Here is a 213,613-nt window from a genome sequence, read left to right on the forward strand (position 1 = left end):
TAATAATACTGACCCCTGATGTAGAGTGTGTTAATTTGTATAATAAATTACCAGGAAAGTAGAGATGATAAAATAATTTATATTTATGCTTAGCCTTTATAAAGATAGAAATTTGCAGAGCAATACTTCAGCAGAATATTCCACCAGACACAAACTTCAGAAAATTGAGCATCATGCATGAGAATAAGAACACAACTATTTCTGGATTAAAAGATACAAGAACTAAATCAATGTTTAACATTGTATCTCAAAAAGAGGACAATGTGGCCCCCCATGTGCTACTTAAAGGAATAATTCATGAGGGTGAGTAAATGATGAGAGAATTTTCATTTTTGGGTGAAATATTCCTTTTTAAGCATGATGTAGCCCAGGGGCTGTACCAAACAACTTTTCCCATGTCTGCTCTATTGTGCTGGACATGACGTACCAAGTGAACCTACTTATTTAGCATTTTTTTGCACTTTAACGAAGCTGGCAAGGACAGTGATGAAGATGATGACAAAGATGTGAAGATGAAAGCAAGTGCAGTTTATTTCAAATCGTAATAAATCCAAGTGTGAAATAAACTAGACTTTACTTAACTTAACTTAACTATAAAACAGAACAGAACATAAACGTAAACATTAGCTTGGCCAAAAAACAACAACGTTACATTCACATTCAATACTTGCCACATACAATGGCAAACATGAGGGCTAAAATACACAACATGAGGAAACATAAACCAATGATCAAACAGAACGCTAAACAAGATAACAAGACTAATAAACTAAAACCAATGACAAACTAGAACTGATAACAACCTAATGAAACAATAAACCAATGAAAACAAGACACATGAACATGGAGGGAAACATGAAATCACATCACAAGGGAACCACATGACATGAAGCAGGATATTTTCTAGATATGTTCTGAAATTATACATTTCAAAATAAAAGACATGAAAACAAAACATGAACAAAAACACATCTAGACGTGACAATAACAATAACGATCTGTCAGCATTAAGGGAAATGTAGACCCATACACAAAACTGAATTTAATGTAATTGTTTCATACATCAAGATTTTAAATGGTGATAAGTGTATTTAAATTGACTTTATAATATTTTAATTTCTGTTATCATTTCTCCCTTTTATTTTTTGGAATCAGATTCATGTATTGTTTATCATAGATAAGTGATGCATTTTAAAAGTTGGCATACGATGTTTATTATAACGTGTCATAGGTTTTGCAACTCGGTACTCAATACTCACTATTCATGAGTACTTTTAAATGAGCTACCCATTTACTCTTACTTGAGTAGTTTTACCTCTGATTGTGAGAAAATTAGCATTTTTGGATTCACTTTAAGGGCTCTTGTCATAACTTATTTGTCAATAAGAAGAGAGGTTTGGAAACATTCGTAGTAATTATTACAGTGAAAACATGATAATGTCCCACAGGGACATTATATAAAATGCTGAAAAATAAACCAAAGCAAGATGTTGCTTTATTAATGCTTACTTTTGCTATTTCATAGCTTTTAAAGTCCTGTGTGGATTCTTATTTTACTGTAGTTACAGTTTTCTGTGTCGAAAAAATTTTGATCATTAGTTCTGTACAGCAGTACCGCTGCTCACTAAATGCAGAGTACGCAGCCTGCGTAGGGCACATCCCCCGGTCGCAGAACACTCGCTGTGTCTGAAACTGCTCCCTATCCACTATATAGTGCACCGCCATTTTGTAGGAGTTTTTGAATTCTGAGTGAGCCACTCGTTCCTTACTTTTGTTCACTCATTCTTACCCACAATGCATTCTAATTGTGAGTGTAAATTTGATGTACACTCGATGATGGTTAATTTTCCAAAAGACAAGAAGACATACGAGCTGGGAGTTTACTGTTTCCTTCACTCCTGCAATGTTTTATTTAATGCTTGTGATGAGGATGAGGGCGGGGCTGGACCATGACTACGCAATCCGGCCCCCAATCTGGCAAATCAGCTGAGAAGAGGGATAAAGGCAGCTGGATGCGGCAGTTCTGTGGGGAGAGCAGAAAGTGTTTCACTTTGAAGAGCATGATGTTGCAGCAGTGATGGACTTGGCTTGAGTGACAATCTGTGACAGCGTGCACAGATTTGAACTTTTGCTGTCATAAAAGTACCATTCAATAATCTCTCAATAAATTACACATTAACTAAAATTAAACCCAGTAATATAACGACAGGAACACCGGCCATTGTAAGGAAGTAAAAGTAAAAAAATTTCATTAGAAATTGACTTGAGTGAGAGTTAAAAAGTACCCTCTTTTAAACTTACTATTAATGTATTTTTTTTTAAAAAAGTTTCTCAAGTAAATGAAACATGTTTCAAAATGTAAAAATAACATTTAGTGCATTACTACCCACCTCAGTACATGTTTAAATAATTGTAAGTATTAATCCATTTTTAAAAATATTTGAATTTATATGATTGGTCTGTTACAGTTTGATAGATGTTTTTGTCATGTGCACATTAGGTAAAATATTAACAAATTATTTAAAAAGAAATAAAATTGTTACTTTTTTTGACAATAATTTTATGTGATTTTAGTCAGAGTAAAACTGACTAAAAATAATTAATATGACATGTCGAAACAATGTCTAAATTTAAAGAACCTCCCTGACAAACACAGACAAGCCTCTTCTCTTGTTTCCCCATGTGTCTGCACTCATCAGCCCAACCCAGCTGTCCCAGTTCTGTCTTTCAGTCTCTCCCAGTTTCTTATCTCTCCTTCTGTCTGTCTCAACTTCTCTCTCTCTGTACTCTATACTCTATTCATCATTGAACAGATGACATTATGTAGATGGTATTCTTCCGTAATCCCCTCTCCCATTATGTAAGCGTGCAAAATATCTCTTCCACTTTTTTTCAATTTCGGAAATGATATTTATAATTTGCATGACCTCAGGGTCAGCATCTCATTAGGAAAGAGATTTTCTTTTCATTCTCATTTGCTACTTCATACGCAGACAAGCTTGTAATTAGGCTTGAGTCCTTAAAGCTTCACTGACTTAAATATCAGCATTGTGTGTGTGTGTGTGTGTGTGTGTGTGTGTGTGTATGGGGGGATTCTGTTCAGTTGGGAGTTTTCATGTGTGTCCACATGTGGTGTATTTGTATATATTCACTTCCTCTCACTCCATCACTTTGAGTCTTTAGTGGATTGTTGTTTACATCTCAGTTGAGTGTATGTGTAACACCAATTTTAAATACATTCATCATTTTTGATTGCACTCTTTCAAAAGGGCTTGACTACAAGGAGCAAACGTCTTTGAATGGATGGAGGCCTGTAATGGCAACATATCTCTCTCGCACCACCCATCTAATGGCCCCCAGACCTCTAATTAGAGGCAGATGATGAATTTACGGTAATTCAGGCACTGAACGTGATAAATGACCAAAACTCTGTTGCATGCTGATTAATTTAGTACAATCACATTGAACTAGCTTTCTTTCATCAGGGTCCATTACAAAAAATTAACATGGTAACCACAGTTTAAGCCAAAATGCCATGGTTACTACAGTGATACCACTCTCATCAAAAAATAAATACAAAATGGCTAATATTCTTAAGACTTCTTACATTGTTTAAAAGCTATTCACATTAGTGGTCAATGGATTTAAGTTTTTCAGTGGTTTGCTCTGAAACCATTAAGATTAACATGTTGTAAAAATGTATTATGTAGCCGGTGGGATGAAAATAATCACCACACCATACAAAAATATATTTTGGGGTTTTATACTGACAGCTGTTTATTAATTTTTTTTATTTTTTTAAAACAGCACTACAGCAGTCGATGTGGCCGTAATATATTAAAGACATACATCAAACTCCAGACATGCAATCGATATTCATCATTCAAAATGAACCCACAACAAACACAACTTTAACATATGACACTTGTGAGCACATTTAATACAATTTAACACAATTTTATGAAAAATTTTATATTTATGCAAATATTTTTTTCTGGAGTTAAATCATATGAAATTTCTCCACCTGGTTACATTTATTTTAATAAAATATAATATAAAATAAATCATTCAAAATGTGGCATTGCATCAAAAGTATAGTTGTTGTAAATAATAAACAATAGTAATAAAATATAAAAAATTGCAACCATATTTTTTGGTATTCTAATACATTTTAATTTGTGCTAAACCATCTAGTGCTAACACCTACTAAAACAGTAAGCATACAGCTCTGATTTGACATTATATCTATTATTGTAATACACACTTAAAATGTGCAAATATGCAGTTATGGCTTTTGATTCAGTGCTTTAATTCAGTGCAATTAATAATAGAAAATGTAACAGATTAAAATTAATGCAATTAACCATACCCACTGGCCGTACATAAATTACATAATAAGGATTTTTTCTATCAACAAAGCAATTCAAGCTTGAAGTACCATTTTCATGTCTTTGCAAATTGTGGTTAATAATATTTTTTAATATTTAAGAGCTCAGTCAAAAAAAGATTTTATCCCAGGCTAAACTTGTTCCATGTCTAGGCCTCCTGGGATATTTATAGGCTATATATACAGTATGTATATGAATATATATGTATTCTATATTTACTATCACTATGCATGTTTATTGGCTCAATCTTACATTACTTTTAGAGGATACAGCAGGGAAACACCTTAAATGTGACCTCAGGTTTTATCAAATGTCGGGTATTCAAAGCGGATCAAATTATAATAGATGCTTTAAATCTAAACACTCTGGGGTGAGAGACTTCAGAAAACACCAGGCAAGGAGGGCAGAGGTAATTTTAACAAGAATACTACACCCTGGGGTTACCAGCATCTGCAGTTCCTAATGTTTCATTCCCTTCTTCAGATTCTCTCTTCTTTTCCATTTAAATTCCCTGGGAGGAATTTAGAAAAAAAACAAAACACAAAAAAAACAAAGAAGGTGAAAAAAGAAAATACGAGAGATCAATTTGACTCTAAATCTTCAAGATAGAGAAAAAACTCAGCCCTTTGCCTTCTTTAGTGTGTATGATGTCTCTGTTATCAGGGAAAATCTAGAGAGCGAGGCCTTTTGTCTCCCTCCAAACAGCCTCAGCAAAATACTGATGAAGATAGAAGAGAGAGGAAGAACCAGTTAAGCCCCATGGGTGGAGATGTGTGCATGAAAGTCAGCATTTGTGTGTGTCTGAGGGAGAAAGGGAGAGAGAGAGAGAGAGAGAGAGAGAGAGAGAGAGAGAGAGAGAGAGAGAGAGAGAGAGAGAGAAAAGGGAAAGGTGGAGTGATAACAGAGTGCTGTGTTGTAACTCAGAGCTTCTGTGATGTTTCAGTGTCCCAAATGCAGTACATCTTAGGCAGACACACAGATCAAGAGATACCGTAAACTTTTGAGACAAAACGTAAGAAAGAAAGCCATACCATAAGGGAGAGTTAAAGAGCGAACTCTTGGATGAGCTGTTCTGTGAACCTTAAAAAGTGGACGTACAGACTGCATAATGTTTAAAAAAAACACCATAGACCAATTTATAATCGTAGTTTCAAGCAAAAACCCATTTTATAATTCAAGTGTCTGAAAAATATCTGTACTTTGTCATCAGATTGCATCAGATGACAAAACAGACACTTGTTTTATTAAGCATTATTACATGGCTGTTACTTTTTTTATACATTTATTGCTCATCTGTAAATCTGATTCAATCAAACGTCCAATAAATCAGCTTCATTCTTCAGCAGAAAGAGCTGAACTTGAAGTTTCTCATTTTGTTTTCTTCTGAAACTCTTCTGTTTACTCAGCCTTGCAACTGAATGTTGTGATGAATGAATGAATCATTTAAACTGTCATTTAAAGGTGCACTCACTAATGTTTTCCTCATGTTTTCCTCAGTGCATGTTTTTTAGAAGTTAAAAGTATGATTTACTTTATAGTTAACTGTGAAAATGTATATTATGTTTAACAAGACAATCCATGTACTTTTATGGTAAAATGCTCTTAAAAGTATGTTAAAAAATAAATAAAAAAATAACCAGGATTACATTAGATTTGTATTTTATTGAAATATATGTTGTGTACGTTTTTATGTCAAAAGCAAGAAATTATTTCAAATTCAACGTAAATGCAGTTTTCTTGCTTTGTCTGATTTCATGAATAAGCTACAACATGGTAGCCATCAGCATATTGGTGTGCATGTAATTCTTTGAAACAATTCCCCTTCTGTCACTCACTCAACATTGTGTTGATTGTAGTGACAAAAGGGGTCTCTTCTGAGAGCCTCACGTACCTCTGAACTTGAGAAAAGGCCAATGTCAAGTTGGCAGACAGAATTTGCATGCCCCGCCCCCAGATATATGGGTGTAAAGAGGAGTGGGGGATTGAATGTCAGACAGATTTTTTCTTTGGAGCCGAGCGGTTGTGTGATCAGCGAGCTGTGTGTCACGACTGCTTCACCCACCTCTGCAAGAGAGCTTCTGTTGGATCTGATGGCGCATTCCAACGGCTTTGTCCTCTCTGCACGCTGTGCAGACTCTGCCCCTGGGCGCTTCGACAGCGCTTCTCTCCTAAAAGAGTTGACTTCTCTGAAAGAGTTTTATTTTGCATGATGACATTGCCGCTGTATCAGAGAGCGTTCAGGCATCTGACGCTGAAGACCTGACCAGACTCCCGTCCTCGGGCCAGCCCGCCCAGTCAGAGCCTGACGCACAGATAGTCGACATGCTCTCCCGGGCCGCTGTGAGCATGGGGTTGGACTGGAAGCCTCCGTCCTCGGAAGACTTAAGCGGTCTACCACCTGCAGTTGTAGACACGATCAACCAAGCCAGAGGTCCCTCTACCAGGCAGACAAAATTTACACCCTCAAGTGGCGCCTGTTCGCAAATTGATGTTCCTCCAGATCTGAAGACCCGCAGAGATGCGCAGTCAGTGCTTTCATTCCTGCAGGAGAGGCTGGAGGGGAGGCTGTCCCCCTCCACCTTGAAGGTGTATGTCGCTGCTATCACAGCCCACCACGATGCAGTAGATGGCAAGTCCCTTGGTAAGCATGACTTGATTATCAAGTTACTTAGAGGCGCCGGAGGTTGAACCCTTCCCAGCCAAGCCTGTTCCCCTCCTGGGATCTCTCAGTGGTCCTCTCAGGCTTTCAGAGACCCCCTTCGAACCGCTTGAGTCAATCGAGCTCAAAGCCCTCTCCTTGAAGACAGCACTCCTGATTGCGTTCGCTTCCATCAAGAGGGTTGGGGACCTGCAAGCGTTCTCTGTCAGCGACACTTGCCTGGAGTTCAGTCCGGCTGATGCTCACGTCATCCTAAAACCGTGACCGGGCTACATGCCCAAGGTTCCTACGACCCCCTCCAGAGACCAGGTCGTGAACCTCCAAGCGCTGCTCCAGGAGGAGGCAGACCCAGCCTCTTCATTGCTATGTCTGGTACGTGCTTTGCGTATCTACATGGACCGCACGCAAAGCTTTAGATGCTCTGAGCAGGTCTTTGTCTGCTTAGGGGGATGGCGGAAAGGGAACGTCGTCTCCAAACAGAGGTTAGCTCATTGGGTTGTTGATGCTATTTCCCTAGCCTATCACACCCAGGCCGTGCCCACCCCCTTGCAGGTTCGAGCACACGCTACGAAAAGTATGGCATCCTCATGGGCACTCTCCCACGGCACCTCCTTAGCAGACATCTGCAGAGTGGCGGGCTGGGCAACACCCAATACCTTTGCTAGGTTCTACAACCTCAGGGTTGAGTCGGTCTCGTCCCATGTTTTGTCAGGTCCGAGCCAGTAGAACTCGGTAATATGGAACAGCTGACCGGGTGTTCCGCTTGCACCTTGTGCCCTTCACCAAGCTGATCCTGTGCGCCTTCTCTCCCAGGTTAACCAGTAAGCTGTCGCTTCCTGGATGCTCTTCCTCCATAGCCCTCTAACCGTGGATTCAGCTGAGAAATTCGCCACCAGACCCACCACGAGTCGAGTGCTTCATGTTGGGCTTGGGCTCCACAGGCATAGTTACATCTTCAGGCAAACTCCCTGTGATGTATTTTTCACAGTACGGTCCCCCTATTGGCAGGACCCGCATCTCCCTTGGGCAGTCTCTGCCCGCCCCCGGTCACCGTGTCTGTAGCAAATCCTCCCTTGTCCACGGCTGGCTTGACAACCCCCGTGTGTATTGGCCACGAGTTACCTCCCCCCAGTCTGGGCAGGTTGTGGCCTCCACTGGGCCTTTTCCCCCTGAAAGAATAGAAACGGGAAAGGACACCTTCCCTGATGCATCTATAGCGTTAAGATAGCCCCAGCCACTTTTTAACTCTATGACGAGAAACATAGAGAGAGAAAAGGCCGTGGCTGGCTGGCTGGCTCCCATACAAGTCATGTCAACTGTTCCCATACGGGTACTGAGAACCTAAGGTATATGACACCTTCATTGGGGGCATTGGGGAGGCCTACGTGCAGCCGATCCAGATGCTTCTAGCATGCAGCAGCCTGCTTGCACCTGGCTCGGCAGTCACGTAACAGGTAGTGCATGCCGTTTTGAAGTGGGACCCCTTGTGTCACTACAATCGACACATGGTCGAGTGAGTGACAGAAGGGGAACGTCATGGTTACTGTTGTAACCTCCATTCCCCGATGGAAGGAACAAGACGTTGTGTTCCCCTTGCCACGTCACTATCCCTACCACTGTAATGCGCCGTAACCGTATTCTCATTGGCCTTTTCTCAAGTTCAGAGGTACGTGAGGCTCTCAGAAGAGACCCCTTGTGTCACTACAATCGACACAACATCGCGTTCCTTCCATCGGGGAATGGAGGTTACAACAGTAACCATGACGTTTTGTTTAAGGCACTTAGTACAAACTAGCAAACTAATATTTTGCTTCATTTTTGTTATTATTATTATTATTGGTGCTTATTAGGGTTGGGTATTGATACAGATTTCCCAATTTGTTTCAATGCTGATTCAAAGGCTCTCGATTGGTTTTGATTCCAACTTCAATTCGATTTGAAATTGGTTCTTATGGGTGTGTTTAAGTTAAAATGTCCATTTTGCATATGAGGGAAATTATCTCTCAGCTAATGCTGTTAATTATACAGGGTACCTTCTAACTACTGTAGATACATTATGAAAATATTAATTATATAAATGATGATCATTAGTTCATTACATTGTTCACATTTTAGCTTTTTAAAAATGTACTAGTCCATATATACAATCAATAAATTGCTTATATTGTAGTGTGTGTGTGTTTACATGCATATATTTTACTAAGTACAAGTATGTAGAACAAGTGCTAAATCTGTACTGTCTCTTTAAGAATGGCAGCAGAGTCTGACAGGAGTACTGTTTTAGGTTGAGTAAACATTGAGAGTGCACCTGCACACGCTATGTGTGGTTAGAATTTTTTTTTAATTTTTATAAAAAAACTGACTGTAAAGAACAGAAAGGATGTTAAAAGAGACATTATTCAATGACAAATGGATTGAGGTTGAAGCGCATCTTTTTTTTTTCTTTCTGTGGGTTATTAAGGATTGTATGGTTATGTTAATGTTAAATGGTCTATATGATTTAGCCTTGGGTACAAAATTTTTCTTTGCATGTCATTGTCACACTTTAATATAGGTAAAAAAAAAAAATATCCACGTGGAATGCTAATGTGCTGGGGCACCCTATATAAAGAAGGAAGGTTGCATCTTTTTTTAAGCAAAATTAATATAATATAGCGTTCCTTCAAGAAACACCTTTCTTCACAGGAAGCTGAAAAACTTGGAAGGGCATGGGGTGGGCATGTGTTTTATAGTGCTGTGCTTGGCTGAGTAAAAGCAGGGGAGTCATCACATCGATAAGTATGCATTTACAATTTAAATGTCTCAAACATTTTATTTAAAGATAATTAAAGATAATTTAGGAAGATTAAAGATAATTAAAGATAATTTAGGTGATTATTGTTTTGTCTGAAATACAGGGGCAAAATCTTATTTTGGCTAATATATATTATTTTAGAAGTTGAGACTTCAGAGTATGTGTACAAATTTTGGTCTTACAGACATTTGGAAACTTCTGAATCCATCTGGGAGGGATTATACCTTCTTTTCATCAAATCACAAGATTTACTCTAGAATATATATATATATATATTAATATATAAATCACTTCTTCCCACTATGTTCACCACTGATTGCTCTGTTGGGAACATTTTGGTTTCAGATCAAGCATGGTGTGTTTGGAGAAGCAAATCATATATGTAGCCCATGGACACCAGGGGCACAATAAAATTAGTTAAGTGTTCTTTATTTTATTTTTTGTAGTTGCTTTAAAATTGATGTTCGGCAACACTTGTTGTTAATTCAACCTTCAACAGATGTAGCAGAGAGCGAAAAAAATATCAGGGGCACAAACCCTGACAAAATGTTTCCAACAGTCAACCTTTATGTCTAACAACACTTCAACTAATCAAGTTGCTATAAAACCCTACATAAAAAAATCTTCAGTGGACTACTGCTAAACAAAAACAAAAACAAAAACACAGAAATAAATACATACAGTACACACCAACCCATTTGACGCAAAATTGGATATTTGGATTGCTGATGGGCTTCAACACCTGAGCCACGTGGAACCATTACACCATGATCAATAATGTTGTTATAACATAAAGACAATAAAATACAACATTTGGTTTAAGGCAATGTATTTTTGGAGGATTACCTTAAAAACCCATCACCGGGGCACCTTTTCTCCTACTCACTCCACACGATAGAGGAAAAGACAGTAAACACACAAGTGCACAAAGAACTCGCTATTATGCGAGTACAGAGGAAATTTCTTCAGTGCTCAATGCTACCAAGTGACCAACTCCAGTATAACACCACATTTGCACTCAATACAACTTGTATAAATCAACATTCAAACAAAGAAAATTAAATACAATGTAATAAAAACTTGAAAAGAAATTACAATGAACAAATCATTACCACCAGGTTTTTTTGTAATTCATTTTAACATTCATTTTTTTCTCTCCTGCAAAAAGGCAACATCTTCTCTGACTTTACTCAGTAGATGAAGAACTCATTGTACCCTGTAATGCCTTCTCAGATAAAGCAGCACCAAGACTTGTTAGAACTTGGGAAATCATTTCTCTACTACAGTAACTGTATTACAAGTACACTTTGGTAAGTCTGTAGTAACTCGCTTGCCTTTTCTAGCAACAGGAATGCAAGCTTTTCTTCTCACTGAATCATTAACATAACTTTTCGGTGATTTTGATGATTGAGCACTCTCTTCCTCAGTTCCTGATTGACAAATCACACCTTTACTTGCTGAGTCCAATACATTTTCATCACTGTCAGCAGGGTTTTGTACACTGGGTTCAATAATACCATTCTCTGGAATCACGGGTGTATCATGTGCCTCAGGTTCTACCTGTCCACTTAATGTCTTGTTTTGAGGTGGTGGTAAATCCTCTATCTTAACAAAATCAGGCTCTGATGACTCGATTACCTTGTAAACGACCGGTTGTGCCAATCTGCCCCAGACCTTGTTAAGGAACAGGTAAAGCACCAGGGTGCAATTCTTACATATGAACTCTTTGTTGGGCCTCCCTGCAATGGTTCAACTGTGTATGTGGTTCCCAAGATATCCACAATCCTATAAACAATAGCACTCTATGCATCTTGAAACTTATTTCATCCTACAAGCCTATGACACAGATATACTGTAACATAGGTGAAGAGACGATGATGTGTGTTGAACCCAAGTGCAGTTTTATTTACAAACATGATATCCAAAAAACATAACTCCAAACATGAATAAAACAAAAACATGAACTTGACTAAACTTAACATGACTTGAATATGAACTTGGCATAAATAATAACATGAAGTTACACAAATGGAGCTGGGGGATTGGAAGACTGAGGAGGAGCCGGTGGGGCTGAGGACCAAGGCGGAGCCATTGGGAAGGTGGTCCCCAGTGGAGCTGAAGGATTGGAGTGACATGGTGTAGCCAGAGGATCAGAGAGCCAAGGTGGAGCTAGGTGACCGACAGACCAAGGAGGAGCTGGAGGGATGAGGGAACCCGGTAAAGCATACAGGCTGAAGGACCACGGTGGAGCCGAAGTGATGTTAAGGGATCGACAGGCCAAGGCCCGAGTCCAGGGCTTGGAGGGTCTAGGTGGAGTTGGTGGGTTGAAAGTTCTCTGTGTCTGGGATATCTCAGAGGGCGATGATCGAGCCAGTGATGTGGAACACTGGTTTGGCAGCCATGACGTGAAACTCTGGTTTTGCGGCAGTTTTAACGTGATGTCTAAAAAACAAAACAAAACATGAACTTGACTAAATTTGCGTTGAACAAAACATGTCACATGACCAGGGGACCACATGACAAGATAATATGACAAGTAAACAGGAACAAACATGACATGGAACAAAACACATACAATCCTGACATATACCAACATCAACCTGAGAACGGAAATAATTTTTATTCTGAAAATAGACCCTTTCAAGAGCCCTTTACTCAGAGAACTCTCTAGCTTTCTCATGTGCATGTTTAAGTCTCTCTTGGTGAACTGCCAACCAGTCCTGTTTCCTGTTTCTGAACTGCTCTCACTCCCCAGTAATGCATCTAGAGGCAAATTGGGTTGCATTCCAAAAAGTTAATAATTGGGAGAGCAACCTATAGTAGAGGGTGGGGTCACGTTGTAGGCATAAACTAATTCAGGCAAGTAGTCAGGCCATCTCCTTTTCTTTTGTGGAGGCAAAGTGCAACTCTATGAACAGGCTTTTTCTTTTGGTCTAAAAACCTCCTAAACATAGGGCAGAGTAATTTTTCTGGAACTCTACCAGCTGGTCTTTTGTGTAGTCTGGGAGTGTCTGAGTGTTACTTGAACTCCTGTGAGAACTTCCTCCACAGCCTCCAATGCACAAATCTGCCTCACCCTACTGCACCCAATGCCTTTACAAGCAAGTTCAGGACCCAAGGATGTGCCACTATGCATCAGGTTGAAAATTGCCACACATTCATCTAGGCCAGCATCTGGATCTGGCTCAGGCTCCCCTGCAAACTCCTGTCTAGACAGGACATCAGCTGCAGCATTACTGAGACTACCCACTTCAATCCAATGCCTCCTAGCTTATTGGTTTTTAGGTGACAGAGGGGGTTGTTATCTGTAATGACTTCGAACCTAGTCCTAAGTAAGTAGCCTCTGAATTTTTAGCTACTGCCCATTTCAGGGTTTGTTTTCAAGGCTATAATTTCACACTACTATAATTGTGATCATTTCTCTCTGCTTGTGTAGGCTATGACCCTGATCTCATCACCATGCAAGATGGTACAAGATGGCACCTAAACCATGCTGGATTGCATCTGTTTCATGTATAAATGGGTGTGTGAAATCAGCAAAACACAATACCAGTGAGGTAGTGAGTTTCTCTTTTAGTTGGCTGAATGGACTGTGACACTCATCAGACCATAGAGAACTAAAATAACTTTTAGAAGCTTTATCCTCACACAGACAAACATTCACCAGGTCATGCAGCAGTCCCGATATCTTAGAGAAAGTCTTGATAAACTTCCTATAGTAACTGCAAAACCCTAGGAATAATCTCAGGTCTTTAACGGCCTCAGGAGTCTTCAACTCACTGACTGCAGCTACTTTACTAGGATCAGGAGCAATACCATCCGTGAAAACCTGATTACCAAGAAAACCCAAAGGGTGTTGTGAAAGTCATCTTTGGTCTATCTCGCTCATGCACTGGCACTTGATGGTACCCAGATGCCAAACCTATGTTTGAAAAAAAAGTAGCTCCCCTCAAAACATCACAGCTCTCATCTATTCTTTATAATGGAAATGCATCTTGCTTGGTTTTTCGCATTAAGCCTTCTGTAATCAACACACAGCGCATCACCAAAGCACCATCACTCTTGTGCTTAAGCACTATAGTTGAGGCATTAGCACTGACACTCCCCTGAATGACATCCTTTTACAGAAGCAATGTGCCCCTTGACCTCTTTCTACTGGATAGGGGGAATTCGTCTGTAAGATTGTGTAACTGGTATGTCATCTGTCAAATGTATCTCATGCTGTACTTTCTCTGTGCATCCCAAGTCCTCATCTTCAAAGGAAAACACATTTGAGTACGTATTTAACACCACCTTCAAACAGGCCTGTTGCTCAGGTGTTCCTCCTATGTTGACATTGTCTAGCAATGACTGGCCATTTGAGTCATATCTTATCAGCTTACCTAGAGTTATCTACTCTGTGTCCACACAAATTCTCTGAAACTTGACCTCACAAGACACATCAGCATTTACACCATATATTGGCGACAACACCTCAAGTCGGGTCCTCTGCCGAAGCCAGATGTCTTCTTCAGATGTTAAGGACTATAATTGGGCACAAAGCTTGATCAGAAGTCACTGTGGTAGGCATTACAACTAGGCCTCCTGGTAAAAGAGTATTCACAGTCTCTAACAGCCATAAAGGCCATTCTCTTTTGCAGTTTTAAACCCTCTGCTCAGGACTATAGTGACAGAAATGGCAGGTACATGTACAACATCCATCCCAGATACATGAGCAAAAGATACCTGGTCTACTAATATCACAGGCTGTGCAGGAGGCAGTCACATCCTTGATCTTGAGGTCTACCATGGGACATTTGCCAGCATCTCGTTTTGGAAATATATCTTGATTAGTTTTGTATTTGGTTGAGCCAGAAACCAACCCTTGCATTGCATTGCTCAAGGTAACTGAGGGAGCTCTTTTCCCTGCTCTGAGAGTTCTCTGTAGACCTCTGTTTTCATATAATTTGCCCTGTCTAGTCATAACTTGTAAAAAATCATTGAGAGTAGCAGATTTCTGATATGCTGCAACATCCGAAGAGCACTGCATCTCAGTAATCACCTCTGATTGTACATGTCTGTTACTCACTGCTTTACCATGTCTATGGTCTTCCATTGATCACAGAACTGCTTAATTGCAAACATCAAGAAGGGTGTACTGGGGTTTTTCCTCAAACAAACTTATGCAGTTCTCATCTTAGTGCTGCATCCCTCACACCCTCAAAAAAATTATCTCTTAATATCAGCTTTTTGTTGGGCAATGCTTCACGTGACTGCTTAATGACAGAGCTCAGAATATGTGACAGTGCATGGGAGTAATCACATAGGTTTTCCCCCCTCACATTGTTGATGGTTGTAAAAAATCTGCATCAATTATGTAGAGCTGTGGCGCTCACAAAATGCTTCTCTTAAGAAGGCAAACAATTCATTTGGTTGTTTGGATTGCTTTCCATGCATAACCGCATCTCCTCTAAAGCAGAGCCCCTCAGATGTGACATAATGAGGTCCAACTGCTCTTCCTGAGTTTTGTCTCTAGCTCTGAGAACCCTTTCAACATCTAAATCAACTCTTCCACTGACCTCCAATTTTTACTGTAATACCAATTGAAGGATTGGATATTCTCGTGGTACATAAATATAGGAACGTGTTGAACTACTGCCATCTGGAGTGTAATCTCGCCATCTATTCAGTTCTTGAATTTGACTCTGGATTAGTTCTATGGTATCAAAATGACCAGCAGCACCCTCTATTACAACTTGATTGCCCCTTACTGGTACCTCACCAGAATGAGCCATTTTTCAAAATTGGGAATTGACTCAATACAGTACAAATGTCTCAGATATGAATCTCAGCCTTCTCAGTCCTCCTCGTACCTCAGAAATCCTTTCCGTTGGTCATCCTGTCCCGATGCAAATGTTGAGTTCAGGAACTGAAAACTTGACAGGATCCACTTTGAAAAAAGCTATATTTTTCACACGAGCAACCACTTTCTTCCAGAGCAACCACTGCCTTCCATAGTAATGGGAAGCACCACCAAAGCACCACCAGTCCAAGGCAAAACTCAGCCTCCTCCAGAAATCTTCACCACTGCCATATTTTTTTTAACTAATCCACTCTGCTCTCTGTTAGTTTGTTGCATTAAATACTGAAAACCCCCACTCGTGGTAACAAAATTTTGTAGCCCATAAACACAAGGGACACAATAAAATTATTTAGGTACTCTTTATTTTTTATAGTTGCTTTAAAATGAATGTTTGTTAACACAACCTCCAACAGATAAAAATATTAGGGGGACAAACCCAGACAAAACAGTCAATTGTTATTCCTCCACTACTGGAGGTAGACGTGTAATGGGTTTAACTGGAACAACCCTCATCACTTGGAGCATGTTGAAGGCTGATGTCAATTTGTGCAATTATTTAGTGATTTTTGCACCTGAGAAAACAATGTTTTCAGAGATTGATTTCAGAGGCTTATGTATAAAGATTGTGTAAATTTTTTTTTTAGTAGAATTAATTGTTAGAATGGATTAATTAAGATTTACACAAACGAAAATGTTAACATAACAATGAACGCATAGGCTATAACTGTGTGATAAACAGTTTAACCCTCTGGGGTCTGAGGGTATTTTGGGCCCTGGAGAAGTTTTGACATGCCTTGACATTTGTGCTTTTTCAGTTGCTTAAAAACATATTAATGGCTAAAGTCTGATAACACTGTATTCAGCACAAACTGGGCTACAATAATATGTGAGGTTTGTATTTTTGAGAAAATAACCTTTATGCATGGTTTTTGAAAAAACAAAAAAATGTAAGTCACTGAAATAAGGTCATATAACACATACATTTGTTCACAAGACTTTTGAGAACTGGATCTTGTAGCCTAGAGTTTTTGCTACAAAATGATGTGAAAACCATCCTGATCACTCATTCATACAAAACAATATAGTAATTTAACTTTTGTAAGACAATTTTAGTGTTGAAAGGTAATATGCGAGGAGGCGTGAATGAGCATGAATATTCATTGTAATTCACACATGAGAGACAAAGACCCTGCCCTGGGCCTATCAATGAGGAATAGAGAATGAATGTGAAGAGACTTAATGATCCAATTCAAGTCTCTTCTGCTCACCAAGACTGGATTTATTTGATCCAAAATACAGAAATAACATTGATATTCTGAACTCTTTTTACAATTTAAAAGAACAGTTTTCTATTTGAATATATTGTAAAATGCAATTTGTGATCAAAGCTGAATTTTCAGCATCATTACTGCAGTCTTCAGTGTCACATGATTCTTCAGAAATCATTATAATATGCAGATTTTCTATTATGGGTATATTTAAAGTGCATTTTACTAATTTAACCCTAACACATATTTGCAAGCACAAGCTTTGTTGATGATAATGAGGCATTATAAACACTAGATAAAATATAATCTAAACATTCATATTATGATCATATTTATATTATACAGCATACAATTTAAATACCTGCTTTAGCCGAAACAGCATTTCAATGTAACTAAAACTTATGTAATGTAACCTAATTAGGAGTCATATTTCAAATGTCAATACTCTGAATGCTGGCTGGCATGTCTGGAAACAGTCCCACTAGTAAAATATGTACATGTTTATATAAAATAGCATGTCAGCTAATGAAAACTAAATGACTTACTCATCCGAAATTGTATCCTCGTCTGGATCAAGTCTCTCTTCAAAATGCAAACGTTTATCGGAGTCCGATTTTCCTTCTGAGGAAAATGTTAACTCTTCCATACTATCCTGGAGCTTTCTTGCCTGTGTATCATTGCAAACGCACAGAAAAATGAATGAAATGTGTTTACAACCTCACTGTCGGGGCAGGCACCATTTGCATTGCAGCACATTAGCGTATGAATGGCGCGCTCTGCTGGTGGGTGGGATCACATCACAGATAATAAGATGGACTGGTAAAAATTGTTTTATTTAAAAGGAGACATTTTAAGCTTTCTTTAGACATGTTTGTGTGATAAGTATTCGTGGAGTTTAAGTTAATTTTTGTGACGTGTTTCAGAAATATGCTTGTGAACAGAGACTGCTGCAAGCTCACCCTTTTTATTTTCTTTATTTTACAAAAGCACAAACTTTTGTTGTTTTTATTGTGAGTGTATACAAATAAAAGTAGACCCTTTATAGTCTCTAATGATGTCTTACACTTATCTGTATACCCAAAATTGACGGAGTATTTTAAGTTGATTCTGCTGTAATGACGAAAATATCAAGCAGGACGTGCCGGCGTGTCCGTCGACCCCAGAGGGTTATGGTAGCATCAAGTTTTGTGCTGTTAAATCTCAATAAAATTGTTCTAAACTGCCTTATTGACCTAACATCACTTCCATCATCGAGTTGTGTGGGGGTGGAGTTTATGAAGTGCAATCTGCTGTCACATCACAATCGAGTTGTATTGTGGGATATGGAGCTGCATTAAGCGTACATCAGATTAGACTCGCTCCCTCAGTCAAAATCAAGGTGTTGAGTGCTGTCAACAGAAACTTCCCTCACTCATTTATGAAGTGGAATGGACTTCAAAAATGGTGGCGGGGATTGCCCCGAAGGGGAAGTGCTAGTGGATGTTAAAAGTGAAGTGGAATGCAGCTTATGTCTCCGACTCACTCCATGCGATAGAGGAAAAGATGCAAGCGCACAGTAAACTTGCTTTTATGCAAGTGTGGAGGAACTGGCGTCAGTGCACAGTGCAACCTAGTGACCAACTCAATATAACACCACATTTTTCACAACTTGTATACATCAACATTCAAACAAAGAAACCTAAATACAAGGAAACAAACATTTAAAATATTATTACAAGGTAAAAATCATTATTACCACAAGGTTAAAACTGACTTTTATTGTTTTTGTAAATAATTTGACCACCCGGATAAATATAGACGGTGCTTTAATACTGTACATCCCTTCTACAAGACCCAGCATTTAAACTAATTTTAAAGACAGAAGTTAATGTTTATGTAGAATCCAATTGGTCCTCAGTGCCCTCTGTGGGCATGGGTGGAACTTAAGGCAGTACTTAGGGGTGGATCATATAATGCGCATCATTCATTAAATATATCAAAGCACAGGAATTCATACAATTGGAAAAGAGTGTGAAAGTGCTGAAAAAGAGCTGAAGTGCTGAATGTCCCCCAACGGTCTTAGAGAATTGACTCTAAAGAATATAGGTGCAATACTATTTTGTCACAGAAGGTAGAGTTTTGCTTATTCAGGGTAAGACAGAATCATAAGTCGGGGACAAAGCAGGGAAACGTTTTGCCAGATGCATAAAACAAAGAGAGTTTTTTTCCACCATTCCTTCAGTGAAGTCTACTAGAAGCAATATATTTACTTCTGCCGCAGATATTAATAAGACCTTTAAAGAGTTCTATTTCGATCTTTATATTTCCAGGTCTTCGTCTACTGATGAGGATAGTAGCATCTTTGTAGAGTCATTAAAGAACGGTGACTGACCGCCAACCATGATGCAAGCCCTGATCAGTCGCATTCTTAAAAAGATATGAGAAAGTTATCATCCAATTTCCCTGATCCAGTTATATGTAAAAATATTGTCTAAAATTCTGAAATAGAGTAATAGAGTAATTACATCTGCTATACATATAGATCAAGTGGGGTTTATCCATGGTCGTAGTTCTTCTGATAATATTGGACACTTTATAAATATTATGTGGTCTGTAGCGAATGATCAGACCCCGATCGCTGCCATCTCACTTGATGCCAAGAAGGCATTTGATATGGTGGAAGATATTTTTTAAGATATTGGAAATATATGGGCTTGGGAACACTTTTATTGTGTGGATTATGTTACTCTACAAACAACTGTCAGCAGCAATACAAATGAATGGATTCATTTCAGATTATTTTTGTATTGGTAGGGGAATCGAGCAAGGCTGTCCTCTCTTTCCTTGCTGTTCTGTCTTGCCCTGGAACCAACAGCAGCCGCAATAAAAAGAGGATGATTTTCCAGGTATTGTAGCAGGAGGTGTGGTGAACAAACGTTTACTCTACGCAGTTGACATATTATTATTTGTCTCTGACCCTAGAAGATCTATGCCTAGCCTCCATAGGATCATTCATTCTTTTTCCAAATTGTCAGGGTACAGGGTGAATTGATCTAGATTAGAAGCTCTTGCTCTGACAGCCTCTTGCCCCACCACAGATTTCCAACCTGGCATCTTTTAATGGCCCAAGCATGGGAATAGGCATTTTATTCCCAGCAAATCTGAGAGATTTAGAGTTATTTTTGACCTGTTATTGAAAAGTTTCTCATGCAAAGTTGATAGGAGGGCTAGTTATACAGTATATGTCAATGGCTGGGAAGGTCAATGTTATAAAAAGGAATTGTATCTCCAAATTCAATTATCTACGCAGTCTCTCCCTCTATAAGTTCCTCTTTCTTATTTTAAACAGTTAATGGTGTTTAAAAGGATATAATTGTTGATTCTGTTCCTTTATGTTTTGCTTTATTTTGTATTTGTATGTTGGGAATCAATAAAAAAAATTTGTTAATCATTGAAAGCATGTTGATTGCGTGGATCTTGTCTTTGACTCATTCCATTACACGGAACAAGACAAACCAATCACAACAATGCATTGTAAAATCAATATTTTTTTCAAGTCCTAGTGCTTATTACTAATGGAATGACTGAAATTCTGATCAAAGTCTTTGCATATTTTATGGTACAGTAATTCCTCTGGTATTGCTGTACAACCGTTAGCAAATAATTTTGTGACATTATAAGAATATGCTACCTTATTACTGCTGCCCGGTCTGTTAATGTGGTATCAGTGATTTGAGATTTACACACCTCTAAACTCAAAGAAAAAACAAGTCCCTTTCTCTGGGTGGTTCTTGGCCAAAAATAAATTGCACCAGACTTTATTTTGATAGTCAAAAGTCTGGCTCTTCAAGGCTACATGTCATCTTGCTCTTCACACCATTGATTCTTGCCAGCACAAACATTCATTCTCAATTGTCTGTCAAACTGGTCAACCTCAGATTGCTTTCACATCAATCCATTAGCTTTAATTTATTTTAATGATATTGCAGTAATTCAATTAAGCATTAAACTTGAAGAGTATTGATGGATTCATATTTGGTGAGCAGATTCCCCTTGAAATTAAGGTGGATATATGGGGACATGGGGACAGAGAGGAACTAGTTTGTTTCTAAGACACACCCAGAACAATCTAAAGCTAGGGGAAAAAGTGTGAAATAACATCTTTGTTTAACAGAATTAGGATGATTCAGAACAAGCATGACACATGCAGGATTGAAGCGTGTGAAAGAGCTGGAAAAACCAGACTGTTGCAAGTCTGGTCAGCATTACTGAGGGAGATTAATCCTCACAAAAGTGAGGCGTGTCAGATCGTTCGTGGGAGTGCGGATGTAATTTGTTGCGATTGTGCTGGGCCTAAACTGTAATGTGGGTTTAAGCGAGAAGTTCACATCTGTCTAATCGAGTACAAGCATGACTAAATGCCACTTGTAAACACCGCCATGGTGCTTTGCTATTAATAGATACAGGATGATCTCAAACAGTCTGAAATTATTTGCCATTTGCTCAATGTCAACCACCCCCCATTTATGCTTAATTTTCGTTTAATTCTAACGTTTGAAAGGCATTATGTGAAGAAAGTAGCACATGCCTAACATGCCAGAAACCCATTGAATTAAGATTCTTTAGCAGCAAATTATGTAAAAGTCTATTGAAAGAGAAAAAGAGGCCTAAACAGGCCATTTAAAAGGATAATTAATCTCAAAATTAAAGTTCTGTCATCATTTACTCACCCTCATTTTGTGCCGAACACAATTTTCTTTCTTCCGTGGAACACAAACAGTGATGTTAGGCAGATGTCAGTCATCATTTAAAAAATATTTAATAAAAATGAATGGTAACTGAGATGCTATCATCTCCTTTTGTGTTCCAGAGAAGAAAGTTATACAGGTTTGTAACAACTTGAAGGTGAGATGGCAGAAATTGTATTTGGAGGTTAACTATCCCTTTATTTGAGCAGCAAAGCTTTGCAACCTTTTTCTTATGTAACACCACAGACCCATCAGTTCCAGTACACCTTTATTGAGACCAAAATGTATCTTATATCAGAAATATTTTCCATTTGACATATTTTACTGGATATGATTTAACATTATCATTAATAATGTCAAAGTGACCATTATTGCAATTAATGAGACACCTTATCTTGTCTGTTTTTCACAAGTTTTGACAATACTGGGGGTAGTTGCATCTGATGTTGTATTGTTGTAATGAGAGAAGTTCTAGTGAAAAGAGTAAAGTGCACTGATGCAGAAATCTACCTCTTTCCAGTGTCTTTATACAGTATATAGAGTATATATGTATGCACATATTGTATATATTTCAGTGAATGTAATCCTAATTAATTTCCTGTGCCCTATATATTTACACATATAATTTTGTTTTCTTTACTTCAGTACAAGTTAAGTGTAATCAACAGCATTTGTTGCATAATGACAATTTAAACAACTTTACAGCTCCAAAAATACATTAGTTTTAACAGAAGAATTAATGTAAGTGCATTTATAAAATAATAAGCTTCACATTTCTGTGTTTAAAATCTCCAAAAAATTACTTGATTCACTTCCACTGAAAATGCTTCACCTTGATTCTTGCTTGTCTTGAAAAAAAAGAGGGATGAGTCAAAATAATTTTTTTTAAACATTATGCCACAAATGCTGTCGACTTAGTTTAAATTGTATTAAACCCGGAATATTCCTTTAAAGCTGAAATGTGTGTTTATGCACTACTAGCGCCACCAAATAGAATTGCACAAAACAAAAAAACACTAAAATAATTTTTTTTCCAAACACTCCACCTGTTTTTCAGTGATTGAACAAACAGATGAACAGCACCCTAAAGTCATGCCATTGGTTAAGCTAATGTTGCTATGTTATACCCTTGAACTGCACCCTGTAGTGCTGTTCACATAGGGCTCCAGGCTGTGACCTAAATGGTTACAAATTTGACAGAATAATCTGGTCACCATTGGCTACAGACTGGAACACTTTGTGTGCATTTATTTGTGGTTTCATCATATATGTCTTCGGGTACAATGCCCTGCAATTTCCAGATGAAAGGAACACAAGGGGTGCTACAACATCTGTGTGTTTTATTCCCTTTTACTCAAATCTCAAATATTTTTTAAAAGGTGGCGAGGGGGACTCTTACCCCACACGTGGAGTAAAAGGCTCACTCACTTGGGTCAAAAGGCCCCTATTGATATAGTGTAAATGCCGGGGCAATAGTTATAGGGCACAAATTGTCAATTTATGCAAATACTTTTGAGACAGTAACACATGAAGCTGATGATCACTAGCAAAATACAAAATACTGTATGGCCATTTTTCTGTCCGTATGAACTTGTACAGATCCTCTGAACATCCAGGTTCCAGTGCAATGTTCACAATAGCTGCTGTCTTGGTTGATGAGCAGGCATAGTTTTTTGCTATTTCTGAATCTGGAAACATTTCCCTGAATAACTTGCTTGTGTGCATAAACACCTGGAATGGCAGGTTATGCTCAACAATGAAAGATGTAAAGAACGCTTCAGATCTAGTGACCTTCTCTGTCAGACTTTGGCTTTCTGCTGAGAAGAACTGTGAAATACTTGAGCAGCCTTCCCTGCACTTAGCCTCCCTAATATGTTGTGGTTCCTAAAATAAATAAAAGCATAAGGTGTATCCTTATTATATTGTCTTATGTAATACTTTGTTTAGTGATTTTGTCTAACCTGTAAACCAAGTTAGGGATATGCCGAAAATGCGGCATTAAAATATGTACTTAATATGTACTATTATATTATATTATTCAACTCATGGAGTCTTTTTTTAAATTATTATATTACAACTTTAATCAAGTCTACAGGGAGTTTGGCATCATCAACTAGGACATCAATAGAGTAGCTCCTTAGCAGCTAGGCAGTTAGTTTCAGTAACATTAGCTATGCTAATGAAAGAAAGACACCTGTTAAACTTACCTCAACATGTCTTTTGCAATCATTTAACGAACCATGAGCTATCGAAAATTCGCTGTGTGCAGCGAGCAAAACTGTAATTATTTTTTACCCCTATTAAGCAGGGGTACACTTTAGTGTTGTAACGAATGTAGGAGTGAAGGCAGACGAGGAGGTGCGGATCCAAAAGCAGGTTCTTTATTATAAATCAAAGTGAGGGCAAACAAACAGGAACAAAGAAATATCCACGAGGGGAAAACAACATGAACATGAAAAACATCCACAGGCAGGAGAAACAACCATAACATTCACGTACAACAACATTCAACGACCGACAAGGGAATGAAGGAACAAACAGGGTTTAAATACACAAGGACAAGGGTAACAAGGCCAATCAACAAACAGAACTCAAACAGGCTAACAAGATAATTAACTAAAACCAAACGACAAACAAGAACTGAATCAAGGTAATCAAACAATGAACCAATAAAACCCAGATACAAAACATGGAGGGAAAACAGGATGTGACAAAACTAGGAACTGAACAGGAATTTTCAAAATAAAAGTACACAAAAGAACAAAGGACAACAATGAACATGACAGAATCCCCCCTCAAAAGGATCGGATTCCAGACGATCCTGAAGACAAAAACCCACAAAAACAACATAAGGGCACCAGGGGCAAACAGACAGTCCAAGTGGGCACATAGGCAGAGAGACCTGGGGGGCACAATGGGCAGGCTGGAAGTCCAGGGGGGCGCAGAGGGCAAGACAGGCAGGTCACGGAGGTGCAAGGGGCAGACAGGAAGTCCAAGGGGGCACAGATGGAGATGAGACAGTCCACGGGGCCCATTAGGCAGCCCCGGGGGGCACAAAGGGACAGGGTTAGGGGGCCAGGGAGGTATCAACCGGGCAAGGATAGGTCTGAGGGACCGGGGAGGAGGCCACTGGACAGGAACAGGGTCAGGGGGCCTGGGAAGAGGCCACAGGTCAGGAACAGGGTCAGGGGCCCTGGGAGGAGGCCACCGGACAGGGGCAGGTTCAGGAGGCCTGGGAGGAGGCCACAGGACAGGGGCCGGGTCAGGAGGCCTGGGAGGAGGCCACAGGATAGGGGCCGGGTCAGGAGGCCTGGGAGGAGGCCACAGGATAGGGGCCGGGTCAGGAGGCCTGGGAGGAGGCCACAGTACTGGGACCAGGTCAGGAGGCCTGGGAGGCGGCCACAGGATGGGAACAGGGTCAGGAGGCCTGGGAGGAGGCCACAGGACGGGAACAGGTCTAGGAGGCCTGGGAGGCAGCCTCAGGACAGGGACAGGTTTAGATGGCCCGGGGGCTGGCCATAAGGCAAGGGCCGGCTCAGGGGGCCTAGGAGGAGGCCACAGGATAGAGGCCGATCTAGGTGGCCTAGGAGATGGCCATGGGGCAAGGACCGGTTCAGGAGGTCTGGGAGCTGGCCTCAGAGCAAGGAGCGGGCTCAGGGGGCCTGGGAGCCGGGCCACAGGGCAAGGATAGGTTCAGGAGGCCTGGGGGTTGACCACGGGATGTGGGTAGGTTTGGGGGACCTGGGTGGTGGCCGCCAGATAGGGACCGGTGGAGCCGCGTGAGGCGGAGCCAAGGAGGACTTCGGAGGCGGAGCCGTAGAAGACTTGGGAGGCTGCGTCGAAGGAGGCATAGGCAGGACCGTGGGGGGCTTAGGAGGCGGAGCCGAGGGAGGTGGCGCCGTAGGAGGTTCTTCAGGCGGTGAGCTGGAAGGCTTCGGAGGTGGAGCCGAGGAAGGTTGAGCCGTAGGAGACTGGAGAGGCAGAGCCGTGGGAGGCGGAGCCGTAGGAGGCTCGGGGGGCGGAGCCATAGGAGGCGGAGCCGTAGGAGACTCGGGAGGCAGAGCCGTGGGAGGCTCGGGAGGTGGAGCCGTGGGAGGCTGAGCCATAGGAGGCGGAGCCCTGGAAGGCTCGAGAGGCTTAAGGGGCGGTTCCCTGGTAGGCTCGAGAAGCTTGAGGGGCGGAGCCCTAGAAGACTCGAGAGACTTGGGAGGCGGAGCCCTGGAAGGCTCGAGAGGCTTGAGTGGCGGAGCCCTGGAAGGCTCGAGGGGCTTGAGAGGCGGAGCCCCAGGAGGCTTGAGAGGAGGAGCTCTGGAAAGCTCGGGAGACTTGAGAGACGGAGCCCTAGGAGGCTTGGGAGGAGGAGCCCTGGAAGGCTTGAGAGGCGGAGCCCTGGAAGGCTCGAGAGGCTCAAGAGACTTGAGAGGTGGAGCCCTGGGAGGCTCGGGGGGAGGAGCCCTGGAAGGCTCGAGAGGCTTGAGAGGTGGAGCTCTGGGAAGCTCGGGAGGCGGAGCTCTGGAAAGCTCAGGATGCTCGGTAGGCAGGGCTCTGGAAAGCTCGGAAGGCGAAGCTCTGGAAAGCTCGGGAAACTCGGAAGGCAGAGCTCTAGAAAGCTCAGGAAACTCGGTAGGCGGAGCTCTGGAAAGCTCGGGAGGAGGAGCCCTAGAAGACTCGAGAGACTTGAGAGGGGGAGCCCTGGGAGGCTCGAGTGGCGGAGCCCTGGAAGACTCAAGAGACTTGGGAGGCGGAGCCCTGGAAGGCTCGGGAGGAGGAGTCCTGGAAGACTCGAGAGACTTGGGAGGAGGAGCCCTGGAAGGCTCGGGAGGCGCTGGCTCTGGGACCGTCGAGGCTACAGGCGCTGGCTCTGGGACCGTCGAGGCTACAGGCGCTGGCTCTGGGACCGTCGAGGCTACAGGCGCTGGCTCTGGGACCGTCGAGGCTACAGGCGCTGGCTCTGGGACCGTCGAGGCTACAGGCGCTGGCTCTGGGACGTTTGAGGCTATCGGCACTGGCTCACTGACTTCTGAGGTGACAGGTACTGGCTGGGTGACCGAGGCATGCGCTGGCTTGGGTTCGCTGACCGTGGCTGACGAGGACTCAGGATCACTCACAGTGACATGCGTGGGCTCTGGCTCGCTCACAGTGACATGCGTGGGCTCTGGCTCGCTCACAGTGACATGCGTGGGCTCTGGCTCGCTCACAGTGACATGCGTGGGCTCTGGCTCGCTCACCGTGACATGCGTGGGCTCTGGCTCGCTCACCGTGACATGCGTGGGCTCTGGCTCGCTCACCGTGACATGCGTGGGCTCTGGCTCGCAGACCGGGGCAGGCGCGAACCGGGAGGCAGAAGCCCGTCTTCTCACCCTCCTCCGGGCAGACGAAGTGGACCGTGCAGGCTCGATGACGGCAACAGGCGTGGGGGTTTGCTCACTGACCGTAGGGGCTGGCGTAACAGGGAGAGCTAGGGACGACTGGAGAGTCACCGCCATGGGAGGGGAGGCAGGATCCTCATCCACAACATCCACAGTAAGTGGCGAGCCGCATACCAGCAGCGTCTCCACCACAAAATCACAGAGCGTCCAGCCGCGTGTCGCCGGTGGCAACCGCTCCTTCAGTGAGGGGTTCAGGTTACCCCAGAAGAAAACCACCAAGGCCGAGTCCGGGAAGTCGGAGATGTTTGCCAGCTCAAGGAAGTCACGGATGTGGTCCTCCATCGGTCGGTCCTCTTGCTTTAGGCAAAGCAGCTGGTAGTTCGCTTGCTGAACCGCTGGATCCATAGTGTGGTCGGTCGTTCTGTAACGAATGTAGGAGTGAAGGCAGACGAGGAGGTGCGGATCCAAAAGCAGGTTCTTTATTATAAATCAAAGTGAGGGCAAACAAACAGGAACAAAGAAATATCCACGAGGGGAAAACAACATGAACATGAAAAACATCCACAGGCAGGAGAAACAACCATAACATTCACGTACAACAACATTCAACGACCGACAAGGGAATGAAGGAACAAACAGGGTTTAAATACACAAGGACAAGGGTAACAAGGCCAATCAACAAAATCAACAAACAGAACAGGCTAACAAGATAATTAACTAAAACCAAATGACAAACAAGAACTGAATCAAGGTAATCAAACAATGAACCAATAAAACCCAGATACAAAACATGGAGGGAAAACAGGATGTGACAAAACTAGGAACTGAACAGGAATTTTCAAAATAAAAGTACACAAAAGAACAAAGGACAACAATGAACATGACAAGTGTAGTCTGGGGTGAAGTGTGTCTTGTATTTTCTTTTTCTTTTTTACACTCTGCCATAGCGCTGCAGGACACTACAGTGTTACTGAACTACAGTGGTACACTGAACTGATGGATGAACTAGAGAGAGAGAAAGAGAGAGAGAGAGAGAGAGAGAGAGAGAGAGAGAGAGAGAGAGAGAGAGAGTCGACTTTAAAGTACAGCCACAGAGAAAACTGATAGGTCTAGTTAGCAGAAAGACAGAGACCAATCAGGATACACTGACACTCTCGCTACGGCTTGTCACTCGCTCTCACGGTCTCTCCAAAACCCATCTATTATTATAGAGTCTCTGGTCTCTCTCTCTCTCTCTCTTTCTCTCTCTCTCAAAAAAAAAAGCATTTTCGGGATATTATATATAATTTGCGTGCGTCGGGGAACCGCTATCAATATGTGGGAGACTCCCGGAACTTTTGGGAGAGGTGGGATGACTGAGAGTTTTGGGAGGAAACTCTCCTTTAGCCCCACTGTACCCCACACTTATTCCATTGTGATTAGCTTGCACAGTAGCTCACCTCACAGAGTGTTGGACTTTAGACTTGGTTCAAGAACGCAAGCTGAGAAGTATCAAGACAAAGTCAAAGAAGCTACCTGAAATGATGTTGCTTTAGAAAATGTGCTTTTCATTTCGCTTTTGCATTTTAAAACACTAGCAGTTTGATTTAGGTGTCGGTTGGGTAAGGATGTCTTTTTTAAAGTCTCATTTATATTTTAAAACACCATTGGATAGGTTTAGACTATAGTTTTAGGCTAGGGAGTTTAATTTTAATCATTAAAATATCCATCTAAAATTCACCTTAAACACTTGTCTTAATACGACACCATTTCACTCACTTTAGGTGCCCCCAGCTGGACATATTACTGGAAAACTGCAGCCAAACGTGTGATACAGCATGTCAATTTTTACTTGCTAAAATGTTGTCATGATCACGTAAATTTCATGAGATCATGCTGTCTTAAGATTATGCACCGCTCTTTTCCCTTTCTGTTGAGATGCTGCACAATATAACAAACAGTGCGAGCGAGCAATGATGTCCCATTTTCAAACAAATTAATCATTTGAATAGGGTATTTTAGAAACATTTAAAACGTTTAAACTCTGGAGCTCAGGTTGGCAGTTTAAATCAGAGTGACTTTCTCAGTGAATCATACATTGAATCAGTCATAGTTGCGTTCACAACTGGGAGCGCCTGGCAGCAGAGACATTTCATGTGAGAGTCCTGTGTATTTCAGGCTTAGCCTATTTATAATTAAAAGTTTAATATTATTTACCAAATCTTTTTATTTTATTTTTATGGTTATTATTGGGATTTTGGCAGCCCACTAAAATGCATCTGGGATATCCTTCAGTTTGGACCCATCACAGTTAGGAAGGACTATGAACATTTTTAACAAATGTTTTACAATAATAATACTAAGGTTTATTGGTATAATAATAGATATGTGTTTTTGATATATATACAGAACCACTGTTCCCTATCTGCATATTACACTGTCTGCGTAGGGCACCAGCTCCCTAGAGGGGCACCATCTTACCCTAGGGGGACACCAGAAACTCCACCAGCTGCCCTTCCTTGCTCGTTATACATTATCAAGGACCTGATAACAGTCGCGGAACAAAGACAATCACCTCGCAGCTCAAATATTTATATTGTGTTCACACACATACACCACACACACTGTATACTGTATATATATAATATGTGACCTGCACATACATTTTAAGTCACTTTGACCCAGAAACCCAGAAAGTTTTGTGCATTTTAGTATGTAGGAATGTCTGCTTTCTAACTAAATAGGCTACTTATTATGTTTCTACTCCAAACCGCTGTCAAGATTTAATAATTTATTTAAATAATATTTCCTTTTTACTTTAGTGCATAAAACTTAAGATTTATGGGACAAAGTGACTCAAAATGATGGAGCAGGTCACATATATAGATTTTTAATACCATCAGCCAATTAATTGATTATCAGCTATCTTTGATTTCTTCGACTTTCAATCTTGCTTCTGAACAACCATCTGAATCGAGAAAGTCTGTAATTTGGCAACTAAAAGCAGCAACATTTGAATCCTAAAGGTTTCAGTCAATGACTCCATTGTCATTTTTATAGTCTTGAGCCCTAGCACATACCTCTGCTTGGGAATCACTAGTTTCAGGACATTTGCAATAGAGACAAAGGATTGTAAGAGAGAGAAGGAGACCAGGCAAGTGAAAATAGACAGCAGTAATGAGGAAAGGGTTTGTAAGCAGTGTTGTGTAAATTCACAGGAAGCTCATGCCAGAATCCCTAGAGTGAAGTTAGAGAACCTGACACTTGTTTATTCTCTCCGGCACTCATTTATTTGCTATATGTCTTTTGATTCTGCAGTTGCTCTCTCCCTGTCTCACTCTCCTGCTAACTTTTTACTGTGACTCAGGCATGAATAATTCAAAATGACTGGGCAAATTCACCTGGCCTCTCAATTATCACTTGTTTTTTTTTCCTTATCCACTGCTCTTGATTTTTCTACCTCTGCTTCCTGTGGAGTGACTCAGTCATCAATGTTCCTGATTCCCCCCATCTCGTCCCAAGCTACCTCAATCATTTGTGAGTCAGTATATGATGAACAGTCCTCCACATCCACGTCTATTTAAACTCTTGACAGCTTCGGTATCCGCTCTCTTCTCCCCTACCATCCCACTCAATGTCTGGACACCCACGCTAGCACTCTGTAGACATTTTGAAAGTCAAGGATGGAAAATAAACACAACAGGAATACTTGTAAATGTCACATCACAGTAAAGACTATAGACAAACCGGTTCAGAACACTGAAATACTGGCAGTGCCATTAAATCGTTGAAAAAAAGCAAATATTTATGATACCAGGGAAATTACAAAACTGGGAATTACTGGTAATTAGCATTTGTGCAGAGTAAGACTTTTACAGTTGCTAGGGTTCCTGTGAAAATGTCATATTCAGTATTTATTAGTGCAGAGGAAGCTACTTTGAAACTGTAGCTTTTCCAAGATATAAGCTATTTATCATTAAGAGTGGTTAAACTACAGTCAAACTGCACTTTTGAAATAGGTGTTGGCTATATTACAAGCTAAAAATGTAGCTAACACCATTGAAGTTATTTAATGGGGTAATAACATTTTAATTAAACAGCTATCAGATTAAGGGTGATTCTCACAAAACCTGTTGACAAAATGTCCTGGTCCTATTTTCCTCCAAAAAATAAAATGTAATGTAATAACTTTTTGTAATGATTTTTGGGTTGGATATGTCTTGGGTGTTTTCTTGAAGTGCTTCATGAAAATCACCCGTAGAAAATGCATTTGAACATTCAGAGCAGTATTTATCTGACATGAAAAACGATAAGGATCTAATTTAGGATGACAGTATTAAAATTGAAAAAAATATTTATATTTATGAAAGCCAACTAATAAAACTGAAACTAATTTATATAGAGTTGAAAACACAGTGACGAACAACAAATGTTTTGCCATAAAAGAAGATGTGAAACAGTGAATCGTATACTTGGAAATAAGTCTAAACAAACTTTTTACTAAAATGATTTGGAATTCTTCCCAACACTACATATGAGAGAGAGAACATTTTAAAATAGCGTGTTGAATAGGAAATACAATCTGATTTGACAACGCAGTGCTTGATAAAATAAATAGTTTTTGGACAATTGTTTGGGAAATGACAGAGCATTGTGTTGTACTCATGCAATGACAATAAAGTGTCTAATGTCTTATGATGCCTAGTTTAGTTAATTGCATTGCTACTTTTCGTTAGTTACTCCCCAACAATGGAATTTATTGCTAAATGTGTCAGAGTTACATAAGAGCAAGATTTAACATTAGCTTTAATGTGGTCTGTTTAACTGAAACCCAATGAGTGACATTCAGGGTCAAACAGGTGCAAACAGACAGATGATAGATTAAACATCCCATAATGACTGACTCAGCTTTAGCGGGATTCTGTTGCTCATAGTGACTGGATTATCAGGCTCTCTAGTGTTGTAATAATTCACCTCTGATCCTGAGTGCAGAGTTGAAATTAATCCCAGACAGACTAACTTGTGTGTGTGTGTGTGTGTGTGTGTGTGTGTGTGTTTGTTTTGTTGATTACTGAACTGCCTTTTAAACTGGTTGTGCTGAAAGCCCTTCATTCCATAAACAATATCCCTTCCATCTCCTTTTTAAAATAGAATTTCATAACCTGCCATAAACTTAATGTGAATACAGTGTCCAAGTGAGTCACAAAACAGGAACATTGAGTATTCTGCAAGGTCGTCATGCATGACAGTACAGAGGCGGTACAGAAACAGCTGCCAAGACCCTTGAATTTAATACTGGCATTTACTCCACAAGGGAAAACGCTATTAAATGATTTTGAGTTTGAGAAATTAATCTTATGTTGCACAATATTTGACTCAGATTTTTTTCCTCCTGTGGGTTTCAGCACAGATTCCAGTGCCAGAGGCCAGTTTCAGCAAATTCACTTAACAGTTGTGCCACTTCTGCGTGTGGAATTTTAGTGAAAAAACCTCCATCTTATTGAGGAACAACCAGCAATCCAGGTGATAAATGTGCTAAAATAGTGATGTGAAGAGTATTTAGTCATCATCATTATTTTTAGCACAAACACACAAGGGCAGATTCACTAAACAGTTGTGCCACTTTTGCATCTTGGTATTTCATAGCAAAAACATGCATCTCATTCACTACCCACCCGTAATCTACAGTATTTAGCAGGCACAATCAGCACTGAAATTGCACAGCGTCTTGAGTATTTCAATGAAGTCACTCTCATTCCTTTCCACACCAACACGCCTCCTTTCTATGTAAATTAGACTCTTTGTAGATTGAGCTTCATTCACAAAAATTGCCTGCCGCAATTCAGATAACGATATTACCGCCAAATGAAAGTAGACAGTAAAATGAATTTGATTTAAAAGAGATGTTTGTGAACATTTTCAACCAATCATATCAGCAGGAACATGCACATTCTGCATATTTATGAGATTAAAGTGATGCTGTTCAGTCCCGGCAGGGTGTATCAAAAACTGTGGTCCGCAGCATCCTCCACTCTATAGCGCTCAGAATCAGACCACAAGGTCAAATTGCGTTCACCAGCGATTTTGTGGGCACGTTTGCGCTGTTGCCTTATCTGCATAATTGAATTAGTGAATCGGGCACTAAACCAGCTCAGTGTCAGGGTTCTGCACTTAGTTTTGTCTGCCTGACTTTTGTGGCAGTGCCCTGACACTCTTGTCTTGTTAGTCTCTGTCTTGTGTATGGATTCAGCCACTTTGGTTGGTTTGGTTTTATTTACTTGGTGGCTCCAAGGCACTTCTGTTCTGTCTTGTGTGAAGTGATTTCATGTTTTGTCTGGTCTGTGTCTTGTGTGGATAATACATAGTTTGACTTTTGGTTTTGTCATGTGTTCGCTTGTGTTGTTGTTGTCTAGCATGAGTGCATGTTGCTCTTGTGTCTCTCTAGCAGCATGCACACATGTCTATTGTTTGTGTGAGTGTTAGCATGAGTGCATGTTGCTCTTGTGTCTCTCTAGCAGCATGCACACATGTCTATTGTTTGTGTGAGTGTTAGCATGAGTGCATGTTGCTCTTGTGTCTCTCTAGCAGCATGCACACATGTCTATTGTTTGTGTGAGTGTTAGCATGAGTGCATGTTGCTCTTGTGTCTCTCTAGCAGCATGCACACATGTCTATTGTTTGTGTGAGTGTTAGCATGAGTGCATGCTGCTCTCATGTCATTCTGGTGGCACACACTCATGTCTATCGTTTGTGTCTGTCAACTGTGTGAGTGCGTGGTTTTGGTTTGGGTTCTCATTGCCACACACTCCTCTGTCTTGAGTGATACCCTGCCCTCTTGTTTGCCATGTAATCTTGTTATTAGGTACACCTCTCTCCCTAGTTACCCTCCTCGTTTGCTCCCTTATTTATTCCTCCTTTGTGCTCTGTCTTTTGCCAGTTTGTTGTGGGATGTTGCTTGTGTTTATGTCGCCTATTAGGTCCCTGTCGGTCATGTTTCATGTGGATTCCCGCCGGTTCCTTGTTCCAGCCTAGCCCATCATCGTTGTGTCACCCTGAACTGTAGTTTTTGTTTGTTTTTTGTTATATTTTGTGAGTAATAAAAGCCCATTACGCTACTCTGTGTTTGAGACCTGCCATTTCCTCTACCACTCCTGACACAGAGTGTGCTAAAAAATGGCTGCAGTTTATTCTTGGTGAATCTGCCCCACGTATTTTCAATCAAAAATAGACTTATTTCTATTCCACGTTTTACTTTTTTCCCCTCATTGTTATTACAAGGCCAACCTGGTCTCATAGTGAAAACATGACTCTATATACTGTACATTTTTGCAAAACTTCTCTAGTGAAAAGAACACTAGAGGCGCTACAACAACTGTGTTTTATTCACTTTCACTCAAATCATGACTTTAATAGCTGATAATGACTTATTAATACTTATTTTTCTCTCTATTACTCAGACCCTGCTATTTGATGACATCAACACACTTTTACTCTAACACATCTTTTGAAATTGATATATTTTAATGCTTGTTTTACAAACCCACCAACATATATAGACCTTTTCCAACATGGAAATAGCTTGTGTGGTAGCTCACTTCATAGAGTGTTGGATTAAGATTCAGAGGGCTGCGGTTCAAATCCAGCCATGACCACAAGCCAGGGGTGGACTGGGAAGAGAAATCGGCTCGGGATTTTACATAGAAACTGGCCCAAAAGGGGTTGCTGCCCCCATTGGCATATCACGGCGCCGTTTTATGGCCCATTCTGCATATCACGGCGGCTCATTTCAGCTTAGTCCCGGTTCTCCCGATGGCCAGTCTGATATTGCCTGATTGGCCCCAAAATGCCCCCACCGGGAAAATACCTGGTATGCCAGATTACCAAATCCAGTCTTGCCTCAAGCTGATATTTAACATGACAAAGTCATAGCACAAAATTAAGTGGTTGCTTCAGAAAATTTGATTTTTAATTTTGCTTCTGCATTTTAAAACAATTGGTTAGGTTTAGGCATTGATAAAATAAGGATTTCTTGTTTAATGTCTCTTATATTTTTTAAAACACTTATGGTTAGGTATAAGCAAATGTTTTAGGTTAGGGAGGTGTATATTTAAATATCTAAAATTCACATTAAATCTGTGTCTGGATACAACAACATTTTACTTACTTTTTGCACCCACCAGCAGAACATTTCATTGAAAAACTGAAGCCAAACATGCTATACAGCACGTACATTTTTAATTGCAAAGCTGTTGTCATGTTCACGTAAATTTCAGTAGACCAGGCTGTACTCGTCATATCCAGATGTGTGGTGTTGTTGCTTTTATGGTATAGTTGGTGTACTTTCAGCATTTTAAAGAGATGATTCAGGTGTCTGGACTCCCATGCTGTACAGTCTGCTACATTCTGCTCAACCTTGTCAGCCTGATCTCATGACAATTGCGTGATTGTTTTTTTTAGATTAAGCTCTATTGAGTTTTAAGTCAACTAAACCTACCTACCTCCCTACCCTAAACTGTAAACTTAAACCTTATCAATAGTGTCATATAAAGTAAATGTGACATAAAAAAATGCAATTGCTATAGCAACCATGTCATTTTGTGCTGCTTCCACGACACTTTCGGCTCATATGTTGACTCGTGTGCTCTTCAGGACTCATGGCCTCGATTCTTTACATAGCAAGTGCAACAATATATCTAATGAGCTACACTGCAATTTAACCGCACCCAAACAAGCTTGTAAATGTAGTTACAATAGTAAAAAAGCACTATAGTAAAAGTGTTTAGATGTCATAAGTTTGCACTGTGTGAGGAACAGAGTCAAAAGAAAGTGTTTAAGAACTGATAATTTGCTCTTTTTGATTTGTGCGAAAGCGAATAAAAGTTATTGTTGGTGTGGCATCTCTAATGTTCATTTCACCATAAAACGTTGCAATACATAACAAGCCAAGTAAAAATAATATAGCAAAACTGTAGTTATTGTAATCTGATTCGATGAGACCAGGTTGAGCATGCAAAACCGGTCCATAAAATGCAAGAATTGCAACATTAAAATTGCGTTCAGCACAAAATCTTTGGGTTCGTGCCATTATCTAATTTACAAAATTCCTTTAGTAATTCAGGTGCTAAAACAACACAGACAGTGCATGCAGTAAATAGTGCTATCTATGGCTGCAGTTCCTTTTTAGTGAATTGATCCCTAAATTCAGTCAACCTGGGTGTTACACTCAGTGACTTATAATATGGAAATAAGTGTATTTTACATGATAAGGTCCAGTGCTGAAGATTAAAATCAGTACACAACCAATTACTGAATTTGTTGAGAAAGAAACATGCAAACTCCCTGTAAACAGATCATTTAGAATTACAGAACAAATGCGGAATTTCCATTTTTGTGTGGAATGTTTCTTTAAGTCAAAGATGCTTTCCTTAATTGTGCTACTTTTGCCATTCACATGTTATGCCTGATATCCGATTACCTCTCTGATCCATTAGAGAACACCACTGCCACACTCATGCCTCACGCCCTATTAAGGGAAGGTCACCCCTCATACACCCACGGGCAAGCGCTATCGTCCATCACAACAGGCAAGCCATTGCTGAACAGATATACCAGCAGGCTCCAGTGAATATAGATTCTAATACGAGATATTCAGATTTGATTGAAAAAATGCAAATAAGTCCCCAGATGCTTGGTGCTCCACAAGAGTGCGTGGGTGAGAGATAGCAGCCACACTGCAGTAAGAGAGCGAGAGAGAGAGAGAGAGAGAGAGAGAGAGAGAGAGAAAGAAAGAGATCTTCTGAAGGGCTTTTACAGGATGATTCTCTACCCCCTGTCTCGGTCACTTCCTGTTACCTGTGTATGAAGCTCTTAAAGACATGATGAGGTGATTCAGGCTGTCAACCCCCTCACACTCTCTTGTCTCATCCATTCACCACCAGCCAAAGTGTCTATAAATTATCACATCACTTCACATTCAAAGGAAGATGTGGACATGCACTAAGGACACATTATGTCTGTGTTCTCAGAAAACCCATCAGCACAGTCTGTAGTCAGACCATAAAACTGGTTACTTTATGGTTAGCACTGTATAATAACCTTCATCAATGTCTTTAACAAACATTTTTTAATGCAACAGATAATTTGTTCATGTTCTTTCAAATATGAAGACATTTCATGACTTTGCACTACATATTTGAATGGACTTACGCTACAAAATCTTTTTTAAATGTACCATATAATGTCATGGTTCCTTGGATGTGTACCATGGTAGTACCACTGTATTCTTTGAACTGTCTTGGTGCCAAAAATGTTGGCACTCTAATGCAGTAATCATACAATGCCTTGGTAAATATCAAACTACCTTGGCATTACCACCTGATACCATCACACTCCTATGAGTGCAATGAAACAATGGATGTGAACGAGAACGATTCGTTCACTTAAACGATTCGTTCAAAAACTCTGATTTATTTATGAACAAAACACCACTAGTCAAAAACAGATTATAAGAACAGTGCAGAGAGAGTTGTGTTTGATGCTTTCGCATTAATGTTTTCAACGGCAAATTTTTTAATATATAATTTCATTCGCACTGAGTAAACATGTTAAATTGACAGCCTTTCTTAATAATTAAAGTTATTACAAACTGTCAGATCTCTCTCTCTCTCTCAGAAAAAAATACAACTTTCATAGTGCATTTTGGCACTTACTACATATATATATATAATAGCTAATTTTGCAGTTAAGCAGTTGTAAGGAGAATGTTTGCCCCTTCCTTCCACATGAACATTCACACATACCTTAAAAATCTATATATAAGCTCTGCTGCCCACATTTATCTGTGCCCAGTGGCACAGCTGTGCGAGTTCTATCACCAGTGTGGCAAGTATACCCTCAGATAGAACACATCAGGCCAAACTCAAGCCCCCAGAGCAAAACAGATGAGAGATCACTGAACAGAACAGAGAGAGGGGAAATTGATTTTTGTCTTCAGTCTCCACAAGAGCAGTAACGTTTACTTCGAAGTTTCATGTTCTGAAGAGCTGAGCAGAGGGAGAGAAAATGAGAAAGAATGGGTGAAACGGTAAGAGAGGGACAAGTGTCATCTTTAAGAGAGCAAGTGGAAGAAAGGGAAATAGAAAGAGAGGCCGAGAGAGAAAGAAAGGACTATCCTGACAAATCATAATCCAGTTTCATCCGACATTGCCAGTTCCATGTAATTTCAGTTCAAAGCTACAGAGGGCTGGCCAATTACTGCATATCCCTGAGTTTCCTTTGGATGTGAGAGAGAATATAATTTAAGAACATTTTAATTAACATCTCACATCTGCCTATATGAAGGCATGGAGTATAAACGGCAGTCACTTCTGCCCAGCTTTGACACTGTATCTCTCTCTCTCTCTCTCTCTCTCTCTCTCTCTCTCACACACACACACACACACACACACACACACAGATTGCTCCTCCATTTTTTTAGGCCAGTTACAGAGAGAGAGAGGATGAAGTCTGTGAATTCAAGCCAAACCCTTTCAGAGGAACGAGTTTAAGGCTGAAAGAAACAGAAACACTAGCTAAGTCCTAAATGAAGGAAGTGTGATAGAGAAAGAAAGAGAGTAGGGGAAAAACAGGGAGTGTTGTAACTAAGGGTTAGTTTTACCACAGGGCCGGGTTAACCAATTAGAAATTAGCTTTATGGGATGAAATCACTATATAACCTTAGTATTATATGATTCTATCTGAATGATACAATTTAGGAAATATTTAAAATATTTTAGACCAGTAGTTTCAAACTGGTCCGCTAACAATACCTATATTTTTGATGATTTTTACGTGACTCATTGTACATAGTGCTGCAGTTTCCTGGTGAAATGAACACTAAATGTACAAGAAATTGTGTTTTTCCGTGTTATCTCAACTGTCTGATAGCGTTGTTTATGCAATGCAAAGGACCGGAGTAAGATTCCAGAAGAGCATGCAAGTCGATGCGTGAGCTGAAAGCACCACAAAATGACATGGTTTCTTCAGCAATTGCATATTTCTTCCCTTATTTGCTTTTATGACACTATCGGTTGTGTTTAGGTTAAAGGTTTAGGGTAGGGACTTATGTTTTGTTCATTTAAGAGCTAATTCACATAGAAACAACGGATATTTGCACAGAAAGGAAAAATAACGTCTTTGCTTAAATACTCTAGATGGTGCAACTTTTTTGTGAATTTGCCCTTATGTATTACAACATTCCCCAGTCTCTTCTGCACCATTCAATTAAAGCGATTTATTTGTTTGCTCAGTAAATCCCCCACACCCTCATCTCTTTCAAAACCTACAGTATCTGCAACACTCTTTATATGTTGCCCCAGAAACTATTAATACTTACACTCTGTTAATGAAGATAAATGCACAAGACTATCAATGTTCCATAGAGAAAGGGAGAGAGCATGATACTCGCAAAAAAACAAGAAAGAGGGGGCAAATTAAGGAGGATAGAAAATAAGGTCGGGGTGGAAGATGGATGGATTACATTAGAAGCAGAAGGGGGAACACTGGCTGGCTCAGTGAAAAACACCTTGATGAACAGGCTGCGAACACCCCCACCCCCCAGCAAGGTGTCCTCCTCCTAATAATTCCCATCCTGCACCTGCTGAGAGAACCTGAGTCATACTTGCACACCACTGTAGCTGCTTCCCGCAAAGAAAACAGCACAGCACATGGTTTTGCCTTGCTGTAAAACCCCTACACATTTTAAATCAAAACTTGATGTTTTATTCTGATATTTTTGATCAGATATATCAGGAAATTGTCTTTGTAAAAGAGTAAATCATTTTTGAAGTTTGTTTTGGGTTAAATGTTTGCCTACAGAGCTCTAAGTGAGGACTGGTTCTTTTATTTAGGATGTTGGGCTGGGCATTTGGTGATCATCTACTGTGTCGCAGCACATGCACCTGTTTTATCTGCGGACAAAAGAGGATCAGATAGTTTTGAGGGCACACTGGCGGCCAAAATTTTGGAATAATGTACAGATTTAGCTGTTTTGGAAGGAAATTGGCACAATTCATAAAAATGTCTGATATTTAGTGAATTGACTCCTAAATTCAGTCCCCTCAGTTCCACACTCTGTGACTTATAATATGTAAATAAGTGTATTTTACATGATAAGGTCCAGCGCTTGGTTGAAAATCAGTACACAACCAATTACTGAATTTATTGAGAAAGAAATATGCAAACTCCCTGTCAACAGATCATTTAGTATTACAGATATTGTAAAATACACCCCCCTCCCCCCCTTTCCCTGGGGGAAGGCATGCCTTTATGACCCGTCTGCCGGCAGGTCATCCCCGCCTTCCTGAATCTGGGAGGGGACAGTGGGGAGGGAAACAATAATTAAAAATAGGGGGGTACTCCCTGTAACAGTGCAGTACCCCCCCTACAAAAAAACAAAAACAGTAAAATTTAAAAGAGAGGGAAAAAGCCAATGCAAAAGGCAGTGGGAGAGACAGAGAGAAAGAGAGAGAGAGAGAGAAAAACTCAATGGTTCTCTGATACGCCATTGCTTGGTCCTCGGCCACTCCTCCTCCCTCTAATGGATGACAGCCATGCCTCCCCGGGTGGATCGGAGGCAGTACTCCAGCCCCTGGCGGATGGAACGCCCTGCCACGTTCTCAGGGAACAGAAAGTGTCTCCCCCACCCCTGGCAGCGGTTCTCCCACTCCAGGCGGTCGGCAATGAGCCCCTCCCCACTTGTGGTCGGCGATCTCAGACCCGTGTTTTAGTGGCTGGTAGGGGTCTCCTCCGCCCCTGGCAGCAGCCCTGACCATTCCAGGCGGTCGGTTAGGAGCCCCTTCTTCCCTCGCGGTCGGCTCCTCTATCCTCTGGCAGATAGCACAGTTGCTGCTTTAGAAATGTATCAAGTGTCCCGTATGTACTGTTCTAACTTTTGGTCTGCGAGTAGAAGATAAAACCTTTATCATCAGGTTTGCACACTGTCCTGACAAACGAGTGACCGGCAATTACATAAGCCAAGAGTAGAGAAAGGCATCGGGGTTTCATGTAGAGAAAGGCATCGGGGTTTCATGTTTAAATGAAAACATCACTAACATCTCCCAAACCGCTGCCTCATCATTATTTTCTTCTGTGTTTTCCCTGTTGTGTGCAAATCAGTGCAGTTATGGGTGCGAGCTGGTCTTTCATGTTGTTTGTTGGCTTCTTATCACAAATAAACTCTCCTGTTGCTATATGTGTGGGTTTGTGAAATAATTTTGGAATTGTAGTTTAATTTGGGCACAAATGGTCATGTGCTTGATGCAGCTGGTCTGCAAACAGTCGTGTTTATGCACTTGACTTCAGTGTATGCACTTAACTCACGTCTTTATTTCCACATCTGTAATTGGCGCGCACCACTGCTCTGCCGTGATTTAAACTGAACTCAGAATCTATTCTGATTCTTTTGAGAATCAATTCAGAATTGTTTGAGTATGAATCGCGATGCATCGCTGAAAATATTTTTTCCAACAGCTCTAAACTACAGTCTTTAAAGACAAAATACAACTGGCTCTAACAAGGACAGAAAGAGATGTGGAAGGCCAGATGTACAACTAAACAAGAGGATAAGTACATCAGAGTCTCTAGTTTGAGAAATAGACACCTCAGCTTAGAGGACTTATGGGAAGAATTGCAAAGAAAAAGCCACTTTTGAAACAGAAAAACAAAAAGAAAATGTTAGAGTGGGCAAAGAAATACAGACATTGGACAGCAGTTAATTGGAGAAGAGTGTTATGGATCTTAATCCCATTGAGCTTTTGTGGGATCAGCTAGAATGTAAGGTGCATGACAAGACAACCACATCTATGGCAAGTGCTACAGGAAGCGTGGGGTGAAATGTCACCTGAGAATCTTGACAAACTGACAGCTGGAAAGCCAAGGATCTGCAAGGGTCTTTCAATAAGAGCAAAATCTGTACATAATTCCAATCTTCTTTGTCAATTTAAAGAATAATTAGCAATTTACAACATAGAATATATATTTATATCTTATCATTGTTAATCTATATACATTTTTGCAAACGGACTTGTGCGTGCCACTTTCTACATTTCTTTGCAGTTTCCTGGTGAAATGAAAACTAGAGGCGCTACAACAACTGTGTGGTTTAATCATTGTCACAATTGCTAATCATGAGTACAATTGTGGTTTTATAAAAATGTATTTTCCACTCTATTTCTCACCTCCAGCTATTTTATGATATCAAAACACTTTTACTCCAACGTATGATTTGAAAAACAAAACATTTTAAAATTTGTATTACAGACCCACCTGTATGTACACACTTATTTGTATGTCTTTAGCTTGCTTGGTAGCTCACCTGATAGCATGTTGGACTTTGAGCTCAACGGCCCCAATTCGAGTTCAGCAAAAGACGCACGGAGGTGAAAGTGGCATAGATGCAACACAAAAAATGATGTACTTCCTTCAGTTAATGTGTGTTTTCTTCTTCTTTTTTCGAATTTGCATTTTAAAACACTGTCAGTTAAGGTTAGGTATTGGTTTAGGGTAAGGATGTCTGTTTTTATAAACTCTTGTTTATCTTTCCGGACACTATATGTTAGATTTGGGGTAAAGTTGTAGGTTAGGGAGGTATGCTTTACTTATTAAAACATCTAAAACATTGTTTGTTTGATTGTTAATAAATTTTTCTCTATGGGATTAAATGTCTGTTGATTGAAAGATACATTTGCAATTTGACATTTTAGAGAGCAATAGATTAAGGATCAACCTACATTTTTACATTTTGTAAAGACAGTGTGTGTGGTGCTGCTTGCCCTTCCAAAACTAACCACAATGTTTCCAGGGCATTGCTATGCGGTTGCTAGGGTGTTCAGACAAGGTTTTTAAGGTGAACATTAGATGGAGGTTTAAATGAGGAAAACATACCTCACTATTAACCTAAAACCTTCTCACAAACCTAACCAATAATTATCTTAAAGCAATCAAGAGGTGAACAAAACAGACATCCTTTCCCTTAACCAACACCAACTCCTAAACCTAACCAATAGTGTCCTTATAACAAAAAGCACATTTTATGAAGGAACCACATAATCTGATATTTCTTATATAACACTTTCTCTCACATGTCAGCTTGTGTGCTTGGCTGGGCTGTCTTCCGAGTCCAAAGTCCAACACTTTATCAGATGAGCTACCACGTAAGCTAATCATGTTGGAATAAGTGTGTAAATGTAAGTGGGTCTGAAATGCAAGCATTAAAATCGTTTTTCAAATGATTTATTAAAGTGTTTCGATAACATAACATAGCAGTGTGTGCGTAATAGAGCGAAAAATATGTGTTAATAAATTCACAATCAGCCTCTGTAGTTGTGATTTGTGTGAAAGTGAATAAACCACATAGTTGTTTTAGCTCCAGTGTTAATTTCACAAGGAAACAGTGGCAAAACATAGAACAGCATGTAAAAGTCAGTTTGCAAAAATGTTATAGCAACATTCATTTTATGTGACTAGGTTGATTTGATCACACCTGAAAAAAATGTGTAAATGAAGTTGTAATGCAAACATTAATATGTATCAGTTTACAGTTATTGTCATGAACAATAGTAAAAGTGTCATTAGATAGCACTGTTTGATAAACAGCCGAAAAGTATGTTTATGAACTGATCTGCCGTGATACATGAAATGACCCATGAAAAAATGTAGCTATTGTAATATTTTTCTATAAGACCAGGTAGTGGAGGACGAGTTGTGTGACAAAGTTTAATACTTTAAAACAAACCTAAACTTTTAAGTACGATCAATAGTCATTCTGATGCTTGCCTCAGTAAGCACCAGTAAATATTTTGCCTAAAGATAAAGTGATTTATACATGGTGTGAAAGAGAAGCTTATCTTGCATTTACATCTGTGTATATTGAGAGAAATATATATCAAGTCAGTTTCTGTAAAATCTGTTTTGAGGGTCTATTCCTTCCTGTCTTTGAGGATTGATGACTGGTCTGAATCCTCTTTGGGATTAAATTTTTTTTATCACAAAAAATGTGTAAGCCATTTTAAAGTGGGAACATCAGGCATGGTGTGATATTAAAGAGAGTGAGGTGGAAGCAATTCCCAACACTGGATCAGAAGCACCAATGAGAGCACAGTGATAGTGAGTACAAGTTTTTGACTTGAGTTGATTCTGGTTGAGCCCAATATATTTCTGTTTTAAAGTTGCAAGGTAGGGGAAACGTAATATGTAAGACTCTATGAAAATGCACCTTGAAAACTAACTTGGATCCTGTTAACACATGGTAACTACATTGTAATTACAATGTAATTATATGACTACATTATATACAAAACAACACAAAAACAAACATCTGAAATTGGATTGAATAAAGCTTAAAAGGCTGTGAGGCAGAATTAGAAATTAAGGTGACACTCTGGTGATGTTTTCAGAGTATGATGATACTTACACTGTGTTATGACAGTATGGTAACTGAAACATTGGCTGGTACATTAACTGGGACTGGCTGGTGGATCCGGGATGTCAGTAAGGACCACTTAAAGGACCACTCCTTTGTACATTCCAGGAAACTCTGTGTACTTAATCTGTTTATCCTCAGCAGATTGGTGACATGTGCCTCTGTGTGTGTGTGTGTGTGTGTGTGTGTGTGTGTGTGTGTGTGTGTGTGTGTGCATGCGTGGGTGGGTGGGTTTGGGTGGTTCACGAGGACTTTTTTATGTCACAAACTGGTAATTACAAGGGTATTATGCTATAAATGTGGTTTATGTGGACATTTCTAATGTTCCCATAATTCAAATCGCTTAAAAAACATACTGAATTATGTTTTTTGGAAAATGTAAAAATGCAGAAAGTTTTTTATGAGGATTAGGTTAAGGGTAGGTTCGGGTTAGGGGATGGAATCTATAGTTCATACAGTATAAAAATCATTATGTCTATGGAGAGTACTCATAAGGATAGCCGCACCAACATAAGTGTATGTGAGTGTGTGTGTAAGAGTATATCAAGTTTGTCTCAGCCATTTCTCCAACTTGTCAACATCCTCTTTCTATCATGTCTGTTCTCTTATCTATTTAGCATTAAATCTCTCTCAGCTCTATCTCATGGATCATCACTTAAAAAACTCCCATTCTCCTTCAATGTGTTTTGCTCCTTTAATGTTCATAGTATGATCTGCAGGGGCATAGGGGCATGTTTCAAAGTTGATCCCTCCCACATTCTGGGAGATAATCATATTTTAAGAGTCTTGTATTGCATGGTGTTTCTTTAACAAACTTGTTAATTTTGTTAAATTCACACAGCCAGAGCAAAAGTATATGAACAGTTGCTTATCTCTACATAGCATTGAGAGTGTCCAGCATCCCACCACCTCCCCATTCCCTCCTATCATTTCCATCAATACTTATCCAGTCCAGGGGGCATTCGAACTCAGGTCAAGTCTCGAGCCTTGAGCCCTCATCCAAGGACAACAAGCCACATGTTTATGCTATCCTCAATGCAGGATTACAACAACTTGCGAACTACTGAATTGGCTGTGGTACAAAAAATAGTATCGCCAGTAGCATAAATTCAGGGCTTTAAATACCCCATGAATTTGCTTGATCAGCACATTTTTCTGTCCTGTAATGACGAATTTCCTTTTGAGGAAGATTTTGATGTGATATGAAGGCCCACTTCCATTTTTGTAAATAGCCACTAGCCATTAACCAAGATTTTCTTCTTTTTCAAACTAGAGAGGATTGACAACATTGTCCCAAGACAAGTAATTTTTAAAAGTACAAGATGGGCGAAATCCTTCAAGTTGACTCACCCTAAACCTAAAAAGTGGTGTATGCAGGGGTAAAATTGGGATTTCAGTGGGGGAACGCTAAAATCTCCCTTTTTTATTTTTGGCACAATTCTAGTGAAAATCCCAGGAGATCAGCAGTTAAAGAATTACTCAAACCAGTCTTTGTGGCACCAAAAAATTTTCCTGATTTTGATGGTTGATGTGAACTTTAATTGAAGCTCCTGACCCGTATCTGAATGATTTTATGCACTGCAGAGTTGCCAAACGATTGGCTGATTAGATAATCGCATGGATGATTGATGGTGCGAGTTGTGCTGGTTTGAGTATTTCTGTAACTGCTGATCTCCTGGGATTTTCACACGCAACAGTCTCTAGAATTTATTCAGAATGATGGCAAAAACAAAAAACATTCAGTGAGCAGCATTTCTATGGATGGAAAACCCTTGTTGATGAGAGAGGTCAACAGAGAATGGCCAGACTGTAACTCAGATAACCGCTCTGTACAATTGTGGTGAGAAGAATAGCATCTTGGGTTGACGCTGTTCTGGTGGCACGAGGGGGACCTACACAATATTAGGCAGGTGGTTTTAATGTTGTGGCTGATGTATATCTAATGTTACAATTTAAAATTAAATGCACATTGTTCTTAACGGGGGAAACAAACACCTTCTGCATGACTACTTTTTTACTAAAACTGTTCTTCTGATAATATAATTGGTGATGAAACATTTGCATTAAGTTAAAATACTTTAAAATTCTTCACTGCCGCATGAAGCATTTTCACTATATCTATTCATTATTGAATCAACAAAAATGGAGTACACATCAATATATAAATAACATTTACACCTTTTACAGTGTGTTGGTCGAGTGGTCTTTTGTTCTCAAGTTGTAGGTCTATGATATTTTGATCTGATGTCGCTTTGGACGTACAAATTATTATGTGTTGCCATGAGACTGGACAAAAAGAATTAAAATGCAAGATGAGTCATTGAAACTTTGATCTATTTTCCCATAAAAGAAAGACTATACATTTGAAATGTATAAATCTGCTAAATATATATGTTGTCAACATTTAAGAGTACACTAGCATATAGATGGCCTCAAAGTAAACCACAAAACTATTATTTTGACTTCATGGGGCATGTGTGTCACGTGTGTCAGTTCTGCACCAAAATCGATCATATAGCTTTAGAAGACAATATTTAACTGCTGGAGTCGTATGGATGATGTTAATGCTGACTGTCTGTGATTTTTGGAGCTTCAAAATCTGATGACCATCCACTTGCATTATAAGAACCTACTGATTTGACCTACTATTTTTCTATTTTTCTTCAGATGTGTTCTGCTGAAGAAAGAAAGTCATACTGTGATGGCATGAGGATGAGTAAATTATGAGAGAATTTTCATTTTTGGGTGAACTATCACTTTAAGACCAAGCAGAAGCTTCTTCCATCCGGTTGCATCAGCAGTGGAACTGATTGTGGTAATTCTCACCTGCCTTTCAGCAAATTATTTAGGACTACTGGCAAACATTATGTCACCTAATTCATATTTTTGAACTAAGCTGAACCTGTCACGATGCAGGAGGAGGCAGACAATGGGTTGGATCCAAATGCAGTGTACTTTATTGTAAATCAAAGTGAGACAAAACAAACAGGAACAAAGGAAATGACCACGATGGGTAAAACGACACTAAAACCTGGAAACACGGAAAACATGAAAGGTAGAACAGGCAGGATAAACATCAGGGGGAGCATGGAGACAGGCATCCACAAACATCAAAGACCGACAGGGGAATGGTGAAACAAACCGGGTTAAATACACAAACACAATGACGACTAAACGAGACACAGGTGAGACCAATGAAGAGTGCAGGCAGTGAGAGAGGCCAGGAATTGTGGGAATTGTAGTTTTATACACAGACAGTGAAACACGGGGCGGACAACAAGGAAAACGTGACATGGAATTTGACGTGCTGAGTGAAACAGAAAACACGGACCTGACCACAAGGAATGTGACATGGAATGTGACATGGAATGTGACATGGAATGTGACATGGAATGTGACATGGAATGTGACAGGTGAAACGGAGAACATAGGCCAGACAACACAGGAACGTGACATAGCCCCCCGTCAAAAGGACCGGATTCCAGACGGTCCTAAGAAACAACAGAATAGGAAAAATAAACAGAGGTTAAAGGAGAGGGGGGCTGGACAAGGGTGAAAACAGACAGACCAGAGGGGCACAAGGGACACAAAGACAGACTAAGGAGGCACAAAGGAACACAGAGACAGACCAAGGAGGCACAAGGGACACAGAGACAGACCAAGGAGGCACAAGGGACACGGAGACAGACCAAGGGGGCACAAGGGCCAATTAGGCAGTCCACGGAGGCACAAGGGCAAGAGGGCAGTCCAAGGGGCAGGGACAGATCCAGGAGGCCTGGGAGGTGGCCACAGGACAGGGACAGGTCTAGGAGGCCTGGGAGGCGGCCACAAGACCGGGACAGGTCTAGGAGGCCTGGGAGGCAGCCATCGGACAGGGCCATAGGAGGCTCAGGAGGCGGAGCCGTAGGAGGCTCGGGGAGAAGAGCCCTATGAGGCTCCGGAGGCGGAGCCGTGGAAGGCTCAGGACGCTCTGGAGGCAGAGCCGTAGGAGGCGGAGCCGAGGGAGGCTCGGGAGGCTCTGGAGTCTCGGGGTGCAGAGCTGTAGGAGGCTCGGGAGGCGGAGCCGTAGGAGGCTCAGGAGGCGGAGCTCTAGAAGGTTCTGGAGTCTCTGGGAGCAGAGCCATAGGAGGCTCTGGAGACGGAGCCATAGGAGGCTCGGGGAGTAGAGCCGTAGGAGGCGGAGCCGAGGAAGGCCTAGGAGGCGGAGCCGAGGGAGGCTCTGGAGTCTCTTGGGGCAGAGCTGTAGGAGGCTCGGGAGGCGGAGGTCTAGAAGGTTCTGGAGTCTCTGGGAGCAGAGCCGTAGGAGGCTCGGGGAGAAGAGCCCTAGGAGGCTCGGGAGGCGGAGCCGTGGAAGGCTCAGGAGGCTCTGGAGGCAGAGCCGTAGGAGGCTCGAGGGGCGGAGCCCTGGAAGACTTGAGAGACTTGAGGGGTGGAGCCCGGGGAAGCTCGAAAGACTTGAGGGGTGGAGCCCTAGAAGGCTTGAGAGGCAGAGCCCTGGAAGGCTCGAGAGGCTTGAGGGGCGGAGCCTTGGGAGGCTCGAGAGACTTGAGAGGCAGAGCCCTGGGAGGTTCGGGAGGAGGAGCCCTGGAAGATTCGAGAGACTGGAGAGGCGGAGCCCTGGAAGGCTCGGGAAGCTCGAGAGGCAGAGCCCTGGGAGGCTCGAGAGACATGGGAGGCGGAGCCCTAGGAGTCTAGGGGGAAGGAGCCCTGGAAGACTCGAGAGACTGAGCTCTGGAAAGCTCGGGAGGCAGAGCTCTGGAAAGCTCGGAGGGCGGAGCTCTGGAAAGCTCGGAGGGCGGAGCTCTGGAAAGCCCGGAGGGCGGAGTTCTGGAAAGCCCGGAGGGCGGAGCTCTGGAAAGCTCAGAAGGCTCGGAAGGCTCGGAAGGCGGAGCTCTGGAAAGCTCGGGAAGCTTGGAAGGCGGAGCTCTGGAAAGCTCGGAAGGCGGAACTCTGGAAAGCTCGGAAGGCGGAGCTCTGGAAAGCTCGGAAGGCGGAGCTCTAGGAAGCCTGGGAGGCGGAGCTCTGGAAAGCTCGGGAGGCGGAGCTCTGGAAAGCTCGGGAAGCTCGGAAGGCGGAGCTCTGGAAAGCTCGGGAGGCTCGGAAGGCGGAGCTCTGGAAAGCTCGGAAGGCGGAGCTCTGGAAAGCTCGGAAGGCGGAGCTCTGGAAAGCTCGGAAGGCGGAGCTCTGGAAAGCTCGGAAGGCTCGGAAGGCGGAGCTCTGGAAAGCTCGGGTACTGGCACTGGCTCTTGGACAGACACGGCTACTGGCGCTGGCTCTTGGACGGTCACGGCTACTGGCGCTGGCTCTTGGACGGTCACGGCTACTGGCGCTGGCTCTTGGACGGTCACGGCTACTGGCGCTGGCTCTTGGACGGTCACGGCTACTGGCGCTGGCTCTTGGACGGTCACGGCTACTGGCGCTGGCTCTTGGACGGTCACGGCTACTGGCGCTGGCTCTTGGACGGTCACGGCTACTGGCGCTGGCTCTTGGACGGTCATGGCTACTGGCACTGGGACGGACAAGACCACAGGCACTGGCTCAGGGACGGTCGAGGCTACAGGCACTGGCTCGCTGACGTCGGAGGCTACAGGCGCTGGCTCACTGACGTCGGAGGCTACAGGCGCTGGCTCAGGGACGGTCGAGGCTACAGGCGCTGGCTCGCTGACGTCGGAGGCTACAGGCGCTGGCTCGCTGACGTCGGAGGATACAGGCGCTGGCTCGCTGACGTCGGAGGCTACAGGCGCTGGCTCGCTGATGTCGGAGGCTACAGGCGCTGGCTCGCTGACATCGGGGGCTAACGGTTCGCTGACCGGGGCAGGCGTGGGCTCTGGCTCGCTGGCCGGGGCAGGCGTGGGCTCTGGCTCGCTGGCCGGGGCAGGCGTGGGCTCTGGCTCGCTGGCCGGGGCAGGCGTGGGCTCTGGCTCGCTGGCCGGGGCAGGCGTGGGCTCTGGCTCGCTGGCCGGGGCAGGCGTGGGCTCTGGCTCGCTGGCCGTGGCTGACGAGGGCTCTGGCTCGCAGACCGTGGCTGACGAGGGCTCTGGCTCGCAGACTGGGGCAGGCGAGGGCTCTGGCTCGCTGGCCGTGGCAGGCGGGCTCTGGCTCGCTGGCGTGGCAGGCGGGCTCAGGCTCAAACCGGGATCTTGAGGGGTGGTTCGTCGGGCGAAGTTTCTTTAGGACGAGACTCACGTACTCCCTCCACGTGTGGTCTCCGGGTTCTGGCGCTTCCCACCACTGGGCTGATGGTAACCCGATCCAGTAGATGGTCTTCAGGGAAGCATCGTTGAACCCGGAGTAGATGGCGACCGTGGAGAAGAGACGTGAGTACTCGCAAACGGTCAGATCAGCCTGGGCCAGTTCGGTGAAAACCGCTGCTGGATCCATTATTGGGTCGGTCTTTCTGTCACGATGCAGGAGGAGGCAGACAATGGGTTGGATCCAAATGCAGTGTACTTTATTGTAAATCAAAGTGAGACAAAACAAACAGGAACAAAGGAAATGACCACGATGGGTAAAACGACACTAAAACCTGGAAACACGGAAAACATGAAAGGTAGAACAGGCAGGATAAACATCAGGGGGAGCACGGAGACAGGCATCCACAAACATCAAAGACCGACAGGGGAATGGTGAAACAAACCGGGTTAAATACACAAACACAATGACGACTAAACGAGACACAGGTGAGACCAATGAAGAGTGCAGGCAGTGAGAGAGGCCAGGAATTGTGGGAATTGTAGTTTTATACACAGACAGTGAAACACGGGGCGGACATCAAGGAAAATGTGACATGGAATTTGATGTGCTGATTGAAACAGAAAACACGGACCGGACCACAAGGAATGTGACATGGAATGTGACATGGAATGTGACAGGTGAAACGGAGAACATAGGCCAGACAACACAGGAACGTGACAGAACCAAGGCCCCCATTCCACTTTCAGATCTTTCCTATGCTTTCTGTATGGATCATTTAGCCCTGCTTTTAATCTTTTATAAAATTGCGTCTTAACCAGTTCAGTTGTGTTGCATACTGAGACACAGTAGTGCCTTCAGCTGCAAGGCATTGGCTCCCCTCTAGAGCTACAAAAGAACGATTCTCAGGAAGTAATGAGAAAGGAGAGGCAATGAGAGGAAGTGTTGGGGAAAGATGGAGGAACAGAAGAGAGGAGGTGCAGGATGGCTTGTGTCTGGCCCTGGGGTGGAGTGATTAGGGCCTGGTTTGTGCTGATTGTGTGAAATAGCATCCCACTTCCACAGATATTAGAGAGAGCGAGAGAGAGAGAGAGAGAGAGAGAGAGAGAGAGAGAGTGAGAGAGGATGGGATAGAAAGTCCAGACCAGATCAAAGCTTCCAGAGCCAGCAGGACCAGAACACAGACACATAGTATCAACCATGTCCTTAAGGAGAGCAACTTTATCCCCATCTCTCCCATTCTCCACCACCCTTCACTTCTATCTGCCTCACTTCTGATAGTTTTACTCAAAGCGTGACTATCTCCTGAAAACAGAGCTTCCAATGGATTAGGACAGAGAGAGACAGAGTAAGAGACGGAGACCTAGAGGGTATACTAAATTGCTGCATGCTTCTCCTGCCCTCTGCTGGTGACTCTTGTTACTGAACCGCAGCTGGTTATAAATCAGTGTAATGGATGATTCAATGCATTGTTTATTCGATTAGATGATTCATATTCAGTGATTCATCAGTGACTTTGTAACAGTGCGACTCTGGGGGCTGACGAACTCTCTGATGGATTCAGAATCGGTTGTCGATGTGGCAGTCTGCAGGTGCGACAGGCATCTGGTGTGTTATCTCTGTAGACAGCACTGATGTACGGTAATTAGAAAGCCTCTGATTTCTCCTGCAAACTCCAGCAGTGTTTGTAGTCCCTCGTTTTATGCTGCAGCCACTAAGATTTGAGAGAATGACAGCCTTGGGGATGCTAATCAGGAAATGAGAGGAAAAATACACTGCTAACTGGAATATGTGTACATTTTTGTGCTTACAGTATGTCTCTGTCTCTCTCTCTCTCTCTCTCGCTCTGTGTGTGTGTGTGTGTGTGTGTGTGTGTGTGTGTGTGTGTCTTTGACCAGCTGTCATAATGAAGTTGCACCTGAATGTAAACGAGTTTAGCTGAAAGGAATTTTCTCCAGTCAAAATAATTATGTTAATTAATTGCTGGATGAAAATGTTGTGAAACGGCAGTTAACTCCACATTCTGACCAGTGCCTGAGGCACCTAATTAAAACCTCGTTATAATAAAGACATTCTGTCTCTTGCCAGCCCATTAAAGGCCCTGCTATGTGTCCAAGCTCTGATTATGGTGGCATATTCTGAATCCTCAACAAATGAACGTCATTTTAGAATATATGTCTAGGCTTCATTAAGATATTTCTTTATATTATAGACAACACAATAAGACTTTACAACAATATGTTGAAAAACTAGATGGAAATGTGAGTGGTGCCTGCCTTTGAAAAGGTCATCTTATTGATGCTAGAGTGTTCTGGGTGGTTGCAACGTATGTGCCGTATGTGCCGTAGGCTTTCTTTTTGCCCAGGGCTGTATTAAGACTTCAAAGGATACATATTTGCATATACCATCGGTATACCCACTTGTTTTGCTGCTTCAGAAGTCCATAATCTACTTTCCTTTAACTGTATTGGATACTGCTTTGTGAAACTGGAGATTCTTTGTTGTATTTTCCCCACCCCTGACACCCATTGTTGCCGGCATCATCAACTGAGGGAATTTATGACAGTGAGTGGATAGAGAGAGTCACCCTCATGCTGAAACAGTATCAGGTAAAATAAATTAACAAAATATGCCAAACATCCCGTAAAATAAGCTATCGTTCCATAATTAAGGGAAAAAGTTGCATTCTGTATGAAATACATACGCAATGCCATTTGTCCTGTATTTTAGCCTCACAGACCCAGAATGTTTCACAAATCGAGGGAAACTGACCTGAAACACACACACCTTTCCCACGAGTTGTGTGAGATATCGGCTGTTGCTTTACACGGACGATCAGTGACAATTTGTGCGTGTTATCTATCAGAAGCAAAATAGTTTTGTCAAAATTATATAGCATTCAAGTGCATGTTAATTGTTTCCCACCATTGGGATTTTAAACACCAGTAAACACACCTATTCATTGCATGCCATTCCATGTTATTGCATATGTCAAAGCTTGCTCTGGAAGAGAGAGAAAGAGGTAAAAAACTGCATTACTGCATTAATTCAAAATAAAAGTACAGTAGTATAGGTGTAGTTAAAACACTTAACATGATTTTCTTACATTTCCTTAATGATAAATACTATTTACTGCCAAAAACTCAATACTAATCCAAGGAGAAATACACTATTTTCATGTTAAGCCATTTCTCTCCCTTTCTCTCTTCGGTCATTGTGTTAAAGTGTTTTTCATTTTAAGTTTTGTAGGGGACATTTGCACTGAAACAGTTTTTGCATCTGTCCATGTTGTTTGTCAATGTTAAGCATTGTCTCGCACAGGAACACCTGTAAATATGGGTCATTCCTACAATTCTGTGTAATTTAAGTCCCCATTACAAGTGTGTGTGGTATTTATATTGTTAAATTTCACCTGATTACAATTTTGATAGGCTTGTTAAAGAATAGAAATGTAAAGAATAAATGGTTTGCACTTATATAGAGCCGTTTTAACCTTAAAGTACTTTACACTGCGTCTCATTCACCCATTCATACACACAAATGACAGCAGAGCTGCCATGCAAGTTGCTAGCCTGCCATTGGGAGCAACTTGGGGTTCAGTGTTTTCCCCAAGGACACTTCAGCATGTGGAGTCGTGTGGGCCGGTAATTGAACCAGCAACCACTGGCCCTGCGATTAATGGCCGACCCGCTCTACCACCTGAGCCATTTTTTATAAAGATTTTTTATAATGTTACACACTTCTGTGGGCTTAAAATTTACATTTTAAATAACTGAAATCCTTTTCTCATTTCGCAAGTCATTTTCTCATGTCCCAAAATCTGCACGTCAAACATCTGTGACAAAAATAAATGCTAAATCGTTGGATTTCTATTTTCCCCCCACATACAATTAAGAGTTTAGTGTTACATTCTCTCACTAACGTATTCATTTGTGGTTAATGTGTCATTTTAACACTGAGGTTTTTTGTGTGTCCCATTTATTGCGCACCCTGTTATGTCATGATACCATGACCTTTCATTGAAGATATACTGTATGTTAGGAAATTACATCACACACATTGGAGGTGTACATCACCCATTCTGCAAAATTATTTGGAGTTATTTGAAGTTTATAACTCTATTGTTTAATTCATATTTTCCTTTATTTTGTGGTGTTAGTCATATGTGGTCAAGCATAACATGTCCACCCTGATATGGGAAGATAAATGGGAAATTAATATAATAAATATAATACAAAAAATTATATAATTATAACACTATACATTATTTATGTTAACAGAAATACAATTTTAAATATTAGTTTACAAATATGTTTCCTAGAAATCATTCACAGACCATGTAGTGGCTCATTTATCCACTGAATGCCCACCCTGTTATTGTCCACCCTGATGCTGCCCATTTACCTGGATAGACATCTGAAATGTTTTGTAATATAGCTTGACCAGTATGACTTTTACAATCTTTAATATGTCCCTGTAATGATGAAACATGAAAAAACTTTCACCGAATTGTAGGAATGACCCATTTACGATATGAACAGAGTTACAGTTCTCTATATGCAGATCACACAGTCTACAATAACAGTAAAGTACAATCTATAGTAACAGAACCCCTAACACAAACCTTTCTTTTTTATGTACAGTCATTTCAAATCAGATGATTGCAACACACTCAAAAAAAGTTGACGGGCAATTTAAGACTATAATAATAACAATTTGACAAGTTAAAATAACAAGGCAATGTGAAACAGGAGATGTTAAGCAGGTGAGGCAATAGTGTCATATGAGGTATATAAGGAGCCTCCAATTTGCCAACAGATTCTTCAGCAAATAATCCAGCATTTTTAGAACAATGTTCCCCAAAGACAAATTGGAAGGATTTGGGGCATTTTGCCCTCTACAGTGCACAATAAAGTTAAACGATTCAAGGAACCTAGTCAAATCTTGGTTTGTAAAGGGCCAGATGAAAACCACTTCTGAATGCACCTGATCTCTGATCCCTCAGACATAACTGTCTTCAAAAATATCATTCATCTGTAATGGATATCATGAACATGGGCTTTGGATAACTTTAGCAAACCTTTATTCACTCACCGCTGTATCCACAGGCTCAAGTTAAGACTTTACTATACAAAGCAGAATCCATACATTGTCCATTGTCCAGAAAAGCCACTGACTCTCTTGGCTCTGTCTTATCTTAGATGGAAAGTGGAACAGTGGAACCGTTCCACTTTTTGGCCCAATGAGTTTAAAAAAAAAAAAACAACCATCATGTTCTCTGGGCCAAAGAGAAAAAGGACCATCCAAGCTGTTATTAGCATCAGGTCCAAAATCCAGTATCCGTATAGGCCAGGGGTGTGTCAGTGCCCATGGCATGGGTAACTCGCACATCTGTGAGGGCACCATGAATGCAGACAGATGTACAAATTTTGGAGCAGCATATACTGCCATACAGCACCGTCTTTTCCAGGGACATCCCGGTATTTTCAGTAGGATAACTTTAAACCACATACTGGACAAATAAGCAGAGATGGCCTGCCTGCAGTCCTGACCATCTCCAATTGAGAATGTGTGGTGCATTATGAAGAGCACAATGCGACAACAAAGACCCTGTACAAATGTGCAGCTGAAGACTTGCATAATGGATGAATGGGTTAAAATTCCACTTTTTAAACTTAACAAACTTGTGTCTTCAGTGCCTAAATGCTTAATAAGTGTTATTAAAAGAAATGGTAATGTTTCACAGTGGTAAACACTTGACTGTTTCAACTTTTTTTGGAGTATGTTGCAATCATTTGATTTGAAATTACTGTACATTTAAAAAACAAAACAAACAAACAATGAAATTCACAAGGTAAAACATCATATAATGTTTAGTTGTAATGATTTCAAGATAGCAAAGGTTGAATATAATTTAAAAACCCCTTAGTATTTTTCATACTGTCTCAACTTTTTTGGAATTGGGGTTGTATTTATAGGTATGTGTTTCAATAACATGAAACTTTTTGTTTTATTTTATAAAGTACTGACAACATTTCTCCTTAATTTCAAATATAAATATTGTCATTTAGGGCATTTATTTGCAGAAAATTACAACTGGTCAAAATAACAAAAAAGATGCAGTGTTTTCAGACCTTGAATAATGCAAAGAGTTCAGAAATCAATATTTGGTGGAATAATCCTGATTTTCAATTACAGCTTTCTTGCGTCTTGTCATGCTCTCTACCAGTTTTTCACATTGCTGTTGGGTGACTTAATGGCATGCTTGGCGCAAAAATTCAAGCAGCTTGGCTTTGTTTTATGGCTTGTGGTCATCCATCTTCCCCTTGATCACATTCTAGTTTTCAATAGTTACAGGTCTGTAGATTGTGCTGGCCGTGACAGGGTCTTGATCCAGTGGTCCTCCATCCACACCTTGATTGATCTGTCTGTGTGGCATGGAGCATTGCCCTGCTGGAAAAAGCAATCCTCAGAGTTGGGAAACATTGCCAGAGCAGAAGGAAGCAAGTTTTCTTCCAGGATAACCTTGTACGTGGCTTTATTCATGCATTCTTCACAAAGACGAATCTGCCTGATTCCAACCTTGCTGAAGCACCCCCTGATCATCACTGATCCTCCACCAAATTTCACAGAGGGTGCAAGACACTGTGGCTTGTAGACCTCTTCAGGTCTCCATCTTACCAACAGATGACCAGGTGAAGGATCGTGATGATCTGGGGGTGCTTCAGCAAGGCTGGAATCGGGCAGATTCGTCCATCCACTTACGTGTGAGTGTTTGTATTTGTGTGTATGTTTAAAAAAGAGAGAGAGAGTGACAGAAGAAAGACGTGAGAGCCTAACAGGGTTTCGCAGCTCAGATTTAAATCCTTTAACGAGATTTCTCTTATCTGGTTACTGTCTTAGTTATGGGATGCGTTTGATCAGTCTCTGTAAATGTGTGTGTCTATGCATTAGGATTCATAATGCATAAATGTGCTGATTATGTGTTCTGTTTGCTGCCATCTCACAGCATCTGATACATTCTCATTGCAGGAAAAGAGATTTAGAAGTGTATTTCTGTTCAATCTGTAATTTCTTTATTTTAAAAAATGACAGACTCGGCTGAATATATCTTTTTGTTAGTGGCAGAACATCTGTAAATAACAGCCATTCCAATATACCATTTTGGCCCACATTTAGGCTGTCATTTAAATGTGAAAAGATGCCTTAATTTACCTTAAAGTTGCAATATGTAAAACCAAACTTAAAATATGAGCCCTTCCCGGAATTCCTAGGTTGCCTATTAAAGCCTTAGACATATTGCATATTTGAAGGGAGAGGGTCACTTTTGCAGGGAAAATCCAATATATGTGACATTTATGCACGCTCCCGAGAGCTTTGCTCTTCCGCTATTCAACAGTGACAACAAACTGCAACACTAGGTAACGTTCCTAGTGGATCTTCCAGCAAACATTCGGCTCCCAGCACAACACCGAATCCTACACAAACTCAGAGTAAGCCAAAAAAAAATAATTTGATAAAAAAAAAAAACAATTATCTACTGAATCCAGTCTGGCTAAATGGGAACGTGATCGTGATTGAGCGAAAACTAGAATGAACATCGGCAGGGCATTTGAATCCTGGAGGGACCTTTGTTCGGTATTGGGGATCAAAACCAACCCTTAATTGGTGTTTTTTTTTATTGGACAGGTAAGCTTACATAACTGCAAATCATGTGAAATATAGTGCCATAAGGAATGATCTGTGTTAGCTAACGTGATCTTGCCTGCACAGTTACTGTCATAAACATTGTTAATCTGTAAATATTCAGCAAGGTAAACTACAATAACACATGAAATGAATGCTAGACAATGTTCAAGATAATGCAAAAAGACCAATTCATTAGTGTAACGTAACTTGTTTATACAGAAAATATATACAATCTATTATTATAAAACAATTATTAATTATTATAAGACTAATAGCAGCCGGTGACAGCCAAACATCACTTCAGTCTATTGCGATGGACTTCAGAGGATGAACTGATGCCAACTAAAACATGACACAATAATATATGGGATACTTCATATGCCATTGCTGGAACCTTGGATTTAGGTTAGACCTCACCAAAATTACTGGCGAGGTTGAACTGTGATGCACCTCACTGATCTCTGCCTGTATCACCTCAGTCTAATGATGGACTATGCTCTTGAAATGGAATACATCGACTATAAATTAATTGCCAACAAAACCCTTCATCTTCCATCTAACAAAGCACAATGCATCTATGTTAACTTCTGTGGTTAATCCAGGATGAACTTCAAAGACATTAGTCATTAATCTTACAGTTAATACAAAATATTTGTTTAAACACTGTCCCTTAACACTTACTTTAGTTTAACATGATGACTTTAACTATACATAAGTAATACTGGTATTATTGGCATATTGGCATCTCCATTAACCAACATCTCTTTTGTGTTCCTTGCCACAGTTGCCTTCGGATTGCTCACTGGTTATAAACAATTATTATTGAATTACTTATTTTTAAACACAATTCACAATTGTACTTTATCAGACTACACAATGATAACTCTAAGAAATTATAGACATTACAGTTTTATCTTCTGTTAATGCCTGATCTTCTGTAATGCTGCTTTGAAACAATGTGTGTTGTGAAAGCCGATATACAAATAAAAATGACTTGAAAAACAATTCTTGAATAGTACATCAATATATCAAAATGACAGTTGTGATGGAATCACAACAATAGTGAATTAAGTCAATATATTTATAATGTACAGTCAATTTTATAAACAGCTTCTGTCATCATCCACCAAATTTAGCTAACAGCCATTGATAAAGCTGGCTAGCTATCTAACACCGACATAGGCTATTTTATAAATGCAGTCAATGTATCATGCAAAGAAAAGTGATTACTTCAAACTACAGTCTCACATAGTCAGACCTATATCCACACTTTGTCTAAGCCCTGTTTCAGCACTGGAGAGTCAAATATAATATACAGTCTCAAAGTTTGTAGTAAAAGAATCATAACTGTGTAATTTTAATTATGCTACCTCATCTGTCAGCATGAAGCCGGTGAATCACGTTGTCTCTGTACGTTACGTCATTGTTTTAGCCGATGCTCGTGTCCTTGAGTGTGTGCACGAGCACGAGCAACAGGTAGCAGCCTGCAGTTCACTTAATGGCCACAAGTGTCATTAATAACAAGGGTTTCTGAATCTTACATACTGCACCTTTAATACTTTATAACTGAATATTTAGTCTTTTTTAATGGGAAAATGGAATGAAAATATAAATGACTCATTTTGCACAACACATATTTTTGTGCAATCAAATAAGAATGTCACTCCCCAAATATAGAGCTCTTCAGTGTGTCCCATACACACACAGTTTAGCAGACCTAACTTATTTCAAGTGCAGGATAAAAACAAAAATATATTGAAGCTGAAGTATGGAATTTCTGCACACTTACATACTAATAAAAGCTATTTACAAGCGCCACCGAACGGAATTGCAAAAATAAACAATGTTTTCAAAACAGATTTCTGAATACGCCCCTCGTTGTTCGACCTGATAGTCCTGTCCCCAACTCACGCCATTTGCAAAATAACGTTGTTGGGGCGGGTCTAAGCAGGTCGCTCTAAACAAGCACATGGATTTTATAGTGCCACAGAGACAAAGCGTTTACAGTTTTCGAGAAAATTAACCTCTAAATAAATTACTTGTATTTGTCTCTGCATATTAAGCTAGGACAGAAGTAAGTATTTTAACACTGAAAAGGTCAAATACTTCAGATTTATATACGGCATATGCGTAAATTAGACAGGCTTTAAAATATTTTAAACTGCATATTCTTACTAACAATATAGTACATTGCGGCTGGTACAGTCATGGGTCGCTTCAGTTATCACAGTCCTGTCCTGGGTCCTGTCCCCCTTTTTCTCTGTAATGCCTTCAGTGTTCAAGCTCCATCCAGTCTCTGCAGCTAATCTACTGACCTGTGTCTTCACATACTCTGATAGATCCCTTCATATTTGTTATATCAATTAAACTGAAAACTGACGAGAGCAAGAGACAGATGGCAAGAGAGTGTGGGGGGATAAGAATGAGAACGGAAAGAATAGACAGAATGGGAAATTATGTGAATGTCCCCGCTGAGTGAATCTCCTTCTTATTCCATTTGAAAAAGAATCCCCACCATTCGCAGGAAGAGATCCTAAGAGGCTTACAACTGTCATTCAAGTGATATTGAGAGAAAAAGGGAATTAGCCACTGAGAGAGGGAGATGACGAGGTTTAAGTCAGTGAAAAAAGTGGAAGAGAATGTGCGTGGGAGAGAAAGATCTGAGAAGTGGAGCACCTTGCAAGGACTGTGAGACAGCACCACCCTCAGGAGTAATGCTGCAGTTGATTCTGAGCAGCAGTGTTTAAAGGGATAGTTCACCCAAGATGTATTTATTTAATTTACATAAAACTTGTGTTGAGTGGGTAGAATTCATTGAAGCTGTCAGCTGATGACATGTGAGACATCTATTTCTCAAACTAGAGACTCTGATGTACTTATTCTCTTTTAGTTGTACATCTGGCCTTCCACATCTCTTTCTGTCATTGTTAGAGCCAGATGTCCTTTGTCTTTTAAGACTGTAGTGTACACTTTTGTATGAAATCTTCAGTTTTTTGGCAATTTCAAGCATTGTATAGCCTCCATTCCTCAAAAAAATTATTTACTGACGAGTTTATAGAGAAAGCTATTTCTTTTTGCCATTTTTGACCTACTTTTGAACTCAAACACTAAGACAATGTTAAGCTTCATTTAATGAACCAAATAGCTTTCAACTGTGTTTGATTTTATATTATTGACATAATATTAAGGCTATACATATGTTCCATGAGCACTTAACCAACCCACACTAATTGCACGTCACCTACACTTAATGTAAAAAAAAAATAATAACTCATTGTCTGTCTCTTTCTTCTGTGCTAATATGCTTACTACTCGAGCCACTGTGAGAATTTAGCAGTCCTATAGTGTAGATGTTGCTATACTTTGTATGACAAATTGCTTACTATGTGTCTCATTTGTAAATCGCTTTGGATAAAAGCATCTGCTAAATGGCTAAATGTAAATGTAATATTCCACAGAAGAAAGTAATATCATTTTGAAACAACATGAGGGTGAATAAAAGTTGACAGAATTTTAATCTTTGGGAGAACTATCCCTTAGATTATCCAGAAATTGTCAGTTATTTGACTCACAGTTTCTCCTTTAATAAGCTTTATAGAGAACACCCACCCACCCACCCTGCTGTGATCCCTATAGTGTGATGTTGAGAAAGACCTTTAATTGACTAAAGAAATCTATATAAAACACGCATTAAATGTAATTAGCGAGCGAGTGATGATAAACAACATTCCCATTTATTATAATTTTGGATATGCTGGGCTATGTTGCTAGTTGTAAAACATTACTCAGACATCCTTCCTTCTGTTTGAACAGTTTTTCTCCTCTGTAATTACTAGAATTATACATATTATATACTCTGCACCCAATACTTCAACTTGTGAATTAACATTAGTTGTGTTTGAACATCATATTTTTGGGCAAATTGGCCTCATTTTGATGGCCAATTTGACAAATGATGTACGTTTCAGTTGAAGCAAAGAATTGTGGGTTGTAGGTGCCCATGAAGGATACACCTCATGCCTCCTCCGAATTACCATGAAAGAAGTTCACATTCGAAGGCTGCACTCGGAGTGTCCTACTTGCTTTTCTGAAACGAGAAAGCCTCGATGACGTATGCGGCCGACAAATGCGACCTCCAGAGGACGCTGCCTTTGAAACGAGACACAGATAGACTGAGCAGAAAGGAGAATTTATAATTAAAAAAAGACTTTAGGATTGATCTGTTCCTCATCCACTATGGAAAAGAGATTCTGCCAATATTAAATATATTAATAAAAGCAAGATTAACCATTTCATTAATAGAAAGTGTCCGCAAAATGTGACAAAATACAAATAAAATACAATTATTTGATTTTCATTTTAATTGTCACAATAACAATGCATCATCCCTTTCAAATTAAAAAAATTAAATACAATTTATGATTTTGCATTTCATTTTCACTACAATCTCGAGGCAAGACTGCCCATTTTAAAACGAAAAGGCAAATATGAATGAGAAATTACAAAGCTTTTTCTTAATGCTCATGTAACAATAGTGACAATTTAAATTGAAATGCAAAGTTCAGTTTTAATTTATTTTTTCATTTAATGCTTTTTTTATTTTTTTATTTCATATTTCAATTCACCCTATCATAATCGCTTCAGAAGATATGGATTTAGCCTCCAGAGTCGACTGGAGTACTTTTTATGATGCCCTTATGTAGATTTTGGAGCTTCAAAGTTTTGCCATTCACTTGCATTGTATGGACCTACAGAGCTGAGATATTCTTCTAAAAATCTTCATTTGAGTCCAACAGTTGAAAGGATGTCATACAGAGTGTTGGCGCCAGGATGAAATACATGGGAGGGGGGCATGTGGAATTTCAGAGTGGGCCAAATTTTGAATGAAAAAAAGAGCATTTTCTTCTCAACCAACAGAGCAGTTTGTGAAACAGAATATAAAAAATACACACCTGACGAAAAACTAAGTGCAGTTTTGGGAAAGGCACATAAAAAATAACAAATGTTTGTAAAATTGATAATAGAAAACACACTTAAAAACTAAAATCAAGATTTTGTTATTGGGGCCCAGATCAGTCCAGAGCATTTTGCAATACAGTTTGGAATCAAAATTCAAAACACACCATATGACTCTTATCCTTCACAGCAGTCAGTTCAGTTCACCAAATCATACCGACATATCAGACTAACCAGAAATAATGCTATGCAAATGCTATGACCTATAGTCCTTAACACATACTTTTAATATATTCCAACCGTCACTTGAACCGAGCGTCCCACCTTGAGAATCTCTGCAAATTCGTTGTAAAAGTCATTACGTTTGCCTCTTATCTATTGAAATCAGAAATTAGCCATTGATGACAGCATCGTCATCTTTCCTTTCTGAGTGAAACGTTTGGTTACGTATGTAACCTCTGTTCCCCGAGGGAGGGAACGACACGTTGTGTCGGAGAAGCGACACTAGGGGTCTCTCTTGAGTGCCGATATTCACCTCTGACCTATTGAAAAGGGCCAATGAGAGTTGGCAGTCAGTATTTGCATACCCGCCCCCGCATACGGGTAATTTAAGCGGGGCAAATACGGAAGTTTAGTCAGGATTTTTCTGAGGAGCCGGAAATGGTCCGGCCACAACAGTGGCTCGGTTCAGCGACATGGCGGAGGAAAGACACAACGTGTCGTTCCTTCCCTCGGGAACGGAGGTTACATACGTAACCAAACGTTCCCCTTCTGTCGCTCTCTCCACGTTGTGTCGGAGAAGCGACACTAGGGGACCCATTCCAATCTTGCCATGCGCTGAACCGTGTACGTGAACCGCCGATACAGAGGCGGGCAGGGATTTCATCCAGTGCCGCGCATCGTCTGTACCTGGCTGCACGTACCCTTCCCCAATGCCCCATAAGAACATCAGAATCCTTCTAGTTACCCTGGGAGGGGAACAAGGCGATGTTTGCCAACATGGGAACGGGCCAGCCAGCCTCTTTTCTCTCTATGTTTCTCGCATAGAGCAATCACGGCCGGGGCCCTTACATGCATATAGGGAAGGGGGTCTTACCCAGACCCTTTTTCTCGGGGAGGAAAAGTGGTAGACACGTCACACGGCCGTCTTAGGGCTCGTGTGGAAAGTATGGTGCGGTGGTAGATCCAGCCTCGAAAGGGGGGAGTTGCTACAGCACGGCGACCGGGGCAGCTGTAACTGCCTAAGGGAGACACGGGGGTCCGCTCGTAAGGGGACAGAACCGTGGAATTACACACAGGGGGAGTCCGAGCAGGAGGCCTTACCTGTGGAGCACCTATACCAGTACAGGGTAGCCATCAGGGTACCCGCAGTGGCTTGGGTCGGCGAGTTCCTCCGCTGAACCGTGGACCCGGAGGGCTGGGGAGGAATCGACCAGGTTCCCGACTCGGAGTGGGGCGTGCTGGGAAGAAGGCGCACTACTTTACATTGACGTCAGGAAAAGGGTGCTGGGCGCAAGCGATCCACCCGGCCGGTCGGTCTACGTGTTACCGAGTTCTACGGGCTCGGACCTGACAAAACACGAGACGCAACCGACTCAACGCGGAGGTTGTAAAACCTCGCGAAGGTGTTGGGTGTTGCCCAACCCGCGGCTCTACAGATGTCTGCTAGGGAGGTGCCCTTGACCAGTGCCCACGAGGACGCAACACCCCTTGTTGAGTGAGCTCGGACCAGCAAGGGTAGGGGCACGGCCTGGGTGTGTGATTAGCCAGCGTGATGGCGTCGACAACCCAGTGGGCGAGCCTCTGTTTGGAGATGGCATTCCCTTTCTGCCGTCCCCCAAAGCAGACAAAGAGTTGCTCAGAGCGTCTGGTGCTCTGTGTGCGGTCCAGGTAAATGCGCAGGGCGTGCACTGGACATAGCAACAAAAGGGCTGGGTCTGCCTCCTCCCGGGGCAGCGCTTGCAGGTTCACTACCTAATCTCGGAAGGGTGTGGTAGGAACTTTGGGCACATAGCCCGGTCGCGGTCTTAGGATCGCAGACGTATCTGCCGGACCGAACTCCAGGCAAGTGTCGCTGACAGAGAACGCTTGCAGGTCCCGACCCTCTTGATAGAGGCGAGCGCGATCAGCAGGGCCGTCTTAAGAGAGAGAGCCCTGAGTCCAGTTGATTCAAGCGGTTCGAAGGGAGGTCTCTGGAGTCCTGCCAAGACTACCGAGAGATCCCAGGAGGGAACTAGGCCTGGCCGGGAGGGATTCAACCTCCGGGCGCCTCTCAGGAACCTGAGGATCAGGTCGTGCTTACCCAAAGACTTGCCGTCTACAGGATCGTGGTGGGTGGCAATGGCGGCAACATACACCTTGAGGGTGGACGGGGACAGCCTCCAGTCTAGCCTCTCCTGTAGGAACAGGAGCACTGACTTGATCTCGCATCTCTGCGGGTCTTCAGTTCGGGAAGAACACCAATCTGCGAACAAGCGCCACTTGCCTGGTAGAGGGGGCTCTGGCTTGGTTGATTGTATTCACAACGGTCGCCGGTAAGCCGGCTAGCTCTTCCGCATCCCATCCAGGGACCAGATGTGGAGGTTCCAGAGGTCTGGGCGCGGGTGCCAGAGCGTGCCCCGTCCCTGAGAGAGGAGGTCCTTTCTCAGGGGAATTCGCCAGGGAGGAGCTGTCGCGAGAAGTCTGAGTTCCGAGAACCAAGTCCGAGTGGGCCAGTAGGGGGCCACTAACGTGACTTGCTCCTCGTCCTCCCTGACCTTGCACAACACCGGTGCAAGAAGGCTCACTGGGGGAAATGCGTACTTACTACTACTACTACTGTGTGCCAGCGCGTCTGTCCCGAGGGGAGCCTCTGTTAGGGCGTACCAGAGCGGGCAGTGGGAGGTTTCCTGGGAGGCAAACAGGTCTACCTGGGCCTTGCCAAACCGTTCCCAAATCAGCTGGACCGACTGGGGGTGAAGCCTCCACTCCCGCCGGGCAGGCGTTGTCGTGATAGCGCGTCCGCTATGACGCTGAGCTTGCCGGGATGTGAGTGGCACGCAGCAACTTGAGTCGCTGCTGGCTCCATAGGAGGAGACGGCGGGCGAAGTTGTGACATGTGGCGGAGCGCACGCCTTGGCGATTTATGTACGCCACCACCGTGGTTCTGTCTGATCTCACGAGGACATGTTTGTCCCGAACTAACGGGAGGAACTTCCTGAGAGCAAGAAGGATGGTCAGCAACTCCAGGCAGTTGATGTGCCAACGCAGCAGGGCCCCTTTCCAACGGCCCGCTGCTGCGTGCCCGCTGCACACGGCACCCCACCCGGACCGGGAGGCGTCGGTTGTGACCAGAACACGTCGGGACACCTGCTGCAGGGGCACTCCTGCCCGTAAAAAGCAGAGGTCTGTCCAGGGTCGGAGTGTTTTGAGGCAGGCGGGGGTGATCCTTACCCGATGCGTGCCGTGGTGCCATGCTTGTCTCGGGACTCGAGTCTGGAGCCAGTGCTGGAGTGGTCTCATATGCATCAACCCCAGTGGCGCGACCGCCGATGAGGACGCCATATGCCCCAGGAGCCTCTGGAAAAGTTTTAGAGGGACCACTGTGCCTGGCTTGAAGGAAGCGAGGCAGTCCAGCACCGACTGAGCACGCTCGCTCGTGAGACGTGCTGTCATTGAGACTGAGTCTAACTCCAACCCGAGAAAAGAGATGCTCTGAACCGGAGTGAGCTTGCTCTTTTCCCAGTTGACCTGAAGCCCCAAACGGCTGAGGTGCCGGAGCACCTGGTCTCTGTGTGTGCATAGTAACTCTCGAGAGTGTGCTAGGATGAGCCAGTCGCCAAGGTAGTTGAGAATGCGGATGCCGGCTACCGTGAGCGGGCAAGGGCCGCCTCTGCGACCTTCGTGAAGACGCGAGGGGACAGAGACAGGCCGAAGGGGAGGACTTTGTACTGAAACGCCTGGCCGTCGAACGCGAACCGTAAGAAGGGTCGGTGTCGCGGCAGAATTGAGACGTGGAAGTACGCGTCCTTCAGGTCTACCGCTGCGAACCAATCTAGATGCTGAACGCCAGCCAGAATATTTCTCTGCGTGAGCATTTTGAACGGGAGTTTTAACAAGGCCCGATTGAAAACTTGCAGGTCCAGGATTGGTCGTAAGCCGCCGCCTTTCTTGGGTAAAATGAAGGGCTGTAGAAACCCTTCCTCATTTCGGTTGGAGGGACGGGCTCCACCGTGCCCTTGGCTAAGAGGGTCGCGATTTCCGTGCGCAGGGAACTGGCATGCTCGCCGTGTACTGCGGAAAGCGGACGCCCCTGAAGGGGGCGGAGCCGGGCAAACTGAATTGGCGTAATCGAAGTCGAATGGTCCGGTGCAGCCAGCGTGATGCATTGGGAAGCTAAAGCCACGCTTCCCAGCTCTGCACAAGGGGCACCAAAGGGACGAGTATTTTGGACGTACCCGGCGGGCCTCGCAGCGGGCGGAACAGGTAGTGCAGCATCGGGCGGCTTCGCTGCGCCTGAGGCTGAGGTGCTGAGAATAGACTCAAAGCACTTACCTTGCTCCGCGCACCCGGCAGGGGGCGGGTTCATGACTGAGGAGGAGGTCTGATGCTGGCGTCCTCTGGACTCGTCTGAACCGGCCGGCCGGGGTTGAACGTCCTTTTTAGGACGTTCGACAGTCGTGGGCAGGCGGAAGGCAGGATCGCCGCGTCCGGTGTACCGGGACTGTCGTAATCTGAAAGCAGATTGCCGTGAGAATGGCATTTGCAGGCCAGGTGACCCAGAGGCAAAGGAAATAGCTCTTTTATTGAGAATGTGGGTACCACAGGGTGTGGCAAATGAAAAAACAAAGGATTCTCTTCCCGGCCCTCCACCGGGGGACGGAGCAGTCTTACCACCTCCGGAGATAACGTCTTCGGCTCTGGGTCGGCTGTCTCAGGAACGCTTGGGAGCCTTCCGGGTCCTAGAGGGGGTTCGTGAGACAGGGGGCTTACGCCACCTGCGGGGTGCTCGACGCTGGGGCTGAGAGCTGGGCCCGGGTTGGGGCGGAGCAGGAGCTGTTTCTTCGCCGCAGGGGGACGCCCTCTGCGAGCAGATGGGGCAGGGCCCATAGCGGCAGGTGTGCGGCGGGGCATGATGTGAGAGATGGCCTCCATCTGCTTCTTCACCGCGGAGAACTGTTGGGCGAAGTCCTCGACGGTGTCGCCGAAAAGGCCAATCTGGGAGACAGGTGCGTCCAGGAAGCGGTTCTTGTCAGCCTCACGCATCTCGACCAGATTGAGCCAGAGATGGCGTTCCTGGAGCACTAGGGTGGCCATCGCCTGTCCGAGTGCCTGCGCTGTGGCCTTCGTCGCTCTCAGGGCGAGGTCGGTCGCTGAGCGCAGTTCCTGCAGCACATCAGGATCAGGTCCACCCCCGTGCATGCTTCTAAGTGCTTTGGCCTGGTGGACTTGCAGGAGGGCCATCGCATGCAGGGCGGAGGCAGCACGTCCAGCCGCATTGTAGGCCTTCGCGTCCAGCCCACTGTAGGCCAGGGCTTGGATGGGAGTATGGGGCGGCCACGCCAGGAGGTAGGGCTACCGGGGCATAGATGGTACGCAACTGCCCTATCGACCTGGGGAATCGCCCCGTATCCGTGGTGCTCTCCGCCGTCGAGGGTGGTGAGAGTGGAGCGGGTGGCACCTAGACGAGCGGAGAGTGGGGCTCTCCACGTAGACGTCAGCTCGTCATGCACCTCTGGGAAAAACGGGACCGGGGGGATGCGAGGCCACGAACGGCGCGCTGCCCCCAGGAACCAGTCATCCAATCGTGAAGGCTGTGGGGAGGATGGAGGGTTCCAATCCAACCCCATGCTCACGGCGGCCTGGGAAAGCATGTCAGACATCTGAGCGACGGCCTCAGCCTGGGCCTGCTGGCCTGAAGGCGGCAGTCCAGGGGAGTCCTCGGCATCAGACATCACACTCTCCGATGCAGCGGTGAGCTCATCTGCTTCGGGCTCGGGAGGATAGACAGCCGGGCCGTGAGGCGAGCCGCTATCGCCGCGAGCGTAGACGGGGAACAGCGAGCGTGTCGGGGAACGGGAGGGTCGCCGCCCCCAAATCGCCCCCAGCGCCAACCGCATCGTCCTCAATCCCGTGGGAAGAAGGAGCAATGCAGGGTGCAGCTGGGGTGGCTTGCTCTCTGTTGAAAGCAAGCCACGACCGCAACGTGGTCATGGTCATGTTCTCGCAGTGAGAACATGAGCCATCCACAAACGCCGCCTCCGTGTGATCGCGGCCCAAACACACGAGACAGCGCCTGTGGCCGTCTGAAGCGGAGAGCACTCTACCGCATCCAGGAACAACACAGGGGCGGAAGGGCATCTTGAAACAGACGCATCCTGAAAAGGACGTTCAACGCCGTTGTGTTTTGCTCTTTTAGAGAAATTACGCTTTTAATAGAAATTGCTCTTTTAAATACACAATGTGTGTGTGTGTCTGCGCTGTCGAAGCGCTCAGGGGCAACAATGCACGTCGTGCAATGCTTGAAGGAGAAAGCCGCTGTTGTGCGCCGTCAAGATCCAACAGCATGCAGATCGCCAGAGGAAACAGGAACGTTTGAGTGGTGTGTAACTCGCAGCAAACTGCAGACAGACCTCCGAAGAAATTTTCTGACTAAACTTCCATATTTGCCCCGCTTAAATACCCGTATGCGGGGGCGGGGTATGCAAATACTGACTGCCAACTCTCATTGGCCCTTTTCAATAGGTCAGAGGTGAATATCGGCGCTCAAGAGAGACCCCTAGTGTCGCTTCTCTGACACAACGTGGAGAGAGCGACAGAAGGGGAATGGTCTTTTAAATCATATTTTGGGCGGCCTTTGGACAACAATTCCCTTTTAGCTCTGAAATTAACATTGCCTCTTTTCCCTCATAATGAAGATGAGCAGTTAATAGGCTACTAGCCATTTTATTTGAATATTCTTGTCTCCCATTCTGTTCAAGAAGACTAAAATAAAATTAGATATACAAACTTAAACTAAAAATCAAGAAAATCAAAGACAAAGAGGATTGATACTGCGTACATTTTAGTCTAAATATAGCCTAATAAACAAATATAATTTACTTACACGACTTCTGCTGGTGTAAACTTTGCTACAGAGTGATAAAGAGCTCAAGTTGAAACACTCAATAATTTCTTTCTTGTTTTTAGGGATAAAAAAATGCATGTCAGTATATGAAGACTGTATGCACATGGGGCACATCTTATTTAGTGATTTTATTATCTTTGATTATATTTTGACTATCTCTTTTTACTGTACTGGTATTATCATCCTTTATTTTTTGCCTCTATTAAAGAGACTTTTTCATGGGCAGAGGGTTAATTCTAAGCAGGGTAGTTTTATGTTTTAAGTTAGTTGTATATTCGCCTACGGTTTGAAAGTGACCGTCTGGTCAAACACATCTGGGATGGCATGAGGGTGAGTAAATGATGAGAGAATTTAAATTTTTGGGTGAACTAATCCTTTAATAAAACAGTCCCACCAGGATTTCTCTCCACTTTTTCCCAAATTCTTTTCCAGTTTTTGCTGCCCAAAATAATTTATTAAAAATTGCATGCACCCAGTCTCTAAAATTTATATATTTACATTTATATACAATACATATGTAAAATGTCTAAAAAATATATTTTTCTATTAAAAAAAGTATTGGCTGTTGTAATTATAGTCCAACATGAATTTACAAAATGTATATCAGGGTACGTTTCTTGCTGGCATGGTGCACAGAACAACTAAGAACCATGGTATGGTATCTTGATGTTAAATATGTATTTAAATGTATAGGTCTTATTAATGTTCCTTTAGGCTACTATGAAAATTACTCTAATGAATAAACTATTAAGCATTGTAGAGCTTAAATGAGCGTAATAATGTTGTATTACCATATATTGTATAGCCTATGTAATAATTAATGGTTATTTTTGTATTTGTGTACTATAATGTGCTTTTCTGTGTATAGTGAAATGCACTGTCAGCAGTAAAAGGCACACAAAAAACATATATATATATATATATATATATATATATATATATATATATATATATATGTTTTTGTGCATCATGTGCATTAGCATGTGCATCAGCATTAGACACTGAAAATGTCCCGCCCCTTACTGAAAAGGAAAATAAGATTGGTTAGCAAATGTACAGTTGGGTCTGAAATGAACGTTCTGATTGGTGGATCAGCTTAGTCGGACTGTCTGTCTTCCCAGTGCCATTAATTGTGCTCCTGCCTCCTGCTGCTCCATGTGCATTTAGAAAGAATCTCTTTACACTTTATTAAATAATAATAATAATAAATTATTATTAGATTGAAAAAGTTCTGGGTCAAAAGACTACTAGTTGTAATGGCGGACATACATATCAGGGGATTACGTATGTGTATTTAGATGGCCATACGCAAAATCCTAAGAATGATAGGTGGCCATACGGCGTATACCTGCATATGCCCTAGACTACACTACTGATATGGCCATATACGAACAAAAACAATTAGAATTCACATATTTGAGCATTTATGTACAAATTAAAATTCCACAAGTGTTTCGAAAAAGTATGATACGCGGCAGTGGCTCAGGTGGTAGAGTGGATCGGCTACCAATCACAGGGTTGGTGGTTCGATTCCCGGCCCACATGCTGAAGTGTCCTTGGGCAAGACACTGAACCCAAAGTTGCTCCCAATGGCAGGCTAGCGCCTTGCATGGCAGCTCTGTCGCCATTGGTGTGTGAATGTGAGTGTGGATGGGTGATTGGGACACAGTGTAAAGCGCTTTGGTAACCTCTAAGGTTAAATACAGTACCATACAATATATGAAAATGGCAATTTTACACTGATATATATATAGAACTGGATCACTGAAGCAATGTTAAACTGCCAGTAGGAGGTGAAGCCACCGGAAGTGATCGAGCGGCCATCTTAGTATGCCCAAACTACCATAGAGCATCAATGACTGACAGGCGAAAACACCCGTTTCATCTTCTCCAACCTGCGGATATGACAGTTGCATTTTGCTGTCTATTGACAATCATGTTTAATGTTTAATTAGCTTGGTATGGATAGTATTCATTATGATGGAGAAGATTATGTGGATTGCGATGTCAGAGCATTTACCTGCCCGGGTGTTCAGTCTTTCAGTACAGCACAACGATCACCAAAGCAAGCAGAAAAACTACCCACAAGTTGTAATGCAAGTATAAAAAGCTGTAATATTTGCTTGTTTAGGGGTGACAACATGTCTGTTTGCCTCGGAGGGTCCTTAAAAAAGTAAAATCTGAATTTTTACATTTTTAATTCACCTAAAATGCCCAGGATTTGCCTGTTTTCATGTTGAAGCGCTCACTATAGACATACATGGATACATGTAATAAATTACATGTTCATTTGTCATTTAAATCTAGCATATCAGTTTAATTTTAACCAACTTTGCTTTGCATGTCTTCCTCTCTGCGCATGTAATAGAGGGAGAGCGAGCATGCGTCTTATTCAAGTGACCGCGAGAAAAGAGCACTTTTTGATAAAAAACATAAAACAAATAACTCTGAATAAACACTTCGATGATCACAATAAATAATTCTGTTTCAGTGAACTTGTTTACATTCAGCTGATCTGTTCACCGATGAAATTTGTTAGTGTGTGATGCTGTTTCATATAGATACACAAAACTCACTCAAGGCTTTCAAGAAACAGGAAAAATTCTGACTTTAAATAAATAAATTATTACATGTGTGGGACATTTTTGTTGGAGGGATGCATATGCAGATTTCAGATATAATATCAGTGATTAAATGACTAATGTGTACTTGCTGAAATTAGATGATTTCCTATTAAGTCAATGGGGACAATGGGATGTTTGGGCATAGCAATACGGCGGCACAGTGGCTTCACTGATATGACGTAATGCGCAATCCAGTTCTATATATATATATACAGTGAGGAAAATAAGTATTTGAACACCCTTCTATTTTGCAAGTTCTCCCACTTGGAAATCATGGAGGGGTCTGAAATTGTCATCGTAGGTGCATGTCCACTGTGAGAGACATAATCCCAAAAAAAAAATCCAGAAATCACAATATATGATTTTTTAACTATTTATTTGTATGATACAGCTGCAAATAAGTATTTGAACACCTGTCTATCAGCTAGAATTCTGACCCTCAAAGACCTGTTAGTCTGCCTTTAAAATGTCCACCTCCACTCCATTTATTATCCTAAATTAGATGCACCTGTTTGAGGTCATTAGCTGCATAAAGACACCTGTCCACCCCATACAATCAGTAAGAATCCAACTACTAACATGGCCAAGACCAAAGAGCTGTCCAAAGACACTAGAGACAAATTTGTACACCTCCACAAGGCTGGAAAGGGCTACGGGGAAATTGCCAAGCAGCTTGGTGAAAAAAGGTCCACTGTTGGAGCAATCATTAGAAAATGGAAAAAGCTAAACATGACTGTCAATCTCCCTCGGACTGGGGCTCCATGCAAGATCTCACCTCGTGGGGTCTCAATGATCCTAAGAATGGTGAGAAATCAGCCCAGAACTACACGGGAGGAGCTGGTCAATGACCTGAAAAGAGCTGGGACCACCGTTTCCAAGGTTACTGTTGGTAATACACTAAGACGTCATGGTTTGAAATCATGCATGGCACGGAAGGTTCCCCTGCTTAAACCAGCACATGTCAAGGCCCGTCTTAAGTTTGCCAATGACCATTTGGATGATCCAGAGGAGTCATGGGAGAAAGTCATGTGGTCAGATGAGACCAAAATAGAACTTTTTGGTCATAATTCCACTAACCGTGTTTGGAGGAAGAAGAATGATGAGTACCATCCCAAGAACACCATCCCTACTGTGAAGCATGGGGGTGGTAGCATCATGCTTTGGGGGTGTTTTTCTGCACATGGTACAGGGCGACTGCACTGTATTAAGGAGAGGATGACCTGGGCCATGTATTGCGAGATTTTGGGGAACAACCTCCTTCCCTCAGTTAGAGCATTGAAGATGGGTCGAGGCTGGGTCTTCCAACATGACAATGACCCGAAGCACACAGCCAGGATAACCAAGGAGTGGCTCTGTAAGAAGCATATCAAGGTTCTGGCGTGGCCTAGCCAGTCTCCAGACCTAAACCCAATAGAGAATCTTTGGAGGGAGCTCAAACTCCGTGTTTCTCAGCAACAGCCCAGAAACCTGACTGATCTAGAGAAGATCTTTGTGGAGGAGTGGGCCAAAATCCCTCCTGCAGTGTGTGCAAATCTGGTGAAAAACTACAGGAAATGTTTGACCTCTGTAATTGCAAACAAAGGCTACTGTACCAAATATTAACATTGATTTTCTCAGGTGTTCAAATACTTATTTGCAGCTGTATCATACAAATAAATAGTTAAAAAAATCATACATTGTGATTTCTGGATTTTTTTTTTTTTAGATTATGTCTCTCACAGTGGACATGCACCTACGATGACAATTTCAGACCCCTCCATGATTTCTAAGTGGGAGAACTTGCAAAATACCAGGGTGTTCAAATACTTATTTTCCTCACTGTATATCAGTGCAAAACATGTGTTTCATATCAGTAAGAAACATTTATGAACATTTATTTTCAGCATACAAGTGTTCAGCATATATTGCCATTTTCAGATTCATAGCCTACTGTAGTAATAGCACTTCAAATTCAAATTACATTTTCTTACACAACTAATGGGGATTTTAAGTGAACGTTAGGGTTTCTGTGTATAAACACCAGTTTTGTGTCTCATTCGCAGCACTCAGGGTGAAGATTAAACATTAGCTGTGTATGTGTGCTGTCTGTGGTCCCGTGAATGTTTAGAAAAGGATTTTGATAGTGAACTCTCAACATGCAGGTTACTATGGAGATGATATAATACAAGCTGTGCATTTGGATATCTTGCAACTGCTCAAATTTATGATTTTTGTAAGAAAATTTGTGGAAAATATGAAAAAATTGCAAAAATGTATCGCAAAATCCTGGAGGGACTGATAAATGTCCTAAGTAATTATTCAATTACAATCTAAAACATGCCAAAGGGTTTTTGTTAGATTCAAGTTTATGGTTAGGGTGTAGAAAATCTTGCCAATATAAAAACAACGTGTTACAAGAAGTCATCGTCAAAAAACTTGAAAAGAAATATGGATATCTATTTTTCTTTAAAACTGCCTGTGTAAACAACAACAATGGGTCTGTATATGGCAGTTTAAGCGGCTAACTGATGCTTGTGTGGGTGGTTCATTGATTTTGAATAATAAAACCATTTGATATGACAACTACTGCTGTTTTGTAAAGTGATAATCACAAATCAATAAAATGTATTCTTCCCTTACAGCCTCCTGAATATTTAAAGTAGTTTTACCAGGGGGTGTTCTTAGACACGATACAAAGATCTATAGAGCTGTTCTTCTTTGACATCAATTTATATGCCAACAATGAAGGCTAATTCACCAATGGGTGAATCAAAAATTTAGAATGGGATCTGTGATTTACATTTTCCTTTAATCAATGCACCATTAAATTAAACTTCAATTAATGTCACAAACATTATAGTCCTTCTGTAGCAACTTGCAATTTAAAAGCAAAAAATTATTTCAAGTTTCATGTTATAGGTATGGGTGTAATTTACAATATGTTGTAGAACAAAATATGAAAGTCTTTTCAAGACCTGAATTTACTCATTAATTAAAAATCTCTATTTTAAAAACATTCCGAAGGAACCCTCTCGAACATGCAACTTGTACAGCTTTCTGCGTATCCGTAAAGGGCATGGAAGTGTAATCAAGCTTCTCTCATGAACGTGCCAAGGAGACTACTGATATTAAGCTTTATAGTAAATAAGGACTTACATTTTGCTTTCTCACTCAAAACTGGTCATATCACTTCAGAAGACATAGATTAAACCACACAGGTAGTTTGGATAAGCTTTATGCTGCTTTTACACCATGTGCTTTTTGGGGCTTCAAAGTTTTGGACCCTATTGACTTGCATTGTATGGACAAAAACAGATCATATGTATTCTTCAAAAAATATAATGTCATTTCTGTGTGAACTATCCCTAACACTGTCCAGTAAAGATATAATACCCTGTAACATCCACTAGAGGGCGATGTTCTCAATTTATGTTTCATTTTGTTGTTTTGTTGTCCAACATAACAGTGTAAAAGCCCTTGCAAGGTTTGGACTAGATTGTAATCCATGCTATGATCTGTTCTACAAACACTGTTATATAAACACAAAACCCCTTCTACAAGACCTGTCCTTACATACAAGTGCATTCATGGAAATATAATATTTTGTATTATATACATTATCTCTCTCTCTCTCCCTCTGTGTGTCTGTGTGTGTGTGTGTGTGTGTGTGTGTGTGTGTGTGTGTGTGTGTGTGTGTGTGTGTGTGTGTGTGAGAGAGAGAGAGAGAGAGAGAGGAGAGAGACAGAGAGAGAAAAAAAACAATAATTAGTTAATCTGGGTATTTATTACAGACTTGCATACTAGAGTCCGTAGTCGAAATTATTATTTATTTATTTTTATTTTATTTTTTTGTGAGCGAGAGTGTGTGAGTTTCCTGCTGGTTATTATGAAGGACAGAAGAATAAAGCCATACATTTGGAAAGCCAAAGTCACATAGCATAAGGTAAAATACATTACAGATAATACACCATTAAAGAACCAAAAGTATTGGACAGCAGGGTACAATGGCACCACCGTTTTTAGACATGTACCATTGTATAACCTTGTATTTTTGGACCAGTACCATGGTACCATAGTGTTCTTCAAAGTACCTTGGAAGAGCATGTCAAAATCATAGTGCATAATATGCTAATAATCACTGATATAAATCAGTGGTAATAATGCTCTCTCTCTCTCTCTCTCTCTCTCTCTCTCTCTCTCTCTCTCTCTCACACACACACACACACACACACACACACACACACACACACACCAGTTTTGAGCATATCCTTACTTTTGAGTCCTTTAGTGGTCACAGTGCACCTGTCACGTCCCCGTGAGCTCATTTGAAAGATGACGATCAAGAGAGCATTGAATCGTCACTTTAAGTTTTTCTGACGTCACGCCGATGCAGCTCTTCATGTTGGGAGAAATGTTTCACCATAGAGGACCACTCAGAGTGTTCACGTGAATTCACGTCCTAATCACGTTGATTAATCAATTAGAGCTGGGCAAGAGCACTCAAAACAGCAGCACGGAATGTAAATGCAGTAAAGACAAAGCGTCAGTATGTGAAAACGTGAACGTAAGGGACGCTACAGCCACCGGAGGTAGTGCTAAGAATTGCAATCAATCTGCTGTAGCTGTTAAATGTGCGTGTGAGAGAGAGCGAGAGAGAGAGAGAGAGAGGTGGGCATTGCGATTCAGGATTCCTGAATCTTGACAGCTGCGCTTGAAGTGAAGAATGGATATCTGAAACCCAAATGACATCATTATTGTTCGCAAGAGGACTTAATCATAATATTAATAGTAATACGATTGATTAGATACCAGTGAGGTAAACGAAGAAAATCCCAATTGTTTTTCTCCGGTAGCAACACAAAAGAAGAGGACTGTGAGTGAGAGAGACAGAGAGAGTAAATGAGAAGTCGTGCTACCGTATGGTTTTTGCTATTTTGTGTTTTTTGATGCAGTCTGAGGGAACGGACTCTGAAATGAGTCGTCATGACGATAGAGGACCTGTGTCTCGTGCGCTGAGTTAGCCGCTAATGCGTTATACGCATTTGTTTCTGTTATTTTTTTATTTTATCTGTTCCCTCCCGCCTTTTTAGCGATAAAATATGTGGTAACCTCGCCGTCGGGAGCGACAGGGGTGTTGTCAGGGAAAAAAGGAAAGATAAGGGAGTAGGAAGGGGGTTAAGAGGTGTTTATTCCCCCAATTTTAAGGTGTTTATTTTATTTTAATTTTTTGCTTTGTATGTATTATTTCCTTCCATGTTCGTATTTCTCTTTGTTATTATTTTGTATTGACTTATTATTTTGGGAAACGGATTGACGCGGGGAAGGTGAATTGATACGCGAGAGCCTGCGACACGTTCATGACGAATTACATCTAAACAATTACTGATGGCATAAACACCGACTTCTGCACTAAAGTCTGAATAATCCTCGGGAAAGAAGCGAAGACACCGGGCATCGACTTTGAATTGTGGTAAGCGGGTTTCATCTGTCTAAAATGATGATGGTCCATGTTTTTTTGTGTGCAGATGCGCGAGGGACGCTTTAGCATCGGTCTTTGCGCACCGTTGAGAAACGCGCTGTCTAATTAGACATTCACTAAACATGTGTGAAATCAAGATGCGCTTTGGTTGGGCAATAAAAACAGCCCTTGCCTGTTGGTTTTCATAGAGCTTTTATTATTGACACAATTGTCCAATGTCCGCATGTCACGTCTGCTTCAAATAGAATCACGACGCGTTCATCAAAGATCTAGATCAGAAGATCAAATGAGATCTCGATGCGTCTCTGTCGCTTGGCCTGGCAATGTCTTTACCGGCTGAGAAGCCATTTACGCCTCTAATTGCATCCATCGCTCGGCCCTCTGGCAACGTGGGGATTGATTTATTTTTGCACTTGATAGATAATGGTAATGCACCCTGAATGATGGCAAACATCCGCAACCCACAGACTTCCCACCGCCTCCTGTTAAATGTTTAATGGCATTTACGTAAGTGTGAGGTAGGATGGAGAAAAGCGTATCAAGGTGACCAGACAGCCCACCTTTCCCAACTGCACACCTACGATGCCCATGCATCCATACCATGAGGTGTATAGGAAGCCAACCCTCCCATAGACAACTATGCGAGGGGCACATTTATATGCTGTGGTAGTGGGGCAGTGCTCTGTCAATGGCAGAATTGAGCACAGACAAGGAGACCTCTGTTCTTCTGAAGGCTGAGAATATGCCTGTTTCTCAACCAGAAAGTGGTGGTTGATCAGTTTAATGTCCGATATTGCTTGATAGAGATCGTTTAGTGGTTTTAAATCTGTCTACGTTTTTTTGTGTGATGTAGTAGGTGAGTTCTTCATGTTGCTTAAAGCTCCTTCTTTTCCACATTTCTGCTGCTGTACATCACATAGATTGAGACAAACTGGTAGTTGGTTTAAAAGCATGAGTCTGTGTAGATGATTTGGCCTGGAGCCTTCACTGTTATACCTACTGTATCCATTATGCTGTCTAACAACTTTACAATTTAAGCTCAATCGACAGTATTTGTGGCAAAATGTTGATTAACACAAAATGTATTTAGACATGTCCCTCGTTTTCTTTAAAAAAAGCAAAACTTTGGGTTACAGTGAGGCACTTGCAAAGGATGTGAAAGGGATCAAGTCTGTAAATGTTCACATACTCACTGTTTCAAAAGTATAGCCACAAAACGTAAACAATATGCGTGTTAGCGTGATTTTGGTTTGATAAAATCACTTATTACACTGTGCTCTACTTGATTCTGACTGGTCAATGGCGCCATCTAGAGGTCTGATTTCTCTGAGTAACAACCGCACATCCGAGGATTAAGATGTATCAGCCCACTCATACAGGTAATGCGAGTCATCTTTCCTGCTTTTTGGAGCATTGTTCAATCTCTACAAGTAAGTTAATTAAATAATTTCAACTCAAATCAATGTTTCAAATGCCCATTTATGTATTTATTTGGCAAGTATTCTTGTAATAGGCTGGATAATAAGAAGTCAGACAATAATAGTCAGGCAAATACATTTTTACCAAAACTCCAATGCAAACCGGAGATCTCTTTTAGTTGTTGAGCGATGTATTTCTTCTCACATAATTTTATAATTTCAATACAAGTTTTTTACAATACACAATATTTTATTTCTATTTATATATTTAGTTGCTTAGGTTTTTTTTTAAAACAAAAAGAGGGACAAGTTGAAATTCATATTGTGGTTAATAACATAATGCCACAATTGCTTTAATTAAGCCTGCCTTTTATTGAACCTGGAATAATCCTTTAAAAATGTCAAGACCTCTGTTTGGTGACACACTCCTAAAGAAGGAAAAGGCAAGTCTTCAATTCTTTAGAATTTGAGCTTCAATCTGATCTTTTGACTTGAACTGACACAACATTTTCAATTGCTTGATTTTTTCCCCTGCAAATGCACAATCAAATAAAATCAAATCCCTTTATTGTCACTCAACCATATACACAAGTGCAACAGTGGGTAAAAGTCTTGGGTGCCGTTCCGAGCAACATAGCAGTCATTACAATGATGAGACATATACCAATTTACAATAAACATCTGATTTACACAACACAATTTGCATATCTAATATACACATAATACAAATATACAATACTCACAATATACAATGTACAGTATACAATACACACAGTATAGAATACACATACACACAATATAGAATACACAGTATACATTAAAAATAGTATATATAAAATATACAATAGGTTGTATTGTGCTGTATTGACATCCAGGCTGTCAGTTGCCAGAGTGTTGTTAAGAGAGAATATATTTTATGACAGTCCAGTGTAAGATTAATAAAGTCCAGTAAATTGATCATGAGAGATCAAGAGTTCAAAAGTCTGATTGCTTCTAAACACTCATTCCTCCATTTTAACTTTCCTGCAGTGCTTCAACTGAATGCCCATGTCAGACCTTCTTTTAATGAGTCTTACAATATGTTGATAGATGAAGCACAGTCGGAATGCCCTGGAGTCATGGCAAAAGGCCTTCGTTAATGTGAGCTGAGCAACAAACACCCAGGGCTGTTTGGAGTGTTTGTGATGTAAGATGCTCGTTTCCCAGGCCGGTCCAAGTCTCCAAACAGGTAAATAATTAAGAAAAGTGCAGTGTTCGCTTGATATATCTCCCTCCATGTGCCCTTCTGTGCTGCCTGTTGTTAGTGTGTGTATGCTGTCTTGGGAAGCACTCACATGGACTGCAGCCTTATTAATCTTTAAAATTCTCAGCGCACTGGGCAAAAATGGAAGGGATGGGTTTTAGTGTAGGCCCACCTAAAATGGGCTTTCTAAATAAATCAGGAAGGTCCTTAAGTATTTTATTGTCTTTTTCATGATGGACAGTTGCAATTTTGAGGGAGACGAAGAATAGAGGTCTTATTGATTCAGTGTATTGCGAGAAGTGGACTAATGCAAAACAGGGGTAATTATATTAATAATTCATGATCATGATCACTCTCTTTTTTCTTACCTTTCCCCTTAGGAATAGCCAAGGTCAAAGCCTCTATAGTTTTTTGTTCATTCACACATGCACAACAACATTTTTAAATCCACTGCCTCATAGCCCAGTCTGTGCCCATGCAGAAATTATTTGAAAGCTTCCATCTCACTCGAAATATTGACCTCTGCCTACACTGAAAAAAGTTAACCTTCAAGAATGTATTTCTACTTTACCTAACCCATAATAATGTCTGGAAGTTGATGTAACCTAATTTGCCAGATTGTTTTAGTAAGACTGAATAAAATCAGTTAATTTAGATGTTACCTCATGAAACACAATTTAGGTTACCTGACAATTAATTTTTTTACAGTGGTCTTATAAATTTGACGTTAGTTAAGTTGTCTCTTGTGCTAAAATGCAATTTTTACTCAACAATTTAACTCTGTCGCAGTTGTTTGATATTATACAACTTGTCTCGTACAAAATGGGACAACCTTTCCAGTCATAGGGACCCACCAATCACAAACATCATTTAAAATTGTTACAATACAGGTATCACATTTTAGCTAGCCTTCTATCCAACAATTTACTTTCTGAAAGGAAATGCCAGTGAAAAAATTGGGTTACTCATTCCATATATGAAATACAAATGACAGATGTATGCCAATAACCTTAACGCTCCCCTTGTTTCATTCCAAACCCTGCTGTTTTCTCTCACCCATGGTACACTAAACTTATTTTCCTATTAAAATTATGGTTAAGTGGTTTGGGCAAGGGGTTAGACTTTATGGTTAGGTTAAGTGTTAGGGTTTGGGTTAAAAATCATAAGAACACTCATTCAAAATCCCAATGTTTTTCTTTCCTGCAGTAATTTTCTGATAATCAGGGTTATGTTTGGGTTGCACTTTATGGTTAGGTTTTGGGGGTTAAACTTAGGTAAAATGGTAATAACATTGTTCGTTGGTTTATATGGGAGTAAAGGTTATACTTTTTTGAACAAGCCAACTGATTTCTATTGCGGTTTGCCATGTGACTGAGATCATCTCACATAAACAGGCATTATTAACAATCTGTCTCAAACTGATATGCAATCCTTTTTTTTTACATCTTTTTAAGAAGCCATGATCATTGAGATAGCAACAGTTGAGTTTTGCATTATTGTCTGGTTGTAGTACACGCTTGCTGGACTCTGGTACTGTATGTTGTAGTAAAGTTGCAATTGTTGGACTATGTGGCCTGATGTGCTCAGACATGTGTGTGCCATTATCTCTGTCCCAGCATGTGCAGCATGATCCACTCACTGTAGACAGCATTGCCACAAGCAATGAATCATTGGCTGATCCTGACAACCTCCTCCCGTCTAGATCTATATTTCAGCCTCCACACATGATATGTGTACCACAGTGTGCACCCTGTTCGACAGAGACCTGCCAATGTTCTGAGCAGTACATACACCAAGTCTCATAAATAGGGGAGATTACCTTCACTGGGAGGGTCCACCTTCACTGTAAAAATTGGTAACAATCAATTGTTACCTTAAAGGTTTAGTTCATCCAAACGTGACAATTCTGTCAGGTACTCATCCTCATGTTGTTCCAAACCTATATTTCTTTTATTTTTTCTATGGAACAGAAGAGGAGATGTCAAGCAGAATGATAGCCTTAGTCAACTTCACCTTCACCAAATATTTTCCTTTAAGGATCTATGCTGTATTCAGCTCTTTTTAGTCATATTAAATAGTAATTTTGACTTAAAATCAGTTCATTTAGATTTTACCACACAAAACACAATTTATTAAAGTTACCCGAGAAAGCATTTGAGTTGCACACCTCTGTTGCATTGATACCTACTGCTGAGTCAGGTTTCCTGCCTGTCATGAGTAAATGCAGAGATATTTTGAAGCTCTAAAGAAGTATTTAGTGAGAATGGTGACTTTACAGCTTTCTCAGATAATTCCTCTTCTTTACAACCTGGAATCCACAGATAGACATGCTAATACCACACCCATGGTCTATCTTGAAGAGCAATGAAAAGGCCAGAGTGTCCACTCATCGTGAGTTTTGCTCAGGTCTGAAAAAACCCTGTAATCCCTCAGTAACATATTTTTCAGGATGGTGCTGAGCTTTAATGTTCCTGAGAACATGACACTCCCTCAATCTTCAATGCTCAACCTGAATCTGAAAGGACCTGTGAGAAAAATATGAAAAAGTACAAGAAGAATAAAAGAAAACCACAGAGTTCACCTTGTGTTTTTTTGGGGAAAAGTGCATTTTCAAATGAAACGTGAAAGTATCATTTTGCTGAGAAAATATTATTCACACTGCTTGGAAAGAAAAAAAACTAATGCAGTTTTGCCATGCCATTCTGAAAACTGTATTTAATTAATCATTTGTTGAAGAGTTATAGAGCTTCATTAGCCCTGGAAAACTCCAAACAAACACACCAGTGACAGGAAACAGACACGCAGGCAATCAGATGTATCACAAAACCTTTTTCACATTACTATAGTAAACTATAGCAGTGTAAACTTCAGTAGCAGTGAATGGGAAACCACAGCAAATATTATTTTTGATTTCCCATTTGCTCTGACAGCAAAAGAAAAAGTCGACTATTATGTTTCCGCAACTTTCTAAAAAGGAGAAAAATAGAGGTCGATTACAGCAATCAGATGAAAAGAAAAATGGCTAATTTATGATCAGTCCATCAGCAGCTGTATTTGAAACCCACCGAAGCAGTGCTGACATTAACACTAAGAATGATGTTATACATTTTCACAACATAATTGAAAATATACAGTACTGGTCAAAAGTTTTGAAACACTTGACTAAAATGTTTCTCATGATCTTAAAAATCTTTTGATCTGAAGGCGTATGCTTAAATGTTTTAAATTAGTTTTGTAGACAAAAATAATTGCGCCACCATATTAATTTATTTAATTATAAAACAAATTTTATTTGAAAAAAGTTTTTGAAATTGATGACTTGGACCAAATAATAAAGAAAAGCAGCCAATAAGTGCCCAACATAGATGGGAATTCCTTCAATACTGTTTAAAAAGCATCCCAGGGCGATTCCTCAAGAAGTAGGTTGAGAAAATGTCAAGAGTACATTTCTGCAAATTCTAGGCAAAGGGTGACTACTTTGAAGATGCTAAAATAGAACACAATTTAGATTTATTTTGGATTTTGTTCAGTCACAACATAATTCCCATAGTTCCATTTATGTTATTCCATAGTTTTGAAGACTTTACTATTATTCAGAAATGTGAATAAAAAATATATATATATATATATATATATATATATATATATATATATATATATATATATATATAATAAAGAATGAGTAAGTGTTTCAAAACTTTTGACCGGTAATGTATATATATTTGCTAGATTTATGCTGCTATGTAAGGCAGAAACGTTTCATCAAAGTCTGTGAAAAGGGTCCATTGGTCTGCTGTCTCTTTTTAGGCATTCCTTCATTTTATTGTAATTCTTTATTTTAAGGTCTTAGGGTTAGCAAAACTTCTTCGCACTTTAAGTGCAGTGCCATCCTTCATTATCTTAACCTAATGGTATAAATAAAGCATTACAAATTAATTACAGAATGTAAAATGTGTCCTATTTCAAGCACAGTACGTTGCCCCGAAGGTGAGCATCTGCCTTTATTGCAGCAGAATTTTAGAGTGGAAAATTCACCAATAAAAATGATGTTGAATGGTGGGAGTTTATCTAGTGTGTGTGTTTAATGACTCATCCGCCGGTACAAGAAGACTTGAGTGAACGGTGGCGCTCTCGAACTGATATTGACATTCTGCGGGTTCATTTCAAGCCAATTATGGATGAGGTGATGATTGTAAAATTGCGTATTGATCTCAAGTTTTAGTGTGGACCCTCCCTCCCTTGAGTGTTAAACATAGTCGAGTGCTGCCCAGTGTAATCACATCATTGAGCCTTCCCAAAATTCCTCCTCACGCTTCCTCTCTCCATTCTGAATGTTGATTGTCTCATCACCCTTTCATCTCATCAATGGCCTAAAGTTCCTGACCGTCCCACCTGCCTTTGAGAGATTAGATGCTTTTGTTGGTTGAGACCTGGACCTACATGTCAGGCCCTCTATTTGTTAAGTGCAGGGAGGCAAGGTAATCAAAATTAGGTTTGGACTCAATCAAATGTAAAAATATGGAAATGAAACACCCCATTTCTGTAACTCCTGTAGCACTTTGGGGGATATAATATCTGCCAAAAATGCAAATCATAGCCTTTGCTTAGAGTTCATTTGTCCTGACAACTTCTCTCTAGCTTTCAAACTGTGCTCTGTTTTGGTACAAAATACGTCATCATTCGTCATCAACCTATGTACTACTCTGCAAAAAAAAAAAATAAATTGTCAGGTAACATAAAAATGTTCTGCATGTGGAAACATCTAAATAAACTGGTTTTATTCAAGTCCTAAATATTATATAATATGACATAATCAACGCATGGGTTACAACCAGTCAGGCTGTCAATCGCTTAAAAATGTATCAAATTAATTGCATTCATCATTATTTGCTGAGAATTGCCACCAAATAAAGAAAATTCATATATAATCCATTATAATTTAAATATTTATAAATATAATATGTAGGGCCTAAAACTAATTTATCATATGGATTGAAATTCAGTATGAAGTATGTAGCATTTTGGTGGCAGATGAATAAACCATTGATTGGACAAAAAGTGGCTTAGGAACTAAGTTTTTTGTTTTAATCTAATTTCATTAAACAAGCATACAATTCAAGCAACCTGTTTTGCATTGAGTTCATCAGTGTGTCCAGTTCTGACAGACAGGATGCATTTAACATTTTATTTTTTACATTTATGCATTTGGCAGACACTTTTATCCAAAGTGACTTACAGAGCCCTTATTACAGGGACAATCCACCCGGAGCAACCTGGAGTTAAGTGCCTTTCTCAAGGACACAATGGTGGTGGCTGTTGGGGTCAAACCAGTGACCTTTTTATTACCAGTTATGTGCTTTAGCCCACTACGCCACCACCACTCACTATGCGTTCTTATGTTCTGTCTGCACAATTTTTAATTGTGGCTTTATATACATGGATGAGTTTGTAGAGTCTCAATTGTATTCAGCGTCATAAATGCCACATTTTTATAAGATATTCTAAGGAACAATTTTTCTCCTGGATGAACTAAAGCACCCTTGGCGAGCGAAGCCGGCGTTTATACTACGCGTGACGTTGTTTTAAAATTAGTTATTTTTGGGTGATGTCACAGTGTTTAACATACTGTTCCAGCCACAAGTAAAGCTATTATTACAGGTTATTCTTTCCGTGGACTGCTCCTTTTAGCACTGTGTTGCTTCTTTGTTTTATTAAACTTGTCACGGCTGCTTTCACTTTTATAAACTCAAATCTCTCTCTACTCATTTGTCGTGGCCATGCTGTCTTTGTAGATTTTGTGTTGCAAATCATGTAAAAAAGTATACTTCCACACAATCTCTGAGAGACGGGCTTCAAAGTTATTCATTTTAAAGACAGTAACTTATGCGTCCTACACACTACACGAGTAGACGTCGGATCGTGGTACCATTCATATTACACAACTGTCTGTCTTGTCATGGAAGTCGTAGCGTTTTCAAATTACATGACGAATCGGTGACAGGGGTAAACAAATTACAAGACGCTACTGACGAATCCCCGACGACTCTGCCTACACTCCAAATTACGTATCACAACAGATCACATGCTAGAAGTGATACGAGATACGAAAACAAATGTATGATCATATGTTATGCATTTCAGAATATGATGTGTATGTTTTTAATCCCCTTTCCATAATGTGTAAAGGCATCATATATTTTATTGGTTACAATATGAAAAATCTACCTATTTGCTTACCTGACTGTCCAAGAGATTTGGTAATTTCTCAAACATCAAATAGGCTCAAGTGGTTCTTGTTCTGTGGCTGCGCTGCCTGTGAGTTGTGTTGAGGTGAGCTGGCACCTATTGATGCGGCTCGTAAAAACAGATGTACTTCCAGTAAATCTATACTTTTATCAAAATTCTATGCTTCAAATTTCTGTCTTTAAACCCTCTAAAAATGATCACTTAAAGTGATTCACTGTAACCTTGAATTGAGTTGAAATGAATTTTGTGGTGATCAACATTATACAACATTTTTTGTAAATGTGTTGGCGTTTCATTTAACAGACCACACCAGCTTGAATAGTACTTCTGATCATGGCTGTTATCATGCAGCATGTGTTAATATCTCCTGTTTTAATGTAAAAATGAAGAATAGCACCAATATGAATCTGATTTTATAATGAATACTAGCTATTGACTGGGTTGATGGTTGAGTCATTCATACTCAGTCAGCAACTGATCGATTGATGCATTCTGAATGCACATCAGTGACTCTTGCACTCCAACGCAGATTTTCAGAATGCAATTTGTTATTCCGTATGCGTTGCAGTTCGTCACACAATATTATTTATGTATTCTTTCAGATTATATTATATGCTAAAATTGTCCGTTTAAACTGATTAGAGAAATTCAATCTACAAAACAGAGAGCTCTTGAATACGCTCTGTTGTTGATGTCGAGCAATTTGAAATTGAACTGCATTACGTATCATTTGACCTTTAAATCGGGCTGTAGACCTAATGGCTCCATAAATTTGTATTCAGTAAAGTGTTAATGCACCTTGTAGACTCTGGGTTATTTTTAACAGCCCGCTACAATTCACGGTGTAATTGTCCAGTACCTGAACATCATTCAGTGTTCAGTGGTGTGCAAGAATCATTAAAATTACTGTTACATGATAAAAGAAAGGTTAAGTGACACATGCAGCAATGTGATTGTGCATTTTAGCTTTACACATTTCAGTTGAGAGTGTCTTGCACGAATGCATCTAAAAGTTGCAGAAATTATAGCCTGCACTAGACAAGTAATTCAAAATGATTTGGTAGCAGAAACACCCTGGAAATAAGTAGTATAAATTTGGGTTCTGCTGCTGTCGGTAGAGGAAGAAGCGCTGGCCAGCATGGCCCGTAGAGTTTTCAGCACCTCTTCCTTGTGGACAGCGACAGATTTAGAGTGGGAACATGTTGATGGTGGGCCAGATCCAGAAATTAAATGAAGCTGCCTAGTTTGTTTTGCTGCCAAAGTTGCGTTGGCCTGCTGTAAAACAACAAATCCATCACTTAGAGTACAGCATTCCTTTTTTTTTTTTCGGTCACATTTAAAGTTCATGAATGGCATAAGCTAAAATATTTGGCAATGAAGAATAATTCAAGTCAGAACCTAAGTAGCTTATATCTTTTGCTTGTTTCCTTGACTCTATTTCTTGATTTATTGACCAGAATCCCTCTTTACCATAGGGTTTCTTTTCTTTTTTTCCTATAATCTCTCGTTACCCTTTATTCTGAACGGGAACGACAGAATAGCCAAAGTCCCAAAAGGCTGATAACATATCACCATGTTAGCAGAGGGATCACTCATGTACTCCAATCACTCTCATAGCTGCTGCCATTAAATCAGACATACAGCATGCCTGACTGACAGTCCTGTCTCTGAGGGAAACAAATCGAGCTGGGGCAACCTCACGACCCCCAATCAATATGCCAGCCCAGCTGGGACCAGTGCCACCAATCACTCTGTCTGGAGGGGGACAGAGATAGACAGGACGACTGAGAACTTGACTCTCGTTGTGTTTGTGGTAACTGTGTTGAAAGGCAACATGACTGAGAAAATGGCCAAACATTCCCTAAAGGCAAGTGTGTGATGTTAAAGACAGAAGCACATCGCAACAGTTCACTGAGCGGGAAACTGATGGCCCTGTACAGTGAATTAATGCATGTCTCTTTTTGGTGGCCCTCAATTTTTGAGATATTATTTGGTGATAACCTACTTCCCTGATGGAGAAAAAAAATAAAACGATTTAAAGGAACAGTTCACGCAGAAATGAAAATTCTGTCATAATTTTCTCACCCTTGTGTTGTACCAAACCCATATGACTTTCGTTTTTATGTGGAAAACAAACAGAGAAATGTTACTATAGTACGATATATTATATACTAATAGTGACTCACTTTAAAGCTTAAAAAAGGACCCAAAAATATCATAAAAGTAGTCCATGCAACTCTTTCATCCTATTATGAAGTCTTCTGAAGGGATATAATACGTTTTTCCTTGTAATGACTGCTTTGAAAGAAGCTTGCTTACATTGGCTATGCGTGTTTATGCGGGAACTTCCATTCCTTAGCACTCAAATCAATGCTGATGAATGTGCAACAGATGTCAAGATTTTCTGAAAATTACTTACAATTCATCTTTATTAGAGCTGTGCTGTTGTTTGATCTAAAATTGTATCAATTCAATACATGTTTACATTAGAAAATGTTTATAATTGTTTTTCTAAATATTTGATAAAAGTTTGGTCTGTTACAGTTTGACACTTTTTTGCCCATTTTGCATGTCATCATCATGTAAAAGATATTATATTCGTTGACAAAAATGTTGTCATTTTTGGAAAGCTGACTAAAATTAATGCATATAACATGACGAAATATTTAAGCGGTTATGAAATAAAAATTAACACGGCAGTTAATAAAGCAAGTGAAACTGTTGGCCTAATATCATTGTATACCAATAAACATAAAACGAGCAATAATGTGGATAAAACATACTATTAAACATGAAAATAATATGTACAAGTCAATTTCAGAAGTCTTACGTATTAGCAGAGGTGGGTAGAGTAGACAAAAACTGTGCTCAAGTAAATGTACAATTACTTCAAAAACATAATTACTCAAGTAGAAGTAAAAGTACTAACATAAATAATAACTTGAGTAAGAGTAAGAAAGTGTCCAATTAAAAGAGTACTCAAGTAGTGAGTAACTCGTTACTTTCACAAATGACATAATAGACGTTAGCTCCCCTATATTCCATTACATAATACACATTGAACATGTACTACAGAATTATTATTAATATTAATGGAAATTCTGTCAACATTCACCATCATGTTGTTCCAAACCTGTATGTCTTTCTTTCTTCCATGCAACACAATAAGGATATATTAGACAGAATGTTTTCCTGAGTCACTATTTATTTTCAGTGAATTTGTTTTATATATATATATTTTGAAAGTGAATGGTGACCGAGACTGTAAGTCCCTAACATTCTGTCTAACATATTTTGTGTTCCACATAATACAAAGCCTCACACTCGTTTGGAACAACATGAGGGTAGAGAAATGATGACAGAATATTAAATTATGGCTGAGCTATCACTTTAATGACATAGTTTACCCAAAAATGAAAATTCTCTCATCATTTACTCACCCTCATGCCATCCCAGATGAGTATGACTTCCTTTCTTCTGCAGAACACAAATTCAGATTTTTAAAAGATTATTTTAGCTCTGTAAGCCAAATTTTTGATGCTCCAAAAAGCACATAAAGGCAGTAGAAAAGTAATCTATGGGTGAGAAACAGATCAATATTTGTAATTTTTTGTCAGACAGCAGGGGGCGATATGCAGAGAAGAATGTGAATCACCAAAAACACAAGAAGAATGTGAAAGTGATCTGTTTCTCGTCCACACCTATCACATCGCTACTGAAGATACTGATTTAACCACTAGAGTCGTATGGATTATTGTTTGTTTAGCTTTAAAATGTTGCCTTGCCACCCATTCACTTGCATTGTATGGACCTACAGAGCAGAGAAGTTCTTCTAAAAATCATAATTTAAGTTCAGCAGAAGAAAGAAAGTCATACACATCTGGAGTTGCATGAGTGTGAGTAAATGATGAGAATTGTAATTTTTGGGTGAACTATCCCTTTAAGGGCTCTTGTCAGATCTGGATGAATTTGTCAATAAGAAGAGAGGCTTGGAAAAATTTCTAGTAATTATTACATGAATTAATGTGTAATTTATTGAGAGATTATTGAATGGGACTTTTACGAGAGCGGAAAATACCCACCTCTGCGTATTAGTAAACATGCACAGTAACTTCCCCCGACAACGGATCGCGATCGGTAAACACACGTGTAATGTTCGATTTATAAAAGCATTACCCCTACCAGACAACATACTGTATTCAATACCAAGCATTATTGCAGGTAAAATAGATAACAGATAAACATCCATCAAGACTGCAGCAATTTCATCCTGAACTGTGTTACTATGATTGGCTGAACTGAACAGCGTCCTCGCTGGAACATGTGACAGCCGGCACTTCTTACCTGTTTACAGACATGACGTCATGACGCAAAGAGAAATTACATAAGCCAGCGATTTCATGCCACAGCTTAAAATACAAATAATTTTTTTAGGCTTACCAAAATGAATCGTAGTAAGGCCATTGTTTTGAACACTTATTGTTTATGTACTTAATTAATAATGGCAATTTGTTTATTTTTAACCAAATAACCTTACATAGTGCAGCTTTAAAATTAGTCATACAGTTGAAGTCAGAAGTTTACATACACTTAGGTTGAAGTAATAAAAACTGTCTCTTAGAGATACATTTAGTTTGTTGTGAAAAGTGCAAATCAATCCCAGAACAACAGCAAAGGATGCTGGAGGAAACAGATAGACAAGTATATATATCCACAGTAAAACAAGTCCTATATTGACATAACCTAAAAGGCTGCTCAGCAAAGAAGAAGCCACTGCTCCAAAACTGCCATAAAAAGCCAGGCTTCTGTCTGCACGTGCACATGGGGACAAAGACCTTACTTTTTGGAGAAATGTCCTCTAATCTAATGAAACAAAAATTGAACTGTTTGGCCTTAATGACCATTGTTAAATTTGGAGGAATAAGGGTGAGGCTTGTAAGCCAAAGAACACCATCCCAACCGTGACGCATGGGTTGACAGCATCATGTTGTGGGGTGCTTTGCTGCAAGAGGGACTGGTGCACTTCACAAAATAGATGGCATCATTAGGAAGTAAAAGTATGCAGACATATTGAAGCAACATCTCAAGACATAAGCTAGGAAGTTAAAGCTCAGTCACAAATAGGTCTTCCAAAATGGACAATGACCCCAAGCATACCTCCAAAGTTGTGGCAAAATGGCTTAAGGACAACAATGTCAAGATATTGGAGTGGCCATCACAAAGCCCTGACCTCAATCTGATAGAAAAGTTGTGGGCAGAACTGAAAAAGCGTGTGCGAGCAAGGAGGCCTACAAACCTGACTCAGTTACACCAGTTCTGTCTGGAAGAATGGGACAAAATTCCAGCAACTTATTGTAAGAAGGTTACAAAAAGTTTGACCCAAGTTAAACAATTTAAAGGCACTGCTACCAAATACTAACTACATATAATGTATGTAAACTTCTGACCAACTGGGAATGTGATGAAAGAAATTAAAGCTGAAATAAATAATTTTCTCTATAATTACTCATAACATTTCACATTCTTAAAATAAAGTAGTGATCCTAACTGACCTAAGACAGGGAAAGTTTTCTATGATTAAATGTCAGGAATTGTGAAAAACTGAGTTTAAATGTATTTGGCTAAGGTTTATGTAAACTTCTGACTTCAACTCTATATACTGCCATTGTATTGAAATGATAGACCAGAATATTCACTACAATTTTGGCATTTGGGTTCTGCATAAGAAAGAAAGTCATATTGGTTTGGAACACATGAAGGTGCGTACATTATGACAGAATTTTCTTTTTTGTGTAAACTATATCTTTAAACCAGCCTAAGCTAGTTTTGTGGTCTGAGCGGGTTTAACCTAGTAGACTATCCAAGATAGTCTTCAGCTTTTCTTCCAAGTTCTTACAACCTCTCTAAAACTAGCAAACAGACCAGCCTGACACTTTGTTGTTGTTGTTGTTGTTGTTGCTGTTGTTGTTGTTGTTGTTTTGGAGTAGAGTTTATCATTTGTCCCTGTTTATCTCTTTTGAAATACATCTTCTTCACTCTCCATAAACTAGCCTTGCTCTACAAGGGTAAGCAACAAAAAGGATATGTTCTATATGGCATGTCAGTGGTTGCAGAGTTTTTTTTCTTCAAGCATAAAAACACAATGCTAAAGCTCTCATCTCTCTCCCTCTGGCTTGCTACTTGTAGCGAGTGGTGATTTATAAAGCCATGGAGAGGCAGACATCCCCCCTCCTCCAATGGGGAGAGTCAATGCGTAATTACTTTGGAAGATGGATGGGACCCATCCAGGCTGTCCCGGACCCCGAGCTAAATCACAGCCCTCCCCTTTTCTTCAGGTTCACATATACACTCACAGGAATGGCCAACGTCTCCGGAACGAGCGTGGCTCTGTTTCACCTGTTCCTTTTGGCTTTTGCTCATACACCCTCTCCTCATGTGCCCAACATTCATCTAACAAGACTAGGTGCCAGAGATCAGGTTCATTTTTCCAAAAGAGGAAAAAAGAGAATTGAATGAAAAGTGAAGTAGGTGCAGAAGATAAAGTTTGGAGCTTAGAGATAACTTTTGACAGATTTACCTATCCCCATCCAACTCCATCAACTTCAGACTCGCGAAGTCGAAGACTCGCATTTTTGACTTCAGAGTCAAAAATGTATTATGAAGTGCTACTTTCCTAACATAAATACCTTTTATTTGACAGGTTACTTTGAGTGACAGGAAAGAACAGTTTGAAGATGACTCGATCAGCAAATGACAAGAACCAAACTCAAACTTAGGTCTACCCACAAGGCCACGTCAACAACAATATCAGGTTATTTTAAAATATGGCATGGAACTATTTGATTAACATACTCATATACCATGCCACTTAATACTTTAAGGTACTTCAAAGAATACAATTGTTTTACCATGGTATGGTAGTGTCCAAAAAACGAAGTCCACCAAACATAATCTCTAACAACACAATGGTATTTTATATATTGCATGGTACTATTTAGGTTTGGGAGCCAACAAGCAGTTCTTATTCTTTCTTTCTTTCTTTTTTCTTTCATTTTTGAAAAACTAGAACTGAATGAGTTTCATGACTTTCAGTTCCATTAACAGTTTTTAAACATGCATTTTTTCACCAATGCGGATGGAACACCATAATAAAATACTCACTGACAGTGTTTCTTGCTGTGGCAGTGTTGCCCCACTAATGAGTCTACAGCGCAAAACAAACAGATTGACCAGTATTGTCCAATTCCCAAACAGGTGACTCTTAAGAGCCGCGTGACACACAGCATGACCAGTGTAATGCGGTTCACAAACGAATGACTCTTCTGAGCCATGTAGTGCATTGAAAAGCACAGCTTACTTTACACTGCTGGCGTATTTCCTACTGAAACATGAAGTTGGGGCGGGACTTGTTGAATAGCTTGTGCCATTTTTTTAAATAGCCAATTAGTGTAGTCATACAGACACACACACACACACACACACACATTTCTCTGTTCACCATGATGCTGTGCTGTTAGATAGTGAAACTGTACAGAAACTGAGCGATCTCAACCTAGTTCGGCTGCTTTTCCACTGACTTGAGATTCGAACAAAGATCAAACTGACCCTGTTACAAACAAAAACAGTGCATTGCAGACTTTACTAATGACCAGGCAGGAGCTGTTTTGCAAGTCATGAAGATGAATCAGAAACAAGCGAATAAAACATTACAACATATCAATGTTTTGAATAACACTACACTAAATAGAAAGAGCAAAAAACTTACTCGTGATGTACTTCCCAAGAAACCTCTGTAACTCTTGCGAGTGCGTTCCAATCAGAAGTTATGGTCTTGATGCACTATTCCCTTCAAAGACAATTACCCTCTACGCTGAGGGCTTCAGGGGGCTGAAAGGTGATAACGGTCAGTCACAACTCACTTCTACAGTGATTATTATTTAACATTCCGCAACATGGATTGTGCTCCCTTTGAAGTGCCTTGCAATGAAATCAGCAGCGCAGGTGAGAACACAGCCATGTGCGGTGAGCAGATTAATGGGGCGGGTGCCTTCTCATTCTAGAATGCATTTGATTGGACAAAATTTATCTGGTACAGTTTGACGTCATGACTTGACTATGTCTTTCTAGCCGGAAGAGCGAGAGTGCAGAATTTAAATGCTTATATCTTCTGAAAATAAATTTTGCCAACCTTTAGTAGTACACTGGCATATATATATGAAAGCTAGGTATGTACTAAAAGTGGCACAACTTTCATTTTGATTTCACAGGGTCTTCAAATCAGTCTTCCGTCACGTCCAGCTCGAAATGAATCAAGAACTGTTACTGTAACGTTACTTGTGATGTTGCACTTTGTCTCCTAAAGATAGTTAAAGATAGTCCTACATATTACAAGTTTTGTTGTAATCAGTGGATTTTTGTGGCAGTAAAGGCAATAAAAAATATTTTCAAATTTGTATTCCTAAAAAGAAAGAATTGTTAATTAAATCGTTAAGGAATCTGAATTGTTAAGGGAATCGGAACCTGAATTGTTAAATTATTTACGATTTACCTCCCTAGTATATTTTGATTGCCATCCTCATATTCCATAGCACTTAAATGAGACTATAAGATACTTGAAAGACTTCCTTGATTTGACTATGGTATTTTCTTTGTAGTGTCCAAAAACCAGCATCACATCTCCAACAATACCATAGTATTTTGATATAGTGCATACTGTAGTACTATTTGATTACCATACTCATATACCATGGTACTTTAAAGATTACCATGGTTTTACCATGGAATTATCATGGTTGTCTCCAAAACAATTGGCATTTACCATGAAATATTGATATGTAATTCAGTGGCACTTTTTTCTGTGGGTTACTGTATCTCTCTGACTGCAAATATTTTTACATTTAAAAACAGTATAAGCAATATACTCATTCATATGGAAGCACACACAGGTGCATGAGTGTGCCACCGGGGAATTTTGTCTTTTTAGCCAAAGCTCTGTCTTCTGCCTTACTCTGAGCTTCTCACTTAGGCCCAGTTAGCTTGGCTAGCGGTGAGTGTTTAATCCCTCCCTTAGTAAGCTGTGGGCATCTCTAAATAGAGAAGAGTGCCCTCAGGAGACTGTTGCCTGGCTCTCTTTGCCCACCTCACTCACTTTCATGTGTGGGTTAACTCGCTGAGGTGGGAGAATCAGTGAGGAGCTGCTTTTTAAGCCGTGTTAATATCTGTGTTTATGTGTGTGTGGTCTGCTTGGGAATTTGGCATGTCTGTCTGCATGTAGTTTGGCAGGCCTAGATTGTACTGGCCCTGAATATAATGATGCCTGAGAGAAAATGATACAAAAGAGTGAATAACAGGAAAATCTGTGTTTCATGTAGTATCGACAGTCTGCTCTCATGTAACTAAGCAGGAACCAAATACAAATTTTTGGTAACGCATTATTTAATAAAGATTTGGATTGTAATGCATTAGGATTCCTTATAAACAACATTATTATGTTTACATTGCATTACAATTTATGGTTGTATTATAACCATAAATGCATTATAACACATGATAGCACATAATATATCACATTAAACTGGGTTTAATGTATTATATGAATAAATGCATGTGTTGTAATGCCTTTTACTCTTTAAAGGTAGCCAATACCTATGAGTGGGGTTATATTTTTGTAATACTGTATAATGAAAAGATACAATAATTTACAATGTGTCCTAGATGGCATTATGAATAACTTTGTGTGCTTTAAAATATTGTTTTCAGGCTTAAAGTGATAGCCTACCTAATTTTATGTATTAATTTTATATTGGACAGTTTACATATTTGAACTTTGTTATTTGTGATGAGACCATTCTCCATTAGGGATGCACCAATACCATTCATTTTTTCATTTATTTTTTCCCAATCCATTTCCAATACCTGAACTCTCAGCTTCGGCCGATACCGATCCGATACCAGGTGTTGATTTCTTAATCAGTTTATAATATCTATACCTCACTCTGTGGAACTGATTGGGGTACTGTTTTATATGTAAAGAAATAAAAACATCTAATAGTAATTATTTAATTATAAAATAGAGAAAAATAAAATTATTATATACAAATTTTATTTTTATTATTATTATTTGAGTTTAGTCAAGTTAAATATTATTGTAATTTAATATAAAAATAATAATAATTATACAATAATAATAATTATTATTATTATTATTGTTATTAATAATAATAAATATAATAATCACAAATATTAGAATTTTATTATAAAATAATAATTTATTTTAGTCTTAATTTCTTAACTAAACATTAGGGCTTTTATTTTGAAGGAACATTCCAGGAAAATGGTGACTTAAGATTGACTGTTTGTGGGCTAGTTCACAGTAGTTTAATATGCTTTTCATCAAAAATCTGGTGAATTGCTCCTCTGGTTCCGATCTCAATGCATGTTTTAAGCGAACCAAACTATTGAGCACCTACATGTGAGCTGTAATCTGTGTGAAGCCTTCACTGCTCTGAGAACTAAAAAAGCAGGGTGTCTGAGCCGGTATGTGCTGTGCATGTGTGACACAACAGAGCACCGCTCATTTGCTGAAGCATGCTTCGCTTGCAGACTATATTTATTAAATGCAAACTTTTGAGATTCACAAAGCTATCTGATATCTTCAAGAGACTTTAAATAAAATGCATGAGTTACATGGACTACTTTAATGGTGCTTTTAGGTCTCTGATGCCATTTTGGAGCTAGACAGTAACAACCATGACACAAAGTATTGGATTTGGATTGGGCTCATCAGACCGATACCCAATCCGGTTAAAAAGTCAGTATTGGAGCTGATACGATCCATATTCTACATTCATTTCTGCGCAAGAGAAACTAGAAAGAGTTGCACTAGAAAATGAATGTGTATAAAAGTTTATAATTCTGCTGTGTACTGGCATACTCTCCTGAGTTCTGACAAGAGGCAGTGTGGTTTACATCAGGCCTCCTAACTATATACATATACATTCTTCACACCTGACTTGTCTGAACTAACAGGAATTAAAGCAGATGCATATTTACTAATGTGTTTCAGGAATACACACATGCATGTGCACTAATATGAGAGGCTGCTAAGGGGAATGAAAGAGACATCTATTCTCTCTACACACATCCCACACAATAAAGCAGGACTGTTTGTTCTCAATGTGGTGCAAAAGGTGGGATTGAAACAAATTGGTGTAAAAACGACTTAATAAATTTAAAGGCAGTGCTGTGAATAAGCCATGAGTCACAGCAGTCAGCTGTAGGGTAGGCGTTACAGACCAGACTGACTAATGCGAAACATACAGTTTTATTAACATCCTCACTGAACTCTTATCGCATTAGGTGATATCCAAAAGCAAAATATATTTAGCAAATGAACTCATTTATTATTTGAAATCTGAACCATGTGTGTGCAGGAGTGGGTGGTTTACGAGGACATTTTTTGGGTTACAAACTGGTAATTACAAGGGTGTTATGCTATAAATGTGGTGCTGGCCACCCACCCCCTTGTGTACTGTTCCAGCCTTCATAGGTGCTTGCTAACAGCACTTGCCCCTACAGTCTGTTAAGGCTAAATGGGGGATCTTTGTGTGTGTGTGTGTGTGTGTGTGTGTGTGTGTGTGTGTGTGTGTGTTTTCTTCTAAATAAAAGGATCCTGGTTTCCATGGTGATATATTGATTGTCTCACCAAACAGAGGTTGAGATGTTTTATTTTTTACCCCCTTTTGTTTTTCACATCCATTTGCCTTCCTGCTGGGTGGTGTCCTGAGTCTCCTTCATTCATTTGTCAATGGCTTCTCCTCCTGCTTCCTTAAAGCCTTCTTTAATGGCTTTTATTTGATTATTCATGAGTTTATTTAGTTGATTATATTTTTCTGTTGCTGTGACCTGGAGGGGTGCTTTTTGGGAAATAACCCAAAATGTTAACATACTGTAAACTGTTGGTGAATTGAAATCAAAAGTGAGTATCCCTTTGCCCTACTTACTCTGAAGGGCAGAGCCATTGAAGTAAGCACTCTGAAGGGAGCAGGGCATTAGGGCTGGGTAAAAATATTGTTCTTCCAGTGCATTGTGATCTTCATTTGAACAATCGTTATATTGATTCTTAAATCCCAAGATCTATCTTTTACTCTAGCAACCCTCTACAATGTGAGTAAATCACTTGCATGTGCAACCAAATTCCACGCTATGTGACTTAAGATATCTCTGATTAAATTCTCATATTGCACTCACCAGTGATTTATTAGTTCAGTACCGAGATCCTTTCACTTTGTGCTGATAGTAAAAGTTTGGTTTGACTTGTTCACTGTAATGTGTCCAAAGATGAGATCCCATTTGTCATTGAATAACGTTTTTTTTAATATAATTTCTGTTCTTTACATTCAGTTGATGATCAAAAACAACAAAAACATTAAAAACATATATTGCACAAATGCAGTAATGAAACCATTCAACTTCACTCTCTTAAATATACAGTACCAAAACACTGCGAGACACTTGCTCTTTTACGCGTCTCACTCACAATAACTCTGAATTCAATGCAAAAATCTGTCAGGGAACTTAAGCAGAAAGGACGACCCAAGTGCAGGAATAAGTAAAATAAAATAATTGTATTAAACAACTGAAACAAACAGGGAACACAAGTGAGAGAAAAATAAAATGAAACATAAACCAGAATATAAACAAATATCTAGGAATTAAACATAAACCAGAATATAAACAAATAACTAGAAATGAAACATAAACCAGAATATAAACAAATAACTAGGACCGACTGGATCTAGGACAGACGAGAATCAGAATGAGCTTTATTGCCAAGCAATGCACAAACAATACAACAACAGAGATAATAATTTTTTTTTTTATACAAATAAAGAGCGAATAGAAATATAAGAATATATAAAAATACACTATAAGACAAAAATATACATACAGTATAGTATGTACAAATACAAATTTGTTATATACAGTGCAAGGGAATGTAATGTAAAAGAGATAGGATTTGTTATATAATATAATTGACTAGGCTGTGTATTGCGTGTAATTATAGTATAGTTTTAACTGTTCATGATATGATGGCCTGAGAGAAAAAAAACTGTTCTTGTGCCCGATGGTTCTGGTGCTCAGTGCTCTGTAGCGTTGGCCAGAAGGCAACAGTTCAATAAGATAGTGGGCTGTGTGAGTGGGGTCCAGAGTGATTTTACCAGCCCTTTTCCTCACTCTGGAAGTGTACAGTTCTTGAAGGGAGGGCAAGGGGCAACCAATAATCCGCTCAGCACTCCGAACTGGCTTTTTTAGTCATCTGATGTCCAATTTTGTAGCTGAACCAAACCAAACAGATATTGAAGTGCAGAGGACCAACTCAATGACTGCTGAGTAGAACTGGATTAACAGCACCTGTGGCAGGTTGAACTTCCTCAGCTGGCGAAGGAGCTACAACCTCTGCTGGGCCTTTTTAACAATAGAGTCAATGTGGGTCTCCCTCTTCAAATCACGTTCAAACTCCCTTCTGTATGCAGACTCATCGTCATCTTGGATGAGGCAGATGACAGTAGTGTCTTCTGCAAACTTTAGGAGCTTGACAGTGCTGGTCGTTCATATGCTGTAAGTGAATTTCCCCAGTCTCACTAGCGGAATGCCTGTCCGTCAGAAAACTGGTGATCACCTGACAGATTGGCATGGGAACAGAGAGCTGGGTTAATGTATTCCATAGGAGAGCTGGGATGATGGTGTTGAAAGCCGAACTGAAGTCCACAAAAAGGATCTTTGCATATGTCCCTGGTCTGTCCAGATGTTGCAGGTTATGATGCAATCCCATGTTGTCTGTATCATCCACAGACCTGTTTGCTCTATTAGCAAATTGAAGGTAATCTAGAAAGGGTCCAGTGATGTCCTTCAGGTGGGCCAACACCAATTGACTTCATGACCACATGCATAAGCGAGATGGGTCTGTCATTAAGTACTTTGATCTTGGGTTTCTTTGGGACAGGAATGATAGTGGAGCGTTTGAAGCAGCAGGGAACTTCACACTGCTCCGGTGAAGATCTGTGTGAAGATGGGGGCCAGCTGGTCAGCACAGGATTTTAGACAAGTGGGTGAAACTAAAACTGGGCCCTGTGCTTTCCTTGTCTTGTGTTTCCAGAAGACCTGACACACCTCCTCTTCACAGATCTTAAGTGAATGTTGAGTAGTGGGGTGGGGTACGGGGGATCCAGTAGGTGTTTGTGTGAAGTTAAGGTCAAAGTGTCATGACACACACACAAAAGGTTAGGATCCAAGTGCATTTATTGGGGTAATCCAAAATCCGTAGTCAACCAGGCAGGAGTCAGAATCCATACAAAAGAGTCCAAGAAACAAGGAACAATGGGACAAGAAATAAGAGGTGCTGGTAACATTAAACAGACATAAAGCAAGGACTCAACAATTAACACAGAAACAGACAGGGTATAAATAGACCAGTGCAAACAATGTGAGTGGGAACAGCTGTGTGTAATGATCAGTGATGAGTGACAGAACAGGATGATGGGAAATGTAGTACAAGAGGAAATGTGACAATCAGGGAAAGCGCTTCTAGAAAACCCAGGGAACAAACCAGACACTGTGACATGACCCCCCCTCTACGGAGCGGCTACCAGACGCTACAAGACATCACTAAAAAACAAAACAAAATCCAGGAGGGAGGTGGAACGGTGGAGGACCAGGGGGAGGGATGGGGGGCCAGGTCCATGAAGGGGAACAGGAACAAGGGGTGACGGCTTAACCGGCGGCCAGGGCAAAACAGAGAGTCCATCGGGTGGCCAGGGCAAAGCAGACGACAGTCCAAGGGGGCACAAGGGGCAGACAGGCAGTCCAAGGGGGCACAAAGGGCAGACAGGCAGCCACAGGATGGGGACTGGGTCAGGGGGACCGGGAGGAGGCCACATGATAGAGACAGGGTCAGGGGGCCTGGGAGGAGGCCACAGGACAGGGACCGTGTCAGGAGGCCTGGGAGGAGGCCACAGGTCGGGAACAGGGTCAGGAGGCCTGGGAGGAGGCCACAGGACAGGGACCGGGTCAGGAGGAGGAGCCCTAGGAGGCTCGGGAGGCGGAGCTCTGGAAAGCTCAGGAAGCTCGGAATTCAGAGTTCTGGAAAGCTCGGAAGGCAGAGCTCTGGAAAGCTCGGAAGGCGGAGCTCTGGAAGGCTCGGGAAGAGGAGCCCTGGAAGACTCGAGGGACTTGAGAGATGGAGCCCTGGGAGGCTCGGGAGGAGCTGACTCTTGGGCCGGGCACGACCACTGGCGCTAGCTTTTGGATGGTCACGGCTACTGGCACTGGCTCTTGGACGGTCATGGCTACTGGCACTGGCTCTCAGACGGTCATGGCTACTGGCGCTGGCTCTCAGACGGTCATGGCTACTGACTGGCGCTGGCTCTCGGACGGTCATGGCTACTGGCGCTGGCTCTTGGACGGTCATGGCTACCTGGCACTGGCTCTTGGACGGTCATGGCTACTGGTACTGCCTCTTGGACGGTCATGGCTACTGGCTCTGAGACAGTCGAGGCTACAGGCGCTGGCTCTGGGACGGTCGAGGCTACAGGCGCTGGCTCTGGGACGGTCGAGGCTACAGGTGCTGGCTCTGGGACAGTCGAGGCTACAGGCACAGGAACAGACACCGGCTCAGGCACAGGAACAGACACCGGCTCAGGCACAGGAACAGACACCGGCTCAGGCACAGGAACAGACACCGGTTCAGGCACAGGAACAGACACCGGTTCAGGCACAGGAACAGACACCGGCTCCGCAGACGTGACGTGCTTGGGCGGCACTGGCAAGGCCAGGCGTCTGAGTGGCGCCGTCAGGTCGAGCCGCTTGGATGGCGAGGGCAGAGCAGGATGCTTGGGTGACGCCGTCAAGGCGAGCCGCTTTGGTGGCGCCGGCGGTGAAGAAGTCTCTGGGCTGGACGAGACCCGCGGTGAGGGCTCTGGGCTGGACGGAACCCATGGTGAGGGCTCTGAGCTGGACGGAACTCGCGGAGAGGGCCTTGTGCTGGGCGGAACCAGCGACGAGGGCTTTGTACTGGACAGAACCCGCGGTGATGGCCTTGTGCTGGACGGAACCAGCGATGAGGGCTTTGCGCTGGACGGAACCCGCGGTGAAGGTTTTGTGCTTGATGGAACCACGTGCACAGGAACCTGGCTGAAGGGTGACTGGACGGCAGACCGATGTTAGTGTCCACGACGATCATGTCCCCTTCCATGGCCTCCACGATTCCCTGAGAATCTGACTAGACGGGTTCCCTCAAAGGATTGACGGCTGGATGCTATCCTCTCCTCTGTCCTCTGAGCACACAAAGCGAAGGCCTGAAATAAGGTCATCTGAGGTTCTGACTCTCCTCCAGTGTTGGGGGAATGGACCCGGAACCCCGTACTGCTGGATCCAATCATGGTTGAGTCCTTCTGTCACGACACACACACAAATGTTTAGGATCCAAGTGCATTTATTGGGGTAATCCAAAATCCGTAGTCAACCAGGCAAGAGTCAGAATCCATACAAAACAGTCCAAGAAACAAGAAACAATGGGACAAGAACTAAGAGGTGCTGGTAACATTAAACAGACATAAAGCAAGGACTCAACAATTAACACAGAAACAGACAGGGTATAAATAGACCAGTGCAAACAGTGTGAGTGGGAACAGCTGTGTGTAATGATCAGTGATGAGTGACAGAACAGGATGATGGGAAATGTAGTAGGAGGAAATGTGACAATTAGGGAAAGCACTTCTAGAAAACCCAGGGAACAAACCAGACACTGTGACACAAAGTGGGTATGGGGTGTGAGACTGAGCTTTTTAAATCTACAGTAAAACACATTCAAGTCGTCAGGCAGTTGTTTGTTCCAACCAGTGTTGGGAGATGGTGTCTTGAAGTTAGTAATGTCTTTCAGACCTCTCCTCACTGATGCAGGGTTGTTAGCTGAAAACTTGTTTTTCAGCTTGTCAGAGTAGCTTCTTTAAGCCACTTTAATTTCTTTAGTCAGTGTGTTTTTGGCCTGATTATACAACATTTTTCTCCACTTCTGTAAGCATCCTATTTGGCATGACGAAGCTGTCTGTGTTTTCCTTTAAACCATGGTTTTTCATTGTTGAATGTTAAATAAGTCCTATTAGGAATGCACATATTTTCACAGAAGCTATATTTGATGTCACAGTATCAGTGAGCTCATCCAGATTGGTGTCTGCAACTTCAAAAGCACTTCAAACAGTGCAGTCAAAGCAGGCTTGCAGTTCCAGCTCTGCTTCATTGGTCCATCTTTTTACAGTCTTTACTACAGTTTTAGCTGATTTAAGTTTCTGCCTGTAGGTCGGAAGAATATGAACCAGACAATGATCAGAGAGTCCCAAAGCTGCTCTAGGGACAGAGCAATATGCATCCTTTAATATTGTGTAGAAGTGGTCCAGTATATTTCTGTCCCTGGTGGAGCATGTAATGTGCTGTCTATATTTTGGCAGTTCACAGGTGAGTTTGGCTTTGTTGAAATCACAGAGAATAATAAGTCAGTCTGACTGTTATTGCTCTGTGTCTGTTACCTGATCAGCCAGTTGTTGCAACGCTGCATTCACACACGCAGGTGGAGTATAAACACTCACCAGAATAAACAAGGAAAAAACCCGCTGCGAAAAGAAAGGCTTACATTTGCTAAAGAGTGCTTCCAAATTAGGACAGCACATCTTCTTTAACATTTTTACATCTGTACACCAAATTTCATTGATGTAAAAGCATGTTCCACACCTCTCGTTTTCCTCATTAACTCTGCAATGCGATCCGTTCTGAACAGCTGAAAGCCCAGCAGATGTAATGCACTTTTCCGGAATGGCTTCACTCAGCCAGGTTTCTGTGAAGCACAAGGCAGCAGAGTTTGAAAAGTCCTTGTTTGTATGGGTGAGGAGATGTAGTTCATCCGTTTTGTTAGGGAGAGAGCAGAGATTCGCTAGATGAATACTCAGCACAGCTATTCGAATGCCGTGCTGACGGACCTTGACCAGCATGCCAGGTCACTTCACTCGCCTGTGTCTCATAGTGCGCTTAAACAACACAGATGCGCCTCCGACTAAAATGTCCATCAAAATAACGAATAGTCAAAAACCGGGAAAATATTGTCTTGTATGTGCTGCCAAATGTTCAGCAGTTCGTCCCTGGTAAAACTGATTGGAAAAAATGACTAAACACAGGAAAAACAAACAAACAAAAAACTAAAGAATTGGAGAGCTCAGCACCGAGGCGGCCATCTGCGGCACCATCTTGACATTAAATAGAATACTAACAAACCTCACAAAATGATTCGACAACCACAAGAGGAAAGAGTACATAATAAATAGAGAAAAATTCATGAGGAACAGGTGCAGACAATCAACATAACGTTGATTAAACTAGGAGTGAGGCCAGAGGGAACGAGGGGGCAGAGTTGGGAGAGCACATGGCAAATGAAAACATTATCCTAAGCCATGTGCTCATACATAAAACAATCACACAGATGAAAAACTAACAAGGACAGAAAGGCACACACCACCCCTTCAATGGACACCTCTTGGCGTCTACACCCGGCAGGACTGATGAATTGGTCCAGGGAGTGAGCAGAGGGCCATGAGGGCAGAAAGCAGATCGAGGAGGGTGTGGGTGGGAAAAGGAATGGTGTCTGATGGGTGCTGGTTGCTGGGCTGAGCAACAGACTGGTGGCTGGTGTCTGGCAGATGCTGGCCACTCGACTGAGTAAAATGCTGGTCATTGGTGTCTGATGAGTGCTGTTTACTGGTCTGCGTAACAGACTGGTAGCTGTTGTCTGATATGTGTTGGTTACTGGGCTGAGAAACAGATTGGTTGATTGTATATGACCGATGCTGGCCACTGGATTGAGTAAAAGGCTGGTCACTGGTGTCTGATGAGCGTTGGTTACTGGTCTACATAACAGACTGGTAGCTGGTGTCTGATCACTGGACTGAGTAAAAGGCTGGTCGCTGGTGTCTGATGAGTGGTGGTTACTGGTCTGCATAACAGACTGGTAGCTGGTGTCTGATGGGTGTTGGCTACTTGACTGAGCAACAGAGTGGTCGATTGTGTCTGGTGGGTGCTGGTTACTGGTCTGAGCAACAGACTGGTGGCTGGTGTCTGACAGGTGCTGATTACTGTGCTGAGCAACAGAGTTGTCGGTTGTGTCTGGTGGGTGCTGGTTACTGAACTGAGCAAAAGACAACAGCAGCTATGAACTGGACAGGATAGTCGATGGTTAAAAAGGTACTGAACTGGCTCATCAAATGCCTCAGGGAGATGGACAGGATCATCAACGGTCACAGGTTACTGGACAGGCTTGTTGACGGCCACAGGGAACAGGACAGGCTCGTCTACTGCCTCAGGAAACTGGACAGACTTGATGACCACAGGGAACTAGACAGGCTGTGTGGTGACCTCCATGGTTGGGAGCAGTGGCAGTAACAGGGAAATGGCCTCCATGGCCGAGAATGTTGACAGCAATTTGGGAACGCCTCCATGGCCAGGAAAGCTGGCAGTGACAGGGAAACGGCCTCCATGGCCGTGAGTGCTGGCAGCGACTGGGCATCAGGTACCTTACTCGGCTTCCTTCTCCTCCTCTTCTGGATGGTCGGAAGCACTGCAGCCACCACCTTCTGGCGGTCATCAGCGGGAATGGCCTCCGCCTTCTGGTGGGCCCTCACGGACGTAGGTGTGGAGCTCTGTCTCTTCCTCGTCCTAAGAGTGCTGGAAAGAGGGGCAGCAGCATCCAACGTCGGTGAGTGGGCATCGCTGTCCTCGAGCTGGGATGAAGAGAGAGAGCCTTCCGAGACACGGGCTGAGATAAAATAATCCTACTTTAAAGCCAATCTTATGGTCTCGGTAAGACTCCCCTCTTCACTCCCAACAGGAACACAAAACTTGATGGGCTCAACCAGGTCTGCCACAAAGAGATCAATGAGGCATTCCTGGTTGAACCCAAACCCGAGGCCAACACCAGAAACTCCAGCAAATACTCCCTCACTGGCTGGTTCCCCTGATGGAGACCAAAGAGCTTTCAGTTTTGGCAGTTCTTTGACTAACTGGAGAATCAGAAGAAAAACAAATTATTGCTGGGTCCATTAGTGGTCGAATCATTCTGTAAGGTAACATAAGCAGAAAGGAGGACCCAAGAAACACATAATTCACAAGGGTGAGAAAAACAAAATTAAACATAAACCAGAATATAAACAAATAACTAAGACCGACTGGAAACAGGAACAAGACTGGAACTAGGACAGATAAGAATACTAACAAACTAACAAATCTCACAAAATGATTTGACAACCACAAGAGGAAAGAGGGCACAATAAATAGAGGAACATACATGAGGAACAGGTGCAGACAATCAATATAATGAGGACTAAACTAGGGGTGAGGCCAGAGGGAACAAGGGGTTGGTAGAGTACATAGCAAACGAAAACATTAGCCTAAGCCATGTGCCCATACATAAAACAAACTCACAAAGATGAAAAACTGACATGGACAGAAAGGCAGACATAGAAGGATCATGACAATATGCAATAAATAAATTATATAGAAGCTTTAAACAAATTCTTTTTTCATAATATATGTTTTAGTAAAATATCACATAAAAAGACTCTTTACATGCAGTACTTTACTACGAGCATAGCCAAACTAATTTACTAACCTCACTGCTATTTTTATTGCAAGGATAAAATAACACAAAATATTGTAACAATGCTCTTTTTCTCACTGGCACAAAAAACTAAATTCATTACAAATATGCAATAATCAAATAAAGAAAATACCATGAGTCTGTCTCCTTTTAGATTATATTTAATGTCATGTATCGTATTTTTATGAAATACCTTTTTTACTTAATATACATTTGTGACGAGGAGGAGGGCAGGGCCTGGCCGGGACTACACAAGCCAGGCCCTCAATCGGGCTAATCAGCCAAGGAGAGGGATAAAGGCAGCCGGATGCAGCAGTTCGAGAGAGAGAGAGAGAGAGAGAGACATGCTGCTGCCGTGTGTGTGTTTATGTTTTTATGTTTTAATTTTACATTAAATATTACTTTGACTGTTCAGCCAGTTCCTGCCTCCTCCTTTCCATTTAACCCCCCAGTTTCAACATTATTTCACAAGTATTTATATAACTGTACCTTGTACACTCAATGAAATACATACATGCATATATGTAAAGACACGATGACACTGTATGAAAGCAGAAGCATGCTTACTCATAAATCTCGCACAAAAACACAAATTCAGATTCAATATTCTATATACCAAAATGCATCAAAAACATTAAAAGAACATAATGAAACAGTTGTGCAAAATACCTTAATTGCATTTAATATATTAATCTCATGCAATAACAGCTGAATGCTTAAAGATCCATGCACCAGAATAAATGTTTATTGAGAGTTGAGACAGGGACTAATAACAATCTGACAAGATAAAATAACAAGGTGATGTGAAACAGTAGATGTTAAACAGGTGAGGCAATCGTGTTATAGTATATAAGGAGCCTCCAAAAAAAAGCATAGTCCTTCAAGAGCAAGGGTGGGTCAAGGATTTTAGACATTTCACCAGTGCAATGTACAATTCCAGTCAAATATCTGAGCATAAAAGGCAAGGCTGAAAACCACTCCTGAAAACTCTTGATCTCCGATCCCTCAGACCTCATTGTCTTAAAAATCATCATGTGTCTGTAATGGATATAAATCAAGATGTGGGCTCGGGAATACTTCGGTAAACCTTTGTCAGTCAACACCATTAGCCGCTGCATCCATGGATGCAAGTTAAGGCTTTACTGTGCACAGCAGAAGCCATACATCAACACTGTCCAGAAGTGCTGCCGACTTCTCTTGGCTTTGTCCCATCTGAGATGAAAAGTAGAACAATGGAATTGTGTTTTGTGGTCCGAGTGCACATTTAAAATAGTTTTTGGAAAAAACAGCCGTCGTGTTCTCCAGGCCAAAGAGGAAAAGGACCATTCAAGCTGTAATCAGAGTCAGGTCCAAAAGACACAGTGTGTCATGGCATGGGGTGTGTCACCATTAAAGGGATAGTTCACCCAAAACTTAAAATTCTCTCATCATTTACTCACACTCATGCCTTAGATTTGTATGACTTTCTTTCTTCTGCAGAACACAAACAAAGATTTCTAGAAGTATATCTCAACTCTGTAGCTCCTTACAATGAAAGTGAATGTGATAAGACCTTTGAAGCTCCAAAAATTACATAAAGGAAACAGAAGTAATCCATATTGTTTTGGCATATGGAAGTAATCGTGGTTAAATCCATATCTTCAGAAGTGATATAATAAGTGTGGGTGGACAAATAGATCCAAATTTAAGTCCTTTTTTTTACTCTAAAGTCACATGTGGGGCCTGTTTAGTTTCACTTTCACATCTGAAATTTAATTTTAAAGTGGAGATTTAGAGTACAAAAAGAACTTAAATATTGTTCTTTTTCTCACCCAGACCTATTATAATGCTTCTGAAGATTTTAGTTGAATTGATTACTTTTATGTTTCCTTTATGTGATTTTTGGAGCTACAAAGGTCTGATTACCATTCACTTGCATTGTATGGACCTACAGAGCTGAGATATTGTTCTAAACATTTTTGTGTTCAGCTGAAGAAAGAAAGTCATACACATCTTGGATAGCTTGAGAGTGAGTAAATGATAAGAGAATTTCATTTTTGGGTGAACTATCCCTTTAATGCACAAAGATATGTACAAATTTGGAGCGACATATGCTGCCATACAGACTGCATCTTTTCTGGAGACATCACTGCATTTTCCATCAGGACAATGGCAAACCACATACTGCCCGAATTACAAGTGCATGTCTGTGTAAGCAGAGAGTTAGATTGGCCTGCCTGCAGTTCTGACCTGTCTCCAACTGAGAATGTGTTACGGATTATGAAGCTCAAAACACAGCAACGAAGGCCCCATACAATTGCGCAGCTGAAGACCTGCTTAGTGGATGAATGGGGGAAAATTCTGCTTGTTAAACTTAACAAACCTGTTGCGGCAGGGCGGGGCCGGGTCGTGTTTATACACACCCGGTCCCTTATCAGGCTAATTAAGCCTCCGAGAGGCAGATGGCAGACGGTGGTGCGACAAGAGAGAGATCGTTAACGGACATGTCCGTCATGTGTGTGTCGTTTGTTAAGTTTATTATTAAAATATTATTTATATTATCAAGCCGGTTCTCGCCTCCTCCTTTCCATCTAACTATGTTACACCTGTGTCTTCAGGGCCCAAATGCTTAATAAGTGTTTAAGAAGAAATGATGTTGATAAACAGTGATGAACTCTCGACTGTCCCAACTTTTTTGGAGCTGCGGCATGTTGCAGTCATCTTATCTGAAATGAGTGTATAGCATATTTATTCACAATGTAAAACATCAAATAATGTGTTTTTATGCTTTCAATATAGAACAGGGTTAATAGAATTGCAAATCACTCCGTTTTGGTTTTTATTTGCATTTTCCATACTGTCCCAACTTTTTCGGAATTTGGGTTCTATACATGCTGGATGAAACTGAGCTACAATTGCATTATCTAGTTATTTTAGTCTGACATTGCAAAAGTCTGACTAGTACTATTTCAATTATATATATTTTTTATGACATTTAAAAAAAGACAAATGATTGTTTTATTCTATGACTGAAATTGATATTTTTAAGTGCAAGTAAGAGCGTACCCTATACGAACACCAACATCACTGCCACTTAGAATCAGAAAGTTACTTTAATAGCCCAGAAGTGAAATTCATGCTTTATTTTAATGGTAAAAGACTGTACAAATGCTACAGTAAAAAAATAACATAACAAAATTAACATAAATTGGTTAACGAGTAGTTACAGTAAAATATACGTAATTGTTTTAATATGTATTTAAAAACACAATACATGTTGTTTTATGGTAAAATGTTGTAAAAAATTAAAATTATTTAGATGGAAAAAGTATGTTTTTCCCATATCATTAATGGTAAAAAATTATATTTTGTTTAACAAGAGAGTACATTTTACGGTAAATTATTGTTAAAATTACTGTAAAAACCAGTAATCAGTTTCAGAATTCCCTGTGTGACCCATTACATCATATTTTATGTGAATAGTTATGTTTCTTCTTATTTTTAATATCAGTTATGTACTTTGGGGTGTTCTGTGATATATTTGATGTAGTTTAGTTAATGTTTTTTTAATTTTGATTTATTTCATATGTGTTACACTGATGGTGTTTAGTGTTTGTGTGAATGACACTGAGCATGTCTCTAAAGGTTTATTGGTCACTGATCCTGGAAGAGCCACTATTGATGAACAATTCATTATAAAGTGAAAAGCAGATTTTTACTCCTATTAGATGTTTCAGAAGGTTAATATATTAAGTTTATCACGTAATAATATAAACTATGGTACTGCACCATAAAATATAGCGTAAAAACAACAGATTTAAACTGTAAAATGTACAGGTTGTTCTGTAAAGTTGTAAAAATTTTACACTATTTTGTAAATAATTTTTCTGACAACCACAGCTGCCAGTTTTTTTTTTAAGCATTTTTATTACAGTGTAGCTGTTAATTTGCTGTGACAAATGAAGCCACAAAAATTAGCTTTTATGTCTTTAATTCAAATATATTTCAAACCTGTGTATTGTCCTGTATATGTGAGAGCACATGAAGGTTTTTAATCCCAGGTAGCATCTTTAAATTACCTCAGGTTTCAAAATGGACTATGCGGACACACCAGCCAGAATCGAATGATTATAAACTGCAAAATTACTCGTCCTGCAGTGCCTGTATTTTTAGGCCATAAAAATGCTGTTTAGAATTCACCTTGTGCACAGAAAGGAATAATTGCGGAATACTTATGCATTTTACACAGTATACACAGGAAGCTGCCTACTATTTAAAACAAAATAGCATGTAAAACATTTTGCGTTAAGCAACGATAAACATTTCAAACAGCGGTATGCTACATACTTGTCACATGACCTCACTATGTTGCATATTTAATTCAGTGAGCGGCATCCAGTTTTTATCTTAGAAATATAAATGTTTATTTTGCATTTTTTTTAATCCAAATTTGTCTTCACTCTTGTCAGTGTGATCAAATTAGTCGATAAGGGAAATGTAAAGAATCGTGGATAATATTTCTTAATTCTTGAGCTTGAGCGCATTGTATTGTAGGATACAGTATTCTGTGCAGTGTGTACACATTTTAGCAAATATAATAGGTCAGCTGGTTATTCCATGCTTGTGGAGAAAAATTGCATACTGCACTAAGTATATACATAATGCAGAAACTGTACAAGTAATACTGTATGATAGTGTGCTACCACAAACATAGCTTTAACTATCTACTCAGTGGCCAGAAACTTGCTCTTTTGTTATTTAGGGTGTACAAAAACTGTTTATTGTTATCACACTTAAGCTAGACTCTACTCTGCTAGAGCTCTTATGAACTCTAACACACAATAAACATTCACTCACACTTTTTCAAAACTACTTTTGCAGACTGAACAGAGGGAATTGTTGGATAAGGCTGGGAACTTACAGATGATAACAGTGCAATGTCTCAGTTTAATTATGGGGTCACCCTGAAATTAACACAGAAACATGAACTCACATTCTAAAGTGATTGTTCTTACGGACAGCTTAACCTTCAGCTCCAATGCTGCTGTCAAGAACAGATCTGCTAAGAATAGATTCAGCCGCAAATAATTCCAGACTTCCCTCAATCAGGGTATTACAGTTTGGAGTGGATTAACTAGAAATGGATTAATGAAGAATTTAATAAAACGTTGAATTACCCTGTGCTAGATTTAATAAAAAGTTGAATTGCCCTGTGCTAGATATTACTGTAAGCAAAGTCAGGGTTTGTTTGTGTATATATATTGGGGTGTAAGAGAGCTTTTTTATTTTGTACTTAAGAATTCTGCTTGACATTAAGACCAGCGATATGTTGAGAAGTCACAATAGTTTTGCAATTGCAGTTTGTTGGAAATATACAATTAAGCATCATTACATGTATCACAATGATTTAATGCACTTTTTATTTGCTCAATAAGTAGGGTTGTGAATCGTTAGGAATTTTACGATAATGATTCCACTTCCATAATGGTTCGAGTAACGATTCCAGTAATTCTTTTAGCACTTTTTTTTAAGAATTATTTAGAAATGAGAAATGCAATTCTTATTGTGTTTACTACCCTCTGCTGTCTGTTACCAAATAATGAGATCATTTCAGATTTGTACAGAGCAGATATATCAAATCAGAAATAAATGTAATACAGTTCTTGTAAAAAGGGTATTTGCAGACTTTTTGGAGGCATAAATATATATGAATAATAAATGCTTACTCAATTATAAATAAAGAAGTCTAAACCAACACAAAATCTGATGGCATATTTCATTAGTTCATTTATTTAATAAAATTCCACTTATTACAACAAAACTTGGGTATCTTTAAATATACATTGTCATATGAACAACCAGTCAGTAGCTGCACTGCTTGATAGAGACACAGGTCATCATTAAATAAACAGTAACAGTTCCAGAAACAGTTTAGACTGTGTTTTGTAGCCTAATGTTGTACTTCACGCTTGTGAGACTTAAACATTTCTTATTTAATTACGAGTTGGACATTCATAACTTGCACGTCAGTATAAGATTATTTTAAACTGGAAGCGCTGTATGTTTCGTGCTGTATATTCAAAAGAACCGGCTCATTAAAATGGTTCTTTTGGGATCGGACTATACCAGAAGCTCCATAGGTTTTGCACTGTTGATTCAAAAGAACCGGCTCTGTACTGGAAGTGCATGTGTTTCACGCTGTAAAAAGAGCCGGCTCGAGACTCGTTTGATTGGGCATTAAATATACTGGTAGAACTGTGTTTTTACGCTGTAGATTCAGTGTAAGGCAGCGCTGCTGCAGAGATGCACTGCTGGAAACACTGTCAGAGTATCTGAGGTAGAGATAGGCGAAACCACTTATTTTCTATTGGATCCAATGCCAAGAGCTTTTATGCCAATATCGCCGATATCGATACCAATACCGATACCTCTATTAAATAGCCTTTTTTACGAATTCTTTGGATAAAATGAGTAACTTAATTGTTACTTAATTTATTATATATATTTATGGTCCTAAACAGAAAATTATTAGTTTGCTTTGTTTACTCTTTTCAGCCACATATAAAACCTCAAAATTAACCATAGATATTATTATAACTTATATCCGTAAGTTACCATATGGATACTACAGTAATGCCATAGTAAAACCATGGTTAATTGTATGAAAACCTTGGTTAGTGCCAAAAAGAAAAGAAAAAAAAACATGGTTGTTACAGTCGTTACTATGGTTAATACAACATTACTACAGTAAATCCATGGTAAGTTTTCATAAGGGTATAATTTATTAACGAGGATTAAAGATCCTTATCAATGTTTTAACACCTCTGAATTTAAATAAACCTGTACAAATTGTCAAACAAGGCCATTATAATACATGTCACATCTAGGTTTGTCATTACTTAGTGTGAATAACTCCAGATGCTGTTTTTCTGCTCCCTCTTTGAAGCAGCGCTAGGCTGTCTAGCTGCTAGTTTATTTGAACAGTTTTGCAGATCAAGATGAGCAGAAGAAAAGAATTGTTCCAGAGCCATGCAACAATTCGCTTATGTAACAGACTTCATTTTGGATTTAGTTAATTGTTGTTACATTGAGTGCCTATACACTGTATGGTGTATATGTGTGTGTGCAGTACATTATCCCCTCGGGGCTTGCCGTAAATGGTGAGTGGGCATGCGCACAGGTGTTGGTTGTTCTGTTGTGTGCTTATGTCCGGTTTGTTCCACTACTGGTGTGTAAGCTAATAAAGAAAGTAGCACGGATTAAAACTCTGGCCTCAGTCGTTTTTTATTTTCGCTTAAGTATCTAGGCGAACTCCACGCAAATGCTCGGTTACACTTATATAATTTTTCTTTTCCACTTTGAAGATCATGAGATGCATGTAATCTAAATAATAAGATCACTTGTTTAAAAAAATACTCCAGAATCGATATATTTATGTGAGGATCGATATTTTTGATGCCACATCAGAATTGGAAGTATTGATACTTCAGTAATCCTAATTTGAGGACGGTGTTCCAGGCACATCAGTGGAAAATTGCATGCTGGAGAACCGTTTAACGGAACCGAAAGTCACGAAGATCATATGATTCCGGTATTTTTTAAAGAACATGAACCAGCTCTCGGTTCCCAACCCTATCAATAAGTACAGTATACTAAACACCATGACATTAGGTTAGTTTCACAATCCTCCCTTCTTTTACAACTGTGTGTGTGAGCATGAAGACAGAAATGTTTAAATAGTTGTTATGAATTAAATGCTACACTATGTAACTCTTTTTAGTTAAAAAATAACAAAATTGTATTATTGAGAGAGTGCAACAAAAATCCATCTATCAAACCATGTCCTTACCCAAATAAAGGATATATTATAATATAATAAAGGATTTTGTGGGAAATTGCATACATACATAATCTGCCTGTGTGTGTTCACGTCATATCCGTACACAGAGAAAATAAACACCGGCTACTGTAGTGCATGTAGTAGCATGAAGCTGAAAAGTTTGATGTCACAGCGAATAGAAAAATTGACCATGGATCATTCAAAACAGCAAATCTCTGGGGAATCACTGGTTATAAAAACAGAGAAACCCCAAATAGAGCAGAGTCTACAAGCAAAAAGGGAAAGTGATAGAGTCTGTAATAAAACCTGAATCAACATTAGCTTGGATTTTCAGAGGTGGCAACAACTGAAAGTATTTAAAAGTTACCCAGAGATGGCTTTTTCTTACTCAACAGTAAGATATTTTCTTGATATGGTTTATGTATTTGTAATCTCACACACACACACACACACACACACACACACACACACACACACACACGTCTGTGCGTGTCTAGTGAAATATTATAATTATACTGTAATCAATGCAGAACATTTCACTTTCTAACACACTTGTGTATTTTTCTTTATAATGGCAATAATTTATATAAATAAATCCTTTAGTCCTCAGCTTGCCAAATACATGTGAGTCTTGAAATGATTTTGACCACTGTTGGTAACAATGACAATCTATAAATTAGCTACTACCATGGTCTATTTGTTCCAGAATATCCTGCAGTTATTAAGTCAAGTGAAGTCAATTTTAATTGTATAGTTCCTTTCACAACACGCATCGTTTCAAAACAGCTTTACAGAAGATCAGGCATTAACAGACAATAAAACTGTAATGTCTATAATGTTGATGAATCATCATTGTGTAATTAGATAAAATACGATTGATTGTTGTGTTTAAAAATAAGTAATACAATAATAATTGTATTCATATTAATAACCCCAGTGAGCAAGCTGAAAGCGACTGTGGCAAGGAACACAAACTCCATAAGATGTTGATTAATGGAGAAATATTGATGTTGTATTAAAACTTTAGAACATTTGACCTTATCAGAATATCAATTATGTCTAATGTTAACGAATGTTGCCTAACTTTTGAATTTCAAAACATCAATGTTTCCAATAAGTCAAAACAACAGCATAAGATATGGCAGTAACCTGCTAAGATTACATGTTTGGATATCCATCTTTTCCGTGCATGAAAATGACTATAATTGTTTCCTATTTATTTAGAGAAAACGGATTATTTTCGACTAGATTTTCACTGTATTTTTTTATTTCTTGCTGTAAACATTTTGCATCTATTTATTTGGTTGAAATTATGATTCCTCTGATTAAAAATCGTAATTTCGATGCAAATAAAAAAATATCAAGATCGTCAAAAGGCTGAAAAAATTGCTTTATTGCCCTGTCCTACTTGCCATTGACTAACATTTTGTTTGGACATCTGTGCTTTTTTTAAATGCTGAGCAACATGACAAGTTATTTTTACTCATGTGGACATTTAACCCTCAAGTGTTCTGAGTTTATTTAACAGCCGACATACCCTTGTGCATTGGCTGCATCTGACATCCTGGCCAGAAGTCGGGTCTACGTCAAGGTTTTGTGGTGGCCCATTTGGTCAAATGCCATTCGATGTGCCTTTTCACACTTGGCTCTGCCCGTTTGTCCAGCTTAACGGACCCCTGCGACTGTCCAGAGGGCTGTTAATGCATCAAACAGCCCTCCCCTTTGCCATGACAGTAGGACAGAAGGTGCTGTGGGCATTCAGCGCTGACACAATGTTAGACGGGGCTGTGGGCACAGTAGGCACAGATGGACCTGGCCCAGCATATCGTCTTTCACACCGAGAATCCCAGCACAGATGAATTAATGCCAGATATCATGTTCATGTGAGAGGAAGTGCTCATTATTCATCCATATGTGAGCAAGATCACATGTGCGGCCTTTACCATGCTTAAGGGCATTTAGACCCCCGTTTCGTCAGACAGGAGCCAGGCCATTACTGGCAACTAACGCAAAGGCAACTTTATGTCTTTATTAGGGACTTTACCTTTCGAACTCCAGTGAGCTCAAACCCTCTCGTAATTCCTTTTCTATGACCCTGACATTAAGCTCAATGGTCTTCCTGTATTTAGTTTCATGGGGTTTGTGATTTTTGTATTGAATAGTTTCTTTTGAATTATTTGTTCAAACCAATTCCTAAAGTGTTTGTAAATAACTCAAATGTAAGGGAGAAATTTGGTTGGTATGCAAATGGTGAAGTGGATCATCACCCCCTTGCCCTCTGCTGGTTGATAATGAAACTACACCATTATTATGGCAAAAATATGAACACATTTTTCCCTATCTGCTGCTATTAACGAGTGATCAGTCACATGATAAATGCTCCCAGAACTAAGCACTTAATAGCAAATATGGTAGCCTCCAGGTCATGTTCCTCTGTGTGTAAGCACCAGCCAAGCAACTGCCCTTGAAACGAATGGGAATGCTAATGGCTGCTCTCTTCAAGTATAGACCTCTTTGTTTAGAACCATAACATACATTCGAAATTTAAACAGTCCACACAACGTGCTAAAAAACAGTAATAAACAGTATTATTTAACTGCTATTTTATTTCACTACAAACAAGAGGCATAAAATGCACCATAGGGACTTCTGGGAACACTTTTGATTTATTTCTCATTTGAAACTCTGAAATATTTTTCAGATGAAGCTAACTGTCCAGATGAACTGATCTCTCAACCTGTTCTCGCAAACCTCTTTGTACCAAATAACCTTTGCAAATGCCCTTTTGTTAGTAATGCTTTTTTATTTTATGATAAATGTACTCAATGAGTTGTGTTGGCTGATCGATTTGTGCCATAATTGAACCTTTTATAACGAAGAATTCTACATGTAACTGAATAGCTCTTTCCATATTCACTTCATGTCACTAATTGTTACTTGACTGTACCCCAAAAACATGCCATTCCCCCCAGGGTATTGTTTGGTTTAGATGGTGCCAGATCCTCGACAGGAGATTGTAGATGATGTGCAGCAGCAGCTGATGGCTCAGGGCAAGCGGTCACACCTGGAGGTGATAGTAACAGCTTCAGACTAATGGAGATGGTTGGAGACGTTACAGAATCACGTAGCGAAATGATGATAAATTGTCAAGACTAAGACAGTGGTTGTTATTGAAGGCTGATTGTGGATGACAGAGGTCAGACCTAGTCTGCATTTAACAGTTGGCAAATGTACTATTCTCAAGAAAACAATTAATAAAATTATGGCCATTTAAATGGAATGGTGACTGAACTATAAAGACTAGAATAACTAGAATCTATATAAATGAGTGGTGTTTGCCTATTCAAAATTTGCTGACTGCTGACACAATGCATGTTTTAGGTGGTGGCTAAGGAGTTGCTATGTGGTTGCTCTGGTTTTCAGAGTGATTTTTAGTGTGCTGCTGTGCAGTTGCTTGGGTGTTCTAGGTGGTTGCTAGGGTGTTTGGGTTGTTGCTCACTGGCCCCCAAATCAAATGAGCTCACCCCTAAAGTCTCTTTGATATTCTGGTTTTAAGATATGGCTTGGGTTCCTCCTTCGATAAAAACTGATGCCAGTTTATTGTCTGCCAGGCAAAAGTCATAATGTTCAATCGCTTGGAAATGTAATAGCATACCTTTCCTCTACAAGCCATATGATTAGATCCACATGATTGATCTTTCATGTCCGTAGCATAATCCCAAATTGTAAATATGAGCAATAGTAATACTGATGGTTGCTTAACATGCACCACTATAAGAGCTTTATGATGTCATAAGAGAAGAATTGTTCTAGAGAGAGATGGATGAATCTCTCATTGCCTTGGATTAGTGACTTTGCACTTTGAACTGGTTCAGGGTCACTTTCATATTGATTGAGCAAATGCTAAAATTCTGCTTGCATTACAAATTCATCTGTATGTGCTCTTGCAGTTGTATTGAACTCACCTCAAGAGTTGCATTAATCTCCTGAATCTGCTGAACTGGACTGGATATGAGCCTAAAAACCTGCTGGTGTCCTGCTGAAAAGACCAGCATATGGTGCTTTCGGTTTCTGGTCTCCAGCATTAGGTGCTAGTGTACCTGTTAGGCTACTTATCTAGCTTAACCGGCAAGGCATCCCTGAAATTCTTAACCTATGAGAACTCGACTAGTCAAAGAGCACTTTGTTGGTTTCTTAAAACTAGGCTAATTGTTGGTGTGGTTTGGACACGATGTTCTTTATTTTTTCCCTCACCAAACTATTTTAAAACAACACCACATATAGTATAATGCAGGCTTAGCTGGCCTAGGGTGCTTTTGTTTGTTCGGGAAAAAAATTTCAGCTTGCTCCATTGCATAAATTAGGCTTAACAGTCACTCAATGAAAGAAGAGTGAGTGGTGTGTTATTTCAATGCAGATACGCGCATAAACGCACACTCCTCTCGATTAGTCCCCCTTTGCATGGCCTACTACCCGTGAGTGCTTTATTGGCAGGTCCAGTAGGTTTCCTCCAAATACTTACACACACAATTCTACATCTAACTAGCAAGGCATCCATCAACAAGAAGCACAAGAGTGGTGCACATTGTTTTACTTGCAGACTTACTGATGCCCTGAGGGCCTAACCTAGCTCACATTCAGCTAATCAACAAGGGCCTTGCGTGGGCTTCTCAATTTGACAAAATACACACATACTGTATACACTGAGAATTGTCTCTGAGTGATTTATGAACTGACCAGATTAATTTTATCAATAAAGCTCTCCCTCAGAGAAATAGTGTTTGTGTAACTGTGTGTTTGGGTTCACAGATTGCATACAGCCCCCATAGCATTAGGAAGCTCCCTCATGTCCTTACAGGAAATGAAATATGTGCATGTCTAAGCCAGTCGATCAAGAGTGCTTTTGTCTTTTGATGTTTGGCGAGCCTGGGGAACAACAAATTAAATATTAAAACTGAGCTTTTCACATTTAGATGATATTGAAGGATGGCTAAGTAGCCAATTACAGGCCTCTCATTTTGGAGAGTTTGTGTCTGATTATTCTTTGCAGTAATCTAAAAAATCTTCGCCTTCACTTTTTCCATCTCAGATGTGTTCACTCTAAGAATAGTGAGTAGGTAGTTGTGAAGACAAAAGTAAAAAAAATAACATTTGTAATGGAAATTGTTTAATTTTGGAGACTGTGCCTATTTTTCTAACAATTTCAATCAACTTTTTCAGTTAACTTAGGGTTAGTGATTCGAACAAACCCCAAAGTATTCCATTAGGAAGTACATTTTTCCCAAAATGTTTACATTCTGGACATAATAACTTATAATATCTGATAACTCAAATTGCATGCTTGTTGAGGAGAGGGGTGCTATTACTTTTCTAATCAATCGTACTTACGATTTTCACTTAGTGAATGAAGGTGAGAAATCCTATACACATTAAAAGAGGATCCCGAGTCTAATCTAGGGACCATCTTATCTAGGGGCTCTTTTGACTTATGCTAGTATGTAACCATGTAGTAATCATTGTTCAATGCCATAGCAACCATCCAGAACACCATAACAATTGCTTAGCACTATGCAGAACACTTTATCAACCACATGGCAAAGCCACTGACAACCACAACACCCTATAGTATCATGGATGGAGTATATACTGTAGTCTCTCTGCAGGATACTGCTGTCAAATCTTGACATGTCATGTCAATTGCCATTTTGCACAAATTGACTTTCCATTTATGATCTGAAAATTGCATTTTGTCTTGTCAGATATCCAGATCACATGACCAGGAGATATTTTTACTAGCTTACGCGGCATATATCATAACAACGACCTGATCCTGATGAGCTTGGAAACCTTCTACCTAGGGAGCTGAGAGAGCTTGCTGTCTTTTTCTTGCTGTCTTCATATGCTCTTGATTTATTACCACATGCTGGTGGTGATGTAACAGCACCTCAGCAGGTTGTACGCATGTTTATGTGTCTGTTTGAAAACTGCATATCTATAAAGTTCAATTGCAGCCCCACCAGCTGAGGCTGAATCTTTTGTACTTAATTGTGTCTCATACATATTGATGTGTTTGGCTATTTGTGCAATCTAACATACCCATCTTAACACAAGTAAATGTAGGAAATCTAAATGCAGCAAATGCCTCACACATTTAAAATAGAGATAAACAACTGTTCAAATGCAAGGGTTTTCAAAATATTTGATGCAGAGGAACCACAAATTGTACTGTTAGGTTCTATAGCCTATAGTACCTCTTAAACTACTAGGTACTAGGTACTGCAGTACTTAGTACTTTAAGTTGAGGACTGGTAGCTGGAAGGTTGTTTGTTTGATCCCCACAAGGAGGAACTCCTGGTTGCTCTGGAGGAATTTTGTAAAGAGGTGATGCAGATCCTAAATAATCTGTTATATAAAGAATAATTTCCTTGTGCACAATTAAATCCACTAAATTGTTTTGAAATTAAAGGTGCAGTATGTAAGATTCAGAAACCCTTGTTATTAATGACACCTGTGGCCATTAAGTGTACTGCAGCCAGCTACCTGTTGCTCATGCACACACTCCATAGAATGCGAGCGAGCATCCAAAACAATGACGTAACATACAAAGAGACTGAATGTGATACACTGGCATCATGCTGACAGATGAGGTAGCATAATTAAAATTACACAGTTATGATTGTTTTTCTACAAACTTTGAGACTAAACTAAAACTACTTATATGCTAACATAGCATACTGAAACACACATACAGCTACATTCTACCAAACTATAACAGACAGTTTACTGTTGCACTATTGTATGTTTTGTATGTCATATGTTGTACTACGATCAATAAACCAGCATATTTGCTTAAATTATCATGTATACCTGACTTTTAGTATAAAGAGCAGAACATTGAAATGTTAAAGTAACAAATCAAGGTAGCTTGCAATTCGTCAGCGTTAGCAGGCAAGATCAAGTTAGCTAAAATGACACAGATCAATCCTTATGGCACTATATTTCACATGCTTTGCATTTATGTAGGCTTACCTGTCCAATAAGAAGAACACCAATTCAGGGTTGGTTTTTATCTCCAAAACCAAACGAAGGTCCCACCAGGAATCAAATGCCCTGCCGATGTTCACTCTACATTCCACTTGACCACGATCACATTCCCGCTTAGCCAGATGGGATTCAGTAGATAAATATTATTGTTTTTTTGTTTTTTGGCTTGCTCCGAGTTTATGTAGGAGTCTGTGTAGTGCTGGGAGCTGGCTGTTTACTGGATTCCATTGCTAAGATAATGTTACCTAGTGTTGCAGACTATCTGTTGACGCTGTTGAATAGAGGAAGAGAAGCTATTACTGAGGCAAGCCTCTTGGGAGTGCGCATAAACGTCAAATCCTTTGGATTTTCCCGGCAAAACCGACCCGCTCCCTTCGCATGAAAATCAGACTACAAGCTTTAATAGGCAACCTAGGAAGTCCAGGAAAGGGTCATTTTTTAAGTTGCTGTGAACGTTCAAGCCGTTCACACATTGGCAAAAAAAACCTACTGAATATTACATGAAAATTGTTACATATTGCACCATTAAACAATATTCAGTGCAACTTAATAAAGAATACTGTATATGTGCTTGTAAGTGTATGTGCAGTTTGTATGGGTATTTGCAGGGGCTCACATACTGTATTTTCTGGAGGGATGATGTTTTTTTTGCATACAATCACATACATGTATTCCATTCCAACTCCTGAAGCACAACACTATTCCACCAATCTTTGCTACAAACTCTCATCCAGAGATGTACAGTAGTTATTGAGGAGGAGGATAGAATTTCAGTACACTGCTTGTAATTTTCGTCTCATTTTATAAGTTAGCAATATATGAAGAGAGCTTCCATGCCACATTTTTTTATATGTTAGAAAGGGAAACATGACAATTAAGCACTGGAGTGCCATGCTGAATTGCAAGAATTCTTTAGTCGGCTGACATGGTTGCTTTCTCTCAAAGAACTACTGATGGGGCTCTAAAATATCTTGCTGTTATTGGCTATAAGGCCAGAAAAACACTTTATGCAAGTATGCAGACCAAAGCTTCTTGGTCAGAGCATTGTCAACACATCATCCAGTGTTATACTAACATACTAACATTCTTGTGTTACTGTGGTGGTAACAAACATCTTGGTTACTGTTGTAGCCTCCATTCCCTGATGGAGGGAATGAGACGTTGTGTAGATATAGTGACACTATAGGTCGCCCTTGGGAGCCCCAAACACCCCTGATCTTTGAGAAAAGGCCAATGGGAATTGGCGAGTGGAATTTGCATGCCACTCCCCCGGACATATTGGTATAAAAGGAGCTGGCTCGCAACCACTCATTCAGGTTTTGCGTTGAGGAGCCAAGACAGGGTCCCGGACATTTTAGTGGGTAGTACAGCTTTGTGGCAAGAGGGACACAACGTCTCATTCCCTCCATCAGGGAACAGAGGTTACAACAGTAACCAAGATGTTCCCTATCTGTCACTCACTAGACGTTGTGTTCATTTAGTGATACTAAGGGTCCCTATTAGAAATGCCACAACTAGCTGAACTGTGTCACATGGACTGCCAATGCAGGTGCAAGTAAGCCGCTCTGTGCGTAATTGCAAGTGCACTTAGTCTGCACGTAGCCGCCCCCAATGCCCCAAGAACATTGCACATCTTCCCCTCCCGGAGGGGAAAGGCACTTTCCCCTCCGGGAAAGGAAGAACACCAACAAACTGCACTTCAAGGGACAGGCTCTATCGCGTCCTTCTGCAGAAGGGTCGCGATCTCTGCATTCAAGGCAGCCCTTTCGCCGAGTGAAGCTGAAACCGGGCGGGTGCCTGTTGAACCGAATCACATAGCCAAGTCGGATGGTCCTGGCCAGCCATCGCGATGGGTTGGCGAGCGCTAGCCACGCCTCCAAGCTCCGTGCGAGGGGCACTAAGGGAACAATCGTGTTGTACCTGATGGTGGGGCGGAGCAGGAGACGCCACGTCGAGGAGCCTTGTGTCCCAAGCTCGTGGCTGTGCTGAGGGGAACCTTGAAGCACATACCTTGCTCCGCATACCTACCATAGGACCGGTCAGCGATGGGAGGAGGGAGACCATCCTCGTGACTCATCACAACTGCCTTAGCATGGGTGTGAGTGTGCCGCAGCCTCTGCATCAATTGTGCAGAGAAGGAGAAAGCCGAGAATGCGGCGTATATCAAACAGCATACACACTTCGTTCTATGAGGCGAATGGATCGGCAGTGGAACTCAACACAGAGCATCGCTGGGCTCTGAAGAAAAAATCTGAATGAGTGGTTGCAAGCCAGCTCCTTTTATACCCATGTGTCCGGGGGATTGGCATGCAAATTCCACTCACCAATTCCCATTGTCCTTGTCTCAAATATCAGAGGTGTTTGGGGCTCCCAAGAGCGACCCCTAGTGTCACTACATTGACACAACGTCGTGTGAGTGACAGATAGGGAACCTCAGTATTCAAGAGGGTGATTAAGTTACCTTCAAAAAGTTTGTGCCATAAAATAAGTTGTGTTATTATTCAGGTAAGTTGAGAATGCAACGCACATTGAACAAAATTGAGGTTGCATAGATAGAATTGTACTTGCGTTTTGGGTTCAATTCTGCTCTTCGCATGAAAAAGTTGTGCAAGTGATGCCAATAACGAAATTAATGAAAAGTGACAGGAAGTCATTTCTTTTCAAGCAATTTGAAGTGACATGACACTGTTATTGCGACAAAGTGGAGCAGAGTTAAAATTTATGCAAATTAGAAATGATGTGATGCAGCAGCTATACCAAAAGGATTACAGACAGTGGAGCTTATGATCCACCTTGTGATAGAGTTGAAAATGGAAGTTGAATAGGAATGTGAATTTGGGGTTCTTGATTTCAAATGCTTTTATTTCTGCATTTAATCACATCTGTTAGGCCTTGCTTTAATTTGTCTTTATGTGTGTTGAGCTGCAATCCTGCATAACAAGTCTTAGATGTCTTTGATATTAAATATGACAATATAAGACTTGAATGTGTCTGCTGGATTTAAATTGTTTGTCTTACCATCAGAGGTATTATTGGGAACGTTTGTTTGTGAATTTAGAATTTTGGTTTATATGAGGGAGTCAGAAGGAATTTAACAATTCTGGTTCTGACTCCTATTCCACTTAACGAATCCAATTCATTAACAATACCAATATAATTTTTTGGGACTTTTCACACTTAAAATTGTTAACTCAGGGTTATTCCTAAATTTGGGTAATTACATCCTGGGTTATCTTGTTTATTGTTTTACACTGTTCATACTTTACCATGGGTTAATAATGAATCCTGGGTATTCATGTTTGCATAGATGTGTATGTAAAATAAATCAAGGAGGTGGAAAGCTGAGGTGCATTCAGATGTGCATGTTTACTTTATCACAGGTATATGAGAACTGATCAACATTTTTGGCACACTGCCATAAAGCGATGTTTCCTGGTGGTTCCATCTGTGCAATGGTGGTTATTTTCTTTGGGTCCGGCCTGACCCCTTCTGCTGCTAAGGATGTGACGATGTTGCGAACCTGGGTTGCTGCAACTATATTTTTGTCGGGGTTGAGGCAGACACCTGTTTCTTTTGACCTCTGGAGCATTGCACGAAGGTTTGCATCATGCTCCTCTCTTGTGGGTTTTTAGAGAAGGATGTCATCAACGATCGCCACCACGCTGTTGAGTCCTTCGCATGTTTCATAATTATTTATTTTTTACATCAAGCAGAACATGCAACTTGGGAAGTGCAATCCAGTGTGTCACAAATCAAGGCAGACTCTTGGTATGACTCTATGTCCTGACCTTGTATGGTACAGTCCCTGAACAGTCCCAGCATCATTGTGGGTCTTACTGTTGTTTGTTGGCAAAGGGGAAAAGTGTGGTCCATTGGGGTTATATGTGTTTCCAGTCTTAGTGATGTCTCTAGCATCATGCGGTTACTTGGTGTTCAACAAATGTCAGCGGTTGCAGCAAAACTCATGTCATCTGCAGTGTGAACATGATATGACCTGGGTTGTATGAGCTGGTGTGATCACAATGGCTGGTTTCCATTGTTCGTGTTCCTGTATGCGGACAGTTTCACCTGTGTGTAGCTGTAACAGAAGCCTTGCAGAGCAATCTGTAAAGCAGTTCAATTGAAAGGAGGAGGTGTGAACCGGCTTGACGACATAAATAATATTTTAATGATCAACTTAAACAAAAGACAAACACACACACATGACAGACATGTCCGTAAACAATCTCTCTCTCCCGCACCATCCTCTGCAGTCAGCCTTTATCCCTCACGGAGGCTTGATTAGCCTGATAAGGGACCAGGTGTGTAGAAGCATGACACGGCCCCGCCTTCCGCCCTGCCACATTCCTCCCTCGTTCTCTCAGGCAGGGGAACCCCCGGCATGACGTATACCCCCCCCCTCTTTTCCTGGGTAGGGGCGTGCCTTTCGCCCCGTCTGTCGGCAGGTCATCCCTGTCTACCTGGATGAGGGAGGGGACAAGTGGAGGGAAACAGAAATATGAAAAATGGGGGGGTACTTCCTGTAACAGTGTAGTACCCCCCCAAAAAACACTGTAAAATTTAAACGAGAGGGAAAAGGCCAACGCGGAGTGGCAGTGAGAGGGAGAGAGAGGAGAGAGAGATGAAAAATAAATAAATAATTACTCCCCAATCCTCCGATACGCCATAGCTTTTCCTTGGCCACTCCTCCACCCTCTAACGGACGACAGCCATGCCTCTCTGGGCAGATAGGCGGCAGTCCTCCAGCCCCTGGCAGACGGAACGCCCCACTGCGTTCTTGGGGAACAGAATGGGTCTCCCCCACCCCTGGCAGCGGTTCTCCCGCTCCAGGCGGTCGGCACCGAGCCCCTCCCCGCTCGCGGTCGGCGGTCTCAGATTCCACCGCGTTTCAGCTGCTGGTAGGGGACTCCTCCGCCCCTGGCAGCAGCCCTGACCGCTCCAGGCAGTCGGTTATGAGCCCCTTCTCCCCTCGCGGTCGGCGTGTCCCTCCTTCCCGGATTTCGGCACCAGTGTAATGCACCATCCTCCACAGTCTGACTTTTTCCCTCTAGGAGGCTTGATTAGCCTGATAAGGGACCGGGTGTGGAAAATCATGACCCGGCCCCGCCCTCCGCCCTGCCACACAATCATAGTAACTTTTTGATGCTTTTGCTGTTTCGTGCATTTGCATGCAGCTCTTTGTGGCTGACAACTTGTGGCTGCAGCTGCTGACTGGTGTCTGGGAGGACGGACTGAAGTTTGCGGCTCATCAACAGATGTGCAGGAGATTTGAAGTCGTCGGCTGGTGTGTTGTGATATTCGAGTAGACGGAGGTAAGGATCTTTGTTATTCAGCAATGCCGTTTCTCTGAGGGTGATATGGGCTTGTGGTCATGTGGATGAAGGTTCATGTCTCTGCAAAGATTTCAAACTCATGACAAATGTATTCGGGGCCATTATCTGATATGACCTGCTCAGTGATACCGTTTCTTACAAATGCTGTTTTCTGTTTGTGTATTACAGTAGATGATGTGGTTTTGTGTAGCATTTCGAGTTCAAAATATCTCCTTCAGTAGTCAACAGTGACGATGAATTTTTAGTTTTCCTCATGAACAAGTCATGTCATTTTTATTTGTATAGTGCTTTTCACAACACACGTAGTTTCAAAGCAGCTTTACAGAAAATCATGCATTAACAGAAAATTAAACTGTAATATCTATAAAGTATTAGAGTCATCATAGTGTAGTAGTTTTATTAAATATGATTGTAAATTGTGCATAAAAATAAATAATTAAATAATAAGGTCTTTTGCTATGACTTGCCAAGGATGATCAGGGATTTTGTGGGAGATCATCGGCTCTTTTGTGTTGGAGGGATGACTTTCCAGGCAAGCAGAACATTTACAGATTATCTCCTTACACATTCCTGGCCAGAATAGGATGTTGCGTGCTCTTTGTTTGCATTTTTCCACACCCATGTGTCCCAAGTGTATGCGTGTCCTGAGTGAAGTAGGAATGATAAACATGATGCCGTTCTTTTGTTATGTTTTGTTATATTTGCAGACATCTTGAAGCTTTGCATCACTCACAGATAAGTTTTGGTAGATCATGTGCACCTGCATATCCATGCCTTCACTCGGGTTGTTGTCATGATGAGCAAGGGGTTTCCTGGGGAGGGCTTTTGCAACTGGAATTTCTTTGCCAGGCTGATGGATAACATGTGTGTCATATCTTTGAAGCTGTAATATCATATGTTTTAGCCCAGGAGGGGCTGAGGCAAGTGACTTTTTCATTATCAACTCAGCAGCGATAGACAAATTGGTGGAAGCGTTTACACCCTAACAGGATTGCGTACAGTTCCTTTTCAATTTGAACATAACTCAGTGAGGGATCTGGATGCGTAACTGATAGGCTTCCCTTCCTGCTGGAGTACAGCACCGATAACGTACTTTGAAATGTCCTATGTATTATATCATATATATATATATATATATATATATATATATATATATATATATATATATATATATATCACTTCAGAAGATATTAATTAATCCACTGGAGTCAGATGGATTAATTTTATGATCGCTCTATCTGCTTTTTAGAGTTTAAGATTTTGGCACCCATTCACTTGCATTGTAAGGACCTACAGAGCTGTGAAAAAATCTTCAAAAAATTATAAAAATCGTAATTTGTATTTAGCAGAAGAAAGAAAGTAATACGTAAATGAGTAAATGTTGAGAATTAACATTTTTGAGTAAACTATCCCTTTTAGCACAGTGTGAAAAGCCCTTTTAAGTACTTTTGTGGTGCAACGCTGCTGTTGAATTGATGCAGGAAACACTGTCAGTAATTTTGTGCATTGTTCCGTCCACATCGGCAATGAATGCACACATTTAAGAACCATTAATTAAATCCTTTTTCAAAGAAACCCATTTGGTTCAATTACTTTTCCAAAAAAAATACTGGTTCTGAATAAGAACTTGTTCTTTATTACCAACACTAGAGTTGTGGCAATGAAGCACACTTTTTCACTGTCTCTTTCTTGGTGTATACTGTACATCAGTGTTGTAGCAACTCTCAGATTTTTCTTGTTTCTGTACCTTTTCCTCAGTCATGTTCTTCTGCAGTTGGTGATTTTCTTCTCCAGATGTGTTTGTGTCCAGGTCTGGTGCTGGTATGCTGATTAGCTGTGCTTTGTTACCATGGTGATGCAGTGTGCTTGAGGAACAGCAGATGCTAGATGAATCTGTCTTTGCTCTCGACTCTTGATTTCTTTGCAGATTCTTTCATCTCCTTTGAAGATGCTGACCAGGAGGACTGCATTTCCCAAAAGTATCGCAAGCTTATGCTGATTGTAGAGACCATTCTTGTATTCTACAATCTACTTACGCTAATGATACTTTTGGGAAACACCACCCAGGTGTTTTACTGAGATTATTTCTTTTTTGACTGTGCAAATGTACATTGCATATCCTCAGCTGTTCAGTTTGCCTGTGTGTTCTTTGTAGCTGTGCACACATTTACTTTAGCATACATTCACTCTCTATAAAGTCTCCAGGCTTTGATCAGCAGAACACAGTAATTTGTTCAGGGCTTGTGAGGTGGGGATGGCTTCATTCTTGATTTTGTCAATGTAGATCCTGAGCATTGCTGCTGGGACCACAATTGTCACTTTAAAGTAGTTCTACAGCCCTCATAGTGTCCAGACTACTCTCACAACACTCAAACTCCCACACACATTGGCATTCTGTTCTTGAGAAGTCTGCCTACATCTTTTCAAAGTTTTCATGGCTTGTGTCTGTTGGCAGTCAAACCTTTATTTTCTGTCCTTAAAACTCCATCTGACAATCTCTTTGAAAAACTTGAAGTTATCATGTTCTTACCCTTGTACAACATGTGCCTGCAGAATTCCAAATATTTTTGGCAGAATTTAAACACCCATCCATCCTTCATAAAGTTCTTTACACTTAACACCTATTGCGTGTTCATTTATTAAACCAAATTTTGGCTAATATCTGAGAATGTTTTCAGCTTCCAATAAGAGTGTAGCATTTTCTGCTCTGATTAAAGCAATAAGCCACTGTGTGTTACAGTGATTTTACAGGTAAGGGGGTTATAGGTACTTCACTTTGTGTTGTGCCATAGTTTTGTGTGATAATGTGATGTTTAGTGTATTATATTTGCAAAAGTTGCCAAAAAGAAAAGTGTGGCTCCATAGTGCCAATACATTACAGAGTAGCAATGAATGTCTTTTGACAGTGCCTGAACCATCAAAGTTTAAGTAGTGGGTAAATTACTATGGCCTGAGGTTAGTTACATTAGATTTTCCACTATCAGGAGATTGCGAGCCAGGGCCATAAACTGGTCAGCCAGGCCCAATAGCCTCGGACCTTGAGCCACGAGACCAAAATCGCTCTGGATTCCCACCATCGGGCCAAAAGCCCTGCAGCATTGTTTTAAATCCCACCCTTAATATGCCTTCCCAGTGCAAATGTCACACACCCCGCCCATGTCACAAGCCAAACAAAATATGCATGTTATCTAGTTATCTAGAATATCAAGTTTATATTTTATGTAAATGTTAGTTAGCTAGCAAGATAAGAAACCATTGACAACTCATCAACTTTAGCTGCCATGGTGTCCCAAGTGGTCTCCCCAATGACAGCGGGACGATGTCCTAGCACACGTCTATGATCTCGAACCACGGAAAGTTCTTCCTTTGGGCACCGCATTGTCCATTGTGCATCTTAGCGGATTTGAATTGTGTTCGCAATTTTTTCCGCTGAGTTGCAGGTTTGGCACCCTGAGATTTACAAAGTTAGCGATAAACATTCACTTTTATTAAATTATATCTATCAATCAGTCAAAGTTCCTACATTACAAGATAAAGCTTGTTTAACAAACGTTTGCAAAGACAGTTGTACAAAACATGGTAAATTAAACTCTCATTAAATGATCATGCACATGTAGCACAGATGTTAGCGTAACAGCATTGGTTATCAGTCGGATTGCTAAGAGACGTCTCTGGTGACAGTCAAACACTTGTTATGCTAACAGAAGCATTGCAGTTTTGTTTTTTCAATGTCATTTGCAAAGCATCTGGCAATGGAATTCCCCTCAATCCCCAGGTGGACTTCTTTAGCCCAAGGGTAATTGGCGGGCCAAAGGCCATTGTCCCGAAGAAGCCCAGAGAATGCACGATTAAGCCCCAGAAGTGACAGTAAGAACACAACTTGCCCTGGCACACACGGAAACGTGGCTATTGATATCATTAACTACAAGTTATGACCGTCAACAACTGCAAAAACTTTTTACTCCAACTAAAGCTTATGCTTTTGTTCACTGGAATGCTCGTTTAATAGTTTTTACATTGCTTTTATGGAGACCAGCGGCAATTAGAATCATCATGGCAGCACCTAGTGGTTGACCAAGAAAAATGTGGTTAGATTGTGCTCTTATGGGTTTGGAATTATAGTTATTTTAAAATGCTTTTGAAGACGACTCGTCCAATCAGAATTTAGAGTCAGAACTATAAATTTTTGTAATACATTTTATCATATTTTAATTCATGCCACAGAATTCTGCATATGTCTCTCACACACACACAAACAAGTGTGCAGGTTCTGCATGGACCTACTCACAATCTCTTTCATTGTGAAGTAATTTGCCTGCATTTCACTGCAGTTGCATACTGCTCGGAGTGTCTATCATTAGACTGTGATTTTACATACAATTCATTACAATGACTCTAGCACGCATTCATATTTAAGCACATATACATGCTGTTCACTGTAGATTTGCATTTATTTGTTATTCTGTCAGTAGCTCCCGGGACCAATCCTGTAAGAGTTCATCATTCCTGAATCACTGATTCCTCTTTCGGCCTGAATGTGGAATTAAATAATGAAATTATACATCTGCCTGCCTCTGTACAGCCATTCCCCATTCATAACATCTCTTTGCGTCAAAATGGCGGTAAACACTAGTCCTTGACTTCAATGTTTTCTCGTAGATCATTATGTCATGTGGTTAAATCCCGCCTGTAGCTGTGTGTCTTTAGCTCAGTGAAGAGGGGATGGGGGGTGACTGTGTCATAGTCTACTGTCAGCAGCAGACAGTTATTACGCCCAGATGCCCGCATCTACTCTAGCGAGATTAAAACTAGCACAGCTAGTCAAGTGGAACAGAGGAGAGGCAGGAACCAAGAATCTAGAGAAACAGCATGTCGGGGGGAACTTAAAATGAACACAATTGGGGCTGTCATCTCCTCTGAGGGAGTCAATGAAGCAGCACACTCAGTGTTTCACACCTCCCGGTGCTCAAGCGTGAACACTTGTTGCTGTGACACACCTCTCTACGATGTAACCGGGTGCTGGAGAGAACAACCCATGGTCCAGATATGCATCTGTAATTATGTGCCTTAGAGAATACCTCAAGACCTCAGGGATAGAGGAAGTACATATTTTCACCAAAGATATTAAACAAACATTAAGAGAATGAAAAAATGCTATTTAATTAGATTCATGTTTCACATGTTTGTGAGTGAAATTATTTTTAAACCTGAGGCAATACTGTAATTACCTTGTATTGTGTTTAGTAGAGTTGCTGTGCATGTTTTACTGTCAGCAGTTAATGATATCTGTCTCTCTATCTCTCTCTCTCTCTCTCTCTCTCTCTCTCTCTGCAGGGAACTTATGTACAGATCGCAATAGAATGCATGTTGCCAAAACATCAGTATGAAGGCCCACAACGATAAGTGAGGAACAACACGTCATTTCTTCTGCAAATCCCTCACATTTCCTCACTATACCCCAACTCCGGCACATCTGGGCGGCCTAGACACTCTTTTACCCCTCATCTATTTCTTTTCTGTCACCCATCGCTGGGGCAGCACTCACCCCAGCCGAAGCATGTCATCAGTGGGCCTGGCACGATCACGGCGGGAATCGCCCTGCTCCTGCCCGCGCCGCATATCTGACACTTGTCTGGTGTCGCTGCTAGGCTTGGCGCTGCGCCTGGCGCTCTCGTCATGCCAACGGGCAGACCTCAACGCAGTCAAACACCCTATGGTCACTACAGGCTATGGGAAGCTCCGGGGCGTTCGCAAGGAGTTAAACAACGAGATTCTGGGTCCAGTTGAGCAGTACTTGGGCGTTCCCTATGCCACCCCTCCAGTGGGCGAGAGACGATTCCAGCCCCCGGAGGCACCAGGCTCCTGGCAGGAGATCCGTAATGCAACACAGTTTGCACCGGTTTGCCCCCAAAATATCCACGGTGTGCTGCCAGAGATCATGCTTCCTGTATGGTTCACCGACAATCTGGATGCAGCCGCAGCATATGTACAGAACCAGAGTGAAGACTGTCTTTACCTCAACATCTACGTTCCCACAGAAGATGGTAAGTTTTACACACAAATAGAAACATACATTCAATTTTGGTGCCGTTATGTTTATTCATATTCATTCTCACTCACCCTGGAGAACCCTGGAGAAATAACCAGCTTAGACCAACATGGATAAACATGGTTTGTAGCTGGTTGACAAAGAAGGTCTGGCTGGTGACCAGCAATGCTTTTCCTTCTTTTTTTTTTCTCTACACAATGAGCTAATCTGTTGCTCCAGATCACATGCAGGGTTGACTTATATTGTATGCATTTAGTGCATACAAAACAGTTTTTTTCATGAGCTAAAACAGTAAGAACTCCTGTGAATGTACGAGATATTTAACATACTCTAGTCTGTGATTGTTATGAAAACGGCATGGGTAACAATATTAGCATGTGCTAAAGTCTCTGATAAATGGGCCTCACTGCGGTTTGTAAATGGGATGTGCAGAGACCGCTGGGTAATGTCTTACTGTGCCAGCTCTCAGAATGGGTTGTCATAGTCGGGGGAATGTGGCAGGCCATGTGTGTGAGTATATTTCTACCAGAGATGAAAGCTCTTTTATGATGAAACCATACAGTATACACAGGAGGTCTAATACTAACAGCACTTTTGCTTTATAGCTTCTCTGTGTACGCTGAGTCTTTTAATATGTCTGTTTGTCCCTTATAGCAAAATCATAAATGTATTTACATTTATGCATTTGGCAGACGCTTTTATCCAAAGCAACTTACAGTGCACTTATTACAGGAACAATCCCCTCCAGAGCAAACTGGAGTTAAGTGCCTTGCTCAAGGACACAATGGTGATGGCTGTGGGGATTGAACCAGCAACCTTCTGATTAACAGTTATGTGCTTTAGACCACTACGCCACCACCACTTCATATATCTTCCATAATTTGTAGATACATATTCAGCAAATGCTATACAGTGGATTTGGATGATTCAATTCATGTGTACCTCCTCCTTAGTGGGATGTGTATCTTTTTTTACTTATTGAGCAACAGCTAAAAAAAGTCACTTTTGAAGTACATTTAAATTAAAATCCACTCTGCACATATTAAACTTAAAAAACATCCAAAGGTCCATCTGCACATAGGTCGCAAAGAATCATACAATATTCTTTGAACACAAATAATTTTTTCCCCCATTAAGAATTAATGAGCAAATCTGGGACATCCAGAAAAAGGGAAAATATTTTTTTGTAATTAAGAAGATGAATTGTATATACACACAAACAGAATCTGAATGTGTTTTGTTTGTGTGTAATATTATACATGCAGTGAAATGTCTTCTTTTTTAACTTTCCCTCCTAGCAATAACTAAACTAAAAAGTAGTTTAATAATTAAAGTAACTAAAAGTAGCAACACTACTAACTTAATAATAAAAATCTTTGTATATATATATATATATATATATATATATATATATATATATATATATATACAGTACAGTATCAGAGTATCTTAGTATCCGAATGAAATGCCATATCAGAACCACTTTAAACTTTGCTGTTGTCATGACAACCAGTGCATGTCTTGTTTTCTGTTGGCTAGATTTGAGAATCAACACTTGAGGTGTTTACTCCCTGACTTTGCAATGGATAATAAACATAACAATACTTAATACACACAAATATTAAATAGCAATTAATATTAAGTAGTCCATTTAAGTTAGATTGGGCTTTTTTTTAAATACTTGTCAGTGCTAAAATAAATAGTCAATTTATAACATTTACTAGTAAATTTATAAATTCTCATTTTTTTCTCTGATTTATTTTTCACTTAATGCAATGCATTTTGTGATTGTCACCACTAAAGGATACATGCTGTCTTAGAATTTCGTATTAGGAGCGTTCCTATGCTGTCTTAAAATACTGCCTCTGCAACTCACACTGTTTTTGCCCATTGTTTTCCATGACTGTGATTCCTGTGTAAATACATTTATGGTATAATGACCACTTCAGGTGCAAATACTTGGCCAGTGCCAACTTTGTAATGTAAAGATAGGACACAAAATTCACATACAAACCCTATTTGCTCACCACAATCCAGAGAAACATTGTCTCCATGGCACTGAGTAATATGTCTGACAGTGTTATGGACTAGGTTTGGGCGATAACGCGATATCAATATTTATCGCGATAAAAAAACTCCATGATATCGACGATAAGCTTTTGAGTAATTTAGCCTGTGTTCTACATCTAGACATGCATGTTGCTAAAAACGCTAGGAGTTTGGCTTTCTAATCACAAGTTTCCACTGGTGTATAGTGAGCGAATGTGAGCGAGCGCTTTTAATTCCTTCCTATGGAAGCAGAGCGTCAAGCTCGCAAGGTGGATTGCAAAATTGACTGCAGCGCAGGGCAAGCGGTTCTCTAGAGTTGGGAGTGGCTTTGTGCAGATTTCTTCCACGTCAGTGGAAACGCAGCCTCAGTCTGTACGGCCCCGCTTCACAGGTCACCACGTTCCGGACCCCAGATTGATTCCATCTTGACTGCAAGACATCAAGACGATGGTTATGCCCTCTCATCGTCTCTAGTGAGCAACAGTGCCGGTTACATCATATCTGATCTTTCTGCACTGTATTTTTGAATATTTTTCTCTAGCACCAAAACACGCTTCACTGATGCCCGGACCGCACCCGCTTCCTCATTTCCCCACATGTGAGTAAACATGAGGTGTGTGTTTCCAGAGTGCCTTTAAACCATAAAGTTTTTTCTTTCTAAATGTATTTTTATTAATCACTTGATTAGACACTTGAATGAAAATAGAAATTCAGACTTTTACATTTTCAAAAGTTTCTCTCTGGAGATACCCCTGAACCCCGATATAGTATCTTTCCTCAGTCACAAGGGCTTATATGCCCCCATACTTTGATATCTGTATGTAAATAAATATGAAAATAAATTTTATGTAAATATATATATATATATATATATATATATATATATATATATATATATATATATATATACATTCAATATGTCATTATGATTCAAAATGAACAGATCATCTTATAACATTCATATCCAACTGTACTCAATTGCTAAACTCTATAAAATATTGTAATATTTTCATAGAAGATCCCTCAGACATCACTGCATTGACTGTGTCTGAGCCCCCAACGCAGTTTTGTAAAGACTGTTTGGACTGTTTAGGATTTTGTTTTCTCTTCTTTATTTGGAAATGTAAAAAAATTTGCTTTGTGCAAATGTGATTGAATATCGTGATAAATATCGATATCGAATGATATGAAAAAGAATATTGTGATAATATTTTTGCCATATCACCCAGCCCTATTACGTGTACACGTTCTCATTGCATCCAGTGTTTATGTATGACTAGCCCTGCTGCGTTGCTGGTGAGCCTTGTCAGAGAATCATCCACAAGCACACCAACTGATGGGGATTCCTAAACAGTGACTGTGCTGTGACTCATTCACAGGTTTGTGAGGGATTTAATGGATCTGGAATTGGCTCCTTCAGTTTAGCATTTGGTGAATATTTAGTGTGGGACTTTAGGACATGTTAGTGGAGAAGATGCGAGTTTAGTTTACAGCCAAAGGATTAGAACAGACTGTAATTATCTTATCTCTCTAGCTCTCTATCTCTCTCTCAGTCTGCTTCTCACTTACACAAGTTATTGAAGCTAATCAGAGAGGCTTCAACTGACAAGCATCAATTGCACCACTAATTACTTCCTATATTAGAACATAAAGGTGCTCCGTCTGTCTATAAGTTTGAAATTGGACTAACTGAACAAATCAGCCACTGTGAGTTTAGTCATTCCAAAAGATTGATAGCTGATTGTAAATGTGAACGCTATGTTCAGAGTTTAACGAAAGACATTTGTTAAGGAGTCATACTCGCCATGTAGAACACACAGACATGTTTGTTTAGAATATATTTTGAATTCTTATTGCAGTGCTTGAAAGGCAGCATGGTATTGATGTTCCTCAAACATAACATTTTAGTTTTTTTACTTTTTATACTTTATATATACTGTATACATTAAAGAAATATCACACTAGCAAGAGTGCTGTATGGCCCTAAATCAGCACGGCTGTGGTTCGGGTGCAGACGCGAGGCCACAGGCCGAGTGCCACAGGTAATCACAGCTGTGTTGATTTAGGTCCATACAGCACAACTGCGACTGTGACATTGCTTTAATACAACAGTTCAAAGAGCAAGTAAATAAAAACATGAAGAAAAACTACGGACTGTCCGAAACGCCTTTTTGCAAGGAACTACTTTCCTAAGCCACGGATCAACATCTACTGTTGCTACTTCAAAAGATGCGTACAAGCCTCCATTACTAATTTGAAAATGTCGATTTAGAACCAGTAATGAAGGTTTGGGTGGTTTCTTACAAGCCATTGCAGAAACGATGTGTGTGTGTTTGAAAGGAGAGAGAGAGAGAGAGAGAGAGATTGAGCTTGTGTGACTACCTGCACCTGTTGGCCCAATCCAGGCCCAAGCAGTAGTGTAGTGTTAGTCAGCTTGGTGAAGATTATGGGAATTCTAGTCAAATACATCCTATTTTCTCTGTGTAAAAACAGCTGTCTGAGCAGGGTTCCTCCCTGAGTATTTCACAGTAGCCCGTGCGCAAGAGTAATTCATTATAGAAACCATTCTCTCCTCCACCTTGAATATTACTATCTCCTCACAATGTGGAATCTTCGGTAAAAGGTAAGCGCCTTGAGTATGTTTTTGATTACTCTGTATGTTGTGTCTCTAGCTGTGATATGTCTTAAAGCTGTTAGTTTAACTGAATTTCCCAGCTGTAGAAGTGTTATAGTAGTCTGATCGTTCATGAAATGAGAGACATTGCTGATGGATTAAGAGAAACCGCTCGCTGACTGACGTGTGCTGACTCAATGCACGTCAAACTAAACTGGCTTATAACACAAAAAAATTGTCTTTTGTTGCCATCTCTTGGATAAAACCTTTAATGTCACAGGGAAAAATGAAGAGACACACATACCTTAGCTCTTTTACACAACGTAGTTGCTCTTACACAATAGTTTAGAATGGTACAAAAACAAGAGAAGAGATACAAACAGTGAAGCATCCACATGCTGATGTTCTGAGACATGTCTCGTCCAATCAGATTTAACAACTGTTGTGTATTGACCTTATGCCAGAGAAACTAGTGCATGAACATTTTGTCTCAGAACTTGTGTTCTAGCGGTTCTATATACTGTAGTACATCTATGGTGTTGATGTCAAAGGGTAATTAGCTAGCGAAATGGTTTTACAGGTTAAAGAGTATGTATGACCACTCCAAAATTATCAGTTTCTCTGGATTTACTATTTATAGGTATGTGTTCGAGTAAAATGAAAATGTTTGTTTTATTTAAGTATTGACAACCTTTCTCTTATTTATAGAAAATGACAATTGGTCAAAATAAAAAATGCAGTGTTTTCAGACCTCGAGTAATGCAAAGAAAACAATTTCATAATCCTTTTTAAACAACACAATACTAATATTTTAACTTAGGAAGTGTTCAGAAATAAATATTTGGTGGAATAACCCTGATTTTCAGTCACAGCTTTCATGCAACTTGGCATGCTCTCTGCCAGTCTTTCAAATTGCTTTTGGGTGACTTTATGCCGCACCATTCACAGTCACATTGACAGCAATCCCATTGCCGTTATGTTTAGAAATGAAATTACTATTGGTCTTCTTTTATGCATTTATTTGCATACTAAATTGCTATTGGTCTGTTTTTTTCTTCTTACCACTGTTTAACCAGACGTCATTATGTGTTGATTCTTGTGCAAAGCCAAAAAATTATGCAGCATTTCATTCAAGACAAAAAATTATGCAGCATTTCATTCATGCAAAGTACCTCACGCTCTTCTCTTCATTTAAGGCTGTGCTCCAAATAAAAATCCCTTTAATAAAATCAATAAGGTGCACTGCTAAACAAAAGGAGGGTAGCTGTTCAATAGTAATTTGAAGCTTAGCAACGTTATATAAATGTAGATTTGGTTACTAGTGCTGTGAACATAAATAAATAAATAAATAACCAGTCAGTCGACACTGCAAAAGAACTATGGTGTCGACTACTTTTGATGCAAGAACAAACCTCAAACAAATGCTGCTATTTTTGCCATGCCAGCAGCCCTTGATCGGGTCAAATTGGATCAGGATTCTTCCACGGGGTGAATGAGTGATAAAGAACAAGAAATGGAGAGACATTAAGGGAGAAAGTGAGACTGTGTGTGTGTGTGTGTGTGTGTGTGTGTGTGTGTGTGTGCAAACACTCCTATGTCTATTTCCTTCTCATGCCCTTCTTAATTGGCACAAATATGTAAGGTCAGCCCTTTTCCATGAATACAAAGGCAAAGGTTTCTGATGCGGGCCACTGTGAGTCTGATGATAAGGCTGAGTGTGATAGAGCTGTTGAATTATGGCCCACACTGATCAATATTAAATCAATGAAGCATCTGATTGATGACCTGGCCATGACACATGCACACATACAGTACACACACACACACTGATCATGTTCTTCACTGACCATTTTTACCCTACAGGTATCATTAATATCGCTATAATACAGAGTCTTTTAAGAAACATGAGCTGAGCATGCAAAATATCTCCACAAAAAATCATAAATTCAAATAAACTGTGCTCTTGAATTAATATCTCCTAAATTAATCTATGCATTAATACATAAATGAATACAATTAAACTGGCCAATTCACATAGCAATCACATAATCTATAGGCATATAGATTTCTGATTATAATAATGTCAAGAAATTGTTTGTATATACAATTAGTCTAATTAATCAGGTTTTCATTTGAATCTAAAAAACGTGAAAGATAAATAATAACAAATGAGACCTATTTTGTATCTCAATTGTTTCTCAGTGACAGCAATAAGATACATTTGAGCCTAAAATTGTGTTACCTACATTTCATAAACAAAAAGACCCTATAGTCTAAAACATATCTCAAAAAAGGCTCAGATTTTCCTACTACACCAAGTCATCCAAAGTCATAGATTTCAACATGACCTCAAACATTTCTTATTAAATATTACCAAGACGAAATAATCTAGACCATGCTATCCACATTCATTTTATAGCTTTATACTCATACAGTGTGTCAACATCTGTCTCATTTGTTTTTATCTGTATTTCTATTTCTAGAAATTTTAAGGAGAAATATCTAAGACAGAGTTTAAATTTACATAAGACATTTCTGAGAACACGAAGTCTACTGAGTTATAAAAGAGTAACCTACATTTCCATTCATTCTTCTTATGTTGTATTCTGGAAGTTTCCATTAAATGCGATTTGAGATTTTTATTTTATATGATTTGTTATGATAGCTGTGGATCTTCCAGCATCACCCCTCTGATGAACTGTGAACTCATTGCATGCTGTTCACCAACAAACAAAGCTTCACAACAGAGCAGCTGTTCAGAAGAGCCGAACATACACTGCCAAATACTTCTTAATCCAGAACGCTGCATTCACAAATCGAAATGAGAGAGGCGTGATTTACTGTCATTAACGTTCATTTTTTGCACAACATGGAGCCTCACTGAATTTTGTGTTTATGTATTCAAAAGGGGTGACGGGATCGAATGTGTTTGTATTTTTCTAGTCAGTGGAATGTTTTGAACCTGAGCCCAGGGCAGATCAGATATCAGTTATATTGATGTGTTTTGCCGCAACCATGTTGTGTGAGGTGGTTTTAGAGCTGTGACACCGTCCACCTCCCCACAGAGCACGACAGCTGGACAACCACATCTACAACATCTGCAATGCAACATACATTCACACACTCACACATCCACACAAACAAACAACCCAATAAGAGCCACATATTCACTTAAAGCCACATTATCTTAATAATATCATGTAGGCTGACACTTACACATACACATAGTCATTCCTTACTCAGCCAAGGGTTGTAACCAGCAGTATGGATCATGCAAACCCCTGCAGTCAAATCTAACATTATGCTGTCTCCTTATTTCTCTCTCTCTCTCTAGCGCCCATATTTTGCATCCCCCATAATTGGAGAGCAGTTAAGCTGCTTAACACTTATTTGTCTTGCTGTTTTGGGTTTTACCCATTCAAATTGAAATAAAACAATTTGATTTTAAAAATTTTGGAAGAAAATATGAATGGTGCTTGTGTAACGGGAGCCAGCAGGTACATTATATCTATGCGGTATGTGTACTGTAGCCTTTAACCTCCTCATTAGCATGCCCGCCTCCCGTGCTGGAGACGCCGGTTTGAATCCCACCTGGAGCGGGTCAAGCAGGACCGGTTACACTGGTGCCGTGACCCGAATGGGAGTGATGTTTATGGGGGTGGGTGTAACGGGAGCAAGCTGGTACTTGATAGCTGTGCAATATGTGTAAACCTCACTCTCCTGGCCTCAAGAGGCACACTAGGGACTGACGCTATGGGCTATAGCCTTTAGCCTCCTCGTTAGCGTGCCTGCCATGCCAGAACGCTGGTTTGAATCCCGCCTGGAGCAGGTCGAGCAGGACCAGTTACAGTGGTGCCGTGACCCGAATGGGAGTGATATTTATTGGGGGTGGGTGTAACGGGAGCAAGCTGGTACTTGATAGCTGTGCGATATGTGTAAACCTCACTCCTCTGGCCTCAAGAGCCACACTAGTGATTGACGCTAGAGGCTTATCCTTTAGCCTCCTCGCTAGTGTGCCCATCTCCCATGCCAGATCGAATCCCGGTTTGAATCCCACTTGGAGCGGGTTGAGCAGGGCCAATTATACTTGCTCGTCCTAAATTCGCCAGGGCATTGTTATGCAGTCGATAAGGTGTTCTAGGTATTAAAAAATACATAAAGTGGTTTCTAAGACCCCGTTTACAGTTGGTATTAAGATGCGTCAGGTGAGACAAATCACACCTAGCCACTTAAATGCATCTCCTGTGACCACTTTCGAGAGGAGGGACTCTGTTTCATGACAACACACATCAATCATTATATCAATGTGTTACTGCATGATAATAAACTGCAACAAAATAAGAAAAGACAATGAAAGCACAAAAAAAATTGCATGCTATTTCTCTTAGATACAGCTGAAATTTTATCTAAGTTCAAAATCAACATTTCAAGCAAAATTAGTGGGTCACCTGTATTAACAACATGTTTGAACTCTTGTTTTAGCACAGTGGTTGATTGACAAGTGAGGGATATTGCTTTGCTGCTGCGGGGACACATTCAGGACGAATTAGCTTTTACACATCAAATGAGATGCGGTTACATGCGTTTTTGACCACATTCATATGTGTTTTTTGTGATTCGATCACAAAAAGTTTAAGACACCATTTACCTGTATTTAACACTGACACTAAATACAGATAGAGGCTTCACACTATTCTCCGCGGCATCCACGCACAACTCACCACGTGCCCCACCAAGAGCGAGAACCACATTATAGCGACCACAAGCAGGTTACCCCATGTGACTCCACCCACCCTAGCAACTGGACCAATTTGGTTGCTTAGGAGACCTGGCTAGAGTCACTTAGCACGCTCTGTATTTGAACTTGCGACCACAAGGAGGTTACCCTATGTGAGTCTACCCTCCCTAGCAACCGGACCAATTTGGTTGCTAAGGAGACCTGACTGGAGTCACTCAGCATGCCCTGGATTTGAACTTCGAATCCAGGTGTAGTAGTCAGCGTCTTTACTCGCTGAGCTACCCAGGCCCCCACAAAACAGCACTATCCTTGAGATTTCCAACCCAGCATACAGGTACATCCTCCTTAAACCATGGTCACGCTCAAAATTACATTAAATGATTAAAATAGGAAACAGTCTTTTCAAAATATAAATTAAACCTGGAAATAAAGTTTTAGGATATTGCAGGTGTGATTTACCGAAAAGGGCTAAATAGTTGATCTGCTTGTGATGCGCGAATGGTTTTCTTTCATTAAAGCACTTAAGATGCTCTGTGAACATTCACATGCAGGATCATGATTATATCACACAGTAGTTGTTTTAACAACCACGCAATTGCGTGGGGCCCCGGACATCAGTAGGAAAGCTCATCAAAAACTGCTTGAGGGGTGACATTTTTGCATACACTTGCGGCAGGAATATGCTGTTGTCAGCGCACACAGATCGGATTTTAAGTCAGTTTTTCTAGTAGGATTTTGTGTTCGGGTTTATATTTACGAAAAAATATACAGTCCTTCCGAACTTGTTTCGCACACACGCTTTCACTCACATACGTGCGAACGGATGAGTTAGGGGCTGTTCACACGAACGTATTTTTGTGAGCATCTGCTCTGATCTCATATTGTTTTCCTTTGTAAACACGCACTAGACGAACGTCGATATCTGCTGCACCATGTCGTTATTTATTCAGTGTCTCGTGCAGGACTAGCATATTTTTAGACACTGTGTCAAGGTAAAAATAACTTCAACTCTCAAAACTGCATGTCAAGACACCAGCATTCTGTTTAATTTTTTTTAATCAGCTGTCGTTCTGAACAAGTTGAGGTTGCAAAGAGGTGACTGTAACAGTGTTTTGATGTCATTAAGATAGCTTTGTGCGAGGAACAGGGCAAAAAGTAAAGGCCCAGGTATACTTAATTTTTGTATGTTCCAGATCGGCTCACACCTGGTTGACCGCGTTGGCTTTGTGAGTATACTCTTCTGACCATAAGCAAATAAAAGTGCATTTGACGCATGCCCACTACAACTTCTTTGTAATACTTTTAGTAGAGTCAGTGGCTGGCGCATGCACCGACGATGTGCACAGACGATGACCGCATCTGCGTCAAGTTGCACAAACTGGATTATAATGAAATTTACATCACACATATTGTGCGTGGAGCAATCAGCAACGCAGACACGGCAAGTATACTTTGGCCTTAGGTATTTATGAACTGAGAATCTGGTGTTTTACTCGTGATTTGTGTGAAACTGAAAGAAATCACTGTTGGTGTAGCGCCTCTAGTGTTCATTTCATCAGGAAGGTGCCGGAATAAGTAAAACAAGAAATCATTTGACAAAAATGTAGGTTTAATAATGTGACACTGGACATTCTGATCCCTAGATATGGCTAAGGTTACTTTTTCAATGTAACTCTTGCATTTTTTCGCCTATTTTATCAATCGTCAGACAACATTTTTTGTATCTGATCACTTAGAAAAGTAATAGCACATCTCTCCTTAACAAGCTGCACAGTTTGAGATATCATTCATGTCTGTAGCACAAATGGTGCTGGGCGAGTTATTGGCTGAATTTTAATACATGGCATTGGTAGTTTATTCAAATCCCTAACTGCAAGTTTGAGCAATTGTAATAGTGATACTTACCTTTGCAAGTACCAATAAAAACATGCCCTCTTTCACAATAAATTATCTATTATAGTAAACAGCTTTACATGAGCGTGCACGCGCACACACACACACACATATATTTGAAATCCAGCTGTGCTCTGCATCGGAAGGCAGCTGTGTTTTAGTCTAGCCGGCTATGTTAGCCCTCCGCCATAGTTCTGCCTCAGCTAAACACCCAGGATCCTTCAATTTTAATACTGATTCGACAAGCGTTTATCGTCCATACGCTTTATTAAAAGCTATATTTCAGAGCACAGCACGATCCTGGAGACACAAAGTTCACCAGAGAGAGAGAGAGAGAGAGAGAGCGAGCGATCAAGAGACAGATAGAGCAAGACAGGAGAGAGAGAAAGATGACACTAGTTTGAGTGGGAACAGCTGTGAGATTGCTAGCAGTAACTGAAGGTTTATGTCATGGAGACATGGACAGTCCTCTTCTCACTCAGCCCACAGGCGCTGAACGGCAAAGAAACACATCTCCACACACACACTCACATACGCTTGTGCTAGATGACCTCATTTACTCAGAGCTCTTGGAGACGATTACAACAGTGTTTCGCCCCTCTCCAAAAATTTCACTGGAAAAACTGCCATTACATCATGTCACTTGAGGCTGCTCTCACCTCCTTCCTGGGTGACTTTTAAAAAACATGAAATGGCATTTGCGGTGCATTTAACCTCCGTAATGTGATGTATTTTAGAGTGAAGTGGGAAATAATGTTGGGCCAGGCATGATTGTATCTATAAATATTTGATTGGATCATGTAAAGTGGGCTGCAATTGGTTAACATTATCTTTCTCATTTCACATTCCCATTTTATTTAACATTATTTGTCCAAAATCCCACTCCAAATAGCTGTACATTAAACATCAAATATCTTTTTGCAGGCAGCAGTTTCGCTTTCACTGTGAACAAGCAAATTACTTGTCATGAGAATCTTGACACATCGTGTATAGAGTCATTATAAAACAGAAAGCAAGAAACTGCTATAGATATAGTTTTTATGTCTTATATGTCTGTAATATGTCGAGTCTGTCATCTTTAATGGAGGGGAGATATGATGAGCATATGACATCAGCCCTTCAAGGCAGATTGCTTTCATGTATTATTTTTCTAGGTCTGCTCCCTCTGCAGACAGAGAGAGAGAGGCAGAGAGATAATAAAAGCAGAAAGAGAGACAGAAAGTGTATACTGAAGACATCTCTACAAGGTAAGCCTGTCAGGGAGGACAAACCTGCTGGTTACACTGGGATGGTGTTCTGCTGGGTATCCTGCCACACGTTGCTGTCAAAAAACACCAAGTGCACACTCTCTCAAACAATATTTCTCACACACCTCAGAAAGAAAGTGCTTACTGCTCAAACCATTTTAAGGGCCTTTTTTAGCATCAGATTTATAGTACAGTAAAAACAGACAGGAAAGTACAAAATACTACATGTACTGTAACATATTGCATTGTGAATGCAGCAATGGAGCTGAGGGAGGAATCAAATGTTTTGTTGGGAAATCCAAATCATTTAACTGAATCACTTTTTTTGGATTTCATAAATCTGGATGCGGATCTCTTTTTTTATTTTATTAATTAATGAATGCAATATATATATATATATATATATATATATATATATATATATATATATATATGTATGTGTGTGTGTGTGTGTGTGTGTGTGTGTGTATATATATGTGTGTTTGTGTATATATATATATATATGTATATATATATATATATATATATATATGTGTGTGTGTGTGTGTGTGTGTGTGTGTGTGTATATATATATATATATATATATACATATATATATACACACACACACATATATATATGTGTGTGTGTGTGTATATATATATATATATATATATATATATATATATGTGTGTGTGTGTGTGTGTATATATATGTGTGTGTGTGTGTGTGTGTGTGTATATATATATATATATATATATATATATATATATATGTATATGTATATATACACACATATATTTTATATATAACTTAAACTAAACGTGCACACATCATGTGCAGTAAATTATCCAATATTTAGGGCAGGTAGGTAGTCAACAATGCTTTAGAAGAATACCAGAGCAAACTGTTTCATTAAAGGATGTGAAACTCGGACTAAAAATGGTCAGTTTAGTGTTAACTTCAGGCAAGTCAAATTAGCTTTTTTTGTTAGTAACTTTTAGTGTAGCTAACTACTTTTTTAAAAAAAAGCTGCTTGACTGTACACTAATTATGAAATATTCAAATATTTTTTTAGAAGATGCACTCAAAATCCACTGGGCTGAAAAATCCACTCGGTTTGAATGAGCATGACATTTGTGGTCTTCATTATCATGCTTTCGGGTCTCCGCACATCTCCTCTCCTTTCACACAGATGGCATCTTCTGTACACTGTCTTCTCTTTCACTTAGAGGGGTCTTCTGGGCCTTAGTTTTAAAGCTGGTGCATCATCTTCAAAGGCCAGCAGGATTAGGTTTCTGGGAAAAGCCTGAGCCTTAATGGAGGCTGTAGACCATATAGATGGAAGTAACCAGTAAAATTGTGAAAGCTTGATCTCCAAATGCTTTAAAGCATCGATAAAGTGCTGACGTGGCTAGAGCTTAATCACACACAACACACACACACACACACACACACACACACACACACATACACACAAGCTTACTCCATACTCCCATCAACCTGTCTCCCGCTCTCCACCCTTTACTGGAAGAACTGACCTGAGATGGTGAATTGAAATGAAAATCACGTCAGCATTGATCGAGGCTCAAAGCTTAAGTGCAACTCAGGAAGAGATACTGCTCAGATGATCACGTGAGACACACACACTCCAACTTTGTACCTGAAATCCTTGCCACTGACATCATGAGCGCTGGAATAGGCAATCTCATACAAGTGTTATTGTACTTAATATCAGCACCTCTTGGATTCGGTGGTATGGCACAAGGCACAGCTGTCCTGAAATTCAGTACAACATCATGATTGCAAGTGTGAAATTGATTTTATATGGCCAATTATGTGTATTTTAGCCTGTCTATTTAAGTTTTTTTGCTTCCATGTGTTAAAAGAATAAATGAAGTTGTAAGGATTTGAAGTGTGTACATTATGCTTTTGGCTTGCCAATATGGTTAGATGTGCTGCATATGCAGGGTATTTCCTCCATGAAATAAATTTCAGTCAAAATTGTGGGACCCCCAAATAAAAATGAATGATATTTATCTTATAATTCAGCACTTTTTACGTGCAAAAAAATGCTTCTCATCTGAGACCCTTGTTTGTGCTGTGTGGTTTTTGTGCAAGTGTGCTCAGTGTGGTGTAGGGTTGCCACCCATCCCATAGAAAATGGGATCATCCCGTATTTAAAGATAAAATTATGTGAATCAATACGGGACACGATTTGTCCCTTATTTAAGATGGTCAGAAGAGATTCCAGATTGCTAATTTTAAAAAAATTCTATATAAAGGTTCAATAAGATCAAACAATGTATGAATACAATCACTGAGTCATAAAGACAAGTACAGGTGAAGAAGAAAAAAATAAAACAAATACAAATTATTGAAAAATTATATATTAATCTGTGTATACACCAATCAAAATTTACACATAAATAAGATAAAGAAGACAAATAAAAAAAACTATTTAAATAAAATATTTTTAACATAAAGATGTATTTTGTTTTAGAAGTCATGGTATATAAGACAGGATATACCATTGTTATTAATAACGAATATTAACTGTTAACTGTTAGGGGCTGTGATCCCCACCCCCCAATTAAATGTCGCTTATTTTACAAATTCAAAAGTGGGCACCCAAGTGTGGCATTACTTGCACAAGCCATCACAGAACCAATTGCATGAGGGATTCGCTCTACTAGATTATTTTGACATGCACCAGAAAAAAAAAACTCATGTCCAATGTAAACATGGAATGCAATTATATATTTTATAATTTGATTAAATGCAATTATGTAATAAATCAACTTCGAGCATGTGGATGACCGTATATATGGCAGTCACCATGCACCGATGACTAGTTTTGACCCTGGAAAAATTCAACCCTGGTGTATAAAAGTGTTTGACAGATTGGGTGAGAATTATGTGCACAGCAATGAGCAATGGAGTTGTGTATGTGTGAATGTGTGCGTGCGGTCTGTTGGCATGGAGAGCCTGTGTAGCAGATAAACGGTAAATAAATGGAGATGATTTCTATCTTGCCTCTTACAGGCCCTCTGCCAGTGCTGGGAAGGGGGGGGGAGGGGTCACGCTGATAATACCCATTAATGGCTGTCGCCACACAAGCGTTTAGCATTTAACCTGAGTTTGCAGCAGATGCTAATGTTTCTCGCAACACCAGATCCGCTCAGCTCCAGTCCTGAAGGAGCCAGTGACAGAATAATTTTGTTCATACCTAACTTGCCGAATAATAACAAAATGAACTGACTACACAGTCACATTGAAGTGAGTTTGCTAGAGAACAAAACTGAGCAGCACATTAGAAATTAACATGTGCATGAGATGCTAATACTGGCTAGAAAGTAATATATATTGTCCCTACTAAATAGTACAATTATGGTGTCAGATGATTATACCAAATTAGTTTGATATATGCATGTTACTTAATGATTACTATATTCACATACCATGGTATTTACCTGGTATTTCCAAGAAACATGAGAGTAAAAAGGAACTAAACAAATGTTGGAAAGCAGAGAACAATTTCTATAAAGCCTATATTTTTAATGCATTATAAAGGCATTACAAATGTATTCTAATTCATCCATTATGTATCATAATGCACCTTATATGCTATAACTTATCACAAGTAATTGTAACTATAATTGTAATACATTGTAATACTTAACCTGTTCATAGTTATGCCTAAAAGACTATAATGCATAATTACACAATTGACATCCAGTTTTATTTGCAGAAGTTGCAACGATACATTATGCACACCGATCAGCCACAACATTAAAACCACCTGTCTAATTTTGTGTAGGTCCCCCTCATGCCGCCAAAACAGCGCCAACCCTCATCTCAGAAAAGCATTCTTCTCACCACAATTGTACAGAGCAGTTATCTGAGTTACCGTAAACTTTGTCAGTTCATACCAGTCTGGCCATTTTCTGTTGACCTCTTTCATCAACAGGCATTTCTGTCCACAGAACTGCTGCTCAATTAATGTTTTTTGTTTTTGGCGCCATTCTGAGTAAATTCTAGAGACTGTTGTGTGTGAAAATCCCAGGAGATCAGCAGTTACAGAAATACTCAAAGCAGCCCTTCTGGCACCAACAATCATGCATGCGATTACCTAATCAGCCAATCGTGTGGCCGCAGTGCAGTGCATAAAATCATGCAGATATGGGTCAGGAGCTTCAATTAATGTTCACATCGACCATCAGAATCGGGAAAAAATGTGATCTCGGTGATTTAGACAGTGGCATGATTGTTGGTGCCAGATGGGCTAGTTTGAGCATTTCTGTAACTGCTGATCTCCTGGGATTTTCACACACAACAGTCTCTAGAATTTACTCAGAATGGTGCCAAAAACAAAAAAAAAACATCCAGTGAGCAGCAGTTCTGTGGACTGAAATGCCTTGTTGATGAAAGAGGTCAACAGAGAATGGCCAGACTGGTTCGAACTGACAAAGTCTATGGTAACTCAGATAACCACTCTGTACAATAGTGGTGAGAAGAATATCACATCAGAATAATATTATGAGATGCGGGTTGGCGCTGTTATGGTGACACGAGGGGGACCTACATAATATTAGGCAGGTGGTTTTAATGTTGTGGCTGATCGGTGTATATAATATATATATATATATATATAATATGCTGTCATGCAAAACCAGCATAGTGTAAACAGTCATAACGTTATATGACTTGATCATATGCCTTTATAGGTGTATACTTTTCTATACTTTGTATACTTATATATAAAATATATAAACTTGGCCATATAAAATTACAAATGAATGTGTTCTTATAAACAGCTATAACATAAACTTGTAAAATACAATCCATTACAAGTCAAGCCTATCTAATGGAAGTTATATACAAATAAACAGAATAGAAAGGAACATACATTCACAGTGTAAATTGTAAGACATTATGAAATCGACCATATAATTTTGTCTGACAGGTGTAATTTAAGTGGAACAAAGGCCTAATAAAAATATATAATTAAAAATCAACTGTATCATAAATCATAAGTAATATTGAGACTTAACAAGCTTTCCTTGTTGAATTTCCCACAAAATGTTTAGTTAATTGAAGAAAGTGCATTTCAAAAATGGGTTAATGTCTTATTTGGTCTTTATAGTATCATGCTTTTTGTTTGTCTTTTTTTGAGTATCTAAAAGCATTTGTTCAAATCAGGACATCAGCAGTTCTACAGTTTCATGTCTCTAAATAAGAATAATAAGTCTAAGTCCAGAATAATCAGTTAGAATATTTTTTTTAATTCTTTGGTGTGTTATGTATATGAAGTTACATAGAGTTGATGTTTGATCAAATTACAAATATTGAATAGGGAGTCCCTGCAAATTGTAAGGACATACGACTTTGTATATAAAATCTGGCATCAACTCAGAATCTTTATCTAAAAGTAAAAAGGCAGCAATTTTTGAGAAGGCAGCTGACCTTGAGGCAAACACTCCTATCTTTTCAATGTTATTTTTATGAATTCTACAAGCTATAAAATTGAAAAATATATATATAATAATAATAGTTTCAAAGGGGGAAAAAACGAATGGCACGACATAGAATAAATCTACCACATATAGTTTTTTTTATATAATTTTTATTTTAAAATGTGTGGAAAAATGACAATAAACCTGAATTGAACTTATCAGATGCTAGCATTGCTCAGAAGGTTGATCAGATAACATGTACATTTCAGCCTCTGCATTAATGTCCTTTGTGGATGATTTCTTACTTAAACACATTAAAAAGTTTGTTTGTAAGGTAGTAAAAGGTAGATGTTGCGAGGGGGAATTATTGTCCCACATGACATAGCAGGGGGCTCCTGAGGGCTGTTTCACTAATCATTTTCTGAGTGAAAAGAATGATGGCTGGACATTTGCCATTTAATGCCTTAATAGTGAATGAATGTGGATAGCAAAATAGAGGAAAACAAAAGACAAGACCACATAAATAATAAAAGTAGTCTCTCTCTCTCTCTCTCTCTCTCTCTCTCTCTCTCTCTCTCTCTCTCTCTCTCTCTCTCTCTCTCTCTCTCTCTCTCTCTCTCTCTCTCTCTCTTTCTGTTGTCTGTTTTGCTTGTTTGCTTTGGCTGCTCTTTTTGATTCTTTTCAAATGGGACACATAATCTCTTGCTAGTTTGTCATTTTTCTTGTTTTGCTGTTTTGGAATTTTTTGCTCTTTTTGTGTTAAGCGCAGTAAAAATCTTTTTGAATTTTCTCTTTTCTCTTTCCCCCTCTTTTTGTCTTAACCCCAGGTCCACTCACAAAAAAACACGATGAGACTTCAATGAACAGACCGAGGGACGAAGGTATTTTTCTTGCATGTTTTTCCCTTTTTTGTCTTGTTTTTCAAACTCTTTTTTTTGGGGAGCGGTTGTAATATGTGCCATAATTTCCCTTGGTTTATTTTATCTTGTATATTTTAGCATTTTGCCTTTAGCTTAACTAGCCACACACACTAATTTATGCAAATGTTATGTTGGCACCAAATACTCAACTATTTGTGATGTATTATTTTCTAATCTCTTCTTGAAAGAGAAGAGATATTCTTCTCTTTCAATGTTCAATTCTTATAACATTTCATAACATCTTTTTGTATTTTAGGAATCATCTCCTGTTGACAGTTAATACTTTGTTAGTTGTGTCCTTTTTGATGAATGGCAAAGGGATTAGCTAATCAATTAACTACATACCCCCTGTGATTTAGGCCAATTTCATTGGCCCACATGCATCCAGCTGTGAATGCAGCTGGACAGTACAGTTGTAATGCAGACTGTAGTAAGCCTATTAAAATGAGTAAAAATGTTGTTCTTAATTGTCTAAAAATACTTTTTAAATATAAATGATATCTTAATATTCCCCAGTTTATATGACTGAAAATGTCAATTTAATCTTCCACATCTCACTGTCTAAGTTTTAAAAAATAAGAGGACAGACGACTTGCAAATAAGCTCTATTTGTGTATATTACTGTGTGTTTACAGTATATGTTTGTATGTCTGAGCACATTTGTGCTTATACTGTACGTATGTGCTTATACACCAGCATTAACATGCATTTCATATCTAATAGAATCTGGATATACAGTATGTGATATATGTGTATTTTGCTTATCGCTTCTGCAGAGTTATGCCCAAAATTTCATTTAGCATAAACTTACATTAAACATGAAATATCTTCTGATTGGTTGTGATTGTTCTGCGCCAGCAGTTTTGTGTCCAGTGTGGCCAGACTAAATAGCTTGAAGCTAGAATCTTATTGCATTGCATCTCATATGATATGTAGGATTTGCCCAAAGCATAGGAATAATTGAGTAGATCTGTTTCATTGAGAATACTTTATGTGGCCAAGTGTAAATGGAACTTACATACTCAAATTGAATAGCTTGAATAGATAGAATAGATCAAAATGCATGAAGGGACTAAGTTCATTTAGGCCAAAACATGTGTTGTATGCATGCTTGTGCAGTGCTCACTCTAACACACGCTCAGTGTGTCGAGTTCTCGGATTCCAGGCGTCTCTAATTGCTGAGGTTTAAATAGAGACACAGCCAGCTAATCCAATTTTGCGTCTCTGAACATGGGAAAAAAGAGAATGAAATGCACGGCAGCAATGGAGGAGAGGAACAGAATGACAGAGAGGAGAGATGAAAGAGAGAAAAAGAGGGGAATGCTCAGATCACCAATTTGAGAGCACGGAGGGGGAGAGATTGATAAAAAAAAACTGTTGTGATAAAGATGAGTATATGATGAAATGAGATTCATGGAGCTTTGATAGTGAGAGAGAGTGAGGACGAGTGGGTGGGAGACAGGAGCAAGAAGGTAGGGAGAGATGTGTAGAGAAAGGGCGAGAGAATGAAGTCCTTTAACAAGAAAGTGGAGAGGCAAAGATGAAGGCAAGAGTTGAGGAGAGGGGGAGAGTTGAAGGAAAAGCAGGAGATCAGAGAGAGAGAGGCAGGGGGAGGTGCGGCATCGGAGAGGAAGAGAGAGAGGGAGTTGCAGGCTTGAAGATGGAGAGATAGAATAGCGTTCTTGTATTTTGAAGCGAATGGGATACTAAGGCCTCTGTTGAAAGGATCTGCTCTCTCTCTCTCTCTCTCTCTCTCTCTCTCTCTCCCTCTTTCATTCTGATTTTTCCATCCCATATTGAGGATAATGTATTGCATACGGTCTCTTTCTCCCTGTGTCTCCCCATTCCTGCCTTGCTCGCTCTTTCCATGGGCTTTCTCTCAACACACATACACACAAAGATTATACTCATAGATTCATAAGCAGAGTTGTCCCAGATAGGATGTTTGTGGATTCTATATTTTCCTCTTGAATGCATCACACAAAAAACAGGAAAATGACACAAGACAACTGTTTTTGGAAGAACAGACTATTCTGTTTGAATTAATAGAAATAATTATGACATTAATATTTGCATATACCTATGCATTCAAGTAAGTTTGGCATAAGACCTACCTGGTCTCATATAATCAAGTTACCATACCCATATTTTTGCTAAATCATTTTTATCTGGCGCATTGTACGTTTTGCCACAGTTTACTAGTGAAATGAACACTAGAGGTGCTACAACAATTACTTTTATTCCCTTTCACACAAATGACCAGTAAAAGAGTAGATTAACTTATTTTTCACTCTATTTCTCATACAATGCTTCAGTATCTTATAACATCTAATCAATTTTACTATAGCGCATGATAGAGCATTGCACTTGTGATGCAAAGGACTAGGGTATGAGTGCTGAAGAGTTTGAGAGTTTGAGAGTTTTATGACACTATCGGTTAGGTTAAGATTTAAGTTTTAGGGTAGGGAGGTAGGATTTGTTGACTTAAAATTCGACCAAGCATTAACCTTAAAAAACTTGTCGGTTTTAATGTCACATTTACTTTTTTAAGGCACTATTGGTTAAGTATAGGTTTAAAGGAACATCCCAGTTAAGCCTATAATTAATAAGGCCCAATCGACAGTAATTGTTGCATAATGTTGATTACCACTAAAAAATTATTTTGACTTGTCCCTCCTCTTCTAAGGGTGTGTTCACACTTGGCAGGTTTGGTTAGATTAAAACTAACTCTGGTGCGATTGCTCTGATAGTGCGGTTCATTTGAACAAGTGTGAACGCTGCCATCCGAACCTTGGTGTGCACCAAACAAGCTATTGAGGCGGTCTCGGTCCACTTCCAAACGAACTCTGGTGTTGTTCAGTTGATATATGAATACAACATGGACCAAAGACATCTAAACTGACCAAAAACATGAAGTTAATTTGCCTAATACTGTCCTCAAGCATACCTGGTTCTTCTCTTCATAGGAGCTACGTTGCCCATTATAGTTCGGTACAGGTGTTGGAACTGCCATCAGCCGTCCTTACAGCATATCTTCGTTTGTGTGTACAACGGAGTAATTCCTGTCACTGTTTTGACTCCTTTACACATTTGATTAGCTCTACGTTTGTTCTCAACTGGTAAAAATACCACCATATATACATATATAAATCCAACAAGCTCATTTAGCTCAGCAGCCAACATTCTTTTGGATGTTCGGCAAGTTCCGCCATCAGCAAAATATACGTTATAAATCTGTCCAGTCAGGATGTGACTTTTTCCTCGTGCCTTTTGTTTAGTATCTTTAGATTCATTGTTAAAAATGCCAGTGTCCTACGTGAACGAGGACTAAATGTATCATTTTCTTTTTTGGTCCGGACCAAGAGGACCAAGAAAACCGATCTACAAGTGTGAACACACCCTTAAACACAATAGAAGTGAATGGAGCCAATCTGTAAACATTCAAATGCACGCTGTTTCAAAAGATAAGCCACAAGACATAAACAATCTGCATGTAAACATTTAATTTGTGTGATAAAATCGCTTACTAACCCTTTCTGTGTTAAGTTATCCTGGAAACGATGATTTAAAGAACTTTACACCTCAAATAATACACAACTTTTACCAGAACAATTAATGTATGTGCTTCTATAAAATTAAAAGCTTCACATTTCAGCCTTTAAAGCCCTCCAAAAATTGGGCCCCGTTCACTTCCATTGTGCCTTATTGTAACCTAGATTTTTTTTTTACAAGAAAAAGAGGGACAAGTCAAAATTCGTTTTTGTGGTTATCAACATTATCCCACAAATGCTGTTGATTAAGCTTAACTTGTATTGTACCCAGAATACTCCTTTAAAGGGTTACGGAAGGAAGTTAAGTTTTTGTCGATTTAAAACTTAATGCATTAATCTTTAAAAACCTTATCTGTTTGGAGAGCATAACCACGCTTTTAGCGCCACTCAATGGACATTTGACCTCAGAACTGCCGCATTATGTGAAATGAACCACATAATATCATCTTGAAAAAATTTCGCCACAGTCACAGAATTTTCAAGAGATCAGGTTTGATAACTTCCCTGTCCCAAATGGCACACTTGATGTGGACTCTTGATCTTACAAACTTGCGATGGTTGTCTCATGTCCGTAAAGTCCACTAGACTATGCATTTATAGGGTATACCAATTATAATTTTAGGTTTGAGAAGGGTACTTTCGGAGGACAGAATACATATGCATCAGTGTGTGTGAAACAACATGTACCAAAGAGGAAAAAAATCATTGCGTCTAATAATAAACTAACACTTGTGTGTGTCTATATCTGTGTGTGAGAGAGAGATCCTGTGGTAATATTAGGCTAATTGAACTTGTTTACATTTCCACTGGGAAATCAGTGGTCTCAGTATTCAAGGGAGAACGAGACATGTCGCCAACATGTTCATAAATGTGTTGTTAAATTCACAAGAGTGTTGTCAGTTTGCCTGCACTTCTGTGTGTTCATGTGTGAGCATGTTCATGCGTGATTGTACATAGGTCTGTCTAAGCAGATGATGTCGAAGTTTTGTTTGTGTGTCCTTGTGTGTATGTGTGATGCAGGAACATCTGTGCACATTGTATTGTGTTTGCGTATTTGTAAAGAAGTGTGTTTGTGTTAGAGAGGTGTTTATGTATGTGTGCAAAGATTAGTATGTGTGTGTGTGTGTGTGTGAGTGTGTGTGTGGGTGGGTGGGTGGGTGTGTGGGTTTTGGTGGTTTACAAGGACATTATTTTAGGTTACAAACTGGTAATTACAAGGGTATTATGCTATACATGTGATTTATGAAGACATTTCTAGTGTCCCCATAATTCAAATAGCTTAAAAAACATACTAAATTCTGTTTTTTTGAAAATGTTAAAATGCAGAAAGTTATTTGTGAGGGTTAGGTTTAGGATCTATTGTGTGTGTGTGTGTGTGTGTGTGTGTGTGTGTGTGTGTGTGTGTGTGTGTGTGTGTGTGTGTGTGTGTGTGTGTGTGTCGCTGTAATGCGTTCGTAACCCGAGATTCAGGTAGTGATGCAGGCAGGCGTGCCAATACGTGCATAGAATTTGTTTCCGTGGCAACAGGCATGAGTGAGTCAGTGCTGGTGAGCTTCTATTAGACAGAAAGAGAGAGAGAGAGAGAGAGATATGAGGCAGTTTCCATAGCGACTCAGCATCACAGCTGCCTGTGTGTGTTTGAGTGAGTGTGTGTGTGTAATTTTGTGTGTCCGTGAAAGGACCTTGGTCTGTGTAACTTTTATTTTATTCTCTTTTGTGTGCCATTTCCTTTTCACATTTCGATCTCTCTCTCTCTATCTCTCTCTCTCTCTCTCTCTCTCTCTCTCTCTCTCTCTCTCTCTCTATCTGCCATCTCTGTTTATCTCACACTCTCCCTTTTATGATTTCTCCATCTCGTTTTTCCTCTCTCACTCACTTTCTCTCTTTTCTTTTCTCTTAGACCCCCCTCCTTCTCTCTCGGGATAAACAGATGTCGTGGTAGTTATTTATGTTTCTGCATGGTCTGGTTTTCATATGAATTATCTTCAGAGCTTGCACACCACATATGCACTGGCTAACTGGACATCTCTGACTGCCCTTGTGGACTCACGTGCTCATATGTATATATGCACAATCATGCGCAACTATACAAATGCCAATACAAACTGCAGTGCGAAAAAGCAAAAAGGGATAACCTGTACCAATAAACCTTATGTATAGATGTGAATCTAAAAGAGACTGAATATACCAATCTGGGGGTTTCAGAGGGGGGAGTCAAAGGACAGAGAGTGTGCCAGTGAAGCACACAAGGAAGTGTACAAAGGTATGGATAGTACTAATACTTCACTGAGAGGGGGCCAAAAAAGTGAGATGTTGAAATTATTGAAAGAGAAACTGAACGTCAACAGCTCTATCAAAACCAGGCTGACTGGGGGAGAGAGAGAGGGAGAGAGAACCTGAACACAGACTGTACTAACAAATATAGAGATACATCACAACATTGCAGAGTTTTGGAGGAGAAACAGACAGACTATGCCAGCAGAGTGCAGAAGCGATGAGCCAATCCAGGAAGTCCGTGCCAAGCGATTTCAGAGAGTGAAGGGAGGTTCAAAGACGGAAACTCTGGCTATGTTCGGAATTCCATATTAACACGCTAGTGTTTCTGTAATGCAAATGTTCCGTATGCATAGAATACAACCTAGATGATGTGTTTCTTCTGCCAAAATGTGCAGTTTTCAACCAGATCGCATTGCACTGAATCTGTTATTCACAATGCACTTTTCCTTCCATGAAAAGAGTGAACCAGAAAAGATATACTCCATACTTTTTAACATCTATTTCTTGACTCATTATTTGATATGACTGCCAAAAGTTAAGGCATTTTTACACAAAATTGGATTAAAGTCATTGAATTCAACATGAGTTCCAAATGGCATACTATCCAAACTACTACTTCTGTCTATGGATGGTAGTATGCTGGGTTTTTTCATTGCATACTCTTTCACATTCTATAAAAAACAGTAAGCAGTACACAGTATATAATGTGTAGTATGCAGTAAGCAGTACTCTAAGTATTTAATTACACACGTACTGTAGTCTCCTAAGAGGCCACATTCACACTAATACATTTTCTTTTGAAATCGATTTTGCTACACGTAGGCCTCTTATTCACACTGGACTGGCATTTTCCTCCACCAAAAACAGAGACTTTAGAAAACACTCTCCACTACCGTATACTTTGGAAATGAGGACGTTAGGAAACTGAAAACTGAGTTTTCAAACTTCAATGGATTAATGTGGCTGTGGCCTATTGGACAGAAATATATAGACAAGTAACAAAAATAATAATTACAGATAAATGTTCATTCCTGCTTACAGTTATAAAACTTATATTTTATATATTTTTTTAAGTTTTACAAAGTTTTATCTCTGTAATGTTATATGTTATATTGTATATAATGTGAAAGTAAAACTTTCACATACATTTTTTTAAATGTATAATGTTAAATGTATTGTATCATTTTTTAAATGTAAAACTGCTACAGCAAATTAAAATGTTAATTGGTAACTGTACCATATACAGTGAAAATTATTTTATACTTAACAAGACAATTCGTGGATTACATAAATATACAGTATACAGTAAATTCTAGAGACTGTTGCGTGTGAAAATCCCAGGAGATCAGCAGTTACAGAAGTCAAGTCAAGTCAAGTGGTTTTTATTGTCGTTTCAACCATATACAGTTAGAACAGTACACAGCAAAACGAGACAACGTTCCTCCAGGACCATGGTGCTACATAAAATCAACAAAGGACCAACACAGGACCACATGAGACTACACAACGAAATAAAATACCTACATAAAATACCTATATATCTATATAAAGTGCACGTGCAAACATGTGCAAAAAGTACGGGACAGTACAAGACATTTCTGACATTGAACAGGACAATAGACGCAGTGCAGTGCAGCGCCGACCAGTACACAGTAGTGCAAAAAGATGACAGTTTCTAAAAACGTAAACATAACATACTATGAGATAGTGTTCTATGCACATAGCAGTTATTGAGGTAGCAGACAGTTATAAAGTGACAGTAATTAAAGTGCAACTCAGGACACATGTGTGTGTGTGTGTGTGTGTCAAACCAGTCTCTGAGTATTGAGGAGTCTGATGGCTTGGGGGAGGAAGCTGTTACACAGTCTGGCCGTGAGGGCCCGAATGCTTCGGTACCTCTTGCCAGACGGCAGGAGGATAAAGAGTTTGTGTGAGGGGTGTGTGGGGTCATCCACAATGCTGGTTGCTTTGCGGATACAGTGTTTTTTGTAAATGTCTTTGATGGAGGGAAGAGAGATCCCAATGATCTTCTCAGCTGTTCTCACTATCCTCTGCAGGGCTTTGTGCTCTGAAACGGTGCAAGTCCCAAACCAGGCAGTGATGCAGCTGATCAGGATGCTCTCAATAGTCCCTCTATAGAATGTAGTGAGGATGGGGGGTGGGAGATGTGCTTTCCTCAGCCTTCGAAGAAAGTAGAGACGCTGCTGGGCTTTCTTGGTGATAGAGCTGGTGTTGAGGGACCAGGTGAGGTTCTCCACCTGGTGAACACCAAGGAATTTGGTGCTCCTGACGATCTCCACAGAGGAGCCGTCGATGCTTGAGAAATACTCAAACCAGCCCATCTGAGACCAACAATCATGCCATGGTCCAAATCACTGAGATCACATTTTTTACCCATTCTGATGGTTGATGTGAACATTAATTGAAGCTCCTGACCCATATCTGCATGATTTTATGCACTGCACTGCGGCCACACGATTGGCTGATTAGGTAATCGCATTGATGATTGTTGGTCTCAGATGGGCTGGTTTGAGTATTTCTGTAACTGCTGATCTCCTGGGATTTTCACACACAACAGTCTCTAGAATTTACTCAGAATGGCGCCAAACACAAAAAACATCCAGTGAGCAGCAGTTCTGTGGACGGAAATGCCTTGTTGATGAAAGAGGTCAACAGAGAATGGCCGGACTGGTTTGAACTGACAAAGTTTACGGTAACTCAGATAACTGCTCTGTACAATTGTGGTGAGAAGAATATCACATTCTCACATTCTCAGTTTCCCGTCCCTCAATCATCCCATCTATGATATCGTCTCCCCTCTCTCCCCTTTCTTCCATCAGTGACATCATAATCTCCCAAAAGACCTCTCTTGACTCCAACTTTTCTCTAACTGTACCAACGGTGTTAAATCAATCTCAGGTTAAGGGTGAACTGGACCGTCTGAAGCTGGGAAAAGCAGTGGGGCCTGATGATATTGGGCCCAGACTGTTGAGGACATGTTCTACCCAGTTGAGTGGTATTTTTACATACCTGTTTAATTTAAGTCTGCACCTACAAAAGGTCCCGAAACTGTGGAAAACATCCTGTTTGATTCCAATTCCAAAGAAGAGATATCCATCTAACCATAACGATTACAGACCTGTAGCACTCACCTCACATATCATGAAGACGTTCGAGAGACAGGTCTTTTCTTACATCAAGGCCTGTATGTCAAACTACGTGGATCCGTTGCAGTTTGCATACCAGTCCAACATGGGTGTGGATGATGCCCTTATTTACATGCTACAAAGAACTCATGCACATCTGGACACCTCTGATGCATCTGTGAGATTCACGTTTTTCGACTTCTCAAGCGCCTTCAATACGATCCAGCCCCGACTGTTGTGTGAGAAGATGAGGAGGATGCAGCTGGATTCAACATTGGTCCAGTGGTGTATGAACTATTTATCCAGTAGACCACAGTACGTGCGTCTGCAGAATAGTGTTTCTAATACTATTCTGAGTAATACTGAGGTGCCGCAAGGAACTGTGCTGGCCCGTTACTGTTTACTATCTATACAGCAGACTTCCAGTACAATAGTGGCAGTTGCTTCCTCCAGAAATTTTCAGACGATACGGTCGGTGGTTGGCCTAATTAAAGGAGGTGAGGAGGAGGAGTACAGGAGAACTATTAAGGAGTTTGTGGGTTGGAACGACCACAACCATCTCCAACTTAACATCTTAAAAACAAAGGAGATGGTTGTGGATTTTAGGAGGAGGAAGAAGACACCGTTAACCCCAATCGCCATCCAGGGCAGTGAAGTGGAGATGGTCTCCAGCCACAGATATCTCGGTGTTTACCTTGATGATAAGCTGGACTGGAAGAGCCACATGGAGACAGTGTATAAGAAGGGTCAAAGGCGACTTTATTTTCTAAGAAGGCTTAGGTCATTTAACATCTGCCGTCCTTTACTGTGTAACGTCTATCAGACAGTGGTGGCAAGTGCTCTGTTCTTTGCTGTGGTGTGCTGGGGAGAGGGTGCTCGCATGGGAGATCTAAATCGAGTCAACAAATTGATAAAGAAAGCAGGATCGGTTGTGGGGACTGAATTTTATATGATCCAGTATGTGGTTGAGAAAAGAATACCCTCTAAACTAAAATCAATCATGGACAATCCCTTACATCCAATCCATGCTCTTGGGGTGATCAACAAGAGCACCTTTAGCCATAGATTGATCGCACCAAAGTGCAAGTCTGAACGTACCAGGAAGTCCTTTGTACCAGCGGCCATCAGAATGTTTAATGATTTATGAATATTCACCTGTTACTGAATATACTGTTATTAATTCTGCTATTGAATATCCTGTTTTGAATATGCATCTGTTACTGATTATTCAATATAGGTATTATTGTTATGTATTATGTATTGTTATTGAGTGTTAAAGCTGCCGTGACAATATAATTTCCTGCAAAGGATCAATAAAGTATCAACAACAACAACAACAACACATCAGAATTATATTCTGACATGCAAGTTGGCGCTGTTTTGGCAGCACGAGGGGGACCTACACAATATTAGGCAGGTGGTTTTAATGTTGTGGCTGATCGGTGTGTGTATGTGTGTGTGTGTGTGTGTGTGTGTGTGTGTGTGTGTGTGTGTGTGCTTTAATTATGTTTAACAAGACAATACATAAAAATTACAGTGAAAATCAATAACTGGGCATTCCTAGAAGTCCCTGCATGACCCATCACATTTCATTGTGTTTTATTGAAATAGATTCATTTCCATTGTATCATATAATGATATATACTCTTATGAACTGTATATGTGCAGGCAATAAAATGACATCCCCTCATGCCTAAAACATCATCACTGAATTTTTAAGTATAAAATTCTGGCAGCTTTGTTCTGGCAACACAGCTGGCAGTTTTTTACTGGAAATTGAAAGAAATGAACAGTGTAGAAATTAACAGAACCTGCATTTGCTTTCATATGAAACTTTAATTAGCTAAGCAGATCACAGATCATTGCTATTTATTTAACAGAACTAAAGCTGAAGCATTAGTATTGGATATTATGTTAAACCTGGCTGTGCATTGGGTTTGATTGAATGTTTTCTGTGCACGTCTGTGCTTTACGCAGATATTAGAGATCGCCGGAAGAAGCCTGTGATGTTGTTTATCCATGGTGGCTCATACATGGAGGGAACTGGAAACATGTTTGATGCGAGCGTTCTTGCAGCTTATGGAAACGTGATTGTCATCACTATGAACTACAGATTGGGCGTTCTGGGTAAGTGCAACATGTTTTTAATGTCTCCTTTCTAAACCTTGTCAACACAGCCGGGTGAAAAATGAAAATAAAAACATTTGTCATCATTTATGGTCAAGCACCATAGCATCAAGCATCAATTAAGCACCATAAATAACAGCAGACTATAAGACATTATATTCCAAATCTTCTGAAGCCATTTTATAGCTTTGCGTATTGTGTAGAAGCAGACCTATATTTAAATCATTACTTTGCAAAAGATTGGACGTCAATGATGATCAGTCACGAGATGCGAGAGAGCTAATGGCGTTTGACTTCCTTAACATCAGACATACAAAGATTTGACTTCATTTTGCCACTAATGCTCTTCATTCAAAGAACAGTTTTGTAAATCAAAACTAATTAATGCTGTAGTCAAATGAAACAGAAAAGTGCCATCTCTGTATTTGTTATAAGGGAAAGTGTTTGTCTGGGAACCTGAGGAATTGAGGACATAGAAAAGTTTGTAGTAAAAGAAAGAAAGGTAAAACAATAAAAAAGTTGTAGTGGATGTATGATCGTATAGAGCTTAGTTATTGAAATGTATAATCTATTTTGTGAATTATATGAAGCCATCAGTGAGATTTTAGAGGAATATTGATTTACTTTCTTCATTTTCTGAGCTTTTAGAGTATTTTAGGGTCATTAGTGTCTAGATGTGGTGTTCTGCTCTACTTTGCTTAACACATTAGAAAATGACCTTATCTAGGAGAGAAAAATCACAATAATTCAATAAGGAAGACTTATAGCCGAAACTTTAGAAGCTTACTCTAGAAGGAGTTCTGCTCTACATCAGTTTAAAGATTTTGAAAAATTATACCAAGGATATAAGAATCACAATAGCCCAATCTGGAAGAAGTGAAAGCCTATATGCCACTTTCAGTGGCACTAAACTGTAAAAAATACCCAATTATGGCTACATTTTCAAGCTGTTAGTAATGACATTACAGCACGCTTAAGTAATGCTACAGTTTCAAGCTAGGTTTAGATGCTATGCATAGGGTTTACATGGAAGGTTTCAGGCATGGTGTAAGGGATTTGGGCTGTTTCTACAAAGAGGTGGGTTTACAGCATTCTTTGCTCATGTCAGGGCCACTTCCTTCCTTTTTAATGCAGAAGGTCACACTGTTTATTTAAGACTGAAAGACTGAATATAAATCTGAACAGACTAAGAAGGTAAATGAAGCATTCACTTGTGGAGATTAAAAGTAGTAATTGGGCTAGTTTTGGCATGTTTGTGTTCTCAAGTGTGTTTGTTTCATACACTAATCAAAAGGCTTCTTTATTAACTGTCCTCATGCCAGCTGGGGTGTGAATAGAAAAGAGAGACACACTGTTTAGATTATTTGTGTGCTGTGTCTAAAGCAGAGCATTACTTAAGCTGTGTTTGACATAGTATACTACCGTACTGCTCTTACAATTGCAATAGTGTGTGTTTCCAGTGTGATGAATAAACTGGATGTAATATCAACCGTGATTTTTAACAACATCTTTCTTGACTCATTCTTTGATTGGACTGCTAAATGTTACACATTGTAACACAGCTTACAAAAAAATGTAATTAAAAATGCTAAATAACCCTTTTTATTTCCAAGATGATTACTGGAAGGCTCTCGCTTAATTGTGAAAAATGTACTGACGTCATGTGACAACACTGTAACAAACTACTGTTTTAATTAATTGATAGTAGTAAGCAGGGTGCGTTGTATACTGCATGGTATTTGTAGTAAGTACTAAGCTAGTATTCTTTTCTGAACATACAGAAGTGTTCGTTTGGAGTGTAATAACAGCCTTATGCTTACTATGTACTGTGCAGTATTCACTGAATATGGCATGCAATTTTTTTAAAGTGTATGCAAAACATTACATTTTTCAAACACTTAGTAAGCTGCATTTCACATGAGTGTTATTTAGTTACTAAATAACTTAAAATTACAACCCCAATTCTGAAAAAGTTTGGACAGTATGGAAAACGCTAATAAAGACAAAAAGGAGTGATTTGTAAATGTTATTCACCTTGTGCTTTATTGAAAGCACTGCAACAACACATAACTTTATATTTTGTCTTGTAAATGTAATCGTTTTTTGTTTTTTAAATAAACACTCATTTCAAATCAGATAATTGCAACATGCTCCAAAAAAAGTTCGACAGTGTTTACAACTGTATAGCATTACCATTTCTTCTAATGTCACTTATTAAGTATTTGGGCATTGAATTCACAGGTTTCTTAAGTTTAGCAAGCAGAATTTTCCCCCATTCATCCATAATGCAGGTCTTCAGCTGCGCAATTGTACAGGCCCTTCATTGCCACGTTTTGAGCTACATAATATGCATCACAGATTCTCAGTTGGAATGCATTTGAAATGTGGACTCGTCAGAACAAAAAACATGATTATACTCTTCTATTATCCATCTCAGATGAGCCCAGAGAAGTTGGTGGAATTTTTTGGACAGTGTTGATGTGTGACTTCTTCTTTGCATAGTAAAGCCTTAACTTGCATCTGTGGATGCAGCGGTGAATGTTGTTGATTGACAAAGGAATTCCCCAGCCATTTACACACTGAGAATTGACTTGAGTCTTTGAACCTTTTAACTGTCAAATAATGTGTTGTTGTAGTGCTTTCAGTATAGCACAGGGTGAATAGAATTTACAAATCACTCTTTTTATTTTTATTTATTTTTATTTTTTGCATTTTCCACCCTGTCCCAACCTTTTCAGAATTGGGGTTGCATTTTGCATTTTCAATCCAATTTCGTTCATTAAAAAATTATGAAAAAGATGTTAAAAATCATAGCTAATATTACTGGTTCATTTGTCACACGGAAGTGGAGCATATTACGTAATGGTATACAGTATTACATACAATATGCTCTGTTGCATACTGCACATTTTGGCAAGTGGGTTCTATGCATACAGAAAATGTGTATACTACTCGCTGTATACATACTGCTTTCTGTACAAACAGTAAAGGTAGTATGGTGGTATGAAATTTCAAACAAACCCCATGATAAAATACACACTTTATAAACATTCATAAATAGAAAAAACACATGTATATGCACTCAGACCCTGCAGAGAAAGAATACAAAACGGATCATTATTACCACTGATGAGCAATTTTGTTACATGGATGAATAAAAGTAACCTTTCAGTGCATTATCTCTCTCGCTTTCTCTCTATTCTGCTTTAAAGAGGGTTTTCTACAGCGGTGAAGAAGATTACATATTAGTGTATGTGTGTCTTGCCATTCCGGCCACATTGGATGATTGGATTGGATGAAACATTTTCAAACAGGCAACAAAATGCACAAATGAAGCAAAAAAGGCAGAACAGCGTTCTGCATCATAAAAGCAGGTTTAGCTCAAAATCGGACCCTTTATCCAGTGCACATACTAACATACACACACACACACACACACACCAGACAGAATTGTGAGCTATATGCCTTTGCACCTTTAAACAGTGAGAGAGAATGCAGAGAGATAAAAGAACGGCCAGAGAAAAGGGGGGAGAGGTAGAGGGAGAGACCAAGGGGATCTCATGATAATTCATATGTATTCTTAAGTAAAGTTTGGTTCAAACAAACGTACGTTCTCTTAAATTTGCATAGACACTGAAATGTATAATATCGACATATTAAGAGCATCTAAACTTCATAATTTTACTTATTAACACCTATATAAATGTACAAATGATTACGTGTACTGTTTGAATGTATTAATATTGAATAATACATAGAATTAATCAGTTAATTACATTTAATTTATAATATAAAAATTATAAATATAAATTACGACATTTGCCGCCTTCTGCCCGTATCCATTCAAATGGCCTTTTATCGATAAGATGGGTGTGCATGATGACATCATGCCTAAAAAAACACTTTGTCACATAGGTTTTGGTTTAGCACAAAAGAAATCTGCCCTGAAGCCGTTTCCATTCAGAAATGTGTTTATCGCTAATTTGCCTCACAGATGTCCCTCATTTTTTTCCTCCGAAGTTTTGGTAAAATGGGGAGAGTGTTGAGACAATTTTTTAAAATGAGCCAGTTTACTATCATTTTAATTTCACAAATAAACACAATCAGAAGGGAACAGTTCTGATAGGACTGTAGTATTGGTCCTGATGTTGAACCTATTGGCACCGGTTCTGACCTGAAAGCGGATTGTCATGGCTCTGTTCAAGCTGGCAACCTGCCGGCAAATGTAATGGGGAAAATTTCTGTCTCAGTATAAGGACCATCAATCGATGTGTATATGATGTGTGCATAAATGATACAGTGTAATATCAGGGTTTACATATGATACATTCATGATATTCAATATTTTGAACAATCATCTATTCAAAAGCATCACCATCACAACTGCATTATATCCCATATATTTCTCCAGCAACTTGTAATGACCAACTGAACATGATTATCATCTTAATTTAATTTTAGCTTCAACATTCAAATGTATATTTTCTGAAGAAGCACTAAATGTGATCCTAGGTAAAGATGGTTAGATTTTAAATATTTAAACGTTTTAAAATGTTCAAAAGCTCGTTTTCTGAAAGTGAACTCAGCATTGGACGAATAGTTCTGATAATTTATAGTCTTAAAAAAAGTGTAGAACATTCTGAGAACGTCATCCAGCCGACTTTATTCATCTACAGGACAGGGTAAAGCAAATTTTTTTTTTTTCGTTTGGTAAGTTATTTGTTTCATTTAATGCTTTTTCGTTTGGTAATTTATTTAATTTAATACAGGGGATTTTCCTGGCATTTTTTCAAAAGTAGACTAAACAATAATTTAATAGAAGTAAATTCAAGTAAGTGTTCCAAAAAAAATATAAATATAAATACTCTGGGCTAATTCCATGACTGCCGTCTATTATTTTGAATGGTGTGGAAAAGAAACTTTAATAAATAAACGGATGGATACTGCGATTAAATTAATCGCAAACAGTGGCCATTAATTTGTTCAACATGCACAAGATATTTGTGTTGCACTCCTGGAAGTGTCACGTTTACAGATCGTCATGATTAACACAGGCTAACGATTGGGGCAAACTCTGTCATGTGACACTACATTTTTGCATTAATGCCAATTTTATCTACAAAACGTGTTTTTTCATGACATTTGATATATCAATAATTCAACAATCTCTGTCTCCATTTGCCACAGTGCCGTCACTTCTGTCGTTGGTTTGGTTTCGATTTCAAAATTCAAAATATGTTACGGCCAGCGGTTCTACGGCAGTGATGTCGAATGCTCACAGGCTCTCATGCATAGACATATAAAATGTATTTATATGTCTATGCTCTCAAGTGTCTCGTGACCATTATATATTTATAATCGATTTGTCAATAATGTTTGTTTCTAAAGCTGTAAATCCGCAAACATTTTTACGTTTTAGATGCTTTCAAATGTCCATATTCTAAGTTTTAGTGTCTATCCAAACTTACAAACATGTACATTTAAATGTTACAAATATTAACATACACATAGCTACTTAAATTATTGGGATCAAGCTGGAGAGACAGAACAAGTGAAAGAGACAGAAGGGAGATATGTGAACAAGCTAAAAATAACCATCAGAAGTGCCTTTTTAAATCTGCAGTGAAGCAGAGAACTCATTCAAACCAATGATAATGCAGCATGCACACCTCGTTTGTTTCTGAGCTCTGACCCGTGCAGGATTACATACTGTTTCCCCTTCACTCTCGTGTGTGTTTCCGAAGCCAGTTGGTGATATAGATGTGTAGTATCTGAAATTCATGCTCTGGCTGTTTAAAATAGCATACTACTATACTTCTCTTGCCATTGCTGCAGTATATACTTTAGTGTGTATACTGTGCACAGAATGCAGATTTTCTCTTTGCATTGAGTACTTGATGACCTACTAAATCTGCCAAAATGAGCAGTATAACACAGAGGTTATGTTCAGAATAGCACTACTCATACTATTGCTGCAGTATTTATGATGTATTCTGTGCACTGTATGTGAATATTTTGTTTGCATAGAATACTTGGATGACCTACAACATTTGTCCAAATGTGCAATATACAGAGCTTACTGCGTTGAATACTGCATCACTGCATCAATGTGCTTGACTTGACCTTCCAAAACCAGTGTGAAAAAATTAACACGTAGTAAAATAAGCTGCAATTTGAAACATTTCTTTCATAACTCATTATTTCAGGCATCTTCAGTGTCTTTTCTGGCCAAGGACCACTTGGTTGGTAGAGAGACGGAGCAGCATTTCATGCTTAGTATCGGACTTGGTTAGTAAAGGAATACTTGTAATGGTGCTATGTAATCAGGATAGAAAAATGTGTAACTAATCCATTACAGTTACATAAAAACTCAACATATTCAGATTATAGTTACATTTGGTAAAAATTGGGATTACTAGCAGGATTATAATTTTCAATATATATAATAAAAATAAAGATCCTCCATACATAAAATTATAAAAAACTGCTGCTTGCTTTATAGTGGTACAGATATGATCAGATGCATGCTGGAGATCTCTTCTGGCTCTCTCTCGTGACTCACGTGAATCTGGCACTACTTACTCTCATAAAAATGATTTGTCTCATGTGTAAATAAGACCTGTCTCACATCAACACTGTGCTCTCGAGGCAAACAAGGTCTAATCGTTAAGGGCTGTTTCATCGCAATGGACACTGGAGGACTATTATAATTGTTGTGGAAATCCTGACATTATTGTCTCTTCAATGGAGAAAAAGGAAACAACATTACAGTTCAGTGCAATTTACCTTCCAGCTGTGAAGATGCAGTGATTTTCCTAGGACCCAATATATAATTATAGGAAGCATTTTAAGGTAAAACCCACATGAAAATCACATTAGCTAGGATAGCTAAAATTAATCATAAGTGTTCCCTAATTTTGTCGTCCGATGGTCTGTTGATAGTTTTTGTGGGAGCAGGAATAGTTGCGGAGAAACGACCACTCTCCCCGGCCAACGGCCAGTATTCCGGTACATGGGACGCTGTGGCAGGGCGGAGGCATAATTAGCCTAATACGGGACCGGGCACAGACGCCTACTGTCGAAACTTTAATGTGACTTCTCATTTCCATCTTAACATCAGTTGAAACTCTAAAATTGTTCTCAGAATTGCGTTCATGTTGTAATGATAACAGCAATTGGAACAGCATTTCTTGCCTGTGATCTGCCTATTCCAGTCGGAAGTTAATAAATGGTCAGTGCCAATAACTTTGTAGTGTTTTTGAATCTGAGGTATTTCCTGTCATATGTTTTCATGTTAACCAAGACATAATTCAGTGCATCTGTTCTAACTGTATTTGCTTGATGAGAAAATAAACTATTATCTGTAACAGATAGAGGACTCACTAGATTTGGTTAAAAATGCAGAGTTTGGGGAACTTGGGTAGCTCAGCGAGTATTGACACTGACTACCACCCCTGGAGTCACGAGTTCAAATCCAGGGTCTGCTGAGTGACTCTAGCCAGGTCTCCAAAGCAAACAAACCAAATTAGCCTGGTTGCTTGGGAGGGTAGAATCACATGGGGTAACCTCCTTGGGGGTGCGTGGTAAGTTTATTACAGGTTCATTACAAGTTAAGATCAATAGACTGCATTTGTGGCATAATATTGATTACCACAAAAATTTATTTTGACTTGGCTGTCCTTTTCTTATATATATATAAAAAAAAGCACAAATCTTGTTTCCATTGAGGCACTTACAATAGAAGTGAATGGGCACATTAATATACTCATTGTATCAAAAGTATAGTGACATAAATAATATGCATGTAACCATGATTTTAGTGTAATAAAAACATGTACTAACCTTTTCTGTGTGAAGTATAGCCAATTTTACAACTTCGTTGCCATGAAGATTAAATGCCAACAAACCAAATAATACATGAGTTTTAACAGAAGAATTCAAGTGCTTTTATAAAATTATAAGCTTCAAATTTCTTCCTTTAACCACTCTTGTTCTTTTTCATTGCAAGTGCCTCTCTGTAACCTCGAATTTAGCTTGTTTAAAGAAAAGGAGGGACGAGTCGAAAGGAAATTTTGTTGTAATCAACATTATGCCACAAATCGTTTCAATTGATCTAAACTTGTATTTAACCTGGAATGTTCCTTCAAAAAATATACAGCAGGGGTCTGTAACCGCTTTGCCTTTTTTTTTTTCTTAATCACTGTGCCATACCCCCCTCCAAAAAAGACAGACAGACAGACTTCTCCATGCAGAATAAAACATCTTTTATAAGTTTACTGATATGTCTGGAGTCTTCATCTCATGTGAGTGGTCGATTTTACACAACAGGACACAACTGTAACCATGATGTTCCCTTTCTGTCACTCACTCGATACTGTGTCGAATGAAGTCACACAAGGGGTCCCATATAAAAACGCCACGCACTGACCATGTTACGTGAACTGTCGAGACAAGTGTGAGCAGGCTACTGCATGCTAGAGGCACCTGTGTTGGCTGCACGTAGCCCTCCCCAACACCCCCAAAGAGATGTCACATACAGACCTTAGGTTCCCCGCACCCCTGAGGTGCTACATGACTAGTATGGGAGCAAGCCCTGCAGCCACGGCCTTCTCTCTCACTATGTCTCTCACATAAGACGTGAAGCGGCTGGGGCTATCTTAACACTATGAAATGCGTCAGGGAAGGTGGTCTTTCCCGGTCCTATTCTTTCAGGTGGAACAGAGCCTGTTGAGGCCACATCCTGCCCAGTCTAGGGGGAGGTAACATGTGGCAAATACACCACGAGGGTTGTGAAACCGTACGTCGGAAATGGCGCGGTGGTAGGTCCAGCCCAATGAGGGGGGACTTTACAAGCACGGCGACCGGGGCAGCGGGGCTGCCCAAGGGAAACATGGGTCCGCCGACAGGGGGACCGTATTGCGGGAAATACATCACGGGGAGTTTGCCTGAAATGGGAACTAAGCCCGTGGAGCCCGACCCCAGTACAGAGCACCTGTGACTCGTAGTGGGTCTGGATGCTAATTGTTCTGCTGAATTCGCAGGCCAGAAGGCTAGGGAGGAGAACATCCAGGGAGCGACGCTTAGTGGCTAGCCTGGGATAGAAGGCGCACTGGATCAACTTGGTAAAGGGCGCTGTGTGCAAGCGGACACCCGGTCGGTTGTGCCACGTTACCAAGTTCTACCGGCTCGGACCTGACAAAACACAGGACGAGACCCTAAGATTGTAAAATCTGGCAAAGGTATTGGGTGTTGCCCAGCCCGCTGCTCTGCAGATGTCTGCTAAGGAGGTGCCATGGGTCAGTGCCCACGAGGGTGCCACACTTCTCGTAGAGTGTGCTCGTACCCGCAAGTGGGTTGGGCTCCGACCCACGAAGAAAAATTCCGACTGGCACTTCCATTTATACCTGTATTTTCAGGGCGGGGGATGCAAATTCTGTCTGCGAACTTGACATTGGCCTTTTCTCAGGTTCAGAGGTACATTTGGCGTCCCAGGAAGACCCCCCTTGCGTCACTTCATTCGACACAACATCGAGTGAGTGACAGAAGGGGAACTGAGTGTACCTTTAATTATGTTGATTTGAGAGTCACTGTTTTGTGAGTGTGAAATGTTAAGGATTATGTAACCAATGCTAGGTTGATAGTCTCAGCGGTATCAATTTATTTATAAAGTAGGATAATGTTCTGAAAGCAAAAAGCAACAAATAACACATGAAACTGTAGGCTGTCATCAGCTCAACTCCCCAGTGTGAACAACGCAAAACAGACACATTTACTTGTTGGACCTTCAACTACAGCACTACTCAAACTAGTCTGCTTTGCACTAATTGTGTCTTTTGATAAGCAGTGGTTGAGCCAATAGTTTGTCTGTGCTGCACACTTCTGTTGATAATTCAGTTTCATCACACTTTAATAGTGTTAGGCTGTCCAATCAGTTCATAATTAAATAAAACTGGATGTATGATTACCGCAAGAGGAAGGTTTGGCATGCAGGTGCAAGCAACTTCCACATGTTGAGGGACTACAGGCTCATCTTTCTCGCTCACATTTGATTAATTAACAAGTGCCAGTGGTGGATAAACAATAATTTGCAGACCCCTGTTAAAAAAGCTTGTTCTACACCCTAACCCTACCCCTAAAACTAAATCTCACAGAAATGTGTTAATATCGTAGATTTAAAGAAAAACTTGTCTTGGCCAGTTTATGAGCCTTTTTAACTAAAGTGAGGACCTCTTAATCCATTTTTGTCATGTTTAACTATATTAGTAAGGACATTTTTGAAAATGTAGCCTTTATAAGTATAGCTAAACCTGTATACATACACACACTCCATGAAGGAGGCGGCAGTAGATCAGAGTAAGCTCTCAGTGCTGAACGCACGTGCACTGTACTGCACTGTACTGCAGCAGTCAGTTGTGTTTGTGCTCCCATTGTGATTTTCCTGCTCTGTGAATATGTATGTTTTTTCTGCATCTGAACCACTCTTACCTTCCATCTCTGCCTCTGCCCAGCTGCCCCTCTGAGCCGCTGATTTGTGCACCACAGCCACACAAATCAGCGGCTGATTAATTAACTAATTAATGAGCTCTGGGGAAGAAGGCACTCTCGATAGACTTTGCGGGTTAGCGCAGTACTCTTACCACAGCCTAACCTTGCTTCCCTGTTCATATCACTCTCTCTCCTCGCTCTACCCTTGCTTTTCCGGCGTCTTCCAACCCTTCATCACATCTGTCCTAGTTGAAGAAACAGATTACCCTAATTAGGTTTCTAATTCCACACAAGTCTTTATTTCAGGAGTTTACACTTTCTGCCATTTAGCACCAGCTCACGCGGAATCCCTGAATTATGATGAGTAGCGGTTCTAGCTTGTATGGTGCCCTGTGCAAAACTCCCTTCATTTCATATTTTTACATACCAAATGCAGCAGGCGACCAGTTTCGAGATTTAGCATGTTATCTTGAATATTTACTTCAGTTTTAGAGTAAGTGATTGTAAAGTCTAAACAAGTGGGACATTGATGGCATTATTTGACAGAAATAACTTAAATTAGCATTCAAACATGCTAATGTTTTCAAACACTAAGGTGCATCTCTAGTTTTTAGCTAATTGCTAAATCAGACATAGCTAATGTTTGTTCGATGTATAAATACCCTCTTTTCCCTGCCACTCCTTGGTAAAACAAGCAGGTTGTTTTCTGTAGTCTTTTGACGCATCAAATTTGAATATTTTTATACCCACTAGTGAGCAGTTGTTGCTAGTGGATGTTGCTAGCTACATGTTGGTGTCACTGCCCAAAAGAACTTATGTGCCCTTCAAGTGGAGTTGGAAATATCATAATTACAAGTTCTGAGCACATGAACGATCAAGCAAAGTCGTACTTACGAGTGGGAAACTCGGAATTCTACATGATACACAAGTTGCCGAGATGGGATGTTGGAAGGAGCGTGTCGACAGGAAAGATGATGGAAACTAATTATTTTGCAAAAACTTTTCAAGTTCTGTACTTTATTTTAATAGTATTAATATGTTATAAATGACTTTCACTGCTTAGATTAAGCAAATTAATAAATAATTTGTTACCATTCATTTATAAATCATATATCATGAATAAGTGATGCAAGTGTTTGTATTTATATTTATTAACTGGTACAACAGAAAATGAGCTTTTGCCTTCATTCGTTGTGTATTTGTTTGACTTTGCTTCTTCTGTATATTGTTTCCCACTTGAATGAATGACATGTTGTTGCAACAAATGCCCAACTCGGAGGTACGAGCTTCCTAGTTCCACTTGAAGGCAACATTAATTGCTTGTTTCCATTTAGAGTTAGTGATTATAAAGGTTAAACATGAGAACCATTGATAGAATTATATGCTGTCATCTCCTTTGTGTGGTTGCATTATAATAGGTTTGTAGGCTATGTTAACCTAATAGCCAAAATGTTTGGAAATACGTGAATGAGAAAAATGTTATCCCAGAATGTGTTTATCACAGTGCACAATATACAGTGTCGAGATGCGTGTAAATATATTTGTATGTAATTATTTAAAAATGCTTGTTGACTTCAATTGAAATATTCTCAATTGATTTGATATTTAATTCAAAATTGGGAAATCAATGCCAGTACCCAGCTCTACAAAATTAGTTGATTTGATTTTATTGGTAACAGCAGTATCTCATTATTCAAATTCAATTCATTGATTAAATTGAAGTATTTGACATAATAGGATTACACTTGAGTCCTTTTAAAAAGTTTGAAAAAACAATTGCCTTGGGAGGGGGTCGGGGTGGAATGCCCCTGGTTGATATTGCTCAACGAAAGTTCATTTCAGACCATGATTCAAACACGGCAGATCCAAGAGGCTAATATTTTTGAAAGCCTCATTAGTTTTTAGCTAACCGCTAAATCAGACATCGCTAATGTCTGTTTCACGTAGAAACACCCTCTCTTGCCCATTATTCTTGTTTCAGTAACAGCTCAACCTCTGGTAAAACAAGCGGCTATTTTTCTGTAGTCTTTTGTAAGGTGCAGCCATGCAGACACAGAATATTGTTCTTATGTTTGTGGATTATTGATGTAGCCTAACAGCAGGGGCCATGCGAAGCACAGATAATTAGCTATTTTACTACACTTCAACAACTTGTTTTAGATGCCGATTTATTTCAGTATGAGAAACACTCTCTTCTCTAGGAACAGAAAAGATAAATGGGGCTCTGAAGTGTATATTCCTCCATGCAAAAAACTAGCTGATGGCTAGTTATGGAAAATTGACACAGTGCCATGTAGAGCTGGAGAAATGTGTTCTGATTTGTTTCAATGAACTTTTAAAACTATAATATTCTGTTTCTTCAATTTAGATATTTTTTTTAAATAAAAAACAATCTAGATCTTTCATTTTGTAATTTTTAGTTCTTTGCTTTATAGCCTAGTTGGTCCTTGCACATTTGTCCTGTTTGCTGGAAGTTGCTTCCTTTTTTCCTTTACCTCTGTCTCTAAACCTTTCTCCGTTTTCCTTTATTTCACAGCCACAAGGCATAACGTTGTAAATGCAGCCACCCGCTATTCCCCTGGTATGAAATATCCATGTCCTACCGTGAGCTTACTTTAGAGGAACTGGGCAGAGAAAAGTAGAAAAAGATGGACTTCTCATATAAACTATATCTAGATCTTACATGAACATTATCTTCCATAATTCACTGTTGCATGGAAATATTGTTGAAATCTATTCTTAGATCTGTGGTTCATGAATAACACATTATGTGGGCAATTACACAAGTAGATTTTGCATTCTTTCACTCTATCTCTCTCTTTCTCTCTCTCTCTCTCTCTCTCACTTGCCCCCTTTTTCTCCCTCTATGCATCACCCATTTTTATCCCTGGTTCATTATTGGATACATCTTTCTATCTATCTATCTATGTCTGTCTGTCTGTCTGTCTGTCACGTGCATACAGGGGCACCATAATGGGAGGGAGTAGGGTGATTTTAAGGACCCTGACAGACAGTGGTCCTAGCAGAACCCCCAAGACTTTCCTGCGTGATTTTGTTATAAATGGACTCTTAGCACTGGTTAGGTAAAATGAAGACTGCTCTTAATCTTCCTTGATAATAAAAGATGATCTAGTTTGTGGAATCTCCCTTAAGACATTCGGTGGTTTATCCCAAAAGCGCTTCCCATCTGTACGGTTTGATGCGCAACTTGTGCGCATCCTCGCGCTGGACGCATTATAACCCAGGCTTAACTGAGTCATGTGGAGCCACACAGTGCAGACCACAAAACCTGAATTAAACTGAGAATGTTCTTCTTTGAAGAACATTATTGTAGTAACACCAAATGTACTAACAGGTACTGTAGGATTAGACAGAAATGTTAAACATTGATAAAAACTATAAAAGGGAAGGGGAAGTCTACTTTTGTTTTATTATAACAAAGGCAGTTTTAATTATATATTAAAATATTGAATTTATGGTTAGGTTAGGTTGAATTTTGAGTTATAGTGAATGGTGGCCTAGACTTTGACGCACCAAAAATTTGGTAAAGTCAGGATAAAGTTAATCCATAAGACTCCAATGGTTTAATCAATGTCTTCTGAAGTGATCCAGTTGGTGTTGGGTGAGAACAAACAAAAATATAACTATTTTTTACTGTACATCTTGTGATTGCAGTCTTTAGGCACGAGCATGATTTCAAGCTTGATTACAATTCCAAGTGCTTGAGTGCTAGATGGCGCTTGGAAGTTTAATAGAGCTTGAAATCATGATTGCCAAGGAGACTGCTGTCAAGATGTACATTGAAATACAGCTTGGTCTGTTCTTACCCAAAACCAACTTGATCACTTCAGAAGACATTGATTTAACCACTTATATCTTATGGATTCACTTGCATTGGATGGACCTACTGATTTTCTTCAAAAAATCTATGTTTGTGTTCTGCAGAAGAATGAAAGTCATACGCATCTGTAACTTCATACCTCTTTAATACATAATATTATTACATGTATTATTTTTCAAGGTAATTTAACTCTAATGATAATTGTATAACTAATTACAATTTTTAAAAAGTTTATACATCTTTTACTGAATTATAAAGACTTAGACACATTGAAATAAAGTATTCACTTTTGGGTGAGAGTTTAAAAATTTGATATAACAGAAATATGGGCAATTTCTGTGTTTGGTGGTAAAATATGAAATGTCTCAACAGCTCTACTCACACAAACATATACATATAAGTACAATGGACTAGGATAAAATATTTTTTGCAAAAAAGTAGTTATAAAATTACAACCTCATGTACTCTATATTGTCATTTGACTTTATATTTCTATAGTACACAGTTCACATGATACGATTCCTTAATTGAGGAATACCTGGATCAAAAGACCACTTCATCTAAAATATGATATATTAAAAACTAGATGCTGTGTCATTTTTTGCCCACATATGCGTTCTATGGATGAATACTTTAAACATACTGTAAAAAATCCAGTATTCCCTTTAGAAACACAGTCCCAACTCACTAAAATGGCATTCATTTATTGTAAATTTATATTTATTAAATGCAATGTAATTTCAATTATTTTAATGAATTTTCAAGCTCAGATTTGTTTTTTAGTGTCTCTTAATTAATGTGCAATCATGATTATGTTCACGTTTATTATTAATGATAACTGTTAATAAAACAAAAATGTTGTACAGGTTGTAATAAGATAGGAGGCCTAGAGTGCAAAGTTGTCATGGGGCCCAAAAATCCTTATGGCATCCCTGCATACATCCAAGACTATCCATCCATCCATCCATAATACAAGGCAGCGTATCTATCTGTCTGTCTGTCTGTCTGTGTATCTGTCCATCTGCCTGTCTGTCTGTTGTAATCTGTCATGCATGCATAGATAGACAGATTATCCATCCATCCATCTTTTTACCCTGCATTGCCCTCTCACCTATTCATCTCTCTACCACTCTAGAATGCAACACTTTCTCTCTCTGCTCTTCACTGGTGTGGTGCATATGCTTGAGTCCAGCTCCAAACTGCTGCTCTCAGCATCAAAGTCTACAGGATATTCCACTCAGCACACAGCTCACAGAGAAACTTAGAGAGAGAATCAGAGCAGTGCACAGGGTTAGACATTTGACTGATCATTTTCCTAAATTGTAATATGATATTTTGAAGCACATATGGACGCAACCTGTTGTTTAAGATAATCACTGCATTTTTGCAACATTGTGTCTTTACGGTCGCAAAACACATCCCTCTGAAAGAAGAAGTGGCAGGTTGCCAGGCAACAGCAGCAAACAGCTCAACAGAAGAAGGTTAATATGAAGGCAGTCAAACTCACAGACCCACCCTTACAGCAACCAATTCCTGAACACCATTCTCCCATTGATCAGTCTCTTATCTAATGGCTATGCTGGAATAGAATACTAGCATAATGCGTACGGCTCACTATATATTGTATACTGACTACTTAATCTTGAATAGGAAACAGCATGCATTATGCAACGATTAACGTAAGATGTCACGTGACCTCAATGCGATACACGTTTAATTTAGCTAGTGGAGTCCAGTTGTTCATTTAAATAATTACTATGTTTATTATGCGTTTTTTAATTAATTACTGCCAACAAATCATAAGTCAAGATAAAGTAAAAATTAGTGGTTGATATTACTTATGGTTCATTTGTCAGACTGAAAGTTGAAGGTGATTTTTTTGCAAATATAGAAGGTCATCTGGGTGTTCCATGCATATAGAAAATGTGTATACTGGACACATCATACATAATGCATACTGCTAAAATAGTAAGTGTAGTATTTTAATATGCTATTCCAAATGATTCAACCCTTTTAGGATTTAGACCTGATAAGGGACTTTTAAAAAAGACCTCACGTCCATTGTTACGAATGAGGCAGGGAGGAGACGCGGATCTAAATGCAGACTTTTCTTAAAAAGGTAAACAGGCAAAACACAAAGGAAAAACCCTTGATGGGGAAACAAAACATAAACAAGTAAACTCGGGCAGGGGAAACATTCCAGGCTTGACAACATACAATGACAGACCAGGAGAGAACAAGAAGCAGGGCTTAAATACACAGGGACTAAATGGGACACAGGTGAGAACAATGAACAAAATGGCAGTGATGATGACAGGTGGATACTGGGAAGTGTAGTTCTTTAACAAAATGGCAGTGAGACACAGGGCAGACAACAGAGGAACGTGACATAGCCCCCCCTCAAAGGAGCGGCTTCCAGACGCTCCTCAGAAAAAAAGAAAAGAAGGGAATACTCCAAAAAAAAAAAAAAATCATCCTGGGGGTGCAAACAGACAGACCAAGGGAGCACAAGGGGCAAACTGACAGATCAAGGGAGCACAAGGGCCAAACCGACAGATCAAGGAGGCACAGGGGCAGACAGGCAGTCCAAAGGGGGCACAAAGGGCAGGCAGGAAGTCCAAGGGGGCACAATGGGCAGGCAGGAAGTCCAAGGGGGCACAGAGGGGCAGGCAGGAAGTCCAAGGGGGGCACAAGGGGCAGGCAGGAAGTCCAAGGGTGCACTAAGGGCAGGCAGGAAGTCCAAGGGGGCACAGAGGGCAAGGACAGGTTCAGGTGGTCTGGGAGCTGGCCACAGGGCAAGGATAGGTTCAGGAGGCTTGGAAGTTGGCCACAGGGCAAAGACAGGTTTGGGGAACCTGGGGGGAGGCCACTGGACAGGGACTAGGTCAGGGGGCCTGGGAAGAGACCATAAGACAGGGACCGGGTCAGGGGGCCTGGGAGGAGGCCACAGGACTGGAACAGGGTCAGAAGGCCAGGGAGGAGGCCACAGGACAGGGACTGGGTCAGGAGGCCTGGGAGGACGCCACAGGACGGGAACAGGGTCAGGAGGCCTGGGAGGAGGCCACAGGACAGGGGTCGGGTCAGGAGGCCTGGGAGGAGGCCACAGGACAGGGGTCGGGTCAGGAGGCCTGGGAGGAGGCCACAGGACAGGGACTGGGTCAGGAGGCCTGGGAGGAGGCCACAGGACAGGGGCCGGGTCAGGAGGCCTGGGAGGCAGGCCAGCGAGGTCGATGGCTAACAGAGGCTCAGGAGGCGCCTGGGAGGAGGCCACTGGAGGACAGGGGCCGGGTCAGGAGGCCTGGGAGACTGGAGCCGAGGGAGGCGATGAGCTGAGGGAGGCTCAGGTGGCAGAGCCATAGGGAGCTCTAGAGGCGGAGCCCTAGAAGGCTCTGGAGTCTCTGGGCGTAGAGCTGAAGGAGGCTCTGGAGGCGGGGCCAAAGGAGGCTCGGGAGGCGGAGCCATAGGAAGCTCGGGAGGCGGAGCCCTAGAAGGCTCGGGAGGCTCTGGGAGCAGAGCCGTAGGAGGCTCAGGAGGCAGAACCGTAGGAGGCTCAGGAGGCAGAACCGTAGGAGGCTCAGGAGGTGGAGCTCTGGAAGGCTCGAGAGATGGAGCCCTGGAAGGCTCGAGGGGCTTGAGGGGCGGAGCCCTGGAAGGCTCGAGGGGCTTGAGGGGCGGAGCCCTGGAAGGCTCGAGGGGCTTGAGGGGTGGAGCCCTGGAAGGCTCGAGAGGCGAAGCTCTGGAAAGCTTGGAAGGCAGAGCTCTGGAAAGCTCGGGAGGCTCGGACGGCGGAGCTCTATGAAGCTCGGAAGGTGGAGCTCTGGAAAGCTCAGAAGGCGGAGCTCTGGAAAGCTCGGGAGGCTCGGAAGGCGGAGCTCTAGGAAGCTCGGAAGGTGGAGCTCAGGAAAGCTCGGAGGGCGGAGCTCTGGAAAGCTCAGGAAGCTCGGAAGGCAGAGCTCTGGAACGCTCAGGAAGCTCGGAAGGCAGAGCTCTGGAAAGCTCGGAAGGAGGAGCCCTGGGAGGCTCGAGGGGTGCTGGCTCTTGGACGGTCATGGCTACTGGTGCTGGCTCTTGGACAGTCATGGCTACTGGCGCTGGCTCTTGGACGGTCATGGCTACTGGAACTGGGACGGACAAGACCACAGGTGCTGGCTCAGGGACGGTCGAGGCTACAGGCGCTGGCTCAGGGACGGTCGAGGCTACAGGCGTTGGCTCACTGACGTCGGAGGCTACAGGCACTGGCTGACTAACGTCGGAGGCTACAGGCGCTGGCTGACTGACGTCGGAGGCTACAGGCGCTGGCTGACTGACGTCGGAGGCTACAGGCGCTGGCTGACTGACGTCGGAGGCTACAGGCGCTGGCTGACTGACGTCGGAGGCTACAGGCGCTGGCTGACTGACGTCGGAGGCTACAGGCGCTGGCTCACTGACGTCGGAGGCTACAGGCGCTGGCTCACTGACATCGGAGGCTACAGGCGCTGGCTCACTGACGTCGGAGGCTACAGGCGCTGGCTCACTGACGTCGGAGGCTACAGGCGCTGGCTCGCTGACGTCGGAGGCTACAGGCGCTGGCTCAGGGAGGACCAAGGCGACAGGTACTGGCTCACTGACCTCTGAGGCGACAGGCTCTGGCTGGATGACCGTGGTATGCACTGGCTTAGGTTCGCTGACCGTGGCTGACGAGGGCTCTGGCTCGCTGACCGTAGCTGACGAGGGCTCTGGCTCGCTGATCGTAGCTGACGAGGGCTCTGGCTCGCAGACCGGGGCAGATGAGGGCTCTGGCTCGCTGACCGTAGCTGACGAGGGCTCTGGCTCGCAGACCGGGGCAGGCTCTGGCTCTGGCTCGCTGGCCGTGGCAGGCGTGGGCACAGGCTCGCTGACCGTGGAAGGTGTGGAGTAGCGAGCAGAAGCTTCTGCCCTCCTCCTCCTTCGGGCTGACGAGGTTGAGCGCGCTGGCGCAGGAGCAGAGGAAGCTGGGCACACCGGCTCTGGAGCAGACCAAGCTGGCAGCATGGAGGTGTTGATTCCCGTGGAGAGCACACCCGGAATCGAGAGGGGAGGTTCGTCAGCTGCGAACGTCGACAAGATTAGATCGACGTACTCACGCCAGGTGTACCCCTCGATTCCAGGTGACTCTTGCCACCAGCGCGTAGGTAGGCCGACTCGGTACGTCGCTTTCAGCGCTTCCTCACTCCATCCGCCAATGCTGGTCGCGGCGACAAAAAAGTAAGTGTATTCGCGGATCGACAGATCCGCTTGGGCCAGCTCATTGAAAAAAGCCGCTAGATCCATTGTTTGGTCTGTCGTTCTGTTACGAATGAGGCAGCGAGGAGACGCGGATCTAAATGCAGACTTTTCTTAAAAAGGTAAACAGGCAAAACACAAAGGAAAAACCCTCGATGGGGAAACAAAACATAAACAAGTAAACTCGGGCAGGGGAAACATTCCAGGCTTGACAACATACAACGACAGACCAGGAGAGAACAAGAAGCAGGGCTTAAATACACAGGGAGTGATGACTAAATGGGACACAGGTGAGAACAATGAACAAAATGGCAGTGATGATGACAGGTGGATACTGGGAAGTGTAGTTCTTTAACAAAATGGCAGTGAGACACAGGGCAGACAACAGAGGAACGTGACATCCATGTTTCCCCCACTAATTTGAACTACAGTTGTATTTGTGCTGAACTCCATGACTTTGCTCTTCTTTAGGTTCTTGTCTGTTGTGGCCTGATCTGGTAATCTGATGAATATGTAATTTATGTAGTTTTGAAGAGATTGTCCTTGACTTGTGAGGCCTAAGCTTACAGGACAATGTTATTTAGCGCACATTCTTAGTTTCCTTCCCTGGTAATGTCATTAGGCAATATGCAGTTGAATGTAGCCAAACCAGATTTTTTTCCTCTCATGTGCAAATCAGATGTTGTGTTGGGGGGTGGGTGTTGGGGGGACGGGGAATATTGAATCTGACATTTTTAGTTCCGATCTGGGCTACTTTTATATGTGGAGATAAATCAGAAACATATGAAAATGTTTACTTTTAATTTAACTTTAGTGTGCGGAGTCAGTTCATTCATGCAATTTTTTTTTCCAATAACAACAATCACAAGTATACAGAAAATTGCAAAAATATATTTGTTTACAATGTATATTGATGCACATTAGACAGTCCCTACATATGAATATGCATGTGTGCCTACTATAAAGTATCCCATAAGTAGTATGTCTGAGTCCTCAGTATTTATTAAACAGTAAGTGAGAAATTCCCAGATGACCTACATCCAGTGAGATTCTGAAGTGTGCAACCAGTGGACAATTTTCTATCCCAAATCCCACAATAGCTGAGAAGACGTCTTATTCAAAACACTGAATTAAAAAAAAAATGGCTGAGAACCGCAAGTTGGGTGGCTTATTTCAAATGTAAGTGCTATATATACACCAAGAAATTAATTTCTTGTGGTTGAATTGTACTTGTTTAACAAAAATAGTAAATAATTTACACTGATGTTGTTGCAATGTCATATATTCTGATCATACGACAATGCCCACGTTCCAATATGAAGTATGTCTGGGATTGTATTCATACTACTCACCTACATACCTAGAAAAAATTATTAATTAATGTCCAAGACATTAGTTCTTCATCATGTGAAGTATGTGTTTGTGAAATTGGATACAGCTCATGTCTTGTACATTTTTGTTTTTTAACATGTAAGACCTAATTGACTGTTGTTATATTGTCATTTACAAATGCTGATCAACCCTTCCGGAGTCGTTACTAGTGAGTGACTGAAATCAAAAGAAATCTTGCTAATCTTGTGTTTTGTTTTAGCAAAGATATGATCACAACAGTTTAGACTACTTGTGGCCTCAGTCATAAATATATGCGACTATTTTACACAGGCTCTAAATGAGTGTGGCAGAGGCAGCGGTTCCTGTAGCCTTTATTATACAATATCATTACCAGCTTGTAGAAGTTTCAGTTGTCAAAACCCTTTTTTACCATCTGTAACAATCTTTTTCAAAGAACTCTATTTTAAGTGTATCCCTCCAACTACTACATGCAGGGAAAGGCTTTTAGATGTAGCGCCACTGAGTGTCTGATCTGTTTTAGTATTGTGTGTTGTTTTTAATATGATGTGCCATATGTTGTCATTTGTCGTCTGCCTCACAGTCTTGACTCCTGAAAAAACCATAGCAGTTTTTCCTTTTTTTCCTTTTCGTACTCTCAGTCTCTCTCTCTCTCTCTAAAACACACTTACACAGTCACTTGTTCGCCGACACTTAGATATTGGGTCTGAGGGCACATAGCTTTCAAGTACGGGTCTATTTTTATCTGTTTTACCCTCTTATGTCTTTTCCCCATGTTCTTTTCATATTCTGGAGGAAGCCTATCTTTTACCGCCTGAAGAGTGCTTTCATAGACATTCGGTATATTTTGAATTTTCCCTTTTTTTCTCCACATTTTCATGTCTTCAGTGCCAAATGATTAGTTCAGTTAGAATTGTAAAGTAGACGCTCTTATGTAAGATATTTAGTTCTCATTTACACTGTGACTCCAGAGCCGTGTACGCCCAATTTTAATGAGCTGTAGCACATATTATTCATACAGGTCCATAATGGTGTATGAAGTCCTCATTTTTAAATATACAGTATAAAGGGATAGTTCGACCCAAAAATACAAATGCTGTCATCATCCCTTTAAACCTTTGGTTTTGCTATCTGAAGAAGAATGGTCTAAGCGCATAAACTAGTTAACCAGCCAGACGTGTTGCAAAAAGATTGCTGACAGGATGATGTCTATTACAAAATAAAAATGTTCTTTGGTAGTTCCTGTTAGTTCATAGTGCATTAATGTCCCAGTTACTCTTGTAACCTCCGTTCCCTGATGAAGTCGATGTAGTGACACTAGGGTTCACTCTTGGTAGCCCCAAACATCTCTGATCGTTTAAAAAAGGCCAAAGGAAATTGTTGAGTGGAATTTGCATTCCACTCCCCCAGACATACAGGTATAATAGGAGCTGGCTCGCACACAGTACATTTGTTCTGTACTTATAATCATCAACATTAAATTAATAGTTTTATATCCATGCATAATCTTTAATTTGATAACATCATTCGCAGTGCTTCATGGTATTGTAATTAATTCCCTCATTATAGATGTTAAGTACACAGTTTTGTGCCTTTGTCTTTTACTACCATTTTTAAATAATATTTTTGCTTTAAGAAAATGTCTAATGTTGTGATCAAAGTCCCTTTCAAGGCCACCCAGTAGAATGCTTCTGGAAAGCTATTTTCTATAGATACAAGCGGCATTAAAGTACAGCTCCTATATACTTGAATGGGGGAAAAAAGTAAATCTCCAAAATAGTTTGTTAAGATTATTATCAAAGAACATATTTCAAATCAGCAGTAAGATCTGACAAAAATGGCATCATAAATTATGGTTAAAAAAGAAATCAGATCATGCTTTTTCAGGCTGGTGCGGCTAATGCATATGTGCTTTCTTAATGACCGTATCTAAATGGTTATTGGCCAGAGACTGTCTAGCCCGAGCTCTTGTATTAAAATGAATGGGAGAAATTAGAACACCCGATATATATGTAGAAAAGGAAGTCCCACTTTACAGGCAAGGGTTAGAGTTAGAGCAAATCACCATTCAGTCAACTTGAGAACGTGCATGCACATTAACTGGACCAGCCTGATAAATAGTGTTTTTTTTTTTACATGTTCTGAGCTTAAGACACAGTTTATGATACCATTATTGTCAGATTTTAGTGCTGATTTAAAATATGTTCTCTGATCATAATCATGACTACGTGTTTTGGAGATTTCTGTCTCTCCCCACTCAAGAAGATAGGAGGTGTACATATATGCCGCCTGTTAACAGAAAATAGTGATGGGTCATTCACGATTCGTTCATTTGAACTTATCTTTTATGTGACTCAGAAGAACGAGTAGTCTCAGAGAGTGATTTGTTCATTTTGTGTTGGCCGCGCATGCGCATTGCGCAACCTCCATTCATTTGTTAGGTGAAAACCGCATAGGTGCCTTACAAGTAATAGAAATTATTAGTTACATTTTCAAATCTTTTGGTCCAAGTCATTTATTCTTTTGTCACGTGACAGCCGTTTACACTATGCATTGCTCACACAGGAAACAGAAATTAATATTTTTACCCCTCAGTCATCTGGTCTGAGTCGTTCGTTCTTTTGTCACATGACAGCCGTATATGCTATGTATTGCTCACACAGGAAACAGAAATTATTAGTTCACCTCTCGAGTCTTCTGGTCCGAGTCGTTCATTCTTTTGTCACGTGACACCCATATACACTATGCATTGCTCACACAGGAAACAGAAATTATTAGTTCACCTCTCGAGTCTTCTTGTTCAAGTCATTAATTTTTTTGTCACATGACAGCTGTATACACTGTGCATTGCTCACACAGGGAACAGAAATTATTAGTTCACCTCTCAGTCATCTGGTCCGAGTCGTTCAAGTGACAAAATACGTTTCTGTTGGCTCTTCCAATTTTTCCCATTCATTTAATTCAAATGGTTTGTCTCGGGCTAAACAGTCTCTGGTTGTGATTCACCTTAGAGCAGGTTGCTTTGATTCATGGCTTAGAACTCTTTAGAATAATTTTATGAAACCTCTATAGATAATGAGTTTAAGCGCATTGCATTATGGGATACCATACCCAGTGCATTATTGTCTGTTATATACTGTACATTATGGCAAATGTACTAGGTCATCCCAGGCTTTCTGTGCATAGAGAAATGCAAATGAAAGTGGAAAATCTAACCATAACAATTAGAAGAGACAAAATGCAATGTAAATGCAACCTTCTTATCACGCTCGTGATTGTTTTTACAAACGTGATTACTTCCTCATTTGAATAGGGACTGAACTGTGGTCTCCCTTGCAACTGACGCAACGTGCTGACAGTCGTGCCACAAGGGAAAGTAATTGTTGATGAGCCGTTCCAAATATGCCTGATGGAAGACAGGGCATGTCAGTGAGTCGGCATACTGTTGCCGATCCTAGGCTACTGGAACTTTCGGATACAGCATGCCGACTTCTCGTGTGATCATGTTGGGATGGTAGTGTGCTATTCCAAATATGCCTACGTCATCCATGGTCAAAAGTCTATTCTAAAATTTAGTAGAACTGTATTCCTTATAGAAAACAAAGAAAGTTGCAAATTAAGATATCTACTTAAAGGTGTAATCTTCTGCCTTCTACTTCTTTCTTTCCTATAGAATTGCACACTGCTCATCTTGGTGCTTGATCTTGGTCAAAATATTGATTGTGGTCTTTTTTTACCTTTGGTCCACACTGTCTCTTATCTTATCTTTAGTCTAACTCTCTTACTCTCTGCAGGTTTTCTGAGCACTGGAGATCAGTCTGCAAAGGGGAATTATGGGCTATTAGACCAGATTCAGGCTCTGCGCTGGCTCAATGAGAACATTGGCCACTTTGGGGGAGACCCAGAGAGAATCACCATATTTGGCTCTGGGGCAGGAGCCTCATGTGTCAACCTTCTCATCCTGTCCCATCATTCTGAAGGTTTGAACTTCTGTTATTACCATCATCACATCAATCAATTAAAAAAAAAATCTGTCACTTGAAGTTAATAACCATTTTTAATGCTTTATATAAGCAATGCAATTCAATACTTTAAATCAGTGGTTCAGATGTTTGGTTGTGACCATCAGTTGAGAATCATTCATTTAATGAGTCTGTTCTGATGGGATTTTGGAGCGTATGTTTTACCATGTGGCTCATTGTGCATGACACCTCAGAGACTCACAGCATGGGAGGCTCATGCTACTCTCCGCGATCCATGCACAACTTACCATGCGCCCCATTGAGAGCGAGAACCCCTAATCATGACCACGAGGAGGTTACCCCATGCATCTACCCTCTCTAGCAACTGGGCCAATTTGGTTACTTTGGAGAACTGGCTGGTTAGGCATACACTGGATTTGAACTCAAGACTCCGGGGGTGGTAGTCAGTGTCAATACTCGCTGAGCTACCCAGGCCCCCATTGAACTACTACTTAATAATTTGATAAAATGCACTTTCTATGTACATATGTGTTGTTGCATTGTACTTACATTTAATTACATCTGTAGTTACACTGTTAACCTTATCCCTAACCGTAAACCTAACCTAACCCTAAACCCTAACCTCTACCCCTACTCCTAAACCTACCCACACCTCAATTTCAGTGGCAGCAAATGTGAGTCTTGTGAGAATTTTGCAGAACAACATGTACTTACACAATATATACATTGTATTATATGTAGTTTAATGTTAGTACCTGGTAAAGACACCTAATATAAAGTGGGACCAAAATATATTAGGCAGATACCTGGCGTCATACTCATACCTCATACCATGAGCAAAACTACTCAAGGTAAAAGAAAATACAACCCAGACAATATTAAATACTGGCTTACTTGCAACAAGAATAAACATGGTTTGTGGCCACAATATGTTTTGTGCTGTGCTGTGAATTCTTGACTGCCGAGAGCATAAAACCATCAAAATTCAATTTTGTACGGTAAACAATTTTGCTACTGTGTTGGGTTGCAACCCAATGTAAAATCTGGGTCCTGAAGCAAAACCAGTTGGAAACCACTGCTCAAAATGTTATGAATATTTTGAAGGCACCGGTATATATTAAGGCTGAAAGTGAGACTAATTTTTGGCACTGCCTTATATGTGTGAGTTTGTGTGTGGGTGTGAAGGTGTGCGTGTGTGTGTGTGTGTGTGTGTATGCGTGTGCGTATGCGTATGTGTCTGTGTGAGACTGATTCATGCCGCTATCATGAGATCACACGTGCGTCTGCATTTGATGCCAGTCTATAATGAGAGCAGTGTGATAAAAATGGAGGGATGTGAGACAAATTCATAATGAGCAGTGTGTACAATTAAGTGTGTGTGTGTGTGTGTGTGTGTGTGTGTGTGTGTGTGTGTGTGTGTGTGTGTGTGTGTGTGTGTGTGTGTGTGTGTGTGTTGGATTGCTGCTGAGCTGATTCTTAATTGATTTCATAGGGAACTGAAGCTGGGGGGGTCTTGTAACAGACTGCAGTGTGTGTGTGCGTGCGTGTTTGGGGGAGGACATTTTCATAATTAATAACAGAATCTGCAGATGAAAACAGTGGGACACTTTACATAACGGTGCAGTAGGGTTCTGAAAGCCAAAATGGTTACCTCCCGGTTATCCAGAATGTTTTTTAACACTGCTGAGCTCACTTTGTTTCACTTGCACTCAAACAATAAATCAGAGTTTTATCTTTCCCCATTTACAGCACATATAACTTGTTGAACAGTGGCATGATCTTTCTATGCAAACTAGCACCACGTTACGCTTTGCCAAAATTAGAACTAAAAATCTAAAGGGGAAATCAAACTACCCCCCACCGTTTTAATTTTAAATCCAGGGCCAGTTTCTCTTCCCTGTCCACCCCTGTTTGGTAGTGTAGCCTAGTTGCTGATTTGAATGTGCATGAGCAAATAATCAAGCTATTTCAATTAAGGTCACCATTGTCTTTTTGGCAGTTTTTTCAGCATCACGTGAAGTAACGCTACATATTTAGACACCGTGTCAAGTTAAAAAGAACATTACATTTAAAAATGCATCTCAAGACATGTGCGTTTGGTTCTATTCATTGCGATGTGTCTTGCTTTTTTTATCAAAAGTGTTCGTTCGGTCTGAACAGCCCATTAGAGTTGGGGTAAAGCATAGGGTTAAGACCAGTGTTGGGTAAGTTTCCCAAAAAAGTAATCTATTACAAATGACTAATTAGTTCACTAAAATTATACTCATATTACTTTACTGATTGCTTCATCGGATCACATTACAAATTACATTTGACTTTCAAGTTACTTTCGAAAACACTTTTCAAAGAAAATTTAGATTTTCTGCTCAGCAAAATTCAAAATATTGTCTATTTTAATGTCTATACGTGACTTTTATTTGGCACAGAAACACAAACAGTCATTGTGTTTTAAATGTTGATCTAGTCAAACATCCAATTGGACTAATCAGGCTCACCCACTCTTGTAATTGGCCCTGCTTCAGGTCTGTTCCAGAGAGCCATTGCTCAGAGTGGCTCGGCCATATCCAGCTGGTCAGTGAACTATCGGCCACTGATGTACACCAAGATCCTTGCCAAGAAAGTTGGTTGCAGCAACAGCGACACTGCTGATCTGGTGGAATGTCTACGGAGGAAGAGCTTTAGAGAACTGGTAGATCAAGACATCCAACCCGCCCGCTACCACATCGCATTCGGACCGGTGGTGGATGGAGACGTGGTACCCGATGACCCTGAAATCCTCATGCAGCAGGTGTGATGTTGGAGACTGCAAGTTCAAGGCACCCTACTTTGTAGTGTTCTGAAGCTCCCTGTGTTACTGTAGTTGAATCACAACAGTTAATTAGTGCAAGTGAATATTGAGGATGACATTTTTGTAATGTCCTCAGGGGGAGTTCCTGAACTACGACATCCTGTTGGGAGTGAACCAGGGTGAAGGGTTGAAATTTGTGGATGACAATGAGGGTGAAGATGGAATTTCTGCTGCTTCCTTCGATTACACCATATCTAACTTTGTGGATAACCTATATGGATACCCAGATGGTGAGTTACCATAAACCAAACACATAAACACTCACACATTCACACACTCTGTGGCCAGGGTCCAAAATTGATGCTCATGCCAAGTGCCAAATGCAGGTACAAAACAGCTCAAATAAATATTTTTAGCAGACATTGGCTCGTATATGATACTGCAAATGACACAATGATCTGTACTGTTTTCACAAATATGCAAAACGGCTAAATAATCCTATTGTCAATACAAATAATACAAATTACAGTTTCATGGCCAGTAGATTTGGTCAATATCTCTGCCATTGGAAGGTGGGGCAAACAGTTATTTTTGGAGCCTTTGTATGCTTGTTCAAGGTAACTGGTCTAATTTTACCTCTCACCTTGTATATGCTCTTTCTGTCTCACTTATCTGTTATTGGGACAAGGTGCCCTGCTAAGTGTGACAACCAACACTAAAACATCCATCTTGATCTGTCTTTCGCTCTCTCTCTCTCTCTCTCTCTCTCTCTCTCTCTCTCTCTCTCTCTCTCTCTGTCCCTTTTTCTTAGGTAAAGATATACTTCGGGAGACTATAAAGTTCATGTACACCGATTGGGCTGACCGTGACAATGGTGACATGCGGCGTAAAACTCTACTTGCACTTTTCACTGATCATCAGTGGGTGGCGCCAGCAGTGGCCACAGCGAAGCTGCATGCAGAGTTCCAGTCACCTGTTTATTTTTACACCTTCCACCACCACTGCCAGACGGAGGCACGACCTGAGTGGGCAGACGCAGCTCATGGCGATGAGATCCCATATGTATTTGGCGTTCCCATGGTGGGTGCCACAGATCTATTTCCCTGCAACTTTTCCAAGAATGATGTCATGCTCAGTGCTGTGGTGATGACCTACTGGACCAACTTTGCCAAGACTGGGTAAGTGAGACATAGATTAGAGACTTCAATTATCTGAGTCTTGTAAGTCTAAACACTTACCTTAGTGGAAAATGCACCATCAGAAATTTATTTAGAACAAATGTCAAATAACTCTCATATTACAACACTAGCATGAAAATATGAAGGTCACAATGCATCTTTTATGTTTCTTTTTCTTCATGAGTGGTGCTTGCTAAGGCTTTAAAAAAAATTATAAACCCCTAACAATAAATATTAAACTTTGGCATGTAACTCATTCTGCACCATTTGTGCAAAAAATACAGTTGCCTCACTCAAGTGTCTTGTAAGTGATCGGATAAAACAGGTAAAAAAAATCCCATTGGTTTGGGTGGAGAAGAACGTGAGAAAGAATTTGGGCTTTGTTATATAAGTTTTATCCAGTTACCACCCAAAACAACCTAGCAACTACATAGCAATGAACTGGCAGCTACCTTGAACAACCAAGCCTCATGGCGGCAAGTTTTGCATGAGCAACTACCACTCATGTTTTCAACTACCACTCATGTTTTCTTCAGAAAATGTAATAATCCAGTTTATTACTTTATTTGAATTTGAAATAACTAGGGCTGTGAATCGATTAAAAATATTTAACTAATTAATTCTTTTGTTATTAATCGCAATTAATAACAAATGGTACATGATATATTACACAAAATCATCAACAAAAACTATATAATTTTCTTCTCAAAGAACTTGCCAGAAATTGTTTAGACATCATTTATTTTAATTATTTAAATGTAAAATATATGTGGGTTTTTTTGTTGTTTGATGAAAACACAGTGGTGTTTTGCATATAGAGTTAATTAGACATATTTGGCCGCTTGCTGAACGGCCATGTCCTTCTCAGTTTTTAGAGAGAGTCTCTCTCGGGTTCAGGTGAAAGTGAGTGAGTGAGTTAGTGAGTTAGTGAGTGAGTGAGTGAGTGAGTGAGTGAGTGAGTGAGTGAGTGAGTGAGTGAGTGAGTGAGAGCATTTTCACATGATGCGAAGAGATGCTGCATCTTGCTCATAACACTCACACATTTGCGGGTGAATTAATCATTCTCCGTACAGTAAATCCTCTTCCGTCTGTATTATGCCTGGGGCATGCATCGCACACAATGAAAAAGCGTGCACTGCTTCACACAGTCAATTTCTGTGTAAAGATGTACAGTTGAGTCAAGCGAGTACCTCCTGAAAATTTATATTTGCCAATGTTAGCCACAGAAAGTGGGGGAAAACATTTGTGAATTTTCACCCATTGTACAGAAGTGCCTGTGTTTGTTCCTGGGAGCCAGCAGATGCCCTACACCTGCCCCCACTCTATTCAGAGACTGTATGGCTGAGTAGCCTGCCAGGAACATCTTGGGACACCTTTCTCCTAGTAAAAACAAAAAAGTAAAAACATGGATGGATTCTGTATTAATTGCGTAAATTTTTTACGCAAAAAACAATAATAGCAGAAATTAATGCTTTTCCCAGCCCTAGAAATAAGGTCAAGCTGTAAGAGGCTTTATGAAATCAAGCTTTCAAAATAAAAATTTGAAAAATATAATTTTAAATCAGCCTGCTCACTCAATGAGACCAGATCACAATTAGATAAATTATGTGAAACAATTGCATTAAATAATTTACTACTGCGCTTTTATTTTCTTCTCATTCTGTGTTAATACTCTTTTCTAGTGATCCGAACGTACCCGTGCCGCAGGATACCAAGTTCATACACACTAAGCCCAATCGCTTCGAAGAAGTGATCTGGACCAAGTTCAGCTCTAAAGACAAGCAGTACCTGCACATCGGGCTGAAGCCTCGCATCCGTGACAATTACCGCGCCAACAAGGTGGCCTTCTGGCTGGAGCTGGTTCCTCATCTTCACACCCTGCACGAGGAGATCATTAACTCCATAACCACACGATTACCCCCTGGGAGCACCCACCGACCTAACTGGAAGGGTACGGTACAGAGCCCTGGTACACGCTCTACTCGCCACCCTACCGTTTCTACCTACCCGCCCGAACCTGACCCTGATGGTTCTGAAAGGCCTCGCTTCTCCCCCTTCCCAAGTGAGACACGAGACTATTCGACGGAGCTAAGCGTGACTGTAGCAGTTGGGGCATCACTTCTCTTCCTCAACGTGCTGGCGTTTGCCGCGTTGTACTACAAACGTGACAAACGGCACGAGCTACTACAACGCCGTCACCGCCGGCTCTCCCCCCAACGTGGGGCTGGGCCCGGTGTGGGCATTGTGGGAGTGCCGCCCCATAATGACCTGGCACTGAGTCAGGAGGAGGAGCTAATGTCCTTGCAGATGAAGCAGCAGAGGGTGGAGCTCGACCACGGCACGCCACTTCCCCCACGTGGTCTTCACGGTGACCTGGAGCCCCTGAGACCCCCCGTATGCCCACCGGACTACACTCTGGCACTGCGGAGGGCACCCGAGGACGTGCCACTTATGACGACTAACACTCTGTCCATGATCCCCAGCACCATCACTGGCATGCAGCCTCTCCATGCCTTCAACACATATCCCCCTGCGCCTGCACCAAGTGCTGGGCACAGCAACAACGCCCTGCCCCACCAGCACTCCACCACACGGGTATAGTAGCCCCTCAGAGGGGACCAGACACAACCCCACAACTGTAGGAACACAAACCTCCTGTGCGAAGAGTGGTGTTCTACATAGATACTTTCTAACAAGCCACTCCTATCCTTTTTATGTCCACTCCTCTCCCAGCACACTCTCTTTCTCTCTCTCTCTTTTTTATTTTCCTGCTCTTCTTATTCTTATAGAAGTTTGTAAACTTCTGCCAGTCTTAATTTTCCCCACTCAATACAACAACACCAAGCTCCCCATCTCTGTTTTTACCTCATTCCCCATTTCTGTCTTTTTCTGTTCTTCTCCCTGATACTCTTCTGCTCTGCTGTAGCTGTTTATAGTCCCCAAAAAGAACCATTTTCCTACTTTGGACTGTTTTAAAAAAACAAGAAAATCTGCTTGTAAAATATGTATTATTGATAACTTATAAGGCTATGATTAAAAAAAAAAAAAAAGATTCTACTATCTAATTTTTACCAGCATTCTTGCGCCAAGTACTGTGATCATCGTCCAATCAGACGCAGTCTTGTGGACGGCCATGGAAAGAAGTGGATCTATACAAGGAATTTGCAGAATTGAGAAAAAAAAAAGTGCCAAATTAGTTTTTTCTTTTCTTTTTGTCTTTTTCTCAGGTTTATTTGTATTTATTTTTTGCTTTTTTTTTTTTTGCACTTTCGCTGTCATTTGCCTAAGGTGAAAACACTATATCTATATAAAAATATAGATATGGAATCATTAAATTTATATCTTGATTGCGCTTTGGGAAAGTTGCATGATTTATTTTTTAAGAGTAAAATGGACATCTGAACAGCATTTGTTCCACATTAGAGACACAAGACTCTTCTTTCTTTGTCTTTTTATTGTTGTTGTCTTTTTCTGGAACAGTCTTATCTTTCTTTCTCTCTCTGTCTTTCTCACCCTGTCTCTTTTTTTACTTCAGCTATATTTTGTGCTCTTCATTTGGAGATTCTTTTCCGTCTGTAGATACAGTACATGGTCATATCCGGAAATGAAAACTGATTCTTGACAATAATAAAGAGGATAAATAGTTCCCTTCTTTTTTTGCATTTATAATTACGGAAGCCCTTCTTTTTAGCATTTATAATTACAGGAATGCTCATCTCCTGGAGAAGGACTGATTTAATCCAATCCCTTTCTTTCTTTCTTTTTATCCTTATCTTTCTCTCTGCTTGTACGTTCCTCTCTAGTAATCCACACATCTTGTCAAATTGAGTTAAGGAACGGTCACTGTGCTCCACTCTCTCTCCACAAAGACTCGAACTCTGCTGAGCTGGACATCTAGAGCGAAGGGATCAACACCTGCGCTCGTCTCTGCACAGCTGGAGTCTCTCCGTCTCTTTTATCCTGAGCCCAAGAGAGCTCGCATCTTATCCAGAACATTCCTCCCCCTCAATGACACTGACCTTTGAGTGATTATCTCAGTTTGAGCTCACTTGTCTTCAGGCGGACATCTTGTTATATGCCCTGTCACAAGTCTGCGTAAGACCTACCGATTTAATCTCTCACCTTTTTATGTGTTTTTTCGGAAATCTCTCTTTCAGGGTACTGAGAACTGAAGAGGGAGATTTGCACTTGAGTGTAAGTGTGCATGTGTGTATGAAAGAATATGTATGTTTGGAATGGGTCAGATCTAGAGACTGAATCTGGAAGCTTCAAGCAGTCCATGCAACAGGTTTGGTGCGAATTGGCACAGAAGTTCTGGACATGCGCAATACGCGGATGTAATCCCGAATATGAGCCATGATAGCGCTCAAGAACTAAACGCACTAACATTATGCCGCTGGAAGAAATACTCTGTGTTAAAGTGGAAGAGGAGTCATCCCTCATTCTACTTAAATTTATAATCCATAACACAAAAGCAACTGTGCATATTGATCTCATTTATTCCATCATTTTTATTTGTTATCTTGTCTTGTTTTTGACGTTTTTGTCAGTGGGTGGATGAAAATATGCGAGACCACTTTCTGTCATGCCAGAGATAAAAACCTGACAAAAAACACAAGATGCAAACTGTACAATTTTATAAAAGTAAGAAATGACATGGTCTTTGTAAATATTTAGTTTATTGTTGGGTTCACCAGTTGAATAGCCAATCGTATCCACTGTAAAAACAGGTGCAAGCTCATTCAGCCAATCACATCTCTTCACCCACAACTCTAAAGACTCTTATTAAAAGCCAGTTTCTTCATTTGATTTGAAGGTTTGCAGATAGTAAAGCATTAGACTGTAATGAATGTTGAGGGAAGCGGTAATGAAACAAATCCACATTAGAGGATGTATTCAGTCAGAATGTATTCAGTCAGAATGAGCGTGCTTGATGAGAATTATTGCATTTGGAATTTAAATTTGCTGCAAGACCCAATGTGCTTTAGTCTCTAGAGACAATACAGTGGACAAAAGAGTTGCTGGCTGCTTGTGATGTTTCAGATGAAAAATGGAGGGTGAAACCGATTTGGGGTAATGAATTTTGTTGGAGCAGGAAAAATAAAGGCTGAAACATATTCAATGCAAGTACGTGAACAAAGTTGAGAGCAATTTGGCCACTGCCTTGTCAACGTGCGGTATAGTTGAACATGATCAATGTGTGTTCTTGCGTTACTGTGGCAGAAACAAACCTCAGCACTCAAAAGGCAGATTCTGGTTAGTTGCTCGTGACTTTAACCTAATTACATTAGTTGGCTTGTAAGAGAAAAATTGACCAAAGAAGCAGACGGTTCACACAAATCTCACTATGGCACCCCTTGTGGCAAAGTTGAGAATGCAACGCATACTAGCGTTGTGTAATGAATTGCTGTCTGACACATAATGCAACTATGCACGTAATCGAGCTTGTGTAGCTAGAAGTATTTGCGTTCACGTACTGACATAGAGTACGTTTCAGCCTTATGAGTTAAATAAGAACATTTCATCAGGTTTTATTACTGTTAGTTTAAAACCAGCCATCTCTGGTAACACGTAGAACTTCATTTTATTTCCTCGTTAGAGGCTTTAGGATATAAATCACTTAAGTCAGCACCGTTTTTTTTTTAGAAGCCTGCTGTTCGAGTCATTCTCTTGGGTGTTCTTCATGACACTTCAGTGGACTAAATGACTCAATGTGGGGTTGTTTCTCTTACCTGGTTGTAAGTTCTTAGAAATTTAACATTACCCATACCATTGGAGATTGGCGAGAGTGGGGATTCCACTGAGTCTTGGCTTATCTTTTTGTTGTTAATTGGAGCTGCATATATTTCAAAGTAGAGAAATAAAAAGTTCATATTTTTCTACAAAATAAAAGGGAGAGAGAGATTATTCTACCGGCAACTAACAGGCATAAAAAGCACACTTTCACCAGACATATGGTGATACTTTTGCCTGGGTTGCCAATGTATTATAGAGGATTTTAAAATATGAAGAAAAAAGTAATGAGAAACACAACTGTTTAGTATTAATGCTTGGTCGCCAAAAAATAAATAAATAAATAAAACAAATTAAAAAAGGCTTGCACCTGTTGAGTTTCATTTTATTGAATTTCAGCAACGTAAAAAAGGTTTGGGATGAGGGGACTGTATAAGACCATAATGGGTCTAAAGAATGAAATTCATATTTCTATTTTCTATACAGGCTACTACACACTGTATGTTGTGTATCTGAACTGGACAACATTAAAACAAATGTTATTAAACATATGCAGAGGCCCGCCTCCTCCTTATTTGCATGTTATTTCAATACACTAACACGTGTGATTGTCTTGTAAAAATATTTCTCCTTATCAAAGACAGAAATAATTATTATCCCTCCTTTTTTTGTTTATTTGTTTACGTAAGCCATTATTCATTACATAGAGCACCTTTCTTAATTTTAACTTCCTATTTTGTACTCTAGAAGGCAGCATACTTCATTAAAACTCTTAACGGCTGTAGTCTTCGTGTTGAGGGTCCAGATGGCAAAGTCAGCTGAACCATAAACAGACCTTTGGTCATGCAATGAAACATACAGATCTCCAAATGAGGGTACATACTAGAACAAACACAGAATTCCACATACGGCCATTCTCTCTCTCTCTCTCTCTCTCTCTCTCTCTCTGTCTCTCTGTGTGTCTCTTATGCTTCCCTCACATCTCTTTCACATGCTGCACAGCATAAGGGGCATTCACGCTGGACGCGTTTTTGCATTTAAAACAGCTAGACAGAGCTCAATATGCATTTTTTTGGTTTGTTTGTTTTACTGATTGTAAAGTCGACATGAAATGGCATTAACAGCCCATATTTCTTAGAGAAATTAGAACAAATGTGACATATTTCCCAATTAAATATTTCGGATGACATTCATTGAAGAAAAACAGTAGGGCGGGACTTTATTTGATCCATTGTGAATTAACTAGATCCTGACAAGTGGTATCTACACAACAGATGGTTGGGTGCCAGTCCTTGAAAAATGAGGGCCTTTTGAGTCATTAAACTTAATATGGCATCTTAAAAAAAATGCAAAACTCATGATGTAAGATGCTGTTAAAAACAGCAACATGTGACGTAATGTCCAAAGATATCCATGTGGTGTAGGTGATTCTCACAAAAACTGTCAAGATAATTTCCTTGTCATATTTAACCCCAAATCAATACACAAATTGTAAAATTATAGTTTGCGTAAAGGAAATGAAGCCTAGATTTAGGACCATCAAGATTTTTGCATTGTGACATTATTTACAGGACATTAAGCGTAGCTGTCGTGAAAATAATGTCACAAAGTAAACATTCTTAATGGCCCTAAAAACAGGCTTTTCTATATGCAAAATATCATTTCTTATTTGTTTCTCTTGATTTTGGAGCAAAATAGGACCAGGATATTTCCTTGTCAGGTTTCATAAGAATCACACGTGTTCATAGACCAACAAATAAAAAGTAGCACAGCTGGAACACAAGAACATGTCCTGTGTGAACGCCCCCTAAACATGCGTACACAGAATGCAACAGTCCAAATATAGCAGCACAATTGACAGATTTGTACAAAAACTTAAAAGTGCTCCACAGACATACGTCACAGGTGTGTATTTGTCCAGGTTGCCGGATACACCTAGACAAACTATTTGCCCCATGGCTATGAGCCTTTGAGCTAACACTAGTCCACTTGTGGGCTAAGATGTTCCTCCACAGATTATTTTGCCATTGCTTAACTTTTGAGCATGTCAGGGTATCACTACTGCTTTACTTCATTCTGTGGACCATACACCCTCTCTTTGCCACGGCACACTAGCTCTGACAAACACCAGCAATAAAAACAAAGCTGCAGGCTTTAGAATACTGTAGAAATGAGCAAACAATTCAAAAAGACCGTTTAGAAAGTGACACACCCAGACACTTTGGAAGTGTGCTTGTCCGGGTGTGTTTGTGTGAATGTGCTTGATGGTAGTACGTCATTAACAGTTTGTGAGTTTATTTCAGCCGTTTTGCTTATGGCAGGCTGGTGCAGCTGAAAGCAGGAGTCTGACTTTCCCTCGCAGGAAACTGCTCTGCACCTTCAGAAGATCTGGGAGAGAGGAGACCTCCTGTGTCTGTGTGCTGGTAGGAGCTGAATCATCTGGAAGAACTAAGGACTTGGCCTGCTGTGGAAATAGAATAGTCTCAATAGGGAATGTTCAAAATTGATGATCCAAAAATTAATTTGTAAGATGGATGGTTCTGGCTCTAGAATCTGATTTGATGTGCCACAAATGTGCTGGAAGTAATTGTAAAATATACGCTGATATATGCACACATTCTACTACACATCAATTGAATTTGAAATTATTGTCAAGTGTACCTTACTCCTGATCTCTATAAAATCACCTGAATATCACCTTGTTAAAGAATGTTCCAAGCTTAAAACAAGTTATGCATCTGTAGCATATTGTTGGTGGGGGTGGGGTCTCACTTTAACCACAAAGCGGTTAAAGTGAGGCACTTACAATGGAAGTGAATGGGGCCAGTACATAAATACTACAATATACACATTGTTTGAAAAGCATAGCTACAAGATTTAAGTCAGCATTATGTTAGCAAGATTTTAGTGTGTTTTCCAATAAAAAGTTATAATAATGAACTTACAGAGTTTTGTTATCATGACCACAAAGTTGTACTATTTTATATAACTTAAAGGGATAGTTTACCCAAAAATTTTAATTCTCTCACCATTTACTCTCCTTCATGCCATCCCAGATGTGTATGACTTTCTGTCTTCTACTGCACACAAATTATGATTTTTAGAAGAATATTTCAGCTCTGTAGGTCCATACAATGCAAGTGAATGGGTACCAAAATTGTGATGCTACAGAAAGCACATAAAGGCATCACAAAATTAATCCATAAGACTCAAGTGGTTAAATCCACATGTTCCGAAGTGATATGATAGGTGTGGGTGAGAAACAGATCAATATTTAAGCCCTTTTTTTTTTTATTCTTCTGCCTGCCCAGTAGGGGGCTGTATTGTATGAAGAATGTGAATCACCAAAAACAGTAGAAGAAAAATGTGAAAGTGATCTGTTTCTCACCCACACCGATCATATTGCTTCAGAAGATATTGATTTAACCACTTGAGTCTTGTGGATTATTTTTATGCTGACTTATGTGATTTTTGGAGCTTCAAAATTTTGGCACCCATTTACTTGCATTGTATGGACCAAAAAAGCTGAAATATTCTTATTGAGAATATTGAGTTCAAAGATGAAAGAAAGTTATACATGTGTTATACAAAGTTATATACAACATGTGTCACAGATGCAGAGGCAGCACCCAATAGCAGAGTTCAAAAAAGGGAATTTATTGAGAACAAATAATAAAGGGAAAAAACTCAAACTCCCACAAGGTGGAAAAACAATAAACATAAACTACCCCACAGGGGAAATAAGGGTATACAGGCTGGGGTAGGGACATCAGGGCACAGGATACAGGAGTGACCGGACAAGGTAGGGAAAGAATGATAAACAGGACCAACACGAGACAAGAAACAAGACAGATTAACAAGACCAACGAACAGGACCAACTGGAATACACATAAGACGAACAACATGGACAGCACACACAAGGAGACTAAAATAGGGAGAGAAATCAAACACGGGTCAGGTGAGGCAAATTAACTTATAATAAGCAAACAAGGAGCGAGGTATGTGGTAAAACAGAGGCACACAGTGATACAGAAACAAAACAAAGCCACATGCTCTCAGAAGACAGCAAAGCACCCGAATGGCATGAGCGCATATTGCCAAGCCAAAATGGCAATATATGGCCATGCCAACCAACAAACAAGATGAGAGAATGTGTAGCAACGCCAAACAAAGCGATGCCATGCATTTTTACACTAAATGAAACCTGAGTGTACATCACGAGACAAAGACACAAGACAAACATGGGACAATAATGCCACAGTCCTGTCAGACAAAAACCCAGACATTCAGAGTGACCGTGACAGTATGTGACTATACTTTTAAAACTGTGTGTATTTTATTGTTAATGGACTGGCCCCATTAACTTCCATTGTGAGTGTCTTATTGTATCTGCATCTGGAAGGAAGGAATTGTGCAAATCAACATTATGCCAAAAATGCAAAACAGCGTGTTTTTTAACATTTATTCCAGCCTTTCCCCATAGACTTATAATGTAAGTGCACTTCCCAGAACTGTGCCGCCACATTGACTGTTGCAAACTGAAAGAGAGCGAGAGACAGAAATGAAAGGGGGTAAATTGACTGAACTTGAAAGCTTGCACAATTTCCTAGAATGCCAAATTAGAAAAGAGTCTGATTGCCAATGTCAAATTGCCATGAAACAGAATTCACTTGCAATCAGACAAATACATCCACAGTGGTAACAGAAAGTATTTGAGACACTTGAGTGTCTCAAAAAATATCAAACCAAGTGGCATCTGTAAACAAATGATGCTAGACCATTTTTCAGAATTAACTTTACAGTAGTTAACTTTACAAAAGTGAATTTTGCTGTAACTTTTAACCAACTGGTCCCAAGGTCATAGTGGATGAACAATATGAAGTCAGTCCCCCTTCACATTGTGAAGTAGCAGTGTAACTTCATTCGTCACATCAATATAGACATGTTCTACAATGTTTGACAAAGTCAAAAAGTCAACCAATACTTTTGTCTTAATTTTGAACAACATGTTCATCCTTTAAATTTTAAAACCTGACAAGCTAATTTTTGTTAAATGTTTGCTCACAAAGTATGATTGAGCTATATTTCTTTTCAATAAATGGCACATGTGCAGCACTATAACTAGAGGAAGGGAAGGATGGGCAGTATGGAATATTTTAATTTAATAATTCAGTTAATCCATTTTTGATAATTGAATGAATATGTCTGCAATATGCAATGATCTAAAAATTACAATACGTAATCAATGTATAGTACTATGAATAACTATTATAAATGTTACTCAATATTTTAGATATTTAATAATTCATTTATTGATTTAATTATAATTTACTCATTAATGGAAAAATGCCACTTAATTTCTCTATGGAGAATTACAGCCTCTCTCTGTATGACTCTTCTGTGAATGACCTTGAAGGAGATGAAGAGTGTGTGTGTGTGTGTGTGTGTGTGTGTGTGTGTGTGTGTGTGTGTGTGTGTGTGTGTGTGTGTGTGTGTGTGCGTGTATTTATCACTTTGTGGGGACCAAATGTCCCCATAAGGATAGTAAAACCGAAATTTTTGACCTTGTGGGGACATTTTGTCGGTCCCCATGAGGAAAACAGCTTATAAATCATACTAAATTATGTTTTTTGAAAATGTAAAAATGCAGAATGTTTTCTGTTAGGGTTAGGTTTAGGGGTAGGGTTAGGTTTAGGGGACAGAATATAAAGTTTGTACAGTATAAAAACCATTATGTCTATGGAAAGTCCCCATAAAACATGGAAACACAACATGAGTGTGTGTGTGTGTGTGTGTGTGTGTGTGTGTGTGTGTTGACACTAAAAGGATGATTTAATGTTTTAATAAGAGCAGAGCTGGTGTCCAAAAAAGGCAGATGATATATGTGCTTTAATTAGTGCTAGAAATGAGATGAAACATATGTATGTGAGTGGACATGTATGTCTCCATCTTACAGGAATGTCTTGTGAAACCAATGACTGTATTAAGGGAAATCATTTAATATGCTAATCAAATTAATGCAGAAAGTAATGATAGTTAGTCAATATAAAATATGTAACCATAGGAAGTGATTACAGTGAGTTTTATGCATATAAAATGTAATAGTCATGCTTTTGCCAACATTGAAGCAAAGTTGGGTCAGAATGACCTGCTAGAAGGGAGATGGTGATGACGAAACTAGGGAGGCATAAGTTGATTTTATTGGATGAAGAGACCATCACTCAAAGAGATAAGGAGAACAAGGAGATTCTGAAGTGTAATTTTAGATGCTCCGTGGACTACCTCGGCTTTGCTACTTTATAAAAAAAAAAAAGTCTATTTTTGGAATCAGAACTTTGCACTTCTGAGAAATCTTTGACTCAGCTGTGCTTCAATAGCAGATACGGAGAAACTGCCATGACATCAGCCACCCTAGGGCCAGGGGTGAGGGGGGCCTGCAATGGTCAACCAAAAGAAACGAATAACGACCAAGGCCCCCCGAGGAGTGGGCCCGGCAGTTTCTTTGCACTGGGGCCCGCAAGATCCAAGTTAAGCTGACTTGAGGCTTTACTAGTGTGGCTTAAGTAACCAGATTCTTTTTAGGGACTGTATATACACAGTGGTTAGTTTACCTGTAAGTGGAGGCTGTGCAGGATCTGTCCAAGGCTGTGTATTGTCCAAGGCTGTGTATATTACCGATGCTGTTGTCCATTGTGCTGGCCAGAGGTAAGCTGCTCACTGTTTGTCTCACTGAACTCAGAGCCTGGACCAGCAAAGACAGTCTGGTCTGCACCTCTATGAGTATCAATGTTTTCATACTGCTGTATTTACACAGTAACTGATAGTATTCAGGTCTATCTGTTTCCAAAAAGCAAACTAAAAGCTAAACGGTATCGAGGTACCGCCCCCTTATTACTGTGCCACCTCTGTGTCTGTGCATTTGTGATTCACAATTTTTATGTGTTTTTAATACTCTTTTAATGACTTTTGATTTATGATTATCAGCAGGATCGAACCTTGATGATGTGATTATGGCTGCGTTCAATAATCGCATTTTGGTTTGCCTTCTGTGGCTTTGGGTAATAATTGATTGGAGAGCTGCTCAAACACTAGGCCTACAAGCTGGGAATGAACCAGGCCCATCTTTCATCTCCTATAATCGGGAGGAGCTTCTGCAGCTATGGCCTTTTGTATCAGGCAGATTGGAACTTGATGTTGACTTGTCAAGCTCAAGACTAGAAAGAGAGGCCACAGAGGAGGGGTCCGGGTCAGCAACAGTTGGTGGAGGTACAAACCTGTGCTACCCTCAGTTATCATGGGGGAAAGTCTGCTCTTTGGTTAATAAAGCGGATGAACTGACAGCTTATTTGCAGTATGATCGCTTATATCGACAGAGCAGCCTACTGTGTTTTATGGAGACGTGGCTGTTGGACAGGATACCAGAGCCCCATGTGAAGATGAAAGGTTTTTCACTACACAGGATGGATATAGTTCCAGTAAGGACCGGCAAAAAAACAGGTTGGAGGTGTCTGCCTTAACATGAATGATCGGTGATGTCATCCTAGTCATGTAACGGTGAAGAAGATAATTTGTGACCCAAATATTGAGATGCTTGCAGTAAGTTGCCAACCTTACTATTTGCCAAGAGAGTTCTCTCATGGGATTTTACAATGGTTTATATTCTTCGATCGGGTAATGGGAAGGATCATAATTTGATATCTCTGAGATCCAGATATTTTCCTGTGGCTCAGAAGCAGCCGATTACGTCTAAGACTGTGCGTGTGTGGTCAGAGGAAGCTTGTGAAAAGTTAAGAGGGTGCTTTGATTGCACAGACTGTACTGTGTTTTTAGATGATGGCAATAATCTGGACAGTATCTCTGACAAAGTCACCTGTTATATTTTTTGATTTGTTGATATCTGTGAATGCAATGTCTATATTGTTTTCTGTTTGTATATGTATGAGTTGAACTAGTGGAAAATGAGTTTCCCCCACAGGTATTAATAAAGCTGTCAATCAATCAATCAATCAATAGGAACAAAGTAGGATTTTGTCACTCCACAGCCCCCTCTGCAACTATACTGGGAGAGAAAAGGACAGAGAGAGAGAGAGAGGAAAAGTGATGTTTCTGAAGATAACGTGACATGTTACATGAAGCATGCCCAAGATAAAATGAGTGAATTGCTTCCCCTTAGTATCTGTTATGTAATAATTGATACGATTCAATTCTAGCCCTACCTTGTTATGGGGTTTAGAACATCAATAATATAATTGATGTAATAGTATTTTTGCCAAAATTATGTATTAATAAGTCTCCTTTCTGCTGGTCAGAGTGGATTGTGAGGGAGGTTAATATGCTCGGTGACTTGTATGAGATCCTTTGAAAATATGGTTCAACATTTTGGGATCCCCTGGTCTTAATTCTTTAGGTATTTACCTAAAAAGCACCACCTGCTTTGTGCTATTTTTGGGAGTAGCATATACCCCCCTAAAGTGGCAGATACTCTGGAAGTACTGATGATGGAAAAGGCCAAAGGGTCTGGGGGATGGAGCTTCAACTTCTCTCAAGAGATTATGGGAGAATAATTTTAATTTAAATTTGGTATTGGAGGAGGGAGTGTGGGCTAAGATTCTATAAACATCAAGTCTACATCTAGAGATTCTATTGGACCCCCTCTAGATTGTATAGTCTTGGCTTTAAAGACACACCCACCTGCTGGCGATGCCAATCAGAAGATGGGTACACAACCCATATATTTTAGTAGTGTGCTAAGATCCAAGATTTTTGGTTGCAGTTTCAGAGTTTTATGTGTAATGTATTGAACACTCAAATGTCATTTTGCCCCAGACTCTGTATTTTAGGCAATGGGGCTGTCATTAATATAAGGGATAAATATTATAAAAATTGGGTCCTAGCCAGTGTCCATCGGTAGGCAGGTCATCCTTAGGGGATGGAAGTTGGCTGGAGCACCCTCATTTCAGGAGTGGTGCATAGAGATGGACAGGCTGGTGGCTTTCGCAGAAATATCATATTGAAGGCAGGGAAACTGGGAGGCAGAAGGTAGGCAGTTATTTCATAAAAAAATGGGGCAACTATTTGGCTTTTTTGGAAGGCTCTCGGGGAGGGGAATTGGAGAGAGATGTGTAGTTTTAAATGATGTGCGATTTATATAAAAATGTATATATATAGATTGTATAGGCTTGGCCTATGGTTTGTCTTGACCATCCTGTTGCTGCACAAAAATCTCATGCATGACAACAACTCTAAGAATCTAAGCTGGCCAGATTTTTGATTACATTACCAACACTACGATTTACTTAGATCTACTTTATTTAGTATTTATTATGCTGCTTTATTTGTTGGCATTTATTTTAAAAAGTAAGTATTGTAAATTACACGAACAGTAACTTTGATTTGACAACATCTTAAAAAAAACACACACACTAGGGCTGGGCGATAAAAACAATATCGATATATATCACGATAAAGAAAATCCACGATAAGCTTTTGAGGAATTTTCGAAATTTACTGCGTGTCGCTAAAACACAAGCAGTTCGGCTTTCTCAGGCTGCGTTTCCACTGGGGCAGACGAAATCTGCTCAAAGGCGCTCACAGCGCTCGGAGAGAGCTTGCTCCGCACCGCTGCCAATCCTATGATCCACTTTACGAGCATGACGCTCGGCTTTCATTGGAATTAATTGAAAACACTCTCAGCTTCGCTCACAACACGCCAGTGATAACATAGGGTCAGACTGGATGAACTTGCTAATGCTAGCTGCCTTGCTAACGATTAGGCTATGTCGGACACCGGATTGATTCCATCCGCACCGCAAGACTTCATGACAATGGTTGCGCCCTCTCATCGTCTCTAGTGAAGAGCACGACAGAACAACAGTAATGTGGGCAACAGCTCTGATCTTTCTGCGCTGTAATCTTGAATATTGTTCTCTAGCACCAAACATGCATCATTTCTGCCCTGTCCAGCTCCGCATGCGTCTTTTCCCAGCATGTGTGTAGACATGAAGCGCCGCATGAGTTAACGTGGTTTCAAAGCACCTTTTAGACCATAACGTTTTCCATTCTAAATGTATCTTTATTAATCAGCATATTACGAGCCTTTAATAATAAACAAAATTCTGTTCTAATTTTGTGAAAATTAATTAGATGTCTGGAATGGATAAGGAAAGACAAACATTTTTACATGGTAGACTAGTCTCTTGCTTTAATGAAAATATACAAATGTTTTTTATTTGTTTTTTAAAAAGTTTTCTAAATTTTCTCTCGGGACACCCCTGAACCCACATTCAGCATCATTCCACAGTCACAAGGGCTTCTATGTCCCATACTTGGGTATCTGAATCTAAAGAAATATAAAATATATTTCATTTTAATGTAAAAATATTCCAACAAATACTGGACTGCTGTCACTATGCTTCAGAACAAACAGATGATCTTTTGACATTCATTTTCAATTGATAAACGGTAAAATACTGTAAAATTGGTAAAAGATCCCGCAGACCCCACTGCTTTGGCTGTCTCTGGACCCCTTGTGCAGTTTTGTAGAGACTATTTTGACTGTTTAGAATAACTTTTTCTTCTTTTCTTCCATCAACTTTGAAATAAAAAAAAAGAAAGTGCAATGTGTAATGTATATCGTGATAAATATCGATATCAAACAATATGAAAAAGATTATCTTGATAACAATTTTGGCCATATCGCCCAGTCCTAACACACACACAAACACAAATAAAAGAAGTACAGCACAGAGTCTGAATTAAACAACAGTATTGTGGCAGGGTGGAGGGCGGGGCCGGGTTGTGATCCTACACACCCGGTCCCGTATTAGGCTAATTAAGCCACCGTGAGGGATAAAGGTCGACTGCAGAGGATTGTGCGGGAGAGAGAGATAGTTTACAGACATGTCCGTCATGTGTGTGTTTATGTTGTCTTTTAAGTTTATCATTAAAACTATTATTTATATCGTCAAGCCGGTTCTCGCCTCCTCCTTTCCATTGAACGCTTTACACCGGGAAGGAGGAGGGATACGCTGTAGTGGAGTTCTCGCCACTTCCGTCCACCCCAATGGAGCAGCCGCAGCATCTGCCGGGGGACGAGGATCCCAGCCGCCTGAAATAGGACGATGGCTGCCGACCGCGAGGGGAGAAGTGGCTCCTAACCGACCGCCTGGAGCGGTCAGGGCCACTGCCAGGGGCGCAGGAGTCACCTACCGGCCGCTGAAATGCGGTGGGGTTTAAGACCGCCGACCGCGAGCGGGGAGGGGCTCATTGGCGACCGCCTGGAGCGGGAGAACCGCTGCCAGGTGCGAGGGAGACCCCTTCTGTTCCCCGAGAACGCGGCGAGGCATTCCGTCCGGCAGGGGCTGGAGGACTGCCTCTGATCCGCCCAGCGCGGTCGGGGCCCAGTCGTGATCCTACACACCTGGTCCCGTATTAGGCAAATTAAGCCACCGTGAGGGATAAAGGTCGACTGCAGAGGATCGTGCGGGAGAGAGAGATCGTTTACGGACATGTCCGTCATGTGTGTGTTTATGTTCTCTTTTAAGTTTATCATTAAAACTATTATTTATATCGTCAAGCCGGTTCTCGCCTCCTCCTTTCCATTGATCCATTTACAAGTATATATCCAAATATATTTAGAGCAAAGTCCTGATAATGCTGATGTCTCATTCTCCGTTAAATTTGCATTTAAATTAAATGTTCTTAGTAAATGATTTATTACCATTGCGATGTAAAAGAAAATGCACATATCACAAGTGACAATTACGAGAACAGGTAAGTAAGAATACACCCCTGAGATTAGACCTTAAAAGCAAAGAGCATCAAAAGCACTGCAACAATGACACTGATAATGCTGAAGTGCAAAACAAACATGATTGCATTGGGAGAAAGAGGCAAGATAGACAGAATCCCAATTCACACTCATCTGGGAAAGTACATCTGTTTGAGGATACAGTTGTCAGGAGTAACAACAAAATCATAACATTGTATCTTGACAACATGATTAATCAACCTAGCCAAGGATGTAACTGAATGTTCAAGTTTTAAAATCTATCATTGAAGACCACTTTGTTTTGATTGATCACTAATCTGAATTGAGCAGTTCATGTCCATGTCAATTTATAGTAACCACCACCACCACAGTGCAAGGGATTGTGCATACTTTGAAAAATACACCAGAATAGTAAATCATCAGGGAACCTTTGGCATACTATGATCAGATCCTATGTAGGCTATCAACATACTTGATAGAAATCACAAACATTTGGGATTCAGCCAAAGCTTTAATTTAACATGCACCTTAATCTTACATTTCTGGCAGTGGTGGGACTGGAAACCCCTGCTTCCAGAGAGACTGGATGAACTGGATGAACTAAATTCAGCACCTCAGACTGCTCAGTCACACTACCATATGCATGTGCATTGATTGTAGGCTCTCATTTCCTTGTTAATGATTCTGGATCTGACCAACATTCTACATAACCACAAATGGCAACAACAAAAAAAAGATTTCTGACAGACAGGAACAGATATGGCCAATTTACCACAATTCATTACTTATGATCATTAGAATTTATGTATTTTCCCTTAGGCCACAGACCTTAACCTCTGACCAGCCTACATTTCTTTATCTCCAGGCTAAAAGCCTCAGCATATAGTTTTCTGATTCACTGTTCAACACATATCCCTGTTCATAACAGGCTCCTTCACACCTAATGCTCTCGTCAACAAGCAGAAGGATATAGCTTTAAAGATATACAGAGCCCCTAACCTAACCATTTGCCTAATCTTCATCATGAGTGAAAGTGTCATCCCCTGGAGCTGACCCAAATCCCTTCTGGAGTAACCCTGCCCCCTTCTGGGTTTACAACACTCTCTTTTGGAGATCTCCAGGCTGCAGCTATACCTACTTGTAGAGGCATTAATGACAGAACTTCTGAGTAAAGCCTAATTTATATATAATGGCGAACAAAGCCTGTGTTTATACTTTGTGTGACGCTATTTTAAAATGTTTCCTATTTTAGGAAACTACGGTATATAGTAGATAAATAAAGAACTTCATGTTCGAACCACACCCAAGATTAGTTTTAACCAATCATCATCGGAGAGCCCCAAATGAGATATAATATGGGATGTAATATCTCCAAAAGATGGAGGGGTAACTCAGAAGGGGGAGGGGTAATTTTAGGAGGGGTTTGGCCAGCTCCAAAATGAAGCGACACTTTCACAAACGGTTAGGATTAGGGACAGGCCAATCATGAGCTTGGCCCACCATGACAACCACACCCACCCCTCTAACTGTTTGGCCCACCCGGAGGGTCCTATGTAGCTTACATCTTAAAACTGGAGCCGGGTCTGTTTAGGGAAATGGTTTTGGAGCTCGGCCTGTAGCTTTATCATTCTCAGGCATTCTACCACTCAGAATACCACAAAGGTAGGAAGAAAGGCTAAACTTTCCTCAGGTGACCTCTTTTTTTGGCTACTACACAAAGACAGTAGAACTGATGTAAAAGTTTTTTGATGGCATGGCTGAGGTCTTTAGGTCATGGTTCATTGCATGCTGACACCTGCTCACAACATTCGGCAGTCGGCATTGAGAATAGGCTATATAATATTGGGCCAGTTTCGACTGTGAATTATATCGTCTATGCATTGAAGGGATGAGGTGAATAAATGTATTAATAAGTAAAGATAAACATAATAAAATACATTTATTAGAATAAGTAGAATAAACCCATTGTAAGCATATAAGCCAAAAATGTATAACAATGTGTAGTGTACAAAGGGAAAGATAACTGTTTTACTGACATCAATTCAAATGTGAAAAATTATGTAATTTTTAATTATCTTTTATCCACCTAAGAAAAAAGGCTGTACTTGCCTGGACATTTTTGCATCTGCAAAGTGCATTTGTACGATGCAAAATGCACTTAAATCCTTTACACGATGTTACCCTGAAATGACTTTTATGCTACTTTCTGGACTCTACAATTGCACAGTGTACAGCTCCACAGATGACTGTTGTTTGACCCTGTTGCTCATGCATCATTGATGGTATTTCAGTGCCCTCTGTTTGCTCAATATGCTTTCAGTGGAAAATCCAGTGATGACAGTGGTGTACTATCAAGTTTGAGGTGCTGCCTGATCTAAGAGTGAAATTGAAAAGAGTAGACTGACTATTATATCGTCAAAATCAGTATACATTGTCCGAAATTTTGAAACACAGCTCCCAGAGGCCAAAGCGGGAAGTGTTGTAGGGCATATGGGCACGTGTGAGCTCCATTGATTTATGTCCAGGAGAGGTCGCCAAAAACTAGTAGTGAAGAAAGTTGTTTTCAGCTTAGGACATTATACAATGAAGAGAAAATCATATATTTATACATTCTATCCCCCAACCCAAACCTTACCTTAACCATTTGTAGAGTAAAAAGTAACTAAAGAGACAAGTGAAACTTCCAAACCATGCTTGTCATTGATTATTCAATCGTGGTTACTGTCTGGCTTTGAACCCTTGTCTTCCAAACAGCTGATGCAATGTGCTGCCAATTGCGCCAGGTGGAAATGTAAACACAACGAAACCACTTCAAACATGTCTGATAATAATGCTGCGTGTCAGTACGTCGGCATACAGTCGGCGATCCAAAGGTATCGAAACAATTGGAA

General features: G+C 40.4%; 1 protein-coding gene across 3 annotated transcripts; it reads left to right on the top strand.

The window, feature by feature from the left end:
• Positions 1-77,726: 77,726 nt before the first annotated feature.
• On the top strand, positions 77,727-199,468 carry LOC127635630 (neuroligin-2-like). 3 transcript variants are annotated; one of them, XM_052115787.1, is made up of 10 exons: positions 77,727-78,499; positions 133,641-134,350; positions 153,159-153,212; positions 164,203-164,352; positions 189,064-189,249; positions 191,775-192,040; positions 192,177-192,330; positions 192,852-193,218; positions 194,901-195,813; positions 197,022-199,468. In XM_052115787.1, the coding sequence occupies exons 2-10, from the start codon at positions 133,864-133,866 to the stop codon at positions 197,022-197,024; spliced, it is 2,580 nt and encodes an 859-aa protein (XP_051971747.1). In that variant the 5' UTR covers positions 77,727-78,499; positions 133,641-133,863; the 3' UTR covers positions 197,025-199,468. The 3 variants fall into 3 exon arrangements, with proteins under 3 accessions (XP_051971747.1, XP_051971746.1, XP_051971748.1); XM_052115786.1 differs by having other exon boundaries at positions 194,901-199,468; XM_052115788.1 differs by lacking the exon at positions 153,159-153,212 and having other exon boundaries at positions 194,901-199,468.
• Positions 199,469-213,613: the final 14,145 nt, after the last annotated feature.

The sequence above is a fragment of the Xyrauchen texanus genome, chromosome 43 (genome assembly GCF_025860055.1).
Source record: "Xyrauchen texanus isolate HMW12.3.18 chromosome 43, RBS_HiC_50CHRs, whole genome shotgun sequence".
Taxonomy (NCBI): domain Eukaryota; kingdom Metazoa; phylum Chordata; class Actinopteri; order Cypriniformes; family Catostomidae; genus Xyrauchen; species Xyrauchen texanus.

Bases quoted from the DNA above. Each gene is read 5' to 3' on its own strand.
- LOC127635630 (XM_052115786.1), top strand. From the start codon at position 133,864: ATGTCATCAGTGGGCCTGGCACGATCACGGCGGGAATCGCCCTGCTCC. The intron at 153,213-164,202 runs GTATTTTTCTTG...TGCTTTACGCAG, and splicing joins GAACAGACCGAGGGACGAAG to ATATTAGAGATCGCCGGAAG. The intron at 192,041-192,176 runs GTGTGATGTTGG...TAATGTCCTCAG, and splicing joins CTGAAATCCTCATGCAGCAG to GGGGAGTTCCTGAACTACGA.